Consider the following 243793-nt stretch of genomic DNA (forward strand, 5'->3'; position numbering starts at 1 on the left):
AGAGCTAAATCTGTAACTGTTAGCAGAAAACATAGGGTAAATCTTCATGACCTTGGATCAGGCTATGATTTTTTTCCTACGCCGTCAAAAGCCTAATTGACCCCAAAATCGTAAAGTCCAGATAAACTGGACTTTACTAAAATAAAAAAATTGTGTCTTAAAGAACACCATTAAGAAACTAAAAAGACAACCCAGAAAATGAAAGAATGTATTTGTAAATCTTTTGTTTATAAAATACAAATATGATGTATATCATATATGTATGATAGGGACTTATCCAGAATATATAAAGAATGCTCACAACTCCACAATAAAAATACCAATTACCCAATCAAAAAATTGACAAAGGATTTTAACAGACATTTTCCCAAAAAAATACACAAATGGTCAATAATCACATGAAGAGATGCTCCACATCCTTAACCATTAGGAAAATACAAGCCAAAACCATAATAAGATACTACTTTGCCCCCTGCTAGAATGCTTAAATTAATAAGTATATATAACAAGCATTCGTGAGGATGTAGAGAAATTGAAGCCTCCATGCATTGCTGGAGGTAATGTAAAACAGTGCAACCACTTAGAAAAACAATTTGGTAGTGCCAAACATGTTACATATGAGTTACCACATGATCCAGCAATTCCACTCCTAGATATATACCCAAGAGAATTGGAAACATGCATCCATACAGATACCCATGGATATTCATAGCAGCAGCATTCATCACAGCCAAAAAGTGGAAGCAGCCCAAATGCTTATCAACTTATGAATGGATAAACAAAATGTGATATATTCATACAATGAAATATTATTCAACAACATAAGGCCAGGCGCGGTGGCTCAAGCCTGTAATCCCAGCACTTTGGGAGGCCGAGACGGGTGGATCACGAGGTCAGGAGATCGAGACCATCCTGGCTAATACAGTGAAACCCCGTCTCTACTAAAAATACTAGCCAGGTGAGTTGGCGGGCGCCTGTAATCCCAGCTACTCGGGAGGCTGAGGCAGGAGAATGGCGTAAACCCGGGAGGCGGAGCTTGCAGTGAGCTGAGATCCGGCCACTGCACTCCAGCCTGGGCGACAGAGCGAGACTCCATCTCAAAAAAAAAAAAAAAAAAAAAAAAAAAAAAAAAGAAATATTATTCAACAACATAAAGGAATGAAGTACTGTTCATCACGATCACTGATACCTCATGATCAGTATCATTGATACAACATCATGGATTAACAACATCCAAAAGAACATTTCAACGAATGATGTAAAGAAGCCAGTCATGAAGAAAAAATCATGATTCCATTTATCTAGAATGTTCAGAATTGACAAATCTTGGAGAAAAAAGAGTAGATTCATGGTTACCTAGGTCTAGGAGAAACTGAGGGAAAATGGGAAATTCCACCATTAGTGGAATTTAGGATTTCTTTTTGGGTGAGAGAAATATTCTAAGATTAATTGTGGTGATGGTTTGTATAAGTGTAAATATACTAAAAATTATTAAATTGCATAATTTAAATGATCAAATTGTATGATATGTGATCTTAGTAAAGCTGCTTTAAAAAAAATAAACCTATATTTATATGGTCTTAGTCTTATGTCTGTGAACCTCTTGTCTAGAGCTAACCACCCAATATAGTACCTCCTAGCCACATGTGGCTCTTTAAATGTAAATTAAATTAACAATTCAGTGCCTCATTTGCATCTGCCATATTTCAAATGCTCAATAGCCACATGTATTTCATGGCTACCATACTGGGCAGTGTGGATATGAACATTTCATCACAGAAAAGTTCTCTTAGCAAAAGCCTAGAATATACATGGTAAAGTGTTCACTGGATCCACGAAAACCTGGAAGTGTATCTGAAACCTTGAACATATTTGCATTTTTTGGGGGGCAGAGGTATATAGCTTTCATAAGATTCTCAAAGGAGTTAAGTGCCCGTGTGAACACAGCATTTTCTATAACCACTAACCTGAACTATTAAAAAAAAATCAAAGTAATGTCCCACTAATCCTGTACCAAACTAAAATTTTACTTTATTTGAGGGTCTGATTTTACTACCTATTAAAGAATTAAAAAATCTGGAGGAGTGATTTTTGTTAGCACTGTGCTGCTTTTACCTGAAAAACAAAAAGAATTCATAGAAATCTCATTAAATTATTTCTCCCTTAATTAAATCAGAACACACAAATGAGTATTACCCAGAGCAGTAATTATTATGCAATAACCAGCACTTGTGAGGCTCAGAAGGACTATGACCCACAAAGGAAAGTGAAAGCAAATGTCACACTGAATTTGAATTGACATGAAAATGGGCATATTGATGAATGATAATGATGAGAACAGGCACAGTGGTGGAGAGGCTGGAACAATACAGAAAGTACAGGAAAATCTGAAGGATCACTCATGGCATTCACAAGGTATAAGTGCTGCAGCACAGTCCTTTGAAGCTCTGACCTCAGAATGAAGGTAAATTCCGGGGGGAGTCCCTGAGAGAAAGGTCATCACAAATCGCACACTGTGGAGATGCAAAGACTTAGTATCTGAAACTCTTTAATTTCATCTGACCTAGTATGCTATCACCAGCTTGGCGGAAAAAAAAAAAAAAAAAATTTGAAATCCGCCACCACAGCTGTCCCTTACCACTGTTTGTTTCTAAAATATCAACACCTGGCACCCCACAGTTGTGCTCTCAAAACCAGGAATTATTGCTTTGACTAAAAGGAGCAAGCATGGAAACAGCAAGCACGTGTGACTGTGGCTGACAAATGGCTTGTGTCAAATTCTTGGGAGATAAATATGCGACCCCCTCCCACGGAGGCTGCACAGATGGATCTTCTTGTAAATCCAATCTCCAGTCAAAGCCACTCTTTGCTTAGGTCACAAGAACTCTAGCTTTTACCTCTCAATGATGAGAAGCCGACATTAAGGACAACGACCCCCCGACCCCTGCCCTACTAAATCATACCACTGGGAAGATCCCAGATCATGAGGTCAAATGCAAAATCATGGGACATGCTGGTGCCTCATGGTCCGGACGTCAGATGTCATACACACACAGTAGCCTCAGTCATTCCTGACAGTGCCATTTCAAAGGGGAAAAATGTTGTTTTTTCCTCCTTTTGGCATAATAGTCAGTTAATATTTCAACATTTACAAGAAACCACAATCTGCTTTCTTTTTCTTTAGGATTCACCTTGAATTTCTTAATATGACAGAGTAGTTAAAAGCTTGAATCTTAAGTGGAGGCCTAGCTGTGACCTCTAGCTCTACTGCTCCTTAGCTGTATGACCTTGGGCACAGTACTCTCTCACTCTGAGCTCTAGTTTGCTTATCAGGAAAATAGCAAGAGTAATAGTATCTGTTTTGAAGGACAGTGAGAAGTAAATAATATGATTTGCGTATAGTTCACAACAGTGCCTGTTGTTGAGCCAATGTCAGAGCTCAAGAGTTGGTGGGTATTGTAAAGCCTCAAAGTGGTGTTGATGGCTTTTCATATATTATCTCATTTCATCTTAATCATGTTAACTGATGAAATCAGAAAAAATTAATGATTGGGAAAAAAATATGTTCTGAAATTTTTTTGAAAGAAAAACCCCATTGCTATAGGAAAACATATCTTAGTATTTCTTATACCTTTGTAATTTTGTGTGTGTAAGTTTCTGTGATATTTGAAGGAAGTACCTTTTCCCATCAATAATGTTCCCTCATCCTGTCTGATGAATTTAGCTCCAGGTAAAATTGGTCAGGGCACTTTGATATTTAGCCTTTCACTGAATGAACAGACCATTTTGCTCAGCACAAGGCCACTGACTATAGGGCTAGGAGGTGATGTCATTAAGTTGCAAAAGGGGTGAACTCCAGAATAAGCAGAAACAGAGCAGGAGTTGCTTTAGGAGACTTGTGGTTTGGGGGGCCTTTGGAAGTCATAGAAGTATATGATGAGTAAATAAGATGAAAAGATAGGCCGGGGCACAGTGGCTCACACCTGTAATCCCAGCACTTTGGGAGGCAGAGGCAGGTGGATCTCCTCAGGTCAGGAGTTCGAGACCAGCTTGGCCAACATGGTAAAAACCCGTCTCTACTAAAAATCCCCAAAATTAGTCAGGCCTGGTAGTAGGCACCTGTAATCCCAGCTACTAGGGAGGCTGAGGCAGGAGAATTGCTTGAACCTGGGAGGTAGAGGTTGCAGTGAGCCAAGATCATGCCCCTGCACTCCAGCCTGGGCAACAAGAGCAAAATTCTGTCCCAGAAAAGAAAAAAAAAAAGAAAAGATAAATACTATTCAGGATTCAAACTGTTTATTTCAAATGACAGTTGTATTTTTTTATTTCTTCCTCTTTGGTGATATATCTGAACTTGAAACTATAAAGTTTGAATAGTTGCCAACAAAATAACCCAATAAGCTTTATGATTCATTTTGCTTCATTTCCTTTGAAGATCAAAATTAATCTGAAACTCACTTATAAATAGCTAAAAATTAAATGATACTAATTGCTCACATTCTTGGGATTGATCCATAACTAGGTTCCAGTCGGGTAACAGAAGAGCTATTTGATAATCCTGACCTTTGGAGTTCTCCTCTTAAATATAAGATGATTACAGGCATGAGAAACAGCCTGGGTACTTCATAACATGCTCACTCTAAGATTTCTACTTCAAGAAGTCTATTTGGAACTCAACTCTGTTTATTAATCTGTATGAGGAAAATGTCTTCATTTTCAGAAAAAAAGAGGCCTCAAGATGCATCTACTCAATTCCTCAGTAATTTCTAAGGCACATTTTTTTCCATTTGGAACCTTGTGACTTATGAGAGGAACACTCAAAGACCCTCTCTACTCCATCTTACACATGTAAAATAATAACCCAAGGTCACATAGACTTTTTGTCATTGAGCTGGATCTAGCAGTTAGGTCTTCTGATTCTTGGTTCAGTATTCCATTCAGTTAATGAAATAAATGCAGAAAGAGTTTGGGGGACGTTTTTAGTGTATTTTCTTTATGGAATAATACAGTCACATTGACTTTCATCAGCAGGCTTATTTAAATCCTACCTAGTTGTTCCCCTTTATTACCAATAATGCTTCTATAAAGTGACTTGAGGTACATGTAATTAAATGTTAACTGGAACATAGAATAACTGAATATGTAATTGTGGTGTACCAGGTAGGGTTATATGGTTACAAGGAACAAAACCTGGACAACTTAAGCCAAAAATGAATATGTTGAAGGACATGAGGGATCACACAGAATCAAAGCAACACTTAAAGAACAAGATCCAGAAGGGCACAAAGCAGGGTAGTACTGGGGTCTCGTTATCCAGGTAGCAGAATTGGGTCAAGCTTCTCCAACTCAGTGCAATTGGCCCTTCATATCTGTAGATTCAGCATCTACAGATTCAACCAACTACAGATTGAAAATGTTCAGGAAAAGCTAATAAAAATAATACAACAATTTAAAAAAGATAATACAGCATAACAACTGTTACATAGCATTGACATTGTATTATGTATTATAAGTAATCTAGAAATGATTTAATGTATACAGGAGGATGTAGGTAGGTTATATGCAACTATTATGCCATTTTATAGCAGGGACTTGAGCATCTGTGGATTCTTGTACCTGCTGGGGGCAGATACCAAGGATGAATGTATGAAGTTTTCATTGATGTTGAAGTTTTTTTGTCCATGTATGACTCTGCTCAAAATTTGAATTTCCAGGAGGATGACTGAATGGCAGAACTCAGGGCACTTACCTATCCTCTGACATTAAAGCAAGACTGTGCATGTTAGGGAAACAGGAGATTAGGTACTTTGAAAAGTTCAGGATGAAGTTACCAACGGAAGGGTGAGAGGATGCTGGACAGCGAAAATCACTTCCATCACTCTTGGCTTCCCTTTAGGGAGGTAATACAGTCCTCTTTGACAAAACCTCTCAAAGTCCAAGCATCTTTAACTCAAGCACATCTTTTAGAAGATGTGACATAAGGACAGGGACAACTTTCTACGTTTCTTTAATGTTCTCCCCCCATCATCCTCTCTCCTCTCTTGGGCCACAACCAGGACTTAATAGGCACTTATTATTAGATTGACATGGACTGAACCACTCAACTAAAGTCATTTGCCTATTGAACCATTGCTCATGGAATGAGACTATTCCATGAGGTTTATAGTCTTATGGACTATTAGAGCCAGGAGAGCTACTTCATAGACAGTTGAAGTAAATATCATGGAATCTGCAGTGTCATGGTTGCACATCATTTAGTTTATTTGTATCATCAATATCAATGCTAGGAGGACCCAAAAGCACAAGTGCCAAGGCCAGATTACCCAAAGTTGAGTACATTGTACCATTAACCACCTATGTAATTTTAGACAAGTTATTTAAACTCTGTATGTCTCAGATTCCTCATCTGTAAAAATGGAGTTAATAAGCACCTATTTTATATTTTGTTGAGGAGTAGACAACTTATTATATGAAGAATACTTAGAGTACCCAGTTGATGACAACTTAGTTGCTGTCATTATCACCATTATCAACATCATCATGGAAACTTTCAGACATTTTAGTTGACATTTGAGTCAGGATGGGTTGCTTTTTTCTAGTTTCTGTGCCCTTTTTGGGATGTGGCATAAGATGGGTTGTAACAACAAGATAATGTTTAATAAGCTAACTGCATTTGCAACTTGTGCTAAAGGTTTACTTTTTCCTCTTAAGCTCTTCCTTAAAAATTGCCTTGACAATTTTTACTTTCTTTGTAAATACAAAACTTATAAGCAGAATCAGCGAAATTCATGGAGGATCTGCATTTATTTCTTTCTAAGGCTTTGGATCTGCATTTACAATGGCTACACATTTAATCAGTGAATTGTGTTGTGATTATTCACTGCCCATTAATCAGCTTGCCCCCTTAAAAGGTGACAAATGGTGGTTCCTTTTAAGTTTCAGAGGCCAGTTTAATCTGGGCCTTCTGTTGCTTTGTTAGGGAAATCAAACTCCCAGAATTGTTCTTTGGCTTTCCCTTGTTGCTCAGAGGTCATGGGAAAGTCGATGTGAGAACCGCAGCGTGATTCATCATCGCCTGACGAAATAGTGTGACACCTAGAAACTGCGTTCTAACCAGTGGCACTCACATTCTCTGTCTGTTAAATCATCTACTAGAAAGCAAATGCAGTGGTGACTCTGAGCACGATAGGTAATATGTGGTCACTCCTGGTGTTAAAGCTGTTTCCAACTAGAGTGATATAAGTGACAGAAGATAATTGGGTGTTTCAACCCGTTTGTGTCTGCCTCTATGAAGAACATTTTTAGAACCTTCCTTCTTTCCTTGAGTCTTTACTTTTTATGCATTTGCAATAAAGGTGATAAAATAACTGCATAAATAAAACTTTGCAGTCCATGTCAAAGAACAGCCTACTCCGAAAGAAGGTATTTAAATATGGTACTGTGAGCAGCTGTCTACGTCTTGTAGATTTTTATGCTTGGGATGTTCTACACAGTGAATTTCATTACACAGTGAATGTTCTCATTTTGTAGAAATTAGAGAATTGTCTATTGGAGACAAACTTCAGTGTCTTGATTAGTGGTCAGCTTGGTGACTTCTATTTCCTCTCCTTTTTCTGGCAGAGAGCCTTCCTTGAGTCTCAGGGAGGGAAAAAACTTTCATCTTAGAGGCAGAAAATGCATCCAGTTATGACAGCTACATGCTTACATGCCTTCAGTGTACAACCCCTTTCTGCTCAAAACTACATACTTTTCTTTTTTCTCCTTTCTTTCCATTCTCTCCTTCCGTCTCCTGCCTCTCCTTCCCTCTCCTCCCTCCCCCTCCACCCTTTCCCCCCCTCCCTCCCTCCCTCCCTCCTTCCTCCCTCCCTCCCTCCCTCCCTCCCTCCCTCCCTCCCTCCCTCCCTTCCTTCCTTCCTTCCTTCCTTCCTTCCTTCCTTCCTTCCTTCCTTCCTTCCTTCCTTCCTTCCTTCCTTTTCTCAGCATCTTGCTCTGTCACCCAGGCTGCAGTACAGTGGCATGGTCACAGCTCATGATGACCTCGACCTCCCCAGGCTCAGGTGATCCTCCCAACTCAGCCTCCCGAGTAGCTGAGACCACGGGCGTGTGCCAGCATGCCTGGCTAATTTTTTGTATTTTTTGTAGAGATGGAGTTTTGTCGTTTGCCTAGGCCGGCCTCAAACTCCTGGGCCTAATCAATCCACCTGCATCAGCCTCCCAAAGTACTGGAATTACAGGTGTGAGCCACCATGCCCGGACCTTCCTTCTTTTGTTTCTTCCTTTCTTCTTTCCCTCTCTCTTTCCTTCCTTTTTCCTTCCTTACACATATTAAGCATTTACTTTCAACTCCTATGTGTCACCTCTGTACTAAGCCCCTCAGAAAGAGAATAAGACAAGGTCCAGTCCCCTGCCTTCATTTTGCCCAGAGACAATTGGGGAAACAGACAAGTAAACTAACATGAAAAGGTTAGAGCCTCACTATTCCAAGTGTGATCCCCTGGGAACTTGTTAGAAATACAGAATCTCAGCCCCACCCCAGACCTACTAAGTGAGAGTCCACGTATTTGCAAGTTCCCCAGGTGATCTTGTTAGATGTATGTGCAAAGTGCTGTACTGGGAAAGGTTAGGGGCCAGACAGCCAAGTGAGGGCACAGGCTGTGAAACCATCTTAACTCTGTGAGTTCCATGTCTTCCCACGCACAATCCCATAGCAACCCTGCTGTCCAGTTAGCACTGTGTCCTCAGGACCATGCAGCTGTACTGTGCCAAGGGTGTGGGGGAAAAGTAGGTCAAACTCTGCAGACTGCAGGCCACAACTCCAGGGAGTGTGACTCACACCCCCTTATATGCAACACCATTAGGTATCCCTAAGGCAAAGAATAAGCCTTTAGCTCTTCTACTCACCCACAATCCCTACAGAGGGAAGGGAAAACCTTAGGTCAAAGGTCAAAGCCCCTGAATAGCAGATTAAGTGAGGTTGATCTGGTTATATATATTTCTCTAGTAAGTTTTCTGTTTTCACCCTCCTACTTCTAATACTTCTTTGAAAATCTGATGAAAGTTATGTGTCTTTTTCCCAAACACAGAGGGAAGATACATGAATTTATACATCCTTTAAGACACTTACAGGACCCCTCAAACCCAGTTGAGGACCCCCTTAGGTTCACCTTTCTCCAGGAGGTTAAGAACTACTGACTTGCAGAAACGTTCGATGGATTTATAATAGCTACATTTTCTATAGCATATTGAAAGCTTTTACTCCATGCCAGAAATTATACTGAGCAATTTCCAAACATTTTATTGATTAATGCTTGCAGCAGTACTGTCTGGTAGGCCTTTATCAACATCATTTTACAGATGAGGAAACTGAAGGATAGAGAGGTTTTCAAATCATCCAAGGTCATACCCTACAAAAAGACAGAAGTGGAAATCAAACAGCAATCTATCAGACTGCAGCACGCATGCAACTTCACCACACAACTGTCTCCTCAGGATGAAACACTACCTTTGAAAAAAAAAAAAGACAACAAATACATGTAATGTCATTGAGCTGCATACTTAAAAAATGGCTAGAATAATAGATTTTATGTTATATAAATAAGGCAATAACCAAGAATATATGCCTCACAGAGCATGATGCTTGGAAATGTTCAATGTTTCCAAGTCCCTCTAGACTCCTTGATTCACCATCCTTTTTCTTAAAAAGTAATGAAATACCGTCTTGGCACGGTGGCTCATGCCTGTAATCCCAGCACTTTGGGAGGCCAAGGTGGGTGGATCACCTGAGGTCAGGAGTTGGAGACCAGGCCTGACCAACATGGAGAAACCCCATCTCTACTAAAAATACAAAATTAGCTGGGTGTGGTGGCACATGCCTATAATTCCAGCTTCTAGGGTTACTAGGGAGGCTGAGGCAGGAGAATCGCTTGAACCTGGGAAGCAGAGGTTGCAGTGAACTGAGATCGTACCATTGCACTCCAGCCTGGGCAACAAGAGCGAAACTCTTTCTCAAAAAAAAAAAGAAAAAAAGAAAGAAAGAAAAAGAAAAAAGTAATGAAATACCAAACCAAAATTTAGGCATCTCTGTCCCTTGCTCACCACAATTGAAAACCCTAACTACAGAATGATCAAACTACAGACCCATCTAAAGTCCCCAAGTACTGTTTATAGGAAAGACTTTCAACTTATGGTTACCCTTGAATATGCCAGATATTTGATATATTCTTGTAGGTCTTTCAAGTTATAGAACTTTTTTTATTTCAGTTGGTTTTCAGGAACAGGTGGTATTTGGTCACATGAATAAGTTCTTTAGTGGTGATTTCTTAGATTTTGGTGCACCCACAACCCAAGCAGTGTATACTGTATCCAGTGTGTATTCTTTTAGCCCTCAACCCTTCCCACCCTTTTCCCCAATTCCCCAAAGTCCATTGTATCATTCTTATGCCTTTGCATCCTCACAGCCTAGCTTCCATTTATGAATAAGAACATATGATGTTTCGTTTTCCATTCCTGAGTTACTTCAGTTAGAATAATGGTCTCCAGTTCCATCCAGGATGCTGTAAATACCATTATCATGTTCTTTTTTATGGCTGATTAGTATTCCATGGTGAGTGTGTGTATATATATATATTTATATATATATGGCTGAGAAGTATTCCATGGTATATAAATATGCAATATATACATCACATTTTCCTTATTCACTGGTTGCTTGATGAGCATTTCGGCTGGTTCTATAATTTTGCAATTGTGAATTATGCTGCTACATGTCCAATTTGATCAAGTTATAGAACTTTTAAAGAAATATCATTGTTTTTTATTCTATCCTTAGCTAGCAATATGAGAAATCCTGTCGAATAGCAATGTTTAAATATTTTATTCCCAGTGTTAAGGGCCACCTAGAAGAGTGGTTTAAGAGCATGGATTCCGACTGGTTCAAATCTTGCATCATTAGTTCTGCAATCTAGGGCAAGTTTTACCCTTTATATGGCTTCATTTTCTTATCAGTAAAATGGAGATAATAGTGAGATAAGCCTTCCAGAGTGGTTGTGATGATTAAATGTGATGATACAGTAAAATTTCTTGTAGAATGCCTGGTCCATGAAGAGTGAGTGCTTAACAAATACTAGTGTTGGTGAGAAGGGGATGATGATATCATTATTCAGATTCTGAAGAGTCTCCTGAATCATTTGGCATGTCATCTCATGACTTACTTCCTTCAATACTCCATCCCTGTGACCTTGATCTCTGTGGATTTTCATTATTGACAAAATAAGCACCTTTTCCATTTTATGAAGAATAATTGAAGTACACCAAAATACACATATTTAAAATGCATAAGTTGATGTGCTGATGTTCATATTTACTCGTGGAACTATCACCACAATCAAGATAATGAACATATCCATCACCCCCAAAAAGTTTCTTTGTACTCCCTTTGTTATCCCTCCCTCCCTCTCCCAATGCCAACCCCAAGCAATCACTGATCTGCTCTCTGATAGACTCCTCTTGAGGTATATTAAAGCATACTGAGGTTTCCTCTGCATTTTCTGTTTGACTGAGCATATCATTTTGCCCTCTCCTTAAATGTAATTACATATTTAACTTCTCTTAAAAGTGACAAGGGTTTCTGATGGGCAGGTGTTCAGCAATGTAGCCTTTCAAGATACATAATAGCCTTTCAAGATACATAAATCAAAAATGCCAGCCTCTCCTCACTTTGAATTTCCATGAGTTATCCTGACAAATTTCGCAGATTCTCCTGCTGTTATTTGTGTTGCCTGCTGTGTTACCAGCAGTCCTCTGCTTACCACATATATTTTTGTTTCAGGATTGCATCACAACATTACCATTTTAGAAAACACCTGACATGTTTTCTAAATGCATAAGGCAACTGTCAGGTGTCCCCAGGTTCAGTTAAGATTCACAGGACCACCGTGAGGTGTCCCGACTAGAAATGGGTCCATTTACTTAATATACAGGGGAAGATGATGACGTCACAATTTATTTCTCTTCTTTGAAAGTTTTTTTTTTAAATTTCAATTGTTAGATGCATCTCAATTTCAAAAACATTAAATATGGAAGGAAAGATGTGCATCTTAGGACCCCAGAAAGGTGGTAACTCTCAGCTGCCATTTGGTACTCTTATTTAGCTTTTGTTTTGTTTAAATGATTTTCTTCCAATGGGGAGATGTTGGTCAAAGGGTACAAAGCCTCATTTAGACAGGATGAATATGCTCTGGAGATCAATTATGCAGCATGGGGATTATAGTTAACAATAATGAACTGGATACTTGAAAATGGCCAAAAAAGTAGATCTTAATTGTTCTCAGCACAAAAACATTATATGTGTGTAAGTGGATGGATATGTTAGTTTGATTTAATCACTTAACAGTATACACATATATCAAATATCACTTTGCACTCTGTAAATACAACTTTTATTTGTGCCAGTTAGACTTTAACTATAAATTACATTTCTTTATACTCAATATAAGGCCTAACACATTGCTCAAATGCATACGGACCTGCATACACAGAAAGAAAGTCGAACTTTATTTAATCTATTCCTCTCATTTTGCAGAGAGGCAAACAAATGATAAATACCATGCCTGGGTTCACATCGTCTTTACAGAGTCCGCATTTGATTTTAGATTCCCTAGTTCTCTGTCTACTGGTCATTTTAGCACAGGCAGGATGGAAGCTAGGAAATGACACTTTGAAAGCTCCCCAGTCAGGTAATTCTTATATGCCCTAGGATTTGACTTGCTGCTCACGAGATTCTCAGAATTTGCACTCTCGGTAATTCTAGTTTCAGCCATTTGAGAGATAGCAGGTATATGAATATAATTGCTTATAATTTTGCTGAGCCACTTAGTGGAATTATACTGTAGGCTATAAAACAAATATTTCAGTGTGAGTCAATTACCTAGTGACTGAGGCTTACTGATCACCCTACATCCGCATTTAAATTCTGTGTCATTCATTCATTCATTTGTATATTCATTCATTTAGTCGTTTATTAAACTCCTGTTTTTCGCCAGGTACTACCCTAGGATTCAGACACCATTATGAAGATGCAGTGCTGAGCAAGACTGGCAAAGTTTCTGACTTCTGGTGCAGAGGAGGTAAACAATAAATAAATAATTAATAAGGCAGGCAAATAATACAGCCATTGCAAGCCTTAACAAGCATTGCAAAGGAAAATAATAGGAAGTTGCATTCATCCTGAAACCTGAAGGAGGAGCAGAAATCATAGGTGAAGAGTAACTCTTGACAACATATCTCAATATTTTATTTGGACACAAACACAATGTAATATTAATATTTAATCGTGACTCATACTCCATAGTTCTAAAAACTAGAATATGCCTAGTGTTTTTATTCCAGCTATTATGTCCCAGACGCCTAAAAGACTAAGTAAACATTTTATAGATGCCTTGGGAAGCAGCAGAACGCCTTTGAAAGGAACTTACTCATGAACTGAAGTCCTGATTCTCTTTTCTTCTGTATCCCCAGCCCTCCCTTAGCAATGAGTATATGATGAGTCTGGCAACCCTCTTTAAGTGTCTGAAGGAACCCTTAAATGTTGGTCATCCTTACTGCATTATAGGGTAAGATAGCTTTCAGAAGTGTTTGGGAGGTTTCAGCTCCTATGTCTTGTGCAAATTGAGTATCTGCTCTAATATACCCATGCTTCTCATGACATTTCTTTGAGTTTCATCCCAATGAAGCTGTCTTCAATCATTTCTGCCTCCTTCAAGCATTTCACCTTATATTTAGTATTCTTTTATCCACACCCTTGGTGGAATGTGTGAGTTAATTTTATTCTCTAGTACATATTTGGATGAATAGGTTTAAATTATTTGTTTCATAAACTTTTGTAGTTATAAAAATGTACTTTAGGCTGGGCACGGTGGCTCACATGTGTAATCCCAGCACTTTGGGAGGCTGAGGCAGGCAGATACCTTGAGGTCAGGAGTTCATGACCAGCCCGGCCAACACGGTGAAACCCCATCTCTACCAAAAAATACAAAAATTAGCCAGGCATGGTGGTGCACGCCTGTAGTCCCAGCTGCTCAGGAGGCAGAGGCAGGACAATGGCTTGAACCTGGGAGGTGGAGGTTGCAGTGAGCCAAGATCGCGCCATGGCACTCCAGCCTGGGTGACACAGCAAGACTCCATCTCAAGTACTTCAGACTTTACAATTTGAGGTGAAACATATGAAATGTACCAGAGACATATGAATATCAGATATTTGGGGTGAAGCATATTAAATGTACCCGAAGATATGTGAATATCAGATAAAAATATGTTTTTCAGAGTCACGTCTAAAGAATTTTCACTACGGGCTTGGAGCCAGCTGCCTAGATTCAAATCCTGGCTCTGCCATCTTACTTGCTGTGTCACTGTGGGTAAGGTATTAAACTTATTTGTGCCTCAGTTTCTTCATATATACAATGTGTTGTACAATGCTTATGTGCAATGTTTATGTAATAGCATTAGGGTTGTTATCAGAATGTAGCAAAATGAAATTAGGTAGTGCATGTCTAGTACTCACATTAGTGCCTGGTGAATTATAAGCCCTGAATAAATTAACAGGTGTCATTATTTTCTCTGGTCTATTAACCAGTAGTACCTGATAAGACAGGATGAAATCCTCTGAGAAGTGAATCTCATTTGTTCATACAATACTATCGAAATGTTGCTATCTTTCTCTGTATCAATATCAGCCCTTAATTTTGGAACATGTAAATTCCTTCTTTGTGAACTCCAATGAAAATAAGTATTTTTTTAAAAGACTGATTTCAGTAGTGCCATACAGGCAATTATGTACAAATCATTTCAGATTCTTTAGAAACGATTGTTCCCAGAATTGCCAAAAAAAAAAAGTGTACCTGAGATACATAGGAGGGCAGCTCCTCCACGCAGAAATTATTGAAAGGTTAGCAACAGTAATAATAAACCACTAACTCATAAGCCTTTATTCTATATATATATTAGTCTGTTCTCACCCTGCTATAAATAAATACCTGAGACTGGGTAATTTATAAGCAAAAGAGATTTAATCGGCTCATAGTTCTGTAGCCTATGTAGGAAGCATGGTACCAGCATCTGCTGAACTTCCAGGGAGACCTCAGGAAACTTATAATCATGGCAGAAGTCAAAAGAGGAACAGGCATATCACATGGTCAGAGCAGGAGCAAGAGAGTGAGGAGGAGGGCCACACAATTTTAAGCAAGCAGATCACACAAGAACTCACTATCATGAGAACAGTAATATGAGGGATGGTACTAAGCCATTCATGAGAAACCCATCCCCAGGATCCCATCACCTCCTACCAGGCCCCTCCTCCAACATTGGGGATTACATTATGAGATTTTGGCAAGGACACACATTCAAACTATAGCAGTATATATTTTACTTTATTAGTTTTTCCCCTTTCTCCCCTTTTGACCTCTCCCCACCATCACAAATCTCTTCAGGATAATAAATTGAGAGAAAATGTATTTTTAAATTAGCATATAATGTTCTGTCATATAGAAGAGCCAGTTCACCTAATTCTGCCTATTTGATGAATGACAATAATTGATTTAAAAAATTTTTTTATTATACTTTAAGTTCTAGTGTATATATGCACAATGTGCAGGTTTGTTACATATGTATACATGTGCCATGTTGGTGTGCTGCACCCATTAACTTGTCATTTACATTAGGTGTATCTCCTAATGCTATCCCTCCCCCCTCCTCCCACCCCATGACAGGCCCTGGTGTGTGGTGTTCCCCTTCCTGTGTCCAAGTAATCTCATTGTTCAATTCCCACCTATGAGTGAGAATATTCGGTGTTTGGATTTCTGTCCTTGCGATAGTTTGCTCAGAATGATGGTTTCCAGCCACATCCATGTCCCTACAAAGGACATGAACTCATCCTTTTTTATGGCTGCATAGTATTCCGCGGTGTATATGTGCCACATTTTCTTAATCTAGTCTATCATTGATGGAAATTTCAGTTGGTTCCAAGTCTTTGCTTTGTGAATAGTGCTGCAATAAACATACATGTACATGTGTCTTTATAGCAGCATGATTTATAATCCTTTGGGTATATACCCAGTAATGGGATGGCTGGGTCAGATAGTATTTTTGTTCTAGATCCTTGAGAAATCGCCACACTGTCTTCCACAATGGTTGATCTAGTTTACAGTCCCAACAACAGTGTAAAAGTGTTCCTATTTCTCCACATGCTCTCCAGCACCTGTTGTTTCCTGACTTTTTAATGATCGCCATTCTAATTGGTGTGAGATGGTATTTCATTGTGGTTTTGATTTGCATTTCTCTGATGGCAAGTGATGATGAGCATTTTTTCATGTGTCTGTTGGCTACATAAATGTTTTCTTTTGAGAAGTGTCTGTTCATATCCTTTGCCCACTTTTTGATGGGGTTGTTTTTTTCTTATAAATTTTTTTGAGTTCTTTGTAGGTTCTGGATATTAGCCCTTTGTCAGATGAGTAGATTGCAAAAATTTTCTCCCATTCTGTAGGTTGCCTGTTCACTCTGATGGTAGTTTCTTTTGCTGTGCAGAAGTTCTTTAGTTTAATTAGATCCCATTTGTCATTTTTGGCTTTTGTTGCCATTGCTTTTTGTGTTTTAGACATGAAGTCCTTGCCCATGCCTATGTCCTGAATGGTATTACCTAGGTTTTCTTTTAGGGTTTTTATGGTTTTAGGTCTAACATTTAAGCCTTTAATCCATCTTGAATTAATTTTTGTGTAAGGTGTAAGGAAGGGATCCAGTTTCAGCTTTCTACATATGGCTAGCCAGTTTTCCCAGTGCCATTTATTAAATAGGGAATCCTTTCCCCATTTCTTGTTTTTGTCAGATTTGTCAAAGATCAGATGGTTGTAGATGTGTGGTATTATTTCTGAGGACTCTGTTCTGTTCCATTGGTCTATATCTCTGTTTTGGTACCAGTGCCATGCTGTTTTGGTTACTGTAGCCTTGTAGTATAGTTTGAAGTCAGGTAGTGTGATGCCTCCAGCTTTGTTCTTTTGGCTTAGGATTGTCTTGGCAATGCGGGCTCTTTTTTGGTTCCATATGAACTTTAAAGTAGCTTTTTCTAATTCTGTGAAGAAAGTCATTGGTAGCTTGATGGGGATGGCATTGAATCTATAAATTACCTTGGGCAATATGGCCATTTTCATGATATTGATTCTTCCTATCCATGAGCATGGAATGTTCTTCCATTTGTTTGTGTCCTCTTTTATTTCATTGAGCAGTGATTTGTAGTTCTCCTTGAAGAGGTCCTTCACATCCCTTATAAGTTGGATTCCTAGGTATTTTATTCTCTTTGAATCAATTGTGAATGGGAGTTCACTCATGATTTGGCTCTCTGTTTGTCTGTTCTTGGTGTATAAGAATGCTTGTGATTTTTGCACATTGATTTTGTATCCCGAGACTTTGCTGAAATTGCTTATCAGCTTAAGGAGATTTTGGGCTGAGAAGATGGGATTTTCTAAATAGACAATCATGTCATCTGCAAACAGGGACAATTTGACTTCTTCTTTTCCTAATTGAATACCCTTTATTTCTTTCTCCTGCCTGGTTGCCCTGGCCAGAACTTCCAACACTATGTTGAATAGGAGTGGTGAGAGAGGGCATCCCTGTCTTGTGCCAGTTATCAAAGGGAATGCTTCCAGTTTTTGCCCATTCAGTATGATATTTGCTGTGGATTTGTCATAAATAGCTCTTATTATTTTGAGATACATTCCATCAATACCTAATTTATTGAGAGTTTTTAGCATGAAGGGCTGTTGAATTTTGTCAAAGGCCTTTTCTGCATCTATTTCGATAATCATGTGGTTTTTATCTTTGGTTCTGTTTATATGATGGATTACGTTTACTGATTTGCATATGTTGAACCAGCCTTGCATCCCAGGAATGAAGCCCACTTGTTCATGGTGGATAAGCTTTTTGATGTGCTGCTGGATTCGGTTTGCCAGCATTTTATTGGGGATTTTTGCGTCGATGTTCAGCAGGGATATTGGTCTAAAATTCTTTTTTTGTTGTGTCTCTGCCAGGCTTTGGTATCAGGATGATGTTGGCCTCATAAAATGAATTAGGGAGGATTCCCTCTTCTTCTGTTGATTGGAATAGTTTCAGAAGAAATGGTACCAGCTCCTCCTTGTACCTCTGGTAGAATTTGACTGTGAATCTGTCTGGTCCTGGAGTTTTTTGGTTGGTAGGCTACTAATTTCAGAGCCTGTTATTGGTCTATTCAGGGATTCAATTTCTTCCTGGTTTGGTCTTGGGGGAGTGTATGTGTCCAGGAATTTATCTATTTCTTCTAGATTTTCTAGTTTATTTGCGTAGAGGTGTTTATAGTATTCTCTGATGGTAGTTTGTATTTCTGTGGGATCAGTGGTGATATCCCCTTTATCATTTTTTATTACATCTATTTGATTCGTCTCTTTTTTCTTCTTTATTAGTCTTTCTAGTGGTCTATCAATTTTGTTGATCTCTTCAAAAAACCAGCTCCTGGATTCATTGATTTTTTGAAGGGCTTTTTGTGTCTCTGTCTCCTTCAGTTCTGCTCTGATCTTAGTTATTTCTTGCCTTCTGCTAGCTTTTGAATGTGTTTGCTCTTGCTTCTCTAGTTCTTTCAATTGTGATGTTAGGGTGTCAATTTTAGATCTTTCCTGCTTTCTCTTAGTGCTATAAATTTCCCTCTACATACTGCTTTAAATGTGTCCCAGAGATTCCGGTATGTTGTGTCTTTGTTCTCATTGGTTTCAAAGAACATCTTTATTTCTGCCTTCATTTCATTATGTACCCAGTAGTCATTCAGGAGCAGGTCATTCAGTTTCCATGTAGTTGAGTGGTTTCAAGTGAATTTCTTAATCCTGAGTTCTAGTTTGATTGCACTGTGGTCTGAGAGACAGTTTGTTATAATTTCTATTCTTTTACATTTGCTGAGGAGTGCTTTACTTCCAACTATGTGGTCAGTTTTGGAATAAGTGAGATGTGGTGCTAAGAAGAATGTATATTCTGTTGATTTGGGGTGGAGAGGTCTGTAGATGTCTATTAGGCCCGCTTGTACAGAGCTGAGCTGAGTTCAATTCCTGGATATCCTTGTTAACTTTCTGTCTCGTTGATCTGTCTAATGTTGACAGTGGGGTGTTAAAACCTCAAATTATTATTGTATGGGAGTCTAAGTCTCTTCGTAATTCTTTGAGTTATCTAGAAGTATGCTGTTTAATCTCCAAGGATTTGAGTTATATATACATATATATATACACACACACACATATATATGTGTGTATATGTGTATGTGTATATACAATATGTATATATATGTGTATATATATTTTAAACTTATTTCTGATTTAATTTCTGTTTGGTCAGAGAACACACTATGAATGATTTTATTTCTTTTACATTTTTTGAGATTCATGCTGTGGCCCACCAAATGGCTGGGGTTCATGTATTAATAATTAATATGCATACTTGAAAAGAATGTATATTCTTCTATAAATGTCAACTGGATCAAACTTTGATACTGTGTTCAAATCTTCCATATCTTTACTGATTTTTTTTTGTATGTAGTTGTTTCAATTGCTGAAAGAGGGAAATTAAAATATCTAAGAACTCTGGATTTCTCTATTTCCCCCTTAAATCCTGCTAATTTTTACTTTATGTATTTTGATGCGCTATTATTAGGCATATTTGCATTTATACTTGTTACACCTTCCTGATGAATGGATCCTTTACCATCATGAAATATTCCTATTTATCTCTGGTAATGTTTTTGCCTTGATGTCTATTTTTTCTAATGTTAATATACTTACTCCAACATTTTAAGGCTTACAGTTTGCAGGATGTAGCTTTCTGGTCTGTTAATTTTCCCCTATCTCTCTCTTATTAATATTTAAAATTTGTCTACTAGAGACAGCATATGGTTGGATATTGCTTTTTTTTAAATTCATTCTGACAAATTCTGCCTTTTAATCAGATCATTTCATCTGTTTACATTTAGTTAAATGATGTAGTTCAATTCAGGTCTACTATTCTGTCATTTGTTTTCTCTATGTCCACTCTGATGTTCCTTTGGATCTTCTTCCTTGCCTTTTATTGAATTAATTGGATATTTTTAAAATTCCATTTAAATCTATCTGTCGACTCATTAGCTATCTCTTTTCATTACTTAGGGTTTCTTCAGGGAATACATTCTTAACCTTTCACAATCTACTTAGACTTAATATTGTTTCATTTTACATAAAATGTGTGGGACGACCATTGCAACATTTATTACTCTATCGCCATCACTGTTGCTATCATCATATTATTGCATTTATTTGTTAATTAATTAATTTATTTATTTGGAGATGGAGTCTCACTCTGTCACCCAGGCTGGAGTGCAGTGGCACAGTCTTGGCTCGCTGCAACCTCTGCCTCCCAGTTTCAAGCAATTCTCCTGCCTCAGCCTCCCACATAGCTGGGATTACAGGCATGCATCATCACTGCTAGCTAATTTTTATATTTTTAGTACAGACAGAGTTTCACTATGTTGGCCAGGCTGGTCCAAACTCCTGACCTCAAGTGATCTCCCTGCCTCAACCTCCAAAAGTTCTGGGATGACAGGCATGAGCAGAAATTGTGCCACAGCACTCCAGCCTGAGTGACAGAGCAAGACTCCTTCTAAAAGGAAGGAAGGAAAGAAGGAAGGAAGGAAGGAAGGAAGGAAGGAAGGAAGGAAGGAAGGAAGGAAGGAAGGAAGGAAGGAAGGGAGGGAGGGAGGGAGGGAGGGAGGGAGGGAGGGAGGGAGGGGGAGATTGACTGTAGTTCTTAGGTTTTATGTTTTTTTTAACCCAGTGGTTCTTTTAGAAACAAGTTCTTAGATTTGATCGTGTGTCAGAGTCTCTGTATTTCTTTTGAAATTTTTAAGGTCTATTTGAAATGCCTTTATTTCACCATTTGTCTTAAATGATTTTTTGCTGGAATCAAATTCTGCTTTTTTTTTTTTTTTTTTTTTTTTTTTTTTTTTTGAGACAGTCTCGCTCTGTCACTCAGGCTGGAGTACAGTAGTGTGATCATGGCTCACTGTAGCATTGGCTTACCAGGCTCAAGCGATTCCCCTACCTCAGCTTTCCAAATAGCTAGGACCACAGATGTGTGCAACCATGCTCAGCTAATTTTTTTTTTATTTTTTATTTTTAGAAACACAGTTTCCCTATGTTGCCAGGGCTGATCTCAAACTCCTGGGCTTAAGCAATCCTCCCACGTCCACCTCCCAAAATGCTGGGATTACAGGCTTGAGCCAATGCACCTAGCCTTGGACTTTTTTACAAAAACTTTTAGCATTTTAAAGATATTGTCTTATGGCCTCCATTGTTTCTGATGAGAAGTCAGCAATAATTCAAATTGTTTTCCTATAGGTAATATATCATCTTCCTCTGGCTGCTTTAAAGATTTTCTCTTTAATCTTGGTCTTCAACAGCTTGGTTATGATATGCCTAGGTGTGGTTTTCATTGAATATGGCTTTTGGTTTGCTGACATTTCTGAATCTGTTTGTTTTTTATCAAATTTGGAGAAATTTTAGTTATGATTTCCCTAAAAATGTTTGCCCTATTCTTTTCTTTCATTCAGAGACTCAAATTATATGTATTTTAAATAGTTTTATATTGTCCCACATGTCCCCGAGGTTCTGTACTTTAATTTTTTTTCTAGTAGTTTTCCTCTGTGTTCTTCAGCTTGGAAAATTTCTATTAATCAATTTAAAATTTACTTACTGTTTTTTTCTGTCATCTTTAATATGCTAGGCTCTAACAGTTCATTTCAGATATTATATTTTTCAGTTATTGATATTGTACCTGTACCTGCCAAATCTTATCTTGAAATGTAATCTCCAGTGCTGGTGGTGGGGCCTGGTGGGAAGCGTTTGCATCATGAGGACATATTACTCATGAAAGGCTTGGTGCCATGCCCTTGGTGATGAGTAAGTTCAAGGGAGATCTGGTTGTTTAAAAGTGTCTGGCACTTCCTTCTCTCTCTCCCACTCTTGCCAGGTGAGATGCCTCCTCCTCCTTTACCTTCTACCATGATTGTAAGCTTCCTGGAGCTGTTAGCAGAAGCCGATACTGGCACCATGCTTCCTGTAAATCCTGCAGAAACACAAGCCAGTCAAACCTCTTTTTAAATAAATTACCCAGTCCCAGATATTTCTTTATAGTAATGCGAGAATGGCTTAACACATTTATGGACTTTATGTTAGGTTCATTTTTATTCTTATTTTGAGACAGGGTTTCGCTCTTTGTGCAGGCTGGAGTGCAGTGGCGCCATCTTGGCTCACTGCAACCTCCACCTCCAGGGCTCAAGCAGTTCTCCCACATCAGCCCCCACAAGTAGCTGGGACCACAGGCTCATGCCACCACGCCCGGCTATTTTTTATTTTTTTATTTTTATTTTTGTATTTTTTGTAGAGATGGAATTTCACCATGTTGCCCAGGCTGGTCTCGAACTCCTGAGCCCAAGTGATCGGCCTGCCTGGGCCTCCCTTCTTGCAAGGCAATTACAGGCCTGAGCCATCAAGACCAGCCTGGGTTCATTTTTAAAGTTCTATTTCTCTGCTGAGATTTTCTTTCTTTTTACTCATTATAAGCATTTAAAAAATAAACCTTGACATCTGGGTTATCTTGAAGTTGGTCTCTGTAGATTTTTTTTTTTCTCTTACTGGGTTACGTTTTTTATTTCTTCACATTTTGAGTAAGATAGGATTGGAAACATTGTGAATGATATCATAGAGATTCTGCATTCTGTTGCCTCTCTCTGAAGAGTATTAGGGTTTTGTTGTTTTTTTTTTTTTTTCAAGTAGTGCTTGACTTGACTGAACTCAACTTGATAAGTTTGTCTTCTCTGCAGTGGCTTACAGCTAAAATGTTAATTTGCTCCTTTTTTTAGCCTCACATGGGCTACTTGGAGTCTTCCCTACTCATACACAGTTCAGGAATCAATTTGGGCCAGTTTTTTTTGTTTTGTTTTGTTTTTAAACTTTCATTTTAAGTTCAGGGGTACAAGTGCAGGTTTGTTACTTAGGTAAACCTGTGTCATGGGGGTTTGTTGTGGAGATTATTTCATCACCCGGGCATTAAGCCTCGTACCCATTAGTTATTTTTCCTGATTGTCTCCGTTCACTCTCCAACAGGCCCTAGTGTGTGTTGTTCCCCTCTAGGTGCCCATGTGTTCTCATCATTTAGCTCCCACTTATAAGTGAGACCATGTGGTATTCGGCTTTCAGTTCCTGCATTATTGGACAGAATGTGTAAACAGAAATAGGTGCTCTCATTTTCTGAATCTCTTCTTTTTGGAATTTTCTCCATTGTTTTCCAACACCTCTAATTTCTCTAAACTTTATCCTCTGTTACCTCAAGCCAATAAGACTATAGGTGTTCTGTCTGAATTTAGCTAGCAAGGAACAGACCAAAACTTAGCATCAGGCTGAAGGTTGTAAAAGAGCAGGAAATTCATCTAGTGCCATTCCCTTCTTGCAAGGGATAATTCTCCTCCAGTATCAGTGCCTCCAGAAAACATAAAACCATACTTGTTTTTATGTTTCTATTTATGTAAGGGCATTGCCTGTTAGGGGCTACGTGGTCACCACTAGAATCAGAATCCATGTATGTATTCTTGGTGCCTCTTTTTTCACCTTCTCTTGCATATTCACTTATCATTGTATTGAGAACCTATATAATGTACTCACATTTTTCTCCTGGTTGTGGAATATCCTTTACTGTTATCTTTGTGACAATCTCAATATCCTATGGAATAACTGCCAGATTCCCGACAGCTCAATGAAATATTGATACTCTCACCAATTAAAACTTAGAAGTGGATATTCAGACAGCTTTTTGGTTCAGGCAGTTTATTCAGTGCCTATGTCCTTTCTCTGTTGACAAGGTGGAGGGTATAATAACCACATCTACTTGTGGTAGAAATAAATATCTTTCCATGACAGGCAATCAGGTTCCCAAATCAGAGTAAAAACTAGTATGAAACATACGTAAGGATTAAGCTAATCTTTATTTGAGTTCCATCTCTGCAACTTTTAAGTTGTGTGACTTTGGGCAAGTGGTCCTGGGCCTTGGTTCCATCATCTGCAAAATCAAAAAAAAAAAAAAGTTTTGACATGTAGTAAACCATTACTAAATATTCACTATATATATATTTTGCATTTATGTATATTGAATATACTGATAAATTTGATGTAGTGGGTGTATCAGTCAGAGTTCTCCAGAGGGACAGAACTAATAGGATATATGTATATATGATGGGGAGTCTTTTAGGGAGAACTGGCTCACACCACCACAAGACCAAGTCCCACTATAAGCTGTCTGCAAGCTGGGGAAGAGTAGTGACTCAATCCAAGTCCAAAAGCCTCAAAAGCAGGGAAGCTGACAGTACGGCCTTCAGTCTGTGGCTGAAGACCCAAGAGCCCCTGGCAAACCAGTGGTATAACTCCAAGAGTCCAAAGGCTAAAGAACCTGGATTATGATGTCCAAAGGCAGGCGGAAGGAAGCATTCGGCATGGGAGAGAGAAGAAAGCCAGAAGACTCAGCAAACCAGCTTATCCCACCTTCTTCTATTTGCTTTGTTCTAATTGCTTTGATTGAACGGTGCCCACCCACACTGGGGGGAGGGTCTTGCTCTCCAGTCCACTGACTCAAATGTCAATCTCCTCTAGCAACACCGTCACAGACACACCCAGAATAATACTTTACCAGCTATCTAGGCACCCTTCAATCCAATCAAGTTGACATCTAATATTAACCATCACAGTGGGAAATCAAATTATATGAAGACCTGATTTCAGACTCTGCCATATGATGGAATTTTGGCTGTTGGTTTATTGGAAGGGATTTTATTTCATGATATGATATGATAATATGTTCTTACTGAAAAACAAAACAAAACAAAATAAATTGTTTCTTCCCTTTAGAAGTGACTTACTGGATCAGGTGTGGTGGCTCACACCTGTAATCCCAGCACTTTGGGAGGCCAAGGCGGGTGGATCACAAGGTTAGGAGTTCGAGACCAGCCTGGCCAACATGGTGAAACCCCGTCTCTACTAAAAATACAGAAAAAAAAAAAAATTAGCCAGGCATGCTGGCACGCGCCTGTAATCCCAGCTACTCCAGAGAGTGAGGCAGGAGAATTGCTTAAACCTGGGAGGTAGACATTGCGCTGAGCAGAGATCGTGCCACTGCACTCCAGCCAGGATGATAGGGCAAGACTACGTCTGGAGGCGGGGAAAAGGTGATTTACTGTCATCTGTCATTGGGGACCAAAAGGAAGGGATTTATAGGCTCTTTGATGTCTCCTCGCTCATTGGTTCAGGACCAAAATAGAAGGTGAAGAAGTTCTCTGTGTTCTGGGATGTGGAGCCCAGAGCAGTTTTGGAAAGCTAGAGAACAAGAACACACTGGCCTTGGAAGTTTAAGTGTGACAAGTTGGGCCTTTCTAGAGCTAGAGAAAGCTATTGGGGTTATTACAGAAAGCAGAGTACCTAAGGTTTTCCTACATGCTTTCCCACATTCTGGCTTAAAATTTAATAAAAACATTTAAGTACTAAATTAAATAACTAAATTCCGTCAGTGGTATAGTACTTCATTAGTACACATCACACATTGTCTCTTTTAAAAGGAATCAGAGAGAACAAGGAAGACTGGGATCTCTTAATTCTTGTAACTTTAGAAATCTTAGGAAAATAGAAACCATTCAGACAAAACATTTATTCAAATCTAACTTCTATTACAAAATAATATCTGATACTAACTTATGCCATTATTATAGGCTAAATTTCTACTAAATAATAATATTACATGTTAATTACTACATCTTCATAAAGGATCATTAATAATAATACCTTTCACTTTTCTTATGTTTTTCAAAGTAGCTTCTTACAGCAGCTCCTTGTTACAGTACAACCTTGAAAGGTAGATAGGACAGGTATTATTAGGACAGGAAGCTGGCACATAGGGAGATACAATTTTTTTTTTTTCCTTATCCTTAGAGAGAAATAGCTGAGTCAGGTCTAGGACACTGTCTCCTTCAATTCAGGTAGAATGAAACACGGTGTTCTGTCTCCTGAAGAGATAATTGCCGTTTACATCATTTGTTACTCAAAAGAAAACAAATAATATAGGATATCATTTACTTTTTCTTATGAGAATGGCAATAAATGCTATGTGGAAAATACAAAAGAATACGAGAATCAAATTGCCTTCTTATTACCCAAGATAATTTATTCTTTGATGTTTGTTTTCTGTGCATAAACATGGAGACTTATATAAAATTTATTTTACTGAATTGGAATATTGTGTAATACTACTTTTTTTTTTTCTTTTTGCTTTACGGTGTTGGAAAACTTTTTCCATGTCTGCAACATGACTCTTAATAGCTCTTTAATTTTCCATCATGTGAACAGGCCAAAATTAATGTAATCCCAATTGTACTCTTAGTTTCTCTCTACTTTTCATGCTATTATTGATAATATGGCCTTGAGCATCCTCAATGCACATCTCTGTTAATTTCATTTAGAACATTTTTATAGAGGTAAGGCTACCAAAACAAAGGATGACCTATACGATTTTAAATCCTATATTACTTATATGGCTTAATTAATAGACAGAGATTTGAAGGCTTCACTCACTATAAGATCTTGGCTTTTTTGAGCTTTTACAAAATGCCCTGGAATGCTAGCTTTCTGGTTATATGATTCACTTTGCAGGAAAAAGACTTACATGTCGTATTTCCCAAAATATTATTTAAACACTATAAATGTATATTAAAATGATTGAATTCAACCTAGATGTGTTTTTAAAATTTCATAATGTCCCCTGTGATAATTGATGACAAATATATATCAAAACCAAGATTGGGAATTAGTGGTCTAAAGCCCACATAGCACCAAAGGATTTATTTAGGCTGGTGACTTTGCTAAAACGTTTCTAAAACGATTTCACTTTATACTGCTAAGTTTTAACAACTATCAATTTCAGTAAACTATCTGTCCAATAGAAATGAGCATTAAACCCTCTGCTCAATTATATACATCTAATACCAGTTTTCATAGCTTCGGCCCTTCTAATTTGCGTAGTTTAATATGATCAGAGTGCCAAAAAGCTTAATGTGCCTGGGTGATTTCACAGGATAGATGATGATCATTAAAATATTATGTTGTTTATTTCACTTGAGATAAAAATGAGTGATTAAGAGCTGAGAGATGGAAATGTCATTGAAGTGACCCATTTCTTCCATAATAGCAATAACAGGTTTTGTTTTCTGCATGGCAATAGTGTGTTAGTTGGGACTTTTAGTCCAGCAGAGCAGAAATACAGTGCAGGTAACACAAGCAAAAGCAAAGGATTGTTATAAAGGATAGAGATGCAGCTGGCCTGAAAACTGAGCTAAAATCAGTGCCTTGAGCACAAGGAGAAATCCTGGGAGTCTTCTCCATCTTTCATTTCTATGACTCTTTTGTGTTTTAAGACTACATTGTGGCTTTTTTTTTTTTTTTTTTTTTTTTTCTTGAAATGGAGTCTCGCTCTGTCGCCCAGGCTGGAGTGCAGTGGCGTGATCTCGGCTCACTGCAAGCTCCGCCTCCCGGGTTCACACCATTCTCCTGCCTCAGCCTCCCGAGTAGCTGGGACTACAGGTGCCCACCACCACGCCTGGCTAATTTTTTGTATTTTCAGTAGAAACGGGGTTTCATTGTGTTAGCCAGGATGGTCTCGATCTCGTTATCCACCTGCCTCGGCCTCCCAAAGTGCTGGGATTACAGGTGTGAGCTACCACACCCGGCCCATTGTGACTTTTTTATACTTCTACCACAAAGAAGAAAATGGTCACCAACAATAGCTGAATTTACATTTCAGCCATTCAAGAGACTAGGTAAACTGAAGCTGAGATTGTTTCATCTTTATTTAAAATTTCCAAGATGAAATTTACAATAGCATCAAAAAGAATAAAATACTTTGGAATAAATTTAACAAAAGGTATAGAAATGTCCTCTGAATACTACAGAACATTGTTGCAAGAAATTAGACATCTAAATAAATGGAAACATATCACATCTTTCTCCCAAGTCTTCATAGATACAAAAACATGGTATTTGTTGAGATGGTAATGCTCCCCAAGTGGAACTACAGATTCGAAACAATCCCTGTCAAAATTCCAGATGCCAGTCTGGCAGAAATTGATAAGCTCATCCTAAAATGTATATGGAAATGCGACAAACCCAATATAGCCAAAACTGTCTTAAAGAAACAAAGTTAGAGGACTCACACTTCCCCATTTCAAAACTTTCTATAAAGCTATGGTAATGAAGGAAGTGTGGTATCATAGATCAGTGGAATAGAATTGAAAATTCCATTCAAAAATAAACCCTGGCATTTACGGTCATTTGACTTTCTACAAAGGTGCCAAAACAATTCAATGAAGGAAGAGTAGCTTTCCAATAAATGGTACTGTGGCAACTGTTCATCTACATACAGCAGGATGAAGTTGGACTCCTACCTCATTTCAAATACAAAAATTAACTCAAAATGGACCATAGACCTAAAACTATAAAACTATTCAAAGAAAACACATAAATATATCTTCATGACTTTGAATTAGGCAATACCTTCTTCGTTAGACATGAAAAGCCACAAGTGACAAAAGAAAAAGTAGATAAATTGAACTATGTCAATACTTAGAAAACTTTCCTATTGTAAGAAAATGAAAAGAGGCTGAACACAGTGGCTAACTCCTGTAATCCCAGTGCTTTGGGAGGCTAAGGCAGGAGGATCACTTGAGACCAGGAGTTCGAGACCAACCTGAGCAACATAGCAAGATTCTGTCTTTTAAAAAATAAAAGAAAAAAATGAACTGGGCATGATGGTGCACAGCTGTAGTCCTGGTTACTCAGGAGGCTGAGGCAGGAGAAATTGCTTGAACCCAGGAATTCAAAGCTGTGGTAAGCTAGGATTGCACCACTACATGTTTGCCTGATAGACTGAGACCCTTTCTCTACAAGATAAATGAAATAAAGAAATGAAAAGACAATCTAATGAATGAGATAAAATATTTGCAAATTATACACCTAATAAGAGACTTGTATCAAAAATAGATACATCTCAGGCTGTATTGCTGTTTAAGAAAAAAATATGTTTTTATTGAATTATAAGATATATATAATAAATTATATGTTCATATGTTATATATGTAATACATGTTATATATATATGTTATTTATGTAAGTTATAGATATTATATATCTATAACTTACAACTCAATAAAAAATGAGCAAAGATTTCAATAGGCATCTATATAAAGAAGATATACAAGTGACCAATAAGCACATGAAAAGATGCTCAACATTAGTAGTTTAGGAAATGCAAATCAAAACCATGTAAGATATCACTGCATACCCAAGTGTTGGTGAAGACGTGGACAAATTAACACCCTCATTCTTTGTAGATAGGAATGTAAACTGATGCAGCCATTTTGAAAAACAGTTCGGCAGTTCCTCAAAATGTAAGCATAGAGTAATCACATGAGTTACCAGTTTTCCTCCTTGGGTAAATACACAAGACAAATAAAAACATGTCCACACAAAAACTTACATACAAATGTTCATGGCAAGCAGCATTATTCATAATACTTCCAAAGTGGGAACAACCCAATAAATGAATTATGATATATCCATACAATGGGATATTATTCAGCCATAAAAAAGAATAAAATTGGTACATGCTACATTGTGGATACACCTTAAAAACATTATACTAAGTGAAAGAAGGCAGTCACAGAAGACCACATATTGTATGATTACATTTTCATGAAATACCCAGAATAGACAAACGTATAGAGACAGAAAGTAGAAATAGTGGTTGCCTAGGCCTGGGAATGGGAGGCATTAGGGGAGGGCTGGGGGTGAGGAGGAGGCGGAATGAAGACTGATTTCTAATTGGTGTAAGATTTATTTCTGGGTGATATAAATGTTCTAAAATTGACTGTGATGATGGTTGTACAACTCTGGGAATACACCAAAAGCCATTGAATTGGGAAAAAAATTCCCTAGGGATAGAACCTGAATGACCTGGTTTGGGCTATGTATCTATCCCTAGAACCATCAGCTATTGCCAGGAAGATGTTTAGTGAACATATCTGCTTCCATAAATATGTGGACAGAAGGATGTGGGGGAGGGGGGAAGGGGTAGTTTTCAAAAAGAAGCTGCCTAGATAGATAAGTAACACATCAGATGACTCAGAGCTAAATATTCTCTAACAGCACACTAGTAGATTAGTATGATGAATATGAATACGTTATTTAAACTTACCCTTCCCTCTTTTTTATTTAGTTCATTGTAGGGTAGCTAGAATTTGTTAAAAACATTACTGGATAATATAAGCAATATTTTACGTACAAGTTTTGACTCAATATTATTTTTCTTTTGTCTCTGAAAAGACATTTTTAACCAAAGGCTGTTAGTGAAAAGGCAACTGACGTTTGCTTTATTTGCCTGTCCTCTCAGAACACAAATACTCCTGTGTGAAATGCCACCTGGAGACAGTGGCTATGGCCCATAAATTTAATTACTAACCTTTAATTCATAGCTGGCAAGATCAGTTCTGGAAGCATCTAAGCTAATCAGGCTTCTCTGACAACGCTAATCAATTGTTCAGCAGTCTACCTTTGGCTTAATTACTCGTGCACTACATTACATTTTCAAAATGTCAAGAATCCTCTTCTGGAAATGCAATAAATCATGCCTACATGGTGTAGTAGAGAGCCCGTTATTCCCTCACACCTGACCCTGGCTGCGTGAGGTTGAAATTGATCATTTACTGCAGCGGTGCAATGTTACAGAGAAAGGAGCTTCAATAAGAATCATAGCATAAAAGAAAAAAAGAAAAAACATAGGGAGGGTTTTCAGCACATCCTTTCTTCAGCTGAAATGAACCAGGTGCCATCAGATGTTTTTAAAGGTTTCTAAGTCCGCAGTAGTATTTTTCTGAAACAGATGAGTGTTGAAGCTTTTACACTTCTGAAATTGTTATCTAAGCAGCATAAAACTACCATCTCAGCAGAAATCCATTTTGAGTCTCACTAGAAATTCAAATCCAAAAATGATTGCTTTTTCTGCTACTTTTATGTAAATTTTGTTAAAAGTCATCCACAAATAATTCTCAGAAAATCAAAAGACAGGAGAAAGGCGGGAGAAGAAGTTTCAATGTTGAGATTTAGTATATGGTTTAGAGTTGGACCTGGGTTCGATTCCTGTTGCACCACTCAGTATCTGCATGAAGCAGAGCAAGTAATTTAGCCTGTGTATGCTTCATTAGCCTCATTTGTGCACTGGGTGTAGTAATGGGTTCATGCCTCTAAAGAAGTGGTTAACCAGCAGTGATTTTGCCCTCCAGGGGACATTTTGCCATGTCTGGAGACATTTTTGACAGCCACAGCTGGAAGAGGGGTATATCAAGTGGGTAGAGACCAGGGATGATTCTAAGCACTTGACAGTGCACAGGACAGCCCTCATTACAAAGAATTACCCAGCCCCAAATGCCGATAGTGTGGGAGTTGAGAAGCTCTGTTCTAAAGCACTTAGCACAGTTCTTGACACAGAAGAAATATTCAGTGAATCATTACTATTACTATTTTGATTTGTTTGATTTAAATAAAGCCACTCCCACCACAAATAAAAATTCCTTCTCTCTCTCCTTAGCTGATTGATATTAATATATCAACAATAAAAGAAATATTCTATCTGCAGATAATATTAGAATTTTTTTTCCTTAATAATAAATGAAAAAGGGCTTTTTCTCTTTACTAGTATTTAGTGTCTTTAAATGATCTCAAAATAGTGATTGAGATAGTGATTTTTCAGTTTTAAAGTTGTCTACCACGAGTGAATATGTAGATCAGCTTTTAAAATCTCATTCAGTCTTTCAAGGACAAATCTTTCTTTGACTCATAGACTCTTGGAGGCATGTCACAGGATGATATAAGTCTTGGATGTCATTGGGTCTGATCTAATACACAAAGCAGAACTCCATTGGGTTTAAAATAATTATTCCATGATTATAATAAATCAGTAGCTCGGTTGACTTCTTAGCTTACTGGTTCTCACACGTAGGTTGGAAGACAGAGAAGGCAGAGTTTCCATGGGTGCCCTGCCCGGTAGGCCTCACTACGAGTCACTCCCAGTGATTACCAGTACATCTGGCTTGGGTACTGTCCAGTTGCCGTTCGTCACCCTTCCTCTGCTCTCCCTTGTATTACAGGGGTCTCTCTCTACCTATTACATTCTCTAGGCTCCCTTGCTAACTGACCTCTGACTACATTAACCCATGACAGCCACTGATGGGACACAAAACAGAAGGCAAGAAGCCAGGGCAACATCTTTCTCTCTCTCTGCTTCAAAAATCACCTCTCCATGGTCCTGCCTCCAGCTAGGTGGCCCTGATTCCTGGATTCTGGTATCAAGCATCTCTTCACCTTGTCCCTCAGCCCGAGGGATGGTATATACTTCCATTTTATTAATCCCTGAGTTGTCTTACCATCCCATTTGAGCTCTTCCAGCATCTCTTTTTGCCAGCATTTATTTTGTAAACTAATTTTTCCATGTTGAATATCCTCACTATATATATTATATTAGAGAATATTTGATTCTGCAATAGGAAACAAGCAAGTAAAAAATGATAGAATTAGGTATAGAAGCAAATATCTTACAATGTGCTAGGCATAGAAAGACCTTGTCCAACCTGTGGCCCATGGGCCACATGCAGACCAGGATGGCTTTGAATGCGGCCCAACACAAATTTGTAAACTTTCCTTTTTTTTTTTTTTTTTTTTTTTTTGAGATGGAATCTCACTCTGTCACCCAGGTTGGAGCACAGTGGTACGATCTCGGCTCACTGCAACCTCCGCCTCCCGGGTTCACGCCATTCTTCTGTCTCAGCCTCCCGAATAGCTGGGACTACAGGCGCCGGCCACCACGCCTGGCTAATTTTGTGTATTTTTAGTAGAGACAGGGTTTCACTGTGTTAGACGGGATGGTCTCGATCTCCTGACCTCGTAATCCACCCGCCTTGGCCTCCCAAAGTGCTGGGATTATAGGCATGAGCCACTGCACCTGGCCATAAATTTTCCTAAAACATTGTGTTTTTTTTTGGGATGTAGCTAATATTAGTATTAGTGTATTTTATGTGTGACTCATGACAGTTCTTCCAGTGTGGCCCAGGGAAGCCAAAAGACTGGACACCCCTGGCATAGAAAATGTAAGCCAAGCACAAGTATGCTTAACATAGATAGGAAGGCATAGAAGGACCAATACAACTTTAAATGTCTCTGAAGCACCAAATATTCACACTACGCCAAATAAACATGAGGTTCTGGAAGCTCTCAATGTCTGTGATGCTGTAATTGGTGACACCCATTCTGGCCCTTCATCTCCTCTGCCCACAAAGCACTGGCTGATTGATGAGTCACATCTGTAGCTGGGTGCACTTGACCTCTCCCACAGAGCGAGCATGTTGGCTGTGAGCTCCTTCCACCTGCCAGGCCCTTTGCTGAAACTTTAACTCTTGTCCTTGTGGCTAGTGGGCAAGGCTGAGGCAACATAGTTCCTAGCGTAGAGTAGGACATATAAACATGGCATATCCGCAGTCAAGTGCAGTGGCTCACGCCTGCAGTCCCAGCATGTTGGGAGGCTGAGGCAGGCAGAATGCTTGAACTCAGGAGTCTGAGACCAGTCTAGACAACATGGCAAAACTCCATCTCTAAAAAAAAAAAAAAAATTAGCTGGCTGTGGTGGCACCTGCCTGTAGTCCCAGCTACTCAGGAGGCTGAGGTGGGGGGATCACTTGAACCCAGGAGGTCAAGGCTGCAGTGAGCCATGATTGTTAATGACACAGGCAGACACTGTCTCAAAAAAAAAAAAAAAGAAGAAGAAAAAGAAGAAGATTGCATATTCTAGGTGTGGTCCTTCCAGCCCACTTGCACCCTAATCTAAGTATTAGTCCTCATCTCTCACTTCTTGCTCTTTGGTAAGCGTTGTAGATTAATTCAAACCAGGTGCTTCCTGACTCTTAACTAGGCCCATGAGCCTTTCTTTTCTATGGCTTCTAGGAGAGCTTTCCTCTTACTGTACTGGGAAGTTACCGTCCATCAAGGTAGTTTCCCACATGCCATTTTGAATCAGGCTTTGGTTCATGTAAAGACCCTGACATGTTTCTAGGGCCCGCATGTTGCCCCTCAGGAACCATCTCCCCAATCCAAGTAAGAGACATTTTCCATCAGCTTTCTGAAGAGTGAAATCTCAGTGTGTCAGAACTCAACTTGGATTTTATGTTCTCTAGTAAAGCACTGGGAACCTAATCTGGTAGGGCTTTTGACAAGTATGGTCTAAAAGTTCAACCTCCATGAAAAGCAAACCGGCCTGAAACTGAAGGCTGTTCACCAAAAGAACGTACAAAACTACGTCAGGCTGGCTAATAGTCTTTAAAACCTGTTGTGGGTCTTGGTTGGTAGAGATGAGACAGACATCCCAGGTAAATAACAAAGAAACTAGTTTAATGAGGTCAACAGTGCACCTAAAATGTGCCCAGCTCTGTACTGGGCACTTTATATAATTATCTCACTTAATCCTTGAATAATCCCAAAGGTAGATAATATAATCCCTATTTCACAGAGGAGGCATTAGAGGGTCTGAAAAGTTCATCCCACAGTCACTGAAGCAAGAAGTGGGCATTTCGTGCTGAAAGCACAGACTATGGAACCAGGCTGTCTGCGTTCAATTCCCAGTTCTGCCACTTTCAAGGTAGATAACCTTGGATGTTTTATTTGTTCTCTTGGTTTCTTTGTTTGCAAAATGGCGCTAATTACAGCTTCTGCTTCAGTTTCCTACTTCATTGAGTGAAGATTCGATTAATATTTTAAAAGAATGTATAACAGCTCCTAGCCTAGAGTAAGCACTAAAATGTTGGTTAAATTTTTAAAAACCCAATCTTCTTGACCCCAAGTCCACTATTCAGCTTTAGCTCACTCTAGAGCACTCTAGACTTGCTTGTCAGGGTATGGCCTGCAAATGTCTCTAGTGGGTTTACTGGAAGCCTGGCTTGAGATAGGGTTTCATATGGAAGTACAAGGCAATGCCCTCTGGAGAAATCTTTCAGGAAGTGAGGGAAGCAAGCGAGGGAAGGAAGTGAGTAAGGTATGCAGTTTCAGGTGAGGTTTAGCTCCAGCCTGCTCCCACTCTGCTGAGGAGCTCTGAAGCAGAAACTATACCCTGAGTTTGGCCCATCTTGCGGCAAGGGGGCTGGGCTTTTGGGCCTCTGTATCTGTGAGTCACTGGATACCAATTGCAGAGAATGAGGTGGGGAGGGGCGAGACATGAACAATAGCCCAAGGACAGTCCTTCGGAGACTTTAGCAACAAAACAGATATCCACTGGGGAATGGACACACTGAACCTGGTAAAAGGAATCCCAGTGGACCCACGTAAGGCACCAACAGCTAGACTCCTCCACTGTGGGAACCCGTGGCATTGGTATCACCTTTTGAAACAGGAAAAGTTTCCTTATCCCCTTTGCAGGGCATGCGATGGGGGTATGGCTCACTTCGTTGGTGCCCCGCTGCTCATACCTCCAGGGGGAGCATGCAAAAGGTCAGGTTGTGGGGAGTGCTGACCCCACAGCAGCATCTAGCCTTGAGCCTTTACAGCTCTCGAAGCCCCAGTGGGTGTGTGTTACAGCATGCGCTTTCAGTTTTGCCATCTGCTGGCGGCTTGTGTTAGTCAGCTCAATTAGACCCTCTGCCTTATGGCAAGGACAGAGGGCTTTCTGTATTCCAGGTTCTTGCCTTAGTGTACCAGAAAAATCCGATCACGTGTGGGCTTGGAGAATAAGTGCAAAGTTTTTTATTGAGTGGTGATAGCTCTCAGTGAGGTGGATTGGGAGGTCAGAAAGGGAATGGGGTAGGAAGGTGGTCTTCCCCTGGAGTCAGACCACCCAGCAATGGGACTCTCCTCCGACCGAATTTTCCTCGGCATCCATGTTGTTCTGCCGGAGATGGCCTGCCAACATCTGCCGGTGTGTTCCTCTCGACGTCCAGCTGCTTGTGTCTGTGCCTGCTAGGGTCTCGGGTTTTTGTTTTTTGTGAGATGGAGTCTCACTCTGTCACCAGGCTTGAGTGCAGTGGCATGATCTTGGCTCACTGCAACTTCTGCCTCCCAGGTTTAAACGATTCTCCTGCCTCAACCTCCTGAGTAGCTGGGACCACAGGCATGCGCCACCATGCCCGGCTAGTTTTTGTATTTTTAGTAGAGACGGGGTTTCACCATGTTTAGTAGAGACGGGGTTTCACCATGTTGTCGATCTCTTGACCTTGTGATCCACCCGCCTCGGCCTCCCAAAGTGCTGGGATTTCAGGTATGAGCCACCACACCCAACCAAGTCTCGGGGTTTTTATAGGCACAGGATGGGTCATAGTGGTCCAGGGTGGTCTTGGAAAATGCAACCTTTCGGCGCAAAATCAAGAGTGCCTGTCCTCACCTAGTTCCAGGGACACAGGCCCGAGGGTGGAGCCCTAGCCAGGGACCCCACCTTTCTCTACCCAGCACTTCCCTGCCCCCCTCCTATATCACTTTGAGTTTGTTGGAAACACACAATTTCAGGATCCATCCCAGACCTTCTGGGTCAGAGTCTATGTTTTACCAAGCTCCCCAGATGTTTGCTCGTTGAGGATTCAGAAACTCTTTTTTAAAGAAGTTTATTTTGTGTGTGTGTGTATGTATGTATGTATATACGCCCATGCACATGAATACAAATCTTCAGTACCACCTCCAACACGAAAAACATTTCTGTCAGAGAATACCTCTTATTTCCGTATTCCAGTATTTGGTAAACCACACCTGTAGCATTCCCTTCAACAAAATGGATAAGGAGGCAACAAATATTGTGTCTTAAAAACAACAAATTGGAAAACAAGAACCAGATGCCGAGCTTTACAGGGATCCGTAGCTAAACTTTGCAGTTTTCCAGAGCTGGAAAGCCTCCAGGAGCTCACTGAACCGTATGAGTAGGACGTGGCCTGTGCCAGCAAAACACATGCTCTCCAGGGCCTGGCTCTGACCTGGCTTTAGAGTGGCGGTCGATGAGCTTCACAAATATTTGTATTCATTTTACTGGAGGCAGAGCTGTCCCTGACATGGGGCCAACAGAAAGCTACAAAATGCCCTGGAAAGAAAGATCCAATTTAGAGTTCTGATCAGTGGAATTTTTACAGCCAGAGCAGGTGGCCAGTATTTTGGATCATAATGTTTGTGAGGTCTGGCCTAGGGATTTAGAATGGTTGTACTAAAAGAGGTGAATTCATACGCCATCAGTAATTTTTGCCAGGCCTTTATACTTTAATAAGAATTTAGTGGAAAGGTTATTTGTGATATTCTTACTTTTTAAAAACCCAAAATGCCTTCAAACTTCTTTTTACCCCAAGATCCTACATTTCTGACATCTGCATACATCTTATAGTGAAAATGCTTTAACTTTGTGCTTCTTGTAAACCAGGCATACACACACAGAAGAGGTGACAAGTGACCATCCTTCTCTATTTCTCACTCCCTGGAGAGTAGATTTTCCAGATCCTTTTGGTTTAGACACACCCATGTGACCCCTGGCCAATGAAATGTGAGTGGAAATAACACATCAACTTTTCTGGATGGAAGCATCTAAGAATCAATGTGCTAACCCACATCCTCTTTCTCACTGCTGTGGCAACTGAAGCCATCTGTTGATATGATAGTGATTCAAGTTGGAGAGGATCTGGTTCTCTATTTCACAGGACAGAGGGAGTGCCTTCTGACTAACCTGTGATTTACTTTGCATGAGTGAATAATTTTCTTTGCTGAGCCACCGAGATTCAATTTGTCTACTGTACAATCTCAGTTCCTTACCCTGTTTATTACAACATTAGCAATCAAGACCATGGAATTTTGTTGGCTAAAATATTAAGATAGCCTAAGAGTTGTGGATTTGGAGTCAGAAGACACAGATTCAAGTCTCAGCTCCAGCACTTACTAAGTGTGTGACATTAGGAACACCATTAACAGTCTCTGGACTTAAGTAAAATTAGATTGAGTTACATAATCTCTAAGATCCCTTCTTCCCCAACTCTAGCATTCTATGATTCTTTAAAACCCCATACCATGTTTTCTCCTTTTAGACTAAAGCTACTCCCTACACACTTTTATTGGAAAATGATTAAGTCATTGCATGTATACACGCAAGTGTATATATTATGCAAATTCTACAAGGATATTCTCTATAAAGAGTCATGGAATCAGTTGGTGCCTCTAAAAATACAGTATTTTTTTTCCTGTGGAGAAAGTTTTATAGTTATATAAGCTATATTTACAAGGCCATGCCTTATATTTGCCTGACTTATCTGCCGGATTCACAACGGAGTCTAAAGGAGCCAATATTGTCACATTGAGGGGTCTGCCCAAAAACAAAACTTATATGAAACTGAGCTATTTTTGCTACCACTAAATGGATGACTTTCCATCTAGACTTAACCATAGTCTAATCTTCAACTTGAATACAGGAGATCAAGGTAGATTGCAGCTGAGAAATGTATTCTCTCTCAAATTTTAGGAGCTATATTGACCCTGACTCCTTTGAGCTGCAGGTTACCACTTAGTAAATTACTTGTATGTAGATTGATTTGGGGGTCTTCAAGTCTTCCTCTCCAAATCCTCCTTTTGTTTCCAATGCTATTGCCATGACACTGAGTCTCTCCTCCTTGTTCCACACATGCTCCTCCTTGTTCCACACATGCATTCAACACCTTCTCTTTTTACTCTTGCCTTTGATATGTCAGATCTTACACTCTAGAGTTTGGACTGCAGCAGACACCAGACTTCTTATTCACCTTTGAAAAACAGACATAAACATTCCACATTGAACATGAAAAAACAGCCTACTATAGGTTTTAAAACGCTGAGCTCTCGGCCAGGTGTGGTGGCTCGTGCCTGTAATCCCAGCACTTTGAGAGGCTGAGGCAGGCGGATCATGAGGTCAGGAATTCAAGACCAGCCTGGCCAATATGGTGAAACCCTGTCTCTAATAAAAGAAAACAAAAAACAAAAAATTAGTTGGGTGTGGTGGCAGGCACCTGTAGTCCCAGCTACTTGGGAGGCTGGAGCAGAAGAATTGCATGGACCCCGGAGGCACAGCTTGCAGTGAGCTGAGATTGTGCCACTGCACTCCAGCCTGGACAACAGAGTGAGACTCTGTCTCAAAACAAAAACCCTGAGCTCTGAATATCGATCAGAGGGAAAACTCAGGGGATTGAACTGGCAGAAGGGAGAAATTGGGGTGAGAAGGGGCGGGTAGGAATAATGCAGTGATAATTTCATATGGTGCATTGTTCATGAAATGAATATGTCCTCCCAACTTATTTCATCTTTTCAGAGTTCTTCTGAAAACAGAATATATTTGGATGGTGCAAAAATAATTGTAGTTTTGCCATTACTTTTAAGCAAAAACCACAATTACTTTTATACCACCTAAAATTTGCTTTCTCAGTGCCTGTCTATTTATGGTTTGTCCTTTCTGGGGCTGTTTCAGCCACTGCAGCCTCCATCCCTGCTGCTCCTAGATTAATTATCTTGGGCCTCCTGTTTCGGTGAGCCGCTATTTCAGAGGGAAGGCCCTTTTGTCCCAACCTTCTCTGACTTCATAGCTCAAATGCATATTCAGGAGTCCCAGAGAAGAAAAAGCACTTCCATCTACGAGGAAATGCAGAGACAACTGCTTTCTTGCTACAGGGCAGAAAGAAAATAGATTTTTCTCATCTTTTCACAGTGGGTGAAAGTCTGTGAGGACAGACTTTAAAGTAGCAGACAACAAAAAATATTGGTGGAGTTTTGGGGATTTTGTTTTTTTGCATTTGGTCCTTTTGTTTTTGTATTTTGGAACTGGATTGGAAATCTAGGTACTTCTAAGTTGTTCTTTATCAAGTTTGGATAAAGAAAAGCTGCTATTGTAAAAGGGAACATTTTTCCTAAAAAGTCATACTAAAAGGAACATTGCATTTAGTTGTATGTTGTACAGTCATTTATTCTCCTATAGTCTCTGAAGTCCTTGTAATCTTTAGAGCTAAACTTTAATCTTATTTTTATTCTTTGACTTCAAGCACACATGTGTTGTTATTGAACCCCCTGATTTTTTCTGTCCCCATATTCAACAGACTTTGAAATTGTCTTTCTATCTCTACAGGTTTCTATTGCCATTAGTCCTCTAGAGTTTGTTGTCTTCCTTCCTTCCTTTTTTGGAAACATTTCAATGTATCTTTTCTTTTAAATACTGTTGTTCTACGCCCCTTTCCTGTCTAACCCTATTTCCAAGTTCTTAATTATTCTTTGCCTTTTTCTTTCCAACTTGTCTCAGAATCCAAACCGAATCTACTTCCTTTTATCCCACTGTTAGTTGTTACGAATTAGAGTGTAGAATAACAAAATACTTGACTCATTTGTTTACCAAGAAATTTAAGTGTCTGTGATTCTTGTAAGGATAACATTCCTCCTGTGTGCTGGTAGCATAAGGAAGATAAAATTCCATCAAACCAAACTCACCATAATCTTATTCTTCATGAAATATTGCTAATTTATCTTGATAGCAAATTAAAGATAGCCAAAAATGTTTGATCTCCCATTTAGAAATGGGATCTCCTCCTGAATTGGGATGGACTCTGACTTCTTTAATCCATAAAATGTGGTAGAAGTTTGACTGTGCTCAGTCAAACAAAAGTTTGACAGTATGAGGGCTCAGGCCTAAGAGACTGACACCTCTGCATCCTCTCTGCTGTGACACTCATTCTTGAAGCCCTAAGTCACCATGAAAAAAGTCCAAATCCCCTTGATGGTGCTGGAGAAGCCATGTGTAGATGTTCCACTCAATCATCCCAGCTGAGCCCAGCCTTCTATGCAAGACTCCAAACACACAAGTGAAGCTATCATGAGCTCCAGACCAGTCCATCCGTCAGCTGAATACCACCCAGGAACTTCCAGTTAATGCCATAGGGAGCAAAGGAAGCACCCTGTAAAGCCATACCCAAATTTCTGACCCACAGAATTCTGGAACATAATAAAATAGTTGTTTTGAGACATTATGTTTTGGAGTAATTTGTCACCTAGCAGTTTATAACTATAATACCTTTCGTTAATGCCACCAAGCTTGACCATGAACTGGTGGGCCAAGAGGTACTCTTGAAGGAAACATAGTTTTCCCTTGGGCCAACATGGAGCCAGAGAAGCAGTTGACCATACTTCTTCCTGGTCACTTGAGCAAAAGGATTATATCCTACTTGGCCTGAGGCCAGTCTAGGTGATTTGAATCTCAATCTGCCATGTCATTGTGTGAGAGATTTAAATTTATTTTTATCCAAACAACTTCTTCTTTAAGCTTTTATTCCACTTTCACAGTGATCATGGAATCCTTCCCTTACCCTGGGATCAACGAACTATGACCTATGGGCTGCCTGTTTTTTTTAGGTCCTCCAAGCTTAGAATGTTGATGTTATTGTTTTACATTTTTAAACTGTTGTTTTAAAAAAGGAAAGAAAACTATGCAGCAGAGACAATATGTGGCCTGTGAAGTATAAAATATGTGCTGTCTGACTCGTACAGAAACAAGTTGCTAACCTTTGGTAATACCCTGGGTATTGAGAATGATATATCAAAGAGTGTGATGGTGAATATTTAGTGTCAACTTGACTGGATTGAAGGATGCAAAGTATTGTTCCTGAATGTATCTGTGAGGGTGTTGCCAAAGGAGGTTAACATTTGAGTCAGTGGAGTGGGAGAGGCAGACCCTCCCTCAATCTGGGTGGGCACCATCTAATCAGCTGCCAGCGTGGCTAGAATAAAGCAGGCAGGAGAAGCTGGAGAGCAGATTTGCTGAGTCTTCTGGCCTCCAGCTCTCTCCCATGCTGGAAGCTTCCTGCCCTCGTACATCAGACTCCAAGCTCTTCAGTTTTCGGACTCTTGGACTTACACAAGTTTTGCCAGGGGCTTTCGGGCCTTTGGCCACAGACTAAAGGCTGCACTGTCGGCTTGCCTGCTTTTGAGGTTTTGGACCTCGGATTGATCCACCACTGGCTTCCTTGCTCCTCAGCTTGCACATGGCCTATTGTGACTTCACCTTGTGATTGTGTGAGTCACTCTCCTTAATAAACTCCCTTTCATAGATATATCTATCCTATTAGTTCTGTCCCTCTAGAGAACCCTGAGTACTACAAAGAGGCTCTGGATTCTGTTATGCTCCTTTGAAAACTATTTTTGGTTATTTTTGCAAGCAGCAAGTTAACTTTGCTGAACACAAAACTGCAAACTATTTCTCCCCTGCTGTGAACAGCAGCTGAAATCTTAGTTCATTTAGTCTTAGCGGGATTTCTGGGTATCTGACCCATGCGTGTATGACTTGGGACCAGCCACAGATTACGACAGCATTTATACACAAAATTTGCAGCTCCCTCTCTCTGGCTCTCTCCTTCCTATTATATACCACACCCTTACCCCCAACCCTGCCATTTTCCAGCTACTGCAATCCCCTCGGACCCTGACATCTGATTTTTCAAGCTACTATAACTGCAAGTGTTCTGGGTTTCAGTTGCCCTACACAGCAGACTACAGACTGCCCTCAGGCAAAAAAAAAAAAAAAAAAAAAAAAAAAAAAAACCTAAAAATATGGGAAACTCACCAAGTGCTATTCCCTTGTTTTGAGTGTCAACTCTAATGCAGTATGTGCTTTCTTCTGATTTTTATCCCATGCCTTTAGATAGTTGTTTTGTTGCACTTTGTCCAGAGTTTATAGTTATTATCGCCAGGAATGCTGGTCAACTTAAAACTACTCAAACAATGCCCAAAACAGAACCCTCCCGCTCTTTTTATAATTCTTCAGTTACTCATATATCTTCCATTCGTTGGAGAGCCCTTTACGAGGCTGTATTTTGTTCATCTGTGTTTATGATGCCAAGAGTCTTTCCACTCACTGTGTGATCCCTGGACCAGAGGCACTGGCTTCGCCTGAGAGCTTCTTAGAAATGCAAAGTCTCAGGTTCCATCCAAGACCTACTAAACCAGAATCTGTGCTATAACAATGTCCCAGGTGATATCACTGCACATTAAAATTTCATAAGCACAGACACAGGGCACACTAAGGGCCACATCATGGGCACTTGGAAAATGTTTATCGTAAAAGTAAATAAAGAAATTCCTCAGCTCAACATCCTTTTTCATTTTTTACAGTTTTATTAAGGTATTATTGACACACAGTAAATTACACATACCTAAAGTATAAAGCTTAGAGATTTTTGACATGTTTGCTCTGTGAAACCATCACATAAGCAAAATAATAAACATTTGTATATTTCCAAAAGTTTCCACTTAATCTTTGTTACCTTTCTGTCCCTTTCCACATCCCTTTCCAGGCAACTACTGATCTGCTTTCTGAGATTGTGTATTAGTTTCCATTTCATAGATGTTTACATGAATTAAATTGTGTAGTATATACTCTTTTCTGTCTGGCTTCTTTTCAGCATAGACATTTAAGATACATCTTGTAGTAGTATGTATCAATGGTAAACTTTTATCATTGTGTAGTGTTTCATTATGGGGATACATCACAGTTTGTTTTATCCATCCGCCAGTTGATGGACTTTCAGGTTGTTTCTAGTTTTTGACTTTTGCAAGTAAAACTGCTATAAGTTTTTGTCTGAATATGTGGTATATCTAGGAATAGAATTCACTGGGTCATACAGCAAGTCTATGTTCAACTAGTTACAAGCTGCCCAGTAGTTTTCAAAGGTGGTTGTATCATCATACATTTCCACCAACACTGTATGAGAGTTGGTTAGAAGAATAACCTTGTTTTTCTCAAATTATAATCAAGAATTAGTACCTGACTCCTCAGGGAATAGAAATTAAAATCCTGAGTAATAGTCCCTTGAGGACCTTTTGTCTTCATTAAAAAATCATAAGCAGTTGGGCGCGGTGGCTCACGCCTGTAATCCCAGCACTTTAGGAGGCTAAGGTGGGCGGACTGCCTGAGGTCAGGAGCTCAAGACCAGCCTGGCTAACTAACATGGTGAAATCCCATCTCTACTAAAAATACAAAAATTAGCCAGGTGTGGTGGCACATGCCTGTAGTCCCAGCTACTCCGGAGACTGAGGCAGGAGAATGGCTTGAATCCAGGAGGAGGTTGCAATAAGCTGAGATCATGCCACTGCACTCCAGCCTGGGCAACATAGCAAGTCTCCGTCTCAAAAAAAAAAAAAAAAAAAAAAAAAAAAATTCATGCTAAATGTACCAAGCAAGGTCTCCTGGAATGAAATGTTTTTGATTCCACACAAAAATAAAAAATATGTTTTGAATAAATTAAATAATTTGCTATTGATTTTGGAGATTGTTGACTAAGTCATGGAAACGCCTCTTCAGAACAGCTCATATCTTCTGAGAATCTCAGGTCAACATTTACTACTAAGTAAGGCATGCTTGCATTAAGAAATCATTTCCCGTTCAGATTTCAATGTCAGCATCTAATTCCAAATATTTTCCACATCAGAAAACTCTTCCTAAACAGGTGGAAATTTTGGTTGACAAATATGGGTGTAAACAATAAAGCAGAACTATTTTAAAGTTCTGTCTAAACACAGAAAAATGTGACCAATGCCGGCCACTTTGTTTAGAGGGGTGCCAACATCGTGTGTGGTTGTAATTGAAATGAGAAACTTTATGGATCAATTTTTCCATCTACTTTTCTAAAAAGTTTTTCCCCCAACCTCTAGGCTGGAGATGAAAATCTCTCTCAAAAAATAATCTTCCACCCCCACTCTATGCATAAATTCACCCAGATAAAAGCATTCTTCTTTACTGGCAAGCAAAGCTGATGATAATTATGGTCTCTGGCAAAGCAAACCCTGTCATAAAAATATTTCTGATAAATGTTTATAGTTTAGGAAACTACAAAATAATTTGCAAATATAGAACACAGAAAAAGCTTGACACAAACCAATTGAGTGTACTCCCTTTACATTTAAAAATGATCCTACCCAGTTAAAATTTTCTTCACTCACCTTCACCTAATGGTGTCCTTGATGTGATTTTATATGTTGCCTTCTTTAAAGGAAAATTATAATTTAGGAGCATCCAAATGAAAAACCATGCCAGTGAACAAAAAGAACCAATAAATAGTGAAAAGTTACAGAGAAAGCAGACAAAAAAGACTCAAGAAGAATTTGTAAAATATATACAAAGCAGCAACAAAAACATGTTTGTGTATGTGAACCTTGATCATTGTTTGGCCCATGAACAAGACAACAATGTCAAAATTCTTACCCATAATGAAATTAATTAGTCGAACATTCCTCCCTTTCATAGTGATCTGTAATTCCTATTACTACATAGTAGACATAAGCTAAAGTAGTTATCTTTTTTTTTATTCTGGGCATATAATGTTATTATTTAAGAGTAATTTGTAAAAACGATGCTTCTAAATAAGAATGGAACAACACATTTAATAATAAACTCTCTTCAAAATGAAAAATGTCATTTCTATTTGAATATCAAAGCAAATGCCTTTCTTAATCAATATTTGAAATAGCTATCAATATTTGCAATCAGCTAATACTTGGTAGCCATGAGTTCTCAAATTCTAGAAAAGGAGAAGCAATGGAATGACTACAGAAATGAAGAAAGAGGTTGTCAACATTAAAATGGACAATTTTCAGTTTTTAGTAGAAGTGGACATTAGTATTGGCCAAGAATATAACTGTTAGCTAATTTTACTAATTTGTTGAAAGCTTCAGCCAGATCCCAGTGGACCGAGGGCACAGGATCTCTTCCCCTTGACTTTCAGTGGGCTCACTGCTAATGGAGAATGTGGGTCCATTTCTATGGATTTTCTATTATTGAAAGACCATGAGTTAGGAGCATGAGTTCTAGGATCAAACAGTTTAAACTGGCTCCACCATATATTAACAATGTGACCTACAATGTAATGAACTATTGGTTGATTGTTTTAGACAAGATCTTGCTCTGTCACCCAGGCTGGAGTGCAGTGGCATAATTATAGCTCACTATAACCTCAAACTCCTGGGCTCAAACAATCCTCCTGCCTTAGCCTCCTGAGTACAATGTAGTGAACTCTTAAACCTCCATTTATCTTTAGAATGGGAAGGAGTTATAATCTCCCTCATCTCGTAGGACTGTTGAAAGAATTAAATGAGACAATTCATGGAATGTCATTAATTATATTATTATAGTGCTTAACACGGAGTCAGCAGTCCGTGAGTGGTTACTTCTCCACCTCCTTCTCCTCTGTCTCATCCTCCTCCCTCTGCTCTTGCCATAAGATTTTCAGAATGTAAAATCTGTTCAGTGGGTGGTAAGTGATATGGAAGTAGGAATAATTTCACACTAGATACTGAGAGGTGACAGTGTGCTAGCAGCCCTCACTCTCAGCACCTCCTCAGCCTCCACGTCCACTCTGGCCGCGCTTGAGGAGCCTTTCAGCCAGCCATGGCACTCTGGGAGCCCCTCTCTGGGCTGGCTGAGGCTGGAGCCGCCTCCCTCTGCTTGCTGGGAGGTGTGGAGGGAGAGGCACGGGCAGGAACTGGGGCTGCGCTCGCGGGCCAGTGTGAGTTCCAGTGGGCGAGGATGCGGGCTCGGCGGCCCCGCCTATGGAGGGCTCGGGACCTGCAGCCCGCCATGTCTGAGCTTCCCCCTGCGTTGCGCTCCCACGCAGCCTGAGCCTTCCCTATGGGAGCCACCCCCTGCTCCGTGGCGCAGGTCCCATCCACAGCCCAAGGGCTGAGGAGTGCATGTGCCCCTCCAGACTGGTGGGCAGCTCCGCCTGCAGCCCCAGTGCAGGATCCACTGGGTGAAGCCAGCTGGGCTCCTGAACGGGATGGGGACTTGGAGAACTTTTATATCTAGCCAGAGCATTGTATGTGCACCAATCAGCACTCTGTATCTAGCTAACCAAGTGGAGACTTGGAAGACTAGCACTCTGTGACTCTGTGTCTAGCTCAGGGATTGTAAATGCACCAATCAGCACTCTGTGTCTAGCTCAGTGTTTGTAAATACACCAGTCAGCACTCTGTGTCTAGCTCAGGGTTTATAAATACACCAATCAGTACTCTGTCTAGTTCAAAGTTTGTGAATACACCAATTGGTACTCTGTATCTAGCTAACTCTGTATCTAGCTAACTAGCACTCTGTGACTCTGTGTCTAGCTCAAGGATTGTAAATGCACCAATCAGCACTCTGTCAAAACGGACCAATCAGCTCTCTGTAAAATGGACCAACCAGCAGAATGTGGATGAGGCCAGATAAGGGAATAAAAGCAGGCTGCGGAGCCAGCCAGAGGCAACCCCCTCCGGTTCCCTTCCAGGCTGTGGAAGTTTTGTTGTTTTCCTCTAAATCTTGGTGCTGCTCACTCTGGGTCCACGCTGCCTTTATCAGCTGTAACACCGCGAAGGTCTGCAGCTTCACTCCTGAAGCCAGCGAGACCACGAACCCACTGGGAAGAAGGGATAACTCCAGACGCCTTGCTTTTGAGAGCTGTAACACTCACCACGAAGGTCTGCGGCTTCATTCCTGACAGCGAGATCATGAACCCACCAGAAGGAAGAAGCTCCAGTCACATCTGAACGTCTGAAGGAACAAACTCCGGACACACCATCTTTAAGAACTGTAACACTCACTGCGAGGGTCTGTGGCTTCATTCTTGAAGTCAGTGAGACCAAGAACCCACCAATTCCGGACACAATACCAGCCTTAATTCTAGAATAAATTCTAGAGCAGCATTGTCCAACAGACTCCCTGTGATGATGGAAATGTTCTAATCTGGGTTGCCCAAAATGGTAGCCACTAACCTTACATGTGGCTAAGGAGCACTTGAAGTGTGGCTAGTGCAACAGAAGAGCTACATTTTAAATTTTATTAATTTTAATTAATTTAAATATAAATATAACTAGCTACACGTGGTTACTGGCTACCATATTGGACAACGTAAATCTAGAGCAAGAATCACAAGCTCCAATGCATGAGAAGAGCAGACGAGTAACATAAATGAATGCAATGTGGTCAGTAGATAATAGGGCCAGTGGGACTTGTGTAACTTATGCACACACATCTTGTCTAAGGGAGTCAGCCAGTCTTAGCCTCAGCCAATGCTGCTAGGTAGGTATAGGTCCAGTTTTCTAATGTTTAAGAAGCTAGAAATGCATGTTTTCATGCAAAGCCTCCCTATTCTTTCAAGTATCAAGTAACTAAAAAAATTTTGGAACACAGTGCAGGCCAAACTAAAACATATTTATTAACCGAATGTAGATCACAGAACATCAGCATGCATCCTTTACTTCGGAACCTACCCCTGAAATCATGGAAAAGTCTTCAAATTAGACTGTCCGAGGGAAAAGCAGGGAGCATCAATCTTGTTACACATGAGGCCGGATTTGGGAACTGCGTTAATATTGGCCTCACTGCCTTCAGTGGGCTTAGCAAACCTTCAGAAGTTGTCTCAGTCCTGGGACCTCCTGAAAATCAGCTAGTCTTAGAAGAACCTTGCAAAGACATTAGTGCTTCCTGGTCCAGCTAATCCCCAGTGCTGAGTGTCCGCTGATGTCAGCATCTCCCCCAAAGAGGAGAGTGAGAGGGACAGTAACCAGGTCAGACCTCCATGTTGGAAATCCTTAGGACTTGAAAACAACTAACTCTCAATTGATGGAAAAATCAAAAAGATTTGTCTTGCTTTAAACATGAAGCTAACTGGACACTATTAAGCTACCAGAGTTCCCTCCAGTGTATTTACTCATTCCTTCATTGATTAAACACATGTTTTTTAAGCAGTCCTTCTGAATCACCAGCGCCATCTCTGTGCCCACCACATGAATCTGAATGGTTGCAGAGTCAGCTTTCAGCCTGGTTTTCCTGGAGGAACTAGATACAAAGGCAACAGAGCACCGAGGTTAACAGCATTATCTTTGGCCTCAAACAGGCCTGAGATTCAGATTGCACACGTACTATCTATGTGGCCTTAAGCAAGAGACATCTTTACTTCTTAGTCACTCATCTACAAATTGGGAAAAGTAAGAGTGCCTTCCTTATAAATTAGTGAGTAGATTAAATGAGAAAGTTGTGTAAAGGGCTTAGCATAACCATAACAAGCCCTCAATAAAGAAGACATTTCCAGTTAATAGACTGGTCTCTGCTCCACACAGTTGCATACTAAAGTGAGGCTGTGATGGGGGTTCTCTGGCCCAGCCAGGAGGGGTATTTTTTCAGTGACTTTATTTAGAATTGCTGGTGTAGGTTGGTCCCCCTTGGAATCATTGGTCAGTTGTGTATATATTGGTCAGTTGAAATTAGGTGTCATGCAAACGTAGACTAAGAACTTAGGACGTAAGGTGACCAACGTGTACCAGCGTGCCCGAGACTTTCTCACATCAAGCACTGAGAGTTCCATTTTCCCTCAGTCCTGTGCAACAGGGACAGTTGGTTACCCTGGACCTGTCAGGCATTAAGTAAAGATGGTAGGGAAGATAAGAAGCCTGGGTTCAAATGCCAAGAGTTTGAATGGCATTTGTATAACAACAAAGGAGAAAGAACTACTCACTAAATGTGTGCATGCATGTGCACACGCATGCACACACAGATTCATAAGTTTCAGAGCTTGGCTCGCATAGGCTTTGCCAGATCCCCTGCCTTTAGCCTCACACAAACATCCGCCTCTACCCACTGATCACCTCTATATGCCCAGACTCATTTGGCTGAGCCTGGAAGTAGTGAGTTAGCAACCATCTCCTCATGCCCTTTCTTGTCTCATGTGTTTTGATGTGCCTGCTAAGGGAATGTTAGACATGTTCTCAAGGAGGCCACACAGACATGCAGTCTGAGCCAAACTGATCACTGCATAATTGATAATAGGCCTTTTGTATTCACATTCTATTTAGATGATTGTATGGAGCAGGTGACAGGTGTTCCGAGAACATTACCCAAGCTGCCTGTTGCCGAGAACATCCTGAGACCAGCTGGGGCGAGGAGCCCAGAGGAAATCCCCATAGTAATTTAATAGTTCACAGGGCTTTCGGTTTTTGAGGATTACAATGAAGAATTAAAGTGATATTGACCACCCACCGAAGAAGGGCCTTTGTGCTTTTCCCTTGATATTTCTACATTTATTATTTTGTTCCCAAGGAAATTGCTACAGGGTGACCAAAAGCAATTTTTTTTTTTTTTTTTTTTTTTGCAAAGGATGTATGTTGCCACTTAACAGGAGAAACAAAAGGGAGAAACAGAAACCATGTATTAATGTTAGTGAGAAGCCTGCTTTGAAACACCCAGCTTAGGGTATACCAGTTTTGGGGTGGATGAGGATTGCTAACTACTTTTTTCAAAGGATTTGTACCAGAGCCAGATATTTAAAGAAAATCGTAGAATGTGACTTTCAGAATTAGAAGTGGGTTCCGAAACAGAACTAGGAGGAACGTTTCACTTGATTTCTCACAACTCATACTCTGGGTTCACAGACACCTTTTTCGAAGTTGATAGAGCCACTACCTGGCTCTGCATTCTAAAATTTAGTTTCAATTGGCCTCACCTGCTTTCGCAGGCAGTTTGGTTGCTTAGAACAAGCTTGGGTCAGAATTTATTCATTGGCTCATTCCACAAGCATTCATCAAGTGTGCCAACTAAGGAAGTCCACTCTGTGAGACACAGTTCATTCAATATTCATCTCAGAGATACTTCTGCAGCATCAGCTGTGTGACACACCCTCAGCAAGCCAAGCACTGGAGACACAGTCTGCACTTGGAGCTTACGTTCAGTGAGGGTCATGGAAACTTCCAATGATACTTGCTTTGGAGAAAAATTAAGTCAGGTAAAGAAAGGGGGGCGGGTGCGGTGGCTCACGCCTGTAATCCCAGCACTTTGGGAGGCCGAGGCGGGTGAATCACGGGGTCAGGAGATCGAGATCATCCTGGCTAACACAGTGAAACCCTGTCTCTACTAAAAATACAAAAACAAAATTAGCCAGGCAAGGTGGCGGGCGCCTGTAGTCCCCGCTACTCAGGAGGCTGAGGCGGGAGAATGGCGTGAACCCAGGAGGTGGAGCTTGCAGTGAGCTGACACTGCACTCCAGTCTGGGTGACACAGTGAGACTCCATCTCAAAAAACAAACAAAAAACAAAAAGGGTAGGAAGTCCTGGAGTAGGGAAGTTGAAGGTAATATTTGAGCAAAAACTTGAAAAAGGTGAGTGAACGAGCTAAGTGGATATTTGGGTCGGGGAGATCTTCTGACAAGGCAAAAAGCCTGTGCAAAGGCCCCAGGGCAGAGAATACCGGCATGTTTGAAGCTATTGTGAGGACTTCAGCTTCACTCTAAGTGGAAAACCTCCGTGGGGCTTGGACAAAGTAGTGTGATCCAAGTGAGGTTTTAACAGGATCACCTCAGGGTGCTCCTTGAGAAGTAATGTGCCGGGCGCGGTGGCTCAAGCCTGTAATCCCAGCACTTTGGGAGGCTGAGACGGGCGGATCACGAGGTCATAAGATCGAGAGCATCCTGGCTAACACGGTGAAACCCCGTCTCTACTAAAACTACAAAAAAACTAGCCGGGCGTGGTGGCGGGCGCCTGTAGTCCCAGCTACTCGGGAGGCTGAGGCAGGAGAATGGCATGAACCCGGGAGGCGGAGCTTGCAGTGAGCTGAGATCCAGCCACTGCACTCCAGCCTGGGCGACAGAGCGAGACTCCGTCTCAAAAAAAAAAAAAAAAAAAAAAAAAAAGAAGTAATGTAAGGGGAGAAAGACATATTCTACCCCTCAACAGGCAGAAACAGACATTTGTAACATTTTATTTTACATGAGGCAGAAAGAAATAACAATGAAATAATAAAAAGCCTGCTGAGCAAAGGGTGGTTAATTTCAAACATGAGGGACAGCTTCTTGGAGGAAGTGACTGTAAGAAAAACTTGTTTTCCTTCTCATTCTTTAAGTCCTCACTTCCTCTCTCTCTTCCTTCTTCCCTCTCTCCATCTTCCCATATGTCTTTCAAACATTCTCCAAAGTAGATAGGTATGTCAGTCTATCTACTTTTGTGAATGTTTGAAATTTTCTCTAATAAAAAGTTTTTAAAACTCATTAGGTCATTCTCATGAAAAACTGCAATCCATAACATTCAAGGCTTGGCATGTTTCAGAAATTATATCTCTGAAAGCCTTTTTGTGGGGAACGAATCTCTGAATGCAGTGGTTCATAAGAGCAAACATTTCAGGAAATAACCATTTTAAATACAGTCGTGAACCATATAATGATGTTTCAGTCAGCAACAGAGTACATATACAAAAATGGTCATCTAGCAAGCTAAGATCAATTTACTGTTGAAGAAAGAAAAAATACTTTTAATAAATCTAGAGTAACCTAAGTGTACAGTGCTTGTAAAGTCTACAGTAGTGTGCAGTAATGTCCTAAGCCTTCACATTCTCTCATGACTCACCGACTCACCCAGGGCAACTTCTTTTTTTTTTTTTTTCCATTTTTTTTTTAAATTATACTTTAAGTTCTGGGATACATGTGCAGAATATGCAGGTTTGTAACATAGGTACATACATGCCATGGTGGTTTGCTGCACCCATCAACCCATCATCTATGTTAGATATTTCTCCTAATGCCATCCCTCCCCTAGTCCCCACACCCGCCGACAGGCCCCGGTGTGTGATGTTCCCCTCACCCGGGGCAACTTCTAATCCTGCAAGCTCCATTCATGATAAGTGCCTTATACAGCTGTATCATTATTTATCTTTTATACTGCATTTTTACGGTACCTTTTCTACATTTAGGTATGTCTGGATACACAAATACCATTATATTACGATTGCCTATAGTATTCAGGACTGTCATATGCTGTACAAGTCTGTAGCCTAGGATCAATAGGCTATACTGCATAGCCTAGGTGTGTAGTAGACCATCTAGTTTTGTGTAAATACACTCTGTGATGTTTGCGCAATGACGAAATGATCCAACAATGCAGTTCTCAGAACATACCCCCATCATTAAGCAACACATGGCTGGATATAAACAAGATAGTGCATGTTTTTCTCTGTCTCTTGATTTAACTTACTGATGTGCCACCGCTTATTTTACACTCTTAGTTCCGTAATATTGTCTTAGTTCCATAATATGTAATGCATACCCAACAGAGGTACTTCAAAGGAAGGAGCGTGCTTTGAGGCAGTAGTAGAAAGAGGAAGATCTTAATCACCAGGTTGTAGCACATGTTAGAAATGTAACAAATATTTGTAAAACTGATCTTTGAAACAATTTGTATCCAAGTATCTAATCACTACTAGACTTAGTCTATTAATTCTTAAAAGAACAGAACACTAGAGGTCAGTCTTCACATTGAGAAACAATGGAAAATATAGAAAGTGATGAGAAGATAACACAATCTCTTTGAGTCTTTTAAATAGTGAGAAAATTGTTAGAATAACCTTCACAAATATCATGCAAATTTCATTATTAATACAGTTTAGAAGTACTAAAATCATTTAGATACATAGTATATAAATGTATATATGTTTACATTTTCATGGAGTATATGGGAAGTATTGTATCACAAATTGGATTTTTTTCCAGCACTCAGTCTAATACGACATATTTTAAGAATTTTTTTTTTTTTTTTTAGACAGTCTCATTCTGTCACCAGGCTGGAGTGCAGTGGCGCCATCTTGGTTCACTGCAACCTCCACCTCCCAGGTTCAAGCGATTCTCCTGCCTCAGCCTCCCAAGTGACTGGGACTACAGGCGTGAATCATCACACACAGCTAATTTTTGTATTTTTAGTAGAGACAAGTTTTCACCATGTTGGCCAAGATGGTCTCAATCTCTTGGTCTCATGATCCACCCACCATGGCCTCCCAAAGGGCTAGGATTACAGGCGTGAATGACCATGCCCGGACTATTTTAAGAATCTTAAGCCTAAATTAGAAGACAGAAAATTGAAATGCAAAGTCAGACAGGTTAAATAAACTCTCTGCAAACGTAGCCTGTAAAATCCAGAGCAGTTTAAATGCTTCAGCAGAGACTGGCTTCTGTCACTGCTTCTTTTGAACCAATTTTCCTTCCCAGGTAGTGGCTGGGACGGACCCGGGGCCCTCAGTTCCTCAGCTTCCAGATAACTAGACCTTTACCAGTTGTTTAAGGCTACCAGATTCTTCTTTCTTCAAATGTCCCATTTTCTTCCCTTTACACAGACTATATCTACCAAAGCCTTGGACACTAGCATATTTTCTCTGCCAAAATTCTGCCCATTTTCTTTTTCTGTACTAGAAGAGTCTTCATTGTTTGCTGATGCTGAGACAGCATGTTAAACTCACACAGAGTAATTTCTCATTCTCTTCTGAAACTATGTCCCTAATAATCTCCTAAGAGGAAAAAAAGTCTCTTCATTCTATAGTTACAGATCTGAAAGAGAAACAAAAAGCATTTTAAACAGCAATAAATGTTAAATTACTGGCCGGGTGTGGTGGCTCACACATTATTACAGCGCTTTGGAAGGCTGAGGCAGGCAGATTGCTTGAGCCCACAAGTTTGAAACCAGCCTGGGCGACATGGTGAAACCCCATCTCTACAACAAAATACAAAAATATTAGCCAGGCATGGTGGCACGTACCTGTAGTCTCAGCTACTTGGGAGACTGTGGGCGGAGGATTGCTTGAGCCCAAAAGTTCAAGGCTGCTGTGAGCTGTGATTACACCACTGCACTCAAGCCTGGGCAACAGAGTAAGACTCTATCTTTAAAAAAAAAAAAAAAAGAAAAAGTTAGGCCAGGCGCGGTGGCTCACGCCTGTAATCCCAGCACTTGGGAGGCTGAGGCAGGCAGATCACCTGAGGTCGGGAGTTTGAGACCAGCCTGACCAACATGGAGAAACACCATCTCTACTAAAAGTACCAAAAATTAGCCGGGCATGGTGGCGCATGCCTATAATCCCAGCTACTCGGGAGGCTAAGGCAGGAGAATCACTTGAACCCAGGAGGCAAAGGTTGGGTGAGCTGAGATCGCGCCATTGCACTCCAGCCTGGACAACAAGAGCGAAACTCTGTCTCAAAACAAAACAAAAAAAAGTTACATTACTAAGAAAAAATAAACATAGGTATTTTAATGCCTCAGAAACATACCTTTAAACTATAAGGCAAATGTTTTGTTAGAGAAAGCCTAGTTAAAGCAGGTGGGAAGACAAGCTACAGAATGGGAGGCAAATAAATATATGAAGAGCTCTCGAAATTCAACAGGAAAAAAAAATAAACAATCCAATTAGAAAATGAATAAAACACAGAAATAGACATTTTCACGAAAACGATGTACAGAACAGCATATGAAAACATGTCCAAGCTCATTAGCCATCAGAGAAATGCGGGTTAATGAGTTACCACTACCCACCTGTCAGAATAGCTAAAATAAAAAGAGCAACAGCACCAAATGCTAGGGAGCATGAGGAAAAACTGGATCACTCGTATATTGCTAATGACAATGTAACGTGGTGCCCTCCCTCTGGTAAACAGTTTAGCAGTTTCTCCTTAACTAAATATAGTAACCAGAAAGCCCAGCAATCATACTTTTAAGTATTTATTCCAGAGAAATAAAAAACTTTATATCCACATGAAAACCTCAACAGGAATGGGCATAGCAGCTTTATTCATACAGTCTCAAACTGGAAACAACCCAGATGTCCTTCACCGAGTGGATAAACAAGCTGTGGTGCATCCGTCCATACTAGGTGATATGGTTTGGATCTGCGTCCCCACCCAAATCTCACGTCAAATTGTAATCCCCAGTATTGGAGGTGGGACCTGCTGGGAGGCAATTGGATCATGGGGGTGGTCCTTCACGAATGGTTTAACATCATCCCCTTGGTGCTGTTGTCACGATAGTGAGTGAGTGAGAGAGAGAGAGAGAGAGATCGAGATCTGGTTGTTTAAAAGTGTGTAGCACCTCCCTGCTCTCCCTCTTGCTGCTCCAGCCATGAGACATGCTGGCTCCCCTTTCGCCTTCCACCATGATTGTAAGTTTCCTGAGGCTTCCTCAGAAGCTGAGCAGATGCCAGAATCATGTTTCCTGGACAGCCTGTGGAACCATGAACCAATTAAACCCCTTTTCTTTATTAATTCCCCAGTCTCAGGTATTTCTTTATAGCAGTGCAAGAATGGACTAATACACCAGGGAATACTACTTAGTAGTAAAGAAGAACAGACTATCAATATTGCAGCAACTTGGATGAGTCTCCAGGGAGTCATGTTAAGCGAGAAAAAGAAAAAAAAAGCCCAAAAGATTACACACTAGTGACTCCATTTATAGAACATTTATGAAATGATAAAAATTTTAGAAACTGAGAACAGATTAGTGGTCGCTAGGGAGATAAGAAACCATAGGAGGGGGACAAAGAGAGGGAGGAAGTTGGATGTGGTTGTAAAAAGTCAACATGGGGGATCCTTGTGGTGATGGAACTGTTCTCTGCCTTGACTGTTGTGGTGAATATATGAACCTGCGATGTGAAAAATTATATAGAACTAAATACAAACACAGCAGCACAAATGAGTCTAAGTAAAACTGAAAAAATATGAATATGATTGGTGGATTATATCTATGTCAATTACGTGGTTTAAAATTATACTGTAGTTCTGCAAAATGTCAAGACTGGGGGAAACTGGATAACAGGGATACAGAATCAGTCTCTCTGTGTTATTTCTTACGCCTAAATGTGAACCTTCAATTATAGCCAGAAAAACTTTCAATTAAAAGTGTACATAAAACAATGGTTAAAGAATTCAATCAATGCAGCTAGTCGGTGAATGGAGGTTTAAATATGGCTTCAGACTCTTAACCAATTTTTTCTGCTTGTTCAGACTTAAATTCTGTATGACATTATCTGCAAATTGGTTGTTTCCATGTCCTGAGTTTACTGCTAAAGAGTTGATCAAAATAATCTGAGATGACAGTTCTCCAAGGCAAAAGAAAAAAAAAGCAATTTTCCAAGTAGATTGGTCATTTGAAGACTTGCCACCAAAATTACAGTACTGGAGAAGGAAAATGGTAATGTGGCAGCACAAATCTTTCCTTGCTTATCATGCTTTCAGAATATTTTGCCAGGCTGTGTGGATGAGAACAAGAAATGGAGTCTCTAATTGGCATGTGCATTCACGTCATGTGGGGAGTGTTGGCATTAAAATCTTTTTTTTTTTTTTCTCGCCTTCCACAGAATAAGCCCATCTATGCTTCTGCCGCCACCCTTCTTCTCACATTATTATCAGGTCTGTTAAACACCAAATTTCCCAGGCATTCATTTCTCAAGAAGCCTCACTTTCCCAAACCAATTCAAGTAACATAAATTGTTTTCTAAATAACTAAAAGCAAAGGAAAAAGTATGCATGTTTCCCCCAACCCCTTCTACCATCCCAGAATCACCTCTGATCTCCCAAATGACCAGAAGAAACACTTTAATCAGTAATTTCTGGCCAAAAGATGACTTTCCAGGAATTAGGTGGCCTTTAAGGTCACACCTAAATGTGGAAGAGGCTGGGTGGATCAGGCAGGGTAGGGAATCTCTGCTGTGATAATAACATCAAAACCTTACAATGACAGGGTTAAGGTGTACATGTGATCAAATCACATGGTACTTCCCGCTCCCCCGCTCCCCCTACACACAAAGGACTGCCTGTGAAAACTGGAAAAAAAACTGCATAAAGGCTTTAGTCTAGCTAATAGTGCTATACCAATGTCAGTTTCCTGGTTGATATCATACTACAGTCATGTACCATGTCACCACTGGGGGAAGCTGGATGAAGGGTTCCTGGAACACTGCATCCTATTTTTGCAGTGCTTTCTCAAAATCTACAATGATCCCAAATAAAACATGCCAGGTTTCCTTCTCACTCACACAATTCTCCCTCTGCAATGGGGCCAAGTTCTCTCTAGGCCCAGTCTGAGAGGACAGTTCCCATCTGAAACGTTGCCAAGGGAAAGCAAGCTTAGAATTATCCAGCCCTGGCCAGAAGCAACACACGAAACTGTTTCTCACCACTTGTTGCCAGATCTCCTAGTCACAAGGGTGGGCAGAAGGGGCAAGGAGGAGGGAATTATGTAATCTTTCTAAGTGCTCAGAAGGTAAAAACCTGAGAATATTTGGTGAATAGCACAAAGTATGACCACACTGAATCAAGTGACAAGCTGAAAAACAAGCTGTCCCTGTTCTAAATATAAATTCTAAGCCCCTAAAAATGATATTCAGAAAGGACCTACTCACCTTATTAGAAAATAAACCTATTTTTCCCTCTAGGTGAATTCAGGTTTCACTACTTATTAGCAATGTGACTTGGAGCATATTACATACACCAGGTGCCTCTGAGCTTTAGTTTCTTCATCTGTGAAACAGGCTTGTGGGGAAGATTAAAGGAGAAGACATATGCAAAATGCTCAGTGTGGAGTCTGCAGGGAGGCATTCAAATAGTAAATACACAATACATGTTAGCAGTTACTGTTACCATTACTATTTTGCTATCATTATTTTGTTGTTATTAATTGTCTCCACTATCACTTGCCCTTCCAGGAGTGATTAGAACTCAGTCCCTCAAGACTTAAGGAGACTTAATTGAAGGAGAAATAGGGAGAGGCATGCTGGAAGTTGAAGGATATCCATTTATAAATAATTTGATTGAACTATTATTCACTCCTCTTAAACCTTGATTCTTATACTCTCACGCATCCAGTGCAATATCTCTGAAACCCTATGAATCTTAGTATATTAGTAATATTAATATATTAAGAAGGCATATAGAACAATGGTTAAGATTGATTCTGCAGCCTCACCACCTGGGTTTGAATGCACTTTCGTCATTTATTAGCTATGTGACCCGGAGCAGGTTACTTAACCTCTCTATGTCTCAATTTCCTCATCTAGAAAACTGGCTGTTTTGAGATTAATTTGGGTTTATATTTTACACCAAATACCAGGGAAACAGCATCAGCCACACAAGACATGATGTCCCTATCTCCTCTCACTGATCAAAGAGACAAATATTCTGAAAACATACAAATTCACTCATACTTAATAGTACAGTTCTCTCAAAATTTAAGCACTCCAGTTTTAGGTGGTGAGAAAAGCAAAGGTGTGTAGCTGAATAGAAAGGAGCTGATTTTAGAACTTTTTTTTGTTTTTTAGTTAAGGAAACCTAGGATTCACTCTGGGTGGTGAATAATCTCAGAGTTCACAAAAGTAACTCCTTTTCTTGGTTAATGGTATGTCACCTTTGCACAAGGCAGAAAAGGGACTGCTGTTTGCCTGCATGGTGCAGAGGAGTAACACCTGTTCATAGGTAGAAATCCTCTGGAAATGCCCCGAGGACTCCTTCATTTCCTCATGGCTGCTGGTGGAGTTGGAGGCTAGTCCCAGAACCTTTTATTCAGACGACATTTTAACAACTGTGTCCCCTGTGCTCTTGCTGCATTTCCTCAAAGGCTAAAAAAAAAAAAAGCCTATCTAATCTGTCAGAAGGGCCAATCTAATCTGCCTTGTTAACTGTGTTTATGGAATAAAATGTTTTATAACATTATATATCATAAAACTCAACATATAAAGCAGATGCAAAATGTCCCTGAAACTGCAAATATTGACCAATCTCTTTTCCTCCCCAAGCAGATAAACGTGTGACATAAGAAATATTATCTGTCATCAAAGGACAATAATAGAGAAAGTCACAGTTGAACTGTTTCACCCACCACATCCACTTATTCAGTAATGGTCATTATGGCCCAAGCTGCCTAGAAACATTTTATAATAAAGCACGGTTTTTAAACGCTTTTTCAAAATTACATTGGCTACTTTAAATCTGCATGTAGTCAAGTGCACCATATCTAAAGCTCTAGTCAAATGTTTCCCATCACCTACTATTATTTCTTAACCTCCAACCTAGTTTCTCCCAAAGTGTAGCCCACACAGCCAAGTAACTGGGGAAGCTTCTTAAAGATGCAGGGTCCCAGGCCATCTGAATTAGAATCTCTTGAGATTAGGGCCCAGGAAACATCATCTTGGAATTGCTGCAAACCCAACAAACATTTAATAATATATTAATAGTTATAATTTAAATATAATTTTAAATGTTTTAAATAGATAAATTTGTACTATATTTCCTCCTTTAAAAAATGTTTTGTTTTTGTTTTTGTTTTTTTGTTTTTTGTTTTTTTTTGTTTTTTACCATTTCAAGTCTCTGTGTGCCTTGTTAATTCTTTTGCATACATCATCTCTTTCAATCTCAACAAACCCATTTCACAGATGAAGAAACTGAAGCTCAGAGACAGCTGGTGTAATACGCCCAAAGTCACATAATTAATAAGTAGCAGAACTGAATTCACACAGGGAGAAAAATGGGTTTATTTTTTAATAAGGTGAGTAGGTCCTTTCTGAATGTCTTCATTAGAGGCTCAGAATTTGTTATTGTTAATTCTTTCTTAGAGTTACATACTTTACCCTATAGACCACATAAACACTCTAGATAGATAGATAGTAATAAATAGCTATAAATTTGATGGATATATAGAGAACTTTAGCTAACTCTAAAAATTAAATTCCCTACAGTGCAAATAGCAAATGCTTTTTAAAAGCAAAAACAGTCCAGGCACAGTGGCTCATGCCTGTAGTCCCAGCACTTTGGGAGGCTGAGGCGGGCGGATCACAAGGTCAGGAGATCAAGACCATCCTGGCTAACATGGTGAAACCTAGTCTCTACTGAAAATATGAAAAATTAGCCGGGCGTGGTGGTGGGTGCCTGTAGTCCCAGCTACTCGGGGAGGCTGAGGCAGGAGAATGGCGTGAACCCGGGAGGCGAAGTTTGCAGTGAGCCCGAAATCGTGCCACTGCACTCCAGCCTGGGTGACAGAGGAGGACTCCATCTCAAAACAAAAAAAAAAAGAAAAGAAAAAACAACAACTATCTTACCCAAAAGTAAGTTTTTTTTGGCGACCCTTATTAAACCTAATAAGAACATGTATTTTTGAAATTTAAGAGACTAAGGGGATTGTTGTTAGTTGTTGTTATTTGTTTTTCATTATGTTTTGTTTGACTTAAGGTATTTTCTCTCATGAGCAGTGTGGTAGTTTTAAAAAGATTAAAATGCTGGCCGGGCGCGGTGGCTCAAGCCTGTAATCCCAGCACTTTGGGAGGCTGAGACGGGTGGATCACGAGGTCAGGAGATCGAGACCATCCTGGCTAACACGGTGAAACCCCGTCTCTACTAAAAAAAAATTACAAAAAACTAGCCGGGCGAAGTGGCAGGCGCCTGTAGTCCCAGTTACTAGGGAGGCTGAGGCAGGAGAATGGCGTGAACCCAGGAGGCGGAGCTTGCAGTGAGCTGAGGTCCAACCACTGCACTCCAGCCTGGGCGACAGAGCGAGACTCCGTCCCAAAAAAAAAAAAAAAAAAATCAGTGACTTCAAATTACAATGCAAGTCTTAGTAAAAAGAGAAAGGGCAACTATCACCCTTAATTTTGCTGAATGACAGGTCAAGCCTGGTGACAACATCATTCTAAACCAATGCTTTCCAAAGCAGTTTCCAAGAACACTAGCCCCATGGGGTGCACCTCTAGGGAAGGGTCCTTGTGCCCAAATATGTTTGCAAATTTTGCCAAACTCTCTTTCCTGTCCCCCACCACAGTGCCTCACAAAAGTACGTGTTCACATGAACGGCTCTGTAAAGTCCTGCAGTAAAGCAATTGGTGAATTTTGATCAGGCAAAAGCATTTTGCAGGCTTATTTGTCCTCAAATCCCCCTTATTTTAAATTGCTTATATCACTTTGTGAACAGTTCCACAAAGCAAGGGAACTTTGAGGTTGCAATAAGCAGCTCTCATATCTGTTGAGTCAGGGCTGTGGGGTTAAATTTCATTTCTGTACGTGTCAGTTGGATAAATCCTGTTCCGTAGGCGGAGACTTTACCCTCCTTCCTCATCTTTTAAATCCAGGCCACTGGTCATTAGTGGCAGGAACCTCCAAAGCACCCGCATTCCCACTGCCAGAAAGCAGGCTGGAAACCCATGCACTGTTTACCAAGGACACAGCCTGGCACAAGCAGGACAAGGTGTCAGCATTGTGGCCCTAGGCTGATATCTAGACCTCTTTAAGGACTCCGAAAAAAGTGATTTCCTAGGCTCCCTTCCTAAAGGATGTATCTCTTCTCTCTCAGAAATCAGAGATTTCTGTCTAATAAGCTCCAAATTATATGTGGTCAATGTGGTCACCTAGGGCCATACGTTCCAAGGCCCTGTATTAGCAGTTCTGGAATAGCTGAGTTGTGAAATACTACACGTGGGTAGTCTTTCAACTTTGCAGTGTAATACTTCTTAAATAATCTGTCTAGCTCTGGGGCCCAACAGCAAGAACTTCTCCCTTACCCATTGCCCATTGGAGTTTCAGTTTTTGTCAGCACATCTTGTTCACCACTATCCCTGGTGCCTAGAACAATAATGTAGCCTGTAATTGGCGGAGAGTGGACATTTGATGAATATTTGTTGAAAGAATGAATTAAGCAGGAAGGCTGTTAATCTAGAGCAGGGATTCCCAACCCCCTCCCCCCGCCCCGCCCCGCTCTCCCCACACCCCCGGTTATGGACCAGTACCAGTCTGTGGCCTGTTAGGAACAGGAACTGGAACTGCGCTACCCCGCAGGAGGTGAGCAGCAGGTGCGCGAGCATTACCACCTGAGCTTCACCTCCTGTCAGATTCGCAGCAGCAGTAGATTCTCATAGGAGCACAAACCCAATTGTGAACTGTGCATACAAGGAATCTAGGTTGTGCACTCCTTATGAGAACCTAACTAATGCCTGATGATCTGAAGTGGAACAGCTTCATCCTGAAACCATGCCCCCTGACCTCAATCCCTGGAAAAATTGCCTTCCACAAAAACTGTCCCTGGTGCCAAAAAGTTGGGGACTGCTGCTCTAGAGCATCTCTGGGGCTGATCCATCAAAATCATACCTATTCCCTTAGGACAGGCAAACCTCCTGAAACTTGTGGCCATCTTCCATATACTTCTTCCATTTCCACAACTCTTGTTGCCTTAGGGCAGGGGTGGTGTCCTTAAGATCCTGTCTGAAGGCCCCTAGAGTACTGAGTGAGTGTAGAAAACCAATGGCTGCAGTCAAATGCATAAAACTGGTTCTTGTTCCATCCATCACTAGAGGAAAATCACTAAGCAAAATCAGTGATTTATTAGAACAGGATAAAGAAGAAATAAAGTCCAGATTGGAGAAATGACCACTGGGCTGCTAAGAGTACAAAGGTCTTTATGCAGCCAGGCTCTCTCTTGAACCTATGTCATGCCCACATCCACCCAAATATGCTGGGGGCGTGTCTGACACACTGATGAAGGAGCCCCGCATTGTCTCTGATTCTGGGCTTTTTTGCTTCCTCCAAGAGGACTCCCCTCAAAATAAAAAGATAAGTGGCACAATAAATTAAATCATAAACCTAATAATCAGAGAACTGAAACGATTCCAGGGAAAGCTTGTTGACTGTTACTCCAGGGACTCATCTCCGGAGGAGCCCTCTGAGGACATGTCTAGCTTCAAGAGAGAGGGACTCTGGTAAACACTGGAAGTGCCATTTCCCTACATTTTAGGTCAAATTCGTTGAAAATGCCTGTTTAGAGCCTTGTATTAGTTCATTTTCACCCTGCTGATAAAGATATACCCAAGACTGGGCAATTTATAAAGAAAAGGAGGTTTAGAATACTCACAGTTCCACATGGTTGGGGAGGCCTCACAATCATGGTGGAAGGCAAAAGGCACATCTTACGTGGCAGCAGGCGAGAGAATGAGAGACAAGCAAAAGGGGATTCCCCTTATAAAACCATCAGATCTTGCGAGACTTATTCACTACCATGAGAACAGTATGGGAGATTCCATACTGATTCAATTATTCGTACGGTATTAACCCCCACGATTCAATTATCTCCCACTAGGTCCCTCCTACAATATGTGGGAATTATGGGAGTTACAATTCAAGATGAGATTTGGGTAGGGACACAGCCAAACCATGTCAGGCCTCTTTAACAGAGCATCACAAAAATGAAAAAGTCATTCTTTTCTCCTTCCCCTAGGCTCATGCACAGTTTTTGTGTACAGAGGGCTCAGTGTGTCTCTCTCGGCAGGGAGCTGCAGTTTTCGGCAGATCAGAAGGAATGCTTCCTTCCCTGAGAAACAGGCCAAGTTCTTTATAGTGCCTGGAGGCCGGGCAGCCACCACCTGCAAAGAGCTCCCTGCTCAGGAGAGCAAAGACTGGTGCTTGAAGCTTCTCAGATACCATGGGGGTAAACTTGCTCCCGAGATATTTGTGGGGAGGACTCTGTGGGAAGCTGGACATCTTGTATGTGCACAGGCACAGGTAGGGGCCAGGGGTTGGGTTGTTTTATTGCAAAATAATAAGTTGACTGTAGGATGAGAAGACCTTGATGACCAGTAAGTTTGGGCTTTAAGGACCTTCTCCTTTGGGATATCTTGAGCATGTCTACATGGATTGGGAAACTACCATTTTAGAATAAATGTTCTAAGAGAGGAACTACAGACTCAGGTTATAAAAATCAAATAATTTCAGTTGTAAGATGAACTTTGAAGGTGATTTCATTCAAATCTGTTCTTTTACAGATGAGGAAACTGATGCAAAAAGGGAAGCATGGAAGGTCATTTAGTTAGGGGAAGGAATAATTGCTTTTTCCCCAGAACCACAGTATTAAGTGATGGTTCTATTTCAGTGAATCCTGTCATGGCCCTGACATTTCAAGCTGGGCTCTGGGCCTGGTGGTAGACCACTGTGCAGCATACAGAGCAGCCAATGCGATTAGTGCAAAGTTCATCACTGGGGAAAGAGCCTTGTTGCCCTGGAGATACCTAAGCCCACAGTCATTGATCTCCAGAGCAAGGCACCTACTCCAGGCATAGCGGGAAACACCACCCTCCAAACCCAAGTCCAGAGTTCTGCTAGAAAAGCTGCTCATGACTGCAATGCCAGTCAACTGGTCCAAGAAGTGTCCTGGGAAGTCAGTGCCTCTGGTAACACACTAAGCTGCCCACCATTAGAACTCCCTGGGCCCCTGGGTTATGTTAGCACAGGAATACACTTCTCTTTCCTTTCTCATGTGAGCTGCACCATGGCAGTGAGTTGGAGTGAACAAACCCTTGGCAGCCTTCTGCAAGGGGTAAAAAAGACTTCAACTAATCACACTTGCAGATAAAAGGTCCAACTCCTCCCTGATTCCAGGGGAATCTTTAAAAAGGCCTTTTCTTGGGCTGGGCACAGTGGCTCATGCCTATAATTTCAGCACTTTGGGAGACCTAGGTGAGCAGATCACCTGAGGTCAGGAGTTGAAGACCAGCCTGGCCAACATGGTGAAATCCTGTCTCTACTAAAATTACAAAAATTAGTCAGGCATGGTGGCACATGCCTGTAGTCCCAGCTACTGGGGAGGCCGAGGCAGGAGAATCGCTTGAACCTGGGAGGTTGCAGTGAGCCAAGATTGTGCCACCACACTCCAGCCTGGGCAACAGAGTGAGACTCCGTCTCAAAAGAAAAAAACAAAACAAAGAAAATGGAAGGCCCTTGCTGGGCCTATTCTGGGAAGAGTCCTCCAGCAGACCCAGAGAGAAATTGTTGGGCAGGGGGCGGTTCTCTTAAGCATTTCCATACTAAACTACTCATGGCTTTGTTGCAGGCCTCTCCAGAAATTCAAAATCATACAAATTTGAAGAACAGACATCATAAATTTCACACGAGGATAAGTACAGAGAGAGGATCAGTTGGGGTCTAGGCATCACAGACCCACCCCACCAGCTTTTTTTTTTTTTTTAAGAGACTAGTCTCACTCGCCTGCCCAGGCTTGACTGCAGTGGCATGATTATGGTTCACTGTAATCTTGAACTCCTGGCCTCAAGCGATCCTCCCGTATCAGCTTTCTGAGTTGCTAGAATTTACAGTCACATGCTGCCACACCTGGCTCCCCCGATCCCCTCTTCTACCGGTTCTCCACCTGCACAAACTGGATCTTCTTTAACTCTCACTTTTTTAACAGAGAATACTTGCCCAGTAATCCATTTATCCATTCATTATTTATTTAGTGAGTCCCAGACACTGTGCTGAACATCAGGGATGCAACCATGACATGACATCTGTTCCTGTCCGCAATGAGCCTGCGGTGTGCTAGGGATCTCGATGACTGCTCCACAGGTAACAAATGCTGGGATTGGCATCAGTAGCGAATGACACGATAATGCACTGGAAGGGAACCTGACTCAGACTTGGAAGATCAGGAAGGGCATCTTAGAAGAAGTGATATTTTAACCAGGATCTTAAGAATAATCCAGTCACTTGTGAAAGGTGAAGGTACAAGGGTGATATAAGATAGTGGGACTGCACATAGAGGAAACAGTTTGTAAACTAAAGCTCAGAGGCGAGAAAGGATTTCTGGTTCATCTAGAAATCTGAAAGATTAAGATGATTTAGATTAATGAAAAGAAAAGAACATAGAGATGGGAGTCCCAGGTCCACGGCTCTGGGGCTGGCACAGTGATGTACTAGCAGTGTGACCTTACACAAGTCACTTCTCTTGGAGCCTCAATTTCCTCATCTGTAATACAAAGGGATTGGCCTGGGAGACAATGGAGAGTAGAGGAACATAAAGCCCCCACCCCGTGTCCCTGGCACAAAGATCCTGGAGGGACTTGTGCTGGAGGGGCAAGGCCGATCACCTTGGTCTCCGTCTTTGGAGCTACTCCATGTTCCTGCAGTCATGTGGGAAGGAGGGCACCAGGGAGGCAGTGGAAACTTTCCCAGGACCTGGGGCCACTGAAGTCGCCAACGAGTTCTGTTATCAGAAGGAGACATTTGTACAGTCCTCGCTCTTCGATAGTCTGTGTCTAAAATGTTTTGTTAAGCCTGGAAAAAGGCAAATACTTAGGTGTGATTAGATGGCATGCTGAAAGAACTTTCAATGCTAATGAATGGAAAGCAAATATTGATTGGAACTTGTTAAAATGGTGTATAGCATAAAAAACAATGTTTACTAAGGCGCTTACGCTTGTCCTACACATAGTAGGTACTTAGTAATGATTTTGGCTTGATTTAATAAACATGTATTACATCTAGTAACCCCGATACTAGATGTTTGTTACATAGGACTTGTTACTATTTGATTTCCAGAAAAAAAAAAAGGTCACCTACTTTTAGGCCAAGTTTTCAATGTATTAACTTAAACTCATGGGATGTTTTTCTCCATGTAAATAATTTTCTTCTGACTTGAAACAGTACCCGTGGCAGTGACCAGACAAATGTCAATCAAGGCAAAGCCGTATCATCACACCACAACATGTTGTAATCAAGGTCATAGACCAAACTCATGCTTTATCTCTCATCTACTAAGGTCTTTGTGCTGCTGAGAACAACTGTTACAAATACTGGAAGATATTGCTTAAAGGCAAACAGAATGAATACTTGGAGGAGGTGGCCCCATAAATGATATATTTGATAACTGATTCCACTTTTAAAGGAAGCTGCTTCTGTTGTTAAATACCCATGAGATAGGTGCCGCCTGCAGAGCTATAACCTATAGTCTTTTAAACTATACATAAGAACCATTTAAAATAAGTTGGTAGGTAAGACTGTGTTAACAGAAACAAAGAGGTTAAGTTTGGGAAGGTTATACTTTGGTTTCACGAAAACACATGTCAAGCTGTTCAGCCCACGTTACACCTGGTGCAGACATCACACTGTAATCACTCAGGCCATGCGTCATTTCATCTCCACTCACCCAAAACAAGAGATGTCACCAGTGAAAGATATTTTCTAGGTGGGAGAAGTTCAGGTAAGGATTTCAAAGGCAAGATAATTTAAAAGCAGCTAGTGTGGACTTTTTCTCAAAAAACCCTAAAAATTAGAGAAAAGCATATGCGCTCTTTGGAACAGACATGTAACTGGAATGTCACCACCCCTTCTTGAGTTTGAGAAGCACCAATATGTATTCCCAGACCATGTGTTTTCAAGCACCCTCACTTGTCTGAGAGCCACCTAGGAGATAGCTGATAACAGCTCCAGAAATCACCACAAGGGGGAGCATTGACCTGGCGAGTTAAGCCCTAGGGGGCAGTGTCAGGTGGAATCTACAGTCTGGACTTAACAGGGCATGTCATGAAGCCAACTTCCATCATTCACAGGTTCAGCCATTACCCAGGCTGCAAGCCAGCCCTGTAACACTTAGTCTGTGTGAGCTGAACATCTACCATCTTTTAGGATATCAACCAAACTCTTTTTTTTTTTTTTCTTTTTTTTGAGACGGAGTCTCGCTCTGTCGCCCAGGCTGGAGTACAGTGGCGCCATCTTGGCTCACTGCAACTCCGCCTCCCAGGTTCACACCATTCTCCTGCCTCAGCCTCCCAAGTAGCTGGTACTACAGGCACCCGCCACCTCGCCCGGCTAATTTTTTTGTATTTTTAATAGAGACGGGGTTTCACCGTGTTAGCTAGGATGGTCTCGATCTCCTGACCTTGTGATCCGCCCACCTTGGCCTCCCAAAGTGCTGGGATTACAGGCATGAGCCACTGCGCCCGGCCCCAACCAAACTCTTATCCTACAAGTCACCCCAGGGGTCTGGAAGCTTCTCAAGCAAAATGTTTTCTTTACTCCCTGTCCTGAACATTGGAGTGTGCTGCGTAAACCTCTCAAGAAAGCTCAACTCAAATGTCTGCAATCCTTCTTAGAAAGGGGAGGATCTGTCTTTTGGGCCCTATGGGTAATTTCTAATGCTGACCATGGGGACTCCTCAAAAACATTTCTACTAGAGCAAGAATGTTGAACAATTTGTGTAACCTCTCCCAGGTACCTACTATAACCTATTCTAGAAATCTAAGTAGAAAACTCTGTTTTTCCATCTAGTGTCCATGCAAGGATGGTGCATTTCTGCCAAAAATAAGTTTGGGGTCTGGCATGTTATCTCCAGTTGATTCTTAGAAATGACTGACCAAAGAAAGTGAAGGGGAAAAGAAAACAATTTGTGGAAAACTCGTAAATAACTCTTTGTCCCCTTCCCCCAAAACTCTGTAAATGTAAAGAACACAACATATAAGGAAAATACACCAAAATTTAATGTGCAGTTTGGTTGCCATGTAGCTGTTCATACATATTTTGCCACCTAAAGAAAATTGTACAGCTTCTAATTGTTTTGTTCCGTTTTGTTTTGTTTGAAACTGAGTTTTGCTCTTATTGCCCAGGCTGGAGTGCAATAGCTCAATCTCGGCTCACTGCAACCTCCGCCTCCTGGGTTCAAGTGATTCTCCTGCCTGAGTCTCCCAAGTAGCTGGGATTACAGGCATGTGCCACCACACCCAGTTAATTTTTGTATTTTTAGTAGAGATGGGGTTTCTCCATGTTGGTCAGGCTAGTCTCGAACTCCCGACCTCAGGTGATCCGCCCACCTTGGCTTCCTAAAGTGGTGGGATTACAGGTGTGAGCCACAGTGCCTGGCCTCTAATTGTTATTGTGACATATTTTCTTCTGGCTTTACAATTTATTTTTGTAACTGAGGCCTTAGACCCTAGGTGCTAAGACAGTACGGGTCATTTTTGTGTAGAAAGTTACGCTAATCTTGACAATTCACTTTTACTTGACAATTCACTTTTTGGCCAGAGGAAATAAAAAGAAAGTATATTGGTGTGCAATATACCAGCTTTGGAAAATGAGAACAGTTTAAGGATCTGTTTAGAATTTACATGTCTCCCAACCCAAAACTCACTGTTGTTCCTGTTATTGCAGTTTCATTGGAGTAGAAAATTTAACCCAATGACCAGGAAACTGAAGAGACTCAGTAGCCTAAGAAGGGGATTATTCAAAGGAAAAAGGTCCTAACTTACATGTTGAAATTCTCCTGTTCAAAATCTTCTAAGGGAGAGAATAGGCCATGTAGGAACATTACTGATATTGGTCATTTGTGTTTCTGAAACTCTTCATAGGAAACCACCTTGGCATACATTGTTACTTTGAATTTTCACAACAACCTTGAGAAACTGGCTCGAGGGCAGTTATTATTCTTTACAAATAAGAAAATTGTAGATGTCAGGCTCACAGTCACCCAAATAACTGGCAGAATCAGCCCTCAGGTCCAGACCTTCTTTCTGAATTTGAAAGTTCACTGCTTTTTTTGTATTCTTGCTGCTACTTCTTAAGAAGCAGAAAACAGGCTCATTTGATTGTGAGGCCTTTCAAGAGTAACTATACTTGCAGGCAAATGGTGTCTTCACAATAAAACTGCCTACTTCTTTGCAACAGATTTCACAAAAAAAGGCTTTTTCTACTCATGCTTACTGTCAGCGGTGAGACATAAAACTGAAAATGTCTTAAAGGACTAAGTTAGCATTTTGATGCTGTGAGCCTTTTAAATACCCCATTGTCTCTGAAGAGAAGGACAATCAGCCTTTGTACTGCCGGGGCATTTTTCATCCATTCCGGATCCCTGGAAGGCCCCCATTCCTCAGAAGGGCTGTTGTCTTTTTCCTGCCACAACATCAGCGCGACATATCTCACACTTAAGACGGCAGCCTACTCAGTCCCCATTCATAGATTCCTCTGGAAATTAATGTCTGCTACCTCCACCCCCTCAAAAAGAAAAAAAAAAAAAAAAAAAAAAAAAGAAGCTCTGGCTTTGTGAAAAGAGTTATTGGAAATAGAACTTGTGAAAAACCCTTACTATGCAATGGGAACTCAGACAATAATGTTTTGTAACAGTTCTGTTTGATGTGTACTGACGGGAATTAATCATTTTAGTTAACAGAATTGCTCTTTGTTATGTAAACTTTGTAAAGTCTGCCTCATATGACCTCTTGCGTTTGGGGAATCCACTGTTCAAAACTGTCATCTTTCTGTGGACAGCAGTATTCCTATGGACACTTACGGGACCACATTACTACTTGACTTCAAAATCTGCCCTGCTGCTGGGTTGGATGCCAAGCTAAGCAAAGATGAAAATACTGTAAAATATGTACACACACAAGTCCCATTCCCCAAGAATTGATTAAGTGGAATGAATATTTGTTTTCCCACTTCGCCTTTTCATAAATAGCCAGCCTCTATCAAAAATGACCACAACCCTAAAAATACACCATTTCTAGATTAACACACTTCTGTTCACTTCAGATCTCTGTCTCTTCTAAATGTATAAAATGAATAAATTGAGCGCCTTGGAGAACATAAATAGTTTGGCCTGGGATTGTGTGTTTTTAGATTGGATATTTAAGGTAGGTTCCCACCAAAATCACCATCTCCCCAGTCCCCCTAAAGATGGAATTCTCTCCTCACATGGTTTCCCTAACCTCTCTGATATGGCTTGAGCCAGCTCTTCCCATCTTAGCTAGTAGGTTTGCATTCTGTAAAACAGCCCACCGCCATCATCACGGAGACCATCATCAGACTGTTAGAATCCATTCTTCAGTCTCTTTGTGCCCATGAGAATCTAGAATGACTTCACTAACAACAAAGATTCATCAAGACCCCTTGAACTAGAGCTAGACTCTGTCTCCTAGGTTAACCTCCAACAGTTGGCTGTGAAGTAGTCAGTCCCTATGTTTACCACAAGTGTGTAGCTGATAAGCCCATCGTTAGCCTCAAATTGTTTATCTGCAAATGCAAGGGACATATCAATACATCAACATAACATACAGAGAAAGAAAGCAGGTGTCAGACTAGAAAAGATCTGAGGTTGCATTCTTTTTCTGCTACTTGCGTATGACCTGTATGATGTTGCAAAGAAATGTCTCAGGACTTATTTCTCTCTTGTATAGTAAGAATAACACATGGTGGAAATTGAACTAACACATACTAAAGCAGAACTTAACACATGGAGCATAGTAGGCGTTCAATAAATGACAGCTGCTATAATTACTATTGTTATAGTTTCTGCTATGACTCCTTTCTGTTACTAAAATAAAGTCAATTTTCCACATGGTTTTCAAGAGAAAATTAGGAAACCATCCCAGGAAATAGACCATTATTCTTTTTAAATTCTAGCTTTTTTTTTTTTTTTTTTTTTCCCTTTTCTACCCCAGGTTTTCAGATATGTAAATCTTTAAACCCCTGTGGAATACTCATTGACATCAATAAGGACACATGATAATTTAATCATGTGTTCTTGATTCAGTTGGTTTTTAAAAGAAAAGGATAACATAATGGAAAATTACAAAAGCAAAGCACTTAGCCCCTAATACTTCTTTCTTTGAGGTGACAGAAAAAGCCCTTACTGGTTTCACACAAACTTTATCTGCCATCTAAGTGAAACAAGATTAAAGTTCTCATCTATGCATTTAGCACAGCTGATAATTTTGTAAATGCAAAAAAAAAAAAAAGCTAGTGGGAGCGTGCTATTTGTCAAGCGCAACGGTTGCCTTGTAACCCTACCTGGGTCTTCAGTGATCCTGCAACATTATCAGAAGCTGATGGGAAATTCAGGGCACTTGTTCACCAGCTGCAGGGGGATACTCTGGCTCCTCCAAATAAAGGTAATGACAGGCATAGTCATTTGAATACTTATCTGCCAAGGTATCTGCCAGCCCATCAAATGTTCGCTGGTAAACAGGTAATCTGAACTGGTGAATTCCTGCAGACAGGGAGCAATTGAGTTCCTCTTGCCAGAGAGGGAAAGAAGAATTTGCCTGATTCAGAACGTAGGTGCTGGGCCTGCTGGCTGCTGAATAGCCTCCCATTAAAGAACACAGAAGCTTTTGCATTGGTATCGAAAGCTTGGGCATGTGGGCATTGAGCCCGGCCGGGGCCTGAGGTATCTTCCTACGAGGACATCTGAGACCAGACTAAGCCAGCAAAGCTGGATCCCAGGCTTCCTCCGAGGAGACCTCCTTCTGCTCTTGCAAAGGAAACCTTCGGCACAGATGTTATTTAGTTTTTCTAATGCCGTCAACTACAACAATGTAAAAACAGATGTATTTGAAACACACATTTGGAGAAAAAAAATATGGAGTTTATTCTATTTTTATTTATTTTTATAACATGTATTAATTTAATACAGAGAAAGAGAAAACAAATGGGCTATAATCTTACTGCCCAAGAATTTCTCTTGGCATCATTTTTGGACCTTTTTTCCCAGCTTAACGCATGCAGAAATATGTACAAATCAAAAGCGTAGAGCTTGATGAATTTTCACACACTGAACACACCTTTGTTGCTGGTACCAGCTCCCAGATCAAGAGAAAACATCGTCAACCCTCCTCCAAGTCTCTTTGGTGCCTTCTAGGCATGACCCACCTCCAAGGGCAATCTTGAGCTGAACTTCTCACAGCATAGATTAGTTTTGCCTTGGCATTTTTTTTCGCTTAATCAACACAAATAATACAGTTCTGTGTAATCAGAGAAACTTAGAAATACAGAAATATAAACTTGAAAGCAAAGCCCTCCCTTTCTTCTTACCTCCTTGTCCCTCAATGCAACTTCCATTAATAGACTTTTTGTTTTGTTTTATTTTTGCCTTTTTCCAGGGAAATGTGTATGCTGTTTGCTAACATTATTATGTCTTCTTCTCTTTCTCCTCCTGCCCTCCTCCTTCTCTCCCCTCCCCTTCCTCTTCCTCCTCCTCCTCCTCCTTGTTCTTTTACTTTACACAAAGCACATCATGTATATGTATTGTCCTATTAGTTGCTTACCTTCTTTGTACCATTTTTCCTCATCGAAGGCTATTTGTACAAATTTCATACTACTCTGTTAACAATATTTCAGTAAATAGTTTGGGAGACAGGGAGGAGCAACATTTCATGTTTTGTAACCAAATAAATTATGGTCTTGAATAGTAGAAAGAAGAAAGATTTTAAAAGATACCTTTTTGTCCCCTTCTGTAAAAAGGCAAACAGTGGCTCACATCTGTAATCTCAGTACTTCAGGAGGCTGAGGCGGGAGGATTGCTTGAGGCCAGGATTTGAGACCAGCCTGGGCAATGCAGAAAGACCTCATCTGTACAAAAATATCTAAAAATTAGCCAGGCGTGGTGGTGCATACCTGTAGCCCCAGCTGCTTGGGAAGCTGAAGTGAGAGGATTGCTTGAGGCTGCAATGAGCTATTATCACACTACTGCACTCCAGCCTGGGCAACAGAGCAAGACCCTGTTTCAAAAAACAAACAAAAAAAAGTGAACTAAGTTCCCTGTGGCAATTCCTTTCTTTTCTCCAGATTTCTGGGTTCTTCTATAACAGACATGAGAAGAGAAAGCCGACTCAGCCCGTGCGAAGGACCCTCTATGCTCAGACTCCAGGAAACTCAGCCCCATCAGGGGTAATCCTGCAGCAACTGTAGAAAAGCCCATTCCTGATGTATGGTGTTTGTTGGTCTAGTATTTCATTAATATTTAATATTTTCTTTGCTATCAGGTTGAAAAATGAAAGCCTTTCTTTCCAAAACAAAATACCTAGAGATCACCTAAGTTTCCTTCAGTGGGCTGGCTTAACTTTGTTTTACTTTGGCAGAGGAAATTGCCATCCTAGAGAGGCATTTTTCAGTATTGCAGACTTTAAGCCTGCAACTTTATTTTAATTAAAATATATTTTTTTCCAATAGGTGGCACTAGTGTGTTTAGCTAGAGTTAATACATGCCCAGTGAGGGGAATTGTGCAGTTCAAAGTAACTGCACTTAGCACTTATCAGCACGTTTCCCATACACTCCTAGAGGCTGTCTTGACTTCTCAGCACTTCCAATGAGATTGCAAGATACCCAAACAAGCATTTCACAAACTGGCCCTTGACTTGTGGCTAATGAAAAATAGATTACAGAAAGGGGAGAATGGATCGCCAATGAAGAATATTCCCTTTGCCCTTCAGTTCATTTAAGGAAGTATTAATATCTGAAATGTAAAGTCCAGGACTGACATTTTCCCTGTACATACAACTAAACACTGATGAAATAGTAAAAGCCTAGCAGGCCTAGAAGTCAGCTACTTAACACGAACATCCAAAGAGAGCCATGCACTTTGCTTCTGTTTCAGATTTCCATTTGTGAGAAAAAAGTAATAGTGTCTTTCGCCAAAGAATCATTATATTTGATGATGTCTCAAGAGAAGACATCAGGAATGCACTCCATTCAAGGTCAATTTATATGATGCTCTCAAAAAGACCTTAGCCTTTACCACCTTTCAGCAATATTGTAAAGGGAAAATTAGAGCTACTCTGTGCATCACAGAGTCTGGGAGAATATAAAACGATACACCGTGTGGGTGCTTGAATTGTGTTGAGTACAATCCCAGTTTCTTCCCTTTTCTGAGTGTATCACCATGGAAGAGTCATCTAAACTCTTTGCTTACTGTCCATCTGAAAAATGGAATTCAATATAACAACTTATTTTATTATTATTATTATATAATTTTTTGAGATGGAGTCTTGCTCTGTCACCCAGGCTAAAGTACAGTGGCGTGATGTCGGCTCACTGCAACCTCTGCTTCCTGGGTCCAAGCGATTTTCCTGCCTCAGCCTCCTGTGTAGCTGGGATTACAGGCACCTGCCACCGCGCCTGGCTAATTTTTGTATTTTTAGTAGAAATGGGGTTTCACCATCTTGGCCAGGGTGGTCTCAAACTCCTGACCTCATGATCCACCTGCCTCGCCCTCCCAAAGTGCTGGGATTACAGGCGTGAGCCACCGCGTGTCGCCTCCTTGTGTTATTAAGAGTAAAACAAAAAGCCAGCTCTTTTCAAATCTTCAGGCTTGAGTTGTGGATACGGTCTTATTTTTTCATAGATGTAATATTGTGAAATATATATCTGGTCTTCACCCAGTTTTCTGTCATGTAGCTCCTAAAATCCTCAGACTCTCCAGAGTGATGAGTGTCTTTTGTATGCTAATGAGATGATTGGCGGTCTGGGGCTTGCTGGGTAGCTTCAGGATGGGAGATGGTCATCAGGCAGACCAAGCCATAATTACAGGCTCAGCCCCACCCCCCAATCTCCAGGGAGAGAAAAGGACTGAAGGTTAAATTGTCCAGTGGTTTAATCAATCCTGACTATGTAATGAAGTCTTCTTAAAAACCCAAAAGGACAGGGGTCAGAGAGCTTCTGGATAGCTAATATCTGGAAGTTCCTAAAAGGTGGCTCGCCATGGGAGGGCATAAAAACTCCACGCCCCTTCCGGCATGCCTTGACCTATGCATCTCTTCATCTATATCCATTGTGAAATCTTTTATAATAAACCAATGCATGTAAGTGTTTTCCTGAGTTCTGTAAGCTGCTCTAGCAAATTAAGGGAACCCCCAGATAGGGTCATGGGAACACTGACTGATAGCCAGTTGGTCAGAGACAGAGGTAAAACAACTTGAGGTTTGCCATTGGCACTGGAAGTTGGGGGCAGTCTTGTGGACTGAGCCCTCAATGAATGGGATCTGATGCTATCTCCAAGTAGATAGTGTCAGTATTGAATTGAATTGGAGAACATCCCACTGGTGTCTGGAAGAGATTTCCCACAGAGTCCACTGGAGAACTAATTGGTTCTGGTGGGGAGAACACATTTTGGTGACCAGAGATGAAGTGTTGTGTGTTGGCTATGTGAGAGTAGAGAAAACACTTTGGTGGGATTGTTTTCCTCTAACATCTCTTTAAAATACTGTTTTTTACATTTGATGTATTTCATAATCAAACATTAAATCATTAATTTTTTTTTTTTTTTTTTTTTTGAGATGAAGTTTCGCTCTTGTCTCCCAGGCTAGAGTGCAATGGTGCAATCTTGGCTCACTGCAACCTCTGCCTCCCAGGTTTAACCTCCCAGGTTCTCCTGCCTCAGTCTCCCAAGTAGCTGGGATTACGAGAATGCACCACCACGCCCGGATAATTTTTGCATTTTTAGTAGAGACGAGGTTTCACCATGTTGGCCAGGCTGGTCTCAAACTTTTGACTTAAGTGATCCACCCACCTCGGCCTCCCAAAGTTCTGGGATTACAGGCATAAGCCACCACACCTAGCCAATCATTAATTTTTTAATAAGCATCACTGAAAGACAATATAGAAATCACTGAAAAGACCCTATATACATTCAAAGTAAAAGTAACTTTATAGAACTTTTATTCATAAAAGCAACACCTGATCGTTATAAGAAATTTGGGAAATGATGAAGTGGAAGATGGGGTGGGGGGAATCACTCACCAGAGGAGAGATATACACAGTTACTGTAAACTTGAATACTTTTGGGAATTGCGAGTAGCATTTTTCAAAACAGTGCTTGTTAGGGTGTAGCAAGTACAGAAAAATGGGGCTGCTTTAGATTGCTGAAGCCCAGGACAAGCCCTGCACCTTATCAACACCCTTAAATTGTTGAGAATGTTGCGTGAGGCAGAAGAATCAAGTAGATGGCTTCTAAGATTTTCTCCAAAACTAAAATTTTGTCATGTTATGCTTCCACTCAACAAGCACGTATTGGGTACCTACTGCATGGAAGATGCTGTGCTGGTAATAGTCTATATACTAGTGAGCAAAGTGACAGGAAGATAGGCATCAAACAATGCATCCGATAATTCATAATTGGTTACAATGTAGTAAGTGAGGTTATTGTGAGATTGTGATAGACAAGGTGTCCCATCTGAGAGAGGGAAGAAGGCAGCTGAGCTTTGGACACTAAAGGAGAATCAACTAGATAAATGGAGGAAGGTGAAATGAAGGAGAGGAATGGTCTGTGCAAAGGCCCTGTGGCAGGAAAGAGATCCATATTCTCTGAGAACACACCACAGAGATTAAAGTGATGGTGGGTACAGGGTATGTCACAGATGAGACTAGAGAGTTATCAGGAGCTCTTTGGATTGTAAGTGGACTCCTCAGACTAACAGTTTGGCTTTTATTCAAAATAAAGTGAGAGTCCATTGAGGAGTTTTCAGTAGGGAGTACCTGCTGTGCAGATTGGGCTTCCCTGATGAGTCTGAATTAGATGGCGAAAGGGTGACTATATATGGAGACCAAGAGTCTGCTGAAATAATTCAGGCAAGAAGTGACAGTGGCAGAAGTGGATGTGGAGAATGGTATTTAAAAGTAACATCACTAGGACTGGGTGCAATTGAATAATAGAGGGGTACGGCTGTAGAAAGGATGACTTCCAGACCAAATGTATTAAATCTGGTTGTTCATGTGTAAAGTTTCAGGAATGTGACTTTGTAAAGTCAAGAAACACATATTAAGCCCTTGTTATAATTCAGGCCCTATTTTAGGCACAGAGAACACTACAGTGAACAAAGGAAATTCCCATAGCACCTATGGAACCACGTTATGACAAAACTTAGACCAGATGTCAGTGAACTACAGTCATGACCAAACTTGGTCTGCTGCCTGTTTTTGTAAATAAAGTTTTATTGGAATGCAGCCATGCCCATTCATTCACATATTGTTTATGACTACTTTCTCCTGGAAATGTCAGAGTTAAGAAGTTGCAATGGAGACTGCATGACCCACAAAGATGAAAGCATTTACCATCTGGACCTTTACAGACAGTTTGTGAACCTTTAACTTAGATAATCTGCATGTTAATCTTATCCTTCACTCTGATTTCCTGATAACTTGGGAAAGCTAGGTAACCTCTCTGACTCAATTTTCCTAGATGTAAAATAGAGCTAGTAATACCTATGTTATTTGTCCATGTGAACAAATTGAGAAAATATCAGTGAGGACTTTGGAATATAAAAAACTAACATGCTAGGCTGGGTGCGGTGGCTCACGCCTGTAATCCCAGCACTTTGGGAGGCCAAGGCAGGCAGATCATGAGGTCAGAAGATCGAGACCATCTCGGCTAACATGGTGAAACCCTGTCTCTACTAAAAATGCAAAAAATTAGCGTGTGGCAGATGCCTGTGGTGGCAGGTGCCTGCAGTCCCACCTACTCGGGAGGCTAAGGCAGGAGAATGGTATGAACCCGGGAGGCGGAGCTTGCAGTGAGCCAAGCTCTCGCCACTGCACTCCAGCCTGGGTGACAGCGAGACTCTGTCTCAAAAAAAAAAAAAAAAAAAAGTAACATGCCAGTAGATGATATCAAGGTATATCATGAGAGTATGCTATTTTGATTTCAATCTTCCTTTTTTCTAGCATTTGAGGCCCTCAACCGACTTTTCCAACCTGATACTGCTCCACCTTCTAAAAGTATTTTCTACAGAAGCCAAGCTGAAAACTGTCTGAAGTGTAGACCCTCATTTATACTGTTCCCTTTTCTCTCACCTCCCCTTCCTTCAGTTTACTAAAATCCTGCTCTATTATGGTCTTTTATAAGTGTCACCTTCTTAATGAAGACTTTCCAAATGGACTCACCCAGATGCCTCTCCTTTGTTCATATATACTTCATGCTAAGTCTGTCCCTTTCTTAACTGCCTATCCCCAGTCTGTTATGGCATTGTACTAGTTTGTCTTGTTCTGACTTATGAGATAGGAGAGAAGATGAGCATTTAAACTTGCTCATATCTATAGTCCTACAGTGCTTAGCACAATGTCTTGTCCTAGCAGAGGCTTTGAGTTGGAAGTAGGGACTTGAAAACACAATCCAAACCACAAACTATAAGCCATTGATTGAAATCAAATATATACCTAATCATGATTTGGAGTTTTCAATTGCAATCCTAGGACTGGCTCCTCCATAGGAAGAAGGCTATGCAGAAATAGAGGCTTCCCAGCAACCTAAAGACAAATGCAACAGTGGCTTAAAAAGATTCTTCATGTGAATACAGAGATCACAACCTGATGACCCACAAGTTTATTTCGGCCTCCAGAGCTGTTGTTCTTTCTCTAGAATTGTATAGACCAATGCAGGGTATTATATATATATATTTTTTAGTTACCAGCATTTTAAAATGGGAAGATTTAGTACAAAAATCTAGATTTCTGACTTCTTTTAGAAGAAGCCTGGGTTCCCACGTGGCGACTATCTATAATAGCACAGTAGTGACTGCTCTCTGTATGAAGTATATGATCTCCAACTTGCCACAGTCCCCACCAATCCCTATTGTATGTCTGATGTTGTAGCTCCAACACAGTAGCTATTTATCTTTGTGCTTGCTCTCTTTATGTCTGTCTGTTTTCAAAAAATAGAATTGAAAGAAAAATAAAATATTTATTTTACCCATATTTTTAATAAATATTTTTAATAAAAATGTAAAACTAAAAATAATCTGAGAAGTAGCTGGTAACATACAATTAAGCTTGTGGATTCAAAACTCAGACTATCTCAGCCCAAATCTGGTAGTCTGTCAGTTGAGTTGCCTGATAAAATATAGAAAACACAGTTAAATATGAATTTCAGATAAACAATGAATAATGTTTAGTATAATTATATCTCATGTATTTTTATTTGCCAAATCTGAGAACCCTACTTGTACTTACTGTGTGACATCAGGCAAGAGTTAGCCTCTCTGTGTCTCAGTTTCCTCATGTGTAAACTGGGGATAACAAAGGAGCATTGTGAGTATAAAATAAATATTAGCCACTATCATTGTTAGTTTAGTTAAGAAATATAGCAGACAGAATATTTTCTTGGGACAGTGAAGAACATGTCTTTATATTTGATAAAGTACGTCTTATCCAAGATGTTGCATTTAAGTAGCAGTTGCTCTAGACAAATCTCGAAAATCTCAGTGGCCTCATGCTAAAGATTTATTTCTACTTTATGTAATGTGGACTATAGGTCAAAGGCCAGATAGCTCCCTCTTATGTGGAAGATGTGACCTCCAAAGGCACCACAGCAGAGGAAGGAGATGGAGAAGGCATGCCCGCTGGAAGTGATACAAGCAGCTTCCCCTAACAGCCCATTGGCCATGACTAGTCACGTGGTCCTAACCTAACTGCAATGGAGACTGGAAAATACAGGGGAGTTTGTCAACTGGTGAACAGTAACCGTTTATCTGCCTGGCTGCTATAGACAACTGGACTTGTAACTCCAGTATATGCAATGGATTCAAAATCAGAAGACCCTCCTTGTTCTGCTCTTTCTCAAGCCAGAGAAATATAGCCAGAGGATTTTTCTTTCCCTGGGAGGTTTATTTCCTCCCCCACCACTGGAGAAACAAAGAGATTTCTTTTTTTCTTCCTGTCAGGAACAGGAAGTTGTTCTAAGTTCAGTTGATTATATTGTTGACTTAGAAACTTGAAACAGAATCCAAAGTCAAACAGAGGAGAAAAGGGAAGGGGGAAATTAAAGTATTCTGATTAAGGACCCACAGATATCACAAGTAGTAAGGTCTTTCCAATTTGTAGCACAGAAACCAGATCTCATTTTTCATTTTGGATTTGGAGCTTCCTAAACCCTGATTCTTCCAGCATTTGCAGAATAATTCTCAGAGGATAGACAAATGCCTGCACAGGTCCAATCACTGGGGTGAATCCAGGTGTTTGCCTGGAATGGAATTTCGCCAAAAGAAATTCAGTCTGCGGCTTTGCGTTCAGGAGAATGACACATGGATCAATACAGCAGCCAGCACCAGGCTCACTGGCTGGTCCTGGGTTGAAGGCCAATGCAGTCTGCCAGGTTGCCAAGGTTAATGAAGCTGTGTTGTTCTAATCTCATCTTAAATGAGGTTTTTGAGCTGTGAACAGGGAAGGAGAATGGGTGAACCTATGATGAGTGATGAGGCTTTGTCAGTTATACCCCATGTGTACAATTCGTAAGTCAGGTAATATTTCCTGATCTGAAAATCTGAATTTGCAGCTTTGGTGATGATTTTTAGATAAGTCCTGAGGAGTTGCAAGTAGAGACTTGAAGACACAATCAAAACCGCCAACTGGTAAGCCATCTGTGTGTGCTCAAGGAAGAAGTTCATTTAATCTTTGTACTCTGAAAGAAAAGGAAGGTACTGTTGGTGGATCCATAAAATACATGTGATGCTAGAGTGGCAGAGACTCAAAGATGGGAAGAAAATTGTTTACCCAACATTATCGTTCTACCTGGATCATCATCTAAAATTTCATAAGCATTAGTTCTAGTGCCATAATAATCTTTAAAAAGAAAACGTTCCCAAAACGATAGACTTGTTCTATACTTATTATCATCATTGGGAAGCATTTGCTAGAAGTTTAGTAAAGTCAAGGGAGACTTACTGGCACTTAAATTCTTTTGAGAACTATATTGATCCCTTTGATCTATCCTTGGGTTTGCCTCTGTCCAAAATCCAGAAACCTCTTACAGTTCCATGTTCATAACACATGCTAAAAACTTTCTCCTTAGGGGAAGTAATAATTTTTAATATGAAGGCTATTAAAATGCCAACAAGGAGTTTTTTATAATATGCTAAATTGTTTTTACCTCTACCTAAGCAATCTTTACTTAACTGAAACGTTGTTGATTTCTTTTTTTATGTCATGGTTTCTTTCATGAAGAATCTATGCATTTCATCTGCTTGAAGGTAATCCTTCCCAGACCAAGTACGTGGTCCACAGAATTGGAAGAACTATAAAGTAGTATTTTTATCCAAACCATTTTACTTGATGTTAATATGGCACTTAACACTGAGATGATTCTACTCTAGTTGAATTTCTAAAGAACTCTATCTGCTCTTCTTCAGCAGACCCATTAATCAGTTTGATTCCCGAATCTGACCTCTCCAATACATGGCATTATGTTTTCTCAGCACTTCCTTCTCCTTGGCATTGCACAGGATTATTTGGAACCTCATCCTGTCTGTTCTCTCTCTTTTTTTTTTTTTTTTTTTTTTTTTTTGAGATGGAGTCTCCCTCTGTCGCCCAGGCTGGAGTGCAGTGGCGCAATCTGGGCTCACTGCAACCTCCGCCTCTCAGGTTCAAGCAGTTCTCCTCCCTCAGCCTCCTAGTAGCTGGGACTATAGGTACATGCCACCACACCCAGCTATTTTTTTTGTGTGTGTTTTTAATACAGATGGGGTTTCACTGTGTTAGCCAGGATAGTCTCGATCTCCTGACCTTGTGATCTGCCCACCTTGGCCTCCCAAAGTGGTGGGATTATAGGCCTCAGCCACCGCGACCAGCTCTGTCTGTTCTTAATACTGGTATCAATTTCTTTGGATTTGGTCAGAAATTTGCATCCCTAGATTAACCTCGAATATCATATTGTCAAAGTGGTAAATAGGAATTAGTTTTATTTTTAGTTTTTAAAAATTCCTGGATCCCCACCAAAAGCATTACCCAGGAACTGCTGTAGTTAAAATAGAATCCATTCGTCTTGCCAGAGTTGTTAATTGGGGACTTACTATGGGTAGGATTGACTCAGATGTTAGCCTGATTTAGAGACGAATGTAGCATGTCCACCCCTGTTGTAGAAGCTCAGAGAGTAAAATTCTATATAGAAGATCATTTTTATTTCAGACTCACTTTACCAGTCATGATTTTGAGTATAAATGTAAGTGTCCCAAGGTCTCCAAGGTGACAGGAGAGGGTGGAGGAACGGAGGGAAAAGAGAAGATGGTCGTAAGGCAAAGAGGCTGGTTAAGCATTATTTCAGTCTTCTCAGTCCTCTGGAATTCTTCTCATGCAGTTTCACAGATAATGGAAGCATCAGCTTAAAGAAGTCTGGCAACATTTCCCTGGTCACACAGCCAGTTGGAGCCACTTGGTGGACTGCAAAGCCTATGCTCTTACATCTCATCTCATCTTTTTTTTTTTTTTTTTTTTTTTTGAGACCAAGTCTCACTCTGTTGCCCAGGCGAGAGTGCAGAGGCCTGATCTTGACTCACTGCAACCCCTGCCTCCTGGGTTCAAGCGATTCTCTTGTCTCAGCCTCCCAAGTAGCTGGGATTACAGGCGTGCGTCACCATGCCTACCTAATTTTTGTATTTTTAGTAGAGACGAGGTTTCACCATGTTGCACAGGCTGGTCTTGAACTCCTGGGCTCAAGTGGTCTGCCCGCCTTGGCCTCCCAAAATGCTGGGATTACAGGCATGAGCCACTGTGCCCAGACTTTTCCATCTCATCTACCAAACTGCCCCACAGATGGGGAGTGGAGCGTGGAGGATGATGGGTGAAAAACCAGGACAAGTGGTTCTGACCAGTTGAAAGGCCTCTTATTCTTATTGTTACAGAATCTGAAAAGTTAAGTAAAATCAAAGAAAGAGTAGTCAAATGATTTTAACATTTGACTATTGTTAACAACCAAATTAGAAGGCATTAGTACAGTCTGTTAAATTTCTAAATGTGCTTATCTCTACCTCATTCTACATCTTCGTGTCTCCCTGAGAGAAATACTTGCACATTGGTAGAAAGAAGCATGCACATTAATAGTGAAATTGTACCTAATGTGCACAAATTAGAAACAACAGAAATATTCATTAATGGAAAAATAAGTAAATTTTGATAAATCTGTAGTATTGAATACTATGGAGATAAGGTAGATCCATACATGTTGAACTAAAAAAAGATTTTCAAGATATATTACGTGGAAAAAAATCAAGTAGCAGAAAAACATATAGAATGATCATACTTATGTAAAAATTAATTTAAAAGTCTACATTTCAGAAAAGGGAGTGATGGGTTAAGAGGCAAATAATACTTTCAAATTTGGGAGGGAGAGAGCACAGGTAGTTTCACCTAGAGAAAATATTTGAATTGGGTATTGGAGGATGGTGAAATGTAGAAATGGTCAGGATTTACCCTAGGCTACCTTGCTAATAAGGGGTAGAGTCAACATTTGAAGTCAGTTCTATCTGAATCCAGAGTTGGTGCTTTTAACTAAGATTCTTCTCACAACACAATTGTAAACTGAATATAAGATGTAGCTGTAACTCACATATGTAGTTACACGATGTACACATGGATTTTTTAGGTATATTAGGTACTCTCCTAGAAATCCTGTGGAATACCCAGATGAATTAGAGCACCTGGCCTTAATAGCTTCAAGTCTAGTAGAGCAAAGAAGATGTATTTACAAATCTTTTTAATATATGAAAGAAAGTTAGCAAGGCTCTAAAGCAAAATCATAGGGAAATTCAAAAAAGGATTGGTAAATCAAGAGAAAATTAAGATACTCCCAGCTGAGGGGCTGGAAGATGTACCGGGTATAATGCATTCAGCTGCAAGAAACAAATGAAGTAACAGTGACTTAAACCATAAGGTTTCGTTTCTTAGCAAAAAATCGAATGTTAATGGTACAATGATGTACCGCATTCATCTCAACAATGTCACTGAGAACATAGTTCTGTGATGGTTAATTTTATGGGTTACCTTGGCTAGGCCACAGGATGCCCAGATATAAATGTTATTTTGGGGCATGTCTGTGAGAAATAAGCATTTGTATTGGACTGAGTAAAGCCGGTGGCCCTCCCCAATGTGAATGGGTATCACCAATCTGCTGAGGGCCTGAATAGAATAAAAAGACAGACAAAGGCTAGATTTACCCTTCCTCTGCCTGACGACTTGAGCTGGGTCATGAATCGTCTCCTGCCCTTGGTGTGCTAGTTCTCAGGCCTTCAGATTCAGACTGGAATCTATACCATCAGCTACCTGCCCCTCAGGCCTTTGAACTATGTACACCACGGGCTTTCCTGGGTCTCTGCCTTACAGATGGCAGATCTTGGGACTCTCAGCCACCATAATCGTGTGAGCCATGCCTTTTAATAAATATCTCTCAGATCAGGGGCAGTGGCTTACACCTGTAATCCCAGCACTTTGGGAGGCAGAGGAGGAGGATTGCGTGAGGCCAAGAGTTTGAGGCCAGCCTGGGCAACATAGTGACACCCCAACTCTACAAAAATTAAAATTAAAATGAATTAGCTAGGCATGGTGGCATGCACCTGTAGTCCTAGCAACTTGGGAGACTGAGATGGGAGGATCGCTTGAGTCCGGAAGTTTGAGGCTGATGGGAGCTATGCTCGAGTTACTGTACTTCAGCCTGGGTGACAGAGAGACCCCATCTGTGAAAAAACAACAACAAAACTCAAAGATAAATAGATAATCTCCTAATGGTTCTGTTTCTCTGAAGAACTGTGACTAATACAGATTCCCCCTGTCCTTTCCAGTCATCCTTCATCTTTGGGCTTGTCATAGTCCAACATGGCAGCCACAGTTTCTGGTGTCTCAACCACATTCAGGGGCAGGAAGTAGAAGGTAGCCAGGGAAGCAAAAAAGGTTGGGGAGCTTAATGAAGGACACTCTGCATGTCTGAAAATAATTTTTTCTCAGATGCCTCCTCCAGAGATTTCCTCTTATATTTCATTGCCCAGAACTGGGTCATAAGTCCTTGCCCTCCCCTGTGTACTTCCTGATGGGACACTGACAGTGACAGTGACAGCAGGATTCTGGCTTTCCTACCCTCTGTCATTAAACACCAGCTAGGAAGAAGGAGCCTCTTGGTACTGGGAAGCATCCAAGAGTGTCTGCCACTGCAGCTTACGAGGAGGAAGCCATAGCTGGGTTGGGTCTTAAACAGTGATGAAAAGGACATTTATTAGATTGTCTCCCCAGTGTAAGTAGGAGCTGCCCAAACCATAGAGTATGTTCCCATTCTCTGGGGATACATTGTAATAGATTTTAATAGATCCTGCCAAATTACCGTTTTCTTTTGTTTGTTCCTCTCTAGGGTCGTTTCTTGCTTTCTTCCTTTTATTGAAGCTAATTGTGTAAGCATCTAACTCCTGCTGTGCTGTCCCTTTGACATTGTTAATTCTCTGTGCTCAGTTTCCTGTGTTAGTCAAGATCCCACTTATTGTATTAGAGTTTAACACCAAGTATTATTAAACATGTCTTAGAAAACTGAAAAGGCAAAAAAGGAGCCCAGAGTATTACACAGGAAGTAATCGCAGGAAGCTGCTACCACCCCAGCTGTTGGAGGAACAAAGAGGTCAGGTTTGTTAAAACTTAACAGAAAACCTTCAAAGAGAAATGGGGGTAGAAACGGGGAGAGATGGTAAAAGGCTTGGGAGAGGGACCCCACAATGCTGGATCTCAGGCTTTTGAGGAGGGGATACCTGCTGGTGCCGGCATCTCTGAGAGAGTTTGATGCACCTGGTTCTGATAGTGGGAAAAACTGCAACTTGGAACAAGCTACTGCTCCTGCAACCAAGGACTTGCCAACTTTAAACCCCTGATGCTGGAGAGATCGCGACTGCAACAGCAAGCCAGACCAAGAGGAAGGAGTCCCTTTCCTCTCCACCTGCAAGCTCCCTCTAGTGCCCCCTATTGGTGACCTAACAAAGAGCAGCTGGCAAAACAAATTAGGTTTGTCGGTATCAGCTCCAGCATAATGTGATGGCAGAGGATGGAAGAATTAGAGCTAAGAGCTCCAAACAGCACAGCCTTTATTATTATTATCACATCCTTATTAAGTAGAATAATAGAAGTTACCTCATAGTGTTATTCTGAGGGTTAAATGATATAAATCATGAGAAGTAAACAGCAGAGTACCTAGAGTCTAATAAGCACTCAGGAAGTATTAGCAGATGTTTTAGTTTTGTTGTTGTTGTTTTGTTTTTTGCTATACTGTATTCTTCTTTTATTTCATTCATGCAAATTTAAGTTTATTAAGTCAATCAGTAGTGCTACAACTACAGACATATAGCTATACTGACAATTTTTAATATTGGTTCACTTTTAATAGTAAATATCTCAGTATAATATTAGTTCAGAAATTTATCTAATTGTTAGATGTTAGCTAAAATGGATCTTTTTCTGAAACAGTGCTGCCAGATTTTAAAAAATTAATAGACATTGCGCAGAACAGTTTTGAATTAACATAAAAATTGAAGAGGTAGTGCTAAAAGTTCTCATATTACTTTTACACTATTTTTTTAAACTGCATCCTTTTAAACATTTCAACTTTTGTTTTAGATTCAGGGGTACATATACAGGTATGTTACCTAGGTATATTGCATAATGCTAAGGTTTGGGTCACTCAGATAGTGAACATAGTACCCAGTAGATAGTTTTTCAGTCCTTGTCTTCCTCCCTCTCTCCTATCAATAGATACTTGTAGTGCTCAGTATCAGTTGTTCATATGTATGTCCCTGGCCCAATATTTAGCTTCCACTTATGAGAGCATGTTATATTTGGTTTTCTGTTTCTGCATTAATCTCTTAGGATAATGGCTCCAGCTTGTATCCATGTTGCTGCAAAGGTCATGATTTCATTCTTTTTTATGTCCATGAGGTATTCCATGGTGTATATGTACCATATTTTCTTTATGCAGTCCACCACTGATGGGCACCCAGGTTGATTCCATATGTCTTTGTTATTGTGAATAGTGCTGTGATTAACATACAAGAGCATATCTTTCTTATAGAATGATTTCTTTTCCTTTGGGCATATACCCAGTAGTGGGATTGCTGGGTCGAATGGTGGTTCTAGTTTTAGTCCTTTGAGAAATCTCCAAACTGCTTTCCTGTTAGTAGATGTTATCACTATTTATTCAACAATTATTTCTTGTGTGCCTACTACATGCCAGGCACAGATCTAAGCCTTGAGAATACAGTGGTGATTCAGAGAGATGAGGTCACTGGCCTTGTGGAACTTGCATTCTGGTTAGGGGTGGTCTGTAGTAAACAAAATCATTTCAGAAAGTGATAGGTGGTGAGGAGAGAATAAAACAGTCCTGCAGCTGAGAGATGCAGAGAAGAAAGTAGCTAAACTTCGGACAGCAATGAAAAGACAAGCCACAGACTGGGAGAAACTATATATGAAACACATAACTGATAAAGGACTTGTATCCAGAACAGTCATGTGCCACTTAACAAGGGGGCTACATCTGAGAAACAGGCTGCTAGGCGGTTTTGTCAATGTGCAGGCGTCGTAGAGTGCACTTCCACAAACCTACATGGTATAGCCTGCTATACACCAAGGCTATATGGTATAACCCATTGTTCCTTGGCTCAAACCTATACAGCATGTTACTATCCTGAATACCCTAGACAACTGTAACACAATGGTAAGCATTTGTGCACCTGAACACACCTAAAGATAGAAAAGACACACCAAAACTATAGTATAAAGGAGAAACAATGGTACACCCGTATCATGCACTTACCATGAAAGGAGCTTGCAGGACTAAAGTTTCTCTGGATGAGTCAGTGAGTGAGCGGTGAATGAATGTGAAGGCCTCAGACATGACTGTATGCTTTATACAGTGTAGACTTTATAAACACTGTACACTAAGGCTACACTAAACTTATTTAAAATGTTTTTCATTCTTCAGTAATAAATTAACCTTAGCTTACTGTAACCTTTTGGCTTTTTGTAAAGCTGTATAAAGATATTTTCTTTCTTTATATCCTTATTCTTTAAGCTTTTTTTCTATTTTAAAAGCTGCATTTGGCCGGGCGCGGTGGCTCAAGCCTGTAATCCCAGCACTTTGGGAGGCCAAGACGGGCGGATCACTGGGGTCAGGAGATCGAGACTATCCTGGCTAACACGCTGAAACCCCGTCTCTACTAAAAAATGCAAAAAAACTAGCCGGGCGAGGTGGCGGGCGCCTATAGCCCCAGCTACTCGGGAGGCTGAGGCAGGAGAATGGCGTGAGCCCAGGAGGCGGAGCTTGCAGTGAGCTGAGATCTGGCCACTGCACTCCAGCCTGGGGGACAGAGCGAGACTCCGTCTCAAAAAAAAAAAAAAAGGAAAAAGAAAAAAGCTGCATTTATACTCTTTAAATTTTTTTTAATTAAAAACTAAGACACAAACACACCCTAGGCCTACACAGGGTCAAGATCATCAATATCATTGTCTTCCACCTCCACATCTTGTCCCCCTGGAAGGTCTTCAGTGGCAATAACATGCAGGGAGCTGTCATCTCCTATGATGACAATGCCTTCTGGAATACCTCCTGAAGGACCTGCCTGAAAGTGTTTCACAGTTACATTTTTTTAAAGTAGGCGTATACTCTAAAATAATAATAAAAAATAGAGTATATTAAATATAAAAACCAGTAACAGTCATTTATTATCAAGTATTATGTACTGCACGTAATTTTATGTGCTAGACTTTATACAAGTGGCAGCTCAGTAGCTTTGTTTGTACCAGCCTCACCACAAACACGTGAATAATTCATTGCACTACAATGCTAGGATGGCCATGACCTAACTAGGCAATAGGAATTTTTCAGCTTCATTATATTCTTACTGGACCACCATCGTATAGGCAGTCCGTCATTGACTGAAATGTTGTCATGCGGCACATGACTATATATAAAGAACTGTCAAAACTCAATCATAAGAAAACAATCCAGTTTAAAAATGGGCAAAAGGTTTGAAGAGACACTGCATCAAAGCAGATCTACAGATGGCAAATAAGCCCATAAAAAGAGGCACGACTCTATTAGACATTAGGGAAATGAAATAAAAACCACAATGAGATTCCACCACACAGGTACTGAAGTGCCTTTTTAAAAAACTGACAATACTGCTGACAAGGATACAGAGCAACTGGAACTCTCGTATATTGTGGATGGGAATGCAAAATGGCACAGCCACTTTGGCAAACACTTTGGCAGTTTTCTAGAAAGTTACACATACACTAACAGTATGACCCAGCCATTCCTGTCCTAGGGAAGAATAGTTTGACATAGTCATTATTTTTTTATCTATATATACATTTTCCCTTTACTCTTCCCCTTATTTAAGCAGATAGCAGGTTCTGGGCTTGGGAGCCCCAACTAAATTTTGTGGCAGAGCAGAAAGCAGAGTAGCCTATCTTTTTAAGGGCAGAGACAAAGAGAGTAGCAGTTGAGAGTGGGCTTGAAGAGGCATGAAGAAGAGTCCTATGGGGCCAGCAGGAACAAGGACCAGGGTTCAACTTCCTGGCAGCACCCTGAGAAGATGGCAGAATCCCAGAGAAAAATGGCTCCATGGAACATCTCAGGCAGCACAGCAAAGGAGTTCTAGTCCTCAAACTTCACACCAAAGCAGCCACAGTCTTTGGAACCAGCCTCCGTAAAGCTCTGTGGCTATCTGGCTGTGTGACCTTGGAAAAAGTCACTTAATATCCCTAAGCCTCAGTTTTCAAAATCAGTGGAGAGGAGGAGGTGAATCATACACCCGGAGCTACCACGAATGGTTGGGCAAACCATGCTTTGCAAGCACGGTGGCTCACACCTTTATTCCCAGCATTTTGGGAGGCTGACGGAGGTGGATCACTTGAGGTCAGGAGTTGAAGACCAGCTGGCCAACATGGTGGAACCCCATCTCTACTAAAAATACAAAAACTAGCCAGGCGTGGTTGCGTATGACTGTAATCCCAGCTACTTGGGAGGTTGAGGCAGGAGAATCACTTGAACCTGGGAGGCAGAGGTTGCAGTGAGCTGAGATAGTGCCACTGCACCCTAGCCTGGGGAACAGAGTGAGACTCTGTCTCAAAAAAAAAAAAAAAAAAAAAAAAAAAAAAGAAAGAATGCCCAGTCAAGGGAGCACAGAAAAAAACAAGCCCAGAAGTCCAGCCCATCCTCTACTCATCAGCCCTGTGTTCTGGGACACACACAAATTTCATTATAAGAAAGTTGTTACCATGTCAGGTACAACCTCCAGGCACCCTAAAGATACCTGCAAAGTAAGACTATTTCCTTTTTTTCCCACCCTAATTTCTTTTTTTTTTTTTTTTTTTTTTGAGACGGAGTCTTGCTCTGTCGCCCGGGCTGGAGTGCAGTGGCCGGATCTCAGCTCACTGCAAGCTCCGCCTCCCGGGTTCACGCCATTCTCCGGCCTCAGCCTCCCGAGTAGCTGGGACTACAGGCGCCCGCCACTACGCCCGGCTAGTTTTTTGTGTTTTTAGTAGAGACGGGGTTTCACTGTGTTAGCCAGGATGGTCTCGATCTCCTGACCTCGTGATCCGCCTGTCTCGGCCTCCCAAAGTGCTGGGATTACAGGCTTGAGCCACCGCGCCCGGCCCCTTCCCACCCTAATTTCTTGATACAACAAATGAACAGGGAGATTTGTCCAGTCAATAGCAAATGAAATTGGATAGTAATCCACCTTCAGGTCTCCGGTTAGCAGGCCTTGAGGGAAACAGAGGCTACAGGGGAGTTTCAGGTCCAGCCAACGTGTCTTCAGAAAAATATGCCCTTTTAGTTCTGTTTCTGAAAACCACACTGATGGTCTCAAGCTGTGGGGATCAGGGAACCGTTGTTGCCTCCTTCCAGAAGGCCGCCTCCCTCACTTGGAGAAACAGTTCTGAAGTTGCAACAACGCGGCTCAGCTGGGGTTTCTCAGAAGCCCGGCATTCACCCGTGACTGAGTCCTGATGGAGCGCTCTGTAGGGAGGCCAGGCAGCGAACACATCCTGGGGAAATCATTGTCCTGCCCCCTGCTTGGCCGCGGAAGGCGGACACCCGGTTTCAATGTTGTCTTTGTTACCAGCTCCAGTAGGCGCTCTGATGTGCATTTTAATGAAAATGGGACACCTGCGGCAGCCCTCCCGGATCAACAGCAAGGAGGGAGAAGCCCCAGATCTGGACTGGAGTCCGGGGGATCCCCTTTCAAAAGGCAGCCGGGCATTCCAGAGAGGCTGGGAAGAAACGTCCCTTTATCTGCATCGGGTCAGGGCCCTGCCCCGGGGGCCCCCTGGCGTGTCGCCGGGACCCTCAGCAGCGTGTCCCCCGCTTTCTCCCGGCCCCCTCGCGGGGCTCCCAGGAGCAGCCATAGGAGCGCCCTGGGGTATATTTTTCTATCTTCTGGCTTGAGCTACACTAGGCAGTTGAATTAGAGTCATTACTGTAATTTAATTTCTCCAAATTCAGAGCTCTTTTCTTTCCAAATATATCGGGGCCGGCAAACGTTCAAAGAATTGGGGAAACCATTCCAAATTCAGAAAGGTTAAAAGGAAGAGCAGTCATAGGGTGAACACTACTACTAATATCATATTTCATAATAATTATATATTATACAACTGAATGTATTATATGGCATGTAACATATATTATTACATATGACAATGTATACTAATAATCCCATAAAGATATATCATCATTATCATAGTATGTTATATATTGTGTATAGACACATAATGTGTCTAATATTCCACCCTAATTTATTGATACCACAAATGAACAGGGAGATTTGTCCAGCCAGTAGCAAATGAAATTGGATAGTAATCCACCTTCGTGTCTCTGGTTAGCAGGTCTTGAGGGAAACTGAGGCTACAGGGGAGTTTCAGGTCCAGCCAATGTGTCTCCAGGAAACTCATTCTGTTTCTGAAAACCACACTGACTGTCTCAAGTTGTGGGGATCGGGGTCCTGTCTATATTATGTATAGATACAATGTGACTTCTTTCACTGAGCATAATGTTTCCAAAATTCATCTATGTTGGAACATGTATCAGTACTTCATCTTTTTGATAGCTGCATAGTAGTCATTGTATGGACATACCACATGTTGTTTATCCACTCATCACTTAATAGACATTTGAGTTGTTTACACTTTGGGGCTATTATGAATAATGCTGCTATAAGTACTTATGAGCAAGTTTTTATATGGATGTATGCTTCTGTTTCTCTTAAACATACTGTGTTTCACCCCATTTTACAGATGAGGAAATTGAGGTTCAGAGATGCTATGTAACTTGCCCAAGGTCACACAGCCTGTGAAAGCTCTGAGACTCAAACTTAGCTCTGTGTGATGCTCTTAGTTACTCTGCTCTGTTGCCCTCCATTTTATCAAAGGTTAGTATGTGGAGGGCAGAGACTCCCATCCCTCCTGGGTCTCTCGAGAGATACTGAAGAAAAACAAAGCAGGAAGAGTTTCTGCTGGAGCTGAGAATGAACCTGCTCCTGTTAAGGGTAGTTAGTTAAGCCTGGAAGTGATTGCCACGAAAGTAGTGAATGCCCTTTTGGGGATGAAAGATCCTCTGTGGGGTCGTTCAGACACAGCAGAGATGCCTCACTCCCAGGAATGGGGTTTGGCTCAAGCCTGTCCAAATGGCAGCCCTCATTCTGCATCAGGTGTCCAAATGGTATGAGAGGGGCCAGGCTGCATTTCAGGCCTCCCTCACTGCTTCTCACTCTCACCCCATCCCAGCCCCCCAAGCCTGTGTCCAGGGTCTTGTCTCTATACAAGGTCCCCTAAACCTCCTTCCCATACAGCTGGAGCCCTGACCTGCCCCACCTTCCATTTCCCTGCCACTGTGGAGGCAACAAAGGGAGATGGCCAAGGTCCAGCTAAACCAGGGCTAGGGTTGGGTGTTGGTGGGGGAGAAAGGTGATGGAGTTCAGGGAGGGAGGGATGAGTGGGAGGGCCGAAAAGGGCCCAGGAGCCTCAGATCACCCAGGGCAGGGCAGGGAAGCCACAGTGCCTCCTCAGGGGAGATGCCGTTCATCAGAGCACATGGTTATAAAATGAGACCTCTGTGCCTATGTGGCTGATGAAACCAGTGCCGTTTGAAATATTTCAACAGAGCATGGGGTTTTTAAAAAAACAGTCCTACCATAAACATCCTGAATCCTAAAATTGTTGTTGTACCCGTCACAGAAAAAGCAAAATCCACATTTGTTTTTGTTTTTTGGTGTAGGGGTGATGTGGACCTAGTCATGAAATGTAGTAGAAACCATTTCAGTTTTTTTTTTTGTTTTTTTGTTTTTTTTGAGACGGAGTCTTGTTTGTTTGTTTGTTTGTTTGAGATGGAGTCTTGCTCTGTCGCCCAGGCTGGAGTGCAGTGGCCGGATCTCAGCTCACTGCAGGCTCCGCCTCCCGGGTTCACGCCATTCTCCCGTCTCAGCCTCCCAAGTAGCTGGGACTACAGGCGCCCGCCACCTCGCCCGGCTAGTTTTTTGTATTTTTTAGTAGAGACGGGGTTTCACCATGTTAGCCAGGATGGTCTTGATCTCCTGACCTCGTGATCTGCCCGTCTCGGCCTCCCAAGTGCTGGGATTACAGGCTTGAGCCCATTTCAGTTTTAAAGTCAGTGACAGCACCTGTCCCCGCACTGGCTATATGACCCTGAGCAATTTTCTTAACCTTGCAGATCCTCAATCGTTTTCACACATAAAATGGGAATAATAACAGCAATACCTGCCTTTTACAGTTTCTGGCACAGGATCAAATGGACCTATGCAGCTTTCCCCAGTGTATGTTCTTAGCAACCACACTTCTATAGGTTATTGTAATGTGAGGAGTACAGAAGGCCCACAGGCTGGTGATTTGGGCGAGCAGTCATTTAAACCAAGCTAAATAGCTTCCATTCTGACACTGCTCTCCGAGCATTTAATATTGACCTTCATCAAGAATATTGAAGAAGGATGCCATTGTGTTGCACTTTGCAAATCTAACCACAGAAATCTTGATATAACATCCAATGAAGAGATTGAAAGCCAGCGGTCCGTGGGCCAAATCTGGTCCACAGATGTAAAGTTTTTTTGGCCAGCACAGTGTTGCCTTCAAAAGTTTCTCATATTTAAATATAGTGAGATTTCACACATACATCACAAGATTTCACATAAAAATTAACTTTCAGCTTCTCTTGAAAAACCTAAAAATTAGAACAAACTGAGTCCTCATTTTCACGCGGTGACACTTAACCATAGTGGATGGTTCACCCAGGCATCCAGTTTGCCACTCTAAGGGTCTAGTGCTGCTCAAATGCTGAGATAAGACATGTAAAAGGGTGAGTTTTGGCCGGGCATGGTGGCTTACGTCTGTAATCCCAGCACTTTGGGAGGCTGAGTCAGGTGAATTCCTTGAGCTCAGGAGTTCGCGAACAGCCTGGGCAACATGGTGAGACCCCATCTCTATAAAAAATACAAAAATGTGCCAGGTATGGTGGCACGTGCGTGTAGTCCTAGCTACTCAGGAGGCCGATGTGGAAGGATTGCTTGAGCCTAGGAGGCAGAGGTTGCAGCAAGCCGAAATCGTACCACTGCATTCCAGCCTGGGTGACAGAGTGAGACTCTGTCTCAAAAAAAAAAAAAAAAAAAAAAAAGGAAAAAGAAAAGGGTGAGTTTTATCTACACACCCCTGCATTTAAAAATTGTTGAATATCTGCTTATTATATCATAGTCATGCATTATTGAACATGATATGTACATTATAAAGAATAATTTAACCAAGAATAATTTAACAAGATGAGATGAAAAATAAGCATAAATCAGAAGTTTTACTCTTCACGCTTCACCCTTTAGAGGCCACTGGTACAGCTCCTCATACAGAGTTGGGGCTCATTAAATGATTATAGTTACATGTAATTCTTGGTTGATGGGATCTGAAGATGTCCAACTTCCCCATTAAAATGAAAAGCTGAGCCTGCGACCACCACCCCTGCTGCTGATACTGAACTTGGGTCTTGTGTTTTGGCACTCATCAGTCCTTACAAGGAGATTGTGGATTGAGTGCTATTTGGCTTTTAGTTTGCCCTGGAGGGTATTTTTTTTCTTTCTTTTAACTATGCCCAGTAGCATAAACAATAGTTTTTGGAACCCAGGCGTGCCTGAAATACTAATTTAGGCAAATGCCAATCTAAACAAACAAACAAAAAATAGGTTCACAATATTTATTTCTTTCCAATATTAGTGAAGTGCGTGCTTTAGCCAGAAAGAGCCAGGAGACTTCAAGTCTCGAAGCAGCCACAGTCCATTATAGTTCCCAAGGGAGTAATATAATAGTAAATAGTAACCGCTTGTGAAGTCGTCTGAGAGTTTTGGATGAAAGACCATGCAGAAACATGAAAAAGTGTTATTTAGTGTGCCAGTTTCGGAGTTAAATGTTAGATGTTTCAACCTTATCCCCTACCAAATTTTCAAAATAGCAAGCAGCAGTGTGACTGGCAATATTAGGTTTTCCTCCTCTTAAAACCTAGTAATGAAGCCAAGGGAAGCAATTATGACTGGGCAGTGAAGCCTTCCCCTCCCCACCTTGCACCAGAACATTTTCAGTGCAGCTTCGGGGGCCTCCCAAAGACCGAAGGAATCCCAGTTTCTTGGGATCCTGCTGTAGCTGCAGCCCATGCTAAGACTTTGGGTGCCACTGCTTTGAGAAGTTGAAAAAGCAGCCATTGCATGCTTCCTATGACATGGAACCTGTCAACAGGATAGCCTCATGGTCGAGACTTTGGGCTCTAAAGTCACCCCTGTGTTCCAATTCTCACCCTACCACTTGTCAGCTGGATGACCAGAGCAAGTGACTCAACATCTCCAGGCCTCCATTTTCATAGCTGTAAAATGATTACAGTCATAGTACCTCACTTGTAGAGTTTAAAAGAGAGAATGTATGCAAAGTGCTTGGCAAAGTAGTCAGGCGCAAGAAAAGTACCCAGTATGTATTCCTTCATGTGTTGCAAACCAGCCGTTTCTCTTGCTCTTCTGCTCTCAGGATCAGAAATCTAGTTGTCGTCGTTTAATTCTTTGAAGTTCCTATTTTTCAGCTGCTCTGACCCATGTTTCAGCAGCTTTGATCCATTTATTTAGCTGCTCTGTCTCCTTTATTTAAGCAGGGAGTTAGAAAATGTTTTCCATAAGGGGCCAAATAGAAAATGTTTTCACCTTTGTATTCCATACAGTCCCTGTTGCAACTACTCAACTCTGCCTTTGTAGCTAAAAAGCAGCTAGGGTCAACAGTCAACAAGTAAATCAATGGGTATGGCTATGTTCTAATAAAACTTTATTTTTTTATTTTTTATTTTTTTTGAGACAGAGTCTGGCTCTGTCCCCCAGGCTGGAGTGCAGTGGCCGGATCTCAGCTCACTGCAAGCTCCTCCTCCCGGGTTTACGCCATTCTCCTGCCTCAGCCTCCGGAGTAGCTGGGACTACAGGCGCCGTCACCGTGTTCACCAGGGTGGTCTCGATCTCCTGACCTCGTGATCCGCCTGTCTCGGCCTCCCAAAGTGCTGGGATTACAGGCTTGAGCCACCGCGCCCGGCCTAAAACTTTATTTACTAAAATAGGTAGCAGTAGGATTTGGCTGATTTAAGCTCTGTTTCTCCCCGAAATGTGCAAGAAGCAGGCAGGAGGCCACTTGAGAGAACCAAGTGTTCAGCACATTTTCTTCCAAAGGAACCAGGGAAATGAGAGTAACTTGTGTGAAATTTTTTTTAAAGGGAGAAATTGAGACCTCTCTCCCAGCAAAAAAGTCACCTAGACTCTCTCTGCAGAGCAGAACAGTCTCCAAGTGGAAAGACAGGGGCCGTGGGGGCAGGGAAAGTGGAAGTGATGTTTGGTGCACATCAGACACCAAACTCTTAGACTCTGCTCACAGGGCTCCATGCTCCTAGCATATGGTGCTACATTCCCCAGTGTTCAAAATCCCTGGCAAATGGAGGAGACATCTGCAAGTGTCTGCATCAACAGGAGCTTTGAAAGGGTTCCAGAACAATCCCCTCAAAACGCTCTTTGTTTTGCTGTATGGAGAAGGTGCCAGACATTCCCAGAAGCCTGCTGAAATCTTCAAGAAATGGGCATTTGAGAAAAATACTTCCTAGTATTTGTTTGTGTCCCTCTCTAATAGCCCTATACCTTTGACTTCCTCCGACATTATCTGCATAGGGCAAATATCTTCTCAAATCATCGGTTCCCCGTGATGGAAATCATTTATGCCTGCTCTGTTTCCATTTTTCTCTGGAAGGAGAAAAATCTTTTCTCGCTGCCCTCCACAATGTGCCCCCTTCAAGCTCTTGAGTAGAGAAAGAAATACTTTCACAGGATGAACCAGACAGTTTCTCCTTAGAAGTGGCACTACCTCCAGTACTCTTCTTTTCATCTGCCCTGCCTTTGAGACCAGAAAACCTCTGGAAGCGCTGAGTGTCTGGTGTGTCACAGATCCCTGAAATGGGATCTTCATGTTTGGGGAAGGATCTCCAAAATGAAGTAAGGCTTCTCTACCTCCCTCCCACCTTTGGTCCCCATTGATCTCCCCCACTAACCCTCAACATCTGGCATAGCTCAGGTTTTTGGTGTCACTCTTCTGACACTCCAGAAGTTATCTCTGTGGTGGCATGCAGGGCACAGGCTCTTGGTGGTTTGCTTACTTATGTGTGACTCTTGGAAGGGTCCCTGTGGTACCAAGCTGATAATGGAACTGGGATTCCACCTTGAGTGGAGATGTTTATTTTCCAACTCTCCTAACTGCGGTAGATGTTTGATTAAAAGATGACGGGTCCCCATGGGAGCATGGATTCCAGTTTATTTGATGTGAGCTCAGTAATAATCAAGCTGAGAAATTTCCAGAAGTTTATATGCCCACCCTCTGGGCTGCCCACACAAAAGCTCTGCTTCTGCACACAAAAATGATAATAATAGAAGCAATTTTCCATAATCAAGAGGTTTTCAGACTTGAGTGTGCATTAGAATAATCCAGAATGTATCTGGAATAGAAGAAAGACAAAAAAAAGTCACTGGGCCCACCTTTGTTAGGACTGGGGGAGAACCCCATCTTCAACATGTACTCCGTCCACCCTCTCACTCACCTAGGTCATCTTAATGTGGTGAGTTAGGAACCACAGTTAGAGACGTGTTTGCTTTACCTGAGGATGGGGAAAACGACAGGCTAACTCTGAGACCTGATTCTTTAGACCTCAAGTGGGTATTAATGGCCTGTGTTGTATGGATGGTTCTTGCCAAAACCTAACAACTCCCAAAACTTCCTCAAGGAAACTAACATAGGAGGAATCTAAAGACTCAAAGAAACTTGAACCAGATGGCTTGAGAATCTTTCTCTATCTTTCAAATTCATCAAACCACACAGTTTACAAAGCATTTTCACATACATTATCTCATTTTTATTAGAGTTTCTTGATTCCTGGAGTCCGTGGACTCACAGGAATATGTGAATCAATTTCAGGGAGACTAAACTTGGATGAGAACTTTTTTTTTCCCACTGAACTCTAACTAAAACTTAGCATTTTTTAAAATGATGAACATAAGTAACAAGTCACAGTCCTGGCAGTACCTGTGACTTTGACTTTGTCACCAAATGAAATCAGATACTTTCATATCACATCACTACTGTTGTAGATATCTCAAAGTATCATTTAGACTCATCACCAGCTTGAAAACACTGTGGTTTTTAGACCCACTGCTAAATCTTGTTATTTAATGCACTAATAGAAATTTATTTTTTATATTAATTGATTTAATACTTTGATAATTGTGTTTTAATACAATTGGTATTGCTGGCAGTCCTATATATTTTATTTACTTAAAAACACAATTCTGAGAAGGGATTTTTAAAAAATAATTTAAAATCCCTCATCAGATTATTACAATTATTTCTTGAAGATGGCCAAGTACTTGCTATTATCCTCTCTCCAAAGATGAGGACGCTTAGGCAAATCTCAACTGACATGTCCAAGATGGTAAAACTAGTGGGTGACAGGGCCTGAACTCAAATTAGGTCCTCAGGGTTCCTTACTGACCAGTTAGCTCTGTGGGAGGGAACCACAGCCCCTTTCGGTGCAGTAGCCAGCACATGGAGCAATAGGGAAGAAAAAAACATTGAGAAATTCTTGCATCTGGGGAAGGCTTTAGAGTAATCACCGGAACAGCCGGAGGATGAGCTGCAGCAAAGAGCCGGGCCTGTCACGCTGGGGTATGGTGATTAATTGGTGCGGAGGAACACAGCCAAGAGCAGAGAAGCCACACCAGGCCACCATCCATTTGTCCATGCCCTGGGGTCAGAAATGGAGCAAATGGAATCTTTTATAAGAGAGGAAAGGGTGGAATGTAGCCATGGGGGAGTTCTGCAAGGAATTCACAGGTGTTTTCTTATTGCATTTCCCCTTCCCTAAGGACCTCTGTGTGTGCAGTTAGCAACAGAGAGAAGGGGTGGGGATGTGGCTGGGCTGGGCTCTGCAATCTCTCACGCACCCCTCCTCCAGCTCTGTGAGCTATGGTACTTTCAATTGAAATAGCAGAAACCATGTTCAAGTCACAGGGAGCTGGGTCACTGGGAAACTCATTGAGTTCTTTAGTTAATTTCAATAGGTGGACATGGTGGGCCTTGGGTTTTTGAGGCAGCCATTTCAGTAGGGTCACTCTAATCTGGGCCATGAGCAGACCTCTTCCCCACTCTGTAAGTCACCCCATCACAGTGATTCTACAGATTCCAGTTCACGAGCAATTCTGCCAACTTTCCTTTCTCTTGAAGGAAGCAAGCAAGCTACAGAGGTTGGTTCAGTTCATTTCTTCCCATTGAAATGCTGGCAAGAGCATGTTGGTAATTGATATTCAGAAGCATTATTGATGTGGAGGCACGGCTGCTGTGGATCAGGAGGTCATTGTTTTCCCTAACATTTACTTGAATTATGAAATGATAGAAGATTTGGGAAAATTAAAAAAAAAAAATCACTTTTAATCTTACCCAGGAAAGCCAGTATTACTATTTTGCTGCGTTTTTTTCTGGACAGACATGCAGACAGGCAACGTCCCTATGCCCATAATGTTTAGAAAGCAGGCAAGTACAACCATTAGATCTATTTTAAAAATTCTCATTAGTAGGCTATAATGAACACAGAGTCCTACTACGTTGCCTTTTGTGCCAGACCAAATCAGGTTACAGATTTATTTTATTTTATTTTGAGATGGAGTCTCGCTCTGTCTCCCAGGCTGCAGTGCAGTGGCGCAATCTCGGGTCACTGAAACCTCCACCTCCTGGCTTCAAGCTGATTCTCCTGCCTCAGCCTCCAGAGTAGCTGGGATTACAGGTGCATGCCACCACACCCGGCTGATTTTTGTATTCTTAGTAGAGATGGGATTTCACCATGTTGGCCAGGCTGGTCTCAAACTCCTGACCTCAGGTGATTCACCCACCTTGGCCTCCCAAAGTGTTGGATTACAGGCGTGAGCCACGGCGTCCGGCCAGGTTCGCAGATGTTATGGGAGGTCTTCCTTCTTTCTGTTTCCCCTCTCTTCCTTTGCTCGCCTCTCCATAGCTTCTCAACTTCATCTTCTATCCTGCAAACTGTTATTGCCAGAGACTTAGTAACAAAGCACAAATTCTAACCTAGATCCTCTAATTTGGGAGCCCTTATCTGCAGCAGACCATATTTTCCCTGTAGTCAGCAGTTTCCTCCAAGGGACCAGGACCAGGCGAAGGGTTTCAGATTCTTTGGATGAGAAAAGGTACGAGACTAATAATCCCCTCCCTTTTATTCCAGTATCAGTCATCTCTTACAGTGTAACCTAATATTATTATGCTAAAAGACCCTTCGTTCCCACTAGAGAAAGGAAAAGATGGAAGTGGGTGGTGAGAACAGAGCATCCCCCAGCTACATTATATAATAAAACCTGACTTTTTAGGCAGTTAACATGTGCCAAGTACTATTCTAATTGTTTGATATGTACCTCACTGAATCTTCACATCAATACTATGAGGAAATTGAGGTACAGGGAGTTCAAGTCTTCACTAGCCCAAGGTCATACTCACCCAAGGTTAGCAAGTAGCACAGCAAGAATTCCAACCCGGGCCAGCTCACCCTGAGAGGCCCTATCTTGGCATATTGTCTTTTCCAAAGATGGCGGCATCAAAACATATATCTCATCCCACATGACATTTTACAAAGTATTGTGACACCTCTTCATCCTGCAGGGAGTCTGTTTCCTCTCTTTGAACCTGGGTAGACTCTGCTAACTGTCTTGACCAAGAGTTTGAAGGAAGTGACACTGTGTGACTTCCAAGGACAGATTATAAAAGGCAATAAGATTTCAGCCCAGCTCTCCTCTGTCTTCAAACGCTTCCCTTTTAGAATCTAGCCACCATGTTGTAAGGAAGCTCAGGCCACACAGAGAGGCCCTACAAGGTGTGTTCTGGCTGACAACCCCAATGAGGCTTCCAATCAAGAGCCAGCATCAACCACCAGAAAAGTGAGTAAATGGGCTTTTAGATGATTCCAGGCTCTAGTTTTTGAGTCTTTCCCCTGAGGCTCTAGACACCAGCGAGCAGACACAAGCTGAAGTTACTATGCCCTGTTTGAATTCCTTATCTACAAAAATTATGAGAGATAATAAAGGATTACCATTGCTGGAAACCACTAGGTTTTGGGCTAATTTGTTACAGAGCCAGAGTATGGGAATGGTGCTCCTAACTATTACAGTAAGACTAGCATATGCTCTCAGCAGCTCTCCATCCCCACCTTTATCCTGGCTGGCTCAGGCATCACCAAGCTTAAGGTTGCCATGAGAGAAATTTTGCATAGATTTTTCTTGGTCCAACTCCTTCCAGGGAATTAGTCCCATTAGACTTTTTATTGTTTAAGTCTTTGCATTTTCATTAGTCTTCACAGGTCTTTTCTTGGGGAATGAGAAGAGGTTGCCTCAGAGCCTGCAAGCCAAATGCCATTTTAAGACAGATGTTAAATTGGCCTCTATTAGGAAAGTGTAGCCCTTCCTTCAATAATTGTTGAGTAAGGACTTACTGAGACCAATGCTGGGCTTTGTCCAAGTGAGTTTTTCAGGCAAGAGGAAAACTGTACAATAATATTCTTTTTATAAAAAGTAGAAATGTGCCAGGTGTTTAAAAACTTGACCATTAGATCTTCTCTATACTGCCCTGTTCTGAAAAGAGAAAAAGAAAGATGGAGGTGGTAGGTGGGGAATTAGCAAACCAAAAGAAAAATGTAAAGGCCCAAGAACCAGGTGAGAGCAATCTGCTAATGTTAAACTGGATTGCAGGAGATTCAGAATGTTTATTTGCAAGGCTTTGGACTGTAAGCTTGTTCCCCAACCCCCACCCCACTTCCAGAGCTTTCGTACATCTTTAGAGTTTTGTCATTAGATATAAGTAAGGTTCACTTCTTTTAGCCCTCTGCTCAGATTTCTTTATGAAATGTTGATAAGTGATGATATACTTTCAATGGTTTTGTGGGGAAATAGGGAGTAAAGGTGGTAGCAGATAATCTTCTCCCACTAACATAAGGAAAATCTGTGTGCCAGTTTCACATGGATTTTAATGCCCAAATTGGCACCTCTAGGTGTACATCTATTTATTTTATATCCCAGGTTGGAGAGTTGTACTCCCTGATAAATTACCTCCTGAAATCCTGTATATGTCTCTGTATACATATTCCTACACCCTCACAGTTCATAAGACTGGAGGGGAGGGGAAGAGGACAACTAGAAAAAGAAAGCAGACCAAAATTAAATGCATAAATACCCTGGTTTAAGTTTTTAAAGATTCAGTATCACTGTACTAGCTCAGGGTCCCAATAGGGGCAGATGGCACACACAAAATAAGATAATTTGAGGAGGAGGTTTTTGTTTTAATTTAATTTAATTTAATTTAGGAGAGCTAAGTAATTAAACATGAGGCCAAAGTATGTAAAAAAGTGGCAGCCTTTTATCTGCAAATATGCATACACTCTCGCGTGAGGTTCTCTGGTCCTCAGTTGTGGGGGGCCAGGGAAGTCCCGCCTGCGCTCTCAGGTGATGTTCTCCGGTCCCCAAATGCGGGGGCCGAAGAAGTCACGCTGGCTCCTGCCAGCAGCGGACTTTTATGCATTGGTACTGGAAGGGGGAGGGCAGTGGGCGGGATAAGAGCGTGATAGGGGCGTCTCCGTAGGCGTGGCCGGTTAAGTTTCAATCTCTTCGGATTGACATCACCTGGCGCATGCTTGGTTGATCTGCATCTTCCCGGGGCAGGCTGCATTTTCCCGCGCGCGGGAAAGTTGGTGAGGAAGAACCCGGAAGCAACATGGATTATGCCTTCTTGTTCACCTTCCTCCATCTTGTCCTTTCTCCCTCACCCAAACAGTTTTATTTGCAAAGAGTCTGTTTACAGTGGTGTGAGTGTAGGAAACCACAAGGGATAGTGCATAAACTAGGTACTGGCACTAGTGAAGTTGTCATCACCCATAGGCCTGAAGGGGACAGGGAGGGTACCAGGACTTAAAAAAGAGTCACATAGAACAGGCTGCTTTGACCTTCTGTCAAGATATAGTTGAGAAAAGAGGGAACCTGGGGAATGAGTAGTACCCTGATCTTACTATCTTCTCTCCCTTTTATCTTCTGGAACTTTCCTTCGGCCACCTACCTGAAAGCCAGAGGGCCAGGAGGCTATTGAACTAACACATAGAAATAGTTCCTGGGGCAGACAGCAGGATATGGAGAGAGAGTGGAGCCTGGGGGCTAAAAGGGAACAATCCAGTACAATTGCCACCCCATACATAGAAAAGGTTTTTCAAAAGCAGAGAATGCTTGCTTGGAGACAGCGCTAAACACTATTAAGAATGCCTAAAAAGTACAAACGCAACTTTAAACCAAATACAGATTCTAGAGACATTTACAAGAGCCCAAGGTTTATCACTCATCCCTTGGCTCAAATATAATTGAGTACTCTGGGTGTGTAGCAATAAACTCCATTCTGATTTATCTCCGTGTGGTTGATCTTCACAGTGATAGAACTACACTATAAAGTTCTGGGCATTGTGCCTCGGTAAGTGATCATTTTAAGATATAAGTCCAATAAAATTTCTTTTCTCTTAACCACCCTCCCTCATGGCTTGGAATAAAAATTATAGTCTTTACAATGGCTTACAAGACCCTTGATAATAAGCCCCTGGCTATTTCTCTGTACTTACCACTACTGCTATTCTCTCTCTTGCCTTCTTGACTCCAGGCACACTAGTTCAAACACATTCATTATAATCTGCCCCCGGGCCTTTGCACTTGTTTTCACCACTCTTTCCCAAATACAATGTGACTCACTCCCTCACTTTTATGGGTATTCAAATGCTACCTTTAGAGAAGCCTATCTGACAACACTGTATAAAATAGTAACTATAAGAAATGTCTTTCCAAAAATGGCCATACCAATATTTCCGGTCCCACATGATCTTTTGGAAACTTGCACTTGCCATTAACAGGTGGAGTCTGTCTTCCTTCCCCTGGGGAAAGACTTGCAACTATCTCAATAAGTAGAATGTGGTATAAATAATGCTGTGGACTTCCAAAACTAGGTCATAGAAGGTGATATGGCTTCTTTCTGATGCTTTCTTTTTTGGGAAATTGGCTCTTGGAACTCACCCACCATTTTGTAAAGACGCCAAGGCTACATGAACAGACCACACATAGATCTTTCATTCAGCAACCCTCGCTAAGGTTTCAGGAATAGCCAGCATCAATCAGCAGACATGGAAGTAAGTGAGCCATTAAGTGGTTCCAGCCCACAGCCTTCAAGCAACCCCAGCCAAGGCCAATGGAGTAGACAGAAGCTATGTCTACCAAGACCTATCTATGTTACAGATTCATGAGTGAAATAAATGATTATTTATGCCACTGTTTTCTGGAGTAATTTGTATACAGCCATAGCATTGGATCATATTTTTTGTGTCAAAGTAAGATGTGGTGGCAATAAAAAACCATGTGAGAGTGGCTTTGGGACAAAGTAGTGGGCAGAAAAGAACTCTAAGGAGAGTGTTAGTGAAAGTCTAAAGGATCTTAAAGAGGCTGTTAGAGGAAGCCTCATAACCCTTGATGAAGCTGTTAATTAGGGCTTAATTAAAAGTGAGGAAAATGTTATTGGAAACTGGGAGAAAGTAAATCCTTGTTAGTAGTGGGAGAAAGTTTAGCAACACTGTTCCCACAATAATTGAGAAAACCGAAGACATACCTAATTAATCAGATGATCTAGCTAAAGAAGTTTCAGGCAGAATACTAAAAGTGCCTCTTGGCTTCTTCACATTGTCTATAATAAATACAAGAGGAAAAAGATGACCTTTTATAAAAGGAATTATTTACTTTTCAAGTAAAATTTAGAGAAAATATAGGAACCAGGACTTGCAGTGTTCAAAAATAAAACTCTTATTTAATCCCAGCCTCTCGAATATTCTGAAATTAAGAGAGGGCTTCAGAGCAAAGATTAAAGATTATGCCCATAATATTAGTTGTTAAAACCTCAGAAATACCTAGGGCAGTGCCTCAAGAACTGTTTTGTTCAGACGAAGGGACCTCTAAAGATCGTCAATAAGTGCTTCATAGAGTTTCTCTGTTAACTAGAACTCTTAAGAATTTAAGGAGCCCTGTGCTTCTGCAGCTTTATAGCAAGCCCAAGGTGGAAAATCTTGGCAAGATTTGTGGATGTAGCTTTTGTCTGATGGAGTGTATCAGAAATCAATTCATAAGAAATCCACAAGGTTTTTAAAATAATTATATCAGCTTACATGGAAAAGATGATTTAATCAACATTTTACATGCAGGAAGCTGACTGAGAAAACTATTCAACTGCAAAATGGGCCACTTTTTATGGAAAAGGAAAGAGGATATGCAGGGCATAATGCAGAGCCACAGTGAATTATATCCAGGCAGTAGGACTGTACCCTCACCAAGAAACTGGCAACAGGAACCCTGCTGGATTTCAAAATGGTTACAGATTCCTGAGTGCCTCCTGTTTCGCCTTTTTTGAAAAGGAGGCTCGATGGTAGTTATGCTTGTTTCACCATTACATGTTGCATCTCTAGGGAACAAGCAAATTGTTCCTTTTTTTTTTTCTTTTTTTGAGACTGAGTTTCACTCTTGTCCCCCAGGCTGGAGTGCAATGGCACGATCTCAGCTCACTGCAACCTCCACCTCCCAGGTCCAAGTGATTCTCCTGCCTCAGGCTCCCAAGTAGCTGGGATTACAGGTGCTCGCCATCACGCCCAGCTAATTTTTTTTTTTTTTTTAAGTGAAGTCTTGCTCTGTCACCCAAGCTGGAGTGCAGTGGCATGGTCTCGGGTCACTGCAAGGTCCACCTGCTGGTTTCATGCCATTCTCCTGCCTCAGCCTCCCGAGTAGCTGGGACTACAGGCGCCCGCCACCATGCCCAGCTAATTTTTAAAAAATTTTTAGTAGAGACAGGGTTTCACCACATTGGCCAGACTGGACTCGAATTCCTGACCTCAGGGGATCCACCCACCTCAGCCTTCCAAAATGCTGGGATTACAGGAGTGAGCCACCACGCCCGGCTGCAAATTATTTCTTGAGGTGACAAATCTTAAGATAAACAAGAACTGTCTCCAGAAGCTCTCTTGGAGGAACCAAGCTTAAGGAGCTTCAGTTGCACGTGAACGTGATCTTAATGGCAAGATCTTAGACTGTGAGCCTGAGCTTTGCAGACTGTAGGGAAGAAGGTAGGGGTTTTCTTTTGCATATGACAAGGACATAAATTACTGTGGCCAGAGGATAGGCAGTAGCAAAGTGTATTTTCCAAGAATAGCCACAGAAGTATTTCTGGAGCCGCATACTTTGCCCGAAGCCTGCCACTTGCCATTAAGAGGTGGGGTCTATTTCTCCTCCCTTTGGACAGAACTTGAGAAACATGACACCCATAGAAAAGCAATGATAAACTGCTGTTGAAATGCTTAAAAGAACACTGAGATAAATGAAGAAATATTTATGGATAGGATGCCTCAATGTCATAAAAATGTAAATTAGCCCCAAATTATAAATTCAAAAATTTTGAGTACCATTTTAACAGGACTTTTCGTAGAACAAACCGAGCTCATCCTAAAGTTCATTCATCCTAAAGGAAACGGCTACGTAAAGTCAGGGCAGTCACAAATAAGAATAAAGTGGGATGTGGAGGGAGATATTTGCACTGGCAAATAATAAGATTATACAGCTAGAGTAATAAAAACATTGTGGAATTAGGACACAGATAGATAGATCAACAAAACAGACTTGAGAATCTGGAGATATTCCCTTGGACATATGCATACTTGATTTATGATAAATGTGGCCATACAGAGCAGTAGGGAAATGGCGATCTTTTCAATAAATAGTGTTGGGACATTTGGGTATCCATAAGGAAAAAATTTAAATACAAGTTCTCTATTCTAATTCCAGGTGGATTTTAGAACTAACTGTAGGTAAAACTATAACATTTTCAGGATATTATGTAGAAGGATGTATGAATGACTTCGGGGTAGGGAAGGATTTCCTAAATAATACACAAAATGCACTAACTATAAAGAGACTGATTAAATTGACTACGCTAAAATTCAGAACTTCCAGTCATCCAAGGACACCAAAAATAAGATGTAGAGAAGCTCACTGACTAGGAGGAAATATCTGCAATGTATATGAAACCCACAAAGAATTATCATCCAAGATATATAAATAATCCCTTTTCATCACTAGGAATTAGGAAAATGCAAATTGAAACAAAGATAAAATACTATTCAGAGCCCTCAGGTTGGCAAAAAATTTTAGTCTGTCCACACCAAATGTGGGCAAGAATGTAGAAGAAAGAGAAATTTCAAATATGCTGATGGATTATAAATAGGTCTTTAAAGAGCAACTTGGCAGTCTCTAATAAAGTTGAAGCTGCACATGGTATATAACCTAGTATTTCTACTTCTAGGCATGTACCTTACAATAAATTTCTGTATACATGCACAAATTTTCATGTTCAAGAATATCTTGTAGAGGCATTGTTATAAGAAAACACTGGAAACAATCTACATGTTCATCGACTGGAAAATGGAAAAACAAATTTTGGTTTGTTCGTACAGTGGAATGTTTTATAGCAGTTAAGATGAGGGAGCTAAATGCTACATATAAACATGGATAAGTCTCTATAATATCAAGTAAAAAATCAAGTTGCAGACTGATGTAAACAGAATAATCCACTTCTATAAAGTTTAAAGACATTCAAAGCAATACTATAGTCTGTGATACCATCTGTGTAAGTAAAAGTATTAAAACATCCTTAAGAATGACAAAAATAAAATCCAGGAGAAAAACAAAGTCCATCTGGGAAACAAAGGGAATAGGAATGGAAGTAGTAAAAGAGAGTTTCAAGCATATTTGTGATGTTTTGTTTCTTTAAAAGGAAAAGGGGTGCCATCTCAAAATGTTACGATTTCATCAAGTTTTGCTGTGGGTAAGTGAGCACTCCATGTATCATCCTTTTCTGCTGACATACTTTTTCAAAGAGCTTAATGGGAGTCATAAGCTTCATTGAGTTCATAGGGCTTGTGGTCTTATTTGTGGATCTAGTAATACATTTGTTTAACTTCTGCAGACAATATTCTAAAGGTATGTATGAACTTCTGTTCATATTGTACTCTAAAGTCAAGTCTACACATTGTCAGCAAAGCTCTTCCATTTTAGTTAAAATGAACAATCGGTTATTCTCCCTTTCCTGACAGAGGAGTTTCTTTGAAATTTATCATCAGAAAATCCACTCAACAACCAGTTCAATCTCCATAAGAAAGATAGGATGTAATCAAACTCTCCCTCAAACTGTCTAAAGACCAGAATGAAAAGAAGATCTCAGCATATCCACTGTGGTTACTAGGCCATATTAAACATCGATTTTCGATTTTCCACAATGAGAAGAAAGGTTGAATCATCAAAGATGACTATGGGGGCTTGCACTAAGAGTCTACAAAGTCTTCATTATTGGAAAGTTTCTAAGAGGTTAGTCCTTCTCCCTGGCTGCTTCTACATCTGGATTTGCCTCACCGTTTTAAGAATAAGAGTAGTACAGGATTGGACGTGATTGTCAGGAAACAATAGCAAGTAGATAGCTTTGTTTTATGTTATTTCTTTCTTTCTTTGTTTTTTCATTTTTAGATGCAAAACCGGAAGATATACTCTTTGGTTGTATTCTCTAAAAGCAAACCCTTAGGAAAGGATTTAGGTGAAAGCAATTCATCTGGGGAGGAAATCCCAGGCAAGACAATGAAGAAGTTGGAGAATGAGACTAGGAAATGAGGAAAAGTAATGTAGAAAATATGAATGAGCAGGTTGCTGCTGTGGGCATCGGGGGCTCATTTGTGCAGAAGACTCTTTGAGAGACTACATAGAACAATCCTTAAACTCGGCCAGACAAAGCATAAGGAAGCAGGGGTATTTATCCACCAACTCATGATTTGATGGCTATTCTTGGGGATTTAACTCTGCACTCCAGGCCTGGCCCTCCTGCATGCTAGCCATGCAGGATCCTATGGGCCATAGAAAGACCTCAGGCTGAGTTCAGAAGCCAGCTGCATGCAAGGGAATGGTATAAAAATTTCAGATGGCATCCTGCATGGGCCAAAGGAATCTGCCAACAACATCTGTCAAAGCTATCTACAATAGAGTATGTTGTATCATGTTTTCTCAAGCATGAGACAAGTACTGCCAGTGGTTCAGGAGATGATTTTAGATGGTTCTGGGTCATGGAATTAAATAACATTGAATTACATGGTCGGGGAGTTCTTTTCTTTTCACTTCTCTCTCATTCCTTCTGACTATCCAAGGACAACGTCTCTTTTTGCTACTAATTATGGCTTTATTATACCTCCAATCCTTGCAAGCTTCCAGTTTAAGCAGAGAGTCAGCCTTCGGCCCTGGATGTTTACTGACAACCACATTTGGCTGCAATGTGCTGACACTTTCCTCTTTTTATTGTATTTATTTTTCCAATCACCTTCAACCTATGGCAAGTGATATTATTTCTTCATTACCAGCAACAATGCAAAGTTAGCTTTTTGAATAAATTTATTTCATCTTTTAAGCCAGTCAATTTAAAGAAAAATATTGAGCAAATAATAGAACCACAAAGATGGTATGAAATGCTAAATTTGGGGAAATTCCATGAGCTCACGAGCTATGTGTTATGATGGAAATTTTGGGGAAATCACCTAACCCCTCTAAGCTTGACCCTCCCTAATGTTGCAACCCTTCATTGGGTTGTTGGGAAAATTCAAATGGGATATTTGTCAGGCAATAAGCCCTCCACCTGGAAGTAATACAAAATCAGTAGATGTTAGTTCTCTGTTCTTGAAATGTTTATAAGAAAATATAGGTATTTTAAAAAATAGACCCTAGGGAGTTTATTAATCAGATATCAGGACGCTATTAATCAGATATTTATCAGGTTTAATGTGATTTTCTTTTTTTTTTTTTTTTTTTGAGACGGAGTCTTGCTCTGTCGCCCGGGCTGGAGTGCAGTGGCCGGATCTCAGCTCACTGCAAGCTCCGCCTCCCGGGTTTACGCCATTCTCCTGCCTCAGCCTCCCGAGTAGCTGGGACTACAGGCGCCCGCCACCTCGCCCGGCTAGTTTTTTTGTGTTTTTTTAGTAGAGACGGGGTTTCACCGTGTTAGCCAGGATGGTCTCGATCTCCTGACCTCGTGATCCGCCCGTCTCGGCCTCCCAAAGTGCTGGGATTACAGGCTTGAGCCACCGCGCCCGGCCGTGATTTTCTTTAGAAAAGCTCCTTTCCCATCATTTTTTCCCATCATAAGAAACTAGGTACTGCCAGCTGGGCATAGTGGCTTGTGCTGGTAATCCCAGCACTTTGGGAGGCCAAAGCGAGCAGATCACTTGAAGTCAGGAGTTCAAGACCAGCCTGGCCAACATGGAGAAACCCCATCTCTACTAAAAATACAAAAATTAGCCAGGCGTGGTGGCAAGTACCTGTAAGCTACTCGGGAGGCTGAGGCAAGAGCATTGCTTGAACCTGGGAGGCAGAGGTTGCAGCAGTGAGCCAAGATCACACCACTGCACTCCAGCCTGGACAACAGAGTGAAACTGTGTCTCAAAAAAAAAAAAAAAAGAAAAGAAAAGAAAGAAAGAAAAAGAGTACTGCCATTACTGGGTCCTTTTGATCTGTTTGGAACTGCTTATTGTGCCTTTTCTAGAGGTTGGGAAGATGACATTGTACACTGGAAAGCCTACACATCGCTGGAGTAGCGGTGTGGTCACCACTTAAGTCTTGCTGTAGCATATTAATGCGTGCATTTTGGTTGTAATTCTTGAAATGAACCACAGTGTTTAAAACTTTTTTTTTCTGTGACTTTTTCTCTCAACAGAGGAAGGAGTCACATTTTTAAAATCCAAATAGAAGAGCAAGGGGCGCCCTAAGAGCCTTCCTCTGGTGCCAGAAGGGAGGACTTTTCAGTTGAGAAAAATTCATCATTTCGGAAGTCTTGAGATTTGTTCTGAGAAAGTAGTTTTTTTTGTTAATTTATTGTCAATAAATTTTTTGTAGTAGTTTTTTTAGTAGTTTTTTGTAGTAGTAATTTTTGTAGTAGTAAAATTTTTAGTAGTTTTTTTGTTAGTTAATTTGTCTCAGTGTTTTTTAAACGGCAAAAATGTCAATTCAGAACACAATGTGATGTTTCTTTCATGGGGGGTATAAAAACTACATACAAGTCTCCAAAGTATGAGTTGTTATTGTCAGGTTTGTTTCTTGTTAGAATGTTTCAGTTTGGGGTTTTGGCTTTTTAATGCTGTTGCCTCCTAACAGGGACGTATTGAAGGTTTGGCATTGTGTCTAGAATCCCTTACCTGCTATCAGGATTTTCAGGAATGTTATCTTCAGTCATTCAAAGGGATGCAATTCCTTTAATGACTACGCCACCTATGGTGAGTAAAGGAAAGGTGGCTCTCAGGGAAAGTGAGGAGCTGAATGCTAGGGTGAGGAGAGGATGTAAATAACCGAGTCCTATCTGGCCTTAGGTTATTCTTGAAATTAATCAAATTCCATCATGTGGTAGACTCTTGAGCAGAAGAGATGAGCAATTTCCAAGAACATAAGAGAAAAAGTCTTGGAGCTTGCATTCTAGTACGGGATTTTAACCTCTTCTTGTGCCATGGACTCCCATGGCAGTTTCATACAGTCTGTAGATCCTTTTTTAAAACAATATTTTCAAATGCGTAAAATAAAATATGTAGAATTCAAAGAAACAAATTATATTCAAATTCAGTAACTTGCCACACTGTGCTTGGCCTGTGTGACTGTGCAGTCTGTTAGCAATGTTAAAGAGCATACTTCAGTAATTATTTCAACCATCAAATGTATTTGAATGTTTATTCTTAGCCTGCACACTATCCTTGTTGTAAAATGCCATGTGCCCTTATGGAGAATTAAGAATTCTCATCTGAGCTGCCCAGTCTTACTTCAGTTTAAACAAACAATAGACACAACTCATTCCTTCAATGTATTGATAAACATTGTAAGTAGGAAATACTAAAAAGCAATGAGGTGTCTGGGTCACTAACACCAACACAATTTGGTGACTGAATGACAACCAGGCATAGAGCTGCGCTCTAATCTGCCAGCTGCACCTCATGAGGATCTCTAAAAAGGAAGGCTGCAGTCACATGCCATCTACCTGCATGTGCCTAACGACTACCACAATTTCAAAGCAATCAGCACAATTTATATTTCAAGGTATTGTCAACAACTGTAATGTGATGGGAAACACATCTGCGACTTCTTGTTGATAACAGGTCACAGGCACTGCTAAGTCATGGAGTTTTCCATCTCTACTCATAATTAAAGGAAATGCTCAATTTCAGTTAGAAGATAGTCAAAATAATGATACGATTATTTTCCTAGCCAAAGACCTCCTGAAATCCCAGGTTAACTCCAGGTAAATGCCCCTTGTGGAAAAGTTGGTAGTAAATAAATAACGTACAAGGTGGTGGTAAATGTAATATAGGAAAATAACGCAAAGGGGGATAGAGAGAGCCACGTGTGGGTGGTGGTAAATGTAATATAGGAAAATAACGCAAAGGGGAATAGAGAGAGCCAAGTGTGGGGAGAGGGAGCAATAGACAGGGAGCAATTTTCTTGAGCAATGTTTGTGAATGATGAGAGTAGGTGGGATTCAGTACACAGTAGAAAAATCCATCCTAGAAAAGAACAGGAATGGTTTATCCATAGTAACAGGACAGAAGTAATAGCACAGAGCAAAAACATAGGTGAGTAAATATTTTCTCAGTCAAACTGGACTCACGGTCTTCAGCTAACAGTGACAAGCAGGGAATGCATGTTGGCAAGAGAGGAAGGTATTAACTAGTTGTCTAGGTTACTCCTCTTGGGGGAAAATGGTCTGTTGTGATGGCATGAGCTGCAAAGCTTGGGGAGAGAAGAATGACCAGGAAGAGGCAACAAGCAAGGAGGATACCTGTACCCTCCAGGTCCAGCAGCTGTGAAAAAAGCAGCCACATTCGAGAGGGTTGCCTGGGAAGCAGCATCCTTAAGGGAGAATCAGTTTTCAGTTGGAGCAAGAAGGTGAAAGGACATTCAGAGAAGAGGTGGAAGATGTGGGGGCTTTGCTGAGAACACACCATGAGTTCCAGGGGCACAGAAGAGTTTACTTGTAGGGGAGGGGTGGGCAGGACCCGGATGATAATAGCTATTCTGTGGTTAGTGAGCTTCATATGGTGTCTCTGACAGAAAATGAGATACGGGATATGATGAAATTAGTCCTGATGGTTCTTCAGGCCGGTGCAGTGGTGAGCTTGTTCATATTGTCGGGAGAAATTGGGGCTTGCTGGGGCACCTATAGCTCTCTGAAAAGGTCTGGTTTGAATTCCTGCCAGCAGCCTGGTTATCCTCTCAGTTTCTTGGTTACAAGAGCAAGTAATTTCACTTCATCTTTTTTTCAATATTATATCATGAATCGTTTCAACATACAGCCGTCTAAAGACTTTTTCAGTGAATACTTAGAGGCTATCTTTTATATTTTGCCATACTTTCATGATCATATATCTATCCATATGTCCATCCTTCTCTCAGTCCATCAATTCAACTTATTTTTGATACATTTCAAAGTAAATTGCATACAGTTTACCGTATATAAAATGGAATCCTTCTCAGCAATAAAAAGGAATGAGCTCCATGTAACAGCATGGATGCATTTGAAAATTATTATGCTATATCATTAGGAGATATACCTAGTGTAAATGACGAGTTAATGGGTGCAGCACACCAACATGGCACATGTATACATATGTAATAAATCTGCACATTGTGCACATGTATCCTGGAACTTAAAGTATAATAAAAAATAAATAAATTTTTTTAAAAATGAAGGCAAAATAAAGACTCTAATAATTCAAGAAAAAAAATTTTTTTTTATTATTATACTTTGAGTTCTAGGGTACATGTGCATAACGTGCAGGTTTGTTACATATGTATACTTGTGCCATGTTGCTGTGCTGCACCCATCAACTCGTCAGCACCCATCAACTCGTCATTTACATCAGGTATAACTCCCAATGCAATCCCTCCCCCCTCCCCCCTCCCCATGATAGGCCCCGGTGTGTGATGTTCCCCTTCCCGAGTCCAAGTGATCTCATTGTTCAGTTCCCACCTATGAGTGAGAACATGCGGTGTTTGGTTTTCTGTTCTTGTGATAGTTTGCTAAGAATGATGGTTTCCAGCTGCATCCATGTCCCTACAAAGGACACAAACTCATCCTTTTTTATGGCTGCATAGTATTCCATGGTGTATATGTGCCACATTTTCTTAATCCAGTCTGTCACTGATGGACATTTGGGTTGATTCCAAGTCTTTGCTATTGTGAATAGTGCTGCGATAAACATACGTGTGCATGTGTCTTTATAGCAGCATGATTTATAATCCTTTGGGTATATACCCAGTAATGGGATGGCTGGGTCATATGGTACATCTAGTTCTAGATCCTTGAGGAATCGCCATACTGTTTTCCATAATGGTTGAACTAGTTTACAATCCCACCAACAGTGTCAAAGTGTTCCTATTTCTCCACATCCTCTCCAGCACCTGTTGTTTCCTGACTTTTTAATGATCGCCATTCTAACTGGTGTGAGATGGTATCTCATTGTGGTTTTGGTTTGCATTTCTCTGATGGCCAGTGATGATGAGCATTTTTTCATGTGTCTGTTGGCTGTATGAATGTCTTCTTTTGAGAAGTGTCTGTTCATATCCTTTGCCCACTTTTTGATGGGGTTGTTTGTTTTTTTCTTGTAAATTTGTTTGAGTTCTTTGTAGGTTCTGGATATTAGCCCTTTGTCAGATGAGTAGATTGCAAAAATTTTCTCCCATTCTGTAGGTTGCCTGTTCACTCTGATGGTAGTTTCTTTTGCTGTGCAGAAGCTCTTTAGTTTAATGAGATCCCATTTGTCAATTTTGGCTTTTGCTGCCGTTGCTTTTGGTGTTTTAGACATGAAGTCTTTGCCCATGCCTATGTCCTGAATGGTACTACCTAGGTTTTCCTCTAGGATTTTTATGGTATTAGGTCTAACATTTAAGACAAGAACCACATGATTATCTCAATAGATGCAGAAAAGGCTTTTGACAAAATTCAACAGCCCTTCATGCTAAAAACGCTCAATAAATTCGATATTGATGGAACGTACCTCAAAATAATAAGAGCTATTTATGACAAACCCACAGCCAATATCATACTGAATGGGCAAAAACTGGAAAAATTCCCTTTGAAAACTGGCACAAGACAGGGATGCCCTCTCTCACCACTCCTATTCAACATAGTGTTGGAAGTTCTGGCTAGGGCAATCAGGCAAGAGAAAGAAATCAAGGGTATTCAGTTAGGAAAAGAAGAAGTCAAATTGTCCCTCTTTGCAGATGACATGATTGTATATTTAGAAAACCCCATTGTCTCAGCCCAAAATCCCCTTAAGTTGAGAAAAAATTTTTTATGCTATATGCTATTGTGCTTCAGATGGTGTGTCTGACAGGAATACTACAGCATCCACATCACTAACTGAATACTTTAGCATCCATATTATTAAGTGGAGATCAATATTTATTTATAATTTTATCTTTTGAAGTAAAATTTGTATGCCATGAAATGCACAAAACTTAGTTGCAATTTGCTAACATTTTTGTTTTTATTTTTGAGACAGTGTCTCTCTCTGTTGCTGGAGTGCAGTGGCAAGATCACATCTCACTGCATCATCAGCCTCCCAGGCTCAAGTGATCCTCCTGCCTCAGCCTCCCAAGTAGCTGGGACTACAGGTGTACACCATCATGCTTGGCTAATTTTTTAAAATTTTTTTGAAGAGACAGGGTCTAGTGCCTAAACTGGTCTTGAACTCCTGGCCTCAAGCAATCCTCCCACCTTGGCCTCCCAAAGTGCTGGGATTATAGGCGTGAGCCACTACACCTGGCCGACAAGTTTCTACGTTTTGACAAATGTATACATCTATGTAACCCAAACCCCTACAAAGATATAGAACATTACCGTCACCTTGGAATGTTTCCTCTTGATCATCCCCCATCCGAAACCTCCAGAGGCAACTACTTTTCCGATATTTTTCCACATAGTTTTGTCCATTTTAAAATTTCATATGTGTGGAATCACATAGTATGTATTTTTTGTGTAAGATTTCTCTTAGCATAGTAGTTTTCGGATTCGTTCATATTGTTACATGTAGCTTATTTCTTTTTGTTGCTGAGAAGTATTCCATTTATGAGGAGACTACAGTTCAGCTGTTCTTCTACTGATAGATACCTGGGATGTTTCCAGTTTTTGCCTTCTATGAAGAAAACTGCTATGAAGATTCTTGTACAAGTCTTTTGTGGATATGTGTTTTTATTTCTCTTGGGTAGATACCTACAGATGAAATGGGTCAGTGGTTAAATCTTTTTGTTTCTAAAGACTAGTGTGAGTTGAGTTTTCTGTTGCTTATATGCCAATACACACTCCACAGATGAATTATCATAATCCACACTATCCCTAAAGTGGACTGGGTCTTCAGTGGGTGCCCCTAATGCCAATTCCCTTATTAAGAACAGTATTTACTATGTGTTCTTGACACATTATCCTCTTAACAAATGCAGAAGGTTTTTATTTTTCTTTTCTCTTTTTTAACCAGGCTAGCCCCAGTATGAACCACAGAACTCTGTCCTTATAAACCTCCAGGGTTCTGAATTTTCCTACCACTGAAGAGGCTGCTTTAAGGTAAAAGACCTAGCTTGAAGAAACTGAATTATTTTAAATATTTTTATATTTATACACACATATATACATATATGTATATATCATCACATATATTTATGTGAACATAGTCACATATATTCATATGCACATATATCCACATATATTTACATATGTGTATAGTTACATATATGTAAAGATATCTACATTTGTGTATATTTACATACATGTCAATATACATACACGTAAATATACACATACATACATGCACACACCAAATCCTCGAATGTCATTTAGTTCGATGTCATTTAGTTAGGATGTCAATAAGAAAATATCACATCCCAGCCAGGGCCACTGTGTGGGGTCTACACATTCTCATTTCTGTGTGGGTTTTCTCTGGGCCTTCCAGTTTCCTCCCACATCCCAAACCTGTGCATGTTAGGTTAAGTGGCATATCTACACAGTCCCAGTGTGGGCGTGTGAGTGTGCCCCACGATGGGAGGGCAACCTGTCCAGAGTGGGTTTCTGTCATTTGCTCTGAGCTGCCAGGATGGGCTCTGGCCACCCAAGACCCTCAACTGGAATAAGTGGGTAAATCATTATCTTACTTGTTTTTATGAATCTTTCCTAAATGTATGTATAACTCACATTTATTTCAATGTTTAATATCAGAGGTGTCTTGGTCTTTATTTAGAAGTTTGGTGATGTTTTTGTGACCAGAAATATGCTGTAAAAACTTAATTCTTGTTTATCAATTGGCCTATGATAAAATTATCTCAAGTCATTTCCTAAGAACCTATCAATGATGTGAACGGAAGACTTACCATATATTTGTTGAGACCCTTCTGTGTACCCTGCACAATGACACTGTTCTAGGCATGTGGGATTTATCAGTGAACACAGCAGACAAAAATTGCTTCTCTTATGGAGTTTCCATTCTGGCATATGGGAGAAAAACAACGACGTGAAAATAATTAGGTAACATAATATTTCTAAGTACTTTGGAAAAAAATAAGCACACCATAGTAGGGCAGTCAGGAGTGCTGGGAGGACTGCAAAGGCAGGTTGCAGTGTTAAACAGACTCAGGGAAGGCCTCACTGAAAAGTGAGCTGTTAGAGATAAAAGAGTGGGCCATGTGGATATCTGGGGGCAGAGGGAACTGCTAAAGCAAAGGCTCTGAGGCAGGCACATCCCTGGTATGCTCAAGAAACAGCAAAGATAAACGGGGCTGCAGGGGCGGGAATCCATAGATGAGGTCAGAATGCACAAGGTCAGGAGTTTTGAGTCTTGAAGTCCCTATAAGGACGTTAGCTTTTACCCTGAGTGAAATAGGGAGCCATCACAGAGTCACAGAATTTAGAATTGAGAAAAGGGCATCTCATTGTTGACACATGCTAGGAATTTCATTCTGTAAATTCATTCTCAGATACTATATTTTTGAACTAAAATGCAGAGATAGCCTGAACTCATTGTTTCTAAAACCAGATAAGAAAACTTGAATCTCTCCTAGAGGAATAATAACAGCAGAAAAGAAAAATGGGAACATGAGCCAAGACCAAGATATCAATCTTCACAACTGCAACTCAAGAAAGGGGGGACTAGGCTCACCTGAAGACGTTCTTCATGTTTTTGGAAAAGATTTCAAATGGACTGAAGCAACCTTGCTCCAGGATCCCTTGGGGCTTGGAATTCACCCAGACTTGGTGTTTGTAGGCCCCGAAAGACTCACTAGGACTTCCCACAATACACTTGATGTTGTTTAATGATAAGAGGCCTCCCTGTTCTGTTCCTTTGAGTATAGGAAAACCCCTATCTCTGGAGATCTGATCTGCTGGCTGGAAGAGTTATTGTTTATTATACTGCAGACCCTCAAGTGATAAAAGATTCCAGCTCTCATGGAGACCTAGATTGGAGAATCTAACCCAAGGGCTAGCCAATGGCACTCACATCACCAAATCCGTACTGTTTGCGTCCAGCTGTTAAACCGGAATGGTTCCTTCTCAAATTGGTCACAAGACTACCGTCTTCATGATGGAACCAACTCACCCAAAGGATGGGAAACAAACTTCCCAAGAAAGGCACTCGCTACCTCTCCAACCACGTCACTCTTAATTCAGGGCCAGAAGATCCAGCACAAACTTCTTTTATATGTAGGGGAGGTAACACCTGCCATTTAAAGCAGGTTAAAAAAAATACATATATATATGTGTGTGTGTGTGTGTGTGTGTGTATATATGTGTGTGTGTATATATATATAAAAAAGTACTATTTTGGATTACTGGGCTGGCAAGATAGCAGAATAGGAACAGCTCAGGTCTACAGCTCCCAGGGAGATCAACACAGAAGGCTGGTGATTTCTGCATTTCCAACTGAGGTGCCCAGCTCATCTCATTGGGACTGGTTTGACGGTGGGTGCAGCCCACGGAGGGCGAGCCAAAGCAGGATGGGGCGTCACCTTACCTGGGAAGTGCAAGGGGTCAGGGAACTCCCTCCCCTAGACAAGGGAAACCACGAGGGACTGTGCTGTGAGGAACGGTGCACTATGGCCCAGATACTATGTTTTTCCCACGGTCGTCACAACCCACAGACCAGGAGATTCCTTCGGTGCCTACACCACCAGGGCCCTGGGTTTCAAGCACAAAACTGGGTGGCCATTTGGGCAGACACGAAGCTGGCTGCAAGAATTTGTTTTCATAACCCAGTGGTGCCTGGAATGCCAGCGAAACAAAACTGTTCAGTCCCCTGGAAAGGTGTTGGAAGCCAGGGAGCCAAGTGGTCTAGTTCAGCAAATCCCACCCCCATGGAGCCCAGCAAGCTAAGATCCACTGGCTTGAAATTCTCACTGCCAGCACAGCAGTCTGAAGTCAACCTGGCATGCTGGTGCTTGGTCGGGGGAGGTACGCCTGCCATTACTGAGGCTTGAGTAGGCAGTTTTTCCGTCACAGTGTAAACAAAGCCACTGGGAAGTTCGTACTGGACAGAGCCCACTGCAGCTTGGCAAAGCTGCTGTAGCCAGACTGCCTCTGTAGATTCCTCCTCTCTGGGAAGGGCATCCCTGAGAGAAAGGCAGGCACTCCAGTCAGGCGCTTATAGATAAAACTCCCATCTCCCTGGCACAGAGTACCTGGAGGAAGAGGCAGCTCTGGGCGCAGCTTCAGCAGACTTAAATGTTCCTGCCTGCTGGCTCTGAAGACAGCAGCGGATCTCCAAGCATAGTGCTCAAGTTCTGCTAGGGGACAGACTGCCTCCTCAAGTGGGTCCCTGACCCCCGTGCTTACTAACTTGGAGACACCTCCCAGCAGGAGTCGACAGATACCTCATACAGGAGAACTCTGGTTGGCATCTGGTGAGTGCCACTCTGGGACAAAGCTTCCAGAAGTAGAAACAGGCAGTAATCTTTGCTGTTCTGCAGCTTCTGCTGGTGATACCCAGGCAAACAGGGTCTGGAGTGGACCCCCAGCAAACTCCAGCAGATCTGCAGCAGAGGGGCCTGAATGTTAGAAGGAAAATTAACAAACAGAAAGGAATAGCATCAACATCAACAAAAAAGATGTCCACACAAAAACCCCATCTGAAGGTTACCAACATCAAAGACCAAAGGTAGGTAAATTCACGAAGATAAGGAAAAACCAGCGCAAAAAGGCTGAACATTCCAAAAACCAGAATGGCTCTTCTCCTCCAAAGGATCACAACTCCTCGCCAGCGAGGGAACAAAACTGGACGGAGAATAAGTTTGACAAACTGACCAAAGTAGGCTTCAGAAGGTGGGTAATAACAAACTCCTCTGAGCTAAAGGAGCATGTTCTAACCCAATGCAGGGAAGCTAAAAACCTTGAAAAAAGGTTAGAGGAATTGCTAAGTAGAATAACCAGTTTAGAGAAGAACATAAATGACCTGATGGAGCTGAAAAACATAGCATGAGAACTCCATGAAGCATACACAAGTACCAATAGCAGAATCAATCAAGTGGAAGAAAGCATATCAGAGATTGAAGATCAACTTAATGAAATAAAGCATGAAGACAAGATTGGAGAAAAAAAGAATGAAAAGGAACAAACAAAGCCTCCAAGAAATATGGGACTATGTGAAAAGGCCAAGCCTATGTTTGATTTGTGTACCTGAAAGTGACAGGGAGAATAGAACCAAGTGAGAAAACACTCTTCAGTATATTATTCAGGAGAACTTCCCCAACCTAGCATGACAGGACAACATTCAAATTCAGGAAATACAAAGAAAACCACAAAGATACTCCTCAAGAAGAGCAACCCCAAAACACATAATTTTCAGATTCACCAAGGTTGAAATGACAAAAAACATGTTAAGGGCAGTCAGAAAGTTGGGTTACCCACAAAGGGAAGCCCATCAGACTAACAGCGGGTCTCTCTGCAGAAACCCTACAAGGCAGAAGAGAGTGGGGACCAATATTCAACATTCGTAAAAGAATTTTCAACCCAGAATTTCATATCCAGCCAAACTAAGCTTCATAAGTGAAGGAGAAATAAAATCCTTTACAGAGAAGCAAATACTGAAAATTTTATCACCACCAGACCTACCTTACAAGAGCTCCTGAATGAAGCACTAAACGTGGAAAGGAACAACCAGTACCAGCCACTGTAAAAACATGCCAAATGGTAAAGACCATCGATGCTATGAAGAAACTGCATCAACTAATGGGGAAAATAACCAGCTAACATCATAATGACAAGATCAAATTTAAACATAGCAATATTAACCTTAAATGTAAATGGGATAAATATCCCAGTTAAAAGACACAGACTGGCATATTGAATCAAGAATCAAGACCCATCGGTGTGCTGCATTCAGGAGACCCATCTCACATGCAAAGACACATATAGACTCAAAATAAATGGATGGAGGAATATTTACCAAGCAAATGGAAAGCAAAAAAAAGCAGGTGTTGCAATCCCAGTCTCTGATAAAACAGACTTTAAACCAACAAAGATAAAAAAAAGACAAAGAAAACCATTACATAATGGGAAAAGGATCAATCCAAGAAGAGCTAACTATCCTAAATATATATGCACCCAATACAGGAGCACCCATATTCATAAAGCAAGTTCTTAGAGACCTACAAAGAGAATTAGACTCCCACACAGTATCAGTGGGAGACTTTAACACCCCGCTGTCAATATTAGATCAATGAGACAGAAAATTTACAATGATCTTTAGGACTTGAACTCAGCTCTGGACCAAGTGAACCTGATAGACATCTACAGAACTCTCCACCCCGAATCAATAGAATACACATTCTTCTCAGCACATCATACTTATTCTAAAATTGACCACATAATTGGAAGTATACCACCCCTTAGCAAATGCAAAAGAATGGAAATCATAACAAACAGTCTCTCAGACTACAGTGCAATAAAATTAGAACTCAGGATTAAGAAACTCACTCAAAACTGCACAACTACATGGAAACTAAACAAACTGGTCCTGCATGACTATTGGGTAAATAACAAAATTAAGGCAAAAATAAATAAGTTCTTTGAAACCAATGAGAACACACACACAATATACCAGAATCTCTGGGACACAGCTAAAGCAGGGTTTAGAGGGAAATTTATATCACTAATTGCCCACAGGACTAAGTGGAAAAGATCTAAAATCAACACCCTAACATCACAATGAAAAGAAGTAGAGAAGCAAAAACAAAAAATTCAAAAGCTACCAAAAGACAAGCAATAACTAAGATCAGGGCAGAACGGGAGATAGAGATATGAAAAACCCTGAAAAAAATCAATGAATCCAGCGGCAGGCTTTTTGAAAACATCAACAAAATAGATAGACCACTACCCAGACTATTAAAGAAGAAAAGAGAGAAGAATCAAATAGACACAATAAAAATGAAGAAGGGGGTATCACCACTGATGCCACAGAAATACAAACTACCATCAAAGAATACTATAAACACCTCTATGCAAATAGACAATCTAGAAGAAATTGATAAATTATTGGACACATATACCTCCCAAGACTAAACCAGGAAGAAGTTGAATTCCTGAATATACCAATAACAAGTTCTGAAATTGAGGCAGCAATTAATAGCCTACTAACCAAAAAAATAAAAAAAGGTCCAGAACCAGACAGATTGACAGCTGGATACTACCAGACGTACAAAGAGGAGCTGGTACCATTCCTTCTGAAATTTTCCAATCAATTGAAAAAGAGGGACTCCTCCCTAACTCATTTTATGAGGCCAGCATCATTCTGACACCAAAAATGGGAAGAGACACAACAAAAAAATAAACTTTCAGGCCAGTATCCCTGATGAACATCGATGCAACAATCCTCAATAAAATACTGGCAAACTAAATCCAGCAGCACATCAAGACGCTTATCTACCATGATCAAGTCAGCTTCATCCCTGGGATGCAAGTCTGGTTCAACATACACAAATCAATGAACTTAATCCATCACATAAACAGAACCAATGACAAAAACCACATGATTATCTCAGTAGATGTAGAAAAGGCCTTTGATAAAATTCAACACTGCTTCATGCTAAAAACTCTCCATAAAACTAGATATTGATGGAACATATCTCAAAATAATAAGAGCTATTTATGACAAACCCACAGCCAATATCATACTGAATGGGCAAAAGCTGGAAGCATTCCCTTTGAAAACTGGCACAAGACAAAAATGCCCTCTCTCACCACTCCTATTCAACATAGTATTGGAAGTTCTGGCCAGGGCAATCAGGCAAGAGAAAGAAATAAAGGTATTAAAATAGGAAGAGAGGAAGTCAAATTGCCTCTGTTTGCAGAAGACCTGATTGTATATTTAGAAAATCCCATCATCTCAGCCCAAAAACTCCTTAAGCTGATAAGCAACTTCAGCCAAGTCTCAGGATACAAAATCAATGTGCAGAAATCACAAGCATTTCTATACACCAATAATAGACAGAGAGCCAAATCATGAGTGAACTCTCATTCATAATTGCTACAAAGAGAATAACATACCTAGGAATCCAACTTACAAGGGATATGAAGGACCTCTTCAAGGAGAACTACAAACCACTGCTCAAGGAAATAAGAGAGGACACAAATGGAAAAACATTCCATGCTCATGGATAGAAAGAATCAATATCATAAAATGGCCACACTGCCCAAAGTAATTTATAGATTCAATGCTATCCCCATCAAGCAACCTTTGACTTTCTTCACAGAATTAGAAAAAACTACTTTAAAGTTCATATGGAATGAAAAAAGAGCCCGTATAGCCAAAACAATCCTGAGCGAAAAGAACAAAGCTGGAGGCATTGTGCTACTTGACTTCAAACTATACTACAAGGCTATAGTAACCAAAACAGCATGGTACTGGTACCAAAACAGGTATGTAGACCAACGGAACAGAACAGAGGCCTCAGAAATAATGCCACACATCTACAACCATCTGATCTTTGACCTGACAAAAGCAATAGAGAAAGGATTCCCTATTTAATAAATGGTATTGGGAAAATTGGCTAGCTGTATGCAGAAAACTGAAACTGGACCCCTTCCTTACACCTTATACAAAAATCAACTCAAGGTCAATTAAAGACTTAAATGTAAGACCTAAAACCATGAAAACCCTAGAAGAAAACCTAGGCAATACCATTCAGGACATAGGCATGGGCAAAGTCTTCATGACTAAAATACTAAAAGCAATGACAACAAAAGCCAAAATTGACAAATGGATCTAATTAAACTAAAGACTTTCTGCCCAGCAAAAGAAACGATCATCAGAGTGGACAGGCAACCTACAGAATGGGAGAAAAATTTTGCAATCTATCCATCTGACAAAGGACTAATATCCAGAATCTACAAGGAACTTAAATTTACAAGAAGAAAACAACCCCATCAGAAAATGGGTGAAGGATACGAACAGACACTTCTCAAAAGAAGACCTTTATGTGGCCAACAACTGTATGAAAAAAAGTCCATCATCACTGGTCATTAGGGAAATGCAAATCAAAACCACAATGAGATACCATCTCATGCCAGTTAGAATGGCAATCATTAAAAAGTCAGGAAACAACAGATGCTGGAGAGGATGTAGAGAAATAGGAATGCTTTTACACTGTTTGTGGGAGTGTAAATTAGTTCAACCATTATGGAAGATAGTATGGCAATTTCTTAAGTATCTAGAACCAGAAATACCATTAGACTCAGCAATCCCATTACTGGGTATATACCCAAAGGATTATAAATCATTCTGCTATAAAGATGCATGAACATGTATGTTTATTGCAGCACTATTCACAATAGCAAAGACTTGGAACCAAATGCCCATCAATGATAGACTGGATAGAGAAAATGTGGCACATACACACCATGGAATATGATGCAGCCATAAAAAAGGATGAGTTCATATCCTTTGCAGGGACATAGATGAAGCTGGAAACCATCATTCTCAGCAAACTAACACAAGAACAGAAAACCAAACACTGCATGTTCTCACTCATAAGTGGGAGTGGGACAATGAGAACATGTGGACACAGGGAGGGGAACATCACACACTGGGACCTGTCACGGGGTGGGAGGCTAGGGGAGGGAGAGCATTAGGAGAAATACCTAATCTAGATGATGGGTTGAAGGGTGCAACAAACCATCATAGCACATGTATACCTATGTAACAAACCTGCACTTTCTGCACATGTATCCCAGAACTTAAAGTATAATAATATTTTTTAAAAAGTACTATTTTGGAAGGAGGTTGAAGAGGGATTGCCCAATACTTGGAATACATTTTAAGATCAAGTCCCATCATCTATACAGAAAATTGTATGTAGTCCATTCCCGGAGGCACTGTGATGAAATCTCCTGTGGAGTAAACAAAAAGAGAATAAGCATCAAGACCCAACAAGACTGACTCAACCGGAATCAGAAGAGGACTGGCAAGCTCACAGCAAAATCATAATACTGGTCACAAAATCCTCCCTAAGGCTGCCAGTTTCCAGAAGTGTAGCCAGAGCAAATCAGCATGCTGAAAGACAAGTATGAGAGGCTCAGACAATGAGACTTTTTTTTAAGGCACGGCACATTCTATAGCTCACCTAGAGAGGTGCTGCAGATGGTGAGAAAAATGGAGGTCTTCTTCTGTAGAGAGAGTAAGACGTGAAAAAGATTGCAAACCCCAGGGTGATTTAAAAGTACACTCATTGTCTTTTGATTTTTTTAAAAAGTATTGAATTAGGCCCCTGTTAGCTAAAGATTTACAGACCCAGGCCAAATTCCAACAGTCTCAACTCCTTCCAGCCAGCTCCAGGAAGCTGCTGTACAAATTTTTGGGAAGGGAGCCTAAAGAGCTGGAACCACCTGGTTTCAGGGTTACTTGGGGGCATCGAGTTTGCTTGACCTGGTTCATTAAGGGCCATAAAATAATAACCAATTTTTCTAATCTGAGCCTTATTACTGGATAATAAGTTGCCTATTTTATTCCTGCCCTGGGTAAGGAAAGCTCCATTTGTCTTGTTCATCCCTGAAATGAGAATTGCCTACTTTCTGATATGATCCACTGACAGAAACATTGTCTTAATAAATTTTTCTGAGGAATTTCCCCGACCACAGTGAAGTATGAAAACCAAGGCTCTGGAAGCCAGCTGGGGTGCAACAGACCCAGGGTCCAAGGATTTCCCAAAAGTTACCTCTTTCACTCAAGTTGGTGGGAGAGTTTCAGGGCCAAGGGAAGTCATCACATTGCCCGACAACCAAGGAGGGCCCTGTCATCGTCTTCAGCAGAGAGACTGACAGCATCGCTCTTGGATCTGCTAGTCATTTTTTGGAATCCCCCTAGAACTTAGAACAAATTGGAGAGCTGAGTGTCTTCAGAAAACCTTTGCAGACTGAAAGTCTGTAAACCAAAGTTGCTGGTTTTGATTTGAGGCCTGTGCCAAACACACACACCCTCCTAAACTGACAGGATCAACGTAGCCATCAGCCCCCAAACACCCAAAGAAAACAAAGATTCCAGATCCTGAGAGTACCTCTACACTTAACTGCAACCTCTACCACCTTTGGTAAGATTAAACAACTCAGACAGGGCTTCAAGTGACCTTTTAATCACAATAAGGGGGCTGCACAGGGCCCTCTAGTGATTGTAATTGGGCTCACTTGGAACAAAAGGCAACCTTGACCACAAGCAGAGTAAAATCAGACAGGGGCACAACCTCTGTCCGTGCTCTGTACACTCCCAGCTTTTTCTTTATGTATTTTTATTGCTGATTTAGATTTTTAGCACTTGACTCCAAGATAAGAGCTCATGCAGCCTAGTGTTATCAGCCTGCTTTTTTTGGGGAGAAAAAATGGCATTCTGTTTATTTTGTTTAAAACTATATTGGCCAGGCGTGGTGGCTCACACCTGTAATCCCAGCACTTTGGGAGGCAGAGGTGGGCAGATCACCTGAGGTCAGGAGTTCAAGACCAGCCTGGACAACATGGTGAATCCCTGTCTCTACTAAATATACAAAAATCATCTGAGCGTGATGGCATGCACCTGTAATCCCAGCCACTCAGGAGGCTGAGGCAGAAGAATTGCTTGAACCTGGGAGGTGGAGGTTGCAGTGAGCCGAGATTGCAATGCTGCACTCCAGCCTGGGCAACAGAGTGAGACTCTTGTCTCAAAAGCAAAACAAAACAAAACAAAACAAAAACTTTTTACTGAAAATCAAGCAGAAGAGAGAGACAGAGCAAGAAGAGAAGAATGGAATCATCCTGAACACTTCTTAATCGCGAGCATCATTTATTTTCTCAACATGTGATTCATAGGATTTCATAAGGCATCTAATCCACCCTTCTCATTTTACATATGAGGAAATTGAGGGCCAAAATAACTTGTCTAAGGTCGCACATGTTTATGAGTGCAAACATAATGTTAAAACTTATTCCTAGTTACTGATTAGCTTATTATTATTCAATTTCCTGCTCGTTCTTTCCGTGAGAGTTGATTAGCATCCAAAAATTTGTGTTTAAGGAAAAGCCTGGCTTGTTACTACCAAAAAGAAGGGAAAACTCAATTGGACCAGCCATTTTCTGTCTGTCACAGCCTGAGAAAGCTGTTGCACCAAGCCCTGGTAAACAATGCCACCTCGGGTAACCAGATAGCCCTGAGGGTCACAGTTGTAAGACTCAGGACAGTAACCTCACTTCCACTTTACTCTCTCCGCTTGGAAAAGAAAACTCTAGAATTAGCTATCCCACTGTCTTGCTAAAACATGTTTTTTGTTGTTGTTGTTTTTTAACCTGCAAGGATTCCTTGCTTTTGCAGAAGTTAGACATTTAAGTTAAAAAACCAGTCCCTAATGGTGAAACCCTCTCTCTACGAAAAATACAAAAAAATTAGTCAGGTGCAGTGGTTCACACCTGTAATCGCAGCTGCTCGCGAGGCTGAGGTGGGAGAGTCTCTTGAGTCCACGAGGTGGGGGTTGCAGTGAGCCGAGATCATACCACTGCACTCTAGCCTGGGCCACAAAGTGAGACCCTGTCTCAAAAAAAAAAAAAAAAAAAAAAAAAAAAAAAAAAAAGTCAGTTCCCGGAATATGCAATCGTGGTGTTCTAATTTCATGCAAAGAGCAGGTCTTTAGTTATCTGAGTATGTGGTTCTTATTTTCCTTGACTGGACTACTGGGAAATTCAGAGGCCACAATAACATGAAAACACTATTTACATGTAGTGTGTTGTTGTTATTACAGCAATTTATCAGCCTTGCATGTAACTGGACAACTCTTCTTTCACATGGTCTGAATTAGTGTTTTTAAAACTTTTCATTTGGAGAAATCTCTTCAACTTCCTATTTCAATTCACCAAATAGTTTCTATGTGATAGAATCAACATCATGTATATTTGGTGTTTCTTACTTTAAACTGAATTTTAGATTCTGTTCTTTATACATAGATTGAAGAGAATCGTTGATTCACTTCAGGGTTCCTCAGCCTCAGCACTGTTGACATTTGGGGTTGGATAATTATTTGTTGAACGGGACTGTCCTGTGGATTATAAGATTTTCTGTGGCATTCTTGCCCTCCACCCATTGGATGCCAGTAGCACCTCCCCTCCCAGTGTGACACCAAAAATGCCTCCAGACATTCCATGTGTCTTCTAGGGTGCAAAATCACCCCTAGTTAAAAACCACTGGCTGAGTGTGGTGGCTCATTCCTGAAATCCCAACACTTTCGGAGGCCCAGGCCGGCAGATCACTTGAGCTCACGAGTTTGAGACCAGCCTGGGCAACATAGTGAGACCCCATTTCTACAAAACATACCAAAATATTAGTTGGGCATGGTGATGTGCACCTGTAGTCCCAGTTACTCAGGAGGCTGAGGTGAGAGGATGGCTTGAGCCCAGTAAGCAGAGATTGCAGTGAACCAAGATTACGCCACTGCACTCCAGCCTGGACGATAGAGCCAGATCTTGTCAAAACAAAACAAAACAAAACAAAAAAAATACTGATGTAACTTATTCAGAAAGTGACCCCAGTAGAACATAAGCCCCAGGAGAGCAGGAACTGTCAGTTTTGTTCGTCACCGTATCAAGCACATGTTAGATGTTTTTTAGAAAAAGCATTTGTTGATTAAATGAAAGACACAATGTGGTGTTGAAGGGAAAGCCTTGGATTTAGAGTCCTTGCACATTGACTGCCACTCCCTAGCTGTGCCATTTGTCAAAACCCCTTTATCTCTTTGAATCTTAGCATATTGGAGAAATAAGCTTGGAATAATACACATTGAAGACAATAATACATATTGGAGAAAACCATCTTTACCTTACCTTTACTATCTTGTGAATTTCAAACACATTTGTGTGAAGATGTTCAGAACCTGTGAAATGACCTTCAGATCTGAAAGATAATGGAGGACAAATGCCTCGGAGTGGATGCTGAACTTGAGAGTAAAACCCGAGTCCACCTAAAACAAGGTTCTTTCTTGCTCTGTCACCAAACACTCTAACCCAGACTCTGTTTTACCTTGAGTTAAGGTAAGGATAGAGGAAGGAAATGGAGCTGGATCTAACAGCTCCAGAAAACCAGAGGGCTGTGTCATGACTGAGTAGTGACACAGGGCCTGTTTGTGATTTCTTTCACAACATAGACTGTTCTATAATAACCTAGAGAAAAATAATGTGTTCCTAAACAAGATGGCACAGTAGCAGGTAGGAATTCAGAACCTTTCACACTACAAGACTATGGTTTCCCTATTCCTTGACCTTATAGACAAACTGAGAGAAAAGTTGTGTGTATGTGTGTATGTGCATGTATAAACATAAGATTTGCCTATATTCTCATTCTCCCTCTTAAGTAGCCAGTTTTGCTGGAGGCCTAAACATATCACCAATCCACTTCTTAGAGAGTCCAGAATAACGATGGAGAGTAGATGAAGAGCCTCCAGGGGCCAGGTTTCATGAGGAAGGAGAGGGGATATATAGGTTACACCTGTGTATGAGTGGATGCTCTCAGAAGATGTACAGGAGCCTTCCTTAGGAAGCCCATCTTTTAACACTTGGCCATTGATGTCCCCAGAGGTACCTGGAGCTAGATACTAATGATTGGGAAGGTGATTGTCTGTGGTACCACGTTACCAGTTCTACAGGAACTAGAATCAGCTGCTTAAGGGTTCGCACCTCAACTGTGCTATGAACAATTTTTTTGGCTATGGGTAAGGCACTTGGCTTTTGTAGGCCTCAAGTTTCTCATCCAAAAAAGGGGAATAATATTGTTGATCCTGTCTAACTTGGAGTGAAGGGCAAATTCCGTGAAGAACTTAGCATTTTTTTTTTAGCACTTCTAATTGGTTGTTCTATTAGAGATCCCAGAGAAACAGAACCAGTAGGATGTGGTTGTGTGTGTGTGTGTTGGGGGGGGGGGGGTTGTGTGCGTGTGTGTGTATGTGTGTGTAAAGAGAGAAAGAGAAAAAAATTTAAGGAATTAGCTCATGTAACAGCTGGCAATGCTGAAATCTGTGGAACGGGCTCAAAATTCCACCAAGAGTTGTCATGGCAGTCCTGCATTTGAAAGCAGTCTAGAAGCAAAATTCCATCTTCCTCGGAGAATCTCAGTCTTTTCTCCTAAGACCTTCAAATGATTGACTGATGGAGACCCACTTACATTATGGATTGTAGTTTGCTTTACTTAAAGTAGATTTAAATCTACTGATTTAAATGCTCATCACATCTGATATATACCTTCACAGCAACATCTAGACTGATGTTTGACCAAACACCTGGGCACCATAGCCTAGTCAAGTTGACACATAAGATAACCATCACAGTTGTGATGTATTTTGTGAAAATACAGTTGACCTTTGAACAAAACAGGTTTGAGCTGTGTGGGTCCACTTACATGTGGATTTTCTTCCACCTCTGCTACCCCTAAGACAGCAAGACCAACTCTTCTTCTTCCTCCTCAACATGAAAGCGAGGAAGATAAAGAGTTTTTTGATGATTCACTTCCACTTAATGAAGAGTAAATATATTTTCTCTTCCTTAGGATTTTCTTAATAGCATTTTCTTTTCGCTAGCTTATTTATTGTAAGAATACACTACATAGTACATATAACATGCAAAATATCCATTAATTGTTTCTGATATCAGTAAAGCTTCCAGTCAACAGAAAGCTAGTTAAGTTTTTAGGGTAGTCAAAAGTTGTACTTGGATTTTTGACCACAGGGTGGGCTGGGGCCCCAACCCCCATATTGTTCAAGGGTCAACTATAACTAATTGCACAAACTATTTTTTAAAATTGATCATTAGCATTTTCTGTCTTACAAAAGTAATGCACACTTATAGCAAAAAGTCGAACATTGCTGAAACATATCAATTCTTATTACTATCTTATGATTAATAGCCATTATTTGTATAATTATAATTTAAGTATTAAATAATAATTTACTAATTTAATAGCAATCACCATTTATTGGGTCCTTCCTACCTTACTACTGTGCTGAATGACTACTGTGAAATGGTTCATTCAATCCTTACAATACCTGTATCAGGTGGGGACTGTTACTATCCCTATGTCAGAGACAAGAAAACTGAACATTAGAGAGGTTAATTAAGTGGCCGAAAGTCACCCAGTTAGTAAGTAGCAGAGCTGGAATTCAATCCTGGATTGAATCCTGATCTTAAAACTCAACTCTTAACCTTTTTGACTTTTTAACTTCCTAATTTTTTTCTTTATTACTTATCTTTTAAAATTTTTCTCTCTAGACATACAATGCATTCTCACTCTAAAGAAGTCAAACATTAGAGGTGAACATCCTACCTGTTCCCATCCCTAAGGTAACTACTGTGAGTTCGATGCCTATATATGGAAATTCATTTCTATGCTTATATTACCATAAATTTGAAGAGCATGAATCACTATGCAACTGCAGGTTAGCAGCTGTAGTATCCACGTTGACATTACCCAAGAGTGGTCACAAAGCAAGGTTTTGCGATGGTGTTTACAAACCAGTCCTAGATAGCAGCCTGTTCATGCCCACATGTCATCAGAGCCTGATTGCTACCTGACTTCTGGTTCAGTGCTTCTTCATGTCTCCCTCTACCCCTGTAGCCAAGACCTGTCATATTCATTATTATTCAAGGCTTCCAAGTGAAACATAACACTACTACCAAAACATATAGCTTTCCAAGTTGAACTTCTAATATTCCACAATCTGTCTCTCTCTCTCTCTCTCTCTCTGGTCCTTGTATGCTACTTCTTCTTCCTCTGAATTTTATTGAGCTAAATTTAGTGATGCATGTGTTTCTGCCATGGCGAGTATTGATTTGTGCAGCCAGAGCTTCCTTTTGCGTGATCAGCAAAATACGCCAGCCCCAGGTGTGAATGACCTGGCCAAAAAGGGAGAAACAGAAAGATGGTCTACAGTGGCATTTTATCTTTCTTTGTCTCGAGTATTTCCCAAACTTCAGTCATTTATCTATTACCTTCACTATTGTAGCCATGTTTTCATGCCACTGCTACTATTATTTACTATTTTTAAGTCAATTCATGTTTTAACTTAAAATTGCCTTAAAACTTCTCTCAGTGACATAAATGAAAAGCCCCATCACTTGCTATAAGTAGAAGGTAACTGTAAAATAAAAACTATTAATTATTTAAGTGTATTAAATAACATATTTTTCCTAGTTTGGGAAATATTGCTTTAATTGTCTAGTGATTCCACAGTGTTCAATTATTAGTGGAATCTCTGGATTCTGAAGATATCCACCAGACAGATAAGCTTTAAAGAAAGTTGTCAAAAGTGCAGACTTTGCTAGGCTCCCCGAACTAGAGTTTGGTGGAACAGAAAAATTGACCCAACACACTGACAATGCTTGGTGGTCTGTAGATCTAGATGTGCACACATTTAGAACAATAGACTCTTAGAGCTGTGAACACAACGTAATCTAACCTCACCATAGAACTTGACTTTCCACTTTGACCAGGGCCATCTTGTCTGCTCTTTGCTGTACATGTGACTGGCAGAGAGAAGGGACGATGAACATGATTGGCATAACTGCCAGCATCTACATTTGCAGCTTGATTTCACAGGCTGCTCTTTGTTATGGAGGACTCTAATACCCTCACTATCTGCCTGAGTAATTTCTTCTTAACTCCTATTATCTTAACTCCTATTATCACTCCCAGTATAGAAGCTTCAGGATAATCCAGCATCTCACATGGCATTAAGCTGCCATGAGTGTGAGGGAACATTCCTAGAGAAGCGAAAGTGGGGACTGCAGATCCCTTAAGACCTGCCTCATTCTCTTGATCAAAATTAGTCACAGAGCCAGCCAAGATTCAAGGTCAGGGGAAACCTGTCCCAGCTCTCCAAGGGAGGCAAAGAATCTATAGCCCTCCGTCCCACCACTCTTGGGTTCAAACCCCAGCTCCACTACATATTAGGTATTTTGTCTTAGACAAATTGTGTAACTTCAGTTCTCTCATTAGCAAGATGCAAGTAATAATATTTACCCCCATTAGATTGTTGTAAGGATTAAATAAGATAAGCGTGTAAAGTGATTAGCACAGTGCCAGTAAGATAGTAAGCGTTCAGCAAATCCTAACCGTTTCCTTCCCTATCTCAAGAGCAGAATGTCCTCCAATGTTATGAGGCTCCATAACCTCAACCTTGAGAACCATGATCCTGGGATGGAATATTCAAGCATAATAAAACATTATCTGCCAAATGTTAAGCAAAAGGGAAATGCCCTCAGATATCAGTCTTCCAGCCATCCCAGACTCAACCTGTGTCCAAGCCAAAACAGAGGCTGTGGATTGAAAGGTTTATCTTTGAAAGCAAACCTTTAAACATTCTGAAGGCCTGTGTGAAAACAGAACCAAGGAGCCAGGCCATAGTTGTTTTGAATCTGACCTTCCAATGGTCATTTCATTGATCAGTATGTTTATTCCAGTTCTTAAATCTGCTTTGTGTCTTAAATAGAATGAATACCAAAGATACTCTCTCTGCTTGCATTCAAGGCCCAGTAATTTAATTAAACTGGGCTATTTATTAAATATTATACTAGAAATGTTTTCCTGGTAAAGAAATGTGTCCTATGCACTAGTAGTTCTCAACGGAAGATGATGTTTGCACACAAAACCCCTCCCCCTGCAGGGAAATTTGGCAGTGTAAAAGATTTTGGGTTGTCCCAACTCGGGAGAGGGGATGGTACCACCAGCACCTAGTAGGTAGAGGGCAGGAATGCCACAAATCATCTTACAATGCACAGAACAGCCCCCCACAACAGAGAATTCAGTGGCCCAAAATGTCAACAGTGCTGATGTTGAAAAACCCTGGTCCAGGACATCATGGTGATGCAATTTGCTTAAGAACTGACATAAAATTGAGTGAGGACAGGCTAACTTGGAATCCCCTCTAGCCATTTAGTGATTGAAGGACCAAATGGACTTTGTCTATCAGGCAAAATCCTTTATGTGGACTTAGAAGCATGGGGGAAGGGGTGGGAGTTGTATTGTGGGAGGTAGCTGCTTCCAATTAAGCACATACTCCAAAAGTGCTATCTTTTCAACAATTTTAAGGTGGTTTGTTAGATGATGAAATTAGGGGAAAACAGTATGAAAACAAATCCAGGCAACAGGTGAAGATGATAACCAAAGGTGGCACCCTTTTCATGAACTTGCTGCCCCCCAACCCACCTTGATTCTGCTCCCAGGAGTGACCACCCTACTGCATGCTAGAAGCTGAGTGTACTTCTGTAAGCGCCCAAAGAAAATGCCAGAATCCTCCAGCACCTCCAAGATCCTGGCAGGAAACTGGATGGTTATTGGCTATTGAATGAATGAAAAAGCAAAGGAATAGGTTAACCAGTCACTCAGCCAAATGAGCAAGCAAGTAATGTATTAATTTTTGTCATACCAAACCAACACTTCAGTTTTTTAAGGGATACCTAAAGCAAAAGCATAGAATTAAGATTTAAAATTTTGAAAAAGGCTAAGTATGATTTGATAAATATCTTCAAGTAAAATTCTGAAAAAACCCAGCTTTTACTGGGGAAATACCCTGCAGCAATGAGAATAAATATTCTCATTCATACAACAATGTGGATGAATTTCACAGATGTCATGGTGAGCAAACGAAGACAGACACAAAAGAAAACATATTGCATGGGTCCCAGCACTTTGGGAGGCTGAGGTGGACAGATCACAAGGTGGGGAGATTGAGACCATCCTGGCTGACACAGTGAAACCCTGTCTCTACTAAAAATACAAAAACTTAGCCAGGCATGGTGGTGGGCACCTGTAGTCCCAGCTACTTGGGAGGCTGAGGCAGAAGAATGTTGTGAACCCGGGAGGCGGAGCTTGCAGTGAGCCAAGATGGCGCCACTGCACTCCAGCCTGGGCGACAGAGCGAGACTCCGTCACAAAAAAAAAAAAAAGAAAAGAAAAAGAAAGAAAACATACTACATGGCTACATTTATGTAAAGCAGGGTTTCTTGAGGTTGGCACTAGTGGTATTTGGGACCAGGTGATTCTTTGTTGTAAAGGGCTGTGCTGTGCATCATAGGATGTTTACTGGCACGCCTGGCCTCACTAGAGGCTAGTAGCACACACTCTACAGTAGTGACAGCCAACAATGTCTCCAGAGATTGCCAAATGCCCAGGGGCAGGGTGAGATGACCCTGGGTTAAGTACCCCGATACAAAGTAACCTATGGTGTCAGAAGAGTGGATAGTGCCAGGGAGGGGGCTCAAGGGGAATTTCTGGAGTACTAATAATACATTTTTATCTTGGTGCTACCTAATTTTGTGTTTTCACTTAGTTAAAATCTTACTGAACAAAATACTTACATTCTGTGCACTTCTTTGTGTGTATAAAGTTTGTTTGCAAGAAAAAGAGCAGAGCTCTAAGAACAGGGAAAAGAAATTTCAACAGCTGATGGGGCAAAGGGTTTGTGCTGGTAAAAGAATTTGTACACTATTCCAACATTTTCCAATAATACAGGTTTATGTCTCAACACTTGTTGCTGTTTCTGAAGTTTATGCAAGATTTTACAAAATGTAGCTTGGACAAGAAATTTCTCAGCTCATCTTTAGAGAGAAAAGTCACGGAAAAATAAAAATGTGTGATCTACAAAGTTCTGGACCCGCATGTCCTCTGGCCAGCCCCTAAACTTGGCAGCCAGCCCCTAAGGTGGAGTTTCAAACACATTTACAGATTACATTGTTGAGATTATCATGAAAGGGTTCCGTTTGTCAAAGTCCCCTTCCTTGCTGTGGTAACTGTCAGGTTCTTGGGCTGCTATTGTCCCACTGTTCTCACAGTGAGTCATTGCTTCGACTGCACACACACACACACACACACACACACACACACATATCCTTCTTTGAAATGTCTCTCTAGATATACTGGGACCCTTTAAACTTGTCAGGGCCCAAAAATCCTATTGAAATGACCTCTGAGGGCCTCATTGGGTTCTTTCCTTGTACAGGAATTTTGCTTTATCTAATATCTTTTTAAATAAATAGACCAGTGGCTGGAGCTTTGAAACATTTTAGCTCTTTGGGGATTATCTTTGCAAAGTGGTGATTGTAACTTAACCTATCTGACATCTAAGTCATTCTATTTTAACATCTCTGCTAAGGGAAAAGCAAAGACCAAAGACACGGTGCTGAATGGTTTGGAATAGAGTTGGGACATTATTTTTCTGGAATTCCCTAAAGAGAAATTCTCTCAACTTTCCCACCCTTTATTTTATTCATTTGCAAACTTGGTTCTGTAACTTAGTGCCTGACCCAGGGTTTCAAAGAGCTCCAAGATGTACATAAACAGAAATGTGTGAACCAATGTACTTTGAAGGTTAACGGTTTTAATTAGTTGATGAAAAGCCACAGTATAAGTTTTTCTTGCAGAGACAGAAACTAGACCGTACATATTCTGAACCCATTCTATCTAATGTCCCCCAGGTTCTTAGCTATGTTTCTGGAAAACTACCATCAACGTGGCCACAGTGTCTTGCTCTGGGCTTCTAGGAGATGGCATAAAATCTGGTCTTTTTTTTCCTTGAGGCATAAAGCTGTCTCTTTTTGTTAATTTTAATTGTTTTAGGGAAACAGGTGTTTTTTTTGTTACATGGATGAGTTCTTTAGGTGGTAATTTCGGAGATTTTGGTGCACCCGTCACCTGAGGAGTGTACACTGTACCCAATGTATAGGCTTTTATCCCTCACCCCTCTTCCCATCCTTCCCCCTGACTCCCCAAAGTCCATTATGTGGTATCCATACACCACGGAATACTATTCACTTCTTTTTTAACGACAAAAGAGATCCAAATTTATGGAACCAGTGGGAAGTTGGGTGAAAGAACCATGCCCCAGAGTTGTCTATCACAAAGAGAAAATATGATATTTTCTGACTTAACACAAAATTGTGGCCTACGAAGAGCAGAAAGGTGATGGGAAATGTATCCCAAGACTACTTCCTCCTTTGGATCAAAAGATGCATTGCACTAGTGAGATTGCAGTTGTTAGCCTATCTTTTAGCATGGGTTCGCAAACTACTGCCAAGAGGGCCAAATCCATCCATGCTCATTCATTTATGTATTGTCTGTGGATATCTGGTCTTGTACAGAGAAAGTTTGACAACCCTGTGAAATTGTATTTTACCTATAATTTGTATTAATGTTTAGTTGTCAGAATTTTGTCATCTTCATTTTTAGTTTTTACTCTTAAAGAGTAAGGCAGACGGATCACCTGAGGTCAGGAGTTTGAGACCAGCCTGGCCAACATGGTGAAACCCCGTCTCTACTAAAAATACAAAAATTAGCCAGGCATGGTGGCAGGAGCCTGTAGTACCAGCTACTTGGGAGGCCGAGGCAGGAGAATCACTTGAACCCAGAAGGCGGAGGTTGCAGTGAGCCGAGATCGTGTCACTGCACTCCAGTCTGGGCAACAAGAGCGAAACTCCATCTCAAAAATAATAATAGTAATAATAATAAAACCTCCTGAGATATGTCTGCTGCTGATAAAGTTCCTCGTGTAATACACTTGTGGCAGTGTGGAATTTTGTCCCCTCTCACCACTTTCTCTTCCTCTCTCCCTCCCTCCCTCTTTCCCTCTCCCTCTCTTTCTTGTCCCACTTCATTCTCTCTTTTCCAATATCCCACCCCTTTCTACCTACCACTCTACATCCCCAGTAACAAGAAAACTCTTTTTTTTTTTTCCCCCGAAGCAGCGTCTTGCTCTGTCACCCAGGATTGAGTGCAGTGGCATGATCTATCACTGCAATTGCCACCTCCTGGGTTCAAGCGATTTTTCCACCTCAGCCTCCCCAGTAGCTGTGATTATAGGTGTGCAACACCATGCTTGGCTAATTTTTGTATTTTTAACAGAGACAGGGTTTCACCATGTTGGCCAGGCTGGTCTTGAACTGCTGACTTCAAGTGATCTTCCAGCCTCAACCGCCCAAAGTGCTGGGTTTACCGGTGTGAGCCATCGTGCCCAGCCAAGAGAAAGGGTTTTTTGATCAGACAGAAAACCAAAATAAAGACATGGCAACATCATCATACATCAGCATGTTTAAGTAAAAGATGATTCTTACTGGCCTCAGATACATCTGTCTTAGAAGGCTCAGTCTAAAGACTCTGAAACACACAGAGCGGTGTGAATCTGGAATATCTTGGGTGGGCCCGAGAATCTACAATTTCCACAAACCTATTATAGTTGGCACCTGCCCCAGAGGTTAAGCTAGGTCCTCAAACTCTTCTGTTCATGGACCAGCTTCTATTCCCCTCCTTCCTTGTGTGTGATGCCAGCAAGGTTTGTGCTTGGAGGGCAAAACAATTCATTCTTCCTATCAATTGCCTTGAATCTGCTCTGCCCCGGCCCCTTGTTTCTCAAGGAATATAGATCTTTTACAGGGCCCGAAGTACCTTCACAGAGTTAGAACAAGTGGCCTTTCAGAATGCATGGAAATGTAATATCAAGCTTAGATGTGCTTTCTGCTGAGCTATGCAAGGAATGGGAGGCTCAGGCACATGGTTATCATAATGACAAAAATTTTATGGATTAGAACCATGTGTGCAAGGATTTAATACCTGGAGGCAATTAAGACTGTGATAGTTCTAAACAAAAAGCATTAAAATTCTGCAAACCACTCACCCCTTTTTATAAGGGAAAGCTCAGTGCAAACAAGCTATTTCCCCAAGATCTATCATATAATTGAGGGCTCTTTGAACTCTCAATTTATAAAGAAATGGCCTCTACTCTGATACCAAGGTCCTTTTCTAGAATCCATAGGTGGTGCTAGCTCCTTATCTTTCTAACTTGCTAGGCAAAAGACCCTTATCTTACCAATTCCCCAGGAAAGTTAAACAGAACTACCTTTCTGGTACCCCTGCTGATAATTATTTGAACATACTTTTCTTTGAGGACTTATCAAAATTGTGTTATAATTGCATGTTTACAGTCCCTGTCCCCAGCAAGACTGGGAGCTCTTTGAGGACAATCACTTCTACAACTTTGTCACCTCACTTCACACCATGCCTGGTACCCACCCTGGTTGATGTTAAATAGATGCATCAATGAGTTTATTATCAGAAAAAGAAGAAAAGCTGCTTTTTGTTTGGGGGATCAGGGATAGGACCCAGGATGAAGTGGGTAAGCCAGCTAACTGCGAGAATTCTCTTGCAGCCAGGCAGGAAAGATGGAGACCATTCTCCCAGTTGCGGGGTGGGACGGGGTGGTGGAGGATACACAGACGCTTGGAATTTTGCTTGTGTGGCAGTGGCTTTGGGCCAAAGTATTGCACTTTTTGCAAACTCAGCCCCATAAACAGACATTTTCTGGAGCAAAGCTCTCTGCTCTGATCCTTCTCGCCACTCTGGCTACATTTGTCCCAATCACGTCACTCTGTGGGTTGAAAAAAAATGCAAGACCTTGGGGAAGATGAAAGGACATCTTTAGACAAGATGGCTCACATCTCATCCTCCTAAGGGCCATGAGGGGTACATGTATTTCATTGTAGACCCCCTTTCCCCCGTGAGCACCAAAACTCACATCAAGTTATGTTGGTATAGTGCTGGTGATCTTTAAAGGACACTGTATTTTCAAATGAACACATGGGAGAAAATGTTCTCTTCCTTTTGCAGTCTGGTCCTTTTTCCCTAGTCCCATGGCAGTGTGACTGAGCCACAGTCGTTCCCATCTGTTGTGCAGCTGCTGAGTCAAAGAAAGAGACTGGGATATTTTCTCGCATTGGGGCTGCATCAGGCCTGAGTTGCTTATCCATTGCTTTTGGCACTCATTTTTGTAAGCACTCAAACCTATTTTCAAGTAAGCCCCTGAGATTTCTTTTTTCAAAGAATAACATTCTCTACATTCCCATCTTTGTTTGGGCATAAAAATGGGAGCGTTCCCTTTGTCTCTACGCCTAGCGTTTTTGCACAATTTAACAAATGTCTATTGAGCACCTACCACATGGCCAGACACTACACCATGGGATGTAGGAAGTCTGATGCTGAAGAGAACATGATCTTTGCCTTCAGAGAGTTTGTGACCTATCAAAAGGGCCGTAAAAGTGAACAACTCATTATAGTACAATAAAACATGTACATATGATATCAAAGTACCAAAGTGCTACAGAAGATAGAATAATTAATTATATTTAGGAGTGGCAGGGAAGGCTTCTTTCTGAAGGTTAACTCAAGTTGGGATTTTAGGGGATGACTAGGAGTTTATCGAGCAAAGACAATAATGACAACAATATATAATTAGATGTTTTATTATATAATGTAATTTCTATCTGTATTCAATACCACTTACGGAGCATGTATTATGTGACCAGCATTCTGCTGAAAGATTTACAAACATTGTCTTATTTATTTCTCAGAATAATTATTAATAACAAATTTATTTCTAACAGTTGCTATGCAGCAGGCATTGACCTAAGCACTTTATAAATAGACCAAGAAGAAATGAGATGAATCTCTGGACTTTTCTTCACAACCTTGTGGATCACTATTCTGAGAATCACCAAGAGAGAAATATTCAGCATTTTCCCAGTGTTTATATATTTCTACAATGTTTAACTGGTTAGTACAGGGAAGGGGAGAGGGAAAGATGTCAGGTGATGGCAAAAGAAAAATCTTTGTTCCCAGGCCTAACCCTCAATTTACCCCCAAATATATAGATTTTTATTGCTATGACTTAGAAATATTTTTTTATTTAGGAAAAGAGAATTTATGATTAAAATATCACCCAGAAAAGTCAAGTTTTAGAAAAAAAGATGTCCTCTTTTCCACCTTAGTAAAGATCTAGAATAAACTTTCTCATGATCTTTATCCACACTGCCTAGAGTCCCTCTGGGAAGAGTCTGCTACTATCAACCCATATTTATGCCGGCTCTTTGATTCTCATCTGAAACAGAGCTTTGGAACCATCATTATTCTGTAGCTGATCTCCAAGACAATCTATGGAGTTAGTTGTCTTTGGTATATAAGTTGACTTTCACCACTAAATCTAAGAAATCTGTTTGTATTTGTATTGACACAAATTAGGAATACTGATTGGAATAATGAAACAATGAGGAAAATTTTTTACATGGTGACAGTTACTGATTTCCCATATAAAACTACTCTTTCTAGTTTTCTGTCTTCTTAATCCAACTTTAGAGTATAAAAATGAAGTGAAATTAAACTGCCTTTGTGCTACAGAAATAGGACAATTCCATGAGAGACAATAGTTACTCAACTGACTGATGTCCTACATCTGTCCATTGATTTGTCACAACTTGGGAACCATGAAGTTAAAATATTCCACTGTTCAGTGACCAACCCAATCAAAATCCTGCCAACAGGGTGCCCTTCTTAGAAACTCCATGGTACCCTCAGAAAAGCCCTTTAAAATTCAACAAGCTCCTCCCAGATGAGCAAACTCTTCTTCAAACTGAGGGTGCTTTGGTCTTAGTGCCTGCCAACCAGTCTCTTCGGAGAAGCTGCAACCCACAGGATGGAAAGCTCCTAACTCATTTCCCAGAGCTCAGCACTGTGAAATGAAGTCAGAAATTTCCATAGCGCCAATAACCACAAAAATAAGCCTTGCACGGAGAATCCTGGGTCCAGATCACCTATTCAGAGACCAAGTCACTCTTTAGAGTAAGTCAAAGTGTTTTGCTGGCATGGTTGAAAAAGAAATGGCAGTATACAGATATACCCCTGTTCTCTGTTCATCAAAGACTCTTCCCCATGTCTCTACCTAAAGGAGAAAAACAAGGGCAGGAGAAATAGATATTCAAAAGACAGAGCACACATGACTTTAAAAAATCATTCCCTGGCTTTGGTTTCAGCTCCCCATTTTGGTCTTTCATGCATTACCATTTCCTCTCTTTTCTGCCAGATTGTTATGTACATCTAAATCTTAGATTAACAATTCCAAGACATTTGAGTGCCCACAGCTATGGCTTACATGAATCCTTAGATTCATGACTCATAGTTCTGTGGTTCCCCAGGAAGTGCATCACTGAGAGAGAAAGGCTTTGGGAGCTAATGTTCTAAATATTAATTGAGGTTCTTAAATGTGAGCTCTCATTGCAGGCTCCAGACTCCCCCTGGAATGAAATTACATTGAACATTTAACATTTTTCAGAGTTCACCTTCTACTTTAAAGAAGAGGAAGAAAATTGTTTTGGCAATGCAGATGTCTATTAGTATACACATTAAGAATAATAAAACCATGGGATTTTGTTTTTTGTTTTTTTTTTTTTTTTAAAAAAAGGATGCAGAAAACAGCTCCCAGAGAAGTAATTTTTCAATTTCCTTGATTTGTTTAGTGGGAAATTGCTCTTCAATTTATTATAATTTGAAAAGACAATGAATTCTTCATTTGGAATTAAAGTAGAAATGACTGAAATGCATCTTGCTTGTCTCAGAATTTACAACCTGTTTGGATAAAGCATTTTGAGTCATGGATCATGGTTAAAACCCAAGATTTAGAAGGCTGGTAATGCATTCCACATGGTTTCTCCTAAATGATAATTATAGCTCATTCTGAACTACAAATTATATACACTAAAATGTTAATTTAATTTAGGGTAACTGATTTTTTCCCTAAAAGCAGGTGTAATCGGAATTACATTGTCTAAATATTGTCAGTAATGCTAGACATGATGAATTGGTGTAACCAAATTATTTCTGAATTTGACTTTATTTTGCGGATTTTCCTTGCAAATGTTCAGCCTGGTACGCATTCTCTGTGATTTATCCTGAACAGATCAAACATTAATGAAGAAAATCAAAACAAATGCCTCTACCAGGCTCTCCAATATGGCTGTCGGAAATAGACTATCTAGGAGAGAAGAAAAGAGGATAAAAACTGCAAACCAGCTTCCATGTGACTTCTTAGAATTTCAGGATCAGTCAGCATAAAAACAGAAACATTAATGATTATTGAAGTTGAAATTAACTGCAACCTCTGACGGAAAAGTACTTACTTAAGAACTTTCAGTTAGTTTCTATAATGAAATATGGCAATGAATTAGCCATGATAACCTGGAAAAATAGGCTTAACGAGGAAAGCGGCTCATCTTTGGAAGGCGTGTTCTTCACGTATTTATTTCAGTGAATCCTCCTATTCCCACCCCACCAAAAAACACTGCCTCTTCACAAAGCCATCACTGATTACAGGTAAAGGCAAATAGTTTGGAAAATTTTTAATTAGTCAAAATGTTCAAGGTGTCAGGAGGCTTAGAAAGCATTCAAGTTCAGATACACTCAAAAGTTAGTATTCAGAAGGGAGGCAGACTATACCATGAGTCATGGTTAGGGGCTATGACACTGTGGCTCTGTAGCCCAGGGATAGAACCTGGCTTCCCAAACTTACTATGCCCAAGACCTTGAGGAAGTTGTTCGATCAGTGTGAGCCTCAGTTTCTTCATCTGTCAAATGGGTATAATAACACATTATAGGTATGAAAACAAAGAAAGCTTATCATAGAGTTTGGTACCTAGAAATAATTTCTACATCTTTGCTGGCCTTATTGTAGCAAAAACTTAGAATGTACTTTAAAAATGTAGATCTTCGGGCCTCCACCCTGATAGATTCCAATTTATTAAATGTTGATCAGGGTACAGATAGGCATTTTGACAAACATCCAAGGTGGTCTTGGCAAGAAATATGGATGTGGTTCAACTCCCTTGTTTGAAAAATGATAAAAATAAGTCCCAGAGGGTAAAATACCTTTCTCAAGGTCACACAGCTAGTTAGTGAACCACCTCATAGAGACCTCAGATCTCTCATCTCCCATCACAGCAGGCTCTCCACCATAGCTGCTTGTGTTTATTGAGCCTTTAGGATGAATTTCTTTTTTCTTTTTTCTTTTCTTTCCTTTTTTTTTTTTTATTTTTTTTAGGACAGAGTCTTGCCCTGTCGCCCAGGCTGGAGTACAATGGCACTATCTCAGCTTACTACAAGCTCCGCCTCCCGGGTTCAAGCGATTCTCCTGCCTCAGCCTTCCAAGTAGCTGGGACTACAGGTGCCCGCCACCACGCCCGGCTAATTTTTTGTATTTTTAGTAGAGTCAGGGTTTCATCGTGTTAGCCAGGATGGTCTCGATCTCCTGACCTCGTGATCCGCCCGCCTTGGCCTCCCAAAGTGCTGGGATTACAGGCGTGAGCCGCCGCACCCGGCCAGGATGAATTTCTTAACCAGAAGTTCACATTAGAAACATCTGAAGAGCCTTTTCAATGACTCACACTCAACCCCCAGCACAGCTCTGCTGAATCTGAAAATGAGTGGCAGATTTCAGACCTGAACCCAACTGCCCTGGCGTTCCATAGCACCAGGCGGCTGCTCGTGTTGGCATCCCATGCTCTTATCGGGTTGGAGTTCACAATGCATAATTTGACTTGTCTTTGGGTCATTCTTCTCTCCTGACCACACTACTAGATCATGGTACTATACTAGAGATACAAGTTATTAAATGTATAATAAATATATTTTTGGTTTATTTCCCTTCTCTCTCAGTACAGAAATGCATCTTGCCATCCCTCCTCATTTCCCAAGAGCCTTTAATATACAGCTTTGGCTAAGACAGTGGTTCTTAACTGGGGGTGTTTTTGCCACCCAGAACGTTTGGCAACATCCAGAAATATTTTGGGGTTACACAACTGGGAGGCAGTGTTACTGCCATCTAGTGAGTAGAGGCCAGGGATACTGCTACACATCTACAATGCACAGGACAATCCCACAACAAAGAATTATATGGCCCAAAATGTCATTAGTGGCAAGTGGAAGAAGGGCTCAGATTGGGAGATTTGTTTTGGAGGGAGCTGAAAGAGACTTATAGAGGGGAAAAAACTCATGTAGGAATGAATGAGGGAAGAGAAGAGTAGGGCCTAGCATTTGGGAGCGTCAAAGAGGTTCTGAAGAGGAAACGAAGAGTGGAGATTAGGAAGACAGAGATGGTGGGGCAGCCTTGAGGTGTGAGGGAGTCTGAAACTGAGGAAATGGTGCTTTAGGTTAGGAGTTGGATCCTCTTTAATATTCCTCAAGAAACAGAAGTTTAGATGGGAATTACTTACGCTTTAGTATCTTTGAATGTGATATTGCTCTGGGACTGGGCCCATGGAATGCTGGCTGATATTACAGTTACAGAACAGTCCCTAGAATTGGATCCCTTTCCTGAAGATGATGAAAAACATCTTAAAGCGTCAAAACAATTTTCCTTTTTTTAATACTATTTAGGCCTTAGGTCAACATCATGCTTTTCCGTGAGAAGAAGGAAAAAGGAGGTGGGAGAAGCAGAGTCAAAGATCCAGAAAGGCTCTAGAAGCAGGTTTCTGGATTGGTTTTGGTCACCAACCAACCACATTGACCAAGAGCCATTAATTTTCATGGTGACCCCAGGAAACTGAATAACCATATAAACTGTAGGTAAAATTCTTAGGCTGGTAGGGGCAGAACATTCTGGAAATATTGACTGTGGGAAAGGATATCCCATCACAGATTTTTACCATAATGGCACCCAACTACTCATGCCACCCCATGTCCAGGCATTTCTGCAACATGACATCATCACTCTTTTCAACAATAGGCGGCTCCATTGTTCCACCCTCTTGAATCTGGGCTGCCCTTGCCACTTGTTTTGACCAATAGGATGTGGCAGAAGTGATGTTGTACAACTCCTGAACCCTGGGCCTTAAGAGACCTTGCAGCTTCTGCTGTCACCCTCCTAGAACCCTGAGACGTCCCTGCTGTCAAGAAGCCCAGTGTTGCCTATGGGAGGAAGAGAAGGCGTGTGGTGGAAAGCTGAGGAATCAATTACCAGACACATAAATGAAGCCACTGGGCTCTCCAGCCTCAGTCAAACTGTCAAATGACCGTGGCTACATGAATGACCCCAGGCAAGACCAGCAGAAGAACCAGCCAGATTGCCAACCCAGCAAATGAGGAGACAATAATAAATCATTGCTGTTTGGGAGTGGTTGGTTTCTCAGCAATTGGTACCTAAAAAGTTCTCCCAATGTCCCCAGGAACAAATTGGGCAAAAAATAGCTCACACAGGTGGAGAAGGCAGCTGTGTCCTCCCCACCGTTTCTCTTTCTCCTAGGCCCACAGCTCAATCTGGGTCTCAGGTAGTCAAAACTCTAAGGTTAGTAAAATGTCTTTGGCCCATTTTTGGTTCTTGTTAAGCATTCTTCCTTTCCCTCCCAGGAGCTTCTGTCCTCCCCACAGCAACTTCTAAACTTCCAGGGCCACCATGGGGGTAGCTGGTGACCACCAACCTTCTACCAGGCAGGACACCATGTTCCAAGAGGGCCTCCTCTTCTGGCCCACAAAAACTTTTCTGCCTTAAATACCCTGCTCCCACCTCACAGTCACAGGGAAATTGGCTCATATCTGTTGATTTACTAAGGTGTGAATGACTGATAAAATGTTTCAACAGTATTTATTAATGATGATATTGTGAGAATCCTGTGTACTTTAGGCATATACCACTGCTAAGTTTACACTGACCAGGTAATGGGGACACGGAAGGAAAAAGAATCGGAGCCTTGAAGGGATTTGCCTCAGGGCATGGAGCCAAGAAAGACAGGGCTCAAGTCTTTCAGACTCGGAAGAGTGTTTTTCCAGTGTTTAACATCGCCTGATCTATAGGTGTGACCTAGGACACCTAATTTCAGAAACTGTGCCAGGGAAAGGAAGAAGGTCACTGGAGCATGTTTAGTCATTCAGTAAATATTCATGCGCTCACTGTCTGTAGGGCACCGTCTTAGCCAGAGAGCTATATATAAGAATCACTGATGATTTCTGAGCAAGTGAGCTCATGATGATATTCTAGTCCCCTGGAAGATCATTCTTCCAGTAACCTAGGTGAAGGGATTAGAATATCGGGTACACAGTTAGCAGGCTACTTCAGTGCCTGAACAGGCAGGTTAGAAAGTTGAGAAGTTGTTGGCCGGGTGCAGTGGCTCATGCCTGTAATCCCAGCACTTTTGGAGGCCAAGGCAGGTGGATCACGAGGTCAAGAGATGGAGACCATCCTGGCTAATACGGTGAAACCCCGTCGTCTCTACTAAAAGTACAAAAAAAATTAGCCGGATGTAGTGGCAGGTACCTGTAGTCCCAGCTACTCAGGAGGCTGAGGCAGGAGAATGGCGTGAACCCGGGAGGCAGAGCTTGCAGTGAGCCGAGATCGCGCCACTGCACTCTAGCCTGGGTGACAGAGTGACACTCCGTCTCAAAGAAAAAAAAAAAGTTGAGAAGTTGTTTGGGGGCAAAAATTCACAGAATCATAGTTATGTCTTGAGAGATGGGATTTACAACCTGTTCTCCCTGATGACATATAATAATAAGCCTTTGTTATGAACAGAGTCAGGCCAAGCTCTAGAATGAGACAGAAGTGGACTTGGATTCCTATTCCTTCAATAGCTGTATAACTTTGTCCAAAATGTTGTGCTTTCTAAATCTCAATTTCCCCATATGTAAAATGGGGCTCATAACAATACCAGCCTCAGAAGATGGTTGCGAGTATTGAGCATCATCACATAGGCAAAGTGCTAAGTTTGTGCCTGGTTTATAAACATCCAGCAAGTGGTAGTTATTTTCATTGTTGCTCTGCTTGTATATGAATGTTTTCCCCACTTGCAAGCTTTTGCTGTGTGTCCATGTCCTCTTTCCTTTACCTCCATTGATGAGGTGTCATTGGGGTGTGTTTGAATGATTGGTCCGGCATTGCAGGGCCTTTGAGAAAACTCCATAAATATAATCTTGGGTGCTCCCAACTTCCATGCATTTTACCTATTGGTTTGACTGTGATTTTAAGAAGTCTTACTGAGTATCCAGCATTACCCTTGGGTCTGTATGACACATATTTTGATTTAAGCAACTCAATTATCTGAGAAACTCAGGACATCTCAGGTTCTGGAAATTTGCCTCAAGGGATTAACCAGTGTAATGGGGGAAGGTAGCAATCCTGTTCCCTCCCACTGCACACTCCTCTGAAATATCAAAGTTTTTCCCAGTGTTTGAATTGAGTCATATGTCAAGAAAAGCACATTGCATTCCTTTGACATAAGACAGATGCCATATGTTAAGTTTATTTTTAAATGGTGGATAAGAACGGGGAAACCATGTTCCAGTCTGAGAAAATATTGATGCTGTGGTGTTGGTGAGGCAGGTTATGGTTTAATTCTTACCTGTGGATTAAAGAATGAAAAATGAACCCACATCCACGGCCTGACATCTGTGTAAATGGTACGTAGGGATGGAGGCCTGTCTGCCTGCCTTATGTTCTTGGGATAAAGTAAATATTAAAAGGCTTGACATCTTTCCTAAGCCTAACAAAGTTGGCACAGCTGGGGCCCAGATGCACCACAGGGTGGGTGGAAGGTCTTGGGTGGGGGAGACAAGGCAGAAGTGAGTCAATGCCTTGGAGTTTAGGGACATTGGAAGAAATAGTGGGAAAAGGCTGCTTTTACCCAGAATTGTCCTTATGCACAATTGGAAAGTGGATGAAGTTGGAGTTTGAGCTGTCCCTTGTTGTGCTGGACCCCTGTTAACCTCAACAAGGATGGCATCATGTTCAAGAAGCCAAAGAGACATGGAGCCAGCAGATGAGACACAGAGTTTTATTAGTGGGAAACTTACACGCAGGGACGGTCCAGCGGCAGCAGACTGGGCAGAAGAACCACAACCACTTGCAAAAAGCATGCAGTTTATATAGCATTTTCAGTTAGCACCCTCTGCCTAACAGTTTCCACCTGACAACCTTCAATTAACCCAAAACAAAGGGCCCGGATCTCCTGTACAGCTTACATTCCACAGGATGAATCCAAGGGCTTCAAATGTGCCTCACAGACAAGGAACAAATCTCCCAGTTGGCCACTCCTGAATTCCTTAGCTGGGAACTCCAGATACACATTCAGGTGCCATACAGGGTCATTTTCAGGGTAGGCTTAAGCAAGTTATTGCCGTTGGGTGTATCTGCCATACATTCCTCCACCCATCCCCTTTCTGGCCATCCTACCAACTCACTCCTCATTCTATATTGCACTCCCACCCTTCTCAATATTTACAGTCTCTCATAATACAATCATGAGGGAAGTCTGGAAGTATCCCTTGAATCTAAAAATGCAGATGCCCCACACCTCATCTGTTTCCATCTCGGCATCATCCGACCTGCACCTTGGCAAGGAGATTTGGTCTCATGTTTGTCACCACAAGCAATTGAAACAACTGGAATGTCTGGCAACAGATGAAATAAGACATGGTAATTTTGTATTGGTTCTGAGATATCTTGTTTGTAAAATGGTACTAATATTGGCTGCTTATTTCATGGAGTTCCTTGAAGATTAAATAAGAACAGTTCTTGGCAAACAGCAGTCTATAAATTTTAGCTACCAGTATGATTATTCTACTTCTTGCTACTACTTGGAATACTGTGCAGCTGTTTTTTTTTTGTTTTTTTTTTTTAATCTATGTTCTTCTATAGTAACAATGATATTAAGGGCAAAAGAATGCAAATGAAAACAGTAAGCACAATGTACCATTTTTATTTTTATTCAAAACAGCACCAATTGCCTGCCAAGAACACACTTGCCCAGCTTATCTCATTTTTACCAGCCTCTCAGACATTCAAGAGGAACTTGAAAATAAAAAATGTACAGGAATAGCATTTATATGTTTAAAAAATTCTTCACAAAACAAAATTGTACAGTCTTGGGATATACATATGTGTATAAAAACATAGAAAACTCTCAGCAAAAATACAGATCAAACTCCTAAAGAAGTAAAGTGAGATCAGGCACGGTGGCTCACGCCTGTAATCCCAGCACTTTGGGAGGCCGAGGCAGGCAGATCGCTTGAGGTCAGGAGTTTGAGACCAGCCTGACCAACATGGTGAAACCCTGTCTCTACTAAAAATATAAAACTTAGCTGGGCATGATGGCGTGCACCCATAGTCCCAGCTACATAGGAGGCTGAGGCAAGAGAATTGCTTGAACCCAGGAGACGGAGGTTACAGTGCGCTGAGATGGCACCACTGCACTCCAGCCTGGGCGACAAAGCAAGACTCCATCTCAAAAAAAAAAAAAAAAAGAAGAAGAAAAGTGGATGAAATTTGGGGCTTTTTGTGTTTCTTTAATCTCTTAAAAAATTGAAGGGGTGTGGGTTGGGGTTAGAGGAAGGAATGATTTCAGTCTTATTCTTAATGGTTTTTGTTTTGTATAGGAATATATACTTATATACCTGTTACTTGTGCCATCAAAAAATACTTTAAAGGAGAAGAAGCAACCCATGCTCAGGTGTTCACTTTTAACCAAGTCAGGTGTTTGTTCTTGAGTAGGCATGACCTGAATCTTACAATCTCTGAAGAGGAGGGCCCCACAGCGACCTTCTAGAACAGGTGTGTGATCTACACGTGAGGGAACCGAGGCAACTGGCTTAAGGTCACATAGCAGAGGCAGTAGGGAGGGAAGAGGGGATGGAAGGAACAGGTGGCCAGCGTTGGGGTAGGGAGGAGTAGTTGGATAAAAACTAGCTAATGTTGCAGAGCAGCTAAGGTTAAGGGGGCCTGGAGGCTGGAAGAAAGGAAGATGAACTAGAAGGATGTTGAAAGGTTTTGTAGCTGAAGCACACAAAAGTAAAAATGTAGCATGCAAGTTTCTCAGGCTTTTCTCTTCCCGCTGCTTACTGAGCTGAGTGGCTTCTGGGTTTGCCTGCTCGCCATCTAGGGCCTTTGCTGGTGCTAATGCTGGGAACAGCAGAAAGATAATTTTAAAAATCCAGAAAAGCTTGAAATCTTTACATTAGAAAAGACCAAGACTCTCATGAAAGAAAATACCAGATCCAAAATGTCAAAAAATATCCAGAAAAATCTTGAAATCCTACATTAGAAAAGACCAAGACCCTCATGAAAGAAAATACCAGATCCAAAATGTCAAAAACTATCCAGAAAAATCTTGAAATCTTACATTAGAAAAGATTAAGACTCTCATGAAAGAAAACACCAGATCCAAAATGTCAAGGGTCAGGAGTCAAGAAAGAACCATGCTAGAGGGAGTCTGGAAAGCGTGGAGGTTTTAGGGAGATTTTAAAAGAGTTGGCTGCACTCCAGAGACAATGGGATAAAAGGCAGAAAAGAGAACTTTATAACATTTCTGTGAGTTAAAAATATAATCCCCTTTGCTCATTGTTTCTTGAGACTTCAGTAAAAATTTAAATTGTTCTTCGATATTTTCTGGATGTCAGACTTCATGCTGAATTGTAATGTATTGAATGGGACAGTAGACCAAGTTCCTAATGATGGCACTAAAAATTACCACTGCTGATGGAACTGGAAGGAGATAAACAACATTCTGAAATGCCAAGTTAGTATTAGGAGTGTTAGAAACAGATCCTCTCTCCAAATTGTATCTCCCAACCATCTTCACTCCTTGCTCTCATCCCTTTGTTTCTCAGGCAAATATAAAAATGACATGGTGGTCATATAAAGTCCACAATTGAAACCACTTTTTTTCCAATGTGATTTTTAGAAAGGATTTCATAACAGCACCATTTGCCTACCGGGAACACGCTCACCAACTTTTGATTCTCATCTCCATAAGCCTCTGAGACTTTCAGTGAAACTAGAAAATGGAAATATGTAAAAACAGCACATGTCAAATCATCGCAACTTGGAAGAATAAAATATTCTCTCTCTCTCTCTCTCTCACACACACACACACACACACACACACACACACACATGAGGAAGGGGGAAAAAAACCAACACATGTCTTCCATTTGTGCTGGCAGAGTACCAGGTGGGGGTGCTTAGGGACTTACTAAATTTGGTGCCCTGTTGAAAGTGTAAGGTTTTTCTACTTTGTTATAAGCAGCCACTGCAGAGTGTTGGTTTATCCGCCCTGGGTGACCTCAGCCTGGTGAATGGGTTTTATGTACTGCATTTTCCAAACAGATCAGAATATGCATTGATGTTTATGTGCAAAAAATTACCTGGGTGGCACCTTCCTATAAGAATGGAAATGATTCTCCTGAATCCCGCACACGTTGAACGAAGAATAAACAACCTTATTGAAAGAGTCTACATGACCTGGAATGCTAAAAGCCTTTGGTTTGCTTGCTGTAGTGCAAAAATATGAGAAATATTTAATGTTTAAAAATACACAATGGTATCATAATTTTGCCACAGGTTCAAAGGCAGCACAATATAACTTAGTGTATTTAAAATGTAATGTCATTGTATATTTTCAAAATGCAAACAGCAGAGAGTTTGATAAATAGCTAGAGAGCACCAGACCATATCTTATCCTTATAAAAGTGTCTCCTATGAATGCTCACTGTATCTGTCAGAACACTCTTAATATGCTCCATAGCTGAATGTGCAGACAGCAACTCTATAGAAATGTATACACCTACTTGGTGTGCGGTCTATGTCGATTCCAAGTGAAGCTTATATAAACTTCAGATGCCTAGCCTTTTGCTTTTGGAAACACATCTAAATGTTTATAATTTTCTAGATCTCTTCTATACCCGGGGCTTTAAAAATTTTATTTTTGACACAATATTCCTGTTTTTTTAAATAATCAAACCAAATTATTTATAATATATCTTGATCTGTTCTAATCTGTGTTTGATGTTTAATTGTGTATTTAAAACTATATGGGTTTTATATCATAAAATTGATATATGGTCATTATAAAATAGAATTTGTATAGTGTATGTTTAATTCAACCACAAGTAACAAAGACATAAATATGGGGATTTATCGGCTCTTGTAAAGCCTGGAACCAGGAACCAGGCGGCAGAGCAGCACTATCTAATAGAACTTTCTGTGATGATGGAAATGTTCTTTTATTTGTCTTGTCCAGTTTAGTAGCCACTAGTCACAGGTAGCCATTGAGTACTTTAAATGTGGCTTAGTACGGTTGAAGAATTAAACTTTTTATTTTATGTTATTTTAATTAATTTAAAATATTCATACGTGGCTACTGCTACCATCATAGCAAACGGCAAAAGTGGTAGCAGGTTGGTATGAAGGAGACTCATGGTCCTTCATCCTAGTGTTCTCCCGTCCATGGCTCCCGCCCTCCAGATCTCCTCATGGTCCAAAATGGCTGCCAGGATACCGCAAATCCACATTCCAAGCAGCAGAAAGCAACAGAGGCAAAAGGGCAAGTCCCTTCCCTTTCTAGAAAGCCTTTTTAGCTGTCATATACAACACTTCTACTTGCCTAGAACTTAGTCTTATGACTACATCAAGCCATAAGAAATCTGGAAAATATTTGGGGTTTGTTTTCTATGTGTTTTTGTTGTTGTTTTTGTTGTTCTGTTTTGGTTTGATTTTGTTGTTTTTTGACTGAAGAAGGGATTCGAGGGCAGGTAGTTCACAGTCCCTGCCACAAAAAGTTGCACAGTCCATCATTCCCTCCCGTTCCTGCAATCCCCAACCCAAACCCCTTATAGTCCTCAGAGATAACTGCCATTAATAACATTGGTTGTAACCATCTGGCAAATTCATTTGTACACAAACTTATACTGTTTTTACATTATGCATTATTTACAACATATCGTGGATGGCTTTCAATGATAGTATATATAGATCTACATAGTTCTACTTCATTCAGTAGACAGTAAATTCCACGAGGGCAAGAACTGGGCCTGCTGTATTCGTCTTTGTGCCCTACATATAGTAGACATTGAAAGAAATCAGCACCACTGTGTCTCAATTTATGGATGTACCATAATTTATTTAATCCATTCTTTTATCCTAACCTTCCAAATAACAAACCCTCCTGAGAAAAAACAACTTTGCTTTATTCTCAGAGAACTCTGCAGCATTAACTAAATTAGCTATGCCCCTGACAATCTAATTTTCTAATTGTCTTTCCAATCAACTGCAAAAATTGATTGTCTCCACTCTTTTGTAATTTGATTCCGTTGCTATAACAACTCAAAAATATGTATCCATGTATCTGTTACTCCAGCCATGAAGATATGTGTGGATTTAGAGGCAGCACCAGCTAAGGAAAGAATCAAACTGGTTAAAAATTCTCTTAAGAAAGGAAATAAATCACTTCTTTGTGTTTTCCAGACATCCCCTAGTACAGATATATTCTACAACTGGAGAAAAATGGTTATGATTAAGGCTTAGAAGTGGAGTGCAGTGAAGGAACTTTAGGGAAGGCTGACAACCACCCCCTCTGCTGATCCCTGTGGAATTTTGCATGGATAATGAGTAAAAAGTATAGCTGAAGAAACAGAGAGACAGTTTGGCAAACAGGAAAGAAGCAAGAACCCCTGACTTCATTTCTTGTCATTCAAAGGGTGACAGTGTCCCTTGCGTCGTGTCCAGCATCATGGTGTGAATTCAATGAAATTATCAATGTACTCACCTATCATATGTTGCCTGGCACATAGCAGCACTCACACAATCAGAGCTGTGGAAAATATTCACGTGTTTCCCACACACTGGAATGGGTCCTAAGAATCACTGAGTCCATTTAGGGAGAGAGATTTTTGGTTTTTTTCCCTTTTTTGAGAGAGAGTCTCACTCTGTCACCCAGGATGGCATGCAGTGGCGTGATTATCGGCTCACTGCAACCTCCACCTTAGGGAAAGAGATCTTTACAACAGACTCTACCATACTGAGTAACTGAGACTGTTAGGGCCTGCAATGCAGCATATTTTCATTCCTCTGTAAAGGCATCCTTACTGATATATAGTCCATACCTATTTGGGTATCCCCTTTACTAATTGATTAAGGCATTCTTGATACCTAGAGGACATAAAGACCAGCACAATATGCAGGACGGCAATGCACTAGGCCAGAAAGAAGCTCCACATTACAGACACCAGGAAATGTTTCTAAACCAGAGATCTCTCTCAGTCATCTGCACCAGAAATCCTTAGAGCTGCTAGTTAAAATGTAAATTCCTGGGGCCCAATTAAACATGCAGAATCAGCATTCATAGGCGTGAGGTCTACAGGCCTCCAATTTAACAAGGTCATTTTTGTGCATAGAAAAATTTAAAAATCATTGTCCAAGAGGGACTTAAATTGAATAACTAAATTGAATAACTGGATGCTTTTTAGAACCTACCTTGTTGAAGTGACAGAGCTGACACACTAGAATACAAAGAGGAGTAACACAGGTACCCTCTCCTCAAGAACACAGTGTCATGAGCACAGAATAGAGATGAGTAGGAGGAGAAACAGCAGAAAGGAAGGAGGGATTAACTCTTTAAGACATTGCTAGGGAAAGCTTTAAAGAACAGGTGATATCTGAGCTAGGCTTTGAAGGCTGAACAAGAGTTCACCAAGTTGCCGAGCTGGCACAATACATATTTTAGGGAAGTATTTCTCAGACATTACTGCATATAGGAATTGCCTGGGGAGCCTGTTAAAATGCAAGCTCTATTTCAGTCAGTCTGGGGTAAAGCTCCCAGATGGTGCTGATGTTCCATGGACCACATTTTGAATAGCAAAGCTCTAGAGAAAGAAATGGCATAGTCATAATGAATCAGACAAGTGTGTATTAGTATGTTCTCATGCTACTAATAAACACATACCTGAGATTGGGTGATTTTTAAAGGAAAGAGGTTTAGTGGACTCACAGTTCCACATGGCTAGGGAGGCCTCACGATCATGGCAGGAGGCAAAGGAGGAGCAAAGTCAAGTCTTACATGGTGACAGGCAAGAGAGCATGGGCAGGGGAACTCCCGTTTATAAAACCATCAGATCTCATGAGACTTATTCATTATCATGAGAACAGCACGGGAAAGACCTGTCCTCGTGATTCAATTATCTCCCACCAGGTCCCTCCTATGACACGTGGGAATTATGGGAGCTACCGTTCAAGATGAGATTTGGGTGGGGACACAGGCAAACCATACCAGTTTCCATTCTTCTGATAGCGAGGCAGGAATTACATAGTTTGTTGCGACCTTTTTGACTTCTCTTATGGAGAACCAATTGACCTCTTCCCTTCTACTCAGGAATATCATTAACCATCATTAAATATATCCCTTAGGCATCTCACCCTAGACCCTGCTACATGGAGTTACCTGAGGAAAAAGCAACTCAATCCAAAACCAACATCAGCAATTCTAAGCATTCAGTAAACTGGCCAGTACACTTTAGTGGTTGCTGTTTTACATCTATTTTCCTATATCTTTTACTCTTCTGTCCTTCACCTCAGCCACAGGTTTACTTCTTTATTTATTTTTTTTTTTTTTTGGATCCTCAAATTAAGAAACAACAGAACATACTTTCTCCAATACAAATTCTCAGTGCTCCCCAGGTCTCAACTGTATGCCACACCTCGGGGAAGCTGCCAGAGACTGACTCTCTCTTTGACTTTGTTATGTTCTCAGAAATTCCCCCTGTAATTACAGCTGTAAGTTTAACCTTTCTCCTGATCTCTAGACTGTCCTGCCAACAGAGATACAGTGAAACGGTATGGAGCATACACAGTGGAACAGAGGATACTGATGGAACAGTGTTTATAAGCACAAAGTTTGGAAGTACACAATCCTAGATAAAATCCTGTCTCTGGAATTAACTGCATGACCTTCGGCAAATTACTTCACCTCTTTGAGCCTCGCTGTCTTCCCATATAAAATAAGAATAATAAAAGCCCTTATCTCATAGTATTTCTGAAAGAGTTAAAAAAGCAAACCTAAGTAAAGGCCCCAGTACCTGGGTTGTCAGAGTTATTTTAAGAAAAAGTTGTAGCTATCATCATAATCAGACTCACTCTCCCTACTGTATAACCTCCACTGTCACCTCCATTTCAGTTCCAATCCCTGTACTGACCCAGATGCCCAGTTCGCATACCCGAACACCCTACATCCATTCACCTTCACAGTGCCTTCTATTACCCATAGGTACTACCCTGTTTTGTTTTTTTTTTTGTCTGCAGCCATTTTTCTGCTTGTGTATTTCTTCTAAAAGACTCAATCTTGTTTGCAGAGAAGGACAAATATACCCACATAAGCCACGTTTGCTATCTCACCATGTTTTATTATAAGCCTTATAGACAATCACGACAGGCAAGGAAAAAGGCAGCCTGGGAGAAAATGTTCCTCGATGCACTTGCCAAGCCAAGGTGTGGCCATGACAACCTGTGTACACACGTGGATACCACTGAGATTTTTCTGTTTAGGATTTGGCTTGTGTAACTACTGATCATATCTAATCTGTCTCATATACTTGAAGTAATTAGCTAACTACTGTTCTGTGTCCTGCAGTGCACTTGCATATTGCCACAATGACAGGCATTCCAACCTTTTGAAAGTTTGCCACTTATATCAAGATGGAATGAGGACACTTAAGCTGAATCTTGAAGCACTTAAATAGTTAACCAATTTATTGTGAAATCAGTTCGCCCTTCCACACTTAACTCTGTAAGTGTCTCAATTCATCGTATCTGGAGATTCAGTGTAGCACATGTGTTGGAAAGGAGAATTTTTTCTTTGTGTAGCATGTTGTCTTTTCTCCTGGAATAGGACAATGGGTAAGTAATGGATTATCAGGAGAAGAGAGAAAACTGACTTCCAATTAGTTTTCTTCCTCCTAGTGATTTAGGAGAGGTGAACTTTACTTCCTAAGCTGGTATTTTTCAAACTTTCAAAGATTCATTCCAAAAAATGTTCCTGTGTGCCTCCTATGCATGTGAATAGGATACGCTAGGGATACACTGATCCCAGCGCACCTCCAGGATTTCTCTGTACAAAGGTCCATGGGCGGCATCTGACTGGAACTGAGAGAGCCGTGGCACCTTCCACAAAGGCTCGTATGTACAGCAAGGGTGTGCACCAAAGGGTGCTGTTTCTCCTTTAGTTACTTATTTGAGGCAATTTGGGGTGAAGGTCCTGATCAGCATCATTTCAAATCCATTTTTCTACTCTGAGCCTTAGAAGAGGGGCTGAAGCTACTCCTTGGCTCTGCTACTAATTGTTAAACGAAACAAACATGATGCCTCCCATCACGGGGCTTGTAGTCTAGTGAGGGAAGAAACAGACAATGAATGAGGAAGCAAACAAAACATTGAATAAAGATGGTGAGAAGTGTTATTAAGGAGATGAATAAGGTAATGTGATAGAGAATAATGAGGAAGACCAGGGCAAGTGACATATAAGGAGCATTTTGAAAATGAAGCATCAGGCATACAAAGAACAGAGGAACAGGTCTGTGAGCATGTAGAAGGCACATGAGGCTAGAGGTGAGAGCAGAGTTGAGCCTGCAGTGGGGGAAACTGGGAATAAGTAGCACTAGATGAGGTTGGAGAAGAGGACAGAGCCACATCCCACAGACTCCATGTAAGTAACGGGTTTATGTGTATAATAGAAAGCCACTCAAAGATTTTGCAGAGCAGGACTCCTCCCTTTTTTATTATGTGAAATCTTACTTGTAAGACCAATATTTTAAATGATTAAAGCAGACTAACTCAGATTGAAGCAAGGATGGTGACGCAGAGCCTGCCAAAGAGGTGTTCTCCTCCCAGGCTCACTCTTGAGGCACCTCCCAGAGCCCTTAGCTCTGCAGGCCACAGTTAGCTCACCATTCTAGGCAAAGGGGAGCCAGAGCTGATATTTAAGGCAGATAATGATTTCAACTAGGGGTAAGTGAAAAGACTGGCATCAGGACCTAGAGTCACCCTGCTCTGCAGAAAACAGATTTGAAATGATACTGATCAGGGCAGTCACATGATTTCTGTTAGCATTGTTCAGCATCCCAAGCCAGGATTCGAGGAAGTGGACGGCTGGAGTTGGGTAAGACATTTGCAACCAGAGCTCTAAGATGTTGGTTATAGGTCCTAGTTTGCTAGGAAAGAAGAACATAACTCAGGGGAGGATTGGAAGGAGAAAGGAAGTCAAGGAAATAGAGGCCCCAGGAGATCAAAGGGAAGATTAGCTGGGCAAACACAAGGAAAAAGCAGAAGAAGAGAGTGCCAGGGGTATTGGGTAGAGATGTTTTGGGTGACAAGATCCAAAGTGCAGCTTGTGACTGGGAGTGGTGGCTCACACCTGTCATTGCAGAGCTTTGGGAGCCGAAGGCAGGAGGATCACTTGAGGCCAGGAGTTTCAGACCAGCCTGGGTAACATAGCAAGACCCCATCTCGATCACAAGGTCAGGAGATCGAGACCATCCTGGCTAACCCGGTGAAACCTCGTCTCTACTAAAAAATACAAAAAACTAGCCGGGCGAGGTGGCGGGCGCCTGTAGTCCCAGCTACTCGGAAGGCTGAGGCAGGAGAATGGCGTGAACCCGGGAGGCGGAGCTTGCAGTGAGCTGAGATCTGGCCACTGCACTCCAGCCTGGGCGGCAGAGCCAGACTCCGTCTCAAAAAAAAAAAAAAAAAAAAAAAAAAAAAATTTTTTTTTAATAGCTGGATGTGGTGATACATGCCTGTAATCCCAGCTACTCAGGATGCTAAGGCAAGAGGATGACTTGAGCCCAGGAGATTGAGGCTGCAGTGAGCTATGGAGTACCACTCCACTCCAGCCTGGGCAACAGAGCAAGACCTGGTCTCAAAAAATAATAATTTTAAAAGTAAATACCTAAACAAGAGAGAGAGAAAAAAAAAAAAAAAAAAAAAAAAAACAGGCTGGGCATGGTGGCTCATGCCTATAATTCCAGCACTTTGGGAGGCCAAGGTGGGTGGATCATTTGGAGCCAGGAGTTCGAGACCAGCCTGGCCAACATGGTGAAATGCCATCTCTACTGAAAATACAAAAATTAGATGGGCATGGTGGCATGTGCCTCTAGTCCCAGCTACTTGAGAGTCTGAAGTATGAGAATCACTTGAATCACAGAAGCTGTAGTGAGCCAAGATCACGCCACTGCACTCCAGCCTGGGCAAAAGAGCGAGAATCTCAAAAAAAAGAAAGAAAAAGAAAAAAAAAAATCGTGACTTGTTCATTACTAAGACAAGTGCAGTTAAAGGTTGGTGGAATGTAAGAGACCCAGGAAATGTGAAGTCATTGGCTGACTGAGCAGTAGGAGTGCTGATGTCACGCAGGAGACGGTAGGAAGGATGGGCAGAACTGTAGGCTGGGTATGGATGAGAATTCATCAATGTATCACGGTGACAACAGTGGGAAGAGGGTGAAAGAGCTGAGTTATGGAGTCTTAAAGAGCAAAGCTTATTTGTTTTAATTTAATCAGTATTTCAGACACCCAAAAGTGTATTTAAAAAGGTATTTATTATCCTTTGTAACTGTCACTCAGCTTAAGAAAGCTTTATACCAACACTGTTGCAGCCCCCGTGTAAATCCTCATGCATTTGTTCTCCTTTCTACTCTCACCAATATAACCACTGTTCCAATATGATGCTTATTATTTCCAAGCATTGCTTTACTTTTTTACTACATATAAAGTTTCCTTAAATGAAGCTTTGTTTTCTATGATATACTATGTATTTGTTCACAATATGCTTTTTTTTTTAGTTGGAATTTCATTCTTGTTGCCCAGGCTGGAGTGCAATGGTGTGATCTCGCCTCACCACAACCTCTGCCTCCTGGGTTCAAGCAATTCTCCTGCCTCAGCCTCCCGAGTAGCTGGGATTATAGGCATAAGCCACCATGCCCAGCTAATTTTGTATATTTAGTAGACAGGGTATCTCCATGTTGGTCAGGCTAGTCTTGAACTCCCGGCCTCAGGTGATCTGCCCACCTTGGCTTCCCAAAGTGCTGGGATTACAGGCCTGAGTCACTGCACCTGGCCCACAATATGCTTTTATCATTAAACAGTAAATTGTGAGATTCATCCAAGTTGAATATATATAATATACAATGTAATATACATTATATATAATGAACATAAAATGCAATATATATTATATATTATAAATATGTGTAATATATATTATATAATGTATAAAATATTTACTATAACATGTATATACTACATACTATATAGTATATATAGTATACACATAGTATACTATATACTATATACTACAGTATATAGTGCTGTATGGTATACAGCATACCATATACTATATAGTATACTATATACTATATAAATATATACTAGATATAAAAATACATGTTATATAATAGATATTATATTTTATAATATATATTTTATATTTTATATATTTTAAAAAATATTTTTAAAATATATTTTTAAAAAATATATTTTATAATATATTTTATAATGTAACATATAGTATATACATATTATGTAATATGTATTTTTTACATTATATAGTATATATGTATCATATAATGTATAAAATATATACATTATTTTCCTGAATATATGTACACATTATTTTCCCTAATATATAGAGTATATATAATGTATAAAATATGTATACATATTATGGAATATGTATATATTATATATGTATTATATAATATGTATATAAAATATGTTATATGTTATATGTATATATTTCATATATAAATATATGTATACATGTATACATTAATTATAATATTTATTTATATTACAAATTATGCTTATTGTATATTTATATATTTTATAGTATACATATATTAAGTATTTAATATATATTAAGTATATGTAAGTATAAATGTATATTAAGTATACATAAAGTATGGTATACATGTATCAAGTATATAATATATAATATATATCATATATAAAATATATATAAAATCTATCATATATAAAATATATGTAAGGTATATATGCATACATATACAGAGAGGGAGAGTTCACATTCACTGCTGCATAGTTTTTTATCGTGTGAATATGCAATTTATCCTTCTTCCTCTTGGAGAACATGAAGTCATTTCTAATGTGTCTCATTTCAAACACTGCTCCAGTGAACATCTTTGTATGTATCTTCATGTGTGTCTGGGTGAGAGCTGCTCTGGACTTAGCTAGCTGTGAAACTGTTGGTCATAGTGTGAGGGCTTCTTTAACATGACTAGATACTGCCAAATTGCTCTTTCGTGTAGTCATAGACATTTATATTCTCTCCAGGAGTCTAAGTTTCCATTACTCCATATCGTCATCTCCACTTGATATGATCCAACTTCTTAATAGGGTGTGAAATGATATTTACTATGGTTTTGGCATCTACTTCCCTAATTACTAGTGTGGTTGAGAATCTTTTCATATTTTTGTGGGTATTCATGTTTCTTGGTCTGTGGTTTGCTTCAATGTATCTATTACCCATTTTCTGTAAATAGGTGTTATTTTTTAATTGGTATATAGAGCCTCATTATATATTCTAGACACTAATTCTGAGTGGCAAATCCATTTTTAACTTTTTTAAAATTTTCTTTTTGCTATCTTTTGTTGAGCCTATTTTCTTAATTTTAACATTGAAAAATGTATCGGGGTTTTCTGTGCTGTATTTAAGAAATCCTCAAAGGAGAAGTTCTAGAATGAGTGTGGTCTGGAAGCATCCATGGTAAGTGAGGGAAAATCTGTCTTTTACTTTTTGTCCTGAGTTATAGAAAGTAAGAAAGAGTGAATGGCCTCTACATAGAAAAGAGATTGCTATGAAGTTTTCTAGGGAAAAGACTGCATTATATAGTGATATTTCATGTCAAGCAAAGAGAATTCTAGAGACTTCAGTAGAAGGGGGTTGGTAGTGGACAGGCAGGACAAGGAATGAAAGAGAAAGGATGAGTAAGGCAGAGATGAAGAAGAAAAGGAAGTGGTTGTAAGGGCTCACTTCCCGGCCAGTGATCATGGATCCCAGCAGCAAAGGGAGGCAAAGTGGAAGAGGGAACTGTTGTAGCTCTCTCCAGCCCCTGGGCTCTTTGCCAACTTAAATGTACATGCGAATCACCTAGGGATCTTATTAAAATTCATATTCTAATTCAGTAGGTCTGAGGCCCAAGGCACTGCATTCCTAACATTAAAATTCATATTCTAATTCAGTGGGTCCGGGACCCAAGATACTGCATTCTTAACAAGCTCCCAAGCAATGCTGATTCTAATGGTGCAGAGCCTATGAAGATAGTGCACCATCCTTTGCATCCTTCAACAGTGCATTTCACAATAAGCTAAATGGTTTCAGAAAGAGTATTCGCAAACAACAGATCTACAAAAATATTGTTTGACCCAGAACGTTTCTAGTTTCTTCCAGAGATTTATACTTTTTTCCTTCTTCCAGTTCCCCAGGTCATCAGACTAAACACCCAGGCATGTGAATAACAAGGTCGGAGGCCATTGCTTTGACAGGAGACAGCTGGTGCCTGGGCCAGGCGATGAGAACTAGGCTGGGCTGTCTAAGGGCTTTCTGGTGACTGAGGAAGCTGAACTGACTCAGGCTGATGGCACAGAGTCTCTTAAAAGAAAATGGGAGGAAATGCCTGAAAACTAAGCTTCGGATCCCATAGGGAGGGTAGAAGGGCTAACCTCACTTGGCACAATTTGTATGGAGTTGTTCTAGAAGAGTCAGGCAAATATGACATCCAGGTATCAGGTTGTACAATGGCTTCTGCTAATTCGAGCACCTAAACTAGCCGAGTTAGTATTCCCATCCTAAGGATATGTTATCATGAATGGTCCCATCTATTTATCTATCTGCCTATCATGGGGACAATAATCATCTGTCAGTTTATTTTTCCCAGAAATCTATGAACCACTTTTAAGCCCAGGGCTTTAAAGAAATAGAGGAGGCTGGGCTTGGTGGTTCATACTTGTAATCCCAACACATTGGGAGGCTGAGGTGGGAGGATCCCTTGAGTCCAGGAGTACAAGACCAGCCTGGGCAACATACTGAGACCCTAACTCTAAAAAGAGGAAGAGGAAGAGGAGGAAGAGGAGGAGGAGGAGAAGGAGGGAGGAAGGAAGAAGAAAGAAGAAAGAAGGAAGAAGGAGAAGAGGAGGAGGAGAGAAAGAAGAGAAGAGACGAGAAGAGAAGGAAATTCAAGCCCTCATTGAGAGTTTGTCATTTACTAGCTGGATAACCTGGGGGAAAGGCCACTTCACCTCTCTGGATCTCAATTTCCTCATTGATAAAATGGAGAAAATGATGTTAATACTTTCTAAAGATTACAGTTTGTGATTTTCCTTTCATTTGGTTATTTTTAGCTCATTTAAATCAAAATTTCTATCGGGGAGCTATGAACATCCATGTGCTTAGCAAATGCTGAGGTCCTTTAGTCTGACTGAGAAATGAGAGAAAAAAAACCATCTCTTGAAGGAACAGTGGAAATATTGTGGCTTCAACAAGACTGCTATAGATCTGTTACCTTGTGGACACAGTCCAAGGGTGTTTTGGTTCATCATGAGAAATGCTCAATCCAAGAACTCTTAGACCTTGTTGGAGCTCAACTGATATAATTTTAAGGTGATTTTGCCTTCCGCCATGAAATTCATTATTTATTACTCTGAATGGCCTAAATCTACTGACCTGTTTTTGCTGTGCTGACTGAAGAGGCACCTTTCCATTTGTAAGAAATGTATTGCTTTAGCCATGAATTATTTTCTCTGAGCTACATCGTATGTTGGTTTTCCCCCAATTTTTTTTTTCTTTTTAAAAAAATAATGTTGGGGGTTTCTATCCTGTTAGTAGAAAATGGAGATCAAAAGACTTGCACATTGTCTTGAAATTCAGTTACTAGGTTTTTTTGTGTTTTCTTTTTAAACACCAAACCTTGGAATCAGGGCATCTGAGTTCTCCTTTGTTGTTGCCTGTTTTGCAAAAGAGAAATGAAAACAAGCCCTTGGAAGACACTAGAGCCCAGAGCATGGAAAAGTTTATTGTCTTGAGGGATCCATGAAGGGTTTCAGAAGTTTGAGACGAGAACAGGAATTTGAGAGGCCTCAAAAATACTCTACTTTCAGGAGGGCACTGGGATTCAACTGGGAGGCAAAGGCTGTTTTAAACAATGAGGGCAACCTTTCTCTTTTGCTACCAGTGAGATGTCAGAACTGGTCCTTACCGTGGGGGAGGGGGAAAAAAAGACAGAAAAATTCCCTCCACAAGGACCCAGTGTTAAAATGCTGAGCTGCAATTATACTTCAAGGAGATGCCCAGCTGGAAGTATTTGAAAGGATTTTGACACCCAGTGGAAAACTCCGGAAGGGATTCTGGGGTTAGAGGTCGTGTGTGTAGCCTTAACGGCTACCTAGGACAGAGCTGTTTTTCTATCAGCACTTGACAGGTGAGTCGTGGACATCACATCTGCCTCCTGAGGGAGCTGACAAAATGTCAGGGCTCCACGCCCAGCTCAGCTTAGCATCACTCACTGCAGACCCTTGTACAAACAGTTTCCAGTCTCCAGGCCCTTTCTTTCCATTCAGCCTTTTTAAAAGTTAAACAAAGTCACTGACCATCACAAAGAAAATATTTAAAGCATTGCATGGAAAAAAGGGGGTGCAAAATTGGACTGTTTACTTTGCTGTGTTTGGATTACAAACAAATATTCACACCTGTGTTAGGCCTCCGGCTGATGAAGCACCTAGCCAACTATTTGAAACAAACACATTTTCATACTTTTCATAACTCCAAGTTATTTTAGCATATATTGCCAAGACTACAAATTAAAACACGAAGAAGAAAAAGAGCAGTGTATTGTGTGGGTGATTAACCACGGGAGGAAAATTGCTAAATTGGTGGAACCTCACCACCAATCTGTGATATATTTCATTTCTGCATTCAACAATCTTGCTGGAGGTGGAATATCTTTAAAGTAGCATTTAAAGAATTGATGGTGCTGATAGATTGCTCCAACACATAAACTAAAAATTAGTGGATACCTTTCACTGCAACATTCATGCCAAGCATTAAAATCGGAACAAAAATCAAAGTCAAGAAAACTAGCATGATCAATTTAGTAAAAAATGTGGTCAGGTCAGCCTCACTAAGGGCAGTTTCTTGTTTTTAACTATGGTCAGCCCAGTAGCATAGTAACTCCATAGTACCCAAATATTGATTGGGTTTCCAACCTCTGAAGTCGGCTGACTACTTAGAGACAGCTCCTATCAACAAACAAATGAGGCCTTTGCTGCTTCACTCTGTGCAGTTAAGTGCATCTTCTTGAGAGATCTTCAGAGGTAATTACCTGGTTATTTTTAGAGCCATGGGGAGCACTGTTCCCTTGTGCATTTCCCTCACAGATCTGTGCAAAGTTATTTGCTGGATTTGACTTTCTGGAATTCAGGGTTGGCTCAGGGACAAAGTGAGCCACTTATAGTTGCCAACTGGTAGCCAGACACTATAGCAGACACAACCAACGAGGTTCTTTGCATGATGGCTGAGCTCCGTGGGTGGTCCTCGTGTTCACACAACTGACTTGCCCCGTAGAGACCCCAGGCAGCTCCAGAAGCTTCTGAAATTTTTGGCGAATGTTGAAAAAAATATATATGGAGAGCCATTTTCTTAGGTGAAGGCTGGTAGATTTGTATTCAACTTTTAGACTGAAAATGAGCTCCGGCCGTGGGCTCTCCTTCTCCTTGTAGATACTGGGTATGCATGGTTACCAATCACAAAGCCACCTCGTGATTGGTCCTGAAGGGTATTTTCATTTTGAAATGGCTGGAATATTTATGGAGTAAGGACTGTGTGCTGGAGGAGGAATGAGGCCACACTCAGAAATGAATGAAGCAGGGATCCTGGCCTAAGGAAGGTTTTCTTCTGTTAGGGAGGTGAATCACACACGGGTGATTTTTAACACCAGAAAGAGCTGTGGAAATTCTAAAGAGGGTGATGCCTTTCTTTGAGGATAGCAGAAAGGAAGTTGATTGAGAAGAGAGATTAGAGTTTCTCAACCTTGGCACTCTTGATATTTTGGACTGGATAATTATTATTTGTTTGGGGGTGCTGTCCTTTGGGTTGGAAGACATTGAACAACATCCCTGGCCTCGACTCATCAGATTCCTGTAGCACACAGACTCTCGTTGTGACGACGATCAAAAGTGTCTGCAGACATTGCCAAATGTCCCCCAAATGGGAATAGTCACCCCTTATTGAGAAGGGCTAGTCTAAGGTGTTGTTTCTGAGAGTTAGACCAAGGGTGAATTGCATCAGAATCACCTAGGGGCTTGTTAAAAACACCATTTCCTAGGCTTCCCTCCCACCCCTGATGAATCAATCCATATCTATGCATAGGTCCCAGTCCTTGGCTTCCCCTGCCCCCTGCCCCTGATGAATCAATCCATATCTATAAGTAGGTCCCAGAAGTCTGGCTTTTAGCAAGTTTCTCAAGTGAGCATAGCAGTAAAACTGGCTGCAGGCATATGAGTTTTACCTGTTTGGTAAAGTTGTCCTTCTGATCAAAGAACAGAGTATCACTAATGCTTTAAGGGAGGCTCTTGGGAACTTGAAGTAAGGTACTCCTGTAGATTTGATTCAGGCCTGACTTCCCTTTATTGAATTTTTTTTTATGTCAAGCTATGCTGAAAGGAGGTTCTCCATCCTGACTACATATTAGAATCACTCAAGGAACTTTGAAAATTATGGATGCCTGAGCTCCACCTCCCAGAAAATCTGATTTGATTCAACTGGGGTATGGTGTGGGCATCAAGATTTCCTAAATCTCGCTGGGAGACTCTAGTACGTTTCCGGCATTGAAAACCGCTATCCTAGATCAGATTCTCAAAGCGGAATGTGTTTAAGAATTACATGCAGTGCTTATTAAAATATAGATATCTGTCCCCCAATCCCTGCTAGGAACTGAGGTTGAGTAGTACTGAGATGGCATCCAGATATCTTCATTTTTAACAAGCTTATAACCACGCACTGTCACATATACTCACAGACATCCCCATAGACATACGCATGTACATACATCAGCTACAGAGCCATTTTGAGGACTACTAGGTTACAGTACTTGGGTATTACCTATAATGAAAACAGGAATGACCTCCCCTTATGAAAGCAGATTGACTCTAGGAGAAGGCGATGCAGAAGACTAGAGTCCATTATGGGGGAGTCCCAGATCCTCAAAGTAAGATGATTCCCCAAATCAAGAAATGAGGATTAGGTAAGAATATGTAACTGTGGTCTATAAAGGATAATCTTCCTACCTATGTATTTATTTTTAATATACAGACAACAAATGGAGGCCATTCCTTGTGTCTTAATAGGAAGCAGTCACCCTCAAAAGGAACTAAATCATCACCTTGGGAATTGTGGTGTGGCCAGTCATGAGACATGCATGTGGAGACTGAAGGCGTATGTGACTCTCATTCCTGCTGGAACCTGGATTCACTCACCCATGTATTCAGCATGTGAGAAGAAACCATTCTATACCCAATCCTCAAGTAGACATGGATGATACAAAGATTATTTTTAAAACACAAGTTCCTGCTCTGAAGAGGTCATCTAAGTCATCATAAATCCCTGAGCAGAAGCTTGAAGAAAACAGAGACACCACAGAAAGAAGGCAGGGATGGCCAACAAGTCCAGAATATGTGAGAGTTGGAGTCCAGTGAAATTTTTTTTCGTATTTTGCTCTTTGCAACGATAAGATAATGAGCTAAAGTAAGCAGGTCATGGCACCCCAAAAAAGCTTTTCAGAGTTTGCTTCTCTTGAGATTGATTTTAAATGTGGTGTTCAGCAGTTACCTCCAGTGATGGAAATGAAAGGTAGCAGCCCCAAGAGAGCCAGGAGCAAACACTGGCCTGGCCCTGCTCATGTGGACACTGGGCATTCCCTGTTCTCCAACGGGACCAGCTCTTTGGATGCTCACCAAAAAGTCAGCTGCCTCTCCCTCTCCAAATTTATTTCAGTCAGGCTTATTGCACCTGAAATAATAAACTCTGAGGTTACATGTCCCAAATCACCTGTCCTTTCTATTTCCCTCCCGCCTTGTGGCAGCCCACACTCAGTTTGAGTTCTTTAGAGAGGCGTTTGTAAACTGGGAGCAGTCTGTGAATCGCAGGCCTGCTATGGAGAAGTTATCTAGCCCCTCTGAGTTTCGTTTTCCTCCTCTGTGGAATAGGACTGATAGGGTTGTCAAGAGAGGATTAAATTCTCCCCACTTATCCTCAGTGGGGTAGCTCCTCCTTTTATTAAGATTTCAGCTTAAATGTACTCCCTTCAGAGACCACCCAATCGCTTTCTGTCATGTTGCCCCATTTTAGTTCTCTGCATAGCACTTACTATCTTTGTTCATAAACTCATTGATTGTCTCAGACTGGAAGTCTTCAGAAAGCAGGAACTCTGTGTATCTTGTTCACTGCTGTATCTTTAGCACGGAGAATAATGCCTGGCACATAGGAGGCTCTCAGTAAATTTTTATTAACTCATATGTGCAAAGGACCTAGTACGGTACCAGGTACTCAATAGGTGCTCAATAAATGATAATCATAATTATAATTTTTTGAGACGACACAGGATTTTGATTTGGAGAATCTTACTGTATTTATGAAAATGATGATAGGGGCTTCATGTGAGAGATGCCATGACTAATAAGGCTGGTTACTGACTGGGGGCCAGGACGGTGCCAGGGCAAAATGTTTTTGTTGTTATTTCTAATACTTCTAGTATCAAATTTAATGCAACCTATGCTGTTTTCTCTAATGCTATTAAAACATGATTGCTTATAATTTTTAAATGAATTCCATCATCGACACAAATGATGTGTCCAGAGACACAAGCGTGCCCTCTTGATTTCTCTCTCTTCATCTAACTTTTCTCCTGCTTTAGTGATCTGAGGTTACTGAAAATTAGCTTGTGTTACTTACTGCAAGCAACCCAAAACTAACCTTATTGATTTTGCTTTCATCTTACCTTGGGGCAAATAATAGACCCATAAATCTGAGTATAAACCAGTAAGAATTTTTTCCTGAAGATGCTGTTCAAAATCATATCATAAACATACAGTCTTACAAACAGCATGGTAGATTTAGGCAGAAGCAGTTATGTGTGAGGGTTTTTTTTTTTTTTCTTTTAACTGTTTTATAATTGAAGGGGTTAAAGTAGACAGTTTTAGAGGCTTTTGTGGAAGACTCTGGGAGTGATCCAACATGGAGTGGTAGCCCACAGGATCTGACAGAGAATGCCATTGATAAAAGTCCAACATGTCTTACTATTTCCTTGGTATAAGAAAGTTAAAACTGAGATGGCTGGGTGCGGTGGCTCACGCCTGTAATCCCAGCACTTTGGGAGGCCAAGGTGGGCAGATCACGAGGTCAGGAGATCGAGACCATCCTGGCTAACAAGATGAAACTCTGTCTCTACTAAAAATACAAAAAATTAGCTGGGCGTGGTGGCAGGCGCCTGTGGTCCCAGCTACTCGGGAGGCTGAGGCAGGAGAATGGCGTGAACCCAGGAGGCAGAGCTTGCAGTGAGCCGAGATCGCATCACTGCACTCCAGCCTGGGTGACAGAGTGAGACTCCCTCTCAAAAAAAAAAAAAGGAAAAAGAACCGAGATAATAATGTGTCAAAAGCCAGAAAAATTGTACTCCCTTTCTTCATCACAAATGAGTAAACACATCTGATCATTATCATGACCTCCACGGAACATGTGGTCTACGTCTCTGTTTCACAGTCATTGCACTGTATGTCTAAAGAGGATGCTCGAGTGAACTGCATGCTCAGGATGATCAGTTGTTTCTAAAACTGACAATTACAGCCGGAGTCAGAAACTTTTAGTGACCAGAAATGTAGTTTTCTTCACATTTTCTGTCGTTCAGGTCACCCTGCGCCATGTTCAGGTCTTTTTCAGGAAGGACACTTGGACCAAGCAAAAGAAATAACATCAACAATGATAATAGTCACAACTATTATTTATTGAGTACATACTATGTGCAAGGCCCTGACTAAAGACATTAGAGATGTGATCTCACAGTCAAATCTTCTTCCTCTTTTTTCTCTAATAGGAGTGTCAGAAGTAAAATTAATAAAGATCCTCTGCCTAGATGGGTACTTTGTGTAAAGAACCACCTCACATTCATATTAAGAATACATCGTTCAAAATATTCTCCAAGACACGCTAGGGACTGGGAAGATACACAGATTCAAAGAAGATTGTAATAGACAAAAGCTTTATGTTCCAAAACATTCATGTCGCATTATTTGTATGAGCAAAAATCCAAAGTGGCTATCAAATAAGAGAATGATTTGGTACATTATGGCACATTTGTGTCTGCAATACTATGAACTTATTAAAAATCATGTGGATCAATACTGATAGACAGGAAAACATGCTGAGTGAAACACAAATAGACATAACACATGCACGCACCCATCTCTGCTTATGGAAATTTGTACACATATGGGTAAGGTCAGAGAAAACTTGGGAGATGTTTACTAAATCATTTTATTTTATTTTATTTTATTATTTTTTGGGGGGGCAGAGTCTCGATCCCTCGCCCAGGCTGGTGTGCAGTCGCGTGATCTCGGCACACTGCAAGCTCCACCTCCCGGGTTCACACTTTTCTCCTGCCTCAGCCTCCCGAGTAGCTGGGACTACAGGCTCCCACCACCATGCCTGGCTAATTTCTTGTATTTTTTAGTAGAGACAGGGTTTCACCGTGTTAGCCAGGATGGTCTCAAAATCTCCTGATCTTATGATCTGCCTGTCTCGGCCTCCCAAAGTGCTGGGATTACAGGCGTGAGCCACCGCGCCTGGTTGATGTTTACTAAATCATTAATCCTACTCATCTTACATTAGGAATGGAAGAATGCTGGGTACTTTTTACCTTTCTCTTTGTATTTTCCTACAACTTTTTAAAGTTCTTATAATAAGCCTATGAATGTGTATGACTTTTGAAAAATAGACTTTTTAAAGAGCAGTTTTAAGTTCACAGAAAGATTAAGCAGAGGGTACAGAGAGTTCCCATATACCCTCTACCCAACTGCCCTAGGCACAGCCTCCCCCACCACAAATATTCCCATCGGAGTGGTACATCTGTTCCAATCAATGAACATACATTTACACATCATTATCACTTAAAGTCCATAGTCTACATCAGGGTCCACTCTTGGTGTTGTGCATTCTATCAGAATGTATTATTTTTTGAATATATATATTTTAAAGGTTTTAAAGAATGGATTAATAAAATGGTCTCACTTATTGATGGGACTTGGATGCTTAGGATATCACCTTCACTGACCCCAATCTCCCTAGGACCCCTAAATGAGGATGACTTCCTAGAGGGGAGGTTTAACTCGCCGTAGTAATATTTTATGTCTGTGTCTTCTCCCGGCCTTTGAGTTGCTTGGGAAGCTGAAATAAGCAGCTACTCCCCACCACTTTCTTAACCTATATCCCCATAGATCAAAAGAAGCTGAACTTGGGGTTGTGGTTTTAAGGGCTCAGGAGATAAGAAAGAGCCCATGATGAGACAGAAAGAGATGTCCTGTGGGGAAAAAACTTGGAAGTGAGGGACAAGCTTCTCTCCATGTGCCATGCTGTTTGTGTCTGTACTTCAGTAGTTCTTCATCTAGCTTTCTTTGTCCGCGTCAGTGGGGAAATGAGGAGGAGGATTTCAACAAGGAGGCCCTAAATTCAAGATTCCAGAGAGCAAATACAGGCCATATTGTCCTGATAGTCCCAAAATCTCACATAAAGCCTGGCCTTTAGTCAGCACTCAATAAATGGGTGAATGAATGAGAAAACAGGCAACAGGGATAACAGGACAGGAGGGGATTTATAGAACCACTATCAACAAGCTTTAGGTAAGATCCAATTAATAAACTTTCCTTGTCTTAAAAAATGTTTGCATGTGTGTGCGTGTGTGTGTGTGTGTGTGTGTGTGTGTTTGTGTTTAGAGATAAGGTCTTGCTCTTTAGCCCAGCCTAGAGTGCAGGGGCATGATCATGGCTCACTGCAGCCTTGAATTTCTGGGTTCAAGTGATCCTCCTGCCTCAGCCTCCTAAGTAGCTGGGACTACAGATGCTCTCCACCATGCCTGGCTTATTGTTATTATTATTATTTTTAGCAACAGGTTCTCCCTGTGTAGCCTAGGCTGGTCTCAAACTCCTAAGCTGAAGCAATCCTCCCACCTAAGTTTCCTGAATAGCTAGGACTACAGGCACATGCCACCACATCTGGCTAATTTTTCAGTTTTTTGTAGAGACAGGATCTCACTATGTTGCCCAGGCTAGTCTCCAATTCCTGAGATGAAGCAATCCTCCTGCCTCAGCCTCCCTAAATATGTTTGTGTTCTTAAAGGTAACTTTGACTATGCCTCACCTTCTCATTCAGACCTAGCTTATTCCTTTATAGTGCTTTTCCAGTGAAAATGAAATTTAATTTATTCTTTCTTCCATATTCTACCATCATCTTCCAAATGCCCACCATCTTCATTTTCATTTGAAATAAATAACAACAAAAATAATTTGTGATTGCACAATAGTTAAGATTATGTAAACCAACTTTCATTAGTAATAGGATGCTGTACCTATCAGACTACAAGAAATGTAGAGAAATCCACCATTTCTGTAGGTAATGATTACAGAGAACTCTGTAGTCCTCATTCCCATGCTTTTGTTGGGAAGAATAGCAGAGTAGAAAGGATATAGGTTTAGACCCTCTCTCTCTTAATCACTGTGTGTCCTTAGGTAAATTACTGGAACTCTCTGAGCATCAGTTTACTCATTTGTAAAAGCATAAAAATAACTCTATTGGATTGTGAGGATTATAGTAAATGTGTATCTGGAAACTACTGTTTAAATGATTATCTTTCTACCAAGGTTTCAGCACCAGAACGGCGAAAAGGATCCCATTTTTCAGTTTTTGCATTGCAGTAACTGAAGAGAGAATGGTCAAATGCTTTGAGCCCTCTTTCAAAATATTTATTTTACATCAAAAAAAAAAAAAAAAAAAAATCAGGGCTGGGTTTTAAGAAAGGCCTAGGAGGTCTGAATGCTTGGATCTGTTGGACTCAGTGAGAGACACCTGGCTCCACATTTTTACACAGGGAGGTAACTCTTCAAACAAAAAGGCATACCACCTGCTGGTTGCTTTATTGAGAAACTGAGAATTATGTAACTCGGAATCACAAACAATCTGCATGTGAAATGAGGAGGCATACAAGGGACAAGTTTAATCAAGTTTATGGGCATTTTGAGATCTGTAGCCACAAAGCAAGCACAGGTGAAGAAATCTTCAGTTATAAGACTGCCGTATGCCAAGTCAAGCCTTAGTGCAAACGTGAGTTGATCTGATTATTTATCCAGCTCTGGCATGAGATAGCAAAAGGGCAGTGGTCTGGGAAGCCTAGAGTAAAAAGGATTTGACCGTTCGGTATTTCACTTATGGAAAATTATCTCAGATCATTAACTTAGTGGCCGTATTGCAGAAAGAGAGAACAATAACATATTGGGGTTGATGATGTAATGATATGAACTGTGGGCTGCTCTTCGTTGGTAGGGAAAGCAGGTGTATAAACATCAGTGTACCAAGCTAAATGTGAGGACTGCTTTATTTTATTTTATTTTATTTTATTTTATTATTTTATAATAAAATAAATAAATTTTATAAATAAATAAATAAATAAAATAAATAAATTTTATTTATTTTTGAGACAGTCTTGCTCTGTCACCCAGGCTGGAGTACAGTGGCGCAATCTCAGCTCACTTCAACCTCTGCCTCCCAAGTTCAAGTGATTCTCCTGCCTCAGCCTCCCAAGTTGCTGGGATTGCAAGCATGCACCACCATACCTGGTTAATTTTTTGTATTTAGTAGAGATTGGGTTTCACCATGTTGGTCAGGCTGGTCTCGAACTCCTGACCTCAGTGAGAGACTCACTGATCTCAGGTGACCCACCCACCTTGGCCTCCCAAAGTTCCAGGATTGCAGGCATGAGCCACCACGCTCAGACTTGTTTTCTTTTAAAGAATCTCATTTGGCATGAGAGCATCTTTCCTTTGGACCAAAATCAGTAAACTTCTATAGAAGTTCAGAGAGTAAATGTTTTTGGCTCTGCGGGTCATACGATCTCTGTCACAACTATTCAAGTCTGCTGTGGCAGCACAAAAGCAGCCATAGACAATTTGTAAACAAAAGAGCATGACTGCCTTCCGATAAAACTTTATTTACAAAAATATGTTGTGGGCCAGTCTTGGTCCATGAGCCATAGTTTGCTGACCCTTGCTTTAGACCAATGTACTCTGTAACTTGGTCACCCCAGATTCCAGGCTGTTTATACTGCCAGCTGACATCATATGAACTTAAGTTTGTCTTTGCAGTAGAATGGATTTGTGTTGTGTGTTTTAAACCTGTGATTTAGTCCAGGAACTATTCCTACCATGAAAACATCACAGTAAGATTGTATCTTCCCTTCTAGCCTTACAATTTTTCCCTCAGGTGATTTTCAGGATATTGCTGTAAACTGCCTAGTTCAACTTGTATCTCTAGTTTTAATTCCATCTTTCAACAAATTCTCCAAGCACCAATAAACCTTCATCCTTCACACAATAGAGAGGTCCCTGTGTCTGTTTTTTTCTTTTTTCCAAACACACTGGATAAGTAAAGACAAATGTGTTGAAGGCTCTGTGTTATTGATGTACACTACAGAGTGCCTCGTCACTCATAGATGTTTCATAAATATTAGATGAATAAAAAAGTGAGCAAGAGAAGAAGGGAGGAAAGAAAGGAAGGGATGGAAGGAAGGAGGGAAATGTTTATTGAACATTGAATCAGTGAGTCAATGTGTTTGTCACATCAATAGAGTTGGTACTTTTGGAAGCAGATCTATAGTCATGGGCTTTCTAAGTACATGTTTTGTTCAAAAGACTCATCAATGAGGAAAGAGTAGTCCTTCATTCATTTATTCAGCAAATAGTGATTGAGGATTATCTGTGTGCCATGCTTTAGGGTTACAGTGGTGAGCAAAATCCCTGGGCTCGTGGAGCTCACATTCTATTGGCAGGGGCAGATTGCAAATTAACAAGTCAATATACATTAAGATGCCAAGGGATTGGCTTCTAGACTCGCTGTGCAACAGTCAGCATTTGCCATTGTTGCCCTCAGCAACTATTTGTTGAAGAAGTGATTGAAGTCTGTGAGTCTGTCCTGATCTGCCTCCATTTCCCACCTGCAGAATAGATCTGCACAGTGGTCTCCGGGTAAAGTTAAGACCAGGGGAACAATGAGAACCAGGATATATTTCAGGCACTGTGAGTAGCTCTCTTGCTCCAGCACCAGGCTGGAGGATAGGAGGTGCTTCTTTAAACAATTTGAAGTTTCCCAGGCTGGTAGCTGGCAGGGAATCCACTGTAAAACGTTGGTGGCAGCTTCAGTAACTAGAACCAGTAGGCTGTCCTTGACAACCTGATGCTCATGCCATCTCAGGGCCATATTAATAACGGCACCACAAACATGGCTGGTGCCCATGGCAGTGACAGTTTTGGGAACATCTGCTTTTTCTCTCTCCAGCCCCCATGCTATACTCCCAGACCTAGGCTCCTGAGGGGATAAACAGAAAAAGGAATTTGCAGCCAACACAGAGAGAAACAACGAGGATGCTAGCTGCTGCAGCAGCCAGACGAGCCACTGCTTGTCTAGACGAAGTTCTCCTCTGCAAAGTTTCAGTGTCAGGAGTCAGGCAGAGGAGACTTACGAGCAGACCTCATCCTAACCTCCTCGGTAGCAAAGGGACAGCATGCTTGTCACTCCAGGAAAGCCAAGCTAGTTCCAGCAGCAGAGAATTCTTTCAGGGATGCATCTGAAGCATCAGATATTTGTGAGCTATCTAGTGTCTATATGACCAAAAAGTGGCTGTGAAAAGGGAGAAGCCAACACAGCCATGTCATCTCCAGAGAAGACGACACAATTTAGGGGAGCAAACATGGGTCATGTCATTTTCTGCTAATAATCATGTATTGCCCCTATACAGAGCTCTGTGCATTCCAAAATACCTTCATTTTTTAATAGTTATTTGTTGAGCACTTTCTATGTGTCAAGTGATGTGTTAGGCTGTTCATACCTATTATTTAATCCGCTTGACTACCTGTAAAAGGTAGTTATCATTAAATCCATTTTTCACATAGGAAAACTGAGGCTCAGGGAAATTAAATAAAGTTGCCAAGGGTCACAGAGATAGAGGGTAATGGAGCTGGGATTTAAACCAAATCATCTGATTTTCTCATATGATACTATCTTTAATTTATTCATTATTTCATTTATTCCTCACCACAAACTGTAAGATAAACAGATGGGGAATTATTTTCCTGATTTTATAGCCTAGGACTGGGCTGTCCAATACACTAGCCACTAGTCACATGGGTTTATTCACATTTAAATTAATTAAATTAAAATAAAAATTTAAAATAAGTTCCTTAGCAGTAGTTAATTCAAGCACTCAGTAGTCACCTGCAACTAGAGGTTACCATATTGGACAATGCAAATAATAAATGTTTCCATCACTGCAGAAGTTCTAGTGACCAACACTGGCCTAAGTTTCCGTCCAATAGTTTTTGAGGGTTCTCTACTAGGCACTGTGCTAGAAGGTACAATGATGAGAAGGGCATCATCATTTCCTTAAGAAGGTCACAAATCTTGGGGGTCATGACTGATTACATAACTTGCTGGAGATGCAGACAGGGACCACACCCCTATTCACATCCGTCTCCACCATGACATTGACATTCTGGTCTCTTACATACAGATGGGAAAGTAGAATTAAGTCTCTCAAATATGGGTCTTTCTAGACATGCTCTTGCACCAACATTCAGGCTTGTGGTTGTTCCCTGAGAAAATGTGTGTGGGAGACAGAAATAAAAAGAAAGAGGAAAGAGTTTGTCTAGGGAGAATCACATTAAGGTGGTCAAATAGAGATTGCAATGTGCCTGCTGTTGATAAAGAGCATTCTTATGTATCCAGTGAGCTCAGGAAGACATAAACCCAGCTCTTTTTGTGGGTGCAGTCACGGATTTGGGCAAATATTCTTGAAAGATAAATCAGAAGCATGCAACCTTCCCCCAAAACAAACACTTATGAAGCTAAATACAGCTCTATGGTAAGAAAAGTAGAGAGGGTAAATTTAACAACATCAATCCTTAGTTCAAATTCCAGCTACATCTTTTCCTAGCTGTGCAACTTTAGGCAAGTTACTAAACGTCTCTGTTTCAATGTCACCATGCATAAAGTGGAAATGATAGCAGTCCTTGTGTCTTATGCTTCTTGTGAGAATCAAATATAGGATTTATGTGAATTGTGCAGCACCCACACATGCCAGGAATATAAATGGTAGCTTTGGATAGCTAAAAACCATTTTGCCCATGTATATGAACAGATCTGATTTTTGTAGACCAGTAAGTGTTAAATTGATTTTATGCTTTATTTGTTTGTTTGTTTTTTGAGAGGAGTCTCGCTCTGTTGCCCAGGCTGGAGTGCAGGGATGCGATCTCGGCTCACTGCAAGCTCCACCTCCCGGGTTCAAGCAATTCTCCTGCCTCTGCCTCCCGAGTATTATGTTTCTATTCGATAGTGATCACTGTGGCACCGAGTTTGACGCAAATACAGTGAGTTGCATTCACTTGATTATTGTATTCACTTTGTGTATATAGTCGGATAATAAAATTTTGACGAGAGGGTGAGAAGTAGCATAGCAAACTATGGTAAATTGACTTAGTTTAGAGGGGCTCAGCCATGAAAGAAAATTTACTTAGCAAAGATATATTGAGCACTCTTTTGTTTTGTTTTGGTCTTTTGGGTTTGTTTGTTTGTTTTTGTTTTTGGAGACAAGGTCTTGCTATGGTGCATAGGTTGGACTCAAATGATTCTCCTATCTCATCCTCCTGAGTAGCTGGAACTACAGATGTGTACCACTGTACCCAGATTGAGCACCCTTTTATGTGACAGGCAAAGATGAATAAGATGTAGCCCCAACCTAGAAGAGTTTGAAACCTAGTAAGAGAGAAGTGGCAAGGACTAGATAAGCAACACACATGCCACAGGAGAGGCATAAAAGTCCTGTGAGAGCTCAAAGGAAAGTTAAGTCTCATTTAGTCGCTGAGATACAAAAAGTTTGCATAAAAGAGGTAAATTTCAAATTGGGTTATGACAGAGAACTAAACATTTGGCCAAAAGGAAAGAAAGCATTGCAAGAGGCAGAATATAAGCAAAGGTTTGGTCAATTGCAGTTTGCATAAGGTGCAGGTGCAGGGAAGAATAGGGAATTAGGCTGAGCTGAGAGACTGGGAAAAGAATGGCGAGGTTTGAACACAAGCTTGAGGGGGTTGGACTTTATTTGATAAGGCAGTGGTAGATAGTACTTTAGGAAGATTAACTTTTGTCAGTGCAAAGCAAGGAGAAACTAAGGGCAAAAAGATTCATTAAAGAAGCTTTTGCAGTTTTATAGCTAGATGCAATGAGACATAATGACGAGTACAGTTGGAGTGGTGGAAAACAGGAGAGACAGAGGGGAAAACATCTGAAAATATCGACACACCTTGACATCAGTTCTATAACAGGCATTGGTGGCCCTGTAGTTTTGAGTCTGGGTCAGCAGGAGAACTGTGGTGCCATTAACAGGATGGGGAAGTCAGGAAGAAGAGTCCATCTGAGGGGAAAACCTGAGTTCAGATTAAGGCATGGGCCTGATTCAGTTGTTGATATAACTCTCCATGTAGCCACCCAGGCCTGATGTCCTCACATGTATCCCACTTTCTGCCATTCCTTAAGTTACTATATTATTTTTTATTGCTACATAACAAATTACCCCAGCATAAACCAGTGGCCACTTATTGTCTTGCACATGTTCCGAGGGTGAGGAATCCATCATGATTTAGCAGAGTGGTTCTGGCTCAGGGTCTTCCACGAGATTGCAGTCAAACTGGCAGCTGGGGGTAGAGTCATCTCAAGGCTCAACTGGAACTGAAGAATCCACTTCGCAGCCCACTCATGTTGCTGGCAGGCCTCAGCTCCCCACTGGCTGTTGGCTGGAGGCTGCCACGTGGGCCTCTCCCTAAGGCAGCTCACAGTGTGGTACCTGGTTTCCCCCAGAGCAAGTGATTCGAGAGAAAGAGCTCAAGATGGAAGGCATAGTATTTTGTAACCTAATCTTGGAAGGGACCTGTCACCATTTCTTCCACATGCTATTGGTCACTCTGACAAGCCCTGGTACAGTATAAGAGAAAATTACACAAGAACATGTGTATTAGGGTTCTCTAGTGGGACAGAACTAATAGGATAGATGTATATGTGAAGGGGAGTTTATTGAGGAATATTGACTCACACAATCACAAGGTGATGTCCCACAACAGGCCATCTGCAAGCTGAGGAGCAAGGAAGCCAGTCAGAGCTCCAAAACCTTAAAAGTAGGGAAGCTGACAGTGCAGCCTTCAGTCTGTGGCTGAAGGCCCGAGAGTCCCTGGCAAACCACTGGTGTAAGTCCAAGAGTCCAAAAGCCAAAGAACTTAGGGTCTGATGTTTGAAGATGGTAAGCATCCAGCATGGGACAAAGATAAAGGCTGGAAGACTCAGCAAATCTAGTCCTTCCAACTTCGTCAGCCTGCTTTATTCTAGCCGGGCTGATGGCTGATTAGATGATGCCCACCCAGATTGAGGGAGGGTCTGCCTCTCCTAGTCCACTGACTCAAATGTTAATCTCCTTTGGCAACAGCCTCACAGACACACCCAGGAACAGTACTTTGCTTCCTTCAATCCTATCAAGTTGACACCCAATATTAACCATCACAGAATGAATATAAGGAAGCAGGCATTACTGGGGGCCATCTGGAAAGCTGCTATCACAGCTACTAAGTCCTGCCAATCAGCCTCCATATTTCTCAGATCTTGTCCTTTTCCCCATCTCCCCTCCATTTCCCTAGTACAGTGTACTTAGCTCCTACTCAGTCTGTTGCAATTTCAGTCTAACTGATCATGCCATTTTAGCTTTTCTGCCTACAAGCTCATCCTCCTTATCACTGCAAGAGTGAGCTCTTGAAACTGGAGATCTGCCTATCTCCAAACATACCTCCTGTGCCCCAGCTTGAAGCCCATTGCCCAGATGATAATTAAAGAAGATAATTAATGACAGACCAGGAGCTAAGTCAAGCTCCTTAACATGGCTATGGCTCCCTCTGTGTCCCAGTTCCTCCTTATGCTCCAGCCTGGTCCCCTGGCTTTACACTACTGTGCTATTTCACCTGACCATGCTTTTACTACACTCTTCCTTCTGCCTGCCATACCCATCCTCATCTCTCTCCACCTTCACCTAGCAGGATGGCATTGTGATCCAGAGCACGGACTTGGGATTCCACCACCCAGTCACTGTAGGACTTGACCAGTTACTTAAACTCTATATGCCAGGCATCAGTCCAATTATTTACATGAATTTATTAACACATGTATCCCTCCTATGACCTAAAAGTAGATGATTATCATTATCATCATTATACAGATGAGAAAACTAAGACACAGAATTAAGAACGTTAAAGGTGTTTGCAATTATAATTATTCCTTGTTCAGGGTTAAGTTCAGATACTAAACCTCATCCTTCTAAACTTCCAAAACAAGTACCCTGCTGTGTAACTCTAATTTGGCTTTACCAGATTGTTTGGAAGTGACCTAGGTTTGTGTCTGCCTTTTAAACCATAGGCTGTTTGAGATCAGGGCCCATATCTCAGCGTTTGTGTCTCTTCAATGCCCAGTAGAGCCTCAGTCAGTGCATGCTGGCTAAGCTTCACTGAGATTTTGCAGGGCCTGTTGAAGATTCAAGTGAAGCTACAGGCAATTGCCAAATAAAGAAAGAAAAGAAAGGAGAGAAGCTGAACACAAAAAGAGAAGAGGTATCGGAAATGACTGCTTTATATTCAGATGAAATGTAACATTTTCCTTGATAAGACTAAAACAGTGACTCTAAACCATTCACCTGAAAAACTAACCTGAAATAGCTATGAAGAGTCCCACCTAGTAGATGGAGTCGAATTGACATTCACTCTTAGTGTGAGTCCTTCCCTGCTATTTTCTCCAGGCAAGCACAGTCATATAGATCTATGGGTTCAGGCACAGTGACCAGAACAATCACGTCTACCAGGCTCATTCCCCAGAGTCTTATTTCTGTTCCTCTTTGGGAGCCATGATTGTCTCATTGTTGTAGGCAGACAGGCTGATCTGTGGGACCAGGAAAATGGTCACATTTAAACACAAAATTAACTCACAGAGAAATTCTATGAAAGTAATAAGATTTTCTTTTGCTTTTTTTTTTTTTTTTTTTTTTTTTTTTTTTTGAGATGGAATCTTGCTCTGTCGCCCAGGCTGGAGTACAGTGGCACAATCTCGGCTCACTGCAACCGCTGCCTCCCGGGTACAAGCGATTCTCCTGCCTCAGCCTCCCAAGTAGCTGGGATTACAGGCGCGTGCCACCACACCTGGCTAATTTTGTATTTTTAGTAGAGACGTGGTTTCGCCATACTGGCCAGGCTGGTCTTGAACTCCTGACCTCATGATCCATCCATCTCAGCCTCCCAAAGTGCTGCGATTACATGAGTGAGCCACCACTCCTGGCCTTCTTTTGTTTTTTTTGTTTGTTTGTTTGTTTTTGTTTTGTTTTTTGGCAGAGTTGTCTTTATGAGAAAAATATCAAAATAGCATTTCAAATATCGTGAGCCTTGCAAAAACATCTAAGAGTTCTTCACAAATGGTGGCTTGTGGCCCAAAAGGTCTATTCAAGCCATTCTCAGAAATAATATGGAAATTAAGGTAATTTAGCTTTGGTATTCTAATCTCTTACCAGGCTTGCATCTCAGACACACCTTGTATTTTGTTATATGTTAAGCCTGTGTAAAAAAAATTCAATCCCCCAAATTAGTTCTTCCAGGTGTTTCTAAAAAATAGTTTCCATATGACAGCAGCTCTTGTCAATATCCTGCTGAAAAATGAAACATTAAAAAAAGAAACTTAATACAGCTCTGACTTTGTCTAGGGACTCCTTCAGTTTCCTGTCTCCAGTGATATCATTTTAAACATTTGCTTTCTTCAAATGGCTTACGTGTGCTCTATAACTCTGTTTGTGATGTGTCTTGGCATGTTGCTGTGGAAATACTAAATCATTCCACATGCGTATGTGTTTGCCTCTCCGTGTATATTCTGGAATTTACTTGAGACCTGTTATTGTGTCTCCTTCTCCTCTTCTTAATTCTTTCTTCCCTAGGACTGCCTCAAGACAGTGTTCAACAAACAAATACTCAATCACTCTTGACTGATTGATTGGTTTTCTAATTTAAAAAAAAAAAATTACTTGGATGTTTTGACTAGTATGCACCATGCATAGAATGAAGTGCTTTACATGTGTTCCTTCTGGCGTCTTCACAACAGCCCTACGAGTATTATCCCTACTTTCCAGTTATGGAAATTGAGGCTTAGGGAGAAAAGTCGCCTTTCCCAAGATCACAGCTGATGTCTGTGTGGCAGAGCTGAGAGTCAGAGCTAGGCTGTCTGACCCCAGGCTCATGTGCACTGCCTGTAGTAGCACTTGTTTGCCATCTTTTTAACTAGCGACTTCTCTGAAGTCACTGCTTTGCAGGTTTAGAAAGGAAAGGGTGTCCTTTGGGCTAGTGAACTTCATGTCTCTGACAAAGGATGCCAGACCTGATGCTCATTGTAAAGGCTACTGAATTCGTCCCTGATCTTCATTTCTAGAAGGTTATGTTTCCATCCTTATAGGCTTTGATTGTGTCCTCACCTGAATCTCATCTTGAATTGTAGTTCCCATAATCCCCTTGTGTCATGGGAGGCACCCTGCTGGAGGTAATTGAATCATGAGGGCAGTTACCCCCATGCTGCTGTTCTCGTGATAGTGAATACGTTCTCATGAGATTGATGGTTTTATAAGGGGCTTTTCCCACTTTGGCTTGGCACTTCTCTTGCCCGCCGCCGTGTAGGATATGCCTTTGCTCCTCCTTTGCCTTCTGCCATGATTGTGTGACCTCCCCAGCCATGTGGAACTGCGAGTCCATTAAACCTCTTTTTTTGGTTTATGAATTACCCAGTCTCCGGTATTTCTTCACAGCAGTATGAAAATGGACTAATGCACATCCACTTTAAAACAGCACAGATGCCTCCTCGTTGCATCCAGGCTGGTTGGTGTATGCAGCAATGCATTAACTATTCCCGCATCCTCTACCTACTTGCTGCTCAAAGCGCAGTCCTTGGACTAGGAATGTTAACATCACCTGAGATATTAGTAATTTAGACTCCAAGGTCCTGCCTCAGACTTTCTGAATCAGAATCTACATTTTAACAATATCCCTAGGTGGTTTGTGTGCATGTTAAAGTTTGAGAAGAACCTCCCTACTCGTCAGTTGTCACACACAGTGAAACTTCTCTCTTCCACCACTACTGGCAAATAAGTAAGATGGGTCAGCAGATCCTGATTCAAGTGACTCTAAGCAATGTGTTTACATCAATCCAGGGGGTAGTGTTGATTCTCTCCCATGAACACATAACCACTGCCACCAGATGTTCCAGTCTCCTGTCTCAACAGCAATTTTTCAAGTTAGTTGAAAATTCTCTACATGTGGAGTCCTGTGTTCGAATGAAAATATAAAACCTTGTCTACGGGTAGGTTTTTAGTTCATTATGCTTCCCAGAGCATCTCCCTAATGTCCCCCTTTATGATATTCAAACTTCAGCTGCTCAGTTCGTATAACATTTTAATCTAGCCTAATGCCAAAACATAATAACTTTGTTAAAGGAGAGGTGAGTTTAGGATTACTGTCGCTTTTAAGATCTGTACTAAGAAATGTTTATACCACCAGTCTCCAGTGTATGCCAAATCGTGTTGTTGCTGTGGGCAATACAGTAGAATGGCCTCATTATTTCTCTGTCTAGCCTCTTTAGAGCTATAAAGCCCAACCATGTTTTGTACTTGTAGTGGTTTGAATGCAGTGCTATTTTGAAAAGTAGAACTAATGATTATTCTGCAAGGGCTTAACATGTTTGCATCACAATTTAGACCCTGCTTCTTTTCAATAAATATATTTAAATTTATTGTATTTTCCCATGCTTGTATTCAAGTACTTAACGAGTAGTGCGGCAGGTACAAAACAAGTCAGACATGAATAATTTTCTTAAGGAGAATATATTCTGGCTGGGAGAACAAGGTTGTACACAAGAAAAAATTGAAAGGAGTATAAATTAATCTGTAGAATTGACCAAATGGTGTTGTGTTCATGGACATGAGAGAGTATGAGCTTGGTCTGCGAAGGCCTCATAGCATAGGAAAGACTTGAAGAATGGATAGGCAAAAAGTGAAGAAGAGGTTATTCCAGAAGGAAAATAATCTTTGCAAAGGGATATGTGCCAGTGAGCCCGGAACCTTCTTTACTACAGCCTTGCCTGGAGCTAACATTAATTGACTAACACATCCATAGCTCTGTGTTTCTTCAGCTAAAACTAACTAGATTCAAAGATGCATTTAAGCCAGGTGTGGTGGCTCATGCCCGTAATCCCAGCGCTTTGGGAGGCTGAGGTGGGAAGATCACTTGAGGCCTGGCTGATATGGTGAAACTCCCTCTCTACTAAAAATACAAAACTTAGCTGGGCATGATGGTGTGCACCTGTAATCCCAGCTACTTGGGAGGCTGAGGCAGGAGGATTGCTTAAGCCTAGGAGGTGGAGGTTGTAATAGCTGAGATGATGACACCTTACTCCAACCTGGGCAACAGAGCTAGACTCTGTCTTAAAAAAAACAAAGATGCATTTAGTCAACACATTTTTCCAGAGTGTAAATAATGTTTACAATTATAAAATATTATAATTATATATAATTATATATAATATACATTATATATCAATATTATATCTATATATTAATATTAATCTATATTAATAATATATTGGTTAATAATATAATGATTCTTCTATATAATTAATTTTACATTAATATAGTAGTAAGGTAATTATGTTACTATATTGATTAACAATATATAATTATAAGATATAAATATATATATGATCTAATTGTATATATAATAAATTACACAGTAATTTGTAATTCACATTTTTAGGCCTCTCCGTATGTTATGGCTGAGTGCTTTACATGTGATATAACAACTTAATGGGGGGATTTTGGTCTCCATTTTGCTAATAAGAAAACAAACTTAGTTTAGGAATTTAACCACACAGTAAGTGGCATTGCCTATATGTGAATTCAAAGTTTGAATGCAAAACCCACATTCTTAACATTATACCATACTGCCATACCATATATAGTATACATACTATATAGCGTTTTGAATATTGTTTACTCAGGCACAATACAGCATTAAAATGTTAAGACAGGGAAAATACCCCCTTGAAGCAATTTCTGATCTTTACAAGAAGAGAAAGCCTGATGTATAGAGCTGAAACTATTGAGCAACATTGTGTGGCAACACCGCTTTCTCAAGTCCTGAGAGTACATTAAGAAAGCATGGAGGCAAGGTTAGTTTGGGTAAGCTTTCTCAGAATTAATAATTTGGAGAAGATTAGCAGATCTATTATTGTAGGCCAAAGTTCCAATTTAATTATTTACATGCTTGTGTGGTTATATATTGTTCAAATATGACTTCCCAACATGGCCAAAATTGCAAGACACCAATTGAGAAAGATTTGAGTCATTTTAGAAATAGCCACCACTGAGTTTTTGACCTGATTTCCTGGGCGTGTGTTTAAATGCCTTTCACTCACTTATTTTTGGAGTTCATGGGAGGCAGTTTATGAAGACTGATTACAAGAATGAAGAGTCACATGCTCAAACCTGGGTTTGAGAGCTTGTCCTGCCACAAACAGTCATGAGAGTTAGCTGTTCCCTCAGACTCTAGGCCAGTGTGCTCAGTGCAACCCTGGCCAACAGCATGGGCATCGCCTCAGAACCCGTCAGAGATGCAGAATCTCAGGTCCCACCCTAGAGAGGCTGAATCCGAATCCCTGGGGTAGGGCCAGCAATCTGCATTTTCACAAGCTCACCAGGAACTCTGTGCTAGGCCTCACCTTCCTCATCGCTAAAAAGGAGGTCATGTAGTAGAGTACCTTTTTCACGGGAGCATTGGAAAGATTAAGTAAGATAATGCACAGAAAATGCTTAGTGCAGTGTCTAAAACAAGAGTGATTAATAAATATTACCTTCTATAGCTTCTTTTCTTTTTTTATTTTTTATTTTATTTTTTTTTTTTTTGAGACAAGCTCTCTCTTTGTTACCCAGGCTGGAGTACAGGTGACACAATCTCAGCTCACTGCAGCCTCCAGCTCCTGGGCCCAGGTGATCCTCCCACCTTGGCCTCCCTGTACCTGGGACTACAGATGTACATCACGATGCCTGGCTTATTTATGTTTATTTTTTGTGGAGATGGGGTCTCACTATTTTGCCCAGGCTGGTCTCAAACTCCTGGGCTCAAATGATCCACCTGCCTCAGTCTCCCAAAGTGCTTGGATTACGGCATGAGTTACCACATCCAGCCATCTTCCATGGCTTTATCTTATTTTTTTTAATTTTTGATTAAGAAGGGATAAGAAACCACAACCCTAAGCAGCTGAGTCTGTCTGCGTTAGGTTCCAGCAGAAATCAATTCTTACACCGAGTGATTAAGACTCATCTGACGTCTGCCTTGTGTTACTAAGAAAACCTGAATTGTATAAACAGGTTTCTGTTGTGGTCTTTCTTGGGCTCCTGTTTGAAAACCAAGGAGGTCTGTGGCTGAGTTTTTACGGTCAGTCCAGAGGCTCCATGGAGCAGCTCTAATGGATGTGTGTGTCAGATTGCAAAAACACGCAGACTGGAGCATTTAAAGTCCTATTTAGAAAACCGTCTCCAGGTTTCACATTTGAGAACATAAACACTTGCGAAGTGCAATGCTTCTTCCAGGGAGACATGGCACTGGCTCAGCTCTCCGTGAGGTGCCCATTATATATCAGTGACTGAGCAGAGTCCTTGGAAGGCCCAACTTGACCCAGAGTGCTCACTTTCAAACCATCTGAATCCATTCTAGCATCTCTGTAGCTTTTGCTTAGTGTTTACATATAAGAATTTGAGCATCTATCCCGCTTAGAACCTTCATGCTTTTCGCTTGCTCTTTCCCCCTTGGACAGAAGTCAGCGAACTTTTCTGCAAAGATCCAGACAGTACGCTTTGGAGGCCACAGGATCTCTGTCAAAACTATTCAACTCTGCAGTTGTAGATCAAAAGCAGCCATAGATGATATATAAATGAATGGGTGCGGCCATGTCCCAATAAAACTTTACTTACAAAAAACAGGTGGCAGGCCAGATTTGGCCCACTGAGGCCTGACTTAGAATCTCAAAACATCTAATAAAAGGGACCTAGATGACTAGGCAGCAGAATAATTTGGTGTCCATGGGTAAAGTTCCAGCTTAGAAGTAGTTACTGGCCTGAACTTAGATATGCCTTGGGTCATGAAAAGTAAACAACGCTAATTGTCCCTTAAGATCAGCTGGACCAAGATCTATTCTGAAGCCGTTTTGCTTCCACCTGGTGGGAAAACATCTTCTCTTGGCTTAAAAACTTTTAATGAAGATACTGCCTCACAGTTTGAGAACAACCAAAGTGAGTTCCAAATCTGGAATAAGGAAGTCTTCCTCTAAATGATAAGGTAGAAAGGGAGATGATGCTCAGATATCAATGAGTAGGATGCAGACTCAGACCTAAAGCACAAGAGTAGAGAGGGAGGCCTGTGTCTTCCTTTCCTGAAACAGCTCAGGATACATGAATCCTGGTGCTTAGAAATGACAAAACTGGCCCCTCTGCAAAGAAGTAGCCCAGAGGTTGTGAATGTCATAGATTATTCTGTATCCATGTCCTAGGAATTCTGAAGAATGATAAGCATCTCTATATAAGACAGAAGCAGAAGAAACCAGTTGGCAAACATTCTAACTTGGGCTATTCTTTCATTTGCAGAGTTTTTGCAGTGCCAGGTGTGGATTGAGATTCAGCCTTTGTAAGACTTACTCACTGAAAACAGGTATTTGCTTGGTTCCAAGGTAACCATTTGTTAACAGATGTCATTGGCTATCCAATAGTTATTCCAATTCCCTTTGTTTTTCCTTGGAGGAGAGCCCCTACTTCAAGATTTTCTTCATTATACACAACAAAATTGGGGTGTCTGTGTATAATTAAGAAAATATTGCTTGGTTTGATTCAATTACAATGATCTCATTGTACATGTCGATAATTGGTTTATAGATAAATATGTAACCTAGAGCTGCCCAAAGAAAACTAAAATCTTCTTGAGATTTCTGGAAAAGGTAAACTTTCCCTTAAAAAGAGGCACAGGGGTGCTGACGAGTTGATGGGTGCAGCACACCAACATGGCACAAGTATACACATGTAACAAACCTACACGTTATGCACATGTACCCTAGAACTTAAAGTATAATAATAATAATAATAATAAAATTAATTAATTAAAAAAAAAAGAGGCACAGGGTGAAATGTGTGAACCTGTGGACATTGTTGACGTAGAGGTTGCAACTCTGGTGGCCACCTTGCAACCCTGAGAAAGCCAAGCTATAGATGATGAGGCAGAATTAACCCTGAGCTGCCTTACCTTGAGGCTTCTTGCTATTGAGAGAGTAAAAATGTTCCTTATTGTGTCAACGAACCGGTTAGTTAGTTTCTGTTTCTTGCGACCAAATAAATCCCCAGTCTTACACATTCCTGTTTGGTCTCTACCAGGCCAGTTCAGCTGTGAAGTTCTGCTTCTACCAGTTCTCAAGTTTTCTGCTTTCACTATTCCCACCTTGTTTAACCACCTGGTAGAGGCCCGGGAATTGTTATGTTCTTTGTTATGTTTTGTCCATCAGTAGTAGCCCCTGAGGTTGGGGTCTTACTGGATAGGACCTCACCAGGGAGCCCTGCTCTATGAAGACTTGCTACCCACAGACTGAAATGATTTCAATTTGTTACTTTTGTTATTAGAAGGATTGGTGATAATAATGCTGTTTCTTTTTCATTCATCCAGTACAATTGTCCTTCTCTAACAAAGTTTGTAGGCTAGTGGATACAATGAAGTAAACTACCACATACAATGTAATGATGGGCCATAGTGGGAACTGGGGCTGTGGCAGTTGAGAGATTGGCCCTGTTTTGGGCCTATACAATAGTCTTGCATATCCCATTTCTTCCAAACTTGCAATGCCTCCTTCTCTGGAAATCCCAGACTCCCACTTTCTTGCCTCCACTGCAGTTAGGACATGAACATATAAGCCTCTTCTGGCCAGAGAGATGTATGAGAAAATCTTAGAAAAACTTCTAGGAAGGATTTTTCTTGAAGAGTGATAGCAACACAGAGAGTTATTTTACTTTTTTCCTAATCTTGGTTGTTTTGTCAGAGGGCATGATTTGGAGCTATAGCAACCATTTTGTGACCATGAGGCAAAAGCCAAGAGAACTGAAGAAAAGTTGAATCCAAGACTTGATATTGTTATATCACAGAACTAATCCTAGCTCTGTGTCTCTCCATATTTCTTGTCATGTTTTAATACCATTTTATTTAGTATCTGTTACTTACAACTAACAATACTAAGTGATACAAAGGATTTCTAACCTGAACTAAGGGAGTCAAAGAAGGCTTCCTGGAGGAGGTGACTCATGAACTGAAGCATAAAAGACAGTACACATTATGCAATAGAAGCAGAAATTATAAAGGAGGGTGCCAAGACTTGGAGGAGAGAATGTGGCAAATTTAAGAACTCAAAATTGATGACCATCGCTGGAGCACAGAATACTGCATATGTATCAGCAAGAGACAAGGCCAAAGAAGCCCATGGGAGAAATGGGGTGGCGGGGGCAAATCATACATGTCTTTGTAAGTCCTGTTAAGAAAATTTACCCATTTGCTTAAGAACATTAGGAATATTGTTAAAGGCTTTTTCATTCTCAAAATCAGAAGTAATCACTGCTTTTATACAACCAGATCGCATTGCTGATAGTTTACTGTTATTTCAGCCTATTAGGGATTACAGTTTGTCATTCAACTATCTGTTTCCTCCAGTAGACTGAAAGATATTGGGGGTCAGACTATGTCTTATCTTATTTATTTTATTTTATTTTTATTTTATTTTATTTTGAGACACAGTCTCACTCTGTCGCCCAGGCTTGAGTGCAATGGCATGATCTTGGCTCACTGCAACCTCCGCCTCCCAGGTTCAAGCGATTCTCCTGCCTCAGCCTCATAAGTAGCTGGGATTACAGGCATGGCCACAACGCCTGGCTAATCCTGGCCTTAGGTGATCTACCCACTTCTGCATCCCAAAGTGCTTGGATTACAGGCATAAGCCACTGCTCCCAGACATCTTATCTCATTTAGATCAACCATCTCCAACATATCCTAATCAAGGTTTGTTGAATTGAATTATCCATCCCATTACAGTATACACAACCTGAAACATTTGAATGTGTTTTACCTTCATTGATCATTTTTATATACCATGTGAAGCCTGGAGAGGTAAAGAGAGGGGTCCAAGCTTCGTGTAGCTTGTTAGTACAGAACCATAAGGATTAGAAATAGGTTTTAACTCTCCTTGTCCAAAAATGCTTTCTGCTACATCATACAGTTTCATCCCACAGCAGGTATTTCCATCACTAAAATGTATGTACTTTTGTTCATTAGCAGTGAGGTGCCAATGAGATTTAAAAAAAAAAATTCATGTAGACATTTCCAGAAGCTTCTGTCTGTAGTGGTAGAAACATCCAGTCACATTTTCTTTTCTTGGGGAGAATCTGAGTGGCCATTTGGAGTTAGCAGATGTACGGCAAGTAAAGCCTCTTTGTCATGGCTTGAGAAAGACTAGTATTCCCCCATGTCTCCTGTTCTGTAGAGCTCCTAGAATACTTATGAGGTAGGAGACAAATTTCTGTAGGAACTGTATTAGGGCAACTACCTACAGGCCATGGCAGATAAATCTGAACACTTCAGTGGCTCAAGTCAATTGTTCTGTTTCTCACTCACATAAAAATTAATGTTCAGGGGGACAGCATCAGAGATCCAAGCCCTATCTTGGATCCACCATGTCCTGTGGCTTTTGCCAGATCCTCTGAGTCTCATAGACTCAGAGAAAAGAACTTTCACCATGGACATCACTTCTGCCCACATTACCTTGAGTAGGACTGTCACGGAGACATTTCTCTGCATGTGAGGATGGGAAAGGTAGTCCACCTTGGGTGCAGAAAGTTAGCAAAATGGTTTTGGTAGACAAGTAGTCATCTCTGACTTAAGGATCAGTGGGAATCTTGGGAAAAAAGTTGCGATACCCCTTACCTTCTGAGGTTCTGCTTTATATCATATTTCTGATAGACTAGAATGGATCAGATGAGGCCAGGAAGCACAGGAGAAATTTCACCATAACTTGCTTATTGATTCACCTCAAAGCCAGGATTATGTTTTCCATGGAGGGGAAGGTTAGTTCTGAACATAAGTGGCTGCGAGTTAGCAATCCCTCCTTATCCAGACATTGTCTTGGAGTAAGAATGGGTGAGTGCCCATATATTAAAAGAGCTGTGTATTAAAGAATTATATATATTATTGGGAGCCTATACCCCAATATGAAGTGACCCATCCTTCATTCAATCCTTCAACAAAGCCTGAGTACCTACCATGTGCCCAGAACATTCTAGGTGCTGGGGATACTGTTGTTCCCTACTCCCACAGAGCTTAGCCTCTAGAGAAGGAGAGACAGGATAAAGAATAAATAAATATAGTTTCAACTAGTCATAAGTACCATGAAGGAAACAGGGTTAGGAGATAGAAAGTGACTAGGGAAGAAGAGTCTAGTGCTCTTCTAATTTGTGTAGAACAGAGTATGATGAATTTAACCAAGGGAGAGAAAGACTTTATTTCCCTATTTCTTTTTTTTCTTTCTTTCTTTCTTTTTTTTGAGACAGAGTCTTGCTCTGTTGCCAGGCTGGAGTGCAATGGCGCAGTCTCAGCTCACTGCAACCTCTGCCTCCCTGGTTCAAGTGATTTCTCCTGCCTCAACCTCCTGAGTAGCTGGTACTACAGGGGCGCACCACCACACCCAGCTAATTTTGTATTTTTAGTAGAGACAGGGTTTCACCATGTTGGCCAGGATGGTCTTGATCTCTTGACCTCATGATCCGCCCACCTCGGCATACCAAAATGTTGGAATTACAGACATGAGCCATCATGCCCAGCCTATTTCTCCATTTCTAAGACCAAGCAAGATTGCTATTGGGCCAGCAATGGATGTGCTTGGATAACTGGAAAATTTTTCTCTGTGGTCCAAGACTACCCCACTTTTCTGGACCTTTGTTTTCAAGAGCCATACTATGTGGCAACGATAACAATAGTAGCACAACATGAGCATCACAGATAGATCAATGATATTTTCCAAGATCTTCTTTGTAGAGGACAGTACTCACTTATGCCAGTGAACACCCCTGGGATTCTCAGACTTTCCACAGGAGGTAGAACTCCTTAGAAACAGGAAGAGAAATGATGAGAGATGGGGAGTTAAAATCATACAGTTTGATGAGTAAGAGAAATGTTGCTTTAGATGAAGGAAGATGTAGCAATTTTACCTTCATTCCACAATGATTTACTAAACACTTTCTGTGGATCAGATACTGTGTTAAGACCTGGAGATAAGGTGAACAAATGTGGCACAGCCCCTGACTTGACAGATTGTACTTTAAAGGAAAACAGAGTGTGTGACAGAAAGTCAAAGCTATCTGTGCGCATTTTTTTTGTGCTCTATGTACGAAGCACTTTGCCCATTTCCATAAAGTGGGGTGTAGGGGTGAAGCCTTGTGTGCATCTTTGTCTTTTCATGAATACATGAGGACATTTTTCTCCCCTGCTCACTCCTCCCAGGAGGGGCATTGGCTTTCTGTTCCTACTAATGATTCTGCAGGTGCCCCCCTCTTCTTGGGGTATTCAGCCTCATTCTGCTTTGTGACCAGGCAGCTGTGTGGGTCCCACAGTGTGATATAGTAATCTCATCCTAGGTTCCAGCTGCAACATGCGTTCTCTGATCCTGACGCTCCCAGGTCACCCTGGGGTTGCCAGAAACCACTGGTCCCCATTGTATGTCATTCCCCCAAAGTTAACTTTGTCATTCCACAAATGCTGTCAGAGGCGATGTCTGAAAACCATGCTGAAACAGCTTGCCCAGATGGAATATTCAGTCAATTTTTGTCAGTAAGCCAAGAAATAAGACATTTATTTGATTGAATTCATGTAAGCGTTGATCTGTTTGATTTTTAGCAGCATTTGGTCTGGTTATCTCATGTATATAGGCACAGTTCTCATCTCCTAGGGTTACAGAGCCCATGGAGTCAAAAGCCACCACAACAAAAATGTATCCATTTCCTCTCCCGTGATCTTCATCCTGTCTCCATAATCATCCTGGAAAGCACTTGAGGGAAAGAACCATGCCATATTTTCCATTGCACAGAGTAGGTGTTGAATATTTGTGTCAGGCAGGGTCTTGCCAAGAAAGAGATGACCTACCGAAACTGAATAACTTGAGAGTTTCACTATCCCTAGGCCTGAAAAGACATGAGAAGGAAGTGGAACTGAGACAGGGACAGCGATAGAAACGGGGAGAGAGAGAGAGAGCACGAGCTATTTTACCCACCATGTCCCAAATCCATAGAGAGAGATGGGAATGAAATCCCCAGCCTCGCTGTCTTCCATCCCTCCAGTCATCTTCCTGGGTTCCCCAGTCGCTGAAATCCCCTGGAAGCCAGAGGGCACGGGAGCCTGTTGAGGTGATCCATGTATGTCAGCCTCTCAGGACACAGAAAAAAATCTAGAAGGATGGAAAGTAGAGCAAGCGAGAAAGACAGATAGAAGATATCCAGCCCAGTACTGGTTTTTGTTTGTTTCAGGTTTTCTTTTTTTTTTTTTGAGATAGGGTCTCACTGTGTCACTTAGGCTGGAGTGCAGTGGTGTAATCTTGGCTTACTACAACCTCCACCTCCCAGGCTCAAGTGATGCTCCCACCTCAGCCTCCTGAGTAGCCAGGACTACAGACGTGCACCACCATGCCCGGCTAACTTTTGTCTTTTTGTAGAGACGGGGTACTGCCATGTTGCCCAGGAGTGAGTGTGTGTGTGTGTGTGTGTGTGTTTACACAGAATCTTACTCTATTACCCAGGCTGGTCTCGAACTCCTGGACTCAAGCAATCCTCTTGCCTCAGCCTCCCAAAGTGCTGGGATTATAGATATGAGCTACTACACCTGGCCCCCACCCTGTTTTAACCAGTTTCCAGAAAAGGTTAATTATATACCCTTTCTGTGTCTGTGTCTTACTTTCCAAGTTAAGGAGTCATGTGGAATCACAGAGGCTTGAGCTTAGGAGAGCTCTGAAAGCACCACCCCCTCTGGGATGCATAAAGCTTCTCTGAAGTATCTTCAGCAAGTGGCCCTCCAGCCTCCTTTCAAATGTCTCTGTTGATAGGGACATCACTACCTATCAAGGCATTTGAGGGCGCTTCTAATTAGAAGCCTCCATAAACCAGCTCCCTTGAATTTTCTAGTTTTATTTCTGGAGGTCACCAAAACAATTCCAAATCTCCAGCTCCCTTTCACAAGCATGCCTGAACCTGAAAACTTTCTATTTTGTGCGTGGATAACCACTTTCTTAAAAGGAAGGAGAGGAGAGGCTACAAAGCAAATAAAAGCCAGTTTCCCCAGCAAAGATAGAAAAGAACTCAAGGTGTGGGGAGGAAACCACTTCTCTCCTCGCATCCCACCACAAAAGCGTCAAAAACACTCAGAACATGGCCTGGAGCGGTGGCTCACGCCTGTAGTCCCAGTACTTTGAGAGGCCAAGGTGGGCGGATCACGAGGTCAGGAGGTCGAGACCATCCTGACTAACATGTTGAAACCCCGTCTCCTCTAAAAAAAAAACAAAATTAGCTGGGCGTGGTGGCGGGCGCCTGTAGTCCCAGCTACTCAGGAGGCTGATGCAGGAGAATGGTGTGAACCTGTGAGGCGCAGCTTGCAGTGAGTCGAGATCGCGCCACTGCACTCCAGCCTGGGTGACAGGCTCAAAAAAAAAAAAGCAGAAAAAACCTCATAACATCCTAAAAATGCAAATGCAATGAGGAAATCCCTGAGAACTAGAGCTGGGACCCTGAAGAAAGATTTAATTATGTTTCAAAGCCACATGCTTTAGATTCAGAAGCCAACCCAGCTCCCCTCAGCAAGACAGAGGAAACCAAGAGCCATGAAGAGCAGTGGCTAGTGTAATTAATGAAAACCTAGCAGCTAAAAATACTCTCCCCACGCAGAGGACCACACTTCATCTTTTGTAAATCCCAGCCTGCAGAAAGCACTCCGCGTGAAAAGAACCAGGTCGTTTGCATGAATCTGTGTAAAACATAGACACTAGTGTATTTGTGAGGCTGGTAACACATGAGAAATGGAGGGGAGATTTGTTTTCTGTAGCAGTGGACAAAGCATGCCAGCTGGCAGCGTGCCTGAAACAAATAACCAAGACACAACTAGATCTGTGTGAAACTTGGTGAGAAAATTTAGAGTCGGTGGAGCAAGGAAGGGCCAGGGTCAGGGTACAGTGAAGGACAACATGGACAAGCAGAGAGGACAGAGAGAAGGTCTGCAAGCTCTCTTAGTGGTAAATTCACCATACAGAGAGAGGCACGTACAGATTAGTTCTCCAGTTCCCATCTCCCACCTGTTCTCAGCTGTCACCACATCAGCATTCCAGTTCCAGCCCTGGATCCTGAGCCTCTTCCCTCTTCACCGCTTTTGAGAGTGGAAATTAAATTTGGTTGATTCCATTTCCTATATTTCTGTTTGGCAGTGGCAGACCTAGAAATACCAGGGTAGGAATATCAAGAAGTAGGTTTCAGTTGTTTCCCTGCCGTTTACTGTATAAACTCAAATGCCACAGCAACTTTCCAGAGAGATATTTTCTTTAGTCTAGTTTTTTTATCATATAAATATTTCTGAATTTGCATTTAATAAAATTCACTTTTTGTTTCTGCTGTACAGTTACTTCTGGGTTTTCATAACTACCGTGATGAAGATGCAGAGCAATTGTCGCCCCAGAACTTTCCTTTGTGCTAAATATTGGTAGGCAGATCCTCCCTCAGCCCAGCCCTGACCCTTGGAAACCACTGATAGAGATTTTCTTCTTCCAAAATGTCGTATGAATGAAATCATACAGAGTATAACCTTTTGAATCTGTATTACCCACATTTCACAAATAATACATAACAAGCTCAGAGAAGTTTGGTAACTTGCACAGGGCCATACAGCCAGAAAAGCAGAGCAAAAATTAAAGTGCAAGCCCACTGATTCCAAATCTTATCCTTTCACCCTAGCGCTAAGCAGAAACCCTGCCTGGCTTGAGTTTCCTCATCTCCCTCATCAACATGTGAAAAAGGGACCAGTGAAATCATGAGTGCAGGACAACTTCAGGAAGTGCAAAGCCCTTTGTGCAAGGTGCATATTGCTTATTGTTTCTTCCAGTCTTTGTCGCCAGCCAACCGTTTTGCAGTAGGACATTGTAACTTCCAAATTGCCCTTCTGAACATGGTGGTGCACCTTTGAACCTGGCCATAATCCGTCTGTTTAAAGAAATACACACACACACACACACACACACTCACTCACCTTCTGCTAATGCAAGAAGTATCTCAGGAGGTTAAGGACCTGTCTTGACTGCAAAGATGAAGCCCTGTTTTCCACAAAGTGGCACAGCCACAGTCTTATTTAATGGGATTTGAGGTTGTGCAGGAGTGTTTTGGTCATTTGGAAGGGATTTTTCTATTCTCAGGACATAAAAGTAACTGCTATGAAATACAATTTTGACTTGACTATTTTGTCACAAGAAGTAAACATCATCTGCTGGCCTGATGGCTTGAAAGCCTCTCTCTAAACGGCTTCTGCCAAAGCCTTTGAAATGTTTGCTTTCAGGCTGGATTCAACCACCAGGATATTTAGAGACACACATGTCATAGCCCCAAGAAGCAGATCCCTCTCTTGGTGAAGATAAACCTGCAAAGCTGTAGCTTTCTGGAAGCCAGACAAATATGGATTTGGTCCCTTCCTCCACCCCTGCTCCCCATAAATGTTATGAAAAGCAAATGTCTGGCCAGGTGCGGTAGCTCACGCCTGTAATCTCAGCACTTTGGGAGGCCGAGGTGGGCGGATCACGAGGTCAGGAGTTTGAGACCAGCCTGGCCAACATGGTGAAACCCCATCTCTACTAAAAATACAAAAATTAGCCAGGCATAGTAGTGCATGCCTGTAGTCCCAGCTACTCAGGAGGCTGAAGCAGGAGAATCACTTAGGCCCGGGAGCGGAGGTTGCAGTGAGCCAAGACTGCGCCACTGCACTCCAGCCTGGGCGACAGAGTGAGACTCTGCCTCAAAAAAAAAAAAAAAAAGAGAGAAAAAAAGAAAGGAAAAGTTACATAAGGTGTTCGAAGTAATTCAGCCAGGCCAGGAGAGCCTGGACTTAAGTAGAAGGCTATTATCTGCAATGCTCTTCCTCTGAGAACATTCTCTAAATCTTCAGAGCCTGCCTGGCTGGAATCTCACAGGCCTACATCAGAATGCTGGGTCTTCTGCTCGTTGTGCATCCCAGGCAAGTTACCTGACCTTTCTGTGCCTCGCTTTGCTCATCTATAAGGTGGTAATAATATCTGCTGTGTGGGGAGTTGGGAAGACTAACGTGAAATGTGGTAGGTTTGCAGAGTGAGTAGCAGAGTGTGTCACAAATAGTGAGTATCTACTGTATGTGGGTTGCCTAAACCAACACTCCTCACTGTACTCTCAAGGTAAATGTTGAGTTGATTGGATTGTCGGTGTGAGCTTTGGATAGAGACTGTCAATGGCCAATGTTTTAAGGCTGCACTTACTTAGATCAGAAAATCTCTGAAGGTTGAGGGTGAATCCTGGCATCATGCCTTTGATGAATGTTGATTGACTTCAATGAACACATCTGGCTTCACATGTTTTTCTTTTGCCGTGAAACTTTCCTCATCCCACAAGATCACATAAAGAGGCCGCATCTTGAAGCCATCACTGCCATTCGGCTAGCAGACATTATACTTAGCTCTTCAGTGAAGGCATAATGAAAAAAAAATTACTGAACATCAAGAGAAGTGTGGCCTAAAGTCTTGGCAGGGCACCCACATTGCTCCTTTCCATGGTACAGTTGAGGAGAATTTCACAAAAGTGTAGAGTTGTTTATAAAAATGTGAGTTGGGTTAAGGGAAGCCAGCAATGGTGGGTCAGAACATTGTGCTTAGCTACAGAAGGGCTGTATCACCCCAAGCTTGAAGGGGAAAGGGGACGAAACCAGGAAGTTCCTGGATCTGGAGAGGGTAGCTCTAGCTGTACTTGAGGGCTGCCTCACAGGAGGTGTGGCCTTCAGTATAAAGACACCATCAAACTGCAGAGAAAGGAGAAGGGAAATGAGCACTGTGGCCTCGCTCTCACATTTCTTGACAATGTGACAATGCCTCTGATTGACTGCATTTAACAGAAAGTCAGAGGGCAAGGGAGGCCGCTGATGAAGTCTATGCCCAAAGCTTGGTAAGGAATTTTGGAGAGTGGACCTGGAAGAGCAAACACCATTTGGTTTGGGCCTCAGAACCTTTCCTCTGTAACTGACGATCCAGCTCCTCATCTTGGGTGGTGTTTTGGAAGAGAGCATAATCAACCTGTTGCCCTTCAAGTTCCACCCTCCTAAAAGCTAATGTGCTCACTAACCCACAAAGTCCTCTTCCTTTCCAAAATCTGATGGAGGTGGGCATGGTATTTTATGGTGAACAAGAGGAAAAATGTATTTCACACAAACTGAAGTCTTGGTCAAAATGTCTTACTCCCAGGATCTGATTTTTTGAAGCTCTGCCTGATGTATTTCAAGTCCTTAAAGTAAAGAAGATGTTAAATCCGAATAAAGAAGCAACCCCCCCCCCCCCCAGAAGCAGCACTAAGGACCAATACAGGTGCATCTTTGTTTGTAAGCATGATAAGACCCTGAGAAACCAAAACAGCCCATAGATTCAATGCTTTTAGTGAGCAAGGTTAGAAAAGGAAAAGTGGGGGAGGACTTGGTCCTTTGCCATATTGTAACCCCAACAGAAGTAGGTTCTATTTTTTCACATATTTCAACTGACTGAATACAAACAACATGTTTGGCTGTAATGTCAAGAACATTTAGTTTAGTAGAAGTTGGGATTTTTGGTAATCTCTAGTTTTAAAATGGGAAACCTCTCTTCAAAAGGAACATGCTCACTGATTTGCTTACTGCTTCTCTTCTAAAAATTTTTGCTGGTTATATATCTAATGCACTTTGTGGAAAATTTGAAATCACATACACACACACACACACTGTAAATAATGAAATATCAGGTATCTTTTATTCCATCTGACAAAGATTTCTGCTAACTTTTTAGTAAATCTCTGTGTATATTTGGTTTGTATGACTATTTTCCTTTAATCTTGATACATTTGGGGTTGTACTATAATTGTTCTGCTACCTCTCAGTCACTAATAATCTAGAAGAATAGTTCTTAATCTGGAACATATATTAAAATGAATTATAGATTTTATTTTTTGAAATAATTTAAAACTAAAATAGAACAAGACTTCCCCTGGAAATGATAGTTCAATAAATATGAGGTGGATCTTGAGCATTTTTAGATATTTTAAAGCTCTTCTTGTGATTCTAATATGCATCCTCAGTTGTGAATCAGTATATTCTGTTTTTTTTTTTTTTTGAGACGGAGTCTTGCCCTGTTGCCCAGACTGGAGTGCAGTAGTGCGATCTCGGCTCACTGCAAGCTCCGCCTCCCGGGTTCATGCCATTCTCCCACCTCAGCCTCCCGAGTAGCTGGGACTACAGGTGCCCGCCTCCACGCCCCGCTAATTTTTTGTATTTTAAGTAGAGACGGGTTTCACCATGTTAGCCAGGATGGTCTGGATCTCCTGACCTCGTGATCTGCCTGCCTTGGCCTCCGAAAGTGCTGGGATTACAGGCATGAGCCACCACGCCTGGCCATGAATCAGTATACTCTAATGGGGAAAAATAGCAGTGGATTCCCTTTAACATGTATGCAAACATTTTCATTTTTAACATAGGATCTTTTTTATTATGTATTTTCCTGTATCACAAAATAATTCTTTTTATATTGTGGCAAAATACACATAACATAAAAAATTACCATTTTAACCCTTTTAAGCATACAGCTTAGAGGCTTTAAGAATGTTCAAAAATGTTGTGTAAATATCACCACTATTTCTAGAACTTTTTCATCATTTCAAATAGAAACTCTATGTCCATTAAACAATAACGCCACATTTTTCCCATATCCCAAGTCCCTGGAGAAAAATATCATTTCAAATTGCCTACAAAATATTCCTTATACAAATATACGATTATTTACTGAACTGTCATTATAACTTTGGACAATTAAGTTGTCTCCAGATTTTTTTTCTAATACTACAGCATACATCTGTGAGTGTGTGTGTGTCTGTGTGTGTGTGATTGTCTGTGTTTCTATTTGGTTCTTCTTTATATCTTCTATTTTTATGCTGAAATCTTCTTTTTTCATTTGTTTCAAATGTTGTGCAATTGTTTGTTGGATCATTTATATAGTAGCTGCAGTAAAATTTTTATTACAGAATTCTAAGCATTCATATATAAAGTATTATATATTTATATGTACATGTATGTGTGTATATATGTATGCGTATATACATATATGTATATATGTATGCGTATATACGTATATGTATATATGTATGCGTATATATGTATATGTATATATGTATGCGTATATACATACACGTATATGTATATATGTATGCATATATACACACATACGTATATAATTATATATTTTATATATGAATATGTTTAGAATTAGGATATACGTATTAACTTAAGGATATAGTTTATCCTTAAGATAAACTCCTAGAGGTGAATTATTGGATCAAATGCTTAGTATTTTAAAGTTTTAAAGCTCTTGACAAAATAGCTTGATTAAATCTTTATCATTATTAAAAAAAACTATTTTACCTCACTTTTCATAAAACTGTCACATTTGGCAGATAAATAATATCTAATAGGTCTGACTTCCCTTAATAGGTTCTTGATGAAGAATATACTTCTTTTGCATGTTTGTTAGTCATTTCTTATTTTGTAAATTATCAAGATATTTGACTGTTTATCTGCTTGAGTCTTACTATTCATTTTATTTATTTACATAAGTTTAGCACAGATGTAGACTACTTACTCTTTACCAGTGATATTTGTTGCAAATAATATTCCTAGTTTGTTGTTGGATTATTGTGGCTTTTTTAATTTTCAAAATACAAAGTGTGAATAGTTATGTGATAAAAAATTTGACCTTTTGTGATTATTATCTTTTGTTTTGACCTTAAGAAGTTCTTCCGCAAATAGAGAGGTGAATAAAAAATCACTTGGTTTTTAGATTTTTTCTTTAATTTTTCCCACTTAATTTTTAGATATAACTAGAATTAATTTTGAGGTTTTGTATCCAGTGAAAGTGAAGTTTTTTTCTGCACAAATAGTTAACCCATTACAAGATATCTATTTGTTGAAAATCTTTCCTTTTCTGGCTAATTTATTATTGCATCTTCAACATATACATCAGAATTTAATGTGCTAGTTCTAGCTTCAGGACTAACTATTCTATTTCAGGACTAGCTATTCTATTAATATTACAAGTCTAGCCATTCTATTTCAACTATTGCCCTTTTATTGTTATACCGGAGCTGCACTGTATAATCATTTCTTAAAAAACTTTTAGCTTTTCATTATGGAAAATTTCAAGTATATACAAAATCAATAGCCATTCTAACATCACATGTACTCATGACTCAAGGTTCAATGTAATTAAATGTTTTATATTTTTTAAAAAACAGCATGATTTTTCGAAATACCAAAAATGGCAAAGAATCAAAGACAGGAAACTGATAATCCTACCATTGCTTTAAATTCATTTATGACTTGGTGTCTATCAGTATAATAAGTAGAAAATAGAAAGCTCCATGTAACAAGATAGAGGAAAAACAGTTATTTCAGGGGACCTAGCTAAGGAGAGCCAGTATAACTGAACCAGGAATATATGAGGATCTGAGGTTTCTGAAAGCCAGAAGAGAAAGAAAACTTAAGTCATATAAGAAAGATGAGAGTCCATAAGAAGTGATGAATCTTTTCTTTACATAAAATTCAAAGGGGAATGTTTTATTTAAACAATGCTGAACAAAATGGACAATGTCTTCCAAAGCAGTACTTTTTCTTTTCTCAACTTTTGGATAAAAACCCAGAGTCTGTCTTTAATCACTGTCTTGATTACATTTTAACCAAGAGCTAAAGTAATATCCTCCAGGTGTATAACTTCTTAAGGATGCTTAGAGAATCTAAGACCTTAAGTCACAATGTTTAATTAATGGCACTGTGTTATGACTAAAAGGCTGATAAACATACAGTTGTTCCTGTATTAGAAAAAAAAACGGGAGGTTGAGACACACTGCTTTTGACCAGTAATTCTCAGAATATGGTCTAAGCCTTTTTATGATAGGTGATAGGTGTTAAGTGAATTTTAAATGCATGTTTTGAGGTCCCCATCCAGGTAAGATGGAGGAGGCACACTCTACTCTGAATCACCCATTGAACACACTATAAAATCTACATAGGATGCATGGAGCAGTTGTTTGAGGACCCTGAAAAGTATATAGTAGCAGATGGATTGAGGAAGAAGACTAGACTTTGAAGTGCCACCAAAATGGTAGTGAGTTTACCACCTTTTCCCCTCCTGTGTCCCCCTGGCCTGAATACAACACACCCTGAAACTCAAACAGGAGCACTGGGGTATAAACAGTACTCCAGAAGAAGCCTTGTACTACTGGTTTGGGAAGAGAGGAAAGGGAGCTTCTGACACTCAGAATACAGTATGGAAATCCCACTTTCTTTTTTTTTTATTTCCTTCTCTCTCTTTTTATTTCCTTTTCTCTTATCCTGTCCCCTGAGCAATCCAAGGAAGGCAGTGACAGAGGCTGCAGCTGGAGCTAGCAGGAGCCAAAACTCTAAGGGAAGGACATCTTCTTCTCCAATCAATAGGGTGGTGATCCCAAGAGAGTGGGACAACCCCTCCACTGCATTTTATTCTTTCTCTATCCTCCTGCCACGTGGGCCTGGACATTGGAGCAGTTGCAGATATGCATGGCAGAAAGTAACTAAAGCCCCAGCTATCAGGCCAGAAGGCCAAAAAGAGAAACACTAGGAAACTGAAAGTAACAGGAATAGTTCAGAGGGGGAGCCCAGGAAAGCAACCCCATAACTATTTATGAACACTTGGGCTCACTGCAAGCTCTGTATGCGTGAGTCTGATCCTAATCAGCAAACCAAAGACTTTGAGAACTGAATGAACAGATAGACTATAGCCAAGGTCTCTGACTAACCACTGAGTGACACATATATGGGACCCATCAGAATTGCACTGCCAAAGGCTTTAAAAAGGAAATGAGGAGCTTCCAGATAGCTGAACATGTGGAGGTTCCCAGAGGGTGGATGGAAGCTCTGCACCCCTCCCCCAATACCCTTCCCTATGCATCTCTTCATCTTTATCCTTTGCATTATCCCCTATAATAAACTGGTAAATGTTAAAATAGAAAAGCAGTAGAAGGAGAAGGAGGAGGAGGGAAAGAAAGAGAAGAAGAGGAAGAAGGAGGAGGAAGAGAGAAGGAAAGAGAAGAAAAAGAAGAGGAGGGGGGAAGAGGAGAAGAAGAAGAAGAAAGAAAGAAGAAGAAAGAAAGAAGAGGAAGAGGAGGAGGGGGAGGAGGAGGGAAAGAAAGAGAAGAAGAGGAAGAAGAAGGAGGAAGGGAGAAAGAAGAAGAAAAGAAGTGGGGGAAGAGGAAGAAGAAGAAAGAAGAAGGAGGAGGAGGAGGAGGGAGGAGGAGGAGGAAGAAGGAGGGGGAGGAGGAGGGGAGGAAAAGAAAAGAAATGGAGACTACATTGGCAACAGTTCCCACAGGTAGAGGTTGGAATTTATGGCCTTAACCTAACCAGTTTAATTACCCTCTACAGCAAAAATTTTAACAACTTTCATAAAATTTAAATAAGACACAGAGTTTTATAATATACTATTCAAAATGCTCAGAATATAATCCAAATTACTGGGCACACAAAGAATGAGAAAAACCTCAAACTACCTCGAAAAGCAGCCAACTGATATCAACACTACAATGACATAGATACTGAAGTTATCTGACAAAGGCTTTACAGCAGCTATATACAAATGCTCCACCAAGCATCACAAACACATTTGGAATAAATGAAAAAATAGAATGTCTTGGTAAATAAATAGAAAGTATAAAACAGAACCAAATAGTAATTTTAGAACTGAAAAATACAATAACCAAAATTAATAACTCATTGTATGGGATCAATAGCAGATTGGAGATGATAGAAGAAAGAGTTGGTGAACCTAAAAATGGATCAATAGAAATTAATATGCATAGTCCAAGATAGTTGAATAGGAACAGCTCCAGTCTACAGCTCCCAGCATGAGCAATGCAGAAGATGGGTGATTTCTGCATTTCCAACTGAGGTACCAGGTTCATCTCACTGGGGCTGGTCAGACAGTGGGTGCAGGACAGTGGGTGCAACCCAAGGAGTGTGAGCCAAAGCAGGGCGAGGCATTGCCTCACTTGGGAAGCGCAAGGGGTTGGGGAATTCCCTTTCCTAGCCAAGGGAAGCCATGATAGATGGCACCTGGAAAATCGGGTCACTCCCACCCTAATACTGCACTCTTCCAGTGGTCTTAGCAAACGGCACACTAGGAGATTATATCCCGTGCCTGGCTCAGAGGGTCACCTGCCCATGGAGCCTTGCTCATTGCTAGCACAGCAGTCTGAGATCGAACTGCAAGGCAGCAGTGAGGTTGGAGGAGGGGCGCCTACCATTGGTGAGGCTTGAGTAGGTAAACAAAGCAGCTGGGAAGTTCGAACTGGGTGGAGCCCACCGCAGCTCAAGGAGGCCTGCCTGCCTCTGTAGACTCCATCTCTGGGGGCAGGGCATAGCTGAACAAAAGGCAGCAGAAACTTCTGCAGGCTTAAACGTCCCTGTCTGACAGCTTTGAAGAGAGTAGTGGTTCTCCTAGCATGGAGTTTGAGATCTGTGAACAGACAGACTGCCTCCTCAAGTGGGTCCCTGACCCCCGAGTAGCCTAACTGGGAGGCACCTCCCAGTAGGGGTGGACTGATACCTCGTACAGCTGGGTGCCCCTCTGAGACGAAGCTTCCAGATGAATGATCAGATGGCAACATTTACCTTTCTGCAATATTTGCTGTTCTGCAGCCTCCACTGGTGATACACAGGCAAACAGGGTCTGGAGTGGACCTCCAGCAAACTCCAACAGAACTGCAGCTGAGGGTCCTGACTGTTAGCAGGAAAACTAACAAACAGAAAGGACATCCACACCAAAACCCCATCTGTACATCACCATCATCAAAGACCAAAGATAGATAAAACCACAAAGATGGGGAAAAACCAGAGCAGAAAAGCTGAAAATTCTAAAAATCAGAGCACCTCTTCTCCAAAGGAATGCAGCTCCTAGCCAGCAACGGAACAAAGCTGGATGGAGAATGACTTTCATGAGTTGAGATAAGGCTTCTGACAATCAGTAATAACTTCTCTGAGCTAAAGGAGGATATTTGAACCCATTGCAAAGAAGCTAAAAACCGTGAAAAAAGATTAGATGAATGGCTAACTAGAATAAACAGCATAGAGAAGACCTTAAATGGCTGATTCAATCAACTGGAAGAAAGGGTTTCAGCGATTGAAGATCAAATGAGTGAAATGAAGTGAGAAGAGAAGTTTACAGAAAAAAGAGTAAAAAGAAATGAACAAACTCTAAGAAATATGGGACTATGTGAAAAGACCAAATCTATGTCTGATTGGTGTACCTGAAAGTGATGGGGAGAATGGAACCAAGTTGGAAAGCACTCTTGAGGATATTATCCAGGAAAACTTTCCCAACCTAGCAAGGCAGGCCAACATTCAAATTCAGGAAATACAGAGAATGCCACAAAGATACTCCTCGAGAAGAGCAACTCTAAGACACATAATTGTCAGATTCACCAAAGTGAAGGAAAAAAGTTAAGGGCAGCCAGAGAGAAAGCTCAGGTTACCCACAAAGGGAAGCCCATCAGACTAACAGCGGATTTCTCAGCAGAAACTCTACAAGCCAGAAGAGAGTGGAAGCCAATATTCAACATTCTTAGAGAAAAGAATTTTCAATCCAGAATTTCATATACAGCCAAACTAAGCTTCATAAGTGAAGGATAAATAAAATCCTTTACAGACAAGCAAATGCTGAGAGATTTGTCACCACCATGCCTGCCTTACAAGAGCCCCTGAAGGAAGCACTAAACATGGAAAAGAACAACCAGTACCAGCCACTGCAAAAACATCCCAAATTGTAAAGACCATCAATACTAGGAAGAAACTGCATCAACTAAAGAGCAAAATAACCATCTAACGTCGTAATGACATGATCAAGTTCACACATAACAATATTAACCTTAAATGTAAATGGGCTAAATGCTCCAATTAAAAGACACAGACTGACAAATTGGATAAAGAGTCAAGACCCATCAGTGTGCTGTATTCAGGAGACCCATCTCACATGCAGAGACACATATAGGCTCAAAATAAAGGAATGGAGGAAGATCTACCAAGCAAATGGAAAACAAAAAAAAGCAGGGGTTGCAATCCGAGTCTCTGATAAAAAAGACTTTAAACCAACAAAGATCAGAAGAGACAAAGAAGGCCTTTACATAATGGTAATGGCATCAATTCAACAAGAAGAGCTGACTATCCTAAATATATATGTACCCAATACAGGAGCACCCAGATTCATAAAGCAAGTCCTTAGAGACCTACAAAGAGACTTAGACCCCCACACAATAATAATGGGAGACTTTAACACCCCATTGTCAACATTAGACAGATTAATTTATGCAGCCATAAAAAAGGATGAGTTCATGTTCTTTGTAGGGACATGGATGAAGCTGGAAACCATCATTCTGAGCAAACTGTTGCGAGGACAGAAAACCAAACACCACATGCTCTCACTCATGAGTGGGAATTGAACAATGAGAACACCTGGACACAGGATGGAGAACATCACACACTGGGGCCTGTCGTGGGGTGGGGGAAGGTTGGAGGGATAGCATTAGGGGATATACCTAATATAAACGACGAGTTAATGGGTGTAGCACACCAACATGGCACATGTATACATAGGTAACAAACCTGCATGTTGTTCACATGTACCCTAGAACTTAAAGTATAATAATAATAATAAATGTCTTTACAGTGAACCCCAAATCCTTTCACAATTGTAAATATTTTAGATAAGTAGTTTCCTAATATTGAAATTAATAAAAATATTTAAAAGAAAAAAGAAACTAATATGCATAGTAAAGAGAAATATATATATATTTTTTTAATGAACCAAGCCTCAGGGACGTGCAGAACAGTAAGAAGAGGTCTAACATTCATGTCATCAGAGTTCCAGAAAAAGAGATGGAGTATAATGCTGAATAAATAGTTGAAGAAACAGTGGCTATAAATTTCTCAAATTCAGTAAAAGACACTTATCTACAGATTCAAGAAGCTTGGCAAACTCATACTGGATAAATCAAAAGAGACTCATCACCAAACATAACAAAATTACTGAACTAAAAACAATAAAAACTTCTTGAAAACAACAAGAGAAACACAATGCATTTTTAGAGGGAAATAATGATTTAAGTAACTGCAGATTTCTCATCAGAATATCATGGCAGCTAGAGGAAGCAGCACAACATGCTTTAAGTGCTGAAGTAAAGAACCGTTAACGTACAATTCTATATCCAGTGAAAAACTCCATCAGAAATGAAGGTGAAATAAAGATATTCTCAGTGAAGGAAAACTAAAAGCATCTACTGCCAGCAGGCCTGCTCTAAAAGAATATACCAGAGATAAAGAGGGATACTGAATATTAATGAAATATTCAAATCATCAAGAAGACATAATAATCTTAAATGTTTATGCACCTAGTAACATAGTTTCAAAATTCTTGAAACTGACACTGACAGAAGTGAAAGGAGAAATAGGTATTGGCATATGCAGAATTATAGTTGAAGTCTTCAACAAACTTCTTTCAGTAATAGATCTAGGAAACAAAAATTCGTAGGGATACAGTGAAACTCAACAACACCTTCAACCAACTGCATTGAATTGATTTTTATAGAACATTCCACGAAGCCACATTGAGATACACATTCTTTTCAACAACAGAGTGAACATTCACCAAGATGGGCTATATTCTGACTTATAAGCCAAAACTGAACAAATTTAATAAAAGGAACTGAAATATAAAGTTTGTTCTTGAATAATGATCAAATTAAACTAGAAATCAATAAATGATAACAGAAAAAGTCTTCAAACATTTGGAAATTAAACAACCCACTTCTAAGCAAACCATAGGTCAAAAAGGAAGTCTCAAGAGAAGTCAAAAAATATTCTGAAATAAAAGAAAATGAAGGTAAAACATAGAAAACTTATGGGATGCAGTTAAAGTAGTCCTTAGAGGAAAATTTGTAGCAGTTTGTAGCATTAAATACTTACATTAAGAAAGAAAAAAGGTCTCAAATCAGTTAACTTAGTTTCTACCTTAATAAACCCAAAAAAAGGCAAAACAGATTTACAGTAAAGGAAAGAAATGATAAAGATAATAGCAGAAATCAATGAAATTGAAAACAGAAAAGCAGTAGAGAAAATCAGTAAAACCAAAAGTTGGTTCTTTCAAAAAAGTGATAAAGTTAATAAGTCTCTAGCAAGACTGACAAAGGGAAAAAAAGAGAACAAATCAGCAATATCAGGAATGAGAGGGGGGAATATCATTACAGATTCCACAAACATTGAAAGGATAACAAGGAATGCTACAAAAGAAAAACACACACACGCACAACTCCACACATACATATACATTGAACAGCTTAGAAGAAATAGACCAATTCCTTGAAAACTGCAAACTGATACCAAGATGAAGTACATAATATGAATAGTGCTAAAACTATTGAAGAAATTGAATTTGTGTTTTTAAAAACTTCCAAAAATGAAATCTCCAAGCCCAGGTAATTTGAACAAACATTTGAAAAAGATGTCACCAATTCTACACAATCTCTTTCAGGACATGGAAGAGGAGAGAACACTTCTTCATTCATTTAAATAGACTAGCATTAGCCTGATACCAACACCAAACAGGCAATTCTAAAAAAAAACCAGAAAACTACAGACCAAGGTCAAGAACATGAATGCAAAACTTTTCAACAAAATATTAGCAAATAGAATACAACAGAAAAAAAAATAGACTGAAAAAATATAAACAGAGCCTCAGGAATCTATGGGACTATAACATTCATGTCATCAAAGTCCTAGAAAGTAGGGGGGAAAAGACAGGGCTAAAAAGTCTCTGAAGAATTAATGGCTGAAAACTTCACAAATTGACAAAACACATAAATTTCCAGAGTCAAGAATCTGGGAAAATTGCAAACAGCATAAACCTCAAAATATCCATAAGGCACATCATGATCAAACTTCTGAAAACTAAACATTAAAAAAAAAAAAAAATCAAGAAGCCAGCAAGAGAAAAATGGCACCCTACCAATAAAAGGAAAACAATTCAAATGACAGTGTATCTCTCATCAGAAACCACAGAGGCAAGAAGGAAGTGGAACAACATTTTTGAAGCACTGAATAAAAAGAACTGTCATCTGAGAATCCAATATCTGTTCAGCAATAAAGGGATCATCAAGATAATTCTCTTAGCAAAACAAAGAGAATTTGTCACTAAAAGAATGGCTAACGTTTTCTAAACAGAAATTTATGGAAGGGAGGAAGGAAAAAAACTATAGGCAAATATATGGGAAAAATACAACAGACTTTCACTCTTTTTTTAGTTTTCTAAATTATACTTGATGGAAGCAAAAAAAATTATAACATTGCCTACTGTAATTCTAAATGTGTAAAGAGGAACTATTTAAAGACAACTATATAAGTGAGAAAGTTTAGTCAAGCATAAAGACAGACAAGTTTGCAACACTTTACTAGAACTGGATAACGACACCAGCATAGACTGAGAAGTTATGTATGTATAATGTAATATCTAGAGAAACTGCTAAAATAGCTATCAAATCAACGTGAAGTTCTAAAAAAAGTTAGAGTTACCCATAAAAGGCAGGAGAAAAGATGCAAAAAACAGAGGGAACATACAGAACAAAACATAAAATAAGACTTAAGTTCTAAAATATAAATAATCACATTAAATATAAATGGTCTATATTACAACAAAAAGATTCACAGCAAGGATTTTTATTTAAAATGGTCCAACTATATGCTATCTATACAATGATATAAGGCAAGTTTAAAGTACAAGGATGAAAAAGATATGAAAACATTAATCAAAAGAAAGCAGAGACTTCAGGTGAAAGAAAATTAGACACAGAAAAATGTTATGTAATAATAAAATGGTAAATCCACCAAGAAGACACAGCAATCCTCAGTGTGTATGCACCAAACAACAGAGCTGCAAAATGCAGGAGCAAAAACTTACAGAACTGAAGGAGAAATCAACAAATCTAAAATTTTGTTGTGAGATTTCAACATTCCGCCCTGAATAACAAATAGGACGACTGGACAGAAAGTCAGCAAAGATATAAAAGAAACTCAACAATGCCATCAATCAGTATGATGTTACTGACTTTTATACAACAATGCACCCAATAACAGCAGAGCAAATATTTTGTCAAGTTCCAGCAGAACATATACCAAGATGTAATATACCTGGACCATAAAACAAACACCAACACACTTAAAATAATTAAAATAATACAAAGTATGTTCTTTAACCACAATGAAATCAAACTAGAAATCAGTAAAAGAAGGTAATAGGGAAATCTCCGAAACTTGGAAACTAAGGAACATACTTTTAAATAATCTAATGTCAAAGTGGGAGTCCCAAGAGAAATTTTTAAATGCAGAGAATGGAATGAAAATGAAAAATACAACATATCAAAATTTGTTCGACACAGTTAAGCAATGCCAAGAGAAATTTATAACACTACATGTATATAAAGAAGAAACTTCTCAAACGATCTAAGTTCCTACCTAAAGAACCTAGAAAAATCAAAATAAACCCAAAGCAAGCAGAAGGAAGAAAATAATAAAGGTAAGAGCAGGAGTCAATAAAATTGAAAACAGAAAAACATTTCTGTGAAGAAAAAATCAACAAAAAAAGAGCTTTTTTTTAAAACATGAATGAAATTGACAAACCTTGAGCAAGACTTGAGAAGATACAAATTACTAATATCAGGAATGAAACAGGGGATATCACTACAGATTTTGCTGACATCAGAAGAATAACAAGTAAATACTACAAACAACTCTACACACACAAATTTGACAACTTAGATAAAATGGACCCAGTTCTCAAGAAACACAGAATATCACAACTCACTCAATATGAAATAGATCAGTTGAATAGACCCAAAATTTAAAGGAATTGAATTTGTAATGGAAAAGTTTCAGAAAACATACGTGACTCCCAAGTTGAGGTTTATTCCCAAGATACAAGGTTGGTTCAATATTCAAAAATCAATCACTGTAATCTGAAATATTAATAGGCTAAAGAAGAAAAATTACATGATCATATCAATTGAGGCAAAAAAGGGATTTGACAAAAGTGCCCACAGAACATGTACCAAGATGAGGTATACCCTGGGCCATTAAACAAACACCAACAATTAAAAGAATTGAAGTCATACAAAGTATGTTCTATGACCACAATGAAATCAAATTAGAAATCAATAAAGGAAAGGTCATGGGGAAATCTCCAAAACTTGGAAACTAAAGAACATACTTTGATTTGACAAATTTTGACATGTATCATGAGAAAAATTCTCAGAAAAATAGGAGTAGAAGGAACCTCTTTAATTTGCTAAAGAGCATCTACAAAAAAAAACGTACAGCTGGCATTATACTTAATGGAGAAAGACTGAGTATTTTCTCCCTAAGACTGAGAACAAGACAAGGATGCTCATTCTCATCACTCTTTCAACATTGTACTGTTAACTTCTAGCCAGTATAGTAATGGGAGGAAAGGAACAAAGATTAGAAAGGAAGAAATACAACTGTCTCTATTTGCAGATGACATGATTGTCTACATAGAAAATCTCAAGGAGGCCAGGCACAGTGGCTTATGCCTATAATCCTAGCACTTTGGGAGGCCAAGGTAGGTGGATCATCTAAGGTCAGGAGTTCGAGACCAGCCTGGCCAACATGGCGAAACCCCATCTCTACTAAAAATACAAAAATTAACTGGACATGATGGCACACACTACTTAGAAGACTGATGCAGGAGAATTGCTTGAACCCAGGAGGCAGAATTTGCAGTGAATTGAGATCACACAACTGCACTCCAGCCTGGGCAATAAAGCAAGACTCCATCTCAAAAAAATAATAATAATAATAGAAAAAAGAAAGAAAATCTCAAAGAATCTACCAAAACACTTCTACCACTAAGAAGTGAGTTTAGCAAGGTCACAGAAGACAAGATAAACATACCAAAAAAAATTACATTTCTATATACTAGCAGTGAACACATGAATATTGAAATTAAAAATATAATACCAATTATAACCACAAAAAAATTAAAAAACTGTATAAAATATGTATAGGACTTATATGCTGACAAATACAAATGCTGACGAAAGAAAGCAAAGATCTAAATAAATGAAGAGACATACTATATTCATGGATGAAAGGCTCAACATAGTAAATATGTCAGTTCTTCCCAAATATTATACAGGTTTATTGCAATTCCTGTCAAAATCCCAGCCCAGGTCAGGCACAGTGGCTCATGCCTGTAATCCCAACACACTGGGAGGCCAACGCTAGGGGGTTGCTTGAGCCCAAGAGTTCAAAGCCAGCCTAGGCAACATGGTGAGACCCTGTCTCTAAAAAAAAAATTTTTTTTAATGAGTCAGGCATAATGGCACTTGCCTGTAGTCCTAGCTACTCAGAAGGCTGAGTTAGGAGGATCATTTTAGCCTGGGAAGCCAAAGCTGCAGTAAGCCATGACCAATGATTATACCACTGAACTCCAGCCTTGGCAACAGAGTGAGACCCTGTCTCAAAAACCTGAAAACCTCAGCACATGTTTTGTAGGTATAGATAAGATTATTCTAAAATTTGTATGTAGGAACAAAGAAACTAGAATAGCTAAACTAATTTTGAAAAAGAATAGGTAAGAATAATCAATCTGCCCAATTTCAAAACTTACAAAATAGCTACAGTAATCAAAACTGAGCAGTATTGGCTAAGGAATAAACGTGTAAATCAATGAGACAGAATACTGAACCCAGAAATAAATCCATGCAAATACACCCAACTCATTTTGACAAAGGCATAAAAACAATTCCGTGGAGAAAAGATGGACCCAGGCTCACTCCTATAATCCCAGCACTTTGGAGGCTAAGGTGGGAGGATCACTTGAGCCTAGGAGTTGGAGACCAGCCTGATCAACACAAGGAGACTTCGTCTCTACAAAAAATGAAAATAAAAATAAATTAGCTGGGCATGATGGCACACACCTGTGACTCCAGCTACTTGGGATGCTGAGGTGGAAGGATCACTTGAGCCTAGGAGGTCAAGGCTGAATTGAGTGGTGTTCACACCACTGCACTTCAGCCTAGGCAGCAGAGTGGGATCCTGTCTCAAAAAAAAAAAAAAAAAAAAGGCCTTTTCAACAAATGGTGCTGGAGGAGGTGGACTTCCATAGGCAAAAAACTGACCTTCAACCTAAACTCCATACCTTCTACAAAAACTAACTTGAAATGGATCACAGACTTAAATGTTAATCTATAAAATAATACTTCACAAAGAGGAGAAAATCTTTGGGATCTATGGCTAGACAAAGAATTCTTAGACTTGACACCAAAATTATGATCCATGAATTTTTAAAAAAGGATAAATTGGACTTCACCAAAATTAAAAAACTTTTACTCTGCAAAATACCTGTAAAAGATAAGCAACAAACTGAGGGAAAATATTTGCAAAGCACCATCTAACAGAGGTCTAGTATCTAGACTATAAAAGAATTATCAAAACCCAAATAGAAAAAGCAAACAAGCCAATTAGAAAATGGGCAAAAGACAGAAATAGACATTTCCCTGAAGAAGATATACTGATGGCAAGTAAACACATGCAAGGATATCACCATCATCAGACACTAGGGAAACACAAATTAAAACTACAATAAGCTATCACTGGCCACCTATCAGAATAACTAAAATAAAAAATAGTGACAACACCAAATACTGACAAGCATGTAAAGAAACTAAATCACTCAAACATTACTGGTGGGAATGTAAAATGGTACTGTCACTCTGGAAAACAATATAGCACTTTTCCAAAAGGTTGCATACTATATCATTCCACTTATTTAATATTCTTCTATTGAGAATATTATAAAAATGAAAATCAAATTTCTGGTTGCCCGTAGATAAGGAAAGGATAGGGACAAGAGAGAAGTGGGTATGGCTATAAAAAGACAGCATAAGGGATTCTTGAGTTGGTAGAAATGTTCTCTACCTTGAATGTATCAATGTCAATCTCATAGTTGTGATATAATAGTAAAATTTTGCAAAAGAGTACCATTGAAGGAAATTGGGTACAAGGTACGCTGAACCTCTCTGTACTACTTCTTACAGCTGCATGTGAATCTACAATGATTTAAAAATAAATCATTAAATTTCTTAAAATGCATGTTATTTCTTTTAGGTCTTCTGCACGAATGACTTGTAATTCCATGAACTTTTATATATGATTAAGGACTACTTAATAGTAACCTGTTAAGTGAGTTATTCAGAATTCCTAAAACTTGATATTCATTAATTGAAACTAAAAGATTACTTTGGCTCTTAATTCTGAATTCTACTAAGAAAGCTGTCTCCTAGGCAGATTTCCACAGAGCTGTGAAGCTCTTTCTGTGTATGTGGGCTCAACTGATCATTGGAACCACTTTTGGGGGTGGTATACATCGTACTTTGCTATCTTACTGGATTGCAATTTTCAGTGTCTCCTAGTGGTGGTTTGTTTTGTTTTGTTTTGTTTTTACCTGAAATTAATCTTGGTTTAGCTTCACAATTATTAATTAAGTTCATTGGGATTGTTTGCTTAACCTCACAGTTAAGAAATTCCTATTCATATGAGCAGTATGTTTAGCCTGTAACTTTCCAATAACTAAACTTGCACACATCTCACATGTTGTGACTCAAAATGGGTCATCCTTACCTACGTTGCTAAAACAGATGTACATATAATCCCAAAAGAATTTGCTTGGACACTGAATCTTTATTGTTATCACTGAATTATTTTTCCACTGGAAAGTGGAGAGAACTTGGGTGGATAGGCTGGGAGGTCTTTTGCTCCACAAACTGCCATGGCAAAAGAAGTATGAAGGCCTTGAGCTTAGACTCTCTGGTTTGTATACACATTTTCCTAGCCGAATTGAATAGCAAGAAGTCCAAGTTGGAGTTGCTAATGAAAGTAGGTATTATGTTATTGAATTAAATGAGACCCAGATACATTGAACATCAAATGAATAAACAGCAGTGTGGACTGTTATGAACGTTAATGATTCTGACTTGCATTAATGTCCAGGTGGAGGGTCTTCCTATTTCAGCCCAAGGATGCACTGTTAAGAATGCAATTTCATTTTCCACAGAACAAAGTGTGCTTTGTACACTTGCTGGTGCCATTTGTGGCTGAGAAGAACTTTCTCGGATTGCTTTGGAATGATGAAGAGTGTGTCTCTCATCCAAGAACTGAAATGATACTTTCAGGTGAGTCCAGAGTCCAAATCCTCAAAGGAGGGATTTAGGAAAGCATTCGAGAGGATCAGGTTTAAACCAAACAATCCCTTAAGAAGAAATTCCATTCAAGTTCTTTCTTTAAAACAGGAAATTAAACAGAGTCATTATAAGGCAAACTCAAGAGAGTGGTAGCACCATCCCTCCCAACTGTTAGTTGCATGAATTTCGTTTTGGGTCATCTGTGAATCGAAACTATTTAAATTTGACCCTGTTAACCACAGCTCTTTTAAAGTACAACCATCAGAATTCTAGGCAAAATGCATCCTTTTAGAAGCATATAATACATCTGAAGTACAACTCTTTGCATAATTATCAAGATTTAAGTCTCCTGCAGTGTTATTTTAAGTATTTTATTAAGTTCATGGGCCTATTCCCAAAACTCTTGTAGCAGTGGACAGGGGCAGATTATAGAACATGAATTATTTCAAGACCCTGGTTGACATACTTTATTAAAATTACTTGATGCAAGCCAGAAAGTGAAACTGGTAAAGTAGGCATTGGTTGGCACACTTTCCAAATGTTTTCATTTTTAAGTTTTCATTAAGTGATTATCAGCAGAATAGCCAGTGCTGTGTAAATGCAACAAGACTGAAATCCCTCCCAGTAAATAACTCTCTCAGTTCCTTTCAACAAAGCCTTCACCCCATGACTGAATTGCACATTGTTCTATATGAACACAAGAAAAAAGACTTCATACACATCTTCTAAAATTCTTATCAGGGCAGAATGTTGGTGCAAACTCCTCTTGAAACATTAAATGATGAATGCTTGAAATTAATCTGGTTTTATTGGAATGTTTTTTCTGTGATGTGAAAATGAGGGATTTGGACAAAACTGTTCAGTTCAATCAAGGTCTTCACTTGTTTGATTCAGTGAAATGTTCCCTAACTCTGTTGTCCCCAACCTTATTGGCCCCAGGGACTGGTTTCATGGAAGACAATTTTCCCACAGACCAGGGGTGAGGGATCATTTTGGGATGATTCAAGCGCATTGCATTTATTGGGCACTTTATTTCTATTATTATTATTACATTGTAATACATAATGAAATAATTGCATATTTATACATACAACTCACCATAATGTAGAATCAGTGGGAACCCTGAGCTTGTTTTCCTGCAACTAGAGGGGCCCGTCTGGCCGCGATGGGAGACAGTGACAGATCATCAGGCATTAGATTCTCATAAGGAGTGTGCAACGTAGATCCCTCACATGTGCATGGACCTATACTGGTCAGTGACCCTGGGGATTGGGGACCCCTGACCGAAAAGATCTAGAGAAAGGAAGAGATGGGAGCCTGCTTGGCATACTTGAGAAACAGCAAGGGGGTCATCAGTTTAAAGGAGCAGAGTGAGAGACTGGGAAAGCTGTGGGAGACAAGGTCAGGGCAGCATAGGACCAGATGGTGTTGGGCCTCACAGCCCATTGGAAACTGCTGTTTCACTCTGTATAGGAAAGGGATCAAGAGGAGGCCTTGGAACACAGTAGTGACAAGATATGGAGTTGGGCATGGAACCAGCCTCCCTTGACCACAGATCCCCAAATGGAAATAAAGGGCTGTTGGAAAGAGGGGAGGGGAGCAGATGCTGGGGAGACAGCCAACAATGTGCACAGCACACTATTTCCCACAGTGAATGATAGAGAATAAAACAAAGTGTGTTTTTGAAACCAGGAATACTCACACATGTGTGACACATACACATACACATACAGAGAGAGAAAGAAATTTTACATCCCAAATACCTTTGTAGCGATGACAAAGTGAACAAAGTACAGAGACAAAAGAATTGAACATCACTGAAGTGCTTTGATCAAGACTAATTATTATTATTTTTAAATTAGGGTCACTTTGAAAAGTTCAGACTCCTTAGGAGTTTATCTTGTTGGTTCCATCTGTCCACTGTTTCAAGAAACAGTCTGTTTTGGCAGCTAACTTTGTCTACAATTCTTACATAAAATATGTTAAACATCTGTCCCTGATCAACTTAAATATCACTGCCTTTATTGCATCTACTGCTGGCCCATCAGAATATAAGTGTATATAAGAGAAGGGTTTTTTTTTTCCACCCAGTCTTAAGAACTGCATCTTTGCAGCATAATCATTCTCTGAGGACTGAAAGGAAACATTTCTAAGTATGACAATTATTTATAGATATTATTAATTTGGGGACCACATGGGATGAATTGGGCCCAATGCCTATTTAAATATATGTCCACCCTCATTTGCAGCTGATAGCTTGGAGATTTTTTTTTTCTTTTTTGTCAGCCAAGACATCACTCAACCCATCTTCCGTTAAAGAATTAACTTCCATCAGTATAAATGTGCCTACCAACGTGGGTTTCCACCCAGCCGTCATTCACACTCCGAAGACAGCCCCTTAGGAAAGGTTCTCTCTACACACAGCACCACCAATGCTGTCCATGATTAAGATCTACTGTGTGCCAGGTACCAGACTGAGCTCTTCACCTACAATAGTCCAGTTTCACCCCTTATAACTGTGTGACCTTGGGTAATGTGCTTTTCATCTCTGTGCCTCAGCTTCTTCATCTGTAAAATGGGGAGAAACTCAGAGGGTGTTGTGAAGATCAAATGAGTTAATGCATGTTAAGATAGTAGCACATCATAAGCACTAAATGTGTAGCCTGTTAATTATCTAATTTAAAAATCCTCACAACAAATTTAGGGGTGAACACCATCATGTTCTCCATCGTATTGATTAAGGGGAAGAGAAGATAAATAACAATAGGAATAATTATAAATAATGCTAATAATTGGGCTAAGCAAGTTAGGTACATTATCACTAGTGGTGATACATTATCACCATTATAATGGTGACAGTCCTTTCCTAAGGGGCTAGTTGGGGAGTGTCAATGACGGCTGGGTGGAAATCCTACATTGGTTGGCATATTAGTACTGATGGAAGTTAAATATTTCATGGAAGATGGGTTGAATGATGTCCTGGCTGATAAAAAGAAATATCTCCAAGCTATGATAATGTATATTAATGTTATCATAGCTTAGACTCTATGTTAATGTCACATGGCTGGATTGACAGAACCAAGATTCAAACCCAGGTCTTCTGACAGGAATATCTGTGCTCATTCTGTTATACCAGGCTATCTCCATCCTTCAAGAGTTTTGTCTACATGGTAGAAGTCAAGTTTAAATATAATTCTAAATCAATTCTAAAACCCTACTAAATTGGCCAGTGAATTATGAAAACCTTTGTTTTTGTCAAGTGAACAAATCAGTAAATCTGTCATCGTGATTTCTTTTTACTGTTTTACTAAAACTAACTTCTTTTTTTCAAATGCTGTGAGGTTAATTTTATTTCCTCTTTTGGTTAAAAAGGTAAAGTTATCAAACAATGGACTTCAAAGTTTTTTTTGATATTAAAGCCTATCTCAGGAAATGACTTGGCTTTGAGAGGATGGGCAGTCCCTGTACACCAGAGCCAATATTTTCTTACCTAAGCAACAAGATTCAAAGCAATACAACACTGAATGCAAGCATGGCCTAGAACCATGTTTCTTATAGGGAGGTTCAAGGATGATCCTGCATCAAATAAACTGGGCTGGTGCTTAGAAAAGGCGCAAATTGCTGGGGCAGACTGACTGAATCTAGTGATTTCAGAGTAAGAGATAGCCATCTGCATTTTTACTAGTTCATCTTGTGATCCCTATGCACAACACAGGTTGGAACAATAGCTTTACATATATGACCTCCTCGTTCTCATAATCTTTATGCCTGAGTACAGCTATTTTATTTTGTTTCACAAATAATCCTATTGGACTTCAATAAAGTAGACACATAATTATAAAAATAATCCTCATCAAGGCAGAATTTGCAAATGAGCAGCTTATTTCTTTTACTATTTGGGGAACAGTGTCTTATTTCAATCATAAATCTGGCCAAGGAATCTACTTTAAAATAAGTAGTCAAATAAAATAAAATAAAAAATACTTATATCTTCTACAATTTCTGATACATTCTCAGATATAATCTCTTCAACTTCCCCACTTCCTTCCTTCCTTCCTTTCTTTTTTTTTTTTTTTTTTTTTTTTTTTTTGGAGATAGAGGCTCACTCTGTCACCCAGGCTGGAGTGCAGTGGCACGATGTCTGCTCACTATAACCTCCACCTCCCTCCCAGGTTCAAGCTATTCTCCTGCCTCAGTCCCCCAAGTAGGTGGGACTACAGTTGTGTGCCACCATATTCAGCTATTTTTTTGTATTTTTAGTAGAAATGAGGTTTCACCATATAGGTCAGGCAGGTCTCAAACTGATCTGCCCACCTCGGCCTCCCAAAGTGCTGGGATTACAGGCATGAGCCACCGCACCTGGCCATTCCCATCATTCTTTCTAATCTATCCTTCTAACAACCTAAAATGAGAACTTACCATTTTTTCCTGTATATCTCTTAACCCCTTTTCTGGTTAATGTTCTCAAATCTACTTTCCAGTTTACTAATTTTTTCCTTAACTATATCCCATCTGCTATTTAATCTATTTATCACATTTTTAATGTAATGATAATTTTCATTGCTAAAAGACTTATGTGCATGTTTTTTAAGCCTGTAGGTTCTTTTTTCATAATTTCCTATTTTTCACTATAGTTTTTGATATCTTAAACCATTTAAATCCTATTAATTTTATGAACAGTCATGTCCTTTGCTATTTTTGTTACATTTTACACAGTATTTCTATTTTCTGTAGCATGTATAGTATCTAGTAATCAACTATCCTGAACAAAAAGGTCTTTCATTTGGGGCTTGATAAAGTCAGAAATGAAGAGAATATTTAAAGGCAGAGTGGTAAGTCCTTGAGCTAAGGACGTGGGAATCTGAGAAGGTGTAGGTGCAGGTTTCAGACCTGGGTCCCAAGACCAGACACTGGATCTTACCAATTAAAGAGGGACAGAAGAATCTGGGAAACTGGGAAGGCTGGTCCCTTACTGAAAGGAGGCCTGCAGAACCATAGGCACTGGCTGTGGGGAACCCTGCCCCAAAAAAGTCATTCGTGTTTTGGAAACCTATCAAATCACTTTGCACAATGATTCCTTCATAGAGAAGATAAGAATTTTTCAAGAAGATGGCTTTAAAAATGACAAGTACAGGCCAGGCATTGTGGCTCATGCCTATAATCCCAGCACTTTGGGAGGCTGAGGTGGGCAGAGCATGAGGTCAGGCATTCAAGACCAGCCTGGCCAACATAGTGAAACCCTGTCTCTACTAAAAATATAAAAATTAGCCAGGCATGGTGGTGTGTGCCTGTAATCCCAGCTACTCGGGAGGCTGAGGCGGGAGAATTGCTTGAACCTGGAGGCAGAGGTTGTGGTGAGCCAAGATCGTGCCACTGCACTCTAGCCTGAACAACAGAGTGAGACTCCATCTCAAAAAAATAAAAAAATAAAAATGACAAGTACAAACATTTTCCACTGAAACTATAAATTCCCACAACTAATTGGAAGGCAGCAAAGAATAGCGTAGTTAAAGGCATCATTTACAAGGGAGAAAAATCTAGGTATGAATGTTGATTCCACCTTCCTGCCTGTGTGACCTTTGATAAATTTCTTAACTGCTCTGTGCCTCCCATTCCTCCTCTGTAACGTGGGAATAGTAATAGTCTCTCCCTATACTTGTCCAGATATGCTATGTTATTTCCATGATAACCTCACAAAATCAGTGACTTAGCACACAAAACAGTTTATTTCTCACCCACACTTCATGTCGCTCACACATCAGTAATAGGCTGTATTCCTTGCTATCATCACTCATGGCCCCTGCCCAACAGAAGTTCAATCTCTGTGCTTCCATAGTCGCCATAGAAGAGGACCAGAGAGCACTGTGTTGTCTCATACTGGCAATTCAGTGCTTCCGCTGGAAGTGACCCACATTACTAACACTCTTATCTCATTGGCCAAATAAGTCACATGTCCCCACCTAACTTCAAAGAAACCAAGAAGTGCAGTCCTACTGATGCAGGACAGTCGAGCACCAAAATTAGGACTTGGCCTGGGAGGGTTCTTGGCTTTTCCCAGGAAAGAATTCAAGAGTGAGCCAGTGGTGTTAGACAGCAACTTTTATTAAAGCAGCAGTGTACAGCAACAGCAAAGGGACTGCTCTGTGCAGAGCAGGGCTACCTCGTAGGTAGTGTGTCCGGAGTAGCAGCTCAAAGACAGTTCTGAAGTCATATTTATACCCACTTTTAATTACCTGCAAAGTAAGGGACAGGTTATGCAGAAATTTCATGGAAAGGGGTGGTAACTTTTGGTGTTGCCGTGGCAGTGCTAACTGACATGGAACACTGGAGGGCATGTATTATGGAAAGCTACTTCTGCTCTGTCCTTGTTTTAGCTAGTCCTCAGTTTGGTCCAGTGTCTAAGCTCCGCCTCTAACGTCAAGTCCCACCTCCTATCTCACTCCTACACTTGAGAGGCAGAAAATTGTGTGAACCGCCCTAATGACTATGACGCTCCCTCATAAGGGCTTCTGAGGGTTATATGAGATAATGTCTCTCAAAGTCATGTAACACATAATAAATAAATCTTACGTGTTTGTGGTTTTGATACTAATCATAAATCACTGCCCATTGTCAAAAAGACCCATTTTACTTTTGGAAGTTTAGGACTGCTGTATATAATACATAGCAACCTTTAAAGTAGATTTCAAAGGCTCAGTAAAGATCATCACTGCATATTTTTTGGATAAATAAAATTTGTAAGACCATATCTGGAGGACAGAATTCAAACACACAACTAACAATGCAAATATCAAACCCACAGCATTCTACAAATTGCATATGACATTTGTATATCCTGGTCCTGATTAGAACCAAGCTCTATAATGAGATGGTGGTGGTTGCAGAGAAGACAGAAACAATGCTAATGGCTCAATAATTGAGGACATATGATGTGCTGTCTTTGGCTATGCACTTTATGTGCAGCATCTTATTTTATTCTCACAACAACCCAAGAGGTAGGTACTCTTTTACCTTCATTTTATAGATGAGGAAGCAAAGGCACAGGGAGGTCAAGTAATTTTCCCAAGATTTTAGTAGATCACAGAGTATTCAGGAAATATGATGGAAGTTCAATACTCCTTATTGCTCTGCCCTCTGGCTTCAGTAGATTTGGCCTCAGATAGTCATGGGGCCTTATATGGTGGTGGCCAACCAATTAATTTATTTAGATACACATATGTGGAAAACAACAAAAAAGGAGTGTTTTTCCCCCACATGCTTTTGATGTTTTAATATTGCTATTGCTGGGTCTAAATTGAAACTGACCATCAGCAAGTGTCTAAAGAGCAAATAGATGCCAATCTGGTGAAGACTGATCACTCTTCCATTTACAGGGATGCTATAGACTTTTTTCTGGAGTTGGGGCACCCGGCAAAGCCACAGCCAGCTCTGGATCTGTGTTATGAAAGGCAGCTGATGTTTGTTGGGAAATCACCATGTTCCAAGCACAGGGTGAGAACTGCCCATACGTTTTCTCATTTAATCATCAAAACAATCCCAGTACTGTGGCAACTACTGTCCTTCCCATTCTCCAGATGAGGCAAATGAGATTTAAAGGGGAGGGAGCCAGGCTTCAAAGCAAGGTCTGTGTGAGCCCAGAGCCTCACCTATCCTGCCTTTCCAGCATGGACCGTGTGGGGTTCAGGTTAGTGAAAAGAAAAGGGTGGAATTTTAGTTCTAACTTTGCTGTTTCCGCAACTGGCAGTTCTGTGAAGGTCCTTTGTCCTCTAGATGGACTTCACTTTTTCCCCTTGGTAAAATGCAGATAATGCCTCAAATATCTCCTAAACCACCAATCACTCTTTCAACAACCTGGAACTTGTGATGGAAATCAAAAGTCTACTTTTTTTCTGAGAAACACAACCTTGTAGACATTTCATGGTTTTAGTGGCCACACATGAAAAGTTTTAAGGATCAAAACTGTAGTAGTATTATAGAAATGTATTTGATAGTAACATCTGATTCTGTCTTACAGAAGAAAATTCCCATGTTCCACCAAGAAATCTTCTGTCCCCTCCTGGGGTGAGAACTGCTGCACAAAATAACCTTAATAACTTTACCTCTAACTCTAAAATGTGACCAGTTTCTGACCACATTTCTCAATGGGAAGAGCAAAGACAGGGGTAGCTTCTGTAATTTGCACATGGTGTTCCATGTATCTACTGCTTTCTTAATACAAACAAAAGCTAGGCTGGTAATTACACCGAGAAGATAAAGAAAGCATTGTAAGATGTTTAAAATGGGCTGAGAACCAAGAGCACTAGTGATAATTAATAAAGCATATCATTGAATAAAACAGGTAATTAGCCATGATAATGGAAATGTACACAGGATCTAATTAACAGAACTTTTCCTGACTATCTCTTGGGACAGACAGTAAACATTTTGTATTTAACTATCACACCCATGTGCATAATTTCTTAGTTGATTTTGGCCCCACTGACTGGGTAGTAGTCAAAACATCCAAAAAGTTGAGGGCAGTCAAAATGCTGAAGATTTTTGTTCATACCATTTCCAGTGAGCCAAAGACAACATGAGTATGAATTGAAAGTGTTCTATGATATCAAACCAAGATTCTTGTAAGAATTGCTTTCACCTGATGTCTGTGTCAGCAGTTCCTGTAATTCCAAAGAAACAACCCTTCATCCCACTCCTTCCTTTATTCTGGGATGGAGAAAGGTCTTAATCCCTCAGTCAATTGCAATCTGGCTTCCATGAACATTAACTTAGCAGATCTGCTCGGAGTGGAATTTCCAATGACCATCATGTTGCCAAAACCAATAGAAGCCAATTGATATATTTTTTTCTCCTTATCCTTCTTGACCTCTTTAGTACTTTTGACTCTGTTGACCACTCCCTCGTTTAAAACGTACCCTGTTCTGTGAGGCCCACTCTCTTTCTTTTCCTCCTACCTCTATAGTTTTATCTTCTCCATCTCTTTTGCTAGCTCTCATCCTTTTGCCCTCTTTTCCCTTTATGAATAATCACTATGTAATCTCATGTCCACAACAATTCTAATTAAGCTGCTGCTTACTTTACATTTCTGCTCCCAATACCTTAGCTCCAGCACTCAACACTTGCCTCCTGGATTATTTCATTGCCTTCCTAACTTTTCTCCCTGCTCCCAATTTTCCACGCCCAGCCCAAATCCATTCTGTACCAATATTTTCAAACTACAGCTCTGATCCTGTTTTTTGTTCTCTGTTCTTTGGGCTTCTTTTTACAAAGTCATTTTGTATATGAGACAATTAGCGTAGTTTGTAACTCCTCCCAGCCAGGCGAGTGACTCTAGAGGCTGGGGTGATAGAGGCAATAATAACTACTTTCACAGACATGTGCTTCCCAAGGGGAAAGTTATACCAAGGCCAGACGGAGGGGCAGGTGACTCTCCCAGGATTTTCCTGAAGCAGGGGTTTTGCCACCTGAAATATGATTGCCAGAATGCATTCGGATCATTCATAAGCCCTGTTTCCTTGTCAAGTTTCATTCTGGCTTAAGGACAATATATGGATAAGCATCATAAGCAGGGAGAACCAGTAATTCCCTGACTCAGGGTTACCAGGAAAGTCACTGGCTGATATTCTTATTTCCTGTTATAGTGACTATTTCATCAGGATTAAATTAGGCTGCTAGTAATACAAAACCTAAAGTCACAAAACCTAGATGGAAGTTGGTTTCTCTCTTACACAAAGTCCAAAGGTAAGCAGTCCAGGGCCGGTAAGGTGCTCCCTGATCATCAGATACAATCTCCTTCCAAGTTCCTGCTCTACTATCATCAACACACTATTTCCAATCCGCCTGCTTGAGCCTCAGCCCTCATGTCTGTGTTCTAGCCAAAGGGAACAGATATAAAAAGACACATCACCTTTCTTTCAGGGCACAGTTCCTGGCAGTTGCACAGACCGCTCTTCTTGCATACCATTAGCCAAACTTTAATCACATGGTTACCTTAGCTGCAAAGGAAACTGGGAGATGTCATCCATGATGCTCATGATCTCAGCTGAAGAATGAGTGTTCCATTGTTAAGGAAGAAGGAACAAATTTAACTATGGAAAAACCATCTTTGCTATAGCACCTGAAAGCCCTTTGTCAGAGATGCAGACTTTTAGTTCTGAAAGATTTTCATTGACAGACTCTATTCTCTGTTTGGTACCATCATAGTTCCTTGCAGGCACTGATTTATCAGTTCCCTTCCAATGTGACATCAGGGTCAAGGGGATGTCAGAGTAGATGGTGAAAATTTCCACCAAGAAACAGAGGAGATTTTAAACCAGAAGGAATAGGACTGATGTGATAATACACACAAAGCACTAAATAATTTCAAGAGAAAAGTTAAAAAAAAAAAAGAAAGAAAAACAGAGAAGTTAGGGCCTGGTCTGCTGTGTGGCCATGGAGTCAAATTCCCTCCTCTCTATACTGGGAATAAGTGGGTTATGTGAGGATGAAATGGTGAGGACATCTTTAAAGCCCTAAGTACCTTGCCTTGATGAACAGTAGATATTAGTCAATGTTTCTATGACTAGCTACAAATATTACTTTAAACAAAAAACACCAGAGGCCAGGCATGATGGCTCATGCCTGTAAACCCCACATTTTGGGAGGCTGGGGCAGGAACATCACTTGAGTCCAGGAATTTGAGACCAACCTGGGCAACATAGTGAGACCCTGTCTCTACAAAAAAAAAAGAAAAACAATTTTAATTACCAGGAATGGTCATGCGCACCTATAGTCCCAACTACTCAGGGGGCCGAGGTGGGAGGATCACTTGAGCCCAGGAAGTTGAGGGGACAGTGGGCCGTGGCCATACCACTACACTCCAGCCTGGACTACAGAGTGAGATTCTGTCAAACACACACACACACACACACACACAGAGAAAGAAACCAGGTTAAATATATAAATCTGATGTTTTCTGTTAGCCCAGTTGATGACCATGTACCTGTTAAAAGTTTCATGAAGACAGGAGCAGGACCTGTTTTGTGCACCACCGGATCCTTGCTGCCTAGCACAGCACCTGGCATGTGGTAGGTACCCCAGAAATATTCATTGAGTGAAGTAAGCGAATGGTCTGATAGAATAAGAAAAATCGTGCCGCAAGTAATTAAGAACATCGTCGTACAGACTGCATACGAGTTCTAAATCAAATTAAGGGAAAAGTAGTATAATGAGCAGGAGCACTTGGAAGAGAAATTGAAAGAACTTACCAGTACCCTCGGTGCTGGCAAACGTTTGGCAGATGTGTGTGTTTGTTTGTTTTGAGACAGAGTCTTGCTCTGTCAACCAGGCTGAAGTGCAGTGGCGCGATCTTAGCTCACTGCAACTTCCACCTCCCGGATTCAAGCAATTCTCCCACCTCAGCCTCCCGAGTAGCTGGGATTACAGACACACACCACCATGCTTGGCTAATTTTTGTATTTTTTTAGTAGAGGCAGGGTTTTACCATGTTAGCCAGGCCGGTCTCGAACTCCTGACCTTGTGATCTGCCCACCTCAGCCTCCCAAAGTACTGGAATTACAGACGTGAGCCACCATGCCCCGCCAAGTTTGTGTGTGTGTGTGTATATATATATACACACATATATATATATATATATATATATATTTTACATACATTTAGGAGTTTGGCCTTTTATTGGTTTTTTTGTTTTTTGTTTTTTGTTTTTTTTTTTTTTTTTTTGAGCTTTCTAAGTCTTAGCTGATGGTTTCTAAATTAGAATGGGATAAAAAATGTAAACTGGAATTGATTTAATTAATCTGTCAAACAAATACAGACAGGAAAAACCTGTTATGTGGACCCGTGTTAAATGACACACATGAAAAATTTTAGTCCCGTGAGCTATTGGTTACTTCCTCTAGTCCAGATGATTGTTTTTCCCTTGAATTAAACACATCTAAATGTGTGTAAAATTCTCTAGCAAATATGGTGACCACATGAATAAGTCAGTAAAAGCTTTCTTTTTTATAGGTTGAGGCAATCTGTTAATGAGATATTTACAGTGTCAGTACCATCATTCCAGATTTGTCACAGTCCATTTAATATCCACCTGGACATTGCATCATGTAACCACTGGAATGTGTAAATATTTCTCACCAGAATTACCAATAGCCCATACTGGACAAGATTTATAAATCTTGTTCTTTTTGTTTTTACTTTTTTTTAATTTCCTTTTTTTTTTTTTTTTTTTTTTTTTTTCCGAGACAGGGTCTCTCTCTGTCACCCAGGCTAGAGTGCAGTGGCGTGATCATAGTTCACTGCAACCTTGAACTCCTGGGTTCAAGCGATCCTCCTGCCTCAGCCTCCCAAGTAGCTGGGACTACACCCACATGCCACCACATCTGACTAATTTTTACAATTTTTTTTTTTTGTGGAGATGGGATCTCACTGTGTTGCCCAGGCTGGTCTCAAACTCCTAGCCTCAAGCCATCCTTTCTCCTCAGCCTCCCAAAGCACTGGGATTACAGGCATGAGCCACCATGTCCAGCGTGTTTTTACTTTATAAGAAAATCATATATATTTGCCATTGGACACACTTTTTTTCTCATATACATCTTGTACCCACCTTTATTTAGCTTGCTGTACCTTGTAATCATTATAATAAAGAGTGAATCTCAATCTATAACACAGGTATGCAAGAAATAAAATTTTATTTTTTAATTCTTTGCCTTAATTAGTATATCAAGTCTCCTATCAACAAGGATGGGAAAAAATTAATTTCTACCAACTTAGGATCTTCCCTCTTTCCTGAGAGTTGTTGCTCATTGCCAAGGATGAGACTTCCATTGTGCCAAGGCAATGGAAGGGGGTTCATCTGCTCTCTCGCTGACTCCTCCCCATGTGGCAGATGCTGTGGGCGCTCAGCACAGTCCTCTTTCCCAGACTGCTGCTCTCATCCCCTGGCTGCTGAAGGTTTGCACCCTTCTCAGGAGTATTGTCCTTCACTGATTGGAGCCGCTTCTCTTAGAAATGCCTGGAAGATGATGAAAAAGGCCCCTTCAGGTCCCTCTGTAACTAATGATTGATGGAGCAGCATAAAAGCTCAGCCTTTGTGCCTCAAGATGGAACAAATTCTGGGATGCAGCTTCACACTGCAGGGCTCTCCATGGGATCAGGCAGGGGCTGGTTTACTCCTGAAGCCATGTCTCTGCCTGATTTCTTCCCCTGCCCTATTCTGTTTGCTTTCCTCTCTTGCTTTCAAGTTTCTCCTGTGAATACTACCTCAAGCAGTCACTTTCACAAGAATCCCCATCTTCGGCTCTGTTTCTAGGGAATTTGGCCTAAGACCATGTGTACAGAGACTCCCATCATCCTTTATCTTCTTAGGTTGTCAGTCTATTCAGGTTCCTGCTGAGTCAGCCCCTGATCCTATCTGCCAAGCTTCTTCAAATCTAGCAGTTGCTCTGCTATGTCTGTACCACTCTGGGGGATGTGTGGGAATTCTTCTCCTGGAGCTTGGGAAATGTAATGAGGCTGTTAAGGCCTGGTTTGCTGGGATGACCATACAGTCCTCTCTTCTGGAATCTTGCTGCCACATCAGAACTCTACCTAGCAAAGGAGGCACAAGTACCTTTGCCTCTGATCCCAAAACCCTATCTGGGGACAATGCCATCTCCTCTCCAGGGCTAAGGCTAGAGAGTTAGGGGTCATGCAGGTCACAAGAATGAACCTGCATCTTAGCTCTCATGGTATGCCTTTGACCCTCCTCACCCAGTCCAGGAATTCGTTTCTAATTTTAGGAGCAAGAAACCTTGCTCAGACGGACTATGGTTTCAACTGGATCGATTGTCTATACCACAAGTCTTTTCTATTCCTTCATTGTCTTGGCCAGTGATGTTCCAAAGAGATATAATGTGGCTACAGTCGTAAACTACATATGTTTATTCTCTGCAGCTACATTTAGAAGAAAGAAAGCAGATAAAATTAATTGTAATAATACATTTTACTTAACTCAATAAAATATTTTCATTTCAATGTATAATCAGTTTTAAAAATTAATAATTGTCTTAGCTCCTTCAGGCTCCTATAACTAAATAGCATAACGCAGGTGACTTATGAATGACAAAAATTTATTTCTCATAGTTCCGTAGGCTGGAAGTCTAAGATCAAGGCACTGGCAGGGGTATCTGGTGAGGGACAGATTCTTGGTTCGTAAGTGGCAGAAGGGCACAGAAACTCTCTGAAATTTCTTTAACAAAGATACTGATCCCACACATGAGGGCTCCATCCTGATGAGCTAATCACCTCCCAAGGGCCCACCTCCTAATACCATCACCCTAGGGGTTAAGTTTCAACAAGTAAATTTTGAGGGGGGACACAAACATTCAGCTACACCAGTAATTAAGAGCTTTACATTCTCTTTTGCGCTAAGTCTTTGAAATCTGGTGTGCGTTTTATACCTACATCACACAGGCTAGCCACATTTCAGGCACTCAATAGCCACAGCTAGCTGGTGGCTACCATGTTGGGCAGTGCAAGTCTATATCATGAGTCTTCCTTTTTATTCCTTCACTGTCTGACTTTTGAAACTCAAAGTCCGGAAGCGGTTCTTTCTTCTTTGCTTTCCTGCTAGTTCATCTATTCCCTGAGGCAATGAGTCTAGAATGAACAACTTCCCAAATACTGAGCAAAGTTATAAAATTAAAAGAAATCCTGAAAGAGGTATAAGAAAGCAAAATTACTCAAATTTTATCCTGCTATTTTTTACCGATAAAATATTATTTATGTTTCCTTTATTCATATTTTATTATAATATTTTATGTTAATATTATATATTATTTTATATTACTAACAAACATTGTTAATTATAAATGCTATCCTACTATTGTTTATTGAATGACTACTACATACACTTTGTAAACTTTACTTCTAGGACTTATAACAACCCTATGTAGAGATATATTCAAATTTCTGAACTGAAGGCATGGAATCATTGAAGTTAAGTAACTTGCATATAGTCATAGATGACAAAGCCAGAATTCAAATCCAAATCTTTCTGGTGGCCCCCAAATCCTTTGCCTCTTGTATGGAGCTATACCAGCTTCTTTCTCTTCTTGCTTGAACTAGTGACTTTGGCAGAACACATAGGAAAGATTGCCTGCTACCACTTCATGACCTGGGATGAATTAGCTCTTAAATTCAACCAACAGGGGAATCCAGCAAAGCCATGAAGCAGCTGCTGGAATGGCTGGTTCATCAGTGATTGCCCTGGCCTTTGGCGCCATCTCAGAGCGAGGCCATTCCTGCTTCCTGTGTCAAGAGAACCTTCATTTCTGATAAATGATGGTGGCTTGGATTGGAAAATTCATGCCCAACCTTTGGCAGCCAGCTATGGGTTCACTCCCTCAAACTGACTGCCTGCGGTTCACAGACACAATTGGACATGAGTACTGGGTTCTCAGCCATCACTCGGAGTGCAATAGAGACCTGACTTGGAGTTTTAATCGTAGCTTAATCTTTTCTATAACAATTTTCATTTTTTATCTGAAGACAGCTATTCCTTTCTGTTCTGCTCTGTGCTACACAGATCTAATTTTCTTTGTTCCTTTCTGAAAGAGGGCAGTCCACAAAGTTCAAAGAGTGGCTTGAGTAACCTGGCCTAGTTCTGTTTCACTCTTAAGTTGGTTTTCAGCATTTGGATTTGATTTTCTCCTTATTAACAATCCTAGCTTAGATCACTTTTTAATTTATCTAGTAGTATAAATAATTATTTACACATATGTCTTATTCATTTTTAGCAACTTGAGAGAAGTAACTTTGTCTTATCAACTTGGTTTTCCTATTATTTAATGCATTCATTCAACATGTATTTATTAAGCATCTACAGTATCCCAGGGATACACCAGCCACAAAAGATACAAAGAAGGACACAATTTGGTTCTTGCCCCAAGGACCCTGGAGCAATATTTTTCAAAATGTGGTGTTAATCAATTTTATAGGAAAAGGAATTCCACTGGCAAGTAAATCTGGAAAATGCCACATTAAATTACCTCTCCCCACTCCTACCCGATGCCACACGCAGCACTTTGCAGAGTCTTTAATAAGCTAATGCACACTACTGTGAATCTCCATTATAGAGAGTAAAATACGTAGTGTTTCCTGAAATGTTTTGACCATAGAACTGTTTGTATGTGACGTAATCTCATGAGACAAGTGTTTTGTGAAACGTGCTTTAAGGAATGGTGGCCTAGAGGCTGTTAGAGAGAAAAAACATGGAAACGTCATTGAAGTAATGTCAGTCAACAGTTATAGAGTTCCAGCTCTGGGCCAGGCTCTGTATAGATGCTGAGAAGGGGGAATCAGTCCTCATAAGGAAGGTAGAGAAAACAACATCAAGGAAGAGCTCTTCTTAAGCTGGCAATGGAAAGATAAGGCAAAGCTTTGCATACAGATATGTAGGAATATTTGTTGATGAAATTAGTAAAAAAGATATCTACATTCAACTTAATATATGCTCTTATGAATTTTAATAGTCATGTTTTGTTTTGTTGGCTTTTTTTTTTTTTTTTCCCCTGAAACAGAGTCTCTCTCTGTTACCTAGGCTGGAGTGCAGGGTGTGATCTCGGCTCACTGCAACCTCACCTCCTGGGTTCAAGTGATTCTCGTGCCTCAGCCTCCCAAGTAGCTGAGTTTATAAGCGCACGTCACCACATCTGGCTAATTTTTGTATTTTTAATAGAGACAGGGTTTTGCCATGTTGGTCAGGCTGGTCTCGAACTCCTGACCTCAAGCTATCCACCCACCTGGGCCTCCCAAAGTGCTGGGATTACAGGCATGAGCCACTGCACCCGGCCTGTTTTGTTTATATATTAAGGATCCACTTGGTAAATATCACAAAATGGAATTTTGGTGACCTGAGGAGTGGCTTCCAAGATGCCTATGTCATATTCCCAGAATTTGTGAAAATGTTATCTTAAATGGTAAAAGAGATTTTGCAAATATTATCAAGAATCTTGAGATGAGGAGATTATCCCAGATTATGTGGATGGACCTAATGTCATCATAAGAGTCCTTATTAGAGGGATGTAGGAGGCTGGTGCATGTAGCTCATGCTGGTAATCCCAGCTTTTTGGGGAGGATGAGGCGGGAGGATTGCTTGAGGCCAGGAGTTTAAGATCAGCCTGGGCAACATAGTGAGACCCCATCTCTACAAAAAATAAAAGTTTTTAAAAGCAGAGAATGATTTGAAGATACTACACTGCTAACTTTGAAGATACAGGCAGGAGGACAGACCAGGGTAAGAAATGGTTGAAACTGTGGAAGTTTTGCAGTTAGCTAGTGAGGGAGACATCTTTGGTCTCTCAAAGGGATGGTATCCAACCCCATTACCACAGTAACCTCAGCCCCAATACCCAGTGGGCACTTAATAAACATTTGTTGAATGAATAAATTAATAAATCACTCCATCCTCTTATTCCACCTCTGTTTTTTAAACTCCTGTCTGTAGATATGCAGATTTTGACCTTCCCACTGATGGAAGCCAGCAAGGAGTCTCACAAGCAGAAATTACCATTGAGATTCCGTGGGGTAAAAGCAGTCTCCTGTTTTTTGCCTTTGGTTTCCCTTTTAAATTCCTGCTCATGACCATGACCTCCACCCTCTCTGCCAGAAAAGAGGGAGGGGAACTAAAAAACAGAAAAAGAAGACGATGATAAAGTGTCTTTGTCACAGCTCAGACTTTATCTACAGCTTCCTCTTAAAGCAACCCAGCCCTTCCCCTCAGATTGTAATAACTGTAACCCTTTTTAGCTGTTCTTATCGAGGGCAAAATAAGTAAAGAATCTCCTTTTCAAATGCTTTCAGAAGTCATTAGATCGCATCCTGGAAAAAGGGAAAATATGCAGACATTCGGGAAGTCAGGCCCAAAGAAAGTTAACCTCCTCCTAGGTAGGACACACACCTGCTAACCGAGAAGGTTCTGTGGCTCCTGTGTCTAGGGACAGGGGGGTTTACGGAGCCTCTGTGCAGCTGTTTGCTTTAGCAAAATAGCTTACACTGTAAATACTCCAAGGTATTGTGCCTGGTGTACAAAAATCTTGATTCCAAAGCAAATACATAAATCTGACCCTGACGAGGGCAGCTGAGCGGGCCACATGTTCGGAAATGTTCCGTGTTTTCTTTATGAGAGCAGATTGCCTTGCCCATGGACTTAGAGGATTCTGTTTTCTCTTTTCATTTCAAATCCTCAGGCTCTCAGAAGAATTGAAAGCAAGCAGGTTATACCAGGTGCTTTCAGAACAATGAAAAACTGCGACTGGACCTAAAACATTAGTCATTTGGGGAATTTTCCCCCTTTTTCAAAAGAGACCCAGTGGACCAAGCCGCACAGCAGTTATTACAATTTTGCTGGACCAGGTGGTTTTTTGGGCAATGTCTGCCATGGACCGAGTTCAGTGGGTGTTGTCAAAGATCTGGCTTGTTTCATGAAAAGAGAGATAGCCAAACAGACACCCAAATTCTAAAAAAAAGAAGGGAAAATAATCAATTAGGTTATGGAATTATAACAAGACCTCCATTGCACAGCATTTCCCCTCTTGTAATCACAATCTTCAATGGAGATGCAGTTTCAAATAGGGTTTCTTTGTCCCAAGAAATACTCCAAACCAAAATTAGTGCTAAAATCAGTCGACCCTAAACCAAGGACCCAACAAATTACTCAAACACTTGCTATTCTGACAGTTCTGTTCTTTATAGCCACTTCCCTTTGTTTCTTTAATTTCTTTCTCCTCCAAAAAGAATGGCTGAAATATATGGCAAGGAGAAAATAACTGATTACCGCTGGCAAGTTAACTGAACGGGCCAATTGTTCCATACGGCAAGAATCAGAAGGCCGGGAAGCCATTCACCAGGAAAGACTGATGTGTGAAAGGGCAAAGCAATGTTCCCTCTATTGTTGAGAAAGAGTTTTCAAGTTTGGTTCCAAATTCCTCAAGGCAGCCTGGTGTGCGGCAGGCCGGGCCATGGGGAGAGCATGCAAAAGCTGAAAGTCTATGCTTCACACACAGGATCAGGGTCAGCTTCCAGGAGACAAAGCGCTCCTGTTCACTTGTGTGAGAGCAGCGGAGGCCTTCCGCACAACTGTGAGTACAGAGCAACAGAACGGCCATTTTGCTATGTTCACATGTAACCTGAATGGCCTCGGGCCTGAGCAGATTCCAGCGAGGAATGAGGTCAGAGAGATACATGGGAACCCCTCCTCCTCATACACACACACACACACACACATACACCCCAAAGTGTTTCTGGGAACCCCAGGGAGGCTCACATGCACTTAAGCCAGGTTTAACTGGGTGATAATCATACAGGCAACTGGTTATTGCCAAAACAGGATATTGCCAAAACTTCTCTGCCGTGTCCTGCCAGGAAACAGAATCTCAGCCACCCTTGCCGCACTATTCCACCAGACACTATCATCAACATATAGGGACTCCCATAAGGCCAGGGCAGGGCTGAGTTCTGCCCAGAACTAGCTAAGCAGCGCCTTATGTGCCCACATCTCCCAGAGCCCCCCTTGTAAACAGCTGCAGCTTTTCCATGCAGCTCTCCACGAGGCTTGGAATGCATACATGGAACCGAGGAACAGACCCCACCTTGCCTGCTTATCCACCCCCAACTCCTGCCCCAGTGCCTGCTCACAAAGCTTCCTTTTGAGTGAATCATTTTTCTGTCAAAATCTATCAATTCATGCAAATAATACACTGAGAAGCCCCCTGATCCCGAAGTCAATGACAGCCAACCGGACACTCAACCCCATGGAGGGTCAGCCTGTAGGTCCAAGTGAGACCTCAACTAAAAGGGGTTCAATTTGTATATGGGTGGCTCTCAAGCTGACAAAATTTTTTATTCTTTTAACAGTTATTTGATGTGTTTATTGGACTTGTTACTAAGAATGAGAAAGTCCTAGAATAAGAAAATGTTTTAAATGAAAGAGAGCTACAAGATGTTCTAGTTCAGCAAACTTGGGGAAGAAGAAACCTCAATCCTCCATGTGACCCTCTGCATGGTTGCAATAACAATAGCAGCTGTAATCACTAACAGACAGCAATTGCTTTAGAATTTATGAAGCATTTTACATACATTATTTTATTTAAATAATGAACTGAACCCAACACTGTGGAGCCCTAGTTATTAAATAGCAATGAAATAGAACTTTCTGTTTCTAAGTAGGGAAGCTTTAAAAAAAAAAAAACTTATTAAAAATAGCTCCAAAGGCAATTTGAACATCAAAGAACTTTTTATGAAACAGCATTTTGATGAGTTAAGTGTAAATGAATCAGAAACATGTGGATTAAATTTAAGTTAAAATAAACAAGGGTTTAAAAATTAAGAGACAAAGTAGTTTGAAAACACATCTTATTTAATCCAAAGTGTCTGAGAAATGAAAGGGACTGAGGGTTTTACAAACCGGGAGGTAAAAAATGACTATCTTGTTACCTAGAGTTCTTGCCGTAGGTTCTAGCTGGAGTAAGACTCTACAGACCTTAAGTCCTAGAGTGGAGACCTACAAGCTACTTTGAAATTTCCTTTAAGTTATGAAATTATTGTATTAATACCACATGGCTAAAATCATGAATTAAACTATCCACAGATTGATTATGTCATTGAAAGCTCCTGTTTTTCTGGATTTTTTTAACTCTTCTATGGGATAACTTTCAGGAGCAGTGTACTCAGTTTTCAAACATACATTCGAAGTTTGTATCTCTTTCTCTCTTTTTTAACATCTAAATATTTATTTTGAGACATCTCTTAATTTTTTCTTCCTTTCAAGATTAATAGACAGTCCAGAGACTAGGAAATTTTTGTTTCCATCTTATTTATCAAAGAGGGAATCTCTCTTCGATAAACAAAATGGAAACAAAATTAAAATGTTGCTAGACATTCTAAGATACACAGCTTCAAAAATCTACCTGTTTGGGGATCCATTGTTGTTTCCTAGAGTTATGTAAGAATCCTGGATTCTAGCCAGTAACCAAAACTGATAGACTTTTGGTTTGCACAAGATGATTTCATTTTGTCATGAGAAAATTTCACCTTATTGACCGTCCTCTACGTGTCTTCAGTGAGCACTGCAATTTGGCACACCTTGCAGATGTTCCCCATGTTAGAAGATAAATGTTTCTTGCTCCAGCAGTAAATCCCATTGCAAACCTCAGGTTTCCTGTGTGGGGATTCTCTGTCCCCCCCGGTAGTGAAATCCCCAAAACAATTGCCACTGTTAGTTCAGCCTCAGCAGCTACTAAATAAGTATTGCTTGGTAGAGTCACAATAATTTGTAGATTTCTGGGGAAAGTTTGAGGCAATGTCTGAGTGTCTGCAGGAGTTTTGTAGTGCCAGTTATCCTCATCAATATTTTCTACCATGTCATCCCATCATTAACTGGGTTCCAGAAACCAGAGCAGCTTAAGGCAAATTGCCAAATTGTCAAAATTTGTATTTAGAGCTTTTCCAACTTCTCATAGTAGATTCTACAACTTCTGTGCCCACACATAGACCTGGTGCCTTCATGGGGCAGAGTGGAAAACATTGTGCTTCAAGTCACATAGACCTGAGTTCAAGACCCACATCTACCACTTTCTGGTGGATTCAGTAAGAATTTGTCCCATAAAATAGCACTTTTTAAATTTTCCAAGTCACTTCTCTCCATTTCATGTCTGAGTGTCCTGGGCTTACAGCAGGTATGTTGTCGAGAAACTAGGTTTTTTGTTTGTCTGTTTGTTTTTGAGACAGAGTCTCACTCTGTCACCCAGGCTAGAGTGCAATGGCATGATCTTGGCTCACGGCAACCTCTGCCTCCCAGGTTTAAGCAATTCTCTGCCTCAACCTCCCTAGTAGCTGGGATTACAGGTGCCCGGCACCATGCCCGGCTAATTTTTATATTTTTAGTAGAGATGTGGTTTTACCATCTTTGCCAGGCTCGTCTTGAACTCCTGACCTCATGATCCGCCTGCCTCGGACTCCCAAGAGTAACTAGTTTTGACGCTGCCTAGTTCGAATGACAGTTGTTGTATGGTCTGGTATTATTGTCTTATGACCTGTCCTTCATCCATGCAGACAGGCCCTGCTGTCTTCCTACGTCCCTGCCTATGTCTTTGCCCACGTGGCTTCCCCTGCCTGGAATTTGCTCTCCCTTACTGGTCCCATTTTCTGCCATCAAAAACCTACTCACCTTGGGTCAAGCTTTCCCAGTATCTCTTCCATGAAGTGCCTGGTCAGAAGTGATATCTTCCTCCCCTCATTTCCTGTACCCCAACTGGGACCCCCCCCCAATCCAATGTCATATGTTATCAATATTTTGTCTGCATCAACACCATCTTGTCTTCTAAACCTGCTCTGTCCAATGTGGTAGCCACTAGCCATGTGCAGTATCTTAATTTTAATTCATTAAAATTAAATAAAATTTAAAATGCTATAAGTGGATCAAGAAAAGGTGATATATGTACATAACAGAATACTATTCAGCCATAAAAAAGAATGAAATTGTATCTTTGCAGCAACGTGGATGGAACTGGAGGTCATCATCTTAAGTGGAACAAGCAGGCACAGAAAGTCACTCAGAAATAGGTGCTAAAAAATGTGTACACATGGACATAGTGGAATGATGGACAGTGGAGACTTGGAAGGGTAATGAGGTAAGAGGGGGATGGATGATGAGAAATTAGTTAATGGATACAATGTACATTATTCAGATGATGGATACCCTAAAAGCTCTGACCTAATCACTATGCAATCTTTGCATGTAACAAAATTGTATGTGTACCCCACAACATTTTTGTAATTAAAAATTCAGTTCCTTGGTTGCACTAACCGCATTTCAAGTGCTCAATAACCATGTGTGGTTAGTGGCTACCATATTGTACAGTAGATATGGAACATCTCTATCGTTGTAGAAAGTCCTATTGGACAGCACCGTTCTAGACTCTGTACAAGATGAAAGGCCATATTTTTATATTCTGTCTCTTCGACAAACTCCCAACCATTGGCCATACATACTGCACTGCCTGGCATGTCCAGGTCTATCTGTATCTGTCAACTTCCTGTCTTCCAGGGGCAAACTCAAGTGCCTTTTACAGAGCAATAATAGTAAAACTGCATCATTTTAAGTGCTTTATATAGGCATTCCTGACATCTGGGACTAGATGACGTTTTGCTGTGGAGGCTGTGCTGTGCATTGCACATGTTTGGCAGCATCCCTGGGCTCTGCCTCCCACATGCCAGTCACACCTCCCTATATTGTGACAACGTGTGAATAAAATGTCTGCAGACATTGCCCAATGTCCCCTGTGGGAAGGTGGCAACATCATCCTCAGTTGAGAAACGCTGGTCTAGATAGTAAGTTAAAGTTGGTTTGATGGATGAATACATGCCCTTCAAAATACTGATGTCTTGTTTCTAGCAAGTGAGATGCAAGTTTACAGCTATGCTTAAGGGAAACCAAAATCTCCTTTTAATCCACTGTGTCATCCTCTCGGCCCAGGCCCCATCTGGGAAAGGTTCTGCCACCACTTCATTTCATGTTGGGTGGAGATAGAGCCTTGGGTTTCAGACAGCCCAGATACTACAGCCCAACATCACTTGCGTTGTTAACACCCATGCCTCCTGTGCTCCAAGTGGCCGGCTTTTTCTAAACCATCTGGTTTAGACAAACAGTCTTGGCAAATAGCACCTCTGTGGGCGGGGGCAGGGTAGGCCTTGAAGAAATGTGGGAAGGAAGAAAAGAGAGCTGATATGTACAGGCCATTCAGTACAGCTATAGAGGCCAACCTCAGAGGTGGGGCCACAGTCCTGAGTGGTTCCAGAGGACCCAGGGCCTAACAAATGGCTCTGAAACCGCAGCAGGTCACCTGGGAATGTGATTTCACCTTTATAAACAATCCCAAGTTAAATAAGGCAGGTAAGATGATTTTTTTTTTTTTTAATCTATGGGATCCTCCTAGGGCAGCTCTGTCCCCATTCTGGATTCAGCCTGTCATACCCCCTGTCATACCCCCTACTTTCCCTGCTTTTTTGTTGTTTGATAATTACAGTGACTGCAAACACTTCCTAAGAAAAATATTTCCTTTTAAAGTGTTTATCTAAGATAGCATTTTCTCACTAGCCCTGTGAGAAATTCTATAGATAAAAAAGCAGGTCACACAAGTTTGAGATATGTCGACTACTTTGTCCCCTGTCTGGACTTCCTATTGCACATTACCATATAGAGGCTCTGAGAAGTCCTGCAGCAAAGAAATGTACATTACAAGCAAAATGCACCTTCTCTGGCTAACTCAAGCAAAAGTTGATCACATCTAGCCCGTAAGTCCTTTGGGAAGAAGTAAGATAGTAGAGATAGGAGATATGAAAATATTTTAAACGTCAAGAGTATAAATACAAACATCTCGTAGAACTCAGGAAGGCTGGTTTTGCAAGGAAGCAGACAAACCCTGAATTATGGAGCCCCTGGATTCAGAACAAACTTC

At 40.7% G+C, this 243793-nt stretch overlaps 2 long non-coding RNA genes across 2 annotated transcripts; both read left to right on the plus strand.

Annotated features, from left to right (window-relative positions):
- The first annotated feature begins 118539 nt into the window (after positions 1-118539).
- Positions 118540-242434, plus strand: LOC119625876 (uncharacterized). The gene is made up of 4 exons (XR_005242074.2): positions 118540-118625; positions 191271-191353; positions 219179-219296; positions 241829-242434. It is a non-coding gene; the product is annotated as an uncharacterized lncRNA (long non-coding RNA).
- LOC140709781 (uncharacterized) lies at positions 150945-159509 on the plus strand. Its single transcript, XR_012090505.1, has 3 exons — positions 150945-151460; positions 156629-156779; positions 158962-159509. It is a non-coding gene; the product is annotated as an uncharacterized lncRNA (long non-coding RNA).
- Positions 242435-243793: the final 1359 nt, after the last annotated feature.

This window comes from Chlorocebus sabaeus, chromosome 22, assembly GCF_047675955.1.
Source record: "Chlorocebus sabaeus isolate Y175 chromosome 22, mChlSab1.0.hap1, whole genome shotgun sequence".
In the NCBI taxonomy this organism is placed as follows: Eukaryota; Metazoa; Chordata; class Mammalia; order Primates; family Cercopithecidae; genus Chlorocebus; species Chlorocebus sabaeus.